The 288,358-nt window shown below is 37.8% G+C and overlaps 1 protein-coding gene across 1 annotated transcript; it reads right to left on the reverse strand.

Annotated features, from left to right (window-relative positions):
- Nucleotides 1-28,188: 28,188 nt before the first annotated feature.
- Nucleotides 28,189-222,034, reverse strand: LOC149195992 (serine/threonine-protein phosphatase BSL3-like). Its single transcript, XM_089405460.1, has 21 exons — nucleotides 221,135-222,034; nucleotides 210,886-210,946; nucleotides 197,082-197,160; nucleotides 196,901-196,980; nucleotides 196,717-196,811; nucleotides 196,444-196,543; nucleotides 178,528-178,597; nucleotides 117,994-118,095; nucleotides 117,812-117,893; nucleotides 117,486-117,665; nucleotides 74,195-74,462; nucleotides 73,765-74,008; nucleotides 73,469-73,639; nucleotides 73,118-73,356; nucleotides 45,510-45,594; nucleotides 45,248-45,346; nucleotides 44,935-45,134; nucleotides 44,730-44,805; nucleotides 29,537-29,672; nucleotides 29,315-29,454; nucleotides 28,189-29,199 (listed from the first exon to the last, which is right to left on the reverse strand). Exons 1-21 carry the CDS (start codon nucleotides 221,556-221,558, stop codon nucleotides 29,116-29,118), a joined length of 3,015 nt encoding a protein of 1,004 aa, XP_089261586.1. The 5' UTR covers nucleotides 221,559-222,034; the 3' UTR covers nucleotides 28,189-29,115.
- Nucleotides 222,035-288,358: the final 66,324 nt, after the last annotated feature.

A 288,358-nucleotide genomic window follows, 5' to 3' on the forward strand; every position in this document is an offset into this window, starting at 1 on the left:
TGCCATTATAAGCAATATGAGTTTTTTGTTATGACATTTGGGATAACCAATGCCCTCGCTACATTTTATTTCTACATGAATTGTGCATTCAATAAAGAATTGTGAAAAAATCTATTGGTTTTCTTTGATGACATACTCATTTACATCAGAACTTAGGGAAGATCATCTTAGGAACTTGGACGATTTTTTGGGAATTTTAGGAGAATAACAGTTTTATGCAAAAAATTGCAAATGTGAGTTTGGTATGACTGAGATGCTTTATTTGGGTCATGTGATCAGGGGAGACGAGTTCAGGTACACCAGGATAAAACTAGGGTAATCATCGAGTGGCCTATCCCCAACAATGTGAAAGAACTAAAATTCTTCTTTATCCTCTTCACATATTACAAGAATTTTGTTAAGGGGTTCTCATAGCTGACGGAACCTATTATATACCTCACTAAGAAATGGGCTCCCATTTATATAGATGAATCATATGATAACCTTAGAGAGGATGAAATAGATAATGATTTCATGTCGTGTGCTAGCTTTACGAGACTTCACTCAACCATTCGTGCTTGAATGCAATACTTCAAGTATAGGGATAAGAGTTGTGTTGATGCAAAATAACAATCCCATTACTTTTGAGAGCCACAAAATCAAGGAATATGATCTAAATTACTCAATATATGATAAGGATATGTTGGCCATCATGCATGCATTAGCCAATTTTAGACTTTACTCAGTGAGGAACAGGTTTAAGGTGAAGAGAGATCATAACAAATTAAGGTTCCTCATGGAGCAAAAAGAGTTGAGTGAGCAAAAATGGAAGTGGATCAATAAACATCAAGCATATGATTTTGAGATCAAGTACATTGAGGGAAAGAATAATGTGGTAGTCGATGCCTTTTCAAGAATACTACTCACTCTCTTTCCTGTGGAGATCTCAGCTGATTGGAAATATCTCTTGCTAGTTGAGTACTACAAGAACAAGTTTTCTTGTGAGGTACTTGATGGATTAACCTAGGATGATAGGTACTATGTTATTGAAGACGTCATTTATTTCAAATATATGATCTATGTAGTACCAGAATCTCAACCTAAGGAAAAGATTGTTGGAAATAATAAGAGGGGGTGAGTCAATATTTCTCTTTAATTAGTTAATTTTTAACTTTATATAGAATTAGTTAACAGTAGCATCAAATCAACACATAAATCAACACCATTCAACAATGCATGGTATCAAATATAGTCACACACCATATTTTTAGGTGGAAACCCTTCCGGGAGAAAAACCACCAAACACTTCTTAATATAGGCCTTTTTAATAATACATTAATGGGAATATCCAACTTCTGATATTCTCCAACTACAGATGAAATGAGGATCCAACCCCCTAATTCATCAGCTACAACTGGAAGGATGCTCCAATGACCTAGTTTATAGGCTCTAACCTGAACGATGCTCCAACGCCCTAATCTTATCAACTTCAACACCCTAGATTTACCATCTCTGGCTGGAAGGATGCTCCAATGCCCTGTGCAAGATCCAACCTACCCTTGCACCACCCTACCACCCTGAAGTGTTCTTAGGCTCCAACCTAAAGGAGACTCCACTCTCCTGCTATTTACCACCCTACCACCTTTTTCAACAAGCTACTACTTTCCCTAAGGGCTCCAAACTTTATCTCACCACGTCGGACCATGTTTCACAATTTTTAGACTGGATCCCCCTATGCTCAATAAAATAAATAATATCAAAGTAATTTGTGGGTGTTTTTCAATCTGTAATACTAACACAAATTCATCGGCAATAAAAACAACTTCTTATGTTCAAGCGATCAAACCCTAGCTATCAATACTAATGTTGTACCATATGTATCCAAAACCCTAGCTTCAACAACTAAGACCAATATTGTGTGTCATAGAAATATATTTGTTGACAACCCTAGCAGTAGTGGGTCAAACTCATCGTCACAACAATTTTCACTATCTCTTCTCTCGTCCCACAATCTTGTATAACTGCCAGTGGTTTCACTATCAACTTGTGACCATGAGAAAAAACCTAAATCCCATAAATATGACCTATTCCTAGTTTTAATTTGTATCAACTTTTGTGTTGATGAGTTTAGGATCATAGGATGTCATACCAACTGAGTCTACGTTGAAGGATCAATGTTGGAACGTCTAGTAATATGTTGCAAAAAACCCTAGCACTGTGATTTCATCATCCATATGAAAACAATACCATTCTCAATGCATCAAACACACCATTCTCTGAAAGTGTTCCTCTAACAAACCAAGTAAAATTATGCCTTCAAGACTCCTTGTTTATACAAACCCTATAAATGGAAACATATCATTATATTGATCTAACCAATTATGCATTTATAAGTAGCTCTCAACATCACAATATCATAAATAAATATATATTCTACTTCAGGGACAAGATAATTCTTGTGGTGATGCATACAAGTCCTTTGTCTAATGATATTACATCCAATCAACAAATTACAGTAGTATTGGGAATACAAAACATGGCATGTATTTATGTTGGCATATAAACTTCTCTATCATGTTGACCTTGTAAACTAACCTTTGTTCACACTTTAACAATAATAACGTATCAACTACTTTTTCTATTCCATAAATATATTACCACTAACAGCTTTGAGAGTTACAAGATTGAAAATTTTGTTTAGCACACCAAATCAATCACTAGTGAACAAACTATGTTTTTCCTGTGCACTTAACGTTGTAGATGATGTCTACTAAGAACTTGTTGAAGCAAAGAATATCATAGATAAATATCAAATGAATGCTTAAAATTCCTCCACTACTGATGATACTTATGTGCTTAATACTATTGTAGATGAAGCCTCTTCTCTAAAGGTTGGATCATGTCCAATGAAACCCTTACACCATGGCAAACAATCCAAACAAGAGTTGGGACTGATACATTCAATTGATCACCTTGGAATTATTCTCTGATTCGAGTCCCAAGAAAGGCTAGATATGTGGACTTCATATCACCCTCCTAAAATGTCATAACTTTGGTCCACTCTGTCACATAAATAAATCAAAATCATGCTACTGAGAAGACAAATTATTTAGCCATTGAAAAGATTTATTATATATGAGATTAGTCCACAAAAAAGTTTCAAAAGTTTGATAAGGACCACTTCTCAAGAGGGTCGAATAGATTTTCTTATTCAAGCGCAGAGATAAGCCACAGAGGTTCCCATAAATTTCCTTACTACAAGGTTGAATTTCTTCTAAGGTAAATTCGGATATGTTCTTGATTCATCATTGGAAAAGAAGCTTTGGGAGAAGGTCAAATAAGGACAAGGTTTGGGACAAAGTTTATGGGATTGAAATGAGGTAAGGAGGTTGAATTAGCAGATATTACGTTTTATTACATAGGTTAGAATAGGATAAAGATTAGGGCTAAAATAATATAATGGATAAGGGTGAATTAAGATAGAGGTTTTGAACAGAGATTATAACCTAAACAAGGTTGAAATAGACATTGAAACAAAGTGAGTGTAGGGTTGAAAAAAAGACTAGAATAAGGGGTTGGAATGAGGCCGAAAAAATGTATAATTTAGGGATAAGGTGTGCATAGTTTTAGGGAGGACATAGAAACCTTTTAACCCAAAAAAATGACATAAAATGAAGCCCTATACCAAGAGAAAACCGCAAAAAAAAAAATCCTCTAAGACAATTGTACCTCTAGCAAAATCTTTGCTCGGATTTGTTCCCAAATAAATCCTCAATTGGAGTAGATATGTCTTAAAAAGAACGTCAAAATAGGATAAAAAAGTTTTAACAAATAACCATCACCTAGAAGGTAAGAAATTTAGCCCAAGATCCTTCAGAAATTTGGCATCCGCCTTAAATATTCCAGACTCTTCTTGGCCGCAAAATATTTCAGAGAGAAGTTTGCTTCCTTTAGCTCAGATCTTGTGTCCATTTGAATGGCTAATGTGACCTCTATATATACAAGTTAAGTTTACTTTGTTTTTGTGAGACCGGCCTTGAATATGATCAAAGATATGTCTTTTGGGGCCATAATTGTTGGGTGTGGAGCCTGATTATCTTCTATAGTACCGGCATGTTGGACCCCAGTTCAAAATGGGGCGGCAACGCCGCCCGTAAAATAATCGCTGCCGCCCCCCCCCCCTGGCGGGGGGTTTCGGGGGCAGCGCCCCCGAAGCTAAAAACAGCTGTAAAATTGCCTTGTAAAATATAGTAATTTCTAGTCAATCTGGGCCGTTCATTAGGCGGATGATCTGACGGTAGAACTTATGTTTAGTTTAGGGTTTTTTGCCCTAGAAGGCAACCCCTCTCTTTATATGAGGGCATTGTATTTGAGGCTGTGAGATAGATGTGTATTCGGTGAGCGAGAAACATAGAGGTGAGACTGTGAGAGAAAACAGAGGATATTACAGCGGTTTTGTTGTAGGTTGTATCTCTTCATTTTGCTGGATAATAGAAAGGAAGGACTGGCTGTTCGGGGTGGACGTAGCCCAAACTGGGTGAACCACGTATATCTGTGTCTCTCTTGTTTTGTGCGTTTTCTGTGTTTATATTTCTGCAATATTTTATGTGTTCCATTGCTCCGTAATATATAATTTTCTAACAACTGGTATCAGAGCCGAAGGTCTATTTGGCTGATAAACTCGCAGGAAAGAAGGGTTCCTGGTTCGAGTGGGAGCAATGGCGGAAGATGGTAAGTTTAGGGTCGAGAAATTTAACGGCCAAAACTTCTCGCTGTGGAAGATGTAGATGGAAGATTATCTGTATCAGAAAGATCTATACCTACCATTGGGCAGAAAAACAAAGATGCCGACGGGTATGAAAGACGAAGAATGGAACCTTCTCGATAGAAAGGCACTCGGAACAATACGGTTGTGCCTTGCTGCATCAGTCGCCTTCAACATTTCGAAGGAAACCACGACAGAGGGTTTGATGCAGACGTTGTCAAAACTATATGAAAAACCCTCGGCCTCAAACAAGGTATTTCTTATGAAACGGTTATTTAATATGAATATGTCGGAAGGTGGATCTATTGCAAACCATTTAAATGATTTTAATACAGTTACAAGTCAGTTAAGTTCTGTAGGGGTAAACTTTGATGATGAAGTTAGAGCTCTGTTATTCTTGTGCTCATTACCAGAAAGTTGGAATGGTTTGGTAATGGCCATCAGTAACTCTATTTCTGGATCTAGTACTTTAAAGTTTGATGATGTTGTCGGTGCTATCCTTAGCGAGGAAATGCGACGAAAAAGCTCCGGTGAGACATCGGGAAATGCTTTGAGTGCAGAGTCTAGAGGAAGAAAAATGGAAAGAGGAAAGAGCTCAGGATATCGCAGTAAATCAAGGAAAGGCAGATCCAAGTCCAGATCGGGGATAGTGTGCTGGAAATGTGGAAAGAAAGGACACCTAAAGAAAGATTGTAGATCTCAAAAGGGAAAAGAAGGAGATACACAGCAAGAAAACAATCATGAAGCAAATGTGACAGGTGAGGTGTTACAAGATGCTTTGATTCTTTCTTTCGAAAATATTACTGATTCCTGGGTGGTAGATTCAGGGGCTTCATTCCATGCCACACCTGATAAGAAATACTTTCATGACTATGTTCAAGGAGATTTTGGACAAGTTCGTCTAGGTGATGATAAACCCTGTAAAATCGTTGGAATGGGTAAGGTTCTTGTAAAACAGCAGAATGGAAACCAATGGCTATTAAAGGAGGTAAGGCATGTTCCAGATCTAAAGAAAAATCTGATTTCAACAGGGCAGTTAGGCGGTGAAGGTTGTGTGACAACTTTCACAGATAAAGCTTGGAAGGTCACTAAAGGAGCCCTGGTAATAGCAAAAGGAGAAAAGGTTGGTACATTGTATTTATGCAATGGTATTTCTAACTCTGTTAATGCTTTAACTTCTAGAGGAGCAGATGCAACATTATGGCATCATAGGCTCGGACACATGAGTGAAAAGGGGATGAAGATTCTTCACTCAAGGAATTTGTTGCCGGGTTTGAAGAATGTTGATTTGGACTTCTGTGAGAACTGCATTTATGGAAAACAGAAGAGAGTCAGATTTCTCAGAGTTGGGAAAGAAAAGAAGAACGAAAAATTAGAGCTTGTGCATACAGACGTATGGGGACCTGCTCAGGTATCATCTCTCGGTGGCTCTCGTTATTATGTTACCTTTATTGATGATGCAACTAGAAAAACTTGGATTTATTGTATTAAGAATAAATCTGATGTATTTGATACTTTCAAGAAATGGAAAGCTTTGGTTGAGATTGAGACAGGAAAGAAATTGAAGTGTCTTAGATCAGACAATGGAGGTGAATATTGCAGCAAAGAGTTTGATAGGTACTGTTCAGAGCATGGAATTCGCAGAGAGAAGAGAGTTCCAAGAACACCACAAGAAAATGGTGTGTCAGAAAGGATGAACAGAACAATCATGGAGCGTGCAAGGTGCATGAGATTGCATGCAGGATTGCCTTTACAGTTTTGGGCAGATGTTGCAGATACTGTTGTTTATTTAATAAACAGAGGACCTTCAAGTTCCTTGGATGGTGGTGTTCCAGAGGAAGCATGGACAGGGAAAAAGGTAAACTACTCTATTTTAAAACCTTTTGGTTGTGAGGCCTTTGTCCATATTGATAAAGAAAATAGAACAAAGCTTGAGGCAAAGTCAAAGAAATGTACCTTTATTGGATATGGTGTTAATGATTTTGGTTATCGCTTATATGATTATGAAAATCACAAAATCATTAGGAGCAGAGATGTAATATTCAATGAAAAGGTCTTGTATAAGAATCAGTTGCAGGAAAAGAAACAAGAAAAAGAAAACAAGGAATACGCAGTTCTTGATGAAATTACTGAAAAAGTAAAGGTGCCTGAAAATAATAATAATCAACAACCACAACAACAGCAACCATCACAACAACAACAGGCACCCCAAACACCTGAAAGTGGTGTTAGAAGATCTACCAGGACAAGTAGACCTCCTGAACGATACTCTCCTTCATTATATTATTTATTGTTGACTGATTCCGGTGAACCTGAATGTTATGAAGAAGCAATGAAGGTTGAAAGCAAGAAGAAGTGGGAGGTAGCCATGGAAGAAGAGATGGGCTCCTTAATGCATAACCAGACTTGGGATTTAGTCAGGTTGCCTGCAGGAAAAACTACATTGAAGAATAAATGGGTTTACAGGCTGAAGGAAGAAGATGGAGGAAAGCAAAGGTACAAAGCTAGACTTGTGGTGAAGGGGTTTGCACAGAAGAAAGGTATTGATTTTGATGAAATATTTTCTCCTGTTGTTAAAATGACTTCAATCAGAACTATTTTAAGTCTTGTAGCAGCTGAAGATTTGCATCTTGAGCAGTTAGATGTAAAGACAACCTTTCTCCATGGGGATTTGGAGGAAGAGATATATATGCAGCAGCCACAAGGATATGAGGTGAAAGGGAAGGAGAAACTTGTGTGCAGGTTGAAGAAGAGCTTGTATGGTTTAAAACAGGCTCCAAGGCAGTGGTATCTAAAATTTGACAAGTTTATGTCTGAACAAGGTTATACTAGATGTCACTCTGATCATTGTGTTTATCTGAAAAAGCAAAATGATGGCAGCTATATTATATTGTTATTGTATGTAGATGACATGCTTGTTGCAGGATCTAACATGCAGGAAATAAATGTGCTCAAAAGAAAATTGGCAAATTCGTTTGCAATGAAGGATTTGGGTGCTGCAAAACAAATCCTTGGTATGAGAATAACTAGAGACAGGAAAAATCGTAAATTAACATTGTCTCAGAATGAGTACATACAAAAGGTGTTGAAAAGATTTAACATGCAAAATGCAAAACCAGTTAGTACACCTTTTGCTAGCCATTTCAAACTTAGCAAAGAAATGTGCCCAAAGACCCAAGAAGACATGGATTATATGTCTAAAGTTCCATATGCATCAGCAGTTGGAAGTTTAATGTATGCAATGGTCTGCACAAGGCCTGATATTGCACATGCAGTGGGAGTTGTAAGCAGGTACATGAACAATCCAGGAAAGGAACATTGGATGGCAGTGAAATGGATTCTCAGATATTTGAGAGGTACCACAAATCAGGCATTATGCTTTGGTGGTTCAAACATATCCCTACAAGGATATGTTGATGCAGATATGGCAGGTGACAGAGATAATAGGAGGAGCACTACAGGATATGTATTTACTGTCGGAGGAACAGTTGTCAGTTGGGTTTCAAAAATCCAAAGTGTTGTTGCACTTTCAACAACAGAAGCAGAGTATGTTGCTGCTACAGAGGCTAATAAAGAAATGATTTGGTTACAAAGGTTTATGGGTGAATTGGGTAAGGAGCATGATATGGGCACGTTATACAGTGATAGTCAAAGTGCCATTCATCTTGCAAAGAACTCAGCATTTTATTCCAGGACAAAACACATACAGCTCAAGTACCATTTCATACGATCAGTGTTGGAAGATGGAGAGTTGAAGCTGGAAAAGATACACACTAGCCAGAACCCTGCAGATATGCTAACAAAAGTTGTAACCAGGGAGAAACTGAGAATATGCTCAGTTTCAGTTGGTCTTCAAGGATGACGATGAAGATGAGAAACAGCCAAGTCCAAAGAGGAGTCATTGTCCAGCAAAATGGAGCAGCGGTGGAGTTGCTACAATCAGTCTCCAAGTGGGAGATTGTTGGGTGTGGAGCCTGATTATCTTCTATAGTACCGGCATGTTGGACCCCAGTTCAAAATGGGGCGGCAACGCCGCCCGTAAAATAATCGCTACCATGGGGGGTCCAGGGGGGGGCGGCAGCGACTTTTGGGAGCCCCCCCCTGGTGGGGGGTTTCGGGGGCAGCGCCCCCGAAGCTAAAAACAGCTGTAAAATTGCCTTGTAAAATATAGTAATTTCTAGTCAATCTGGGCCGTTCATTAGGCGGATGATCTGACGGTAGAACTTATGTTTAGTTTAGGGTTTTTTGCCCTAGAAGGCAACCCCTCTCTTTATATGAAGGCATTGTATTTGAGGCTGTGAGATAGATGTGTATTCGGTGAGCGAGAAACATAGAGGTGAGACTGTGAGAGAAAACAGAGGATATTACAGCGGTTTTGTTGTAGGTTGTATCTCTTCATTTTGCTGGATAATAGAAAGGAAGGACTGGCTGTTCAGGGTGGACGTAGCCCAAACTGGGTGAACCACGTATATCTGTGTCTCTCTTGTTTTGTGCGTTTTCTGTGTTTATATTTCTGCAATATTTTATGTGTTCCATTGCTCCGTAATATATAATTTTCTAACAATAATAGGAGGTCAATTGTATCAATAAGGAGATTATGCTTGAAATTGATTTTGACATGAACCCCAAAAACCCACAATCACTTGATCACATCAAATTTAATTCATTTTTTAATGAAACTCCTCCTTGGTCATCAAGTGATGAATTGCCACATCATCTTAGAATTGGGGCTTTTGACCACAGGATAGGGACTATTGCAAATTGTAACTAGGTTTGGTCTTCATAACACAAGTTTCATGCTCAAGTCTAGGTCAAAAGCATGTTATTCATGCTTCTAGGTCTTTATAGGACAAAGAAGAATCTATTTCATGTACTATAGTCCCATTTGGACTCTTTGTAACAAAGAAACTATTTGTTTTAAGTGAAGAAAGCACATTTATTCCTCCAATACCAAGTCGGCCCTATTCAAGGTGAAGTCAACCTAAAGGAGGGCTATTCAACCCCTCAAGAAGGTTATAGATAGGAGGAGTATGAATAACTTGTAGCACCAACTATCACAAGTTCAATCTACAATATCGAAGGAGAATAAAGAGATGGAAGGACGAAGGATAAAAGAAGAAGTTGAAGTTTCTTGGTTTTATCGCTTTTTCTAACCACACATGTGAAGCTACCAGTTGTAAGAGGCCAAAATCATGGGGTTGAAATTATGAAGTGAACCTACATGGCGAAAATTCTAGAGCAAAGCTACAGAAACTACCTTGGAAAGATCTTGTTGGGAGCCTAACTTGGTGCTTGGGAGGGTTATGGGATTTGGTATTTGGGTCTTGGAAGTCTCACTGTAAGAATATTTTATAAGAATAGAAGATTTATATTTTAGTTTTCCCCTTGGAGAGGTTTTTCCTAGCTTGGAGCTTATATATTGTGTACTTTATCTCCTTGTGATCTTCATTATTTTGGTAATTTCTTAATGAACAAGAACTAAAGAAGTAATAAAAATCCAACTAGCATCGCAAGTAATTATCAATAAAAATCATCCATATTCTACATTAGGGGACTTTTGAGGTCTAAAATGGGCCTCCTAAGAAAAATGTACAACAAAAATAAACTTTATAAGAACCAATAGGATTCAAGATGATGATGTCAACCATGGGGGATGATTCACCATTTTTGGAGTAAAAAATTTAAAAGATTAAAAAATAACAAAATAATAAAACTATTTTTTCAACTCATATCTTCAATGTATCTCCCTAAGGTTTTACTCAATTTTTGAGTGGGATTACTCGTTGGATGCAAAATTTAATTCCTCATCCAAGGAGTACCCATGTTGCATATTTTTTATGAACCCTACTACACGAAAAATGAGAAATACATGAAAAAACGTGATTACAATCACGGTTTTCATGTATTTCTCATTTTTCGTAAAGCAGGGCTTATCGAAAGTATGAAACATTGGTACTCCTTGGATGAAGAATAAATTTTTGCATCCAACGAGTGTTTCCGCTCAAAACATGGGTAAAACCATAGCGAGATAAGTTGAAAATACGAGTTGAAAAACTAAGTTTTTATTTTTTCCCTCTAAAATTTGATGATGTAATCTAATCTTATTTTGTGATTTTCACTATTATTTTATAATTTCCTTAGGAGGTCGATTTTAGTCCTCAAAATTCCCGTAATGCAAGTCTCTTGATTTCACAACATGGTATCAGAGGTAAGGTGCAATAAGGAGATTGAAAACACATCCTAGTTTGCACTATGGTAAGGGTTATGAAGAGGGGCTTCAATTTTCTTATGAATATCTCTACATCCATCAAAGGTTACATCATAAAGTTTATCTCAAAGCTAGAAAAAGAAGTGATAGATGGGATTCTATTCTCTGCTTTATCTGATACTTTTAAGGATGAGAATCTATGGGTTATTAATAGTGGTGCCTCCATACATATGACAGGTGAATGCAGTCAACTCTAGACTTTGTCAAAAGAAACCTCCTTTCATTCAATCGAACTTCGAGACAAGAATAGTTACCCATTGAAAGGTAATGGATATACTTCGTTGGAGCTCAATTCTGGTGGAAGTATTCACCTCAACAACATTATATATGTTCTAGGTTTGAAGAAAAACTTATTTTATATTTCTTTTCTAGAATTAAGAGTGATAGAATTTATTTTATTGATGGAAAGGTTTCGTTTTGGGGCAAGGACTTTAGTATTGATAACGCTAGGGTAATTGGGATTAGTGAGGGGAAACTATATCGAATTTTTACTCCTCTATCTCAAGCCCTAGTTCACTTAGACATGAAACCTTCCAAAACTATGGCATAGAGGGTATGGACACATTCATTATAATATTTTCCATCTCTAAATCAAATGGTCAATGGAATCCCCAAATTGAAGGAAGAATATGAAGGGATATGTAAGGGTTTTACTCTAGGCAAGAACGTGAATAAGCCATTTGCAAGAAGTGATACCAAATCGAAGGAACTTTTAGAGCTCATACACTCTGATGTATGTGGTCTTATGGCAATAAGATCTCTTGGTGGCATCAATATTATGTAGCCTTCATTGATGATTTCTCAGTGAAGTATTGGTTATACCTTCTCAAGAAAAAAAATGAGGTATTCGATAAGTTTTAAGAATTCAAGAATGAAGTGGAAAACCTAATTGAAAGAAAGATCAAGATTCTGAGATCCGATGATGATGGAGAATATATCTCCAAAGAAATGATATAATTTTGTAAGGAAGTAGGGATTAAGAGGGAGCTAATTGTTCCCTATAATCCTGAACATAATGGCATTGTTGAAAGGAAAAAAATAACAATTGAAGAATGTGTAAGAGCCAAGCTTCATGATCAATATCTCCCTCAATTCCTATGGGGATAAGCATGTGTAATGTTGTCTACTTGTAGTTTTGAAGTCCTCACAAGATTCTCAACAACATGACTCTGTAAGAAGTGTAGGTTTTAACCCCATACAGAAATTACCTGCATATGAATTCTAAATCACAGAAAAATAAACAATGTGAGAGCATAACACATAAAACACATATACACAGAGATTTTCCCCTGGATCCCAAAACCGGGACTACCAGCTTGATTTTTCATCATATTCCTTTCAATGTTACAATACATATTTATACATGCTAAAGCATCCAATACCATGGACCAAAAAACCATAGGTAGGTTTGCTCAACCTAATATAGGGTCCAAAAAAAAATTTCCCGGGGTAGCGAGGGGGCTACCCGCCCCCCTCTAACCCCCCGGTTCACTACGTGGGTTAGTCGTGGAAAGAATATAACACAACCCAACAAGAAGCATTTACAGGAAAGAAGTCAGGTGTGGATCATCTTCGAATATTTGGATGTCCTGGTTATATACATATACCAAAGGACAAAAGGAAGAAGTTGGATCCTACCATTAGGAAGGGAATATTTTTTATGTATAGTGCTTCATCAAAATCTTACAAAATCTATATTAAGGAGGATCATCAGATTGATGTAAGCAGGGAAGTCATCTTTCATGAAAGTATATTTTACAATAAATCAAAATATGTTTCAGTCGATTCCAATGAAGAAGAGATACCTCTATTTGAGGATATCTCTAGAGAAAATTATGGTCAAGATCCAGCATCATCACAAGAATATGTTGAAGGTCCTAGAGAGCTTGTGCAACAAGTAATTGTTCCTGAAAATCAAAAGAGGCTTGCTTGGTTGAGAATTACTCTACAAGAAGCAGAAGGACACACAACAAAGGCGACCTTTAGAGAAAGTAAAAGAACAAAAATTTATTTTGGATATGCAGCATATATGACAAAGGTCATTGAAGTTGAACATTCCTTCTATGAAGGTGCAGCTAAATATCAAGAGTGGAGGAATGTGATGTAGGAAAAATACCAATCAATTATGAAAAATGATGTTTTGGAAATCATTCCTAGTCCAAGTGACAAATCGGTAGTAACTTCAAAATGGATATATAAGATAAATCATGTTGCGGATGGCTACATTGATAAATACAAGGTTTGTAGCAAGAGGCTTCTCATAGAAAGAAGATGTCGATTATGAAGAAACCTTTACTCCTAAAGCTAGATATACAACAATTAGATTGTTTGTTTCTTTGGCTGCTATTATGGGAGGAACATCCATCAAATGGATGTTAAGAAAAAAATTGAATGGTACTATTGATGAATAGGTTTATATTGAGCAACCTCAAGGATTTGAATTAAATTAGAGGGAGACTCATGTCTACAAACTGAATAAATATCTATATGGCTTAAACCAAGCACATAGAACTTGGTATGCAAGAATGGATGCATACCTATTGAGACTTGGTTTTTCCAAGAGTTCTGCAGATCCTGACCTATACATCAGGGTGGTCAAGGGTGAACCAGTCATCATACTATTGTATGTGGATGATCTACTTGTTAAAAGTGTAGAGCATTGAATTCATGAATGCAAGAAGAAGAAATCAATCGAGTTTGATATGAAGGATCTTGGGATTATGCATTATTAATTGGGACTAGAATTTTGGAAAAATCAAGGTGAAATATATCTTGGTCAAGGTAAATATGTGATAAAAATTCTTCAGAAATTTGGCATGATGGACAACAAGCCTATGATGACTCCTATGATTACCAATCTAAGGAAGTTGAGGAATTCAAATTCTAGTCCAATAGATCCCACTTGCTTCATACAATTGATTGGGTCCTTAATGTATTTGGTAAACACTAGACCTAAAATTTGTTTTTCAGTAAATGTCCTCGCTTAGTTTTACATGGAGCCAAAGCATGACCATTACATCGTAAGATATTTTCATGGAATACATTACTGCCTTTAGTATAATGGTAATGAAATCCAACTCATGGTATATACAAATTATGATTGGGGTGGTAGTGAGACAGATGGAAGAAGCACAAAAGGTGGATGCTTCAGCTTAGCATCTTACATGGTCTCATGGATGAGAAAAAAGAAGGATATAGTTTCTTTGAGTAGCTTTGAAGTTGAGTATGTTGTTGCAAGTCAAGTTTGTTGCGAAGTTGTTTGTCTTAGGAAGTTATTATCATATTTATTTGAAGGACGGCTTAGCCCTCACGCATACATTGCGATAATGAAAGTTGCATAAGATTGATAGAAGACCCAATGTTTCATGCTAGGACGAAGCATATAAATAATAAGTGCCATTACATCATAAGCCTTATACGAGATGGGGTCGTGGAGCTACATTATATACCTACAAATGAACAGGTAGAATATATTATGACCAAAGCATTACCAAACAAGAAGCTTGAGCATATGAGAGACAAGCTTGGTTTGGTAGACATATATTCCCTAGTTGAGAGGGAGTGATGTTGGATAGTTCTTATATTTATATGTCATGCACTAGACCAGGACTAACAGCCGTAAGTCTTAGTGAAGGCCATAAGGAAAGAATGGATTCCATAAGATTGGATAATATCTAAGATTGGAACTTCTTATGGATTGTAAAATCCATGAAAGAAGTGGTAGACTGATACTCTTTGAGGATGAGGTAGGGCATCCAAGATAAGAGTAGTCAAAGAAGAATGATATTCTTTGAAGATTTAGGATTGGAAATCCAAGATAAGAATAGTTCTAAAAGTACATACCCATTGAACATTCGGATGGGGTGTGTGCCTTAGAGGTAGTGTGGCAACTCACGTAAAGCCTCCGAGCATAATGCTCTCGAATGAAGATGAACTTATCTAGTTAATGCCTTCAATGACAATGTTGGTTATGATATAGATACTTGGTAGATTTCTTATCAATCTGACTCTTCTTATGAGAATGCTTCAAGATTGAGATTCATTGTACTTCATGAAGGGATTATGAACACCTCCCTAGTTAAGAGGGAGCGTTGGAAATTATAACTAGGTTCGGTCTTCATAATGACCTTTTTTAAACATGACATTGTATATCTTGTATAAAGAAAGAAAAATAAAGAAAAGAATTTTGTTTTATTCAAATCATGGGTTTCATGCTCAAGATTATGTCAAAAGCATTTTCTTTGTGCTTCTTGGTATTTCTAGGTCTTTCTAGGACAAAGAAGAATTTATGGCATGTATTATAGTTTCATTTGGACTCTTTGTAACAAAGAAAAATATTTATTTTAAGTCAAGAAAATCCAATTATTCCTCCAAGACCAAGTCAGCCCCATTCAAGGTGAAATTGGCTTAAAGGAGGATTATTCGACACCTCAAGAAGGCTATAAATACAAGGAGTTCCACTCATTTGTAGCACCAACTCTCACAAGTTTGATCTGCAATAACTAAGGAGGAGAAAGAGTTGAAAGGATGAAGGAAATAAGAAGAAGTTGAATTTTCTTCGTTTATCTCTTTTTATATCCACACAGGTGAAGCTAAGGTTTTTGTGAATCTTCCATTTTCATGAGGCCAAAATTGAAGGGCCAAAATTCTGCAGTGAAGCTGCAGGGCAGAAATTCTAAAGTGAAGTTGCAGAAGGTCGAAGTCTTGAAGCTGCCTTGGAGAGATCATGTTGGGGGACTGACTTTGTGCTTGGGAGGATTCTGAGTTTTGGTATTTGGGTCTTGGAAGCCTCATTGTAAGAATATTATATAAGAAGAGAAGATTCATTTTTGGGTTTTCCCCTTGGAGGTGTTTTTCTCTAGCTTGGAGCCTATATCTTGTGTACTTTTTCTTTTTGTGATCTTCATTGTTTTGGTAATTTCTTGGTGAACAAGAACTAAAGAAGTAATAAAAATCCCACTAACATCACAAGTAATTATAAAGTTAACGAAAATCATCTATAATCTACGAGTCTCTTGATTTCCCAATAGGGACTTTGGCCATCCCATATCTCCTCAATTATGATCAACCTCATGGTGTGCCACATACTATTGGAATCGACATGACGAGGACCATCAAATGATGATGATCTCCAGATAAAATTCACTAATATTCATCCTCAAAAACTTCAACAAGTGTGGGGCTTTCACACCATCCTTCCAAGGCTTCTTGTCTATTGAGGTTTCCAACTGATGTAATCCATGACATATATTAAGAGTTCAAGAATCGATGTTCACATCAATGAAAACACCATTCAACGATCTCCCCCTTTTTCATTGATTGCAACACACATACTCCCCCTATGATTATTGTTCCCCCTAACTCCATGCCTCTTATCTTCTTTTCCTGAATTTTCTCCCCCTTTGACATCAATGGAAAAGGGTTACCCCCCCTAACGAAATATCCTTCTCAGTCTTCCTACCAAAATATTGTCTTCCTTTAACTTCTTCTCCCCCCCTGACCAATTATCTTACTTTGATGCTTATTATAATAGACTACATTTATCCCCCTATCATGTTATGTCTTTTACGACTTGCCAGCGTTAAGATCTTCTGTAGTTCTGTCTTTTCAAACTAGTTGTTCCACTAAACACAATGTTGATTAATCTACCCATAATACTGATTGTTGTTCTAAAGACTTCTTTATATTTTCCATTTGTAAAACCGCCAAAGAATAAATCTTCAATTGTAAAACCACTGCTACATAGACTCCCCCTCTTCAACATGGGATAGGGAGTCATCAATCTGGATTGTTCAAAATAACATACAACTAGCGCTTCAGTTGAGTCATCTTGAAGCAAGAAATATTCCATTGTAGATTCATCGTGACCTTTGGACTTTACAAATCCTGAAACCATAACTTTCTCATTCACATTTTTTTTCTTCTCCGGACACTATTGTATCTGATATTAGGGTGGTCCTTCATGGAAGATTCCATATTGCACCTACAATCGTGAGTTATATTCCCATAGTTATGGTATTTGTAACATTCAATGTTGACCCTGAATGATGGAGCTACTAACATATAATTTATGCTAAGAAACCCATTGGAATATTTGTCTTGAGTCCCTGCAACATTACTTCTAGGAGTTTGATAATGCCCTTGATAACCCTCCTTTTTATAATCTTTACAATCCCTAGAAATATGCCCAAAGATAGTACATAAAAACAATAACCATTAAACAAGTTAGGGTACCTATATGAGTTGTCTTGTCTTGATGATATTTTGTAGACGTTCTTTCTTGGAGGAGGTACAAAATTTGTTGATCTTCGTCCTTGAATCCTTCAACATTACTTCTTGGAGCCACAACATTTTTAATCTTCTTTTTTCCTTGATTTTTATTTTTCCTTTGAGGGATCCTTCTATCAGGCTTCTCATCAGTATTGCTTTGTGGGGACTTGGAGATTGTGTCTTCATTGCATGGAACTTCACCTGCTTATTTTTCCTTCATCTTTAACTCAGAAATGTCATTATTCTTCCTTTCGTCATCCAACAACTTCTCTTTCCTGAGCTTGTTTATTTCAGTTAGGACAACGTCAAGTTATTTTTTCTTTTGAGCAATATCTTCCTGAACCGTCTTTTCAAGACTTTTCTTTTTTCTTCTGCCTCCTCTACTTACAATTTTATAAGAGTGACCATTTATGTTACTTTGTTAAGATCTTGCATTTGTTCCTTCTAGATTTCATTTTCCTTTATGAGCCTGTTAATTTCTGCTAAGGATGCATCAAGTTCCTTTTTCTTTTAACCAACTTCTACTGCCTACTTCTAACTAGATTCCTCTAATTGACTTGTCAGGTTTTTATCTTTCTTTTCAGCTTCCTGCACTTGAAGTCTTAAAAGGGAAACTTATTCTTCGAGTACATAATTTCTCTGTCTTGATTTTTTAAGATCACATAAGGCGTTGATCAATTTTTCTTCCAAATCTACTTCTCGTTCTTCTTCATCTTCTTTTATGAATCACAAATCATAATCATCATTTTCATCCTGACCTGTATGCTTCTTTGAGTAGAAATTGTGGAGTTTCTTCCAAAGTATTTTGGTTGATGAGCATGGATCAACTTTTCCTTTTACAAGGTCTAATAGAGAACTAAAAATGGAATTCATGGCTTTTGTTTTGTACCTTCTATATTCATCGATAGATGTTTCTCCAGAAACAATAGATTTCCATGCATCATATCCTTAAGCTTGCAAATGGACTTTCATTTTAGATTCCCATATTTCATATTTGGCTTCAACGAATTCATAATCTAGTGGACCAACTTGATTCACTTCATTAACTACAACACTTAATACTTCCTTTGATTCTTTTGAATGTTTGGAGGCTTTCTTCTTTGACTTTCCCATCTCTTTGCTATGAGATTAGCCTTCCAGTTGTTACGTTACAATTGAAGGAACCTACTTTGATACCAATTGTTGGAAATACTAAGAGGGGGGTGAATCAATATTTCTCTTCAATTAGTTAATTTTTACTTTACGGACCATTAATTAGCATTAGAATTAGATCAAAACATAAATCAACACCATTCAACAAGGCACAGTATCAAAGACAGTATACACCAGATTTTTAGGTGGAAACCCCTCCGAAGAAAACCATTGAATGCTTCTTAATATAAGCCCTTTCAAGATTACATCAATGGGAAGTCCCAACTTCCAATATTCTCCAGCTAAAATTGGAAGGTGGCTCTAACGCTGTAATTTATCATCCACAACTGAAAGGATGCTCCAACGTCCTAGTTTACCATATCCAACTAGAAAGATGTCCCAACGCCCTGGTTTACAGGTTCCAACCTAAAGGACTCTCCAATGCCCAGGTTTTATCAGCTCTGGCTGAAAGGATGCTTCGACACCTTTCCTTTACCAACTCCAACTGGAAGGACACTCCAACACCCTATGCAAGCTCTAACTTTCCCTAGCAGCACTTTCTCACCTTGAAGCATTCTCAGGATCCAACCTAAAGAATGCTCCACTCACCTGTGTAACACCACCCTGCCACCTGTTCAGCAAGTTGTTACTTGCCTTGAAGGATCAAACCTGCAGCTCACCATGGCGGACCATGTTTCACAATTTTTAGAATGGATCCCCCTGTGCTAAATAAAATAAATAGTATCAAAGTAATATCTGTCATTTTGTCAATCTATAATGTTGGCACAAAGTCATCAGTAACAACAACATCTTTTAGCCCCAAAGGTTAGCTCAATTGGTCGAGGTATCATTGCTAAAGCACCTTTCCATTGGGAGGTCACGGGTTAATTTCTCCTCGACGCCCTTGGGGTTGGGCTCAAATTAGTTTGGCCAAGGGGTGTGGTCCCTTCGAGTGGACCTACCTTGATTTTCCATGGAAAAAAAAACAACAAATTCTTATGTTAAAACGATCAAACCTTAGTTGTCAATACCAATGTTGTACTTCAACTGTCATAAACCATCTGCATCTAAAACACTAGCTTCAACAACTGAGACCAATATCTCTTTTCATATGAGTATACCTATTGAAAACCCTACCAGTAGTGGATCAAACTCATAGTCACAACAATCTGCATTATCTCTACATTGGTCCCATAATCTTGTATAATTTCCATTGCTTTCATTGTTGACTTGTGAGCATGAGAACAAACCTACATTCCACAAATATGACCTATGTGCAGTTGTAATTTGTCTCAACTTATGTCTTGATGAGTTTGGGATCATAGGATGCCAAACCAACTGAGCCTATGCTCAAGGATCAATGTTGGAACTTTCGGTTATATGTTCCAACAAACCCTAACACTGTGATTTCATGATTCATGTGACCAAGTAAAATGATGCCGTCAAAACTCCTTGTTGTATACAAACCCTAGAAATGGAAACACATCGTTATACTGATATGACCGCCTATGCATTCAGGAGTACCTCTCAACATCACAATCTCATAAATATATATATTAAACTTCAAGGAAAAGTTAATGCTTATGGTCATTGCATACAAGTCCTTTTTCTAGTGATATTATATCCAGTCAACAAATTACTTTTGTTCTAGGAATACAAAACATGACATTTTTTTGTTGGCATAAAACTTCTCTATCATGTTGACCTTGTGAACTAAACTTTGTTCACACTCTAACAATAATCATGTATCAACTACTTTTTGTCTTCCATACATATATTACCACTAACAGCTTCAAGGGTTACAAGATTGCAAATTTTGTTTAGAACACCAAATCAATCATTAGTGAACAAAAATTGTTTTTCTTGTGCACTTAATGTTGTAGATGATGTCTCTTTAGAACTTGTTGAAGCAAAGATGGTCATAGATGACGATAAAACGAATGCCTAAATACGTCTCCACTATTGATGATGCTTTTGTCCTTAATATTATTGTAGATGAAGCCTCTTCTATAGAGGTTTGATCATGTCCAATGAAACCCTTATACCATGACAAACAATCCAAACAAGAGTTGGGATTGATACATTCGATTGAGCAACTCAGATTTATCCTTTGATTTGACTCCTGAGAAAGGATGGATATTAAGGTGGATATGTGGACTTCAGGTCAACCTACTGAAATGCCCTAACTTTGGTCCACTTTGTCATAAAAAAAATAAAAATCAAACTCATGCTATTGAGAAGACATATTGTTTATGCAATGAAAATATTTATTAAATCTGAGATTAGTCCACAAGAAAGCTTCAAAAGTTTGACAAGGACCACTACTCAAGAGGGTCAAATAGACTTGTGTCTTCAAGCATACAGATACTCTACAAAGGTGCCCATAAATTGACCTACTACAAAGCTGGATTTCCTCCAAGGTAACTTTGGATCCATTATTGATTGATCATGCAAATAAGCTTCAGTAGAGGGTTGAATAAGGACAGGTTTTAGGACAGATTTTACAGGCTTGAAACAAGGTAAGGAGGTTGAATTAATAAAGATTATGGTTTGGTACACAGGTTAGAATAGGACAGAGATTAGGGCTAATATAATAGACTAGATAAGAGCAAATTAGGAGAGTTATGGAAACAATATTACAGGCTAAATAAGGTTGAAATAGGCATTGAAACAGAGTTAGAATAAGGTCGAAATAAGACCATAACAAGCCATTGAAACAAGGTTGGAATGAGGTCGAAACAATGTAGATCTTAGGGTTGAGGTGTGCTTTCAAGGAGGATGACGAAACCTTTTAACCCAAAAAAATGACATAAAATGAAGCCATATACCCAAGAGAAAATGACAAAAGAAGTCCTCGAAGACAATTATACCTCGAACGAAAAATTTATGGCCAAATAAATCCTCAATTTGAGTAGATCTATCTCAGGAGGAAGGTTGAAATAGGTTACAAAAGTTTCAGTGAATAACCATGACCTGGAAGGCAAGAAATCTAGCCCAAGATCCTTAAAAAATTTGGCATAGAGATATTCCTGACTCTTCTAAGCTGCAAAATATTTCAGAGATAATTCACTTTCTTTAGCTCAAATCTTACATCCACTTGAAGGGCTAACATGGCCTCTATATATACAAGTCGAGTTTCTTTTGTTTGTTGTGAGTTTGACCTTGAATATGAGCAAAGATATGTCTTTTAGGGCCATAATAGGAGGCTGACTTGATTAATAAGGAGATTATTCTTGAAATTGACTTTGACATGAACCCAAAAACCCCACAATCACTTGATCACATCAAATTAATTCAATTTTTAATGAAACTCGTCCTTGGTCAACAAATGATGATCTGCCACATCATCTTATAATTGGGAACTTTGACCTCGAGATGGGGGCTTTGACCTTCGATTTCCCATATCTCCTCAACCATGAGGAACCTCATGGTGACCACATACAATTGGAATCAGCGTGACTAAGAGCATCAAATGATGATGGTCTCCAGATCAAATTCATTGATCTTCATCCTCAAAAAGTTCAACAAGTGCGGGGCTTCTAGAGTTTCCTACCATCCTTCCAGGGCTTCTTGTTTATCGAGGTTTCCAATTGATGTAATCCATGACATACATTAAGAGTGTTCAAGAACTGACGTTGGCATCAATGACAACACCATTCAACAAAGATCATGCATGAAGTGCACAACTCACCACTAGTAGCGCAACCAGGATACTTGAAAACTTACAGGCATATCAGGGAAAGATTCAAGTGGAAGGGCCTTAAGACAGATGTGTTGAGATTCGTGAGGGTGTGCAACATTTTCTAATAGAATAAAGCATAGCATACTCATCCGGCTAGGTTACTTCAGCCAATTCCCATTATAAAGCAAAAATGGAAAAGAATCTCAATGGATTTCACCACTAGGATACCTCAGGTGTAGGGGATGGACTGCATTTATGTGGTGGTTGACAGGCTCACAAATTTTGTACATTTTTTTTCTATACCTTCCTGATTTTCAGCAACACAGGCAGCAAGTTTATTCTTCATAGAGATATTTCGATTGCACAGAATACCAAAGACCATCGTCGGCGATAGGAATTGCAGATTCATGGGAGGATTTTGGTAGGAATTATTTAGGTTGCTTGGGATAGAGTTAATGTCGAATAGTAATTACCACCCGCAGAGAGATGTGCAAACCGAAATAGTCAACAAACGGTTTGAGGGCTATCTAAGAAACTGTATGTTGAACCAACATAAAGCCTACATAAAGTGGTTACACTTAGGAGAGAATTTTTATAACACCACTTACCACATGTCGATTGGGGTGACATCCTTCATATTCTTGTATGGGTATGATGCACCAGTTTTTTTGGAGCGGGTGTTTGGAGTCAGTAGGGCATCAAAAGCTAAGGAGTGGATTCAGGAGAGCCAAGGCATATTGCGAATCCTCAAAGATGATTTGAAATGGCTCAGAATCAACAAAAGGTTCATGTAAATATGCATCAGGTGGAGCATAACTTTGAGGTAGGGGATTTGGTACATCTTCTTTTGCAATCGTATAGGAAATCATCACTTAAAATGAAAGTGGAAGAGAAATTGAAACCCAGATTACATGGACCCTACAGGATTTTGAGGCTCATAAGAGAGATGGCATATAAGCTAGAGCTTCCACAGGGGTGGAAAATACCTCAAGAAGGCCCGAGGCAGCACATCATCACTTCTATTGAGCTTCTACCATTGGATGAAGAAGGAAAGTTGATTCTAGTCCCCGAAGAAATTTGGCGGTAAGCGAACAAAAACTAAGGAACATGACCATTAAAGAGTATATGGTTAAATGGAAGGATTTACCTATCAAAGATGCCATATGGGAAGGAGAACAGGGACTCCAGCATCCTAGATTGAATTTTCTTGAGGGTAAGCAATCTTGGGCAGGGAGGAATGAAATGTCTCCATTTTCTTATGAGACATGAGGGGAAGATTTTGCAAGCCTAATTAAGTTTCCAAAGACTATGACGAGAAAATTTAATTAAGGGAACACAATTCACCTTGGAGAAAACCTTATAAAATCTAAGTGGAGAAAAATGAGACATGGATCCTAAGCTAACGAAAAGTAGTGAGAAAACCTATTAAAGTGACTCTATTAAAATAAAGGGTAAAAGGGTGACAAAAGGGTCAAGTGAGTTATAAAAAAAGGAAATGAAAAGTCTCTCATTATTGCATTTCATCACTTGAGAAATAGATTTTGGAGAACTCATGAGAAAAACACTAGGGTTTTGGAAACCCTCATTCTGGTTGTTGGTTTCAATGTTGAAACTATACACCCTAGCTAGTAGTGGAGCGGAACCACTTAGGTTCTGACAATGCACTTCTGTTGGAAAAACTGAGAGGGCAGGTGAAAATAACAATTGAAAATAAATACTATTGTTTGACAAAAATGTGAATTCTCTAATGGAAAATGATCCAGCAAAAACTCTCTATTAGTAAAAATGGCAGGAATTTAAAAGAAAATTAAGCATGCAAAACTTAAAAGACAGTTAGGCATGCAATTTGGCAGGAGACAGTGGATGTTGAAATCAAAGTAATAGGCAAAAATGAACCTTGGGCTCTAGTTGATCGTCATCGAACAAGGATGTAACAGGGCTTCAATAGATCTACAAAACAAAGCATAAGACAAATCATAGGGTATGGGCACAAGGTTTTCAAGACAAGCATATGAAATCATAGGTCATGGTCACAAGGATTAGTTGATCGTGAGAACAAGGATTTAACAGGACTTGAATAGATCTACAAAACAAAGCATAAGACAAATCATAGGGTATGGGCACAAGGTTTTCAAGACAAACGTATGAAATCATAGGTCATGTTCACAAGGATTATAAATTGACAAAAGGCTCTATATGGACTTAGGCTTGAAGGCCTTTGTATGGAAGGACAAATGTGCAAGGTAATCACCTATGTGTCAAATTTAGTGGTAAATGTATGCGACTTGATTAGGAAGTTGTTGAAGGATGATTTATAGCAGCTATGACAAGTGTATTTGAGTTAACAAATTTGGATTCACTGCAATATTTTCATAACATGGAAGTTAATCAACTGAGTGAATGCATTTTTATTTCACAAAAGAAAATATGCAGTTAATTTTTTTGTAAGTCTAAAATGAGAAATTGAAGGCTAGTGAGCACACCTACAATCTTCAGTAAGAAATTATTTAATGATGATGGCAAGAATAAAGTTGCTCCTACAGTGTAGAAGAGATCAAGAATGAAGTTGATCCTATAGTGTCGAGGTCAATAACGAGGTTGATCCTAAGTGTAGAAGAGGTCAAGAACGAAGTTGGTGCTACAGTGTAGAAGAGGTTAGTGGACAGTCCTACATACCTCACCACCACTGCTTTGATGCAATGTATGCTATGAGTTTAGTTCAAGGTTTACGCAGGATCCAAGTATATATATATATATATATATATATAACAAAGAGTACATTGTGGTAAACCAATGGTACATGCAATTTTAGTATTTGTACACTCGTGAGCACTCTAGCTTTGTTGGATACATGGATAATGCTTGAGCAAGCTCCATTGCTGATCATAAAAGCATTTCAATGATCTTTCAGTATTGAATCAGGGATTATTTCATCATCTTTAAAGAAGCAATCTACTTTTCCCATGTCTACTGCAGAAGAAGAATACATTGCAGCAATTTCCACATGTCAAGCAATTTGGTGGAGAAGAGTATTGACAGATTTGAAATAAAAACAACAGCAGCCACCACCACTCACCTACAGGTATCATCTTTAGATCAAATGGTAATGGTAAGAGGAAGCACGACAGCTTAACAATCACTATGAGAAAAAAATCCAATATCCCACAACCTTACTAAGCACATAGATAAGTATTATCGCTTCAAGAATTTGTAGCGGATTATCAAATGAATTGATGTTTTGTGGATCTAGTTATCAGCATGCAGATGTATTCACCGAGTCATCGTCAAAAGAAAACTTTGAAAAGTTGAGGCAGATATTGGGACTTGCCATATTAAGTGTCAAGAAGAAGATAGAAGGTATGACTTGAATCTCAATTTAGTTACATTGAGGCTTTTCTTCAGTTCATTCTAGAGTTAGAAAATTGCACTGAAGATAAAACATGCCAAGTAATACATGCATCCTGCATCTGTTATTTATTTTATTAGTTAACGGGTTGTTTCTATGGACGAAATCACTTAAAATTTACCATTTTTTAGAAAATAAGCAGTGCCGATTATTCTATGTAGCTTTAACTTAGTTTTTATTATTACTGTTTCATGTCTGGTTTTGAATGCCATATTTTATGATCTGATTTTGACTGGATTTCTACTGTAAACCTTTTTACGTTCACAGTTAATATTATTATATTGTATACTATTATATTTTAGCATTAATTTGAACTTATGGCTTAATCTCAAGACGTTGCTCACTCTTATTATATATCAAGAGAGTTTTGGATATAAAAAAAATGATCAAACACACTACCATTTGGAAATCGGGTTATTCAAAAGATTTCGGCCAAACCAGAACCCATTATACATTATAGCATTTCTGATTTGTAGACAGATAATTCTATACAGCCCATTAAAATCTCCTCATGAACCCATACCACTGATTAACACAAATGTGACCTATACAGCTGAATCTTTTGTCCAACTGAACTCACTATTAGTAGAATTGGCAGGACCTTGATTTCAACATTGAAAATTGGGACATTAGAGTAACTCCAGACCACCATATCACGAGAAGACAAACAATTTACCCATACTACTGTTCAACACATGTGACCTCTACAGCTGAACCTTATCCAACTGAACTCACTATTAGTAGAAAAGGCAGGACCTCGATTTCAACATTGCAAAATGAGACATTAGAGTAAAACTCGAGACCACCATATCACAAGAGAAGACATGCTATTTACTGGCCTTTCTAAGCCAGGTTTAAAGAGATACATGTAAAAGAAAACCACAAACCAGTGAGAAACAGTGTTATAAACTTTGGGTGATTAAAGTGAAACATAGTAGACTAGTTGCATTTCAGTGAAACAATCCTGCTATGGCTGGGTATTTCCTCTATTCTGAAAATGTATAGAAATACAGGATTAGTGTCCATAAGCATAATTAGTATATACGGTGCAAGGCAAAAACCAAGTCACGAATAAGACAAGATTTAGGGAGAAATGGCCACACAATGGGTTATTCGATAGAGAAAAGAAGAAATCAGATCAGATGAAAGGTGATGCAGAGAGAGCAAGAAATTAAAGAACCCAAGCATACAGGTGCCTGGCAATGAAATGATGAGGACCTGTAAGACAATTCATCATGGGACAAAATAGAAGAGTTCAGACGGGAGGAGAGAACAAACGGGCAAAGGAATTTGTGAGAAATGACAGAACTAAGAGGATAAGAAAGCAAAGACTGGCAAAAAAGATCCCCAAGACAAAAACCTAAGGGACAGGAAGGTTCACAGAGAAGATAGAATGTTTTATTGTATGGCCAGATTAGTAAAAGTTCACAAACATTATAAGAAAGGTCATTTCTAAAAAACGGAAAGGCAGTAACTGGTCCGACGGGAGAGATGACAAGAAGCAGAGAGGTGAGACGGCAAGCCGCAGAGGGAACGGGCAAAATCTGGAGAGTAACCTTGTGCTGGGATAGATCAAGGCAATACAAGATCCGACACTACACAAGAAAGAGAAAATATTAGCCTTGGTTGTAAGAGTGGACCTAGAGCTCAAAAAAATGCTCACTGATTTTGAAGTAACTCTTTTCAAGATGAATCTGGAATTTCTAGTGCAGGTTCTGAGAATGCTCAAAACACTCGAGAGGTTCAGATATCAAAGCAGAAAGGTGAGCAAAGGCCACAAGCAGCAAAAATAATGCACTGATCTTTTTAAGCAGCTGAAGAATGTTGTGAGGAATTTCCAAACCTTAGCTTCCTTGATGGCCAGACATTCTGTACTGAATGGAACTCAAACGTACAAAGTGATCATCCCATGGGGTGATAAGGGACGAGAAAACACACTGTCACAGTCCTGCATGTCACCTCAGTCATGTCATCAATCAGTGTCTTGGAATTTTGAAATTTGACGGAGTTAATTTTAATATCAACCAATCACTCTAGGATCAATTCACTGGAAGGAATTATAACTGGGATCAATCACTCAGTTAAAAAATAGTAATAAAACTAGGAAAAATAATTACTGGAACTGTACAGATTTTCAGCATGTACAGATTAAGGGAAAATCGGTTTTTGATAAGGCAGATCAATGGAAATCTCAGCTGTCCAAGAGGTACAAAAGTCTCCTTTCTGTATATGAAAGAAGATGGGCAGTTGCTTTTGAAGAACTGTACATCAGTTGAGTCTTGGGGCAAAGGCCTGCTAAAAGACAATCTTTTTTCTATCCCCAAAACAAGGTTATATTTCTATTGAACCTCATGTTTCTGCAGTAGACTTTTTGTTAGATTTGACAGCTGCTTATCATGGAGCAGGAAAATGAACGGCACAGAGCCACTTCTTCCATTTTAAATCCAGATTAATAAGCTGTTGAGAGAGAAAAACACATCACATACTGGCAATCATGTTGGTTGTGAAATAACTAGGCATCAGATTATAAGCAACCACTTCGGGGAATTAATCTTTTCGAATATCACATAAATTAAAACAATCATTTATTTTTCAAAAGGTAGCAACAGTTTTGCTGCCAAAAAAGGCACCCTAGGAGCATGAAACCTTGAACATGTTTCTCATACAAAAAAAACATGTACAACAGCAAAAAATATAAAAATGCACATGCATGTGCTGCACACTTATGTTACATTGTTGTTACATTCATAAGATCGAGCCAGGTTACACTCGAGGAAGAAATGATATATGGTTCTCAATCCACCCAAGGGAAAGAGTAGATTTTAATACGCTTGGCTCAATACACCATAATCTAAGTAATGGGAAATATGAACTACTTTGTGGATTCCGTAATCATTACTTTAAGAAGGAATAATAGGAATCAGCATTCCTGGATACCCAGATTCATGCTAACACTTGAACTGTGTCCAGGACCAGCCTGTCAACCCAAGAAATAATATATAATACTCACATCTACCTTGTCAAAAGATAGGATTCTCCCTACTAACTGACCCTGGTTCAATACACATTAGACACTAAAAATAATGACTACCATTAACAGCCTGAGGACCCCATATATGATCTCTTTTCAAGGGATTTTTGAAGTTAGCTTTCTTGATTATCTTAAATCCAAACTCTCTGCCAACATTCAGGTGCTGCAAAACACACTACATGGCTCTTAAAGCTGTGCATCTACCACCAAAACTTCACAGATGCATGCATAACTGCAAACTGGAGCTAGATTATTCCCATGGCTTGTATTTATCCAGCAGCCTACCCATTATTAAGGCTCTCTTCCAGCCATGACTCACAAATGAAGAACACTGTACACACCATCAAAGACCTCCACGGGTACCATCCACAGGCTTTTGAACATAACGTCAGACAGTGAAAGCTATCACAGTCCATGTTGCCTTGATGCAGGTGTGCAGAGTCCAAAGGAAATTTCTGACCTTTTCTGCAATAGAATCTTCAATATTACTTTACAAATCCTAAGAGCAGGTACAAGACCACCACCAAGCAGCAGGGACACTGAACTGTATGAATAGTGTAACTGGAGGCATCAAGACGGGCTGTTAAATCCAGGCCAGAGAACCACGATCATTTGCTGTTTGAGGACGCCCTCTTGTGGGTGTTGGGGGCCGTTGCACATTTAGCTCCTGTAAACATACAAAAAGAGTAAACAATGGTCAAATTGATATAGTCAAAATGATCAAATGTGCAAACAACACCAATATATGGGGATATATATATAACCAAATGACAAAGAAATACCTGCATCCATGTGTCTTCAAGGTGTCGTTCAGGTGATGTTTCTGGCGATGTGATCGCAGGAGGAAGTGGATGAATCAGTTTCGGGACTACTACAAGGTCCCTGCCAAGAACTAGGATTGCACCTGCATTATTTGCAGTACCTAAAAAAAAAAAAAAATTGCCGTCAGAGAGCTAGTTAAATTAATCTCCACACTGAAGTCCATACAGCAAGTGTATAATTACCGCAATAATTGGTGGCAGAGAAAAGAGTTATCAAATGGCCTTGGGCAAAACGCTCAAAGCCATCCATTACACATTCATGTGCTCGTACAATGAGCTGTAGATCATTATGGTTGCAAAACTCCATCACTCGATCAGGCTGAAAAGTAGAAGAAACCATCAGCTCAATCAGTTGCCAAGCTTTCCATCAAAAACTCAAGATCCTATACTTCACTCATCGGTTAGAAAGGAAGAAAAACAAATTCCCAGAATTCCGTGTCCTCATATAAACAGGTTTACAATCATGGCATGTGACCCACAGTTATAAAAAACAAAAAATTGGGGACTGGGGTGAGTGAGAATGCTTAGAAGAAATATATTTTTACAAGTCCCAGACATTAAACTGCATGATTCTTCTGCAACAGAAAAAAATAAAGCCATAATGAAGGTTTCTTCGAAAATATCCTTTCCGAGAGCTTTGTAAATATATGAACAAGCACGGACCTATTGAAATGGATTTCTCTGAAGTTCTAGGTGCCCAGGTCTCTCAGAAACACTTCTATGGGAATCCAAGGAATGTAAGCTGACGTTTAATTCAAAAGGTTATCATTAAAAAGTGAAAAATGCATTGCAGCTACATAAAGCTTGGATAAATAAAGACAATAGACGTTGGATTTTATCCTTCAATTTATTTTTGCTATTAGAGAGTTACCAAACACACTAATACGAACAGCCGCACAGCTTCCAGAATAGCAGATAACATAAATCACAGAAAACAATCTGATCATAGAGAATGCTGCAGGAATCTCCCTGCATGAGAACATTATAAAGGGACCAGAAAATGTGTTTCTCAATAAATAAGCAAGATGAAGGAATTTAGAGTCTAGACATCTGCAGCATAAGTGAAACTCCTATGGGAATGGATCCCTCCAAACTTATAGATACCAATTACTTTCAGATGTTTTCTTAGCATGGAAAATGACCAATAAATTTATAAATTTTCAGATATTACAATTGCTTCAAGAGAGTACCAGTAAACCTTGCTCTTTATCCATGAAAATTGATTTTACCTTTTATAACATGAATTGAAATGATTGCATAGAAACCATATTTTATAGGTTTCACAAAACGTGGAAACAGGTATGAATTTCCTAAATGAGTAAAGCATAGTATTGCAAAATGACAAAAAATATTGAACTTTCAAAAAATATATTTTTTTTCTAAATAGCACATTATCTATGTACATCAATGTAAATTTAAACAATTAGACATCAAATATGCAAAATTTGCTACAGCATGGTATTGCAATATAACAAAAAATATTGACATTTCAAAAATTAGATTTTTTTTACTCTAAATTGCATATTGTTTAAGTACATCAATGTAAATTCAAACAATTGGACATCAAATATGCAAATTTTGTTCATCTACATAGCATGTCGAGGTGGCTATAGCAAAATTCCATCAAGAAATAAGTTATGTGGTACATACAATTGAAGTTCTTACCAGAAATACAAAAACCTTAGGCTCTAAATGGCCTCTAGATTCTAGAGTCAACAAATAATCATACTGTAACCAAACAAGTACTTAGTTCATATAAAGTCTGGCTTTTCTGACTCAGCCAAGTCCAAGATTCTGAAGTTTGCATTCTCATTGAATGACTTCAACAAATACTTCCAGTTGATGTTTTAAATCAATCGGCACATCCACCGTTGGCCACATATAGGTTTCAATTAGATGGCACCATTGAGAAGCCTATTTCTAAGTTACCAGCATTCGGATGCAGATTATTCCTATGTTACCAGAATTCGGATCCAGATCCACCAGTTTTTTGAAAAGCCAAGATCCAGAAATGGCAAAGAAACATAAAGTACAAACAATATTTAAAAGCTATAACTTTTAAATATATAACTTGCATATATCTGTAATATTTAATACTTAAATAAAATGATTAATCTATTCGATAAACAAACTTATAATTAATGCATTATTTATAGTATTTTACATCGATATGTTATAATGAAAAAAGTTAAATTGCAATCTTAACCTTCCACATTCATTATATAAACTTTACTAAGAGTGCTTTCAATAAACTTTCATAGCAGTGTGCTTTTAAAATAAATGTAATTTAAGGTAAAATTGCTCATAGATCAAACCATTATATAAACTTTGCATTCATCATGGTATAATTTTAACCGTCCTCCGAAAAAAAACCTGTGTACCCTGCATTTCCACATTCCGGGGACTTGTGGACCCTATTGGGGACTTCATCGGGATCCAGTGGACCATGTGGCCATCCCCAAAAAGTTCCAGGCAGATTTCAGGGATGTTCTGGACAGATTTCAGGGATGTTCTGGAAAGATTTCTGGTATTTTCTGGGCAGATTTCAAGGATAATCCAAGCATATATATTTAATTTTGACAATCTTGGACATTGATGATAGGACAATATGATCAATTTTTCCCATCCATTATTTTTATATTACACTAAATCTAAATCTGTTATACAAGTTGCAACTCAAAACATGGGTTTTGTATGATGGGTTTCCTGAGATTTAAATATTGTATTTTCAGTGACAAAATTACAAGCAGCTAAGCCTCCATGTCAAGAAAAAAGGGCATGCAACATTTCACAGGGCTGATCCTTGTGGTTACTGCTCTTAATCTTCTCATTTTTCTGGTCATCTCAATGTTTGCATATTGTACATGGGCTTCCAAGAGTCATTTAGGTCCAGTGCTTCCACCATTCCAACCTCAAGCATTGTGAAAACAATCAGATAGTAGTGACTTGGATTGGGTACTAAATGTTTGAATAAGTTCCTTTTGATCCACCTTCATAATTTAAAATATGAATCTAGTCTCTTTACAGAACCAAAAAATTGTATATTGATTTGGTACACAGTTGTAAAAGTCTGCAAAACCTATGTATAAGAGAATGCCTTTCCCGTTTTGACATAATCATCATTAACAAGAAATATGAAGAAAAGCTCCATAGAGAGTTCTTTGTCTCATAGACCCCTCGTGGATCTTATTGCAAATTGAAAATAATTACACTTAAGTTTCATAAAGCTAAACTGCATTTTGCTCATGTATAGAGGCCAATAATGGAATGTCACTCAGCCGTTTTTTAAATTGCTAGAGATTTTTCAGAATTGGAAAGTGTAAGGGTTGTACATAATACTATATAGTATAGCTTGTTCTGCTAACAAGCTTGAAGCAACTACAAATGTTAATAGTGAAATCTGAATTTTTAATATTCTTTTACTATACATATATATATTATTGCCATGGTGCATTCTAGCCATCCCAGGGACATGTCCCCAAGAGCCTTTTGTTCCCTTGTCCCAAAAGACAATCAATGTTATCAAAACCGAACCGGTGAATGAACCGGAAAACCTTGTGGACCGGAAACTGGTTGGAGCTGGACCGGAACCAATAAAAAAACAGGACCAAAAAACCGGTTTACAAAAACCAAATAAGGAAAAACATATATATTCATGTGCATCCATATGAATCCAAACCATTTATACACAAATACGCAAAAGTTCTGATTTATATAACAAGAAATAGTGCATATATCCAAAATAGTATTTAGTGCAAAACATTGTTGAACCAAAACAAATCAAGAAGAAAGCTCTAAAAGGCCTCTATAGTCCAAAATAGCATGATAGTATGATACTACAGTCTACAATACTACAACTACACCCTACAAGTGCCAATTGTCATCTTCAAAATCATCACCATGATCCTCCTCATCCTCATTTGCAGAATGAGTAGCATCCAAATCTGCAATGGGATTACCGCTTGATTCCCCTGGCCCTGAAGTTGCTACTGATACTTCTGATATATCTGCCTTTGCAACCTATGGATGTGGTCCCAAGTCCAACCAAGAAAGGTCTTCATTGTCAAATGTTGGTGCCTGACTCTCCACAACTCATTCTAATGTTGGATCAAAGTCACCCAAGACAATGTTGTTTGATCAAATTCACCTCACCGAACTCAGCTCAAGAATTTCAAGAGACTCAAATGAATAGTGTGAGTGAAAGAGAGGAGGTGGGTGTGTTTAATTAAGTTCGGCCGGGGGCGGTCTCGTTTTGATAACATTGAAGCCAATGCAACATAGAAATTTCCCTTCCACATTCATTATACAAACTTAAGTTTATAAACTTATACGATATACTCTGAGTTTATAAACTTATATAATATTCATTTTGAAACTTATACCATTAAAATTTATCATAATCATGAACTGCTCTTCTCATACTTGCCATTTACAATGCCAGCTGAATTTTCCAGTTATTGGCATTTATGGAACCAACGTTTTACACATACGAGACTACCCATGCCACATAAGAGACTACCCATTCCAGGGATTTGCAAATCGAGACCAATGGTAACATAGGCCCCTATTACCCTTCCAGTTTCCATTCTTATAGGAGGCATAGTTACCAAGGTCAAGTTTGAATTTAAATTCATGCATTGTCTCTCCCTCAGCAACATTGATCCAAGTACAAAAAAAAGGCAAGGAGAGAATTCTAAAAGTTCCAAAAGAGGCAGTATAACTATCCCCACATCTAATAGTAGATAGCAATGTTGCATGACTCATACTCATATAAGACTCGTCACAGCATTGACTCGTTGACTCGTATAAGACTCGGGAATGACCCTTATTAGACTCGTATAAGACTCGGGACTCCTCAAGGATCGTGCCCACATGTAGTCCTCCTGATTACAGCTCAATATCGCCGCATTTCCCTCCTAGAGATGCGTGGGCACTCATGGCAAACTCATCTTCATCAATCTTTGTTGGAGCAGCCTTAGGCTCATGTTTCTCATCCTTATCCTTTTGCTTCAAAGGACACTGGGATGCAAAGTGGCCCATCTCGCCACATCTAAAACATTTCACCTTTGAAATGTCCTTCTGCTTCTGATTTTTCTGTCCCTTTGATGCTAACACTGCGTTCTCCCCCTCCTCCTTGGTCTTCGTGCCACTCCCACTGCTGCCATTGAGGTTGACCTTTACCAGGTCCCTCCGTAATTCCTCCTGTTGAAGGGTTGCCCACATCTCCTCCCATGAAGGTAGTCTTTCCCTGCCCAATATACTTTGGACTAAGACTTGTCATTCATCCGAGACTCCATTTAGGGTGGTCCTCACCATTGCAGTAGACTGAGTAGACCCCACTACAGCAATCTAGTCTCTGGTGTCCTGAAGATGTTGAAGATAGGAGTTAACTCCTCCCCTCTGCATCAATGTCCGTTGCAACTTTTGCTCTAAGTACATCTTTCGTTGTTCGAAAGAACCTTCATATAGTGAGGACAAAGCTTCCCACATTTCTCAGGCTGTATCTTTGCCCTGCAAGTGTGAGACCACATGATCTTGAACTCCATCGAGTATGAACCTCTTCACCTTCCCCTGCTCGGCCTTGTACCTTTTCTTTTGATCATTGTCAGCAGGAACAGCCACAACACTCTTGATGTAGGCTTCGAGATCGTACTCCTCCAAAACAGCTAAGATTTTGGTCTTCCATATGACATAGTTGGAAGCTCCTTCCAACCGGTCCTGATCCCTGAGCCCATGCGATGCCATCTCACCCAAACTATCGAACTGACTCTAGTCATTGCTCAGCATTGCTGCCCAACAAGTGAGAAATTCAAACATTTGGCGAGAAAAGTTCTCTGAAAAGAAAATTCCCCTTCTATGTGGATTCGCTCTTTTCTGACGAATTTCTGCCCCAACAGAAACTGCATCCTTCAAGTACTTCGCCGAGGCTCTGCGTCACTCCCTCTGCCTCTGCAAGCTCACGAACCAAAAATCGTACCTCCCTGTTGACTCTCCCGGAGAGAGATATCCTCGGAATCTCTGCTTTCCCGGCAAGGAATGCGCAATCCCTTCAAGGGGATTCGAATTGTTGCCAAGTGCATCTTTTGGCCTCTGCTCAATGTTGGATCTGCTCTTCCTGTTTCAAAATCAATGCTCTGATACCATGTGAAAATTCCTACTCCTCAAGGAACCCCTACTATAGAAAATCTGAATCTACTTCACCTACTTGATTTTAATATACATTATGAAGTTATTCTCTGAATACTGAAGCAATTTACTTCTGCAACCTACACTACTTTAATATTTGATTACATGAAACAGAAAACTCACCAAAGAACAAGATACATAGGACAGTTATTTTTGGACAAAATAGTCCCTGGAAAAACCCAATGCGAGAAAACGGATGCAACGACTCTAAGGGTTTTCTATTATTAAGCAGTAATTCTGAACACAAATGTTAGTTGCCCTTCCGACAAACCAGTGATAGAGAAAATACAATGGCAGAAAAACTGAGTGAGTTTTACCTCACTTCACCCGACAGATTCTGGTTGATCTAGCAGCAAAACTGGCTAACCCCAGCTACTTATGCACTAGCCCTGCATAGGCACTAGTGCATAAGTAGCCTACAAGCTCTGCGTCAGATTTGCGTTGTCTCTTCTACCCACTGCGCCAACTTTCCTGGATGTTCCAGCAGTCCCGGCTTTATGCGTGGAGAGTAGCTTCTACTTCTGCACTGGCCCTTCTGGCTCTGCGTGGGCCCAAATTGGCCCAGCGCCAGGCCTGCGTGGGCCCATATTGGCCAAGCGTCAGGCCTCTTAGTTGTTGTGCTACCTCCAGTAGCTTTTCTCCGACTCTCCATTATTACTCCCGAACTATCCATGCCCCTCTGTTGCAATTGATCACCTAGTTCGAATTTCTCAGCTTCCTAACTCGGGAATTCGAACTCCAGATCAATCTGTTCTCTCTGTATGTCTTTCTAAATGAACCCCAAGCCTCCTTATACTTTTCTCGTTGAGACTTCAACGGTCGAGATTAAGTCTCTAATCAACGGCTAAGATTAAAACTTGACTTGATCCACCTTCTAGATCATTCTCACCCATATTTTGATTAATACCCATTAATATTTTAATTTTCCTAAGTTTAGACTTAAGAACCCCATTAAAAATATTAATTATTTTAATAAAATACAATCCCGGTGGAATTTCACCAAACTATTTCTGGGTTTTTTAGAACTCATGCGCTTTAGCCTCTCCACCAATTTTCATGGCTAGAGCACAGCCGATGCTACCAAAAACTAACAGAAATGACTGATAAAGTAGCCTTTATGAAGTCAAATGATCAACTCAAAGACCAAGTCGAGTTCTCCACAGCTAATCGAATTTGTCATGGAACAAGTCGAGCTACTACTTGAACGTTAGAGAGGGACATGGGGCAACTATTGTTGATTTTATAGCATTGGAAGGTCTTCTGCATAAGCTAATTGCCTAGCATGTAGGAGAGAAGTCCTCTCTAAATGTTTGTTTGAGAGGAACAACTAATTAATATGATTTCTTTCGAAGGCCTAACTTACAAAAAGAACATTAATTAATTAATTTAATTACTATTGGCTAATAGATCAAATTTCTAAGGATAAATATTTTTTTGAGTTACTTAAATCTAATCTCAGCCATCGATCTAAGTGGGTTAGGATTTAATCCTACCAGTCTATCACTTTGGAGATTAAGGGTTAGGGATTTTGCTCAATTTTAAATTATAAGATGAGCCTAAGGGAGAGGATGGAGACATAATTGTTTTTAGAGAGATTCTAGCAGATTTCTATGAGCTAATTGCAGGATTGCAAAGAGTCTGAAGAAATCAGTAAAGTGTGCAGTTGGGAGTGCAAGTGGAGCACACAAGAGGAGGTCTGAGATTTGCTTGACGTTGAGACCGAAGTGTGCCACGAGCTTGGAGAGCTCGACGGGGTTCAGGCTGAGTTTGAGTGGTGCCACAAGTGGGGGGGCGCCGAGAGTGTTGAGACCGCACTAGTGGAGGGGTCGAGCATCTTCAGGAGGGCCAAACTTGTGAGAGGCAGACAACAAAGTGCAAAACAAATTTCAGGGGGGCGATTTTGCCAAGTTCCATTAGTTGTATTTTGTGTATTTCAGAAGGCCATTTTCCTTGGTATGGAAGCCCTTAATTTTTCTGAGAAGATTTGATGAAGAGAAATTGGTTGGGAAAAATCTTTGTTGTTTGTGTGAATTTTCCGAGTATTTCCACTGCAAGATTATTGAGTTAAAAGTACCAGAGTAGTTCTGTTTTGTGGTTTTCAGAATTGATTCACTGCAGAAAAAATAATTTGTGGGGTAAAATATTTCCCGCGGATAAAATAGCAATGTTCCACCAAGAATCTGGGATAGGGAGATGCGGGTGCGGGGAGACGCACAAGGGGGACGTGTGGGAGTACCCTCAAATTTTAAGGAAATTTAGGGGGGACAGCGGGACATCGGGATATATATATATATATATATATATATATATATATAGATAGATAGATATAGATATATTTCAAATTCATATTCAATAATGAAAGCATAAATACAATGATACATACATAATTGAATTAAATAATGAAATACATTGATCCGTACCCATCATCCTTACTAATACATACATGATTCATCCATAAACCACGAGATTCAATAATGAAATACTCTGATCCATATTCATCATTCATTATTCACCATTCATTATACGCCATTCTAGAATCTACATTGATTTAAAAATTAAATTCATCATTCTAGATTCTAAATTGATTTAAAATTAAAATTCATCACTCATCATTCTAGAATCTAATTAGTACTAAGCAAAATAGACTATAATAGATACTAAAATCTGAAGACTAAAATAGTAAATTGATATAACTAAAACTCAAAAACAGTGGAGTGACGAGTCTAAAAGTCACTCTAAAGTACACAAAGGGTTTGGTACTCTTGATTAAATACTAATTCCATACCATTGTACATGACAAAATCCATTGGAAACATTGCAATCCATCGAATCCTGAATTCCTGAAACACTGTTAAGTCTGCTGAATTTTGAGTGAGATCTAAAATTCTACTTTCTCCATATGAAATCCAACGACGTCAAAACCACTCTTAAGAATTTAACATTACCATGAATTGCATAGCATTAGTAGGGCAATATGGTCAAATATTAGGTTTCGCCTGTCATAAATCATTGTTTACAAACAAATTTAAGGGGGATGCATAGCCCATTTGGGGGGGGGTTTTGGGGAGTCGCCCCCCTTGACGTTTCCCCAGACGTCCCCCTATCCCGGGTGCGTGGGGTGCGCGCACTCAACCCTGCGGGACACGTCCCCATGGAACACTGTAAAATAGCTACAAAAGAAACAAAAATCCAAAACTGGGACTTAAAATTACATGGTATCATAGCCCTAGAAGCTCTGAGAGAGAAGGAATATCAGTAGCACAAGGGTTTACAAAAGCAGAATTTTATCATGAATTGGGAAGGGCTCTAATACCCTATAGAGATTTCGGCATGGTCACACAGACAAACACAAAACAAGCTCTCATACAAACCCCTGATATGCATGGTAAAACCCTAAGAGAAGGAAACATCAACAGACCAAAACAAAAGCCTAATTATGCCTTAAATCAATCAATATTGAATGATTGTACAATGGATCAGATATTCTTTGCCCGATGCATGCTTGCCAAATTGCTCGTCGAGTTTCTCATCTCCCTCATGCCTTCTATATAAAAGGAAAGAGGCCTAATGATTAAGCAAACACACTACGAATAGCAAAGACGGTCCAGTTCAATGCCCATGGGGGACAACTCAATTGGTGATCGCCATGTTATGAAGTATTATGTAAACCATGAAATCAAAGCTCAAATCCACGTCGGTCAAACCAATAAAAAAAGGAAAAAATATGGTCCAGTTCAATAATTACTTCAATTGATGATCATGTGATTCACTCAGTTACTCATCATGTCAATTGCAGTAAGAAGTTCAACTATCTTGATCTTATCTTAGGATGAGGAAAGATTGTGACCATCAGGAATAGCACAACTTGAGAGAGGAGGCCATCCAATCAATGACCTGTAGTCATAGGTATGCACACATTCCCATAGTACCTTGGACCAGGTTAATGCTATGTACAATCTCCTAATGTTTAATATCCTGACATTTAGACGTGCATTAAGTGTGCTTTTATCATGTAATAATGTCATAAAAAATGGCATGGGATGAATTCATTTAATAAAGTGATGCAATCACAACTTAATAACAAATATTAAGATGGTATAGTGATTAATGGTTAGATATTCAAGAGCAGCGTAATATACTCCCTCTCTCTTACCATGTATTGAGACATTACATCACTCAAAAATCAACCAATTATTCTATCATTTATCACTGTGCTTTCTGTCTACATTCTGTGTGAATCAAAATATTTCCACACAGATTTATAGCCATTGGAAGAAAAGGATATCATGCATTTTAAAAAGGGCTTATGCTGCAACGAATTTCTAGGTATTAAGCAGGTCTGTGGAAACAGTATCATGTATATAAGCCATGAGTGTAAATTTATAACCATTCACACAATAAGGATGTGATACATTTCAAAACAGACACAGCGTAATGCCAAATATCATTAATTACAAATGCTAGATATCAAAGGTGAAACGATACCATAATCTCATACCCTACAAATACTAGAAATCAGATGTTAGATACGTTAATGAAATGATAGTCTGCAAAATAGTGATACATAAAATAACATTGCCTAAAATGATTCAATTTCATTTCCATAGAAATAATTGAAATGCAGACTAAATACATTACAAGTTCAAGTGATAGTAACAGGTTAGGCTCCACTTCAAAAACCCTCAGCATTCTGAAGTGGAGAAACAAAATGTGTAGAACTTCTCAATGAAAAGTTAAAAGAAAAACTTCAGCTGAATATTGCATTCAAAACATAATATCACTGTCCTGGGATTCAAAGAAAGATTGCAGAAATACAAACTCATCCTCAATGCTGATTCTATTAAATTATCCTGCCTTTCAACATGTAGTATGAGAGTGACCAGAGAATCCAGATATCATTTTGACAATATTAAATAAGTGGCATCAGATTTGTCTATTGACGTGGATAATCCTAAATCCATTATATATGGATAGCTAGAAAATCAACGTTATGTAATCCTATATAATGCATATACCCAGATGGTCAAATATGGGGAAATTACAAGACAATATCATTCAATTATACTTTTATAAACCATGGTAGCAAAAAATGATCTATAAAGAAAAAAGACGCCCATTCCTCCCTCTCCACCATAGGCAACCTACTGGGCAAAATACCCATATTCTGCAAAAATGAATTAAAACAAAAAAAAACAAAAACAAAAAAAATCTATTGATAACTTAATCTTGACTTGACATTTTAAGGCTTTTCTATCTTATTTTAATGCTTAGAGGGTGTATTGATGATGAAAATCTCAATATAGGCAATGATTTTGATGAGTTGTAGGTATTTGTTGTAGCATAAAAAATTTTTGGATGCTGTTAGCGCTTGGAATTCACCTAGGCTGAGATAGACAAACTCTCAAGGCTACATTAAACCATTTCACCTCGTAGCTAGCCCTACGAGGTATGAGAAGGCTCTCTCGGGTCAGATTCGGTAGATCTTTCAATAGGATAAGCTGACCAATTAGGAATAAAGATTTTAGGCTAGTAAATTGATAAGGGAGGTTGATTTAAAGATTTTTGGGGTTTTTGGTGGCAATTTGGAGGGAGTGCAATTCAGGGTGCGGGGATTGGGCTCAGTTTTTGCAGGGGATCTTTGGGGCAACGTAGGAGTGAGTGTTGATGCCTTAATCTGAGATGGATGATCAGGAATGATAGAGGAGGAGCTAAAGAGGGCAAACAACAACTTTGAATCCTCTTTAGACAGTGGAAAACATAGATATTGAACAAAATTAAAAGCTGAGCATGGCATGCATGAATTCAAACTTTATCACTTCATCTATTCAATTAGCAGCGAAGAAAGAGATGGAACACATAAACACACTTACAATAACATGTAGAGAACACACCATCAACACAACAATCCACAAGAATCCACAATGATGTCTGCAAAACCCTGGCCTTCCTTTTCCTTAAATTGCAGTAATAGATGTACAATATACAATAATACTTCTCCCACAAGAGTCCAACCATGAAAATGTGCAAGAGAAGGCATAATATAGACCATCTAACTCATTTCCCCACCTCTAGGGGTCGAGCTCAGCTTCCTAGGAGCAGTTTGAACTAATTCTAAACTTAGCACTAGATAATAGGCAGTCAAAACAACTTGCCTCTAAAACTTAGCTAACTCATCCATGCATTAAATATTCACTATTTACATCAAGGAAGCTTCTAGAAGGGTTAAGAGAGATTAAATCTATCAATGTGCCATGAAAATTATCCATACATCCATCATTTACAAGTACAAATGATTAACCAAGGTAAAAACTGAGTTTTGTAGGCCGAAAAGTCAAAACTGGCAATTTTCAGCTCGAGTGGTCGCGCCCCTTTGCAGCACTTTTTGAGTGGGTTCCAGTTGTCCAAATCAAGTGCAAGATGGCTCATTGGAAAGCTCTGTGTGTCTACTTTCCATCCCAAGTGGAATTTCTGGATTTGGAGTTGATTTGACCCCTCAAAAGTCAATTCTCCCAAGGTCACTTTCTGCAACTCAAAAAGTGGGCAGAAAGTCAAAATTTTGATGTATTTTGAGCTTTTGGAGGCCCAAATCTCAAAATCAAGTTGACCCCAAGTATAGGTAATTCTAGTTTTTGCATGCCCTTTCCAAAAATGTCAACTTTTTGTGATTCTGAGCAGTCCTCCCGAGTGGTCGCGCGGGGGGTGAGACCACTCCAATGGCCAAAACCTGTAAATTGCACAAAAAATTCACAAATGACAAAATTTTCTCCAAATTTCTTGAAATTTGGGCTGGGAGTCCCCAATCAAGTACCATGCTCAGTCAAAGAGGCTTTGGCCAAAATTTGGAGTGGATCGGGCGTTTTCCTTCGTTTTTGTGCTTTGGCCAATCGTCCTTGGAGCACCTTCGTTCTCGCCGGTATTTTTGACATTTCTCTCAAACCATGACACCTGTGTAAAAAGTGAAAGAGGTTTTTCTTCCTTGGCATGTTGTGGACAAAAACCTCTCTCAGTTTTGCAAAATTCATCTTTGATTGCTCAGAAACAGTTTTTGAGTGAAACTTGTCCCGATGTGTGAAACAAGGGATTTTGTCGAAATGGAGCGAAATGAAGGGGATAGGGGGCTTCTAAATTCTTGGGGAAATTTTTGGGAGTGGGGAGAGATGTTAGGAAGCAGGGGAAAGTGGAATCTCAAAGATTGAGTGAGGGCAAGGGGTCGAAAAGGACAAAACACAGGCCCAACCTAGAAAATTGCCAGGTTGTAGCTAGAAACTAGGGTTTGTGCAAAAATGAGGAAATTGGGGGATCTGAGGGATGGGAAGTGTTTAATAAGGTACTTTAAGGATAGGGGAAGGTGCATGAACATCAGGAAACAAGTTTTGCCGGTGATTTGACCATCCAAGAGAAATTGCCTTCAAAACCCTAGGAGAGGGAAATGACCTTGCCTAGGTGCAACTGAAGCATGAACAAAGTGTGAAATGACTCATTAGATACTGACATGACGATGACAACCCTCTGAATGATGATACACTCAGCTGAATGATGACATAGACTGACATTTGGGAAACTTTGAACAGAGTGAAAGCAAACCCTAGACCTAATGCTTAGTGACCAAATTTTGCTTGAAGACTCACTGAAATGACAAAATTTGACCTTGACACTTCAAAATCACTTTGTAAAAGCACATTTGATCACTGGAGGAAGGCTGAAAAGACTGACACTAACAGATGCTAGAGGCCATCTAGAGTCTGTTTGTTGATGTATTTTTGGTTCAGAGATGGATTGCACTTGGTGCTATGTACCCTTACATGATATATAAATGAGAACTTTCAAATATTTGTGTATTAATGGTTTGGATTCATATGGATGCACAATGGCACAAGAGTATATATGTTTTTCTTTAAAATTTGAATATTTTATGTGTTTTTGGTCGACTGGTTTTTTTACCGGTTCCCAATTCGGTCAATGGTTCAGTTCCGATAACATTGTACGCAAAGTGCATGGAAACAAGGTTTCTTATGGGGGATTCACTGGTTTGACATTTCTGGCAAGCCAGAATCAGATCTAGAGTAGACCCTCCAGTGTTTCCAAACTGGAAATGTATCCAGAGTGGTTCCAAATCTTGACCCCAAGAAATGAAGATCTTTAATACTCCAGAGGTGGATCCAGTAACGACGATTTCCCATTTGTTTCTGCAGACGACTATGCAAATACAAGCAAAAGGTGATGCTAGAAGTTGCTAGTGAATTCTGCACAAAAGATTCCAAGAATAGAGGGAGAGCATATTTCCACACAAATCTATAATCATTAACCCAATAAGAATGTGGCACTCTGAGAACGGGCAGATAAAGTGATGCCACAATCTCAAGACTCGTATATTACAAATACTAGAAGTTGGATAGTAGATATGCTGCTGAAACAATAGTTTGAAGAAAACCGGATACTTGAAGACTGAAGTTGGAAGTAATCATGTAGCTCATAGCTCTGTTCATAACTAGAAGCTAGAACATAAGCAGACCAGGCCCTCCAACATTTGGTTGCAAGCCCTCCATAAATTACAAACAACAGAAATTACAGATAAAGTAATTACTAATACCATAATCTCATAAATTACAAATAATACAGAAAATCAGTAGTAGATGTGCTACTATTATGATAATATGCAGAAAACTTGATACTGAAAAGACGAGTGTTGGAAGTGACCTCACAACTCATAGTTCCATTCGTATTAGAAGCTAGAGCACAAAAGTAACTCACATTTATAGGAAAGAAGAATAAGAAAAACATTACCTGTTCACTGGAAATTAACTGGACAAAAGTGGAAAAGATGTATACTACAATATATTTGACTTGGACAAAATCCAGGGAGAACCAACCAGTGGTTCTCATCAGTTTATAAGGTTAAGTTGCTTTCAGCTAAGTTACAGTTGTGTATTAAAAATCATGATTAAATTATTAATTGATAATTAAGTGCAGGCCGGCAATGTTTGATGGTTTTCCTCAATCAGGACAGGTATACCCACTCTACCACACTTATTCATATTTGGTCCATGTCATTTTTATCCCAGGGATAATTATAGTTTTTATAAGATAGGATTCAGAATTTACTTATTTTACTACCACCATGATTTGTGATGTAATAATTAATAAACAACTATGAATATGTCATTCATTGCATCCTAAAAACACCACTCACCCCGAATGTAACCAATCCAGGCCCTCTAGCATTTGGTCGCAAACCCTCCACACTGTCATTCTCAGTTGGGTCTGACCTGGAAGGCAGAAACAAAATATATGCCTTCAGCAAGTTATGTTGCACCTATATTTACTGCACCAGGATTTCTAACTTGAAATGATGCCTTTGCATGAAAACAATATGGACAAGAATTTAGAACTGTTACCATAGCAAATCCATGAGAACTACCGATCCTGCTTCCATAGTTATAGGGCGTTGCAAATTTTCAATCTGCTCAACATGGTTAATTGATCTTCCAATACCGCCATGCATGCAGATTATTTTTTTCTCAATAAGTGCTGCCAGAGGCAACCAATTAAATAATTGATTGATACGATGCCATGCCCATATTCCATCCCTTTCACCCTGCTCATTTGGAATTCCAACATACTAGGTAAGTATTAAGAGCCTTCTGGCAAATTACTATTTGTTGTAACAAAGAAACACTGCCATAAGTGACATCACAAGTTCAGAGTTACCATGCGCTCAATGCACTCAATTCGAAACCCAAAAAGTGCATTAATATCTGCAGCCTCATGATTTCCCCGGATCAAATGAACATTGTGTGGATACTCAACCTGTAAAAAAAATTGTTACATGACATGTACAGATAACAATGACCTTATCATATAACACGTTAAAAATCACATGACCAAAGAAGAATGAAAAAGAGAATGAATTTCATTGCATATTTTAGATTTTTGTAAATTAAAAAAAAAATGCCAGAGCATATTGTCTTACCTTAAGAGCCAGCAGCAGAGTAATTGTTTCCAGACTATGTTGACCTCTGTCTACATAATCCCCAAGAAAAAGATAGTCGATATACCTGAAAGACAATAGTATTGAACCATTTAATCATGAATAATATATGGATTTAGAAATGAGATTCTGATTATAACAATAATCAAGATGGATATAACAACTCAGAATCAACAGCTAACAAGAAGGTCCAAGTGTTAGAAGTTACAGGCATCATGGTTTTATCATAAGACCATAAAATTGGAGAAAATGTTGAATGCTAAAAACAAGCGAATCATCTAAAGAATTTAATGATAGTGAGTTAAAATTAAAGCCTAAAATGGGGTTTGTGTCTCAATTATAGAAAGAAAGTGAGTGAATCACAAGCACTGCAAAAGACTACTAATATGCACCCACTTCATGACAAAAAGACTTGCTTTCCATGTTTCCACATTTTTCAAATGTTCAAAATTCCAATATATTGCTTTCTGAATTGGATAGAAAGCAATGTTTTTCAGGCATAAGAAATACCTCTACAAATTATTAAGGCAAGCAATGTTTTTCAGACATAAAAAATGCCTCTACAAATTAAGATGGAAATCAATGGTTTTCAGCAATGGGTCAGTTTCCAGTAAAGAAATCTTTTTTGGTTGAAAATGAGTGACAAGTAAATGTTTCAATGTGAAAGAAACAACAAAGGACTTTCTATTTTACCTTCACGCTGTGCAACACTTATGCTTCCAGGAATTTCAGCTTTATCCAATTTTTTAGGACTGTTCCAATCACACACCTCCAAATACCAACCCCACAAATGTTGCAATAGGCATCATTTCTGAAGAGACCATGGCAACTGTTACCACAAAATCTAGCACCTTAATGGAAGCCTCACTGAACACTCTAGATTAAGGGCAATAATGTAATCAGCCAGCACTATCATCCTAAGTTGCAATGTATGGTGAAACGGAAATATGTTTCTAAAGAGAAACATGGTGGAAATGTGACACCAAAAAATTCAAGAAACGGGGAAACGTGATAAGTGTGTGTGTGTGTGTGTTTATTTCAGAAAATTATACGGAGACATTGAAAAAATGCATTTAAGTTTTAAGTTTTAACATTATAATTTGGAATACAAATAAAGATTCATAAATAAATAAGCAAGTGTCAAGGCCCAAGAACGTCATGCTACAACAAATACCTACATATCCTCAAAATAATTGCATATGTTGGGATCCTCATCATCAATATAGTTTTTTTTTCCACAAAAAAATAAAAACTGTAACATCTCATTAACTTATGAAAAATTACATTTTGTCGATGCATTATTATACATTCTGTGTGACCATGTTATGAATACAATTTATATAAAAATAATGTAAATATAGTAACGATTAATCAGTAAACATTAACTAGAGATTAGTATCGAAGAGGCGCGTCTCTAAAGACATGACCATTTGTGAAAGGGTGCCTACCTAGGTTTATATATGGGACCTATTGACCACCTCTGTGTACACATTTTTGCGAAGGAAATCCATCATGTTTGAGCAGTCAGAAATCCAGGATTCATCATTATCATTCGTCAGTTTATCAGAGTTGTAAACCCAAATTCTGCAAGTTTATTGTAAATGATGCTAGTATGACTATTTAATTATGTAACAACACCTAGGTAAGCCTCTGATTTTGACAAAAGATTACATCTTAGGAAATTTTTTAACCTCACCACATTATGTGTGTTTATAAACATGGATAATCGGCAGAGTTTTTCTTCCAACTTAAACACCAAAGCTAGAGTGGAATCCGTTGACAAGGTCTTAGGTGAATCCTAGTGTTATATCAAGTCTTTTGTAAAAGTGTGTTTAAGAATAATTTAAGCACATTTGGCTAAATTAATTTATTACAAACACACTTGGTCTATACTATATCATATTGTCTTGCAAAATTGAATAAATTATTAAGGGTCTATGTCTAAAGGTGTTTTCCCCTTTCAAGAGTTGAATTAATTGTAATATCTTGATGTAAAAATATTTTGGTGCATGGTCCCTCATATTTAGACACCATGGCTAAAATATTTAAGGGTGGAAAAAATTATTAATACCCTTTAGTGTCAATTAATTAATTTTTTTGGCTAAATTAAATTAAAATCCTAAGCCAAAAAATTAATTAATTTTGAGTCAAAAAATAATTATTTTTATTTTTGGTTTTCTGGCAAAAAGCAGCAAAAATATTAGCCAGAAAATGGTCAAAAAATTAAAATTGAGAGAAAATAAAATTCTCTCCAAGTGGAAAAACGAATTTTGGAGAAAGTGGTCATTTCCAAGGAAGAATTAAATTGACAAACCCAATTCCAAGGTGAAAAATCACAAGAAATTCTTTGGGACCAGAAAAGAATTATTTTTTCAAGAAAATTATATTTTCTTGGGTCTAGTTAGTTGAAGAAAAATCGTGGGTCCAAAAGAAGTCCAATTTCCAAGGTCTTTTATCAAGAAAAAAATCATTTTTTTTTTAAATTGAGCTTATGGACCAAGGTGATTAAGTCAAAAATGATTTTTTGAGAAAAAAAGTCAAAATAATATTTTTTGGACCAGGAAAAAAGGGAATTATTATGGAATTCGAATTTCTTCATCAAGATCAAGGGACGAGATTTATTTATGGCATGGATCAAGCACCAAATAGCTGTTATTATCCATGATCAAGTAAATAATGTGCAATTTCTTGGACCCAACCATTTTCCACTTGGAAGGGGATCTAGATCTCTCTATTTTCTATATAAGGAAGTTATTTGCTCCTCCTTTGACACCGAAAATTTTGTAAAGAAACTCTGGGTCAAGCTCTGTCGTTGTAATATTTTTTTGGAAATAATAAATAAGTCTTTGGGGTTTATTCATGGTGGTGTTCCTCTTTTATTACTTGTGGAATATTTTTCTAAATTGTATTCTTAAATCTCTACTGAAGTTGAATCGTTATAAGTTATTATTTCATTAGTCAATTTAGGATTAACTATTTGGACAGGTATCTTGCATTAGTTGTTGGGTTTAGAGAAGCATTTTAAATCAATTGATCTAACAAGTATCTCTAGATTTTTTTGAGATTTATTGTGTTATCTAACCTCTAGTGATCTAATAACTTGATCTTAAGTGTGTAGAGGTTTTTACGATATTTAGATCTTGGGCATGAGGGAAAGTCTTCGGCTAGACCAACACACTCTCAAGTCAAGAATACTCGAGCCCATTTGATTAAATTTTGAAACTTGTCTAACGATTTGTTTTCCAGTGGATTTGACTATTGCTTACCATAAAAATTATTATTTCTCTTATCTATTTGAATTTATTTGTGCTCCAATTGATAAATCTACTAATGAGAGATATTAATCACTAGACAGTGAATGGTGTTGGACTCATGTTCCTCTTGATCTAGTCCATTGTGATATTGTAGGTTAATTTTGTAAATAATGTTTACGTAACCCTAGTACATTTATTTTTTCATTTTCTAATCTAGGTTTTGTGAATCCAAAGCGGAGAGATAAGGGTTTTGTCCACTAAGTGAATTTTGCATGCATTAAAGGCTAGAAAACTCATTTTTTTACCAATATTCACGTGTTCTCAAGCCTAGTAGAGAATTTTGGAAGGTCTAGTAGTGGAGAGATAAGGGTTTTGTTCAGTAAGTGAATTTTGCAGGCATTAAAGGCTAGAAAACTCATTTTTTTTTACCAATATTCACGTGTTCGCAGGCCTAGTAGAGAATTTTGGAAGGTCTAGTATTGAATATTGCCATAATTATTTCAAGTTTGAAGCTTTCTCCATTGCAGAACCTAACCTTACAAAAAATAATAAATACAAAGCCTAAAACACTTCAAAATTAACTCATAGCAATCACACATCAACCACAGGTGATTTGGTTATCATATCTTGCTATTTTCAGGGTTGATTGGGGTTGTTAATGGCTCGATATCATTATTACAGCAACACTCCCATAACTTATCTTGGTCTTCTTGGTATATAAGGGGCATCTACCATTGAATAAGCGGCCTCTTTTTGCAGCAATGACTCATCTCCATGCCTTGAAAATCGTTGACTCAAGGAGTTTCCTCTTCTTTTCATCTAGGGTCGTGACCCTCTCTCATTGTCATGAATTTTGGAGGACCAAAGAGCTTGAAGTTTGATCCTTTAAGAAATTATTGAAGCTATCATAAGTGGGTCTACTTCTCCTTTGAGGAGACTGTTGGTTTTGTAAAGCTATCACTTTCATTGTAAACTCCCGGAGTGAAGAATCTCTCAATCTGTTGGGAGGCTTCTTCCATCTCTGTAATTCTCATTAATAAAAGATATTTTTTTCTCTTGGGGAGCTTGGGACCTAGATCCCTTGGCATCCTCCATTACATTATTTAAAAGGGAGAACTAAACTACTAACTCATTTATGCCCACTAACTTGCATTTACATTCTAACTTCATTTGCATTTGCATAGTTTAATCTTTTTATTACATTTCATCATTTTGAAAATCATTGTAAGCAATCTCTTTGTCTTTTAGTTATTTGTGTTGATATCATTAAATTCAATTGCTCCTATTCTCTATATCTCATAAGTGAGGAACCCTCTAATAAAATCTATAACTAAAGACTTTAGAAATTGTTATCATTAACATTGTTTCATTTAGAGACCTTAAGCTTGCTTCATTGAATTGCTATTGGAAATATTGTAGCCTTGTGAGCTAAGTTGATATCTCAATAAATTTTGGTTATAAGTGGTTTACATCTTTACATTGAAGCATATTGTCAATATCTCATCTCTTTGGCATCGTTGTCGGGGATAAGTTTCTTGTTCGCGGCGTTTTGACATTTCATCTGGAACTATCATTAGTTTTGGACTAGCTTTTTCGGTTTAATCTTCTTTTCGAAATAGAGTTTTTCTATTCCTGGTTTTCCGACTAACTTTTCGGTTCTTGCATTTTGGATTTTGGAGTTTGATTCTTGTTCAAGTGGCGACTCCACTTATTTCGTTTTATGCAAGGATTTTTGCATGAAGCTTTCTTCTTGTAGACTTCTTGTTAATCTTGGACGGGAGGCTCTTTCTAGTATCCATTTGCTCTTTCAAGGTCAAGCAAGCAAGACATCATGGATGACTTGTTTGCTCCTTGTGATTTTACTAACATTCGGGGAGCTTTGCATAATTATCCATATGAAGTTGGTGAAGCCATTGGTGAATTTCCTCCTTTTCAAGGTAACAATGTTTTTAGTACCGAGACTCACCTTCAAAATTTCAACCTCTGTGTGAATAAGTGTCGCCCATATTCTGACCATGAAGATGTAAAGATGACAATTTTTGTTCTCACCTTATATGGAGATGCTTTGGATTGGTTTACTGAATTTCATGATAACACTTTTGCTTCTTTACAATCAAACATTGATGCCTTTGAAGATAAATATGGAGATAAGAGAAAGGTCAAAACGAAAGTTGGAGTAAAGGAAACTACAAAACCTAAAAATGACCTTATCGAAGAGTTAACTCAAATGGTTAGGGATATGCAACTGAATCAAGCACAAGTAATTAAGAATATGGAGGTTAACTAGGCTCAACTCATCAAGAACATGGAACTTGATCAAGCGATATTAATAGCAAATCATGCAAGGGAAATGAGTGCTATGCAGACCAAATTGTTAGACCATAGAAAAAAACATGTTGAGGAAATGAAATCATGGAAGTTAATCACTCTAATCAGATAACCACCATGCAAAATCATTTGATCACCATGGAAGAAAATCATGAGAAAGAAATGAGTGTTATTCAAGTAAATCATAACAAAAAGATAAAGGACATAGAAGCTGGTCAGATATCTCTTCAGGACAGGTTGTTGGCTATGGAGGAAAATCAAGTACAATTAATAAAAACCATTGAAGAAAATCATGTCAAAGAAATTAGTACCATAGAGGATAAGTATTCTAATCAAATGAGCACCCTTCAGAATAAAGTTGGAAGAAATGGAAAGATTACAAGCACAGAAGTTCCAACCCAGGTCAGATAATAAGAAGCAAGGGAATAGGGATCTTTCAACAAAGCATAAGCTTCCATGTTCATTCAAGCGAGCTCCATCCCATTATGAAGAGGTCATTTGTTCCATTGAAAAGTGGCTAATTGAAGGTGATCCGGATAAAAGGGAAATTGAAGGAAATCAAGTTAATACATATAAGGTTAATCCTCCAACCTTAACACAACAGATGCAAAATGTTCTACATCATCAACATCACAGCCTGCCGGAAAAAAATAAAAGTAAAAAACAGAAAAGAGATATAAAAGGTAAATCTTCAATGATGAACAGTGTCAAGCTTTCACATGGAAAAAGTCGAAGAAGAAAAGGAAAGAGGTTTGATGCATCTGATGGTCAGGAACAACATGACGTTCGGATAAGTCAAAGTCCTAAGATTATTAGAATTGGACATGCCAAATCAGTCAAACAACCCATCGATCTGCTTGAAAGTCGGCAGATGCTCAATGCTCAAGATGGACTTCATTGAACACATTTGAAGCCATTGGTCATCCCCTGTATTGTATTTCTAACCCTACTCCTTGTTATTTCATAGATTAAATTTCATTTCTATCTCTAGATTAGATTAACATTTCATGTTAGTAGAATTGTTGTTGGTCATAGAGCTTCTTTTACATGTACTTATGTTATATGATGGTTTTTAGGATTATGTTTGGATCGACGCTACTTATATGAACTTGTGTGTTGCTTGGGTGCAAATTCTAGATTCTCACATTCCTTCAAGGAAGCAACATGTCCCCAAGTAAAGCCAGATGTTGACCACTCTATGTCAACTACCCTATAGCAATAAATGTTTTTGAAAAGGAATTCCATCATGTTCGAGTAGTCAAAGATCCAGGATTCATCATTATCATTCCTCAGTAAATCAGAGTTGTAAACCCAAATTCTACAAGTTTATTGTAAATGACGCTAGTATGATTGTTTAATTATATAACAACATCTAGGTAAGCCTCGGATTTTGGCAAAGGATTTCATCCTAGGAAGTTTTTTAACCTCACCAAATTATGAGTGTTTCTAAAGACGGATAATTGGAAAAGTTTTTCCTCCAACTTAAACCCCAAAGCTAGGGTGGAATTCGTTGACAAGGTCTTAGGTGATTCTTAGTGTTATATCGAGTCTTTTGTAAAAGTGTGTTTGTTAATAATTTAAACACATTTGGCTAAATTATTTTATTACAAACATACTTGGTCTAATACGATATCATATTGTGTCGCAGAATTGGATAAATTATTAAAGGTCTATCTCTAAAGGTGTTTTCCCCTTTCAAGGGTTGAATTAATTGTAATAGCTTGATATAAAAATATTTTGGTGCATGGTCCCTCATATTTAGACACTATGGCTAAAATATTTAAGGGTGGAAAAAAGTATTAATACACTTTAGTGTCAATTCATTAATTTTTCTAGCTAAATTAAATTAAAATCCTAAGCCAGAAAATTAACTAATTTTAAGTCAAAAACTAATAATTTTATTTTTGGTTTTCTCGCAAAAAGCAACAAAAATATTAGCCAGAAAATATTCAAAAAACTTAAAATTGAGAAAAAATAAAATTCTCTCCAAGCGGAAAAGCGAATTTTGGAGAAAGTGGTCATTTCCAAGGAAGAATTAAATTGGCAGACCCAATTCCAAGGCGAAAAAATCACAAGAAATTCATTGGAACCAGAAAATTTAAAAAAAAAAAACAAACAAAAAAAAAAGTTCAAGAAAATTATATCTTCTAGGTCCAATTAGTTTTAGAAAATTTGTAGGTCCAAAACAAGTCCAATTTCCAATGTCTTTTATCAAGGAATAAATCATTTTTTAACAAAAATTGAGCTTATGGACCAAAATGATTAAGTCAAAAATGATTTTTTGAGAAAAATAAAAATCAAAATAATATTTTTTGGACCAAGAAAAAAGGGAATTATTTTGGAATTCGAATTTATTCATAAAAAATGGAATTATTATGGAATTTGAATTTCTTCATCAAGATCAAAGGACAAGACTTATTTTTAGAATGGATCAAGCACCAAGTAGCTGTTATTATCCAGGATCAAGTAAAAAATGTGCAACTTCTTGGACCTAGCTGTTTTCCACTTGGAGGGTGAGCTAGATCTCTCTATTTTCTATATAAGGAATTATTTGCTCCTCATTTGACATCGAAAATTTTGTAAAGAAGTTTGATTCAAGCTCCACTGTTGTAATATTTTTCTGCAGATTAAAAAAAAAAGTCTTTGGGGATTATTCATGGTGGTGTTCCTCTTTTGCTTCTTGTGGTAATATTTTTCTGAATCGTGTTCTTAATGCTCTACTGAAAATAAATCTGTATAAGTTACTATTTCATTAGCCAGTTGTTCGATTTGCATAGGTATCTTACATTAGTTGTTGGGTTTAGAGAAGTCTTTTAAATCAATTGATCTAGCAGGTATCTCTAGATTTGTTTGATATTTATTGTGTTATCTAACCTCTACTGATCTAATAACTTGATCTTAAGTGTGTAGAGATTTTTACAGCATTCAGATCTTGGACATGAGAGGAAGTCTTTGGCTAGACCAACCCACTAACAAGTCAAGAAGACTCGAGAGCCCATCTAATTAAATTTTGAAGCTTATCTAACGATTTTTTTTGCAGTGGATTTGAATATTGCTTACCATAAAAAAATATCATTTATCTTATCCATTTGAATTTTGAATTTATTTGTGCTCCAATTGATAGATCTGCGAATTGGAGTTATTAATCACTAGACTAGGGAATGGAGTTGGACTCATGTTCCTCTTGATCTAGTCCATTGTTAATATTGTAGATTAATTTTGTAAATAATTTTATCTAACCCTTATACATTTATTTTTTCATTTATTTTGCATATAGTATTTGGGCTTTCCTAATCTGGGTTTTGCTGATCCAAAGTGGGGAGGTAAGGGTTTTATTCACTAATTGAATTTTGAAGGCATTAAAGGCTAGAAAACTCATTTTTTAAACCAATATTCACATGTTTGCAGCAGACCCTAATCTTACAAAAAATAATAAATACAAAGCCTAAAGACACTTCAAAATTACCTCATAGAAATCATACATCAACCACAGGTGCTTTGTTTATCATATCTTGCTATTTTGAGGGTTGATTGGGGTTGTTAATGGACTGATATCAGTATTACAGCGGCACTTCCATAACTTATCTTGGTCTTCTTGGCATATAAGGGGTATCTATCATTGAAGAAGCAGCCTCTTTTTGTAGCAGTGACTCATCTCCATACCTTGAAAATTATTGATTCAAGGAGTTTCCTCTTGTTTTCATCTAGGTTCGTGAGCCTCTCTCACCGTCATCAGTTTTGGAGGACCAGAGAGCTTGAATTTTGATCCTTTAAGAAATTATTGAAGCTATCATAACTGGGTCTACTTCTCCTTTTAGGAGATAGTTGATTTTGTAAAGCTGTCATCTTCATTGTAAACTCATGGAGTGAAGAGCCTTTCAATCTGTCGAGAGGCTTCTTCCATCTCTGTAATTCTCATTAATAAAAGATAATATTTTATGTTGGATAGTTGATTTTGTAAAGCTGTCATCTTCATTGTAAACTCATGGAGTGAAGAGCCTTTCAATCTGTCAAGAGACTTCTTCCATCTCTTTAATTCTCATTAATAAAAGTCTAAAGATAATATTTTATCTTGGGGAGCTTGAGACCTAGATCCCTTGGCATCCTCCATCTCCTTATTTAAAAGGGAGAACATACTAACTCATTTCTACCCACTAACTTGCATTTGCATTCTAACTTCATTTGCATTGCATAGTTTAATCTTTTTGTTGCATTTCATCATTTTGAAAATCACTGTTAGTAATCTCTGTATTTTAGTCATCTGTGTTTATATCATTAAATTTCACTTGCTTCTATTCTCTATATCTCATCAGTGAAGAACACTCTAATAAACGATATAACTAAAGACTTTTGAAATTGTTATCATTAGCATTGTTTCATTAAGAGATCTCAAGTCTGCTTCATTGAGTTGTTATTGGAAATCTTGTAGCCTTGTGAGCTAAGTTGATATCTCAATAAAGTTTGGTTATAAGTGGTTTACATCTTTACATTGAAGTATATTGTCATTATCTCATCTCTTTGAAGCTATCTAACTTGGTCATCATCTTACACTTGCATCCTAGTTTAGATTGCATCCTTAAAATTTACCTCCAAACCTAAACTTGGTTGAAAGAAAAAATAGGACCACCTTTCTTTTGATGCTTGCAAAGGATAGATCCTCTTCTTTGGTTAACATAGTGACCTTACAGTGGTCAGAGCCACAATCTCTGCAATGCCGGAGGCATCAACTGGTTAGAACTCAAGGGGAGGGATCATTAACCAATCCATAGCTTGCTTCCCCTTGCTTTTTCTCCACAACTTACTCTAGAGACTAGCCTCGAAACAGCTAGGAGGAAGGATTCATCTAGATTAGGCATCTTAATTAAAATCAACAAAGATTTTGCATTTCACATTAGCTTAGATCTTGCATTCATTCCTTGTTGATCATTGGTGATTGAAATTGTGGGCTAAATCTATAATTTGCAAGTTTATGGTATCTGGAAATATTATCTTTTCTTGCAATTGTCTTTCTTTAAGATTCATTGCTCATTTATCTGGTTATCTTAGTGTTTAAATTTCTGAGCTAATTCTTCTTGCAGCATTATTGTTATTGTAACTTTGAGTATCTATTTCTTGCAAGTTTCTAAATTTCCATTGAGCATTGTAAAGGCACTGGTCTGTTATATTTATATCTTATATCTACCTTATTGATCCCAATTGCATTTATCTTAATACACATTTCTCATAAACTCTCACACTTGCTTTAATTAATAATCAAGTTACACTAATAATAATTGTCTCGCCCTTAATCTCCTACACTTGTTTTTCCAACAAGTTTTCCTTCATTATCATTCTTAGGGACTACCCGCCCTTGACTTAGCTAGGAGAGAATCTAAACAAAGTGAATAGGGATTTAGAGTGACAGCCCTTGTTCTAAGCATTATGCCTTTGGTGTACACTTTAGGTGACAACAAGACCCTCATTTGTAATCTCATTCTCACGTGTGCTCAAACATTATATCTAAGTTGCACGATACCGGGAAGGAGTATGAGTTTCTGAAACGGGAACAGGTACGAGACGTGCCCCCCCCCCCCCCCACATTTTGGAAACGGGGAAACGCAAGATATATATACATATATTAGGACATTTAAGAAATATGTGCAATCATAAAGCATACATGATACATTTAAATTTATTACATTATGATTAAATTATCAATTGTCAATATGCATAAACTATAAGTCTGTAAATTTACATCACATTTACTCATGAATGATCACATAATCAAAATAGCAATATCCAAAATCAGCGACGAGAAATTTCTAATTTCTTGTCTCGTGCTTGATTGGGAGTCTCCTCCTACATAGTTGAATGACGTTAGTGCTCTTGATTAAATACAAGTTTCGTACCCTAGTACCCTAGGTGCTCTTGATTATAGGGAGTCTCCCCTGCATAGAGGGCTTGGTTCTCTTGATTAAATACAAGTTCCATACCCTAGTACGTGACAAAATCTAATGGAAACATTGCAATCCCCCCAATCTTGAAATCCTGAAAAACAGATAAGTCTGCTGTATTTTGAGTGAAATCTAAAATTCTACTTTCTCCATATGAAATCTAATGAGGGTGAAACCACTCTCAAACATCCTGAGTCATTTCATGGTAATGTTAAAAATTTAGGTAAACGGATGAAAATGAAAGATGGCATTCTCCTTTATCTTTCATTTTCATCCTTTTACTTTAAGAATTTAACATTGCCATGAACTGCATATCAACACTAGGGCCATAGGCTTGAACATTAGGTTGCCCCACTCAAAAAATCCTCTTTTTTATAACTTGAGAGAGGCATCTAGAAGCATCCCGAGGATATTTTAGTCGCCCAATAAAAAATTAGAAGCGAAAATATATAAAAAAAAAAAAAAAAAAAACATCAAGTGTCAACTGGAGACTCCGTTGTATGGCCTGGAATCTCATTTCCAGCCATACTTGCCACATTTCCCAGTGTGAAACAGGCCAGTATGGCTAGAAACGAGTTTCCAAGCCGTATGGTACGAGTTTCCTCGTTTCCAGCCGGAAACAGACCCCTGGGAAACATTTAAGAGACTTATAGTTTATGCATTGACAATTGACAATTTAATCATAATATAATAAATTAGAATGTATCATATATGCTTTATGATTGCACATTATTTCTTAAATGTCCTAAGATATATATATATATATATATATATATATATATATATATATATATATGTGTTTCCCCGTTTCCAAATTTTTTTTTTTTTTGGGGGGGGGTCACGTTTCGTACCTGTGCCCGTTTCAAAAACCCGTACTCGTTTCCCCATTTCGTGCAACTTAGGTTTTCTATTTGAACAAATATGAAACAAATGTTAGGAGAAGAACGAATTCGTGTGTTGCAAGACACTATGCAGATCCTTAATGTTTCATGCTCAATAACAGACTAGCTATTAATAAGAGAATGTGTCCCAATTTTGGATAACATGCAATGGCCAAAATTAGACCAATATAGGGATTTTTGGCTCATAAAACTAAAGAAAACTAGACAAAGCATTTGATTGCAACATTGTGACTATCTTAAGGTGCTCGGTACTCAAAGAAAATAACAAATTGCGTTATGGGCTAAGCTTCAAGTGCATCAACGTGAAAAATCACCAAGCACCTTTGTTAAATCCATTTCAGGGAAAGTAATAAAGATACCAAAGAAGCTTGTTGATATTGGGTATATTTCTTTTACAACAACCCTCCATTAGCATTTGATTATCGCCTCACAATATACAATGAAAAGCCCTTTTAAATGTATAATCTGTGAAATATCATTTCATGAGAGCAGTGGTTTGGCTCAAGAGAAGTTTATTTACCGTACATATTGCATGCAAAGTGGTGACAGATTATAGGAATATATATCAAGTTTACATCAATTCTTGAATTTCAAAAACTTATCTTCCAATATCCCTAAAAACAAATGCCACCATACTCTCCAACACAGTTTTGAAGTGGCAAACTTCTGCCATGCCATATATTTGGACTACATTGTTGACTTTATAACCTTGAACAGTCTTCTACATAGGCTTGTGTCTAGCATGCAGGAGAAGAAGTCCTCTTTAGGTGGTTGTTCAAGAGAAGCAACAAATGGAGTGGCAAAGAAGAAAATTACAGCAATCACTAGGGCAACCATGGCTATGATCCATAAACAAAACCTGCCTATGTTCTTGTGGGCAAAGCCATGTAACACAGTCGTGTATTTGCAGAAAATGAGTCCTTCCTAAGGAGGTTTTCACAATATGGAAACCAAAGGTGCACCACCTTCGCCGTTGAAATTTCACCTACAATGTGATTATCTCATGTAGGAATTTCTTCAAACACTTAATCAACACTCCGATTACCGACTCCAATAAAACTTCAGCAATAATGCATTTTAACCCAAACACATGCAATCTAATTTTTATGAGCAGAAACACTGAAGACTAAATCTGAACTTTAAATGTTGGAAATAACAGTAAGAACCCACAAAAATTGACACCTGAGGCTTTTAGGCAATGCCTCTGGAAAAACCTCAAAGGGAAAACCATTAGAGAAGAGGAAATTTTATTAAATGCTCAGAGAAATTTCTAAGTATACAATAATTAATTTCTAGCAAAAACTAGTTGTACTTATCTCAAAAATTATGCCCAACACTCTCGAAAATCGTGCCACATGACGTCTAGAATTTCGTGCTTCTGTTGTACAGACTGTGTAGACAGCATTAAATGCACCAAAAAACAGTCTAGAAAACAATGCCCTTGCTGTCTCGATTTTTGTGCCAATTTTTCGTGTACAAAACAGCAACATTTCTCACTAAAATTTGTGCCCTCTTAGCCAAAATTTTGTGACCTACTTATTGTTGTACAGCATGCATTAATGGCTAAAAATATATTAGAAAAGCATGCCCTTTCCTGCTGCAAGATGGCTTGAGAAATATGCCCTTCTCCTGCTGCCAGCTGCCTTGGAATTTGTGCCCTTTTTTGTTGTTGCTCCTATTTTTCTGCTCAGCCCTCTTTTCCTCTCTTACACTCTTGAGTGTGTGCCTCTTCACTTCCCCCATCTCCTTTTATAAACCCATTAAATCTTGCCATCTCAAGATCAACGGTTGCGACCAGTGTTGTAGGAATCATTCCCCGCCCCCCAAGGATTTGGAGGCAGAACCGCATCCCTTACGGATCTGCCACTGATCCTTTGATGGAACCATGGATCCGACTTGTTTTGGCAATTCCTGGAAAATTGGATCTGTGGGGGTCTGATCCGCAGTTCTTGCTGCCCGATCCACAGATCCGGAAAGGATCGAGTGCGTATATGTGGAGGTTCAGGCGTGTATCCACCGCGGATCGCGAGAGGATCCAAGAAAAGGTGGACAATTCACATGGTTCTGCGAGGCTTTTTCTGTTTTATTTTTTTTGGAAATTTCGGACTGTTATGCGAGGAATTGCACTTTCTGAATACCCACAAAGTGCCCCTTGATGCTCCCTAGACGCTTCCTAGATTCTCCCTAATGGTAATGTTAAATTCTTAAGGAAATAAAAGATAAAGGAGAATGTCACTTTTACTTACATTTTTAAAATTACCATGAAATGACTCGAGATGTTTGAGAGTGGTTCCAACCCGTCATACTTCATATGGAGAAAATAGAATTTCATATCCCATACAAAATTCAACAGACTTAATAGATTTCAAGATCAATGGGAACAATTTTTAGGATCAATGGGATTGTGGCATTTCATTGGATTATATCATGTATGAGGGCATGTGATTGGCATTTAATCAAGAGCACCATGCCCTATATGTACCCTAGTGTTGGTGTTGTTGATTGTTGAACTCCTTTGTCATGGCCTTAGCAATTATGTACCCTTCACTCAAGCCAAAATCATTGATTAGGCATGTTAAGATTTCTCTACGATATTATAAGGTTTGGATTAAGTTGTTTGATCAGAATTAGGCAATGTTGACTAATATCCCTATAGAATTAAAGTAGAGACAAAGGCTAGACAAGAGCAGAGGAATCTAGATTCTAGATGGCTGATGCTGGAATAATTAATCATTGATGTACAGTGGATGATGCCATGTCTATCTTGATTTGTGTAAAAATATGCATGTTTTCAAGTATTCTACAACTAATTTGATATTTTGGATGTTTTTCTTAATATAATTGCAAAAAAAATATAAATATATCTATAGTAGACGCTTCTGAAACGCTTCGCTTCCTAGATTTTTGGGAAATGATGCTTCTGTCTCCCCACTTCGTCCTCGCTCTGTGCAACGTTGGTTGTGGGGGGGTCAGGTTTCGTACCTGTGCCCGTTTCAAAAACTCGTACTCGTTTCCCCGTTTCGTGCAACTTAGGTTTTCTATTTGAACAAATATGAAACAAACAGTAGGAGAAGAACGAATTCGTGTGTTGCAAGACACTATGCAGATCCTCAATGTTTCATGCTCAATAACAGACTAGCTATTAATAAGAGAATGTGTCCCAATTTTGGATAACATGCAATGGCCAAAATTAGACCAATATAGGGATTTTTGGCTCATAAAACTAAAGAAAACTAGACAAAGCATTTGATAGTAACATTAAGACTATTAAGGTGCTCGAATACTCAAAGAAAATAACAAATTGCGTTATGGGCTAGGCTTCAAGTGCATCAATGTGAAAAATCACCAAGCACCTTTGTTAAATCCATTTCAGGGAAAGTAATAAAGATGCAAAAGAAGCTTGTTGATATTGGATATATTTCTTTTACAACAACCCTCCGTTAGCATTTGATTATCGCCTCACAATATACAATGAAAAGCCCTTTTAAATGTATAATCTGTGAATTATCATTTCATGTGAGCAGTGGTTTGGCTCAAGAGAAGTTTATTTACCGTACATATTGCATGCAAAAGTGGTGACAGATTATAGGAATATATATCAAGTTTACATCAATTCTTGAATTTCAAAAACTTATCTTCCAATATCCCTAAAAACAAATGCCACCATACTCTCCAATACAGTTTTGAAGTGGCAAACTTCTGCCATGCCATATAATTGGACTACATTGTTGATTTTATAACCTTGAACAGTCTTCTACATAGGCTTGTGTCTAGCATGCAGGAGAAGAAGTCCTCTTTAGGTGGTTGTTCGAGAGAAGCAACAAATGGAGTGGCAAAGAAGAAAATTACAGCAATCACTGGGGCAACCATGGCTATGATCCATAAACGAAACCTGCCTATTTTCTTGTGGGCAAAGCCATGTAACACAGTCGTGTATTTGCAGAAAATGAGTCCTTCCTAAGGAGGTTTTCACAATATGGAAACCAAAGGTGCACCACCTTCACTGTTGAAATTTCACCTACAATGTGATTATCTCATGTAGGAATTTCTTCAAACACTTAATCAACACTCTGATTACCGAAGGAAAAAATCAAGAACTAAGCATAAAATATAATATTTATACTGGAGCGATGGCGGATCTTCAAGCACTTAGGGTTTCAGAACGAACAAGCTCTGCCGTCGTCGTCCCCAGAGATCAGCCAGGCCCCGGATCTGCTTGGCGTCTGGTTGCTGGGATCCTAAAATTCGAGTCATCGTTTTGGTTCTCTCCCGATTTCATTGCTGGAAAGGATACACATGGATCGGATCAAAGACTTCAACAGCAGAAGGAAATATCTCCCCTCATGGAGCAGGCCGACATTTTCATAGTGGATCTGGGTTTATTTCCTCAAAACCCTGGGTGCTTCGCTTCAACACAACTTGATCATACACAGATCTGGGTATCTGAGCTACCATGCGTGGATGATCCAGACCGGCAACGCAGAGATGGCCGCACATGGTGGAAAGAGATGCGGCTGATGTCTCCTCTGCACCCATCCGGTCTGCTAAGGGTTAATGGAAGCAGTGGGCTACGATCTACGAACACTGATGCCAGCCTTGGGGCCAAACGATGGGTAGTTGCGATCTCCCCAACGAGGATTACGCCATGGCCTGGAAGTACTGCCTACGCTGATGGAAGAAAGATCCGGCAGACCACCCCTCGACCCGCCGTCGGAAAGCAGTGGGCACGATCTATCCTCTTCTGGAAGCCCCCAAACGGTTTATTCGAAGTCCAAGCTTGGGGGCATCGGACTCAAGGTAAAACCGATTATGCAGATGACGAAATAACTCGTCAGCGCCCAGATCTACAAATACACCCTGTTATACTCGGGCAAAAAGTCAAGGGCGTTAAGAACAGGATGGATATGGCCACGGAGATGAGGGTTGAACAAAATATGCCACCACTTCCTCCCGATTGGCTAGATCCAGCAAAACGAGAACCCCACAACAGTGTTGCACGAAGCGCCCCCCCCCGGTTCCAAGCCCCGAAGCGCGTCCCGTACGGAAGCGCCTAGGAAGCTTGGCCAGAAGCGCGCTTCCGAAATTTTTAGACGCTTCCTGGAAATTTGGATGCGCTGGCGCTTCCAAAGCGCCGAAGCACGCTTCGTACGGCGCTTCCCAAACGCTTCCGTACGCTTCCAGAAAAGCTTCCGGAAAAGCATTTAGAAAATCGTTTTTTTTTTCAATTTTTTTTTAAATTTTAGGTGAGTTTGCTTGTTGGGGGTGGGTCCACCTTGGGTTAGGGTGACAAATGAAAGCAAAAAAAAATATAAATATAGTAAATGAGTCATGGTAATGTTAAATTCTTAAAGTAAAAGTGACATTCTCCTTTATTTTTCATTTTCATCCTTTTACTTAAATTTTTAACATTACCATGAAATGACTCAGAATGTTTGAGAGTGGTTCCAGCCTCATTGGACTTCATATGGAGAAAATAGAATTTCATATCCTATTCAAAATTCAGCAGACTTAACAGTTTTCAGGTATTCAGGATCAATGGGATTGTGGCATTTCATTAGATTATATCAAGTATGAAGGTATGCGATTAGCATTTAATCAAGAGCACCAAGCCCTATATGTACCCTGGTGTTGGTGGTGTTAATTGTTGAACTCCTTTGTCACGCGGCACGCCCTTAGCAAAAAATTACCTTTCAATCAAGTCAAAATCATCGATCAAACATGTTAAGCTTTTTCTACCATATTTTTAGTCTTGAATTAGGTAGTTTGATCAAAGTTGGGCAATGTTGACTAATATCCCTAGACAATCGAGGTAGAGGCAAAGGCTAGACAAGAGGAGAAGAATCTAGATTCTAGATCATTAATGTACAATGGATGTTATATCTATCTTGATTTATGCAAAAATATGCATGTTTTCATGTCTTCTACAATTAATTTGGTATTTGGGATGTTTGTTTTGAGTATAAATGCAAACAAATATAAATATATATATATATATAGCAGACGCTTTCGCGAACGCTTCGCTTCCTAGATTTTTGGAAAATGACGCTTCGGCGTCCCCGCTTCCAAAAAACGCTTCCGCTTTGCTCCCGCTTCGTGCAACATTGCCCCACAAGACCGATCCACTCAGTATGGAGGCCGATCTGGTCCAGATCTTCATAAAATCAACAGAGGGCAAACACCACTGCATGCGGATCAGTCAGAGAATGAGCATTCATGAGTTAAAAAGGAAATCGAGGGATATCTTGGAACCCCAGCACAACACCAAAATCTTATATATGCAGGATACAATGTGCAGGAAAAACAATCTCTCCAGCAATACGGCATTATTAAAGATTCAACCATTATCCTAAACCTTCGACTACGTGGCGGGAGCACTGGAACAAGCTCTAAAAACACAGGTTCCTTTCGGGATGCAGTGAAAGGAAAAGAAAAAATGAAAATTAAAGAAGCACCACCATCAGAGGCGCCTGGACCCTACATTGTGGAACAAAAGCCAGAATCACCAACGCTACAAGTCGCTATGCCAGAGGTAACTAGTTTGCATTCTGATTTATGTAAATGTGCAGTTATTTGCAGATTTAATGGCTTCTGGCCAAAATCAGATGCCTTGCACCAATGGATATATACAACATGGACATCAGGCTGTGAAATATACCTTTGTCCCAAAGGTTACTTCATAGTCAAATTTAACTCAGAACAGGAACGAGACAGCATTATCAATCAGGGGCCTTGGTTTTGGGGCAGTGCTGGCCTCTTCCTTACCCCCTGGTTTCCTGAATTCGACACTAATACTATGAAAGTTTCAACGATGCCTGTATGGGTGAGGCTACATGGTCTCCCTCTACACTTTTGGCATCACAAAGTATTAGCTGCCATTGGGGATTCCCTGGGGAAATTCCTAAAAACGGATGAAGACAGAGTTATCAGGGGAATTTTTACTTTTGCCAGAATATGTGTAGAAGTGGACCTGAGTCAAGGACTCCCTGACCACATCACGTTGAACTTCAATAACTCACAATGGATACAACAGCTCGACTATGAGAACACAGCGTTCTGGTGCAGGGGATGTATGCAAACAGGGCACCTTCAATATGACTGCTCTTTTGCTCGAAAGGACACCAGGAGAACCAAGAATCAGCAAAAAAAGCCCAAAGGCTGGCAGCACACCGAACCAGTGGAAGAAGAAGACACAAACGTGGAGCCTACAGAGAATCAGACAGAACCCGATACTCTAATGAGACAGACATTTAGTCAGGAGGAGAACACTCCAGCTACACATTCAAGGACTCACATTGTGGATCTGCAACGAGAGCCACAAATGGAAATCAGCGGCATCAAAAGAACACATGGATCAGAGGGCTCGGATACTGACAAAGAACTCCAACTAATCACCATGGAAAATCAGCTAGCCATCATTACACCCACTCCCGACACAGGGGGTTGGCGACGGGTGGAGAAGAAGAAGGGCAGAAAAGTTTAATCTTACTGGAATTCTTTTTCCATTTCTCTATATCTTGTAGCTTCCTGTCATAACAGGAACAGTTAAGTGCAACTTTGTGATTTTCATTTACTCTGTTTGCTGCCTGGCTTTACAGGAACAGCCATCTGAATATGCATCATGCATCTACAAAATGTAATTTTATCAATATGAATAAAATTACGACTTTTTCCTAGGGGAAAAAAAAAACACTCTGATTACCGACTCCAATAAAACTTCAGCAATAATGCATTTTAAACCAAACACATGCAATCTAATTTTTATGAGCAGAAACACTGAAGACTAAATCTGAACTTTAAATGTTGGAAATAACAGTAAAAACCCACAAAAATTGACACCTGAGACTTTTAGGCAATGCCTCTGGAAAAACCTCAAAGGGAACACCATTAGAGAAGACTAAATTTTATTAAATGCTCAGAGAAATTTCTGAGTTTACAATAATTAATTTCTAGCAAAAAAAAGTTGTACTTATCTCAAAAATTATGCCCAACACTCTCGAAAATCGTGCCACGTGATGTCTAGAATTTCGTGCTTCTGTTGTACAGACTGTGTAGACAGCACTAAATGCACCAAAAAACAGTCTAGAAAACAATGCCCTTGCTGTCTCGATTTTTGTGCCAATTTTTCGTGTACAAAACAGCAACATTTCTCGCTAAAATTTGTGCCCTCTTAGCCAAAATTTTGTGCCCTACTTATTGTTGTACAGCATGCATTAATGGCTAAAAATATATTAGAAAAGCAAGACCTTTCCTGCTGCAAGCTGCCTTGAGAAATATGCCCTTCTCCTGCTGCCAGCTGCCTTGGAATTTGTGCCCTTCTTTGTTGTTGCTCCTATTTTTCTGCTCAGCCCTCTTTTCCTCTCTTACACTCTTGAGTGTGTGCCTCTTCACTTCCCCCATCTCCTTTTATAAAACCATTAAATCTTGCCATCTCAAGATCAACAGTTGTGACCAGTGGCGAGGAATCGGTCCTCGCCACCCCCCCCCGAAGGATCTGGAGACAGAACCGCATCCCTTACGGATCTGCCACTGATCCTTTGATGGAACCACAAAACCGACTTGTTTTGGCGATTCCTGCAAAATTGGATCTGTGGGGGCCTGATCCGCAGTTCTTGCTGCCCGATCCACAGATCCGGAAAGGATCGAGTGCAGATATGTGGAGGTTCGGGCATGTCTCCACCGCGGATCGCAAGAGGATCCGAGAAAAGGTGGACGATTCACATGGTTCCGCGAGGCTTTTTCTATTTCTTTTTTTTTTGGAAATTTCGCATTGTTATGTGAGGAATTGCACTTTCTGAATACACACAAAGTGCCCCTTGATGCTCCCTAGACGCTTCCTAGATTCTCCCTAATGGTAGTGTTAAATTCTTAAGGAAATAAAAGATAAAGGAGAATGTCACTTCTACTTACATTTTTAACATTACCATGAAATGACTCGGGATGTTAGAGTGGTTCCAACTCGTCATACTTCATATGGAGAAAATAGAATTTCATATCCCATCCAAAATTCAACAGACTTAACAGTTTTCAAGATCAATGGGAACGGTTTTTAGGATCAATGGGATTGTGGCGTTTCATTGGATTATATCATGTATGAGGGCATGTGATTGGCATTTAATCAAGAGCACCATGCCCTATATGTACCCCAGTGTTGGTGTTGTTGATTGTTGAACTCCTTTGTCATGGCCTTAGCAATTATGTACCCTTCACTCAAGCCAAAATCATTGTTAGGCATGTTAAGATTTCTCTACCATATTATAAGGCTTGGATTTAGTTGTTTGATCAAAATTAGGCAATGTTGACTAATATCCCTATAGAATTAAAGTAGAGACAAAGGCTAGACAAGAGCAGAGGAATCTAGATTCTAGATAGTTGATGCTGGAATAATTAATCATTGATGTACAGTGGATGCCATATCTATCTTGATTTGTGCAAAAATATGCATGTTTTCAAGTATTCTACAACTAATTTGATATTTTGGATGTTTTTCTTAATATAAATGCAAAAAGTTATAAATATATCTATAGTAGACGCTTCTGAAACGCTTCGCTTCCTAGATTTTTGGGAAATGATGCTTCTATCTCCCCACTTCGTCCTCGCTCTGTGCAACGTTGGTTGTGACTTAATCCCTCATTGAGATGACTTAAGTCACTTTTAGAAAAAACACTTTCTAAAATCACTTAAGTCACTCAAACTTTATAAAATCACTTAAGTCACTTTCAGTAATTAAATATAAAAAGCCACTTTATAAATAAAGTGTCTAGGAGGTGACACTCACTAAGTCACTTCTGCAGGCTAGGCAATGCCACTATAGAAGTACCCCCAATCTACAATTTCTAACACTTCCTCTTCGTGAGGGAGATACTTCTGGCACCTCTACCACCATTGGGATCTGACTTCAAGTCCATCGCACTGTTTACTATAGCATCTCCCTCTGAACCAGAAGCTCCCACTGACTCAACAACCTATCTTGCTACCTATCCCAGACTTGAAGACCAGTGTCAGTAACCCATGCTCCTAGGGGACTCCTCTCTCCCACCTTGAGCATCCTCTTTCGTCATCTCAAACCATGACGGTCTCCTGACCGAGCTAGAAGAATCCTCTCCTCTAGTTTCCTCTAGCACTACCACTAAACATGAGATCCATCTATACTTTTCATCCACAGTATGACCTTCTAGCTTGTACATCCTACCCACACAGATACCAATAACTCGTGTTGCATCCACACTCTCCCATTAGATAAATCACCACCCATCCATTACAAAATAGAACAACATATCTGTCATCCTTCAGAGTTTCCACGGAGAGGAGATTTGCTCACAGCTCTGGTACTCAAAGCACATGGTCACCCTCCAAATATCCTCCTGACTCCAACTGGAATTTCACATATCTAGTCCCTGTCATTGCATGTGTGGTGTGAACCCCACTTTCAACGCATGTCGAGTCAATGCCTATAATACTCAGGAACGTAGCTCTAGTCGTTGTCATGCAGTGTTATGCCTCATTGTTCACAAACCAAACTCCAGCCTTCTCACACTTAGCGAAACTACTCCTCGAAAGATGATACCAAGGAGAACTCCTCCTCCAACTTCTCTACAAACTCAGCAACCTCAGTTGAACCAGCTACTTGTCCTCATTCTCCTTCTTGCCTTTCTTCGTGTTTGGACATTGGCATGCATAGTGGCCAAACTTGTGACATGCAAGGCACTTGACTTTGCTCGTGTCCTTCCCGAAAGTAGATTCGTCACTTCCCTTTACATTTCCCTTGCCTTTACCATTTACTGCAAGGGCCACATTCTCTTCGTCACCCCCATCTGTCTTCACTTGATCCCTACTCATTGAACACTCTCTGATCTCTTCTTGAGTAAATTCATACCACAACCTGCTCCAATCTAGAAGATGCTCGACATTTCACAAAAACATCCCACTGCTTGGTGAAGCCCTTCAAAGCTATTCACACCAACTCTGAGTCTGAAATGACCTCCCCAATTGTTGCCAACTCATCTTTCACATTAGCAACTCTGGTGAGATAGGAGGCCACACTCTCTCCTTTGACCATCCTAGTATTAAGGAGCTTGTCCTTAAGGGCCTTTTTATTGCTCTTGTTCTTTGCCTCATACAATTTTTTTTGTGCATCCCACATTTCCTTGGTTGTTTCTCACCGAAAAGTAAAAAGAGGGGGTCTCTCACACCGTCCAAGATAATCCTATGCGCCCTCACTTCCTTCGCCTCATGAACATCTAGAGCAATAGGATCTAATGTGGGTACATGCACAACAGTGCTAACAAAGTTCCACAACTTGTTCTCCTTGAGAACAACTGCCATTCTCACTTTCCACTGCAAATTGTTAGAGACCCCTTCCAACTTGTCGTCGTCTCTGATACCGAAAGCCATCTTCCCCAACTGACTAACAGTCACTCTTCCCTTCACTTCTCCATCACAATCCCCTTTTTGCAATCCCTGGAATAAAATTGTGTCAACACCTATGCAATGTACTTCAGCAACCTTGCTCTGGTACCAAGTTGAAATTTCACCTGCAATGTGATTATCTCATGTAGGAATTTCTTCAAACACTTAAACAACACTCATATTTCCGAGTCCAAAAAATCTTCAGCGATAATGTATTTTAACCCAAACACATTCAATCTAATTTTTATGAGCAGAAACACTAAAGACTAAATCTGAACTTTAAATGATGAAGATAACAGTAAAAACCCACGAAAATTGACATGAGACTTTTGGGCAAAACCCCTAGAAAACCCCCGAAGGGAAAAACAGTAGAGGTGGAAATTTTGTTAAATGCTCACAGACAAATTCCTGAGTTTACAATTATTAATTTCCAGCAAAAACCAATTGTACTTGAGATGAAAATCTCTTAGAGAAGCATGCCCTTTCCCTATTGCAAGCTGACTTGAGAAATATGTCCTTGTCTTGTTGCTGTTACCTTGGAATTTGTGCCCTTCCTTGTTGTTGCTCCCCTCTTTCTCCTTGGCCCTCTTTTTCTCTCTTTCTCTCTTGAAAGTGTGCCTCTTCACTCCCCCCATCTTTTATAAACTTATTAATTACTAAAACCATTAAATCTCGCCATCTCAAGATCAACAGTTAAGACTTAATCTCTCATTGAGATGACTTAAATCACTTTTAGATAGTTAGAAGTTGAAATAAAATAAAAAATTAAAAATAAAAACTTTCTAAAATCACTTAAGTCAATCAAACTTTATAAAATCACTTATAGAAAAATTCACTTTTTAAAATCAGTTAACTGACTTTTAATAATTAAATATAAAAAGCCACTTTATAAATAAAGTGTATAGGAAGTGACACTTGCTCAGTCACTTTTGCAGGCTATGCACTGCCACCGCAGAAGTACCCCCAAGCTACAGACTACAGTTTCTGACATTTGCATCTTCAATAGTCTGATTCATGTTCACATGCCTTCAGTGAGTCTAAGCCTTCTACTTTTGAGAAGGCAGCAGCCCAACAAGTTTAAAGTGATGCCATGGTGGAGAAGTACAACTCCATCATGAAGAATCGTGTCTTGGTGATTGTATTAAGGCCTAACGGGAAATCAGTGGTCATTTCTCAATGGCTTTATAGTATGAACTCAAGCTAGCACTTCAAACATGGTACTAAAAGATTGATGAGTACTTGCTTGGCTTGTGCTTCACCAAGAGTAAGGAATATTCTAACTTGTGCAAGGTACTCGTTGATGGTGAGTTATTCATCTTGGTGGCTCTATGTGGATGATCTATTTCGTGCGATATTGAAGAAGCTCATAGAGATGTGCAACGAGGACCTTGTTTTAGAGTTCAAGATGAAGGACATAGTGACAATGCACTACTATCTGGGATTGGAGATGTGGCAGTAACCTAGAGAGATATTCTTTGGTCAGGGCAAGTATTTGATTGATATTGTGAACAGATTCGAGATGGAGAATTGCAGACCAATGTTGACACCTATGATTTCCAACTTGAGAAAGATTAAAACTTTTGAAAGTGAGTCTGTGGTACAAGCAGTTGATAGGGACCTTGATGCACCTAGTCAACACTAGATCAGATATTTGTTTTGTTGCAAACACCCTATGCCAGTTCATGGTGGATCCGAGGAGGGCTCATTCAGCGGCAACAAAATGTGTGCTTAGGTACTTGAGAGGTACAGTGGAGTATGGACTCAGGTAGCTCAGAGTTGGCAGAGTGCAGTTGCAGGGCTGCACATTCAAATTGGGTTGGGAGTGCAGTGGTCAGCACGAGTACTTGAGGTTGTTGTTTTAGGTTGTGATTAGCTATGATCTTGTGGTTTAGTAGGAAGCAACACTAGGAGGCACTTAGCACATCAGAGGCTTGTTGCATGGCTGCAATTCTGGCGAGTTGTGAGGCCATATGGCCTCGCAAAATGCTCTAAAGTTTATTTGGTCTTGAGATGGGACCTATGATGATTCATTGTGATAATCAAAGTTGCGTCAAGCTTTCAAAAAATCCAGCGTTTAATGACATATCCAATCACATAGAGATTAGGCACCACTTCATCAACACAAGGTCCAAAGAGGTGGTGTGAGATTGCAGTACATATCCACAAATGAGCAAGTAGCAGATATTCTCACCAAGCCTCTAGTAAGGGGGAAGTTCTTGTTCTATAGGGGCAAACTGGGGGTGGTGGAGAATCCCTTCCTTGATAGGAGGGGCAATTGATATTATCGCCTCGGGAGGTCTTCTACATAGGCTTGTGTCTAGCATACAGGAAAAGACGTCCTATTTAGGTGGTTGTTCGAGAGGAGCAACTAATATGATTCCTTTCCTAAGTTTAACTTGGGAAAAAAGCATTAATTAATTTAATTAATTAATGGTGGTCAATTGAACAAATTTCTAAGGATAAATATTTAATTTTTTAAGTAACTTAGATCTAATCTCAATGGGTTAGGACTTAATCCTAGCCGTCTATCACTTTGGGTATTGAAGCTTAGGTATTTTGTTCAATTTGAAATTATAAAATGAGCCTAATAGAGAGGCTGAAGACTGAAGAATAAAGAAAAATTAAAGAGAAAACAAAAAATCGGACAGATTCCAGCAAATTTGCATGAGCTAAGTTCAAGTTAGTCAACAAGCTGAAGAAATCGGTAAAATGTGCAGCTGGGAGTTCGAGCAAGCACAATTTTTGTAGATGAAGAGCACAAGAGGGCCAAGATTTGCTTGAGTTAGAGGCCAACGTGCGCCGCAAGATTGGAGAGGCCAAGAGGGTCAGCGCGAGTTTGTGGAGTAGTGCTGCAAGTGTGGGGAAGCCAAGAGGGTTGAGACTGCACTAGTAGAGGGCTATGTCACAAGGTTCATCGAACTTTAACCTTGAGGTTCGAATTTTGGCGAACCTTAGAAAAGTTTTGAGGTTCAATGAACCTCATCAAACCTCATATCCATCGACAAAGTCCATAGATCAAAACTCATAACCTCATGTCACAACTCAAGCTTGTAATTTATCCTTGCAGTTTCGATGTCTGTGATAACATTTTTTATGTTTGCTGATTTTGATTTTTTACTATTTTATCCTATAATTCATTATAACAGACGAACCTAATGGCGAACCTCGATCAGAAAATTCCAACTCAAACCGAACCTAATCATTGCCGAACCCAAACCATGTGACATTGGTAGAGGGGCCATGCTGCTTCAGGATGGCCAAATTTGTGAGAGATGGCCAGCAAAGTACAAGGCGAATATATGGAGGCCAATTTTGCCAAGCTCCATTAGCTGTATTTTCAAAGGACCATTTTCCCTGGCATGCCCTTAATTTTTCTGCAAATAATTTATTGAAGACAAATTTGGAGGGCAAATTTCTGCTGTTTGTGTGTGACTTTTGCTGAGTATTTCCGCTGCAAAATTATTGAATTAAAAGTACCAGATTATTTCTCTTTTATAGTTTTTGGAATTTATTTACTGCAGAAAAATAATTTGCTGGGTAAAATATTTTCTAGGAGAAAATCACTGCAAAGAAACAAAATTTTGAAACTGGTAGCTATAAATACATTTTTACAAAAATATGTTGTTACAATTGTAATAATCACTGATAACACAAATACACGATTTTCCATCTGTATATCCACACAGATAAAATGAAACACATATCAAGTTGACAATACAATACGAGTAATGTAATCCTTAAAACTACAGACATATAAGTATACTTACGTTATATCTCCTGCTGTTGATGGAGCACCATACTCATCAAACAAACGCATTAGATCCCCAAACTGACCATGTAAGTCCCCAAATATCTTTACTGGGGCTCTGATTTGCAAAACACTTGGCTCACGTGAAAATATGCGTTCTGCATGATCACAAAGCTCAGCGATTTCATTGCAATCTAAGAAGAATTGCCGGCGCACTGGAGGCTTCCAACCACGAGGTTTTAACAAATATGCTAAGATCTGCATACATACAAGGCAGTTTCAAAAGTCTGTAGCAGTTTTTAAGACTATATGGAGAGTTATGAAGCAATATTTCCCAATATTGAGGCAAAAAGAGCATTTTATTACTCACTTTCTTAGGCACACTGTTAATTGACATCTGCCTGTCCAACAATTTTCTGGCTGCATTAGCACTTTCAGGTGTTCCATAGCTTACTCGCCGACCTTCATTTTCAAATTGGTCTATTGAAAGTGATCTTACCATACCACCTAAGGCTCCACCAGTTTCTGCTGCAACAACAACCTACAATGGTGGAAACAAATAAGCTAGAATTCTCTAGCACATGATTTGTCTGTAACAAGCTTCTGAGTAGTGTTCCTAACAGGAATAGACAATCATTTACTATGAGTTAGGATGTATCTCAGTACCGCTCTGTGATGAAGTCTAACTCCAGTAGGTGGAGAATAGTTTGGCATTACTGCATCCTGGGGCTTGCTTGGTGTAGAAAGTTGTTTCCCACTTATTGTTGCCTCTCCTCCACGATCTCTATCAGGAGGTTGATCTACATCTCCGTTACTCTGCCGTGCTTTTACAGCAGCAAGAGTTGCACTGATAGCTTCAGCTTCTGCAGCTGAAGCCTCCACTAGAGACTCTACACCTTTACCCAACCTTCTGCAACATAGAAAATCATGTGATGAAGGATTGCATAATTAAGAATTCATTCACAAAGTAAAGGTATTTATCTAAGAATCAGACTTACAATTCATCTTCAATTACAATGAATAGGACTAAAATTCAACAATACTGTAGAAGATGGCACATTTCCTTTCTCTTGTTATATTGTTGGAACTGGCTTACCTTGAAATAATTGCATTTTCTGTACTAATATCCCTGAACATATCACCATTAATAGGAGGTGCAACAGGACTTCCCAACACCACTGCACCATCAGAGACAGGCTCTGAGTGTCTTGCCCGTCCATCAGCATAAGCATATTTCCCTAGATTTGTTCCTGGTTGTGCACTAGCAATTGCTGCTGCCGCCACTGCTGCTGCATGGGATGCAGCTGGTGTTGTTTCAGCAGCCGCAAGGTCTTCAGCTACAAGTAAGTCATCCAGCAAATTACCTGTACAAGACAGTGATGAAAAATTGTAATGAATGAAAGAAGATTCAAGGTCTAGTTCCCCACGAAGAGATGTGCATCTCATTGTTATAGGATCCTACACAGAAATAAATGCATGGAAATCCATAAAGACAAAGTTCATGAAACACAATAGATAGAAATGCAAGTTGCAACCAAGCCACAGCCTTTTCTCCTTTAATGCTAGTGACATAAACACAAAAAAACAACTACACACTTTTGCAGGTAATTTCCACAAGAATTTTTCCCTGCTACTATTATTTAGTATGACTTTGTCTTTATTTTTATCTTGAAACAAGAATTGGTTAAGGAGCAGAACACGGGAGAGTCAAAATAGTCGGCTCAAGAGATCCAATTGAATGGAATGGAATTGTTTTGGGGAGAGGGTGACGGTGAATATACAACTTCTGTTAGTAAACGCAATGTGCATCTGTGAGTGTAACATGTGCAAAACTGTTATATAAAAAATTAATTAATTAATAGTTATTCGGCAAAGGGCATGATCAAAGATCATGCTCATTCACCAGGAGGCACCCAAGGCAGTATAAACTATAAAGCTAGGATCCTCCCACAAATTGTAATCATCTTCTATCTGTTTTAATAATAATAAATATAAATTTGTCTTTCTAGTATCGGAGCAAATTCGGTTCTCCGGCAAGACGCTACACAGAAGTATCAATCCACTCAGTCCAGCCACATCCGAAACCCCTTTATTCCTCCACGCCACTCCATCTGCGTCCACCCTCCACACTACCGTGCTATTTGCATCCACCACACTGTGCTTTATAAGCCTCCCTTCCGCTGCCCCCGCATCCACAATCACCGCATTCACTGCATGCAGCCCTGTTCGTAGCCCGCACCCCACCATATTTTCGTCGACATCTTCTGCCCTTAATCACCTGCCCACCTGCGCCACCTGCCACCATCTCTCTGTCGTTGTTCCTATCGTTCGATCTTTATTTCCTGCCGCTTGGTCGATTAGACATCACCATGCCGGTCAGACAAACAGCGTGACCGGTCATTCAACCCACTTAATATTTTATTTATTTATATAACTATATAGTTTATATATTATAATTATAATTAAACATTAAAATAAACTAACAAAAAAAATCAAATTAAGAAGGAAAGTTAAGCTAGCGGACAAATATACACCCCCACAAACCCGTTCAATGTTGTCAATGACAATGACTAATTTCAACAAAAAATTGGTTGATCTTGCGAATAGGATTACTAGCCACTCCGATGATTTTAACCAAAAATTAGTCGATCTCAAGAGTAAGGTTACCGAACATTCCAATGACATCAAGAAGCTTCAGGATACGACAAATCGAATAGAACAACAGCTCGGGCAGAACCATATCAAAGCCGAAATGAATCATAATCAGACAATGGCAATGCTGACCGTTATGTGTGACAGGATGAAGATTACACCCGAACAACTATTCCAGGATGATGGAGGTAATCAACAGCACAATTCGTCAGATTCAACAAATTCAGCAGATTCTCATGAAAAAACTGAGTCTCCAAAAAAATCATCCACGCACCGTCAAGAAAATAGTAACGCCACTTTTTCAAATAAGCAACTCTAGAATTCATTCACCAATCAATACCCTCTTCTCGCTCCACCGTAAAATCGAGTTACCCAAGTTCGATGGTAACGAAAAATGCAGCGTTGCATGGTTGAATAAAGCAGAAGAATATTTCGCGATTTACGATATTGAAAATGATGACGAAAAAATTAGGCACACTTCCATGAAAATGGAAGGTGAAGCATATAATTGGTATATGTGGTGGAAGAAGACGACACTCTATATCAGATGGAGAAAATTCAAGGATGCGTTCTTTAAAAGATTCCAAGGTGTTAAGGAAGAAGAGTTCTTTTCAACACTCATCAGATTGCGACAAAAAGGAGATGTGGATGAATACACTCGAGAATGGGAGACCTTAGCAACACGAGTACCCTTAGCAACATGAGTACCTGGGTTATCAAAATCTCATCTAATTCAATCATACATCTCCGGACTTAAAACTCATCTACAAGTAGAACTTGAGCTTCATGACATTACGTCGATAGAAGTATCAAGACAAAAAGCGAAAGCTACTGAAAGGAAATTTGAAAAAATATTGTGGTCAAAACCGGAAAAATTATATTCGAGACGAAGAATTCCCTAGTTTGTGAACACGGATAATACAATATATGGTCCACCACATCTTCGTGAAAGCGAAAAATCTAACATGGAAATGCAAAGGATAAAATTAGGAAAGTGCAAACGCTGTGGCAAAAAGTGGGACCCTAAACATAGGTGTGCTAAAGGAAAAGAGTCAAAGAAGCTATAAAAATGTGAATCAATTAATGATTCAAACAGTGATGAATCAGGTATAGAAGGAATAGACGATGCCCCAAAATTCTCTCCATAATTAGATGACGGAACTATTCTGCAAGTGTCATTATCAGCTATGACAGGTATATCACAACCCCAGACTTTAAAATTAAAAGGACATATAAAGAAGAACAACGTAGTGGTTCTCATCGACTCCAGTAGCACCCACAATTTTTTAGATTCAATCATGGCAAAAAGACTCCACATTTTCACCTTCCCCATGCCCAACATGAAGGTGATGGTAGCCGACAGTAAGAAGATTGAAAAGGTAGGGAAATGCCATAAGGTCAAATTGCAGATTCAAGACTTTAATTTAGAATCCCCATTCTACATTGTACCATTAGGAGTAGTAGATGTGGTCTTAGGTATCCAATGGCTACGAACCCTAAGAACTTACTCTACCAACCATCAAAAGTAGTTCATAAGCTTTAACTACGAAGGGCAGAGGTACAAGTTATACAAATTCCAAGCACCAAAAAATCAAATCATGTCATCATCCTAGATGATGAAAATGATTCGAAAAGGAGCACCAGCTTATGTAGTACAATGTCACCAATTAGAAATGCTATCTGCAAAAGTGATCAGCGAAGAGTCACCAAAAGTACAAAAGCTAATTCAGAAGCATGAAAAAGTATTCCAAGACTTGCCCATGAAAATGACACCTAACAGGGAAATCAGGCATACAATAGAAGTCAAAGCAGGATCAGACCCCGTCAACATCAAGCCGTATCGATATCCACATCACCAAAACACTGAAATTGAGAGATTAATCCGAGACCTTTTAAAATGTGGGATCATCTCGAAAAGTAAGAGTCTGTATGTTGCTCTGGTGGTATTGGTAAGGAAGAAGGATGGATCATTCAGGCTATGCATTGATTATAGAGAATTAAACAAAATAACGATTAAAAGCAAATTCCCAATTCTCTTTATCGACGAAATGTTGGATGAACTACATGGCACAAAATACTTCTCAAAATTGGACTCAAGGTCAGGCTATTACCAAATCAGAATCAGGTTGGAAGACATAACAAAAACTGCGTTGTGAACACACAAAGGTCACTACGAATTTCAAGTAATGCCCTTTGGGTTAACCAATGCATCAGCAACATTCCAAGCCGCTATGAACGAGTTATTCCATCCATATCTTAGGAAGTTTGTATTAGTATTCTTTGATGATATTTTTATTGACAGTAAAACTTGCAAGGAGCACCTACAACATTTGGATGAATTTCTTACACTACTGAAAGAGCATCAATTCTACGCCAAGAAATCCAAATGCACCTTTGGGAAGGAAGAAGTAGAATATCTCCGACATATAATATCCCATGAAGGAGTAAAAGTGGACCCTAATAAAATCAAAGCTATAAAGTAATGGATCAAACCAGTTAATATCCAAGCTAAGAGGGTTCTTCGGATTGATTGGATATTACCAAAGATTTATTAAAAACTATGCACATATAACCGCACCTCTAACAGACCTTTTAAAGAAGAATTCATTTAAATGGAATGAGGAAGCCGGAAGGTGTTTTGAAGAATTGAAGGAAGTTATGTCTAACGCCCCGGTATTGGCAACTCGAGATTTCTCTAAACCATTTATCATTGAGTGTGATGCTTCTAGGTTCGGTATAGGTGCAAATAAACTGCAAATAAACATTGTATACCTCTAGATCTTAAAAATGACGCAGCTAGGGCTACCGGAAACCTTTTCGCGTGAAACGAAAGGGGTTCCTCACTGGAACAGATGCTCCCAACACAACAGAACATTCCTCTCGGTCCGAAAGCAGTCAGAAACAGTAGATCTAGGAAACGGTTGTCGAATGCAGTTCTACCGGCTTCAGATTTGGATCACCAACGGACGCGGCCCTCAAATAGCTTTGATACCATGTAGGAATTTATAGGGTAAGTTGCTCAGACAGAACACCAAAGGACACCGCTCACAAACAGATCACAGATCAATACACCAGTACTTTTGACGTGGTTAAAACCCTCAAAGAGGGAAACAGTCCACGACCTGAGCCAACGCGGCCACTTCAGGCAATTTATTAATAAAAGAATGAAAATTTACATAAGCTTCTCTCATGCATGGTTAACCTACAAATGACCCTCCATGCTCTTTAAATAGAGATCATGGACCAATCGGGTGTTAAGCCACGGATCAAGTGTCGGTAATACCGAGGAGAGAATGAACCATCGGATCACTACGTATCGTGACCGTCGGATTGTAAGTTACAAAATGTACATAGTAAAGAAACACACTTTACCTAACTCTATACTAGACCAAGTTGTACTTAACTATTTCCTATGTGTCAGAATATCCTAACAAATCATTCTTTTGGAAGGGGGTGAGTCATGATATTCATAAATATGTAGCAAAATGTGACAAATGTCAAAGAAATAAAAGTGAAAATATTACGACACCTGGATTACTTCACCTCTTAAACATTCTGAATCAAAAATGGGAAGAAATATCAATGGACTTTATTGAGGGATTACCTGTATCTGAAGGCAAGGATAATATTTTCGTAGTAGTCGACAGACTCACCAAATATGCTCACTTTATTGCAATGAAGAAATCAGACTCAGCTAAACAAATCGCTGAGATATTTTGCAAAAAAATTTATAAATTACACGATTTTCTGAAAGTCATTGTGAGTGATAGAGATGCCAAATTTAAGGGTAATATTTGGAAGGAACATACCTAAATGTGAATTCTTCTTACCACCCTCAAACAGATGGAAAAATGGAGTTTGTCAATAAATGTTTGGAACCTTACCTACGTTGTTACGCTATAGAAAAACAAAATAAGTGGGTTCAGTGGTTGCATCTCACTGAATGGTGGTATAATTCTACTTATCATACGTCAGCAAAAATGACTCCATTCCAAGCTTTGTATGGGTACGAACCTCCGAAATGGAAGGATCTAGCTACCGTCCAGACAAATCTACCAGCTGTTAAAAACCGGCAAGAAGAAACCCAAAAAATCATCCAAACCCTAAAAGAAAATTTAAATCATGCAAGAAATCGTATGAAGCAACAAGCTGACCGAAACAGAACCGAGAGAAAATTTGAAGTTGGAGAATGGGTATTTATCAAGCTCCAGCCATACAAACAATTGTCCTTGAAACAAAAAGGAAAAAATAAATTAGCACCAAAGTTCTATGGACCATACCAGATCAACAAAAAGATCAGCCAACTTGCATATAGTTTAAGCCTTTCGCATTCACAATGTCTTCCATGTATCCTGCCTTAAAAGGGCACTGGGCGACCATCAATCAGCACAAACAACGCTTCCATCCTTAGATGATGAAGGAAGGGTCATTTTAGAACCATAAGGTATCATCTCTACCAAGGAAAAGAAGCTTCGATCTCATGTAATCAAGGAATACTTGATCAAGTGGAAGGACTTACCAGAAGAAGAAGCTTCTTGGGAGACTGAAGCATTTCGTCAACAACATCCGTCGTTACGTATGCTTTGGGGACAAAGCATTTTTTGGGAGGAAGGCAATGATATATAAAAAAAATTAATTAATTAATAGTTATTAGGCAAACGGCATGATCTTTGTTCATCAAGAGGCACCCAAGGCAATATATAGTCAGGAGCCTCCCACAAATTGTAATCATCTTCTATCTGTTTAAATATTAATAAATATGAATTTGCCGAATATCTAAGTTGTTTGTGCCAAAAACAATGGAAAAATAAAAGCCCAGAGTGCATAAAATGGATGCAAGAAATTAATCCATCATTTAGAAAAGTCCTTACAAGTAAACATGGTGAACATATCTTTGGTTGGACCAAAATGTTACCTTGTAAAATAGTCGCCAACCCACATTTGAAACCCAAATGTGAATATTTAAATCAAAGTCACATCGTTCAGGTTCAGGCTCAAGTTCAATAACTATGAAATTTGATTTGAATTCCAACTTTTCAATATCAAGATTAAAATGACAAATAATAGTGTTAACAACTTAACATATTACATTTTTAATAGGGGTGGCAGGAGTAGATGGGATCATTCTTGATCCCAGGAGAAAACAGGAACGGACTTATGCATGGGATTTAATGACAGCAACAAATAATCAGGTAGCTGTAGAGGTATATTCACTTTTCTTGGGACAGCTGTCAATAAATGCAGGGAGAGTGAGGACCTTGATTGTTATTGGCAATTCCAGCATCATAATCAAATTTATAACTCCAAGAAAACATCATATAATAGCAAATTTGCCTATCTCATTGCAAGAATACAAAAGACCTTTTGGTTCAAGGAGGTCATCTTTTTCCAGGTTCAAAGGGTTCTTAATCGACAGGTCAACATCCTTGCAATTGAAGCTGTGAACCAAATGAAGGGTCCCTAAACAAAAATAAAGCTACATATGTACAATCCATCCCCTAAGTTTTATCCAAGGTTGCCTATGCATGAAAACACATCACAAATCCATTAACCAGCACTTGTCAATGGAGACAAGAAATCATATTATATCAAGCAGAAAGCAGGATGTGGAGTGCATCACCTCTACGCCAACCTTGCACATGACACTTTTACAATCGGCCAACAATTTGAAGCTTCTTGTGAATTCTAGGATCATGTGGAATAATGGCTCAATATCCAGGTGGCTTGTTTGACGATAGCTCTTGGTGGTGGCAAGCTCCAATTTCGTTTGTTTCTCAGGTAAGAATTCTGAAACAATTCCTGCCGGTGCTCCATGGATATTGTTTAGAGTAATGAGTTCAGTGCTTGGCGGTTTTCTTCTTGATCTGGGGATCTGTTGTGGTGAGGTATTCTGGTGATCTGTTCCAGGGATCTATCCAGATGCTGGATTTTTAGGGTTTTGGGTTCTAGTTGGAGGTTTTGTTTCCTTTATGGGCTCTGTTTGACTCCAATCTTGGATTTACAGGCCTGCTACCCGTGACCATTCTATTCTCTTGTGTGTCCAGTTTCATTTCTAGACAACAGTGTAGTTACCTTCTTGGGTTGGCATTGTAGAAATTTTAAGGTTTGTAGCACACCCTCCATTTCAGTTGTTTTTATGTCATTGTTTAATGCCCACAGCCCACATATGCTGATGTATAAACATGAAAATAAATCTGAACTGAAACACTAATAGGCTACCTCTACTTTTAACATTTCACTTTCAGCTGATAAAGAAATAAGACAAGCATGAACAGAATTTAAGACACTAGGATTTTTGGTCAAACACTGACCCTGGAAAAACCCACAAGGGGAAAACCAGTCTAGAAGGAGATTTTATTGCTTTTTCTCAGAGAATTAATTACAGCATTTAAAACACATCAAGGTACTTATCTCCCATTGAATTTTGTGCACAGCCTCCACTAGAAATTCAAGCCACAATTCAGGAAATATCTTCTCGAACTGAGTGCCACAGATTTGGAACTTCTGCTTGGATTTTTGTTCCTCATCTTAGCACTAAAGGTCTTCCCTCAAAAATCGTGCCAGAAACAGACCTCTGTTCTTTGAATTTTGGGCCTCAGAATCTCTCTGCAAACTCGTGTCAGTCAGCCCTGACATTTCGCCTCAAATTTCAGGCTGCTGTTCAGACATTAAATGCTGCTAAAACCCCTTGAAAACTGCACTGAAACTCTGCCTGCAACTTCTGGATAACCGTTCCACTGTTTCAACCTGAGAACACGTGCCAGATTTCCTTGGGATTCAAGCTAGTCTCCTCTGCTTGGAAACTCAGGTTCTCCTTGCTGTAAGTTTCTCTTCTCCCTCAGCAATCTTCAGCTATCACAGCCTCCCCTTGTTCCCTTCCTCCTTGCTCTCTTCTCCAACAAAATGTTCATGAAGAATGAGAGCTCTCTATGCCTTTTTTCCCTTTTTAGTCTCATTATGTTGAGAGAAGCCCTAACCCTATGATCAAGGGCTGAGATTAGACCTCAGCTCTCCTCGATCAAGGGTGGAGATCTAATCTCCCATTGACCTCCTTTTCATGTCTTTCCCCTCATTAATGAACTCCCTAGTCACTTTAATGTTGTTTTGTACCTTGTACCTTTTTCACATAAACTCAACTTAGAAACATAAAGTGACTTTAATAATATAAATTACATAGTACTAAGTAACTCATAAAGTGACTTTAAGTCACATGACTTTAATAACTCATAAAGTCACTTACTAAAAAGGTGTTCTCATGTGTTTTCCTAGGCAGAAAGGCAAAAACAATAGGAAACACCCCTTGGTACCTTTTCTCAACAGGCATCCCATTCTATTCTATTGTGTATGCTTTGTGGGATAATACAGGTTGGCTTTCTAGAATTTCTTTGGGTGCTTTTTTTTCTCTCTTGACTGAATCAACAAAGGAACTTTCTGAATATGAATTATAGGGAAGCCCAAGAGTTGCACAGTGTGTTTCACAATCATGAAGAATTCATAGACAACAATAGAACATCAAACTTCTCAGTGACCACCAAGCTTCATGAGTATAAGCATCAATGTATATAACAAATGCGTTAGTTATGGGCAATCTTGTTCAGCATAGAAGCCAAATTCAGGCTCTGAAATATGAATGTTCCATGATAAGGAACATGGTTTGCAATCTTGGTAAAGCCTCACATTCAGCTACCTCCAATTTCAAAATGTGACTGAATTCAACACCAGAAGATCTCAAGGTAGAAGAAACAGTACACCAAATGATAGAAGATAACTTAGGTATCCAGGAATCTCATGTTATGAATATAACTATGTATAAATAATAATTAATAAGTGTAGTTAGTTATGAAAAGGCATATCTTAAAAGGACATAATTGCTCATGAAGGAGCACCTTCCCTAGTATATAACCCTCATTTGTAACCACAATATTATTTATCCTATAATGGCTATTTACATATTCCAGATATTCTGAATATTTTGCTGAGTACAAACCTTGTTCGTTACATTGGTATCAGAGCCTCGTTCCAATCCCATCCCTTGGCCATCAAGACTTTGTCAAGTCTGTTTTCGTTGTGATTGAGGCTTTTAACCACTCAAACTTTTTTTGGAGGTTGTCCATTCTGTCGTCAGGCCTTTGGCCATTGAAAAAGAAAATATAAATATACATATAAAAAAAGCATATTATATATATAAAGAGAAAAAGGGAAATTAGAAATAATTATAATAAAAAATTATAAAGAAAAATGATTCAAAGAAAATATAAAATAAAAAAAGAGATTGTATTAAAAAAGCAAAAAAAGAAGTCGTCGCCCATGCAACCAGCCCAGCCTTCACCGCTGCAACGCCCTGCCGCTGCCACTGCATCATCTCCACCGCTGCTGCAAATTCCTTCCCGCTACAAATTCAACAGAAACAAGAATATAAAACAAATTTCACAAGTTTTAATTAAATTGCAAGGAACGCATGAACCATCAAGGTGGAATTTTTGCATCTCCACCATCCAGTCTGGTGGAGAAGTGAACTTCACATTTGAAAAAAGAAAAAAGCACAAAAAGATTAATCCATCATTATTCTACCCGGCCTATCTGTCGGACACTTCATAAACGAGCATTTATTAGTCAACCAGAGTGCACTCCCTAGGCTACTTGGGAGCAAGACTGAGGAGTGACATTTTAAAAAAGCTTCCAAGTCGGAAGGGATTTTTATATAATATATATTTTTATATATTTTGATCCATATATGCAACAAAAGCATGTAGAATGATGAATTAGTGACAAAAAACATAAAAATATGGATTAAACCATATAACATCATTCATCTAGTAGTAATAAACTTCATCAACCACAAGTCCACAAATTACAAGTTTTCATTTATATAGCATGTAAGGGTGCACATAGCAAAAATATCATCGAGTGCAATCCATCTCTCAACCGAAAATACATCAAAAAATAGTCTCTAGGTGGCCTCTAGCATCCACAAAAACCATGCTACAACAAATACCTACATATCATCAAAATCATTGCCTATCTTGGGATTTTTGTCATTAATGTCACCCTCTAAGCATTAACATAAGATAGAAAAAACGTAGCATGTCAAGTCAAGATGTTGTTTGAGTGATGGGTACATTTTTAGTAGGGTCATGATATAGGAGTTCGACAACCAATGCCACTAACATAAAGGTACATGGAGGGCTTGGTGCTCTTGATTAAATATGAGTTTCATACCCTAGTACATGACAAAATCCAATTGAAACATTGAAATCCCCCAATCCTAAAATCCTGAAAAACTAATAAGTTTGTTGGATTTTGAGTGAGATTTAAAATTCTACTTTCTCCATATGAAATCCAATGAGGTCAGAACCACTCACAAGCATCCCAAGTCATTTCATGGTAATGTTAAAAATTTAATTAAAATGATGAAAATGAAAGATAAAGAAGAATGTCATTTTTGAGAGACAGCTAGCAAAGTACAAGGGGTATTCAGTCCATTTCTGACTGTCTTAGAAGTTTGAAGGTCATCCACAACATCTAGCTAGCCACGCAATGAGAGAGAGGATGAACCATCAACATCGTTGCTCCACACTCATGCTTGCCATCTCTAAGACCAAGGGGCTCCCTAAACTGATAAAGATCGTCGGGAATTGATTGTCGACAATCCTGAACCTACTAATACTTGTTAGAGGCCAACTCCTAAGGATCATAACAATATGACATCCAATGTTGGGCCCCTTCCTACAACCTGATGTTATTGGATTTATGTTTGTTTCTTGGCCATGAGTTGTTGACTATGTTGTTTGGTTACTCTTTGAAACAATATATATAAGGGAAGATTTAACTATCACGCAACAAGAGGAAAGAAGGGAGGAAATGTCAAAGGTTAGAGAAGCAAAAAATGAGGGCAAAAGAGAATGGTAGTACAAAGGCAAAGCTGTAATTGCTTGTTTTAGACCTCGTTCTAAAACAGAACAGCAAGTAGAAAAGAAGATAAAACAAATTCTTTAGTAGGAAACCATGCAGCAAGGTTAGTATGGGCAAACAAGGATGAAGACTCAACCTTGAGTCTTGTATGTCAAAACAAATAGCAATCAAGTCATACCCAAGTTTCCTTAAGTTTAGTTTGTTGGAATTGTAGAGGTTACCCATGGAGACGAGGACCTGAGTTAGGACATATTGCAAAAAATAGGGACATAATTGGTCTCACAAAAACACATGAGCATGAAGGGTGTGAGACACCTTTGTTTGTAGGATATATGAATATGGCAATGTGGAACAAGGCAACAAGAAATGGCAAAGGACATGGGGGTATCATGGTCATAGTAAGAGAAGAAGGAGATCGTTACATTCAGCTATACAAAGAAGATACAAATAAACAATTCATTTGGTTTAAAATATCAAAAAATGGGAATCACATTAGAATTGCAGCATGTTATTTTTCGCCGCAAGTTTCAAAAACTTACAAAAGTAGAGGGCTTGACCATAAAGACCCCTTTGCAGCCTTAAAAAAAGGATATTGCAACACATTCTCAACAATGTGAAGTCCTTCCAGTGAGAAATTTCAATGCTAGGACTGCAAGTGAACAAGCTAGCATTCTTTGATGTAAAAAAGATTGTGATCCTATTTGGCTTATAGAAGAGAGTAATCATCAATGGGAAAGAATTACAAAAGACAGCAAAGGTTGCAACGTTTTTGAGGAGCAGTTGCATACTCTATGTGGGGCATTTGATTTAGTCATTTGCAATGGTTTGGCTGGATGGGCAAAGTTTGGCAATTTCACTTGTACTACATACAATGGAGGTAGTAGATGTACTTTTCTCGCATGGTCTTATTACCCACCATTTTGTGGGTGATATCCTTAGATGGTCCTCAGTCCGCAGCCACCAACTAGTTCGTTGTGCCATTTCTCTGCCACCTCAGCCAACCATGTGGTCCCTCACCCATCTGGCATGATTGTATGTTTGAAGGTGGGCCTCCCGAACCTAAAGGTATGCCTTGTCATTTGGTAATTGAGTATTCTAGTTTGCTTATCATGGACACTTTTGGATATGGATTAAGGGGGAAATTTGGTACAAAGAGTGAGTTGGGTCTGTGCTTCTGTGCCCTAGAAATCTGTTGGATGTTACCCTTGGAACATAGTCCCGTGGGATCTCCTTTATTGACATTTGGGTTTTAGGGTGGTACTACATGGGAAACACCAATTTTGGTTGTCTGGTCCCCCTCCCTCATCCACATACATTACTCCTCTTCCATTCATTATAGCACCATTCATCACGAACCGTTTTGCAAATGGTATTTTCTGGGATGTTGATATCTGGTAGATCACAAACCACCTTGAGCCTGCATGCTTTTCTTATTTGAGAAAAGCTTAGATGCCCCAATCTTCTATGCCATAACCAGTGTTCATCTGTTTTGCTTACATAGCATTGTTTCTATCCTCCTTTTAGTATATATAGATTGCTTGGAGTTCTTGTACCTTTGATTACGATCTTTCCTATATCAAGCTCACGAACCACACATCTGTTTGATTGAAACACAACTTCATTTCCTTGATCACACATTTGACTGACACTCAACAAGTTATGTTTTAAACCATCAACATACATGACATTTCCAACTTTAACCTTTTCTTTCAAATAAACAGAACCTTTACCTTTAATGATAGCTGGTATGTCATTTCCAAAGGAGACATTCTTTTCCTTTTCTAAAGCATTATATGATTGAAGTTTATCTTTATCACCTGTCATGTGTTTAGAGCATCCGTTGTCAATGTACCATTGATTTTCTTGTCCTTCTGTAAACAGAGCTATGCCACATCTTTCTGATTGATATTCCTTCTTTCTCCATACCTTGGGATTTGATGATGTTTTCTCCTTTTGAATTGTTGGTCGAAATTTGCTTTTGCATTCAGATTCTTCATGACCAAAGTTATTTCAAAATGAACATTCAATTTCATCTTCAAGAGGAGAAAAGTTATTATAAGAACTTTTCTTGATTCCTGTCACGCTCCTTTGTTTTCGTGCTTCTCTAATCATGATAGTTTTGTACGCAACACATTGAGCAGCCTTATGACCAAAGTTATGGCATGAAAAACATTGTCCATTAAAGAAGTTTCTGTGATCATAAGATCTTTTGGTATTGTTTACCTTTTGGTTGATGCTTCTATTGATGTTCACCCTTGGAGTAAAATGAGCATGATTTACCTGAGGAGTACTTTTAGGCTTTTGCTGAAGATTGACGCACTATTCACTGGTCTTTGCTGCATCAAGATAACTTCTAGTGATGGCTGACAGCTTTTGTGATTGGGATGTTTCTCCAGTATATCCAAGACCGGTCTTTATAAGAGGAGAACGCTAAACCTTGATGATTTCATTTAAAGTTTTTGATCCTTTAGCAAATCTAAGATTAAGAGATTTTGTCTTCTCAAGTTCTTTTCTTAGACCCACTACTTCACATTCTAATTTTTCATTGTGTTTTTCTCTTTCAGTGAGTTGATGTGTCAAAGTGTCTATGACCATATTATTTTCTTCCAAACAGATTTTAAGTTGAGTGATTTCTTCAATAAAATCTTCCTCTTCTAAAGCATCCATAAAATCATCATTGTCATAAGCCATGAGCAGTTTAAATTCTTGTTCAGATTCATCTTCATCACTATTAGACATGCCATCACTATCTTCATGAGTATAATAACTTTTTCTATTGACAAACTGTTCTATTACCGTTTGCAGATTCCTTTCCCTTTTCATGATTATCTTTATGAAGACATTTAGCAACATAATGCCCAACTCTACCACAAGCAAAACATTTGAATGGTAGCTTACCTCTGAATCTTCTGGAAACCCGTTTAAGCTTCTTAACAAAGTTTACCTCATCTTCTTCTGAAATATATCCTGATTCATTGAGATCTTCCTTTTCTTTTCCCTTTGTTGCAGCTTTGAAACCGGCTTCTCTAATATCTGATGGACCAGGCAGTTAAAATTCCATGAAGTTGAACAACAGTAATAGATTGAAGATCATGCTTTTCTTCTATGGAAGATACTTTTGACTCAAATTTAGAAGACAAAGATCTCAATATTTTCTCTATGAAAGTAGCCTCCTTTATTTCTTCACCCAAATTCTTCATACAATTTACAATCTCATCTACTCGTCAAAAGTAACTAGCAATACTTTCATCACTATGCATTTTGAGAGTTTCATACTATATTCTGAGAGTTTGGAGCTTAGCATGTTTACCTGGGAGTCTCCTTCGTAGCTCTAAATGATTTTGCCCTATATCTCTTTGGTTGTCTTGAGTTGCATGACTTCGACGAATTCTAATTCTGACAGACTTCCTAATAAAGTATTGACTGCTTTGGCATTGGTTTCGTATAACTTCTTACCTGTTGTATCTGTAGGTATTGCTGCTGGAAATTGGTATCCTCCATCCACAATTTCCCAAACATCAGCTCCAAGAGACTGAAGATAGGCTCTGGTTCTTATCTTCTAATATACTAAGTTGTTTCCGTTGAAGTTTGGTGGTCTAATAGATCACATGCCTTCATGATTGTTCATCTTGAGAGATCTCCCTTCAAGCGATCAAGCTTCTTCTGAAGGACCTGCTCTGATACCAATTGTTGGAAATAATACTGAGAGGGGGGGGTGAATCAATATTTACAATTCAATAACTTTTCATTTCACAATCAGATTTATATACGCTACTTTAATGAAGTGAACTCGCATGTGCACGCAACTGTTATTAAAGAAACCACCATATACCCAGAGAACTTATGATTCACTTAATTCATCATGTGTTGATCTTTAATCAGTGCATCAGTACTTTATTAAATAGTAACTATGAACAGTAATAACATAATAAACCATCACACATAAGCAACACACATGACCCGATGCGAGAGAACAACCACCCGATGTTGTCATCGTTGTCTTCTTTTTAATATAAAGAAAATTTGTTTACAATCTTGTACTGGTGCATACTCATACCAGTATGCAGGCACCCACCTGTAGAAGGCTACAACCTTCTCTTGTTCTCCAACCTTCTCTCGTTCTCCAACTTCTACTGGAAGGGAAATACAACCCCTAGCTCTTGTACTTGCCGATATGTTTACCAGTACGTAGGCACCAGCCTACAGAAGGCTATGACCTTCTCTCTTCCTCCAGGGGCCACGTTTCATAAATTTTCAGACTGGATACCCCTGGTACATAAGCACACAACTAATCACCACTGCATTAACTGCATCTACCAACAATCAATCAATCTGAACAGTCAGAACACTGTGTTGAACCCAAAAACCTGCATCATCAACCAGAACCAACTGTAACCTCACAAATCATATGTCAGAATGTATACGCTACTTCAATGAAGCCAACCTGCGTGTATACACTACTTCCTTTAACCAAACCTGCGTATACCTCCAAAATTACTGAATCATAAAAACCTCTGAATCAAAACTGTATTAGCCAGTAACATTCTAAAGATTGTCAAATTACAGAGATCCAAACAGACAGCAGCAAAGATCACCCTTCTCACTTAATCAATCAATCAACCAAACTCAATCTCCTTATGCATTCAGTTCTACTTTCAGATCTAAGAAGACATCATTGACAGACAACAGTAAAACAACAGCACTAATCAAATAGATCAGTCATTTCTGAACAACAGGCTTTTCTTTTGCATACGCTACTTCGAAGAGTCGAACTTGCGTGTATATGTGCCTTCACCAAGTCGAACCAGCGTATAGATCCGCAAATACTAACTTACAACTTCATTGTTATCCAGACTTCAGACATACCCAGATCATGACATTTAAAGAATAAAACATGCGTAAGCAATCAGATCTAGCCCAACCAATATCAGATTATACAATGATAAGTCATTTCAGGTCTCATGATCCTGATCCAACATTGTATCCAAGGTGCACAAAATATTTCATAGCATATCATAATCATAGCCCCTGCAACATAAAATATACTTCAAATAGAAGTATTCCTGAGAAACCCTTTCACTTGCACACTTGGCCCTTTGATCTTCTCCTCCTTATATAGATTTTGGCCTTTCTCAATACCTCGGACCAAAACAACACTTAGAACTTATGGTATTTTTGGACGAGATCAAATAAATATTACTCCGCTCAATATTGTGGGCTAATACCATGGTATTGACCCTTGGTAGTCTTTAATCTTAAATTTCCTTGATTTTCCAATCCATGCATGTTTTTTCTATTGTGAAAGTGCGTGCATACGTGTACGCTCTTTTTGTTCTGTGAACCCGCGTGCATACGCTGCTTGGATAAGGTGAACCTGCGTATATAGCTTAAAATGACTTAACACATCCTTTTTCTTCAACTTCTTGATTCTGATCTATAGTCCTTTATTCCAGCTTCTTGTTATTCTGTGCCATTGCCTTGTTACCTCTGAATTCACCTGTTACGATGTGAGTTGCCCTTTATCAAATCCGAACTGACTTGTGGGTGACTTGCCATCAAGGACAACACTTGTATCATAATGCCAACAATAGAGTTCCTTCAACTTTTGTAAGGCTTCAAAAGCATTTGCAAAGGGTGAAATATGGCGACTCACCTCTTCATTTATAGATGATGCAATCAAAGCATAGGCCTTGCTATTCTTGCTTTCCCAAAGGGCGATCTCCTTATCTGAGGTGGGATTTGCAGGTTCATTATCTCCTTCTACAACACAAACTCCTTTCCACAACTCATTGAAAATGAGAGTGTGTTTTATCTTCCTTGACCATTCAGGATAGTTCTCTTTTCCCGAGAGAAATACTCCAACAATAGATATCAATGAATGCGTTTTAAATGTGTGTATTGTAAAAAAAATGTACTTTTGTTGGCCATATATTGTAAGAAATTGCACTTTCAGTGGTGATTTTGTAAAATATATATAGCAGAGGTATTATTTGGGGAAGGTGGTATATGGGGAGGGTGTATATGGGGGAGGTATTAGTTGGGTAGGTGTTATGGCACAAGAGTCAAGCTATGGAGAGGCAAGCAGTGTTCAACGTATGTTGTAATGGGAGCGTGATGGTATATATTAAAGGTGGGCTGTGTCCCAACCAACCAAGAGCGTATTAACTATGATATGTCAACCGGACAGTGTGGAGGAGAGGCGGACAGCGACCAAAACTTAATACAATACCATATACAGCGAAATTATAACGCTTGTGGTATGGAGGAGGCGGGCACAATGAGATTCTCTATAGCACGAAATAAATAAGATAACCGGGAGTCGAACACAGAAATAAGAGAACAGCGTGTCAAACAATTTTCCAATGAATTTTTTTTGTTTGCATATCAATCCACATTAACACAAAAATAACAATCGTTTGAGAGATGCAGGGGTATGTGGAGGGATTCGGGGTTATATAAATGTGTAAGGAGCAGAACACACAACCATGCTCTAATACACAGTCACGGAGGCCAGGAGTGTTATGTCGCTCGTTCGTAAGAGGTATGGTGGTATGTATGGCAGAGGAGTGAGCGATGGTATAATATGGGAAATGTGGGGAGTATTTTAAAACATTGTGCAGACCATACCACCACACAACACATCACTTCAAACACAGTCACAGTCACGATAGCACCAATACACAGAGATGTGTGGAGGCTCGCTTATACAATGACACCAACAAACACTATTTAGAATGCAGACTGTACCAGTGTATAGTCACTGTCACGCAGAGTGTAATATGAACTAGTCTTCAAACAAATACATACCATTCACCGCACCGACGAGCTCTATCCGCCTTAGTCACAGTGGTGCCAAGGCTTTTCATGCTCAATCTCTACGCACCAGACCATCGCTCCACCATCCACTCTAACCAATTTCTCCGGGGATGCACACCAGGTTTTAACACAAATCCAAAAAAAAAAACCTTTTTGTTCTCCACGACTTTCAAAATATTCTGCGCAGATAATTGGGACACCACAGTTATGCATGGCAAGAAATGCAGCACTGATTTTCTGTCAAAGGAGAGGGGCAGAGGATAGAGAATAATGACAGGAGTTACAGGTCTAAAATGGGACTTGTGCTCTGAAACCATGTCAGGCCAGGAGGTAACTCCTCAAAACGAATTGTGTCTTTGCATTAAGATTGCTCATGGATATATACAAGCAAGGAGAGACTCTTGGGCTTCACCTCCCAATGTCTCTTCATATTCCTATTCTCCATTATTTACTATTTACATTATTTACATATATTTACCCAATCCCAATGATTAGGTGTCAACATAAAGATCCAAAAATAGATCATTGTTGAAACTATTATGATTGCTTTGAAAAGAAGTATGAAAGAAACTGAAGCATTTGAATCAGCCTCTTCTACGGGTGAAGAAAACTCGCCAACCCACAATCTCCTTACCAATCACTCAGAAGAGTTAAAAGCAAGAGGACAAAGTTTAACTGTTGATTACCATTTAGAATATGGGTTCAATGTGGAGAGGCACTTGATGGATAGAGACTATGTTATGTTTAATCAACAACCCAGATGTATATCATGGGGCATAGAATAAAAGTCATGCCATACTCAACATGTCGATTGAACTTGTCAGTGACAACGCCATACAATTTTGGTTTCGATGGAGATGAGATGAACAAGCATGTGCCTTAGTCGCATGAGACAAGAGCAGAAATCATGAAGTTAAAGATGGCACCAAAGTGTGTTGTCTCTCCCCTGTCCATTAGGTCTGTTACGGTTATTGTCCAAGACACACTCTTGGGTTGCAAGAAGGTGACCAAGTGGGATACCTTTCTAGAAAAGGATGTTATTATGAATATCTTGATGTGGTGCGAGCAAATTGATAGGAATATAGCTTCTCCAAAACCAAGATCGAAATGGAAGGGCAAGTTTTTGAAGATTACCCATTTGCTGCCAATGTCATTACGCTTTGCAAGCTAGATTCCCTTCGTGTCGCAACATATTGTTGGCACAAAATAGTTAGATGCAAATATCAAGAGGCAGATTAATCAATTGTCGACCATATCGACTCCAGAGCTTTTGGAAGGTTTTCAAAACGCAGGATTCGAGGTAATTAGGTGTCTATTGTTCAGGACAGTGGAAAATGCGTCACCTTATCTGATGAAAAGAGTTGATGATCATCGAATAATGCAGGCTAGGAACAACAATCTTCGCCATGAGCTACAGACTGTAGTATTGGAGAGAGGCGAATTATTCAATTACACAATAACCGATCATAACAAAACTCGTCGTCCAGCATTGCCACTTATCAAATGCAAAATCCGCGAGCTCTTCAAATTAAACCCTCACGCAAACATGTCCATTACATACATCAATGAAGACAGTGACATAGTCACCACGGTAGACGATGTGGATATCTTAGAAACAATCCGTCAAGATTTAACCCTTTGCTTCTTGACATTAAACTAGCAACACAACCTTCAAATTTAGATGACATAGTCACCACGGTAGACGATGTGGATATCTTAGACACAATTTGTCAGGGTTTAAACCCTTTGCTTCTTGACATTAAACTAGCAACGCAACCTTCAAATTTAGATGAATCTTTAGCTCCTGCGCAACAGAGGAATGAAGGGGTGGAATCGTTATTGAAGGCATTGAAAAAGGTTTATGATCCTGCATATCAATTAAGGGCACTATCAGAGGCTCACATTCTTAATTCTAGGTTCCCCACTCCAACAACAAGCCACTACGAAACCACTCCATGTTCAGTGGTCACTGTACCAAACCATACAATGACTATTGGACAATAAAAAACAATAAATAAAACAGCCTTAACAATTTTAACCAATTATTGAAGTTACTTTATAAATTCATTATAAGGTTACCTTATTAAATTATAAAGTTACTTTACAAAATTTTATAAAGTTACCTTCTTTAAAAATAGTAATAATAATAATAATAATATAGAATAATAAATTAATATTTAAATATAAATTATTTAAAAAAAATCGAAAAGAAAATGGATAACCTCACTAGTACCATTGACGAATTACACATGTTGAAATGATGTGTGCAACATGAAGGAAATTGTTAGTAAAAAGCTTTGAGGACAAAACTTTTTTGAATAGGAAGGCAATGTTATGAATATAATTTATCTAAAAATAATATAAATATAAATAAATAAAAAATAGTCATAATAATAGTTAATTAAATAAGAATTAGTTAATGAAAAGGTATGTCTTTAAGGACATGACCATTGATGAAGGGACACCTGCCTAGGTATAAAAGTGGGCCCTCATTGTAGCATTCAATCATCTTTGTTCTATTATCTTATCAATAAAAATAGTTTTCAATACATTGCGTATAATTTACATTTAAAGTACAAAGAAGCTACACTTTTTTTTCTAACACAATATTGTCGGATGATTATACCTACCTGTAGCGGCTCTGGAATACCCAGAACTATTCATATTTTGCCAAGTGAGACAAAATATCTCTAAGGGTTTATGCATTGGCGGTTCTAAAGTTGTGGGATAAGCTCAGGCTCTTGTACAAAGTTTGAAATTTAATTGACTAAGGCAAAAAAGAGGTTTTGATCCAAGCCTAAGATAGTTCACAAGCAATAAAAGGGGTTTGAAGAATTTCAAAAGGAAATTGTGTACAGAAAAGAGGAAATTATCGGTTCTCAACTATCTAGGGTGTTTTATGCATAATACTAGTAATATTGTGGAATAGATTAGCTTGCATTTGTTGACATAAGTAGTTCAAGTCTATTGAATTCCATTCATACTGGAATTATTAAATCTAGAATTATTGGTTTGGTTACAGGAACTAGTGAATCTGGCAATATTAGTTTTGTTAAAGTGTTGTGTTAAATGTATATTGTTGAACGAAATATTATTTGAAATTTTTGTGTCCTTATCTAAATTTGTAGGAAAAACCCTGATTTATTTCAGGAAACCCAAGATCAAATTGCCCTAGCTCATTACAGTGGTATCAGAGCCAAAATCTTGCCAGCCTGAAGATTAAGTACGGGATCTAGTCTAATTGGGTGAAGGACCAGCACTCTTACAATATGATGATGGAAAGGGGACTCTTTAGAGCAGAAGAATCTCTGTCCTCTCCATCCAAAGATGTCCTTCGTTCATTGAAAGAGGTGACAGGACAACTACAAATGATGGAACAACCACCTTCTCAACTGACTCTAGCAGCTATGGTTCCTGCAGTGAAAAAATTGGCTGAATACAAGTTGTGGACGCATAAAGACGAAGAGGTGAAGCTTGAGACTGCACACTATATGAAGGAAGTTTTGAGGGTTATGGCCCTTGAAAACCCCTATGAAGAGAAATCTCATGCAAGAAATTAGGAATCTCCTAAGTACTTTGTAAAGTCAACCGTCTGGACCTGATGATAAGAGCATACAATAGAAAGCAAGTATAAGGAAATGGAACGATTTCTGGACTAGTTGCAGGAAAGGCAGATCAAATGATATTGATGATAAGCCCAAGCATGAAAATCAAAGTACAAGAGAAACTGAAGCAAAGGCAAAAGCATGGACATGGTTGTATCCTCCTAAAAATGAGGAAAGTAATAAAGGTGACACATATTTATTGGATGATTCCTTGGACTCTGAGATGAAAGATTTGAAGTCAGTAGGTCCTGTGACTGAAGCATCTTATTTTGCAGTTGATGGTTGTGATGGAATGCCAACACAGATAGTGCACCCCTTGATCGTGAAAATAATATGGATTTGGAGAAAATAATTTTGCACTCAGCTTCCAAGGATACATACCCTTTTAAAGCACGCTTGCAAGCAAACATTTATCTTGAACCCTTTCTTTGAAAGGGATGAAGTTTCTGATGTTGGAAAATTGTGCCAGGACAGTTTCCTGATATCAGTTGAGGTTGATGGGCTCTTGGAAATTGCCCTGTCCAATTCAGGCAAATCACAGTTGACAGACTTGAAACAAATAGATGTGCAACACCCCATTCCAATATTTCAAGGCCATGTTGGTCATTATGGATACACGTCACCTCCAGGCTTAGGTACATACAACACCAAGAAACAGGTATGGAGACAACCCCCAAGCATGTGCATATGACGGATGCAGAGAATGCTTCCTACAATGTTTTGTTATTTTCTGCAAATATCAAAACAATTGCTTGTAATCCTAGAGATTCCACTAATGCATCAAGGAGTTTTACAGCTGGTCACAGTGAAACAAACTGCTACAGGGTTTAGGGGAAAGGAGAAGCCTTAATTCAGAATTGTGACGTGCCTGTGTCGGGCCTGTTGTATCTCTACCTTCAGTTGGGAGTTGTGGGGTCTATATTTTCTTCATGGTCACAGTGAGCAGGTGGCTGCCTCTACAAACAAGTGGATGCTCATATGCCTAATTATCCAAACTTTACTACTCAACCAATCTGCCAATTTCACAATGTCACAATGCACGCCAATGTTGAGACAGATGAAGTATATGCTCAAATGACATTGCAGCCATTGAACCTACAAGAACAAAGGGAACCATCTAGTCAAGTTCCTGAACTTGGGGCACCCAGAAAGCAACCAACTAATTACTTCTATTAAAAACTCACTTCAAGTGACACTAGTACTCATGGTGGATTTTGAGTTGCACATCATTCGTCTGAGAAAGTGTTCCTCCAGTTGATTTTACTCAACAGCCTCCCGTTCAGGAGCTCATCGCAAGAGATCTGCATGCTAATGAATGGAAGTTTCAACATATCTATAAGGGTCAACCAAAGAGATATTTATTGGCAATAGAATGAAGTGTGTTCGTAAGTGCCAAGAGACTTGTCACTGGTTACCCGGTTCTGTTCATTAGAAATGAGAATGGACAGCTATTGTTGGGCATTAGAAGAGTGAACAGATCACAAAGAGTTATGCCATCATTCGTTCTCTCCAGTGATAGCATGCACATAGGGGTTCTTACTATTGCAGCTCATGCTACTACTACAACCAGTCGATTCATTGTATTTTACAATCAAAGGGCACATACATTTGAAAAAGCACTTTAGCAGCATACATTTTTTAAAGCATTCCAACATGTTCGTGCAGTCAAACAGCGAAAAATCATCATCATTTTTTAACAGTTTTGTCAAAAATGTAATCCAAATTTTGCAGCTCTGTGGGCCACCATTGTAAAAATGATTCTAGTATGACTATGAAGCCATGTAAAAACATCTAGGTAGCCTAAGATTCCTTGCTAAAGAGTTTCACTCTAGCGACATTTTTACGCTCCGCCAATTATTTGTGTTTCCATACCCAAATAAACAGCAGAGTTCTTCTCCCACACATACCCCAAAGCTACAGTGGGGCTCGATGGTAAGGCCTTAGGTGAGTCCTAGTGTTATCGAGTCTATGTAATTGTCATGGGAGATCATCTGTCGAGTGCGTAGAATTTAGCTGTGTTTGGAGATCATGCTTTAATTTAAAATTTCCCCTTCTGATGGGATGTCTGTGTAATATTTGATGTAGAAAGTGTTGTCTACGAATATTTTAGGTGGATGATTAATCATAGTTAGACATCATCGCATTTTATACCCACTTTGAGGGTGAAAATGTATCTAATCCCCTCTAGAGTTATTTTTATTTATTTTTTGGCAAAACATGGCAAAAATATTAAGCCGAAAATAAAAATGAGAGAAAATTAGTCTCTCCAAGTGGAAACAATTATTAAAAAGTTAATGAGGTCATTTTTCAGAGAAAGAATTAAGTCAAAAAATTAGAAAGGACTCATTTCCAAGGCAGAAAGTCCCACTCAGAAATTCATTGGGCCAAAAAAGAATATTTTCTCAAGGAAATCGAATTTTTAGATGAAGTTGGTTATTTTAAATGCGAGAATTTCGAGAATTCTATTTTTGAAAATTATCATCTAGTCCAAAAGCACCCAGAAGTCAAGGATTAGTCCATCAAGCTCAGAAATCAATGAATTCATTTTTTTGGGATATGTGCAGCAGTTATCAAGGGATCAAATTGACAAGGATCAAGCCATGCATCAAGGGAACTGGCCATTTTTCCACTTGGAGGGGCCTCAGGCTCTCATTATTTCTATATAAGGAAGCTATTTGCTCCTTATTTGATATCAAAAAATTGTAATCGAGCTCTGAATAAAACTCTGTTGGTTGTAATACCTTTTTCTGGAATAATAAAGCAAAAGTATTTGGGGTTTATTCATGGTGGTGTTCCTCTTCTACTTCTTGTCGTAATGTTTTTTAGATCATGTACTTATGTTAATTTTAGGCAACAATGGTATGTTCTATGCTTTAGAGCAATTTTACTTCAATTTCTTTATTAGCCCAGTATCAATATTCAGATTAGCAATCACATCAACATGATAGTAAAATGCAGATAGAACATAAACATAAATAGTAGAAGACAAGCCAAGACAAGAGGACATAAGAGGTGGCACCAGCCAGGGACAAACCCCAATGTGAGGAACCCTTGATCTTCTTATAGTCTTCAAGGGGTATCGCATGAGAAGGTTGAACCACTCACTTTGTACACAGCAAACCACTAGGGGAAGGTTGAACCACTCACCCTATGGTTATTCATCGCTCCAAGAAGTACCATAAGCCCCTCGGAGCTCCCAGAGCTCAATGTCCATCTCATACAAGACCCTTAAAAGAGGGTCTCTCCACGACTCCAAGTCGTTCTCGAAAGGCCAAGAACTTGACCTTCCCAGGGGCTTTGTTTGAATATCTACGACCTGCTCATCAGTCCGAATGTGATGGAGCCTTATAAAGTGGTACCTGATATCTGAATGCTTGGAGCGATCATGAAACACGGGATTCTCTGATAATCGGATCTGACTTTGTTTGTCGCAGAGGATCACAGTGGTATCCAGCACATGTCCAAATAGCTCACTTAAGAGCTTCCTCAACCAGACAGCTTCACAGGAGGCCATACTAGCAGTTATGTATTCGGCCTCGGCAGTGCTCAAGGCAACCGATTTTTGCTTCCTGCTCATCCAGGATATCGAAGCAGAACCCAAAGAAAAACAACATCCAGAAGTGCGCTTGCGATCCACCACACTGCCAGCCCCAATCAGCGTCAGAATAAACCATGCAGACTCACATCTCCGGCAGTGTATCTCAATTCATGAGTGATTGTGCCCCGAAGATATCTCAGAAGATTCTTGGCACCAATCCAATGTATATGATGAGGCTCAACCATATATTGGCTCAATGTGTTTACTACAAAACATATGTCCAGACGGGAGTTCACCAAGAACATCAGTGCTCATATGAGTTGACGATACTCAGAAGCATTTCCCAATTCAGGTCCAGCAGCACTACCACATAACTTCTTAAAGTTAAGTCCATCAAAGTAGTCACAGGCTTGCAGTCCACCATCCCAAATCTTTCCAATATCTTCACAACATATCTTCCTTGAGAGAGGAAAATTTCACCTAGCTTTTACCAGACCCCCAACGCTAGGAAATAGTGCATCGGTCCTAGGTCCTTCATCTCAATTTCAGAAGCCAACTCCCTCTTACATTTATGAATGAAAGGGTTTGCACTTCCATCAGCTCCATGCTTGATTTTGTAGAGCCACTTAGAGGTGACAACCAATTTGTCCTAGGGTCTAAGGACCACCTCCCAGACGTCATTCTTCATAATTGACTCGTATTCTTCATTCATAGCATCCTACCATACTCGATGCTTCAAGGCTTCTTCGAATGATGAAGGCCCATTTTGAATGATAATGCTCATGGCAATCAAATATCCTTGATACTTGTTCGGCTTCTTACTTTCACGGAAAGTTCCCCTTGGTGCTTTATGTCTCTCCGCATCTTCGATAGTCTCCCTAAGCCATGAGGGTCTCCTTTTAGAAAAGGGCTCATGAGGAGGAGGATCAATAGGATCCATAAGTTCATCAACATTAGGCATCGTTTCGTCTTCTTTTGCACCTTGATTTCCGGTGTCAGCTTCTTTGTCCTTCCTTAGGAAAGGAAGTTTGTTAATCTTCCTGACGGCCATATCTTTGTCAAAGGTGACATCATGACTTATCTCAACTTCCTTTTGACCAGCTACATAAATTCTATATCCCTTAGAATTTTCACTATAGCCCACAAAGATTCATTTCTTCCCAGATGCACCCAATTTGCTTCTTTTCTCTTTCGGCACATGAAAATATACGGGACTTCCAAAAATTCTAAAATGAGAGACATCAGGTTTCTTACTAGTGAACATTTCTTCGGGAGTCTTGGAGTCCAATGCTTGATGAGGGCATCGGTTTTGAACATACACAGCGGTATTTGCAGCTTCAGCCCATAGGAACTTCGGAAGGCCTTGATCATGAAGCATGGCATGAACTGCTTCTACAATAGAGTGATTCTTCCTTTCAGCCACACCATTATGCTCAGGAGTGTATGGCGTTGTAGTCTCCCTCTTAATGCCAGCTTCTCTGCAATAATCTTGGAATTCATTGGATTTGTACTCAGTCCCATTATCAACCCTCAATATCTTGATTTTCTTCTCGGATTGGTTTTCGATCAAGGCTTTGAAGAGTTGGAACCAGATGAACACTTCATCATTCTTTTTCAAGAAGTAGATCCAGGTCTTGCGAGAATAATCATCCGCAAAGGTGAGATAATATAAGTATCCTCCCAAAGAGTTTAGGGGCATCATACCAGATATGTCGGAGTGGACCAATGGCAATATGTTTGTGCTCTTGCTATTACTTCAGGGGAATGGTCCCCTTGTAAAATTTCCTTCCGCACATCCCGAACATACACCTTCATGCTCTACTTTGAACTCGGGCATACCTGTCACCATCTGTCTCACATCGGGTAAAGCCTTATGATGAAGATGGGCAAACCTCCGATGTCATAGTTCAAATTGTAGAGATGTGTCGCAAGACATGGCTCCCAATAGACTTCCTCCAACTTGATATAAAGTGTCAACCCTAAACCCAAGCGTAAAAGCATCTTTAAAATTTCTTTTCCAAACACGTACCTTTCCATCGATAAAAGCCATCTTGAATCCTATTAATTTTAGGTATGTTCTATGCTTAGAGCAATTTATTTCAATTTTCATAGTTAGCTCAATATCTTTTCTAGATTAGCAATCACATCAGCATTAAAGTAAACTGCAGATAGAACATAAACATAAATCGCAGAAGACAAGCCAAGACAAGAAGACACAAGATGTGGCACTAGCCAGGGACAAACCCCAATATGGGGAAACCCTTGATCAATTCTTCCTTTATGTTCTTCAATAGTTCAGCACAGAGAGAGAGAGAGAGTACATTTACAATAGAAGTCAACACTTTGACTTTTCTAAATAAGAGCAAAGATCATCTCTAGGAAGATGATGCAAGAGATCAGTTGAAGACATGTTGCTTCAATTGATTCTCCAAGGTGACTCCTTCACCTCTCATTGTGTTGCATCTCGTCATCATGTTGCACCTTACTGTGCTACACCATGCGGCACCCATCATCACAATGGTTGACCTCATGACTGCTACATTGTTGTCCCATGTGCCATGGTTGAACCATGTTGTCATACCACATGTCTTATGTGCTTGCAACTGCTATCCATGCTATCCATGGTATCCATGTTGTCCATGCTTGTTGTTGTACCATGCTCGTTGTTGTACCATGTGCCTTCTGCCATGTCACAGTTGTTGTCTCACTTTGCCTTGCCATACCTTGTAGTTGTCCCATATGTCTTAGTCCATGTGTCTTAGCAGCACCATGTCACCTTGTTGTCCCATGCATGCTAGCAACACTATGTCCTTTGTTGTCCTATTAGTATTGTTGTCCCAACATAGTTGCTATACCTTGTTGTTGTCTTATGTGACTTTGCAGCACTATGTAGCCTGTTGTCCATGCATCTTGCCAGCACCATGTAGCCTAGTTGTATATTTACTTTGCTGCACTAGTTTGCAGCACCATGTAACCTTGCTGCCATGTGTTGTTTCACCACGCTGCACTACTACATTGCATCACTAGATAAGGCATCATCCTACAGCCCTTATCTTCCATACAAATCAGTAAGGCGGCCTTCTAAAGATTGTGGTTCTCCAAGGGGATAACCCTCCATACCTACGTTATCTCTTTAGGCCTTGTTTGAGTGTGGTTAAGGCCACATCATCCCTTCAGCTCCTCCATATTGCGGCTAAGGTCATGTTATCTCTTAGCCCGTTTACATTGTCTAGGGAAGCCTCCATGTTGTTCTTTGACCCCTTATATTGCAGCTATGACTCTGTTGTCCACACAGCTGTTCCTCGGCCTAATTTGCCCAACATTATGCACTTGGAACCAATGTTTTACGAAACGGCCGAACTGAAACGGAAACGGCCGTTTCTAACCGTTTCAATCACCATTTAAGTGACCCGGCCCATGACCCGGCTCGGCTGACCGAGTCAGCTATGACTCGGCCAAGTCATCCAATGACTCGGCCGAGTCATAGCTGACTCGGTCAACCCGGCTAGGTCCGTATTGACTCGGCCGAGTCATGGAAAGGACGGCTGGGCAGCGTTTTTTATAAAAAAAAATCAATTTTTTGCTGATATTTGGTAAAGTTAATTAGGGTTTGTGGATTCTAAATGGTTATTGTAATTTGTTAAATGCTTTTGGGGTACTGGCACCACTTCTACAGTTGCAGTTGGAGACGATGATGATGAGGAGGAGCCATGGGGCCCCTTGTCTGACTCTGATGATGATGATCCAGAGATTGGTCGAGATGATCTTGGCTCCTCTGGCAGTAGCTACTAGCCTCCTTGGTTATTTGTATTTTGTTTTGACTCTTGAGTCTTTGATCATGTATGACAGACTACAGTTGACTATGTATTTACTATTGCCATTGGGTACACCGTACCATTTTGATATAATGGATTGGTTCATGAGCCTACTTTGATCATATGTTGTCTTCCATGTATATTATAATGTTGTGTGTTTGGAAACTTGAATGAAAATCTTTAAAATTATGTTTAAAATATTTAAAATTATGTTTTTTTATAAAAAAAATAAATATTTAATGTATTTTTTACAACGACCGAGTCATTGAAATCGAGCCGGCCGAGTCATTACCGAGTCCGAGTCCGAGTCGATCCTCGGCCGAGTCCGAGTCCGAGTCCGAGTTGTAAAACATTGCTTGGAACAGCCCTTACTTACCACGTTGTCACCCACAGCAAACCCTCACTGCAGCACATAAACTTGACTGCGTTAGGGCTGAATTAGATCAGCGTTTAGGGCTAGATTAGACCAGTATTTAGGGCATCCTTTAGGTCTACGTTAGGGCACCCTTTAGTCTGCATCTAGGATTGCCTTCCATCTATGTCTAGGGCAGCCTTTTTTCCTCCAAGGTCTAGGGCTTCCACTCCTAGATTTCTCTTCCACTAAAACCCAAGACAAGTGGAGAGAGAAATCAAGATGGAAGCGTGTAAGAAAAGACTCTCAAGTCATCTCCTTTTATACTAAAATGTTGAGCACATGTGGGGCTTATTTGGTTGTTGGCCAACCTTGACGAATTGTCTTATAACGCAAATAAATTCGTAACTCCATGAATACTTATCGGAATCGGATGATCTTTCGATCAATCCTACACCTCTCAATGCAAGGGATCCAAGAAAAATATCAGTTGCCATAAATAAGATGACCCACATGGAGTTTGGCCCTAGTTGCCAATTTTAACAAATCCTTTGTCTTCCATTGCCAAAATGGACACCAGGTTCTTCTTGAGATCAGGTACATATAGTACTTCTTGCAAATGAATAGTGTTACCTTGATTCAATTGAAGGGTTCCCTACTCCCTTCACGAGATAGGTGGCATCGTTTCCAAGGATGATCTCCAAGTTTGTCTCCTTTTCTATCAAATTAGAGAGGGTTTCCTTGTATCCGGTGAAGTGCCTTGAGGCACCACTATCAATCAGCCAATTTCCCAAAGTGTCCGGAGGAGAAGCAGTGGAGAGGGCCGATATAAGATAGAACTATTTTTTCTTATTATTAACAACATTGGATTCTTCATAAGTGGAGTCCCTTGATTTCTTGGAGGGTCAACCATTTCCTTGATGTCCCGCATTCCATTTTCCTTTGCCATTGGTCCTGCCATTCCTTTGATGGTTGTTGTTGAAGTTGCCCCTGGAATGATTGCGATCATCATTGTGCGATGTGTCCCTTCTATTTAGACACTCCCTTGCATAGTGCCCAAACTTATTGCAAACAAAGCATCTTCCCTTTCTTCCATTTTTGAATCCAAGTCTTCCTTGACTTTGCTGCTTTCAACCTGCATTGTTCTTCCTCTTGGCATGAGCGGAGAATGCAGTGGGGTTGCTTCTATTAGAAGGCATTTCTTGCTCCACCATTCTAGTTTCTTCTTGAATGCATCTCGACAACAATTCTTCAAACCCTGGAATTCAATCATTGTTGAGTATAGTGGTTCTAAATACATACCACTCAGGTGGAAGTCCTCCAAGGGTGGTGAGAGTAAGTCCCCTGTCAAGAATGACTTCTCCCATAGAGAGTAGATCATTCTTGATCTCAGTAATCCTCAAGAAATAGGATTGAATTTCCTCGGCCTTGCCCTTCTTAATATCCTTCAACTTATTCTTGAGAAATAGAATTTGATTAGCATTATTAACATTGAACATTCCGACCAACCTGTCGTAGATCTCCTTGGAGGTCTTCAATTCAGAGATATAGGCCACCAAATGCTTGTCAATATCCGCGCATTCCCATTCCGGCCACCATTAGTTTTATGCCAGGAGTCTTAGTGCACCGATGATGGGTGTTGTCTATTTGACCTAGGTGGAATCCTTGATAATCTTCTTCGCTTTGACTTCAACCCTATTGTACTTGGTCTTTGCAGCAGTGGGTGGATTTGAAGGAGGATCAGGGATTTTACCCTGCACATAATCCATCACTTCTTTTTCTTCCAAGATCAAGAGACATCTTCCATCCATGATAGTCAGATTTATCATGGAGCTTGTCTTCAACCAAGAAGTAGGATGAGGAACCCATTGAACCTTTTGTCCTTGTCCAACTGTCTTTGGTGATTTCTCTTTCACTCTTGCTTGGGCTTTGTCTTCACCTCAGCTCTGATACCATGTTAATTTTAGGTAACAATGGTATGTTCTATGCTTTAGAGCAATTTTACTTCAATTTCTTTATTAGCCCAGTATCAATATTCAGATTAGCAATCACATCAACATGATAGTAAAATGCAAATAGAACATAAACATAAACAGTAGAAGACAAGCCAAGGCAAGAGGACACAAGATGTGGCACCAGCCAGGGACAAACCCCAATGCGGGGAAATCCTTGATCAAATCTTCTTATACTCTTCAATAGTTCAGCAAAGAGAGAGATAATACAATTTACAAATCTAATAATTTATAACAGAAACAAAAGAGCCCTAACCAAAAAAGTTAACGTTGGTCAATAGGGCAAATTTGACCCTCAGCAAATCAGTCAACTTCAGTCACTTCGTCCTCCAAACAGCAAGATCTAATTCACCAGGTTCGAGTTCGAGTTCGAGTTCAAGGACCTTGAAATTCGAATAAAGTTCGTCAACTCAAATTTTGTCGATAAAATTCGACATAAAATTCGACATATAGAAATTGTATGCCTCTTACTTCAATATTAAATGTTTTTATATTCCAAATTTAAAAATGTCAAATTTACTATTAGTTTATATCTTATACTAATCTTTTACAATACTTTATATTCAAAATTACTACTTCTACTTAGAATTTACTCCTCCTCAATATATAATAGATTGAGCATTAAAATACATTTAGATTCATACATGTTTAAAATGAATAGTAATAATTTTGAATTAAATGATATATAATTCAAATATATATTTTGGAAATTCATTATGTTATCTTAAATGTTATAAGAAAAATTGTTAAAAGAATATTAAGTCATAAATGGAGAGAAAAAATGACAAAGCATTCAAATCGTGGTTTCAGGTAAAATGCATTTCATAGTCATATACTTATTATAATGATAAAACCATTAAAATATACATAATGTATTTAGTAAAATTAAATATATAATTTTAAAAAATAATAACTTGATGAATATAATTGTTTAATTGTATAATCATCATTATATATTATTGAGAATATGAGGAAAACGAAAGTGGGTTATATTAAAAAATATATTATATGTTTTTGTTAAGCCTTCAAGGTGTAGAGTCTATGGCGTCTGCGGCGGCAATGAAAACAACAACGAAACCAATGAAACGGAAACCTAAGCTAAAACAGCAACACCCATACCCGCGGCGCGAAAAAAACGAATTTTAACGCATCTAAACGAATTTCAACGATTTTAATGGCGAATTTAATCGACAGAAATTCGAATACGCCATGAAATTCGAATACGGCATGAAATACGGCGAACTGGAACGAACAAATTCGAATGAGCTTGAAATACGGCGAACTTCGAATTTTATGGATTAAATACGCTGTATCCGGTGACTAAGAGCAAGATAAAATAGCCCTCAAAACAATCAAATTCAACCCAATCAGAGTCTGGTCAAACAGCCCACCTGCGGTCAGCCCTAGCTACAGTCAACAGTCAACATTTAGCCTCGATTTCTATGCCTAGAAATGTGGCCTGCCCAAACAGAGATAGCCCTCACAAAAACGCAATCAAAGGAGGTCAAAGCATGCCCGTCAACACCTGGTCAAACTGTCCCTGTCCTGAAATTTCAGCCTCCTGAAATTTTGGACTCCTGAAATTTCGCTCTCCTGAAATTTCGGCCTCCTGAAATTTTGCTCCCCTGAAATTTCAAACATGTGGAGACAGAGAGGCCCAGAAATCCGTACCCAATCAATGAGGAGAGAGAGAGAAAAGTGTGAATATGAGTGTGTCCAAATGAGGCTAAGTCACCTTCTAGTTATATGCAACATTGAGGATGAATTGTTGGGCTTTTGAGCCTACATAAGTTTGTTGGCCAACCTTGACAATTTGACCATAATCAAAATAAATTCATAACTTCATTTGTACATGTCAAAATCAAACGATCTTTAGATCAATCCTACACCTCTCAAAGAGAGGAACCCAAGAAAAATATCAATTGTCATAAATAAGATGACCCATGTGGAGTTGGCCCTAGTTGCCAATTTTAACAACTTAATACTCTACTGAATTAAATTTTATAAGTTATTATTTCATTAGTCAGTTGTTGGATTAACTATTTGCACTTGTATCTTCCATTAGTTATTGGGTTTTAGAGAAGCATTTTAATTCAATCTATCTAGCACGTATCTCTAAATTTTGAGAATTATTTTGTTAAATATGCCTTTATTTATCTAATAACTTGATCTTAAGTATGTAGAGACTTATGATATTCAAATCCTAGGCATGAGGGGAAGTCCTCGGTTAGACTATTGTTAATTTTTTATAGCAATGGTATGTTCAGTGCTTTAGCACAATTTACTTCAATGTTCCTTTAGCAGCCCAATGACAATTTCCAATTATATCTAGTAGCAATCACATTAACTTAAACACATTGATAGTAAATGCAGATAGAACATAAAAACATGTGCAGAAGACAAGTCAAGACAAGAGGACACAAGATATGGCAGATGCCAAGGACAAACCCCAATGTGGGGAAACCCTTTGATCAAATCTTCTTATTATTCTTCAATAGTTCAACAGAGAGAGAGAGAGTACAAATATCAAATTAACTTGCCTGAAACAATCCTGTCAAATTAGCAGTCAACTATAGCCCTAACCAAAAAGTCAGCGATGGTCAAAGCAGCTCCAAAATGCCCTTCAAGTAGCTCGGTCAACAGCAGAAGAATTCGGCCATTCAAGAGGGTCAAAGTCATCCCAAAAACAGTTCAGTCAAATGTTGCTATAATTTCTGTGGTCAAAGGCTGAAGTCAACCTTGAAGTCAAACCAATCAAATTGTCACAATCACCTCAAAAATTGTGTCAATCAATGCAGAGTTCAAAAATTGAAATTTTGCCCTCAAGATCGAAGTCAACGCCTGGTCAAACAGTCCTTGTCAACGCTGAATTGTTTCCTGAAATGTTCGGCCAGCAGACTAACCCAGAAAATCGTCCTTCTTTCACACGTGTGAAGTAGGAACCAATTAAGAGAGGAGAGAGAGATATATGATAAGATGAGTGATATCCAAATGAGAGAGGTCACACCTATTTATACACTTCGTTGAGGTTGAGGAGACACGTCATTGGGCTTATTCGCCTACATTTGACTAATGCTGACCTTGACAATTTGTGCATGAGAAAGAATAAATTCAAAAATTTCATTTCTGCTTGTCAAAATGAGATGATCTTTATATCAAAATTGGACCTCTCGAAAAGAGGAATCCAATGCAATAATCGTCTCCACCATATGAGTTGTCCTAAGTTGGAATTTGGCCCTAGTTGCCAATTTTAACAACCATCCTAATTCTCAAAACATGAAAGCTCAAGAGCCCACTTTGTTAAATTTCAAGGCTTATCTAATGATTTGTTTTGCAGAAATCTTGGCTATTGCTCACCCATAAAAATTATTTCTATCATCTCTTTCAATTTATTTATACATTAATGGATAGATATACTTATAAGAGCCATAATGTATTGTAATATCAATGTTGCGAACATCAACATCACGATAAAATCAACAAGGGTTCGGAAAACCAAAAAATCGTAAAAATCAGGAAAATATTGGTAAAAATTGACAAATATCGGCAAAATTAAGATACCATAAAAATATCGGTAAAAATCAGCAAACATCAGCTAGGCCAAAAAATCGTGATTTCAAGATAAAATCGGGATGTTATTGAGATGTTTGCAACACTAGTAAATATTGTAAATTACTTTTGCAAATAATTGTTTTTAACCCTTGTGTGTGTGTGTGTGTGAATTAGTTTAGAAGCTTTATCATCGAAATCTAACTTGGGTTGTTTGTTGCAGGCTTATAGACACATCTTGAGCTCAAGTTTTGAATTTTTGGCTTGTTCTTAGCTAGCCATAGGCTTAATTGTCCTTGATTGGCCTAGCTGCAAGCCTTTTAAAGGCTTAACTCTTTGGCCACAAGCTTCTTTAGGATCGGATTTTTATTGCATTTGTTTAGAGATTAATCTAGTGGTTTTGCAAGCCTCCTTCATCAATCTACAAAGGGTATTATTCACTTGTTTTGGGGTTTGATCACTTGGAGGTGCCTTTGGGGCTAGCCATAAGGCTTAACAGCCTCATATAGCCTAGCTGCAAGGCTTTCCATTGTCTCTTCTTAGCCTCATTTGATTTCAAAGACTAACATACATTTGATTGCAGGCGTATTCTCTTCCTTTGGAGGATTTTCACACTAGTTTGTGGCTAGGGCTTAGCCCCTTAGGCATTTTATTGTCACACACAATTTTCAAGGGGATGTCGTAGGCCTATAAGGCATTATCTTCCTTGGCCATGAGCCTCAAAGAGGCCAAGGCCCAAAACCCTCTCACATAGGCCTAGAAGGCATTATCTTCCTTGGCCATGAGCCTCAAAGAGGCCAAGGCCCAAAACCCTCTCACATCTGAAGCATATATTAAGTTAGGGCTTTAACATTAAAATTTTGATAATTAAAAGGCTTGAAATCATTAAAACTCATCACACATAACTCATAAAAATTTATAATTTTTCTTGCCTCTTCTCTTGCTTGGTTGTGGGTTTGGTGGACTGATTCATCTTGGTCGTGAGGGTTTTTTGAAGTCTGGTGCAAGCTTTGGTCTTTGGCATATATTGTTCATTTCCTTGTGCCTTACTCTTTGGTGATTAATGGCTTGAAGAGTGGTTGTTGATATTTACTGCTCATCTTCTTATCTCTTTAAGTTCTTGGGAGGAGCCTTGAACTCTAGTTAGTTTCTCTTGTTTCAAGTTTAGATACTAACCCAGTGTTGCGGGGGAGCGCCCCCCCCCCCCTCGCTCCCGCTCCCGATCCGCGCTCCGGGCGGGAGCGGGTCGGGAGCGCGCTCCCGAAATCGCTCCCGATTTCGGGAGCGCGCTCCCTAAAAAAAATTTCGCTCCCTGCCTTTTCGGGAGCGTTTTCGGGAGCGTTTTGCCTTTTTTGCATTTTTTTTTTGTAGTAATGTTCGAAATGCAATTTTTTTTTAAAGAAACAAATAGTTTTTGAGTGGGGCAACTTAATGATCAAGTCTAGGCCCTAGTATTGATATGCTATTCATGGTAATGTTAAATTCTTAAAGTAAAAGTGACATTTTCTTTAATTTTCATTTTCATCCTTTTACTTAAATTTTTAACATTACCATGAAATGACTCAGGATGTTTGAGAGTGGTTTCGTCCTCATTGGATTTCATATGCAGAAAGTAGAATTTTAGATTTCATTCAAAATCCAGCAGACTTATCAGTTTTTCAGGATTTCAGGATTGGGGGATTGCAATGTTTCCATTGAATTTTGTCATGTATTAGGGTATGGAACTCATATTTAATCAAGAGTACCAATCCCTCTATGTACCTTGATGTTAGTGACATTGGTTGTCGAACTCCTCTATCATGACCCTTCTAAAAATGTACGCATCACTCAAACAAAATCTTGACTTGACATGCTATGCTTTTTCTATCTTATGTTAATGCTTAGAGGGTGATATTAATGACAAAGATCCCTATACAGATACAAAGGTAATGACAAAGATACCTCTGGATATTAATGCTTGGAGGGTGATATTAATGACAAAGATCCTGATTTTGCAACAAGACTAAAAAATTAGACATTTCTCGTGGTGGCAAGAGGCCCAAGCATAAGAAATAGATAATAGATTTACTTCTCTTCTCTAGTTTCTAGTAGCTTTTATAACTATTGACTCTTTCATATTTATTATGATATTTTTTTAAACAATATATGACAATTTAAGTTTGAAGTTGGCAATTATAACTCATTAGTAATGAATTATGAATATGATGCTTCATGAAAGTTGAAAGTTGTTTCATTTCGTTTCATTTTATAACATTTCATTTCATGTTAGATATTATTTGTTGTAATGGTTACACTTAGCTTACAAGTACAACTTTGGTGATCAATGATGATAAATGTTATATATTGAATTTTGAAAGCTTGAAACTTTAAGATTGATGAATCATGAGACTCAATATGTTGTATGTTACTATGTTACTAACTTGCGGACGTGGTTGATGAAGATTATAACTTCTAGATGATTGTTGTTATATGGTTCAATCTATGCTTTTTTATGTTTTTTATATCTAATTCATCATTCTACATGTTTTTGTTGACATATATGTATCAAAAATTAAAAAATATAAAAAATATATATATATTTTTAAAAAATCGCTCCGGGATTCGCTCCCAAACCGGGAGCTTCTGAAAATGGTCGCTCCCGCTCCCGCTTCCGCTCCCGCTCCCAAGTAACATTGTACTAACCCTTTCTTGCTCTCATTGATTAGATAGGACTTCACTGTTAGATCTAGTTTTTGAGTTGTTTTTCTCATTAAAATCATTGTTAGCAATCTCATTTGTCTTCTAGTTACTTGTGTTGATATCATCTGAATTTCATTTGTTTCCAATTGCTATATCTTATAAGGACCATAACTAAAGGCATTTGATATTGTTGTTATCGTTATCATTGTTTCATTGAGTAATCCTAGATTGCTTCATTGATTTCCTATTGAGTCTTGTAGCCTTGTGTTCTATATTGATATCTCAATAAAACTTGGTTATAAGTGATTTACATCTTTTACGTTGAAGCATATTGTCATTATCGTATCTCTTTGAAACTATCTAACTTGGTCATCATCTTGCATTAGCATCCTAGTTTAGTTTGCATCTCTAAAATTAACCTCCAAGCAAAAGCTTGGTTGAATAGAAATTAAGGGATACTGTTATGTAAAAATTAATTAATGTAATTAGACGAAAGGGCACAATCATAAGATCATGCCCTTTCCTGAAAAGGTACCCATGGCAAGCCAAGGACCTCATTGTAAATAATCCATCATTCAGTTTATTAATAATATATATATATATATAATTTTTGTCTAATGTTGAGTTTATTCTCTCCATTTGGTATCAACGCAGGTCGATTCTTTGCCTACAAACACACAGATTCTCCGGGAGCCATCTTTGTACCTTCAATTTGGGACACTGCATACCATAGACACCATCGATCAGTCGGATTCCTTGTTGTTGTCGTAATTCTGTTGGCCGCCAATCGAGCCAGTCCCACCATCAACTTTCGCTCTTGCCCGACCAACATTTCGCTCTCACAAAATCAACTCAGCTACCCACATTCATTTCCGTGATTTGAGTTGTGTTCGTGTTCCCTATCGGCTCCTTGACCATCGTGTTCCAACAATCATTGTATTGTTCCTGCCGATCGACCGTCCCCTTCATTCGCGTCCCTGACGCGGCCCAACCCCTTCATTCGTGTCCTTATCGCTACTAGTCTTTCCCTTCCCAACTGTCGTGTCCATCTCGTCCGTCAGTCAACGATTACATTCCATATATCCCTATTTAAACTATATAAGGTATAGCCTACCTTTAATTTATTTAACCTACTATTTTATATATATTATAATTGTTATAGCATTTAATTAAAAATTATATTAATTAATTATTATGTAATTAGTAACATAATTAATTAATTAATTAGCTATTAAATTATAGTTATTATATAAATAAATAAAGGTTTTTCAAAAAAAAAAATTAGGGTCAAGTTAAGAAAAAGGGTTAAGCTGGATAACTATACACCACCACATACCCGAGCAATGACTTCATCAATTTTGATGGCTGATTTTAATAAAAGATTGATAGATCTTGAGACTAAGGTGATAGGACATGGTGAAAAAATTGAGGAGCTCCACGATACAACAAAGAGAATAGAGAATCAACTCAAGCAGAACCAGAACCAGAACCATAGAGAATGCAATCTTTTCAAATAAGGTGGATCTTAATCATAATCAAGCAATGGTGATGTTGACCTGTATTTGTGACAAGTTGAAGATTACACTCGATCAAATACCCCAAAATAATGAAGCTACTCAACATCTCAATTCTTCAGATACATCAAACTCGTCATACTCACATGAGAAACCTAAGTCTCCAAAAGCATCGTCCATACCCCATCAACAAAATAGTAACACAAATTTTCAAAATATGCAGCTCTCAAATCAATTCTCAAATATGATGCTCGCGAATCAATACCCCTCCTTCACTCCATTAGTTGCTACATATCAACGAACAGCAAAACTTGAGCTCTCCAAATTTGACAGTAACAAGAAGTGCAATGTTGCATGGTTCAATAAAGCAGAAGAATATTTCGAGATTTACGATATTGATAATGATGATGAAAAGATCAGGCATACGTCCATGCAAATGGAAGGCGAAGCATATAATTGGTATATGTGGTGGAAAAAGACGACACTTGCTATCAGTTGGAAGAAATTCAAAAATGCATTCTTTAAGAAGTTCCAAGGTGTCAAGGAAGAAGAGTTCTTCTCGGCACTCACGATACTGCAACAAAAAGGAGATGTGAACGAATACACTCGAGAATGAGAAACTTTAGCTACGCGAGTACCTGGATTGTCTGAAACTCATCTCATTTAGTCATATACATCACGGGACTTAAACCTGGTCCCCAGGTTGAGCTTGAGCTTCATGACATCATTTCTATAGAAGTATCAAGACAGAAGGAAAAAGTTGTTGAAAAGAAGCACGAAAAGATGCAATGGCCAAAAGTTGAAAGAGTATATTCGAGACGAAGATTTCCCCAAATTGCGAACACGGATAATACAAAATATGTTCCACCACATCTTTGTGAAGGAGAAAAAACTAACTTGGAAATGCAAAGAATGAAAGAAGGCAAGTGCAAACATTGTGGCGAAAAAATGGGACCCTAAACATAGATGTGCGAAGGAAAAAGAAACCAAGAACCTGTAAAAGTGTGAGGAAACTAGTGATTCAGAGAGTGAAGACTCAGACATAGAAGAGATCGAAGATTCTCCACAATTTTCTCCAGAACCAAATAACGAGAATATTCCGCAAGTGTCATTATCAGCCATGACAGGTATATAGCAACCCCAGACAATGAAGTTAAAAGGTGATATCAAAAAAAGCAACATAATGGTTCTAATTGATTCTGGTAGCACCCACGACTTTTTGGACTCAACTATGGCGAAAAGGCTCAATTTTCAGGTTTCCTATGCCCAACAAGAAAGTTATGGTAGCTGGCGGTAAGAAAATTGAAAAGGTAGGGAATGCCATAAAGTCAAATTACATATTCAAGACTATAATCTCGAGTCTTTGTTCTACATTGTACCATTAGGATGAGTGGACGTGGTCTTAGGTATCCAATGGCTACAAACCCTATGCACTTAGTCTGCCAATCATCAAAAGCAATTTATAAAATTTAAATGGTAACGGCATAAATATAAGTTATATGGGTTCTAACCACCTAAGAATCAAATTGTATCATCATCCCATATGATGAAAATAATTCGGAAAGGAGCACCAGCGTATTTAGTGCAGTGTCATGAATTAGAAATGCTAACTTCAAATATGATTAACGAATAGTCCCTTGAAGTTCAAGAACTAATTCAAAAGAACGAGAAGGTGTTCCAAGACCTTCCAATGAAGTTGCCTCCTAAAAGAGAAATCGAGCATACAATCGAAGTCAAATAAAGGTCAAATCCCATCAACATCAAACCACACCGATATCCACATCATCAAAAAACCAAAATTGAGAGGTTAGTCTAGGATCTTTTAAAATGTGGCATTATCACATAAAGTAGAAGTCCATATGTTGCTCCAGTTGTATTAGTTCGAAAAAAAAAGATGGATCATTTAGGCTATGTGTAGATTACCAAGGGCTAAACAAGATAACGATTAAGAACAAGTTTCCAATTCCGTTTATCGATGAAATGTTGGATGAACTACACGGAGCTAAATACTTCTCAAAATTAGATTTGAGATCAGGGTACTACCAAATAAGGATAAGATTGGAAGACATAGCAAAAACAGCGTTCTGTACATATCAAGGTCACTATGAGTTTAAAGTAATGCCTTTTGGTCCAACTAATGCTGCAGCAACATTCCAAGCTACCATGAATGAGATATTTCATCCTTATCTAAGGAAGTTTGTGCCAGTTTTCTTCGATGATATTCTAGTTTATCATAAAACGTGGAAAGAGGAAGTAGAGTATCATCCAAGGAAGAAGTAAAAGTAGATCCTAGTAAAATCAGGACTATAAGAGAGTGGCCCAAACCAATTAACATATCCAAGTTAAGGGCTTTCTTAGGGTTAACTGGATATTATCGAAGACTTATTAAAACTATGCCCATGTAATTGCACCTCTGACAAACATTCTAATGAAAAATTCATTTCGTTCGAATGATGAAGTAGAAAAATGTTGCCCAGACTTAAAAGAAATTATGTCTAATGCGCCTTTGTTAGCAACTCCAGATTTTTTTTAAACCATTTATATTGAATGTAATGCTTCAGGTTTTGGGATAGGAGCAGTATTGATGCAAGATGATCATCCAATAGCTTTCGAAAGCAAGAAGCTCAATAAGTGAGAACGTCTTAAGTCTACATACAACAAAGAAATGCTCGCTATTATGCACGCACTAGCCAAGTGGAGGCAATACCTTTTGGGAAGTAAGTTCTCCATACAAACAGACCATAACAGTCTCCAGTACCTCCTCCAACAAAAAACGCTCTCTGAAGAACAACAAAAGTGGATTGAAAAAATTGTTGCTTTTGACTTGGAGATATTACATAAAAAGGGAAAGGACAATGTAGTGGCAGATGCTCTCTCCAGAAAAGATGAAGAAACATCCTTGTTTGCAGTCTCAGCTATAATTCCAGAATGGCTTAATGAAATCCGAAGTGAATATGCAAAAGACCCAGAAACATGTGCTATAATTAATAATCCTACTCAAAATCCAAAATTCGAATGGAAAAATGATATTTTGTTGTATAATGGGAGAATTTTGGACATGAATTTATCTCCTCTCAATGGCAATGACAATCATAAGTCCTAGATCAACAAAGGAGTCCAAATAAAGGAACCATCAAAGCCAGTCATTCCCTCTTTGGTTAAAGTCGCTGCAGGTGATTTCTCTTTCCTCTTGGCAGTTGCATTTTTTATTCAAAAGGTATCTTCTTCATGAGGTTCCTAATGCAAAAGGGGTTACTTTAGCAAGGGTTATGAGGCCATCCTCTCTACCTAGCTCCAGGGTCAAGAGCACAAATCAAAGAGGCCAGTAATGCCTTTGGCCATCAAGCACAGGTTCCAGTGGCCCTCCCTACCCTATATCATTTAGCATTATGGATCTATTTTGACTGTAATCCATAAAGGGATTAGCTTTTTTGTTTATTATTGCTTTGGTCTCTAATGTATAGCTAAGGTCTTAGAAGGTCAAATGGTATAATGGAGTCTAAAGAAAAAAAATATCTGATACTATAATTGTAATGGACTTATGGCTCATGTTTTGAGATTTAGTGGATAATTGATTCCATAAAAGGACTTTCTAGTCTCACTCTGACACTTTAATGTCATTAGAACTGTAAAAAATTTATTTTGCTTATGATGTTTTTCCTTTGGGAAAAATATATTGTATGCCCAAGATCTTAGATGTTTCCTTCTGAATAGAGGCCCATTTTTTTTGTATAAAATGCATATGCACATCTTTTGTTTATATTAATAGCAGAAGGAAACATCAGTAAAATATACAAAACCATGCAAGAGAATTTTCCTAGATTAGATTGCGCTTTTAGGATTTAGGAGTGATTAGTGCAGATTCAAAACTAGAACAATCTATACTGTTCCAATTGCAAAACTATATATGCCAGGCACATAAATTATAAATATAGTTGCATACCCCCACGCAGGCCACCATAAATAAAAATTAGGTCACCAACAGCTGCTGCAGCATGACGACAGCGCCTTGTAAGCTCTACTGATGCATCCCCGCCAGCTGCATCTGCACTGTATCTTCCTGTCCGAGGGCTGGTAACAACAGACTTAGTGTCACACCAGACACCAGCTGCAGTGTCGAGAACTACAAGTGCACATTACAAGAGTATTTTGACTCATCAATTATAGTCACAGCGAAAGTTGTGTTTGGTCACATTCGCACTGCCCGGAGGCAGATTAAATCAAATAGCACTATATTCAAGCAAAATGCATGCCATAACTCAAGCATACCTGCAATGCTAGAGGAATCTTCTACCATCCGTCCACCTCCAAGGGCTCCCCCAGATACATGAAGCCTTGCATTGACAAAAACCTAATAAACAGGAAGATCAATGCTTGATGATGGAAGGATTCTCTATAATAAAAAGACTGAATACTAAATATAATTTAGATATTCACAGTTATGAACTTACAGCTGCATGTTGGTATCTGGGAGAAGGCGATACACCAGGAGCTATAGCCCATTCCCAACGCCCATCTCTGTGTTTTGCAAGACCATATGCACTGGACAAAGGCTACAAAATTCAAAATAAATCATATAAATGCAAATCACATGGTTAAGCAATAATGACTGTCCTATTGTCATATTTACAACAAAAATTCAAGAAAAATAACTTTACAATATCACGCACAACTGCAAACCAATATCAAGATTTAACAAAACACTTGATTCACTTAAACCACCGAAACAAGCATACATTGTGGTAAAGGATTCTTATTGCAGCAGAGCAAATGCTTGAAAAGCACACTGAAAAGCCGAGATCTTTATGCATTTGCAGCATCAAATGGAATCACAGAAATCGAAGGCTAGAGAAAAAGACATTTGACATCGTCTTGAAACAAATATCAACATACACTAATAAAACTAACATCTAAAACAGAAGCGTAGACATAGGTTAGTAAAAAGGGCAAGAAATAAAAAGTTCAAAATATATTGGAAGAAATTAACAAAAATTGTTTTAAAAACAACAGATACTCAAAAGCCACAATAACAAAGAAAGACAGTTCAAGAATGCATAATAAAACCACTAACCTAAATGGAAGATTAGAACATTAACATTTTGTAAAGGGAACAAAATCGATTCATGGCTACAATAATAATGCAAATAAACAGCATCTGCGGAATCCTTGTTAAAAGTACTGTTAAATACTTTTAAGGTGATCTAAACTTCGATTTTCCATGAATTCAGCAGCAGCAAGCTCAGTTATTTACATAATTTAGTTAGTCCTTTGTATAGATTGTATAGAATTTCCTTGAAATTTTGGAACTGCTTGAATGAACTAATTGAACTAGGCTCGATTCACCAAAACCAGAATTTCTCTACTTTAAATTTGCAGCGGAATAGAAACAGAATTAAAAACAGAGTCTCACGATAACAATAACACTATTTTTCTAGGAACCCAACTGGGAAACACCTCTTCTTGCTGTAGATTTTATTGAAAGGAAATTGAGCAAATAGAATTCTTTAAAAAGCAAACTGTTTCAACAGAAAACAAGGCTAAGCTCTCTGTTAATACTTAGCTCGAAACCTCCCTGCAAGAACTCGACCCGCCCCTTATTTCTTTGTGCAGCTTCTGCTCCTATCTTCTACCGCTGCAAATCTCCTATTTCCTATCACATATTTGAACCCCTATTATTTAGGAATTTCTCCCTAAATCCTAGTGCACATCACAAGGAAATTCTCTCTCAATCAAACTGCATATAGCCTGTTCCTTACACGCTCTCCTAGCAAGGACTCTTTCCCACACAAACTTGTGCTCAACAATTATGATACAATGATGTGCCTTCTTCCTCCTTTTAAGCCTTTCGACCTAAGTTACCAGGATTCGGATACGGATACAGATACGGATCCGGATCCGGATACGGATCCGTTGCATTTTTGAAAAGGCAGGATCCGGATACGAGGAGGATACGGCAAGTACAAAAATATATAATAATATTTTTTAAAATTTTAGAAAATACATTTGATGTTTAAAATCAAAACCATTCATGAATCACAACATTAGAACTAAAATTATTAGATAATTTATGAATTTGAACACTGAAATGATGAAATTTAAAAACTAACAAACAAATAAACATATAAATATTAATGCTAACATATTGATATAATTGTTAAAATAAAGTTATTACATAAAATATATATTTTTTTAATTTATAAAAATTAAAAAATATTCTGATTTTTAACAACCTAACATAAAGTTATATAAGTTATGATTTATAAAAATAAAAAATTTAAAATAAAATACAAAACATACGGTTTATTAAACATAAATATATTGATTTAAAATAAATAAATTAAAATAACTTTATTATATATATTAACATCCAAATAAACTTTTTAATTAAATCAGAAATCTTTATTTTATAAACTTATTTAAAAAACATATTGATTTAAAATAAATAAAGTAAAATAACTTTATTATATATATATATCAAGCAGATGGTATTAAAAACTATGATACGTAAATAAATTAAAATAACTTTATTATATATATTAACATCAAAATAAACCAAAAAGCATATATATATATATATATATATATATATATATCAATCAGATGGTATTAAAAACTATGATCCGTAAATAAATTAAAATAACTTTATCATATATATATTAACATCAAAATAAACCTTTTAATTAAATCGGAAATCTTTATATTGAAAGCTTATTAAAAAAACAAATTGATTTAAAATAACTTTATTATTCATATATATAAATCAAAGATCTTTATGATTGAAAGTTTATTTAAAATAAATAAACTTTTTAATTAAATCAGAGATCTTTATATTGAAAGGTTATTAAAAAAATGTTGACGCATAATTTTATTGAAATATATATATATATAAAAGCCGGCAGATGGTATTAAAAAACCACGCGTAATTTTATTTAAATCTTTATATATAGACGCTGGCAGATAATTAGTGACTTATTTAAATCTTTATATATATACGCTGGCAGATAATTAGTGACTTATTTAAATCTTTATATATATACGCTGGCAGATAGTCATTAACTAAGTCCGCTAACTGACCGTACACGGATCCTAGCGTATCCGTATCCGTACCAGTTTCGGATTCGGGGATCCGCGGTTCCACCTCTTGCCTTCAGCGGATCCGGTAACGTAGCTTTCGACTCATGCTATCACTGGCAAGTTTATTTTTAGAACTTGGACTTGTGATTGATTTGTTAATTGAGTCGAACTGATTCTTCGAACTCGTCCTTGCTTCAATTAGACATTGAGCCTCTCACTTGTCTTTTTCCAAATATAAACTCGCACTTGGATAACAACAAAACTAATGAAGCAAACAAAGTTCCTTCCACAGATTAATTACTCCAGAAGACTTGGAATATAAAGATATCCATGAGGATACAAATATTATATATTAAATGTGTGAATAAATGATGATGATGATACAATGAGAGCGAGAGGCTTGCTTATATACCAAGTAAGTGTCTCTTCATGGAGAGTCATGTCTCATTTAGACATGACTCTTCAACCAATTACTAATTAACTAATCATTATTAATTAGAAAGTGTCTCTTCATGGAGAGTCATGTCTCATTTAGACATGACTCTTCAACCAATTACTAATTAACTAATCATTATTAATTATTATCATTTATATTATTTCCTATATATTTATTCATAACATTGCCTTCCTCTTCAAAAAGCTTTGTCCTCAAAGCTTGTCAATGAAAAAGGCTTGATCTCTTTTTTGGTTTCGAATTTCTTCTCGTCTCGGAACAGTGATCTTCATCAATACAAGTTGATATGATCTTCTAAGTGACAAACAAAATTGTCACACTGAGAAGGGATCAAACAATCCTAGATTAATCTTCTGCGAAATATTCTGATCACTGGAATTTTGTAACGACTTGTCATCATAGAACCGGATTGAGGTTACATCATTATTCTCTGGAACATCAGTTTTTGTTATGAATGGTCCCGATACATAGCTTGGTTGAGTTGTCTACTCTCATGATTCAGATGTCGATAGGGAACTTTTTTAGTTTGGCTTTCCCTTATTAGATGTGAGGAAATTTTTTATTTTCTTCTTCTGAGGATGTTGTCGAGTTCGTTACAAATCCTTCGATTGGGATTTTCATCGTCTGAACTACAATATCTAAGTGTGTATTGTCTTTAACTTGCTTGTCTTCTTCTTGGGTTATGACATTCACTAGATTGGTATCTACTCCCTTATCTTCAACCTGGACTGCTACGACTGGAAACTTTGATACCTCTTGAGCAAGTTGTTCTAAGTTGTCTGTTAACGACTTTTTCTCCCTTTTTAAGGTTCTTTATTTGTGTTAATAATTTTTCACTATGGTTTTTCAGCCGAGAGACTTCTTCACTTTTGTCCGCAATGATTTTGTCAACTTCCTTTTGCATATTTTGTATCGCCTATTTACTTTCTTGAAGAATTACTTTTGAGATTTCTTGCGTGTCTTCTAGAGTCACTGAATATGTCTTCAAAGTAACATCTTGTATATATTTTTTCTCTTTTTGTGGGAAAAGGTCAAAAACTTATTTTTCGTATTTAACATAAAGGACCCTAGAGTTTCCATCCAGGGTGAGCCCAAAACAATATCACTATCGTCAAAAAATAAGGTTTTCACGGTGAATTGTGAGGTAAAAGTATAATCCCCAATACTTAGTTGTAGATTGTTTATGTCGTATTGTTTGTTACTTGTGTCAACAATTTTTTTCGATTATAGTCGATTCAGGAATTACTAGTTGGTTAGCACATTTAGTACTAACATAATTACTATCTTTAGTAGGACTGATAGAGATTATAATATCTCTTCCTACCAATGATCCTTTGATTTTAAATAGTGTACTAACACATTTAATAAAAGTTTTTGGAAATCTTTCATTACAGTTGGTTCCCATTTTTATTTTTATTTTTATTTTTATTTTTATTTTTATTTTGCTTTTAAATAAATTAAATAGTAATGATAATATTTTTTATTTTTTATTAAATACTTAAATTAATTATATAATTAATATATATATACATATACAATTTTAAATACATATAATATATATTTTTTATTATATAATTAATTTTTTTTTACTTAATAACCTTTAACCTTTATGGCCCACGATTTATCCAAGAAACGTGACCAAAATATTTTCGTAAGGTCACGACATTTCACTTCAAGAAAAAAGGAAAAAAAATGGTTCATGCACGTGTTGGTGTTGATTGACGTATTAATGTAGCTCGAATGTCTGGTTCAATATATATGGTATATGGCAGTCTTGGCTGGTAGTGGTAATGGTTGCAGACGGTGGAACCATACAACATGACAGTCGTTGAATAATAGATTGCAACCGTGCGGTATACTTGATGAAGGAAATTGCAACGGCGTTGAACACTGGAAGGGTGGTGGAGACGACTAGAAAACGACTGCAGTGTACAGTGTATAGGAGTTTTGTATGGATAGAAGTGGTTGTTGTTCGGTGGCAGAAGCGGACAGTCCGTCGGATAGCCGTGTGGACGGCGAAGTGGAAAACGGCTGCAATGTACAGTGTATAGGAGTTTTGTATGGATAGTAGTTGGTGTTGGTCAGTGGCAGAAGCGGACAGTCCGTCGGATGGCAGTGTGGACAGCGAAGTTGTGGGTCGTTAGTGCTACTACTTTGCCAGCCGGGGGCGTCTCAATGGTGACCACGTAAAAATTTTTTAATATATATACGTTATAGGTTAAATATATATATATATATATATATATATATATATATTAGTTTTTGTATTTCTGTTAAAATTGGCAACTAGGGCAAAACTCCATGTGGGCCATGTTATTTATGGAAGCTGATATTTTTCTTGGATCCCTCTCATCGAGATGTGTAGGATTGATTTAAAGATCATCCGACTCCGATAAGTATTCATGGAGTTATGAATTTATTTGTGTTATAAGACAATTCATCAAGGTCGGCCGGCAACCAAATAAACCCCACATGTGCTCAACGTTTTAGTATAAAAGGAGATGACTTAAGAGTCATTTCACACACACTTCTCACTTGATTTCTCTTTTGTCTTGGGTTTTAGTGTCAGAAATCTAGTAGGAAGTAGCCCTAAACGCAGGAGGAAAGGAGGCTAATCTATCTGCCCTAGCCGCAGTCCTAGCCCTAGCTTCTACGCATAACCTAGCCACAGCCATGAAGACATGCCCTAATTCTCCATGCTGTCCCAAGGGTAACCTAGACGCAGTAAGGAAGGAGTCCTACGCATGACCTAGGTGTTGTCCTAAAGAGGTCATGGACAGCGTGAGAATTTAGGGACTGTTTGGAGGGTTTTTCAGGGGTCCGAAGTGCAGGAAGGAGGGCCGAAGGACTGCTCTTGGAGGCTGAAGCAGAGAAGGGGAATTCTGGGTTGTTTGAGGGCCAAGTGGAGGGGAGGCAGACCCTAAACAGGCAGCTGCAGACCTGTGATGCCTTGTTGTAGCAGGCCACAAGCATATAGGGCAGGCTGAGGTTGTTAAAGAGGGCTAGACTGCCCAGAACCACAGCAAGAAGGGTCAGCCTCCTAACAAAGGGCAACCGCACTCCTTAACAGCAGATCTGGGCAGAATTGAAGGTTGGATATGGGACTGTAATGATGCCCTAACCAGGCCTACGTGGCAGCATAAGAGTGGACCTCAAACAGTGAGCTGAGGTATGCATTTTAGGTGCTTGGTGTGTGTGCAGCAAAGGTCTGTGGTAGGCCACTCCAAAATAGGCCAGGTGTTAGGGCATGCCATATGCTCACAGCAGCATAAGGAGGCAGCCATCTACCTTGACTAGTCATTAAGGTAGTTTAAAATATGTTGGGTTGTTGTAGCAATGGGACAGCAGCAAACGTTGTTCTGCAAACACAAATGGGACAGCAAGCAATCATAGGAGCAGCAGCCACTTACAGTGGGACAGCCAGGCAATGGTGCTTATTGGTACAAGGCAAATAGGATAGCTAGGTAATGGTGCTTGTTGTTGCAAGCAATCATAGGAACAGCAGTCACTAACAGTGGGACAGCAATACTAATAGTGTGACAACATGGTGCAGCAATACCACATGAGACAGCAGTGGCAAGCATGTTGCAGCAATGGCAAGTACATGGTGCAGCAATAATACTTGGGACAGCAATGATACTTGGTGCAGCAAGTACATGGTACAGTCATGATTGGTGAAGCATGACGAAATGCAGCATAGTGATGATGGGTGCAGCATGGTGTAGCACGGTGAGGTGCAGCATGATGAGGAGCAGCACAACGATAGGTGCAACAAGGCAATGGAGTAACCTTGGAGAATCAGTTGAAGCAGCTTGTCTTCAACTAAGTTCAGCTACCTCATGTATCATCTTCTTATTTAGATAAGTCAAAGTGTTGACTTTTGTTGTATATGAACTATCTCTCTCTCTGCTAAACTATTGAAGAACATATAAGAAGAATTGATCAAGGGTTTCCTCACATTGGGGTTTGTCCCTGGCTAGCGCCACATGTTGTGTCCTCTTGTCTTGGCTTGTCTTTTGTGATCTATGTTTATGTTCTATCTGCAATTTACTTTAATGCTGATGTGATCGCTAATCAGGGAAAAATATTGAGCTAACTGTGAAAATTGAAATAAATTGCTCTAAGCATAGAACATACCTAAAATTAACATTTTTCTTTTTTATTTCTTGTATTTTTTAATTATTTTTTTAACTTAATAACCTTTATCGCTCACAATTTACACAAGAAATGTGACCGAAATATTTTTGTATGGTCACAACGTTTGACTCCAAAGAAAAAAAAAAACAATTGATGCACATGTGTTGGTGTTGATTGATGTATTAATGCAGGTTGAATGATTGGTTCAATAGATATGGCATAATGGCGATCTTGGCTGGTAGTGGTAATGGTTGCAGACGGTGGAACCATACAACATGACAGTCGTTGAATAATAGATTGCAGCCGTGCGGTGTACAATGATGAAGGAAATTGCAATGGCGCTGAACATTGGAAGGGTGATGGAAATGACTGGAAAACTGCTGCAGTGTACAGTTTATAGCAGTTTTGTATGGATAGTGGTGGTTGTTGGTCAGTGGCAGAGGCGGACAGTCTGTCGGATAGTAGTGTGGACAACGAAGTTGTGGGTGGTTGGTGCTACGACTTTGACAACCGAGGGCGTCTCAATGGCAGCCAGTTAAATTTTTTTTTTTAATATATGTGTTATATGTTTAATATATATATTTAATATATTGTTTTTCTTATATTAGTTTTTGTATTTCTTTTTCTTTTTTATTTCTTGTATTTTTTTTTAAATGGCCAAAAGCCTAACAGCAAGTTGGAGAAACTCAAAATTGGTAGCGAAATGCTAGAACAGAAACAATGTTGACGAATTTTAACGGCCAGGGACCTGGAATGGAGAATGAGCTCTGTGCAGCGGTGAAACAACCAAAGGATCGACTGCTCTGATACCAAATGAAGCAAACAAAGTTCCTTCTACATATTAATTACTCCAGAAGACTCGGAATATAAAGATAGCCACGAGGATACAAATATTAAATATTAAATGTGTGAATGAATGATGATGATGAATGTGTGAATGAATAAGCAAGAGGCTTGCTTATATACCAAGCGTCTCTTCATGGAGAGTCATGTCTCATTTAGACATGACTCTTCAACCTAATTACTAATTAACTAATCATCTATGTAACCGAATTCATGGAAACCCATGTCGAATCTAAATCTTGCGAATCGGATACGATTCGACAAGAATTCGAATCCCAAAACAGGATTCGACGTGTCCGTACAGGATTCGTACAAATTCCATACGAATCACGTGCGGGCACAACGAATCTCGATTCTGGGATTCGAATCCCAAGAAAATGACTCAGAATGCAATGCTTAATTTTCCAAAAAAATCACTCAAAAATGCAGAGTTTTATTGTTCTTTCAGTTTAAAGTTTATTTGTTAATTATGGAGGAGAATCTCTTGAATATGGAGGTCAAAGATATTGTTGATTTCAAACATTACCTGAAGATTTGTGTTGGAGGTAACATCAGTCTTACACACTGCAGAGGAAAAGCCAGAGGGATGCATATGGAAAAGAAGAACGGTGGTTTAAAATACCTTTTACAAAGTTTTCTTCATATAAATACTCTGGTATTGACATATCCCTCTTTCGGATGATGGTGAAACACAAAGGTGGAGGGCATTGCACCTTCAAAATTTTGAGATGGCTACATTGCATTAAAATAAATTATGAATTATGAATCATGATTTATGTGACCATTGACATGTATTTGAATTTTGTATGTACTATGCATGCTATAGCCTATAGATGAAGATCTATGTTTGAAATCAATGAATTTGTATCATTAATTTGAATTTGTGTAAGAAATATCTAATTTTTAATATATATATATATATAATAAAATAATATATAACAAATCCCACATGTCCTGTTCTGGGGGGTCAATGTGTCCGAATCCGACATTCAAATCCCCGAATCCTACGAATCCCGAATCCCAGTGTCAGGTGACTTAGCTAATCATTATTAATTATTATCATTTACATTATTTCCTATATATTTATTCATAACAACTAAGCCTCCAATTTCTTCACATGAGTTAACTGCTCCATGAACTCATCCTCGAACTCATGCATGCTAAAGAACTGAATGAGGTCTTTCTTGGCTAAGGTTGGCACACGTATATTCGATAAACAAATATATTTATATATTATTTAATAACTTGATGAATGAATGATTACAACTGTGAGAGGCGTTGGCTTAAATACAGCCTTGGGTGCCTCTTAATGAGTGGGCATGATCTTCAATCATGCCCTTCGCCCAAATTAATTAACAATTACAGACTTAATTAATTTTTATATAACATTGCTTTCCTCTCGAAAAGATGTTTTCTCCTCAAAGCATACGTAACGACAGTGTTGTTGACAAAACACTTTTGTCTCTTGTTGACGTAATTAGTAAACATTTTTGCAAAATATCTCAGTGATTTGTTTTGCTGAGTCTAATTTCCTCATTCCAATAAAGTGAGCATACTTGGTGAGTCTGTCGACTACTACAAGAAATTTATCTTTACCCTCAAACACCAATAAACCTTCGATAAAGTCCATTTATATTTCTACCCATTTCTAATTTGGGATATTTAAAGGATGAAGTAGTCTAGGTGTCATAATATTTTCATTTTTATTCCTCTGGCATTTATCGCATTTTGCTACATATTTCTGAATATCGTTACTCATTCCCTTCCAAAAGAATGATTGGAGTGCATTATAGTAGGTTTTAAAGAACCCTACATGTCCGGCTAACAATGAATCATGTGACTCTTTGAGAATCTTGGCTTTAAATTTGGAATTTGAACTCAGATAAATTCCTCCTTTGTACCATAGAATATCATTCTTCCATTCAATTTTTGATTTCTGAGGAAGGTTATTGATTATAGCACTTGTTTCTGGATCTTTTGCATATTCACTTTCGATCTCATTAAGCCATTCGGGAACAACAATTGAAACTACAAGTAATAATGGTTCTTCATGCTTCCTAGACAGAGCATCAGCTACTACATTATTTTTTGTTAAATTTGGCAACTTGGGCCAAACATCAATTTGGACAGCTCTTATGAGGTTGCTGATATTTTTCTTAGATTCCTCTTTCCGAGAGGTGTAGGATTGATTCAAAGATCATCCCATTCTGACATATACAAATGACGTTATGAATTTATTTTGATTATGGACAAATTGTCAAGGTCGGCCAACCCTCAAATTAGCCTCCTCCAACCTTCAACGTTGCATATAAATACAAGGTGCCTCCTCATTTTGGCATCTCATCTCATTCATCTTTCTCTCTCTCATCTTAAATGGGTACGGATTTCTGGCCCTCTCTCTGTCCACACATGCGACAGGAAGATTGTCTTTTCTAGTTGTTGCATTGACCAAATTTGACCGAAATTTCAAGAGACCGAAATTTCAGGAGGCTGGCTTTGACTAGCGTTGACCCTGTTTGACTTCAATTTTGTGAGGGAGACTTCTGTTTCGGCAAGTTCTTGTTCTGGGCACAAAAACTGAGGCAGTTTACCCCTGCGTTGACTGCCCTAATTCAAGTTTTTGCATTGACTTTTGTTGACCAAATTTGACTAGTTATTTTCGAATTGTTTTGGGCTGCATTATCTTGTTGTTGGAGACTGAGTTGACCAAGGTTGACTGAACTGTTTTGGAGGTCAATTTCAGCCCTGTTGACCATCATTGACTTTTTGGTTAGCGCTTTCTATTTCTGTTGTTTTGACTTATCAGTTTGGGCAAGTGAATATTGTAAATTGTGCTCTCTCCCTCTCTCTACTGAACTTTTGAAGAATTATAAGAAGAATTGATCATGGGTTTCTCCACATTGGTGTTTGTCCCTCACTGGTGCCATATCTTGTGTCCTCTTGTGTTGGCTTGTCTTCTACTGTTATTGTTTATGTTCTATCTACATTTTACTATAATTTTGATGTGATTGCTACACTGGATAGATATTGAGCTAATAAAGAAAATTGAACTAAGGATACATATAACATATCATTGTTATCCTAAAATTAACATTTTTCCCTTTCTTTTGTAATATATCCATGTCGAAGGTAGCAATTTTTTCTAACCATTTTTGTTGTTCTGTAGATAGCATTTTCTGCTGGAGGAGATGTTGAAGACTATTATGATCTGTTTGTATTAAGAACTTACTTCCCAAGAGATACTGTCTCCATTTCGCTAATGTGTGCATAGTAGCAAGCATTTCCTTGTTGTATGTAGACTTGAAACATTCTTGCTTATTGAGCTTTCTGCTCTCAAACACGATTGGGTTGTCCAGCCTGCATTAGTACTGCTCCTATGCCAAAACCGAAAGCATCACACTCAATTACAAATGGTTTTGAGAAGTCTGGAGTTGCCAATATAGAGCCATTAGACATAACTTCAAAACAATATAGAGCCATTAGTCTTCAAAACACTTTTCTGCATCATCATTCCATCGAACGAGTTCTTCTTTAGAAGGTTTGTTAGGGGTGTAGTTATATGAGCATAGTTTTTAATAAATCTTCAATAATGCACTGTCAATCCTAACAATCCTCTTAGCTTGGAGATATTAACTGGTTTGGGCCATTCCCTTATAGCCCTGATCTTATTAGGATCCACTTTTACCCTTCCTTGGATATTATATGTTCGAGATACTCTATTTCTTCTTTCCCAAAAGTGCATTTGGACTTCTTGGCATAGAACTGATGTTTTACTAATACAATAAGAACTTGCTCCAAATGTTGTAGGTGCTCCTTCCATGTTTTACTATAAATTAGAATGTCATCAAAGAATACTAACAGAAACTTCCTTAGATATGGGCGAAATAGTTCGTTCATAATAGCTTGGAATGTTGTTGGTGCATTGGTTAAACCAAAAGGCATTACCTTAAACTCGTAATGACCTTCATGTGTTCGGAACGCAATTTTTGCTATGTCTTCCAACCTTATTCTGATTTGGTAGTACCCTGACCTTAAGTCCAATTTTGAAAAGTATTTAGCGCCATGTAGTTCATCCAACATTTCATCAATAAAAGGGACTGGAGACTTGTCTTTAATTGTTATTTTGTTTAGTCCTCGATAATTAACACATAATATGAATGATCCATCTTTCTTTTGAACTAATACAATCGGAGTTGCATACGGACTTCTACTTTTTGTGATAATATAATGCCACATTTTAAAAGATCCTAGACTAATCTTTCAATTTCAGCTTTTTGATGATGTGGATATCGATACCGTTTAATGTTAATGGGATTTTATCCTGATTTGACTTTGATTGTATGCTTGATTTCTCTTTTAGGAGGCAACTTCATTGGAAGATCTTGGAATACTTTTTCGTGCTTCTGAATTAGATCTTGGACTTTTGGGGCTTCTTTGTTGACCAGATTTGAAGTTAGCATTTCTAATTGATGACACTGTACTAAATAAGCTGGTGCTCCCTTCCAAATCATTTTCATCATCTGGGATGATGATACAATTTGATTCTCAGCGGGCTGGAACCCATATAACTTGTATTTCTGCCCTTCCCATTTAAATTTTATAAACTATTTTTGATGGTTGGCAGAGTAAGTACCTAGGGTTTGAAGCCATTGGATACTTAGGACCACATCCACTCCTCCTAATGTTATAGTGTAGAACGGAGATTCTAGATTATAGTCTTGAATTTGTAATTTAACTTTATGGCATTTCCCTACTTTTTCAATTTTCTTACCATCAGCTACCATAACCTTCATGTTGGGCACAGGAAATGTGAAAATGTTGAGTCTTTTTGCCATAATTGAGTCCAAAAGGTTGTGGGTGCTACCGGTATCGATCAAAACTATTACGTTGTTCTTCTTGATATATCCTTTTAACTTTAATGTCTAGGGTTGAGATATACCTGTCATGGCCGATAATGATACTTGAGGAATATTCTCGTTATCTAGTTCTAGAGAGAATTTTGGAAGATCTTCGATTTCTTATATGTCTGATTCATCACGGTCTGAATGATTAGTTGTTTCATATTTATATAGGTTCCATTGTTTTACAACCCGGCCGAGTCAACCCGGAAAAGGCCGTTTCGAACCGAGCCAACACAAATTTTTATGACCCGGCCAGCAACCCGGCTCGGTTGACCGAGTCAACTATGACTCGGCCGAGTCATCCAATGACTCGGCCGAGTCATAGTTGACTCGGTCAACCCGGCCGGGTCCGTATTGACTCGGCCGAGTCAAAGAACCGACGGCTGGGCAGCGTTAAAGATGAAAAAAATTAACTTTTTTGTGATTTTTGGTAAAGTGCAATTCAGTTTATGGATTCCAAAGGGTAATGGTAAATTGTTAAATGCTTTTGGGGTCCATTTCCCCCTCCCAAACCCTATTTAAGACAGCCAAATGCTCTCATTCACTCACAGCAGTCTTATGCATTTGAGTGAGAGTCTTCTTTGAGAATTAGTGAGCAGTTCTTGAGCTTGTTTTGGAGCAGCAGTGAGGAGTCTTGGAGGAGCATTGTAGCTGGAGTGAGGAGCTTCTTGGGCAGCCATTTGGAGCAGCATTGAGGAGCCGATTCTTGGAGCAAGCTTGAGGAGGCAGTTTGTGCCTGGAGGTATTTTTTTCCACCTCTATAAATCTGTTTTTGATTAGTAAATTTTAGGTGCATATCAAGAAAGCTTAGAGAGTGTTTTTTGTCAAATAAATGAACATTGAATCAATTTTTTTTTTTTCATTTTCAGATTGTTTTCCTAGTCAAAAAATGGCACCTAGAGCAAAAGATCCTGCTTGGGCATATGTTGAAATGGTTGATAGTCAGATGCATTGCAAGTTTTGCCATAGGAAAATTAAGGAAGGTCCTGGGGGGATTCATAGGCTGAAACAACACTTGGCAGGGATTAAAGGCCAAATTACCGCATGTCCCTCTGATGAAATTGAGGAGATTAGAAAGAATTTGTTGGCCAGCTTTGAAAAATTTAAAGAAGATAAGGCTAGGCAACAAGAGATACAGGCTGAGATTGGGAGGAAGAGGGAGATACAAAGAATGATGGCTACCAACCCCCACTATGATTTTGAGGGTTCTTCCTCTATCCCTCAAACTGAGGCATCCAACCCTTTCCGTTATGTTCCACCCTCTTTTGGTTCTGTTCAAGATAAGGGAAAGGGTAGAATGAAGGGTGATGTGACTATCAAAAGTTATTTCACTCCCTCCTCTCCATCAGATGCACATGGTTCTGAAGTTAGTAAAGGTCAAATTCAGCCCACTTTAGATGACCATTGGAAGAAAGAATTGAGGGAGACTGCTTGTGACTACATAGCCAGATGGTGGTATGATGTTGATATCCCCTTTAATGCTGCTCGTTCACCATATTATGAGCCTATGTTTGATGCCATACATGCTGCTGGAAAAGGCTTCAAAGGCCCTACTATGCAAGAGCTAAGGGGGTTTCGTTTGCAGAAAGAAATTCAATCCATTAATGAGTATTTGCAAGAGTTCAGGGACTCATGGGCAAGAACAGGGTGTACCATCATGTCAGATGGATGGACTGATCAAAGAAACCGTACCATCATAAACTTTCTTGTCTTCTGCCCACAGGGAACCATGTTTTTAAAATCAGTTGATGCATCTGATAAGGTGAAAGATGGCCACTTGTTGTTTCATCTATTGGATGAGGTTATTGAGGAGGTGGGGGTGGCTAATGTTGTTCAAATCATCACAGACAATGCCTCTAACTATGTTCTTGTTGGTAAACTGTTAGAGGAAAAACACAAGACCATCTTTTGGACCCCATGCGCTGCACATTGCATAGACCTCATGCTTGAGGATATTGGAAAACTAGATTGGGTCAGAAACACTGTAGATAATGCCAAAAGCATAAAAAAATTTATCTACAATCATACACTGGTTTTGAGTCTCATGAGGAAACACACTGGAGGCAAGGATATTATTAGGCCTGCCATCACTAGATTTGCTACACATTTTTTGACATTGCAATCTATGCTTTCCCAACATAAAAACTTGCAAAAGATGTTTTCCAGTGATGAATGGAATCAAACCAATTGGTCTAACAAACCAGAAGGCAAAGAATTGAAAAGGAAAGTCCATGATGAAACTTTTTGGAGAAAGGCAGCAGAGATTGTGAAGCTTGTTGAGCCACTAGTTAAGGTGTTGTGGTTGGTGGATGGGGAAAGGTTGGCTATGGGCTTCATTTATGAGGCTATGGATCAAGCAAAGGAGCAAATAAAGACAGCATACAAGGATAGAGTGGCAAAGTATGGGCCCATTTGGGCAATCATTGATGAAATATGGAACAATCAACTCCATCGCCCTATACATGCAGCTAGGTATTTTTTGAACCCACGGTATCATTATAAAGCTAAGGAGTCAGGAGGTTTGAGGGGGGAGGTCAGAGATGGACTGGTTGATTGCATTGAACGCATGATCCCATCGGAGTCTGATTAGCTGCATATACATCAACAGGTCACATCCTTCAGCAATGCAACAGGTACCTTTGGGAAGAACCTAGCAAAGATTGCAAGAGAAGCAGATGAGCCAGGTAAACAAAAATTTCAATTTTCAATTTCTTAATGGTTTTACAGTTTTACTTTTTTTATTAAAGACTAAAGCTTGTTAAATCATTTATAATTTGAAAGTTAGATATAATTTGTAATTTTGTTGAGCTTCAGCCTTCATCTAACTCATAATTCATTACACTCCTATGTTTTTTGCAGCACAATGGTGGGAGGCCTTTGGTGGCCAGTGCCCTCAATTGCAAAAGTTTGCAATTCGTATTTTGAGTCAAACTTGCAGTGCATCTGGGTGTGAGCGCAATTGGTCTGTCTTTGAGAGGATTCACACAAAGAAGAGAAACTGTTTGGAGCAAAAACGGTTGAATGATCTAGTTTTTGTCCAATACAACCTTCGGCTCAGACGGAACCAATTGCTAAACAAAAGACCTGATTCAGATCCCATTGTGTTGGAAGACATTGATCCAACATCAGATTGGGTAGTGGAGAGTCGTGCACCAGAGTTTGATCCTGATGAGGATCTTGATGAACTTGAACTGCAACATCAACTTCAGCCTGTTCAGTTGAATGCAGATCCCGATCCACCAGCCTCAGTCTCACAGCCAGCAAGGAGTAGGACTCCAGTTGTAGGTGCTTCCTCTGCTCAGCCACGACAGAAGCGCAGCCGCATATCTACTCTATCTCAGCTTGCATCTGCTGCACAGCCTGCTAGTGGTACTGGCACCACTTCTACAGTTGCAGTTGGAGACGATGATGATGAGGAGGAGGCATGGGGCCCCTTGTCTGACTCTGATGATGATGATCCAGAGATTGGTCGAGATGATCTTGGCTCCTCTGGCAGTAGCTACTAGCCAGTAGTACTAGTATTGGAGTCTGGTCACCATCACAGTTTACTTTTGTTGTAGAGGCCATTTCTAGCCTCCTTGGTTATTTGTATTTTGTTTTGAGTCTTTGATCATGTATGACAGTTGACTATGTATTGCCATTGGGTACCATTTTGATATAATGGATTGGTTCATGAGCCTACTTTGATCATATGTTGTCTTCCATCTATATTATAATGCTGTGTGTTTGGAAACATGAATGAAAATCTTTAAAATTATGTTTAAAATATTTAAAATTATGTTTTTTTATAAAAAAAAAATATTTAATGTATTTTTTACAACGACCGAGTCATTGAAATCGAGCCGGTCGAGTCATTACCGAGTCGGAGTCGGAGTCGGAGTCGGAGTCGGAGTTGTAAAACATTGATAGGTTCTTGGTCTCTTTTCCTTGAACACACCTATGTTTAAGGTCCCATTTTTCGCCATAACGTTTCTTTGCATTTCCAAGTTAGTTTTCTATCCTTCACAAAGGTGTGGTGGAACATATTTTGTGTTATCCGTGTTCGCATCTTGGGAAAATCTTCGTCTGGAATATACTCTTAACTTTTGGCCACTGCATCTTTTCGTGCTTCTTTTCAGCAACTTTTGCCTTCTGTCTTGCTACTTCTATAGAAGTGATGTCATGAAGTGGTGTACAATTGAATGAGACAAGTTTCTAATAATTCAGGTGCTTGTAACATGATTAGTTTTGATAATTTAAATTTGCTGATATAATAGGTTTTAGTAGCTTAGAAATAATAAATGGGTCTGCAAGAGTAAATGCGACCTCAAAATGTAAATTTAAGTTTCATTAGCTAGTTGATTTAGTTAATCATGCATTTAAACATGATTAAATGATGTGATAAAGTAAATTTAAACATGGTTTACAAACCGCTGAGAACGAATTTTTAAAAACTGAAAGAGGTTTTTGTTGATAACATCCTCATGTACAAAAACCTCTCTCAGTTTTGTAACAACTATTATGCATTCGGAGATGCAAATGCATCTTTGAAGGAATGTTTTCCAGAAATTTCATGTTTTAGTCACCTTTTTGCAGAGGATAGTGTGACTAAACAAAGATGAATATTTGGAAACTGGAAGAGGTTTTGGTTCATAAGATTCCAGAATACAAAAGCCTATCTCACTTTTCACACAGGTGTCAGGGGTTGGTATATACACTCTCATCATGTTTAGCCTATTTTTCTGATTGTGTAATGTCCTGTTTAAGCCACCTTTTTGCAGAAACTATTGTGGATAATCAGAGATGATTCTTGAGAAACTGAAGGAGGTTTGTGTTCCTAAGATGCTAAAGTACAATAACCTACTTCAGATTTTACTCAGCTATTACATAATCAGAGATACAAGTACATCTTCACAGCCTATTTTTCGGACTGTGTAAATTCCTTTTTAGACATCTTTTTGCAGAAAGTATTGTGAACAGTTGGAGCCGAATTTTGGGAAACTGAGAGAGGTTTATCTCAAGAACATATTCATCTACAATAACCTCTCTCAATTTTTACAGAACTATCTCGGATTGAGATATACAAAGGCATGACTGGACCCTATTTTGCAGGATTTCGGGAGGAAAATGCTCAAAGACAGTTAGGCCACCAAATCAACTAAGAGTTGCAATTCAATTCGAATCTCTTTTTTGTAAACATCAATGCATAATGGTAGTGCCAAGTAGATACATTAGTTTTTTATGTCCTATATTTCAGTTCTATTTGTGTAAAACAGTTTAAGATATTTGTAAACAAATCTTGATAATTTTTCAAGATATTTTAGTTTAGAATTTGTATAAATACTTCATCAATTGAAGTAATTGGGGTTTCCTTTTGATGCCAAGGCTCTTAAACTATGTAAAGCTTTTGTTGTAGTTTTTCTAATGAAAGCCTTACGAATCTAGTTTTGACAGAATTTTGTGCGTATGTTTTTCCAATTTTTCATATCTTATTTCTACACATGATAAAAGTGTTGATAGGAAGGTCTGCAAAACCATTATCTTTAGAAAGAGATTTGTTTATTACACTGTTTGTTCATCATAACTCCTCTTTAACTGGTTTTTTTTTGTGCTTTCTGTCAACCATTAAAAGAGATTAGCTTATTAGGCTATTTGTCTGAAATAGCTCCTCTTAAAATTGTTTTCAGACAAGCCATTATGTTTCCCTTTAAATCTGTTTTGTTGGGCTATAGAAATCTTCTACACGCATCCAAATCTTCCTAGTGGTCAAGTAATCAGTCTGGCTACTCAATTATTAGGAATCTCCTTACATCTGCGAAATTCTTATACAAATCAAGTCGTTATGTCAAGCTGGATGCTGACACTTTCAAAAGGAACCCTATGAGAGAGCCTTTAAATCATGAGTAGGGATTATCATTGATCGCAACCACCCCCAATTAAAACCATAAATCTAGCCATTGTGCACCAATGGTTGTTGTTCAGTGACAAGTGAACAGTGTTAAACAAAGCCTCGTAACCACTGAGGGAGCCCCCTCTGGTTCAAGGGCCAGCTTGAACCTAGAGGCTGGTTGAGTTGGTTTCCTGGCATAGTTTTTGCAGCCAAGGACTGCCTATGGGAAACATGTACAACACTAGGTACTCATGCAGCTAAAGTTTCCCATTCTCTAGCGTATTCGTCCACGTCTCCTTTTTGTTGCAATCTAGTGAGTGTTAATAATTCTTCTTCCTTGACACCTTGAAATCTTTTAAAGAATGCATTTTTGAATTTCCTCCAGCTCATAGCAAGTGTCGTATTTTTCCACCACATATACCGATTATATGCTTCGCCTTCCTTTTGCATGGATGCATCACCGATCTTTTCGTCAATACCGTAAATCTCGAAATATTCTTCTGCTTTATTGAACCATGCAACACTGCACTTCTCGTTGCTGTCAAATTTGGAGAGCTCAAGTTTTGCAATTAGTTGATATGACGCAACTATTGGAGTAAACAGAGGGTATTGATTCGCAAGCTGTATATTTGAGAATTGGTTCCAGAGCTTGATATTTTGAAAATTTGTGTTACTATTTTGTTGATGGGGTATGGACGATGCTTTTGGAGACTCGGGTTTCTCATGTGAGTCTGACAAGTTTGACGAATCTGGAGAATTGAGATGTTGAGTAGCTTCATTATTCTGGGGCAGTGTTGCAAGGACTGTCCCTCCCCCCCCCCCCCCGCCAAGGATCTGCCACCGATCCTCCTTTTTTTGGCGATTCCTGCAAATTTGGATTCGTGGGGGCTCGATCCGCGGCTCTTACTACCCGATCTGCGGTTCCTATTTCCCGATCTGCGGATCTGGAAAGGATCGGGTTCGAACCAATGGAGGTTCGAGCATGTATCCACCGCGGATCACAAGTGGATCCGAGAGAGAAGATGGACGGTTCCGCGGGGCTTTTTTTGGTTTTTGTTTTTGGAAATTTCGAATTATCCTATGAGGAACTACATTTTCTGAATGCTCCCAAGGTGCCCCTTGATGCTCCCTAGACGCTTCCTAGATGCTCCCTAATGGTAATGTTAAATTCTTAAAGTAAAAGTGACATTCTACTTTATCTTTCATTTCCATCCTTTTACTTAAATTTTTAACATTACCATGAAATGACTCAGGATGTTTAAGAGTGGCTCCAACCTCATCAGGGTTCATATGGAGAAAATAGAATTTCATACCCCATTCAAAATTCAGCAGACTTAACAATTTTCAGGATCAATGGGATTGTGGCATTTCATTTGATTATATCATGTACAAGGGCAAGTGATTGGCATTTAATCAAGAGCAACAAGCCCTATATGTACCCAGTGTTGGTGTTATTGATTGTTGAACTCCTTTGTCATGGCCTTAGCAATTATGTACCCTTCACTCAAGTCAAATCATTGAATAGGCATGTTAAGTTTTCTCTACCATATTATAAGGCTTGGATTAAGCTGTTTGATCAAAATTAGGCAATGTTGACTAAAATCCTTATAGAATTGAAGTAGAGGAATCTAGATTGTAGATGGTTGATGCTGGAATAACTAATCATTGATGTACAATGGATGGCATATCTATCTTGATTTATGTAAAAATATGCATTTTTCATGTCTTCTACAACTAATTTGGTATTTTGGATGTTCTTTTAATATAAATGCAAAAAGATATATATATATATATATATATATAGTAGAGGCTTCTGAGACGCTTCGCTTCCTAGATTTTTGGAAAATGATGCTTATGCCTCCCCGCTTCCAATAAACATCCCCGTTTCATCCCCGCTTCGTGCAACATTGTTCTGGGGTATTTGATCGGTTGTAATTTTCAACTTGTCACAAATACAGGTCAACATCACCATTGCTTGACTATTATTTAGATTCACCGTATTTGAAAGGAGTGCATTATCCCTTTTAAATTCATTATGGTTTTGCTCGAGCTGACTCTCTATACTCTTTGATGTATCTTGGAGCTCCTTGATTTCTTATTCTCAAGATCAATCAATTTTTTACTAAAATCAGCCATTGTCATAGACGACGACATTGAACGGGTATGTGGTGGTGTATATTTATCCAGCTTTAACTTTTTCCTTAAATTGAACATATTTTTTTAAATAATTAAATTTAATTAATTAATTTAATTATATAATAAAATTTTGTAATACTATGTAGTATTATTGACTTTATACTATATAATTATATAACGTTCCAATCGGTCCCAATTGTGGAGTTGGTCGACCACATGAATATTCACGCATGCAGCAGTTGACCGAAATAGATACTTGTTTGTGGACTGTCAGAAGGGAATAGCGGACAGGAAAGTCAGGGTACACAGCGATTGATTGGAACGGCAGGCAGTGAAAACAATGCGGCACTGGATGGTGTGTTGACAGCAGATGGAGCAACGGATGACGAGGGAATTACACGATAGAGAAAATGGCGGCAGCAAATCGGTTCTGTCGGGAGGTAAAAAACGGTGGAACAGGTATATGAAAGGGTTTGTGATTTACCAGCAGTGGAGGTACAGAGATAGAGACAGCAAAGGGAAACGAGGGCAGCAGATGAATGCAGAGAGACAGACGGTAGCAGATGAGCAGAGAGGGCGGACGGCAAGAGAGCAATGAGGAAAACAGCACTGGAAAAAACCATGACCACACAGCAATGAGGAGCGACCCTCTCTGGTACCAAATGGCACAGGCATATTCGATAAACAGATATATTTATATATTATTTAATAACTTGATGAATAAATGATTACAATTGTGAGAGACCCTGGCTTAAATACAGCCTTGGGTGCCTCTTGGTGAGATAATTAACAATTACAAACTTAATTATTTTTTATATAACAAAGGCACAAGTCAAGAAGACCTTTCTCACTACTATTTTCAACAGATAGAAACATTCCTCATGTTTTAAATGCAAAGCATTCACAAGACTGATTGGAAAAATTTCACCGTTTAAACTTCATAACAGAAAGGAGGAGTGCTTTTCAAGTTCAGATTTTATAGAATGTAGTAGAGGTAGAACTCTAGAAGTTAAAAAATATAATAGTTAGGTAACCTCAAATAACTGAAACAGAATTTACATGCAAACTCAAGCCTTTATGACAAAGTTTTAATAGAGTGGGGCAATTTTATGGCCTAGGGATTCTGGAAACACTAGAGTTTGCAAAAAACCCCTGTTAATTAATGCAATTTATTGAATCCTTCATTAATAATGCGAGCTCTTCTTAAAAAAACAACAGCTCATTCAATAACATTAATTCATCCACAGAAGTGCAAGGAACCCACAGTTGCTATCAACAGACTTAATTTATGCCATTTGAGTTCCACAAAATAAAGATTCACATTTAACTTAAATCAACCATGCAGGAAATGCCCTAACTAGAAATCCGTCAATCCACAAACACAGAAAACCTCTGCAAGTTTCATCTGCCACAGATCGCAGTTAACTTCTACTCTGCACAGGATTCGAGACTGATTCCCAGTCCTGCTACAGAAACCGAAATTCAAGCTACAAAACTTCACGAATACCGTAGAGATATCACTGGAGACTTTTACCCGCAGAAGCCCTGTCCAGAACGTCCACAAATCAGCATCAGGTGCTTGCTCGTTGCTTGAAGCCACGAACTCCTTGCTCAAAACCTAAACGGTGGCTCAGACATGTTTAATGCTCCAAAGGCATCAATCAGGTATTCTCCTAACTGTGTATTCAACCCAAAAACTCTTTGCCACCAGCTACGGACCCCACAGAATGCAGTTTTGTGAGTTTTGAAGTTGTTTTGAGGGGAATTTGGGGTTGTTTTCCTCCAAAAACAGCCCCTCTAAGAAAAGCATGCCTACCCTCTCATTTGCATGACACATCTCAACCCTAGCAATGTTGGCAATTAATGGTAATGTTAAATTCTTAAAGTAAAAGGATGACGTAAAAGTGACAATTCCTTTATTCCTTTATTTTTCATTGTTGAAGAATCTCGGGCAATTAGGTGTAGTGTGATTCTTCTTGACTTGATAACAATTTGTGAAGCAGTTTTTTAATTATCTTAAGCTTGATCTTCTTATTATTACTGCGTGTGTTTCATCAAACTGCTACCAAAAACAGAAAGACAAGAACACAGATGTTAGCTCTTTGCCAGGGCCAAAACCTCTCTCTCTTAGAGAGGAAAACCCTTTGGTAAGTTTCTCTTATTGAAGCTTTTTATTGATCAATGCCAAACCCTAGACCCTTGACTAGGATGTCCTCCAAGCACAAGTCAAGTCCTTCTTCTATTGAGCACTTTTGTTCCCGACACAGACTTCCTCCTTCCGGCACTTTGCTTCGCAGCACTTCGTCCTCCTTCTTTGATCTTTGTCAAGAGATAGTCCTTGCTAATGAAATATGCTTCTTCTTTACTTAGAGATGATCTTCATCTATGAAGACACCCTTCCCTTGATCCAATGAGGTTCTTCTTGAGATAGGTTTGCAAACTGATGTAACTGAACAGCAGCCCTAGTTTTGCCATGTGTGGTAGGAACCCTAGAGAATTAGGGCTCTTTTCCTTCGCTAGAGAGAGAGACTCCTTTGCTAGACTTGGGAGGCCTTGTAGACTTGATTTATCACCCAAACAATGATAATTCATGAATTGTTTTCTAGCTGTTGTTATGTCGCAGGCTTGCCTTCCTTTTTTTCACATGTGTGATTGTTTCTAGCCCTAGAAACAGTCCTCTACACTTCGGTCTTCATCCTCCTTTCTTTGCTTGTCTTGGAGACCCTTAGACTTGCCTTCTATCTTCACTTTCCTCGGCTTCTACCTTCGTTGATTTCAGAGCTTCATTGATGACGTTGAGAGGGAGAGGGCAGCCTCTTTATATAGAGGATTGTCCCTCCTTTAGGCCGACTTGAGGCCGACTTGCTGTCCTTAGGCCGACTTGACTATTTCTTCATTATTTTCTTTGTTTTGCTTCTTTTGGAGGACGATGTTGCATGGAGAGGACTTCCGCTTGTCTTGGAGTTATTCCTTCAACCTTATACATAGTGTAACATGCCCTCTAAGGGTCTTATATAAATACATTGACCTTTTGAAGACCGAACCTAGTTACACTCTCTTCAACATTCATGACGTAAAAGTGACATTTCCTTTATTCCTTTATTTTTAATTTTCAAAAGTGACATTTCCTTTATTCCTTTATTTTTCATGACGTAAATGTGACATTTCATTTATTCCTTTATTTTTCCTTTTCATCCTTTTACTTAAATTTTTAACATTACCATGAAATGACTCAACATGTTTGAGAGTGGTTTCGACCTCATTGGATTTCATATGGAGAAATTAGAATTTTAGATTTCACTCAAAATTCAGCAGACTTAATGGTTTTCAAGATTTCAAGGTTTGGGAGTTTGCAATGTTTCCATTTGATTCTATCATGTGTGAGGGTATGAGATTGGTATTTGATCAAGAGGATGAAGCCCTTTAAGAACCTTAATGTTAGTGCCATTGATTGTTGAACTTTGTTGATGTTGGTGGTATTAATTGTTGAACTCCTCTACCATGGCCTTAACAAGAATGTACCCTTCACTCGAAGGAAAACAACTGGTTAGGCATGCTAATCCTTTTCTACCACATTATAAGGTTGAGGAAATGAACCCTTCACTCAAACCAAAATCATTGGTTAGACATGTTAAACTTTTTCAATTTCTATCATGTTATAAGGTTGAGTAATCCAAGTTTGAAGACTTTGAGCTAGATGATGTTGAAGTATCTCTTGTTGATGATCCCATTTCTAGTAGCATTGGATCAATGAGTGACCATATTGATCAGTGATTTGTAGTTTTGATGTCTATTTTTGCTACTGCTACCACTACTACTACTACTATTAAAGTTGTCGAGGAGTTTTAGGAGTCCTCAAACTCTGAGCCATAATATTTATGTAGCTCATGTTGATGATCCCTTGTCTGGTAGTGGTGATGAGTTTGATCATGATGAGGAGTGATCATTTTGTTGATCAATGATATGTAGACTTGTAGGTCAGTGGCCCCATAGCTTAGAGCATTGTTTTCGGACTCTAGAGGCCATTTAGAGCCTCATTGATTATGTATTTTAATGCTGATATGTATTGCACACAATGCCATTTCGATATATTCACCTTTACATGGTATATAGATGAGAAAACCTTGCAGATGTTGTCTCTATTAGTTTGGAATCATGGTTTTAAAGCCTAAAAATTGTTTTTTAATTAAAAAATAATTATTTCATGTATTTTTTATAAAGATCAGTTCATTGAGATCTAACCAATCCCGGTTTGACCGATTCCGGTTTGAAACTCGATTTATTAGGTGGACAGGTCTAGTCACCGGTTCCGGTTTTCAAAACTATGGTTCAAAGCAAATGTGCATGAGGTGACCGCAAAAACTCAAAAAGGCAGAGTGGACTAAAGAAGAAAATATTACAGAGCAGAGTTCATTTTAAATCTCCTAATACCAGCCCATATTTATTTTCTCGCAAAATTTTTTTATTTCCAGTAATTTATAACCGCATAAACTCTGAATTGTTGAAAAATAAAATCACTAGTATTTTAACATCTAGAAATTTATATCCAGCAGAAATAAAAATATAGAGAGATCAATCACATATTACAACAGATAAACACCACAACAATTTTCATTCATTAATTAATCTCAGGAAAATCAAGGATTCTCTACTACCCCCAGCTTGTCTCTATACTTAAAAAACTTCCATTTCGCTAGAGGCTTAGTGAGAATATCTGCCACATGCTCCTTTATGTACTGCAATTCATAGCACCTCTCTAGACTCTGTCTTTAATGAAGTGATATTTGATCTCGATATTCTTGGACAGATCATAAAATCACAAGATTCTCAAATGACTTAATGCAACTCTTATTATCACAATGAATCACTATTGGCCCCATCTCAAGACCAAATAATCCTGCAAACATCTTGCGAAGCCATACTACCTCACAACTCACCATACTCGCTTTGTGAGAATTTCAACAACCAGCTTGTCAGTAGAAATGTATTGGAGCCTCACTGCTCCCTTTTGTACCATATCTCAAATGTAGTGGTACTTGATCTCATTGTGCTTCGACTTGCCATGGAAAATTGGGTTTTCTAAAGGTTTCACACAGCTTTGATTGTCACAATGTATCATAGTCATCTCCAACACCTAATCAAACAATCATGCAAGCAGCTTCCAAAGCCACACTGCTTCACAACTCACCAAACTAGTTGTGATATACTCAGCCTCTGCAGTACTGAGTGCGTCAGATGTCTACTTCCTACTCACCCAAGATATCATAGCAAAACCTAAACTGAAGCAACATCCTGATGTGCTCTTCATGTCTTCATCACTTCCTGCCCAATCAGAATTTGTGTATCCATGTATAGTTGTACTTCACCTATTGACACATATCCCAATACATACTGACTATACCACGCAAATATCTCAACACATGCTTTGTCGCAATATAATGTACATGTCTAGGTTCCACCATGAACTGTCTCAGAGTGTTCACTGCAAAGCAAACATATGGTCTGGTATTAACCAATGACACCAAGTATCTGATCAATTGTCAATGCATAGAGGGATCCACCAACTCTGAGTCAGAGCCTTTTAGCTTCTTCAGATTGATCACCATGGAAGTGGTCATGGACTTGCAGTCCACCATCACAAAAATTTCTAAAGGATTGTAATAATATACCTCCTCTGACCAAGGAAAATCTCACACGGGTTTTGCCACATGTGTAATCCCAAGAAGTAATGCATCAAACCTAGATCCTTAATCTCAAACTTAAAGGTCAAATCCCTCTGACGCTTAAGCAAGGCTTCCAGTCATCTAGCATGGTTCAAGATGTCTGTAAAATTTCTCCCTATCAAACACAAATCACTCTCGCTGAGTTTATGCTTGATCCTAGGAGAATCCTCTGAGATGCCCTTTAAACTCCTAGATTATTTTTTTATGAACACTAATGGATCTATGTCGCTATTCACCCCACACATATTCTCTAACCATTGACTCATTGGTGCTACAAGGTTAAAGCTCTCCTCACATTAAAATTTGTATTTTGCTCCTTTGGAATTAAACTGTAATCCACCTGCATAGTGTTTGACTTTGTTAAATTGTTCCTCCATAATTTATGTGATTCCTTGCATAACTTTACGTAGAAGTAAAAAGTAAATATGTCGTACATTCTTTATATTTCGGTAATCAAATATATTTACTAGGAATTACTGCCCATCATAATTTATACAATTCTTTGCATGAATTTAAGTAGGAGTATAACTAAATATGTTGTACATAAAGATTGTAACAACCACAAAAAACTAACAATGCCCACCATTATTTAGGCTCTGATACCATGTTGATTTTCTAGTGCTAATTAGACAAGCACAAACTTTTGCATCTGGTAATTACTTCCAATTATACATAATATTACTTTAGCACACCCCAAGAAATCATTAAGCAATTACACACAGAAAATTCAATTGTTCAAGCAGTCACAATGTGGCCCACTTCCTGAAATTGCTTCCCACATGTGAGAGAGAGAAATATGTGAATGATAAGTGAGTGACGATAGTGTGTATGAAAATAAGAAGTTTAAGTGTCTTTCTATAGTGATTTTAGTGTGAGAAATATGTGAATGATAAGAAAGTAGAGCAAATTTAACTTTCTTTCTTTTAATTTTCTTTTTCTTAATTTAAAATTTATTTTTTCTTTCTTTTAACTTGTGTAGTTGAGGAATAACTCTCGCAACTACCCAAAAATCAACAATGGCTACTCTAATTGATGCATATCCGGCAACAAGTGCGAATGTCTCCTCGTAGTCCACTCCCGCTTGCTGGGAGAACCTTCTCACCACGAACCTCCCTTTGTACTTCTTGATACTGCTAGCAGCTGCATGTTTGATCTTATAAATGCATCAAGAAGTGACCATTGATTTTCCCTCTAGCCTTGGCACTATGTCCCACACATCATTCCTCATTATGGAGTTATACTCCTCCACCATGGCATCCCTTCAGACCTGCTCATCGGCAACCTCCTCAAAAGGAGAAGGTTTGAACTCACTGACACTGTTCAACAAGGCCAAATCACTAGAAAAAATTATTTGTGGTCTACTCTACCTGAAAGTGTCACTAAGTGCCTGTACATACTCCTCAACATCTCTCTAGGTTTGCTAGGCCTGTTGATTTTTCGTGACCTTCTGATCTAATATTTACTTTTTATGATTTCTTAAGTTAATCTTTCTTATGTTCATATTCATCATAAAGCAATTATACAAAAGATCTTCAACAGTGGAACAAAATAACAGTAGGATTATAAAGAGTTAGCCAAACAAGAGACACAAGTATTTCACCCTTGGAAAACCCACTTGGGGAAAAAACAAGTGACCCTTTCCTTGAAAAAATTCCTTAATTCAACAAGAAATACAACAGACCTTTTCTAGTCAAAATAGAGTCAAACAAACCAGCAAGAAAACCATAGTCAAACCTTGTCAAACTCTCCCCTCATCAAATCAAAATGCTGCCCAAGAGACTCGGCTTAGTCTACTCTGCTAGGGTCGAATTTCGGCCTCATCTTGTATCGAGATATAGCCAGAAACTCGTCACATGTGTGAAGTCAACACAGAGAGAAAGACACGCGTGCAAGGTCAAAGTAGAGAAAGAAGATGTTGGATTTGTCTTTGTCCTTCTTGTCCTTTTTCTCCTTCGCTTGGATCAAAATATGTTATGTTTTGTGTGTTTGAATGGTGCTAAGAGGAGGTCAAATGACACACATATATATATGCTTCTTAGGAGGTTGAATGGGTGCCACAACAAGGTTGGGTCGACTTGACTTCTTTAATGCCAAAATATTTAAATTTAAAAATTAAAATTCTTTCTTTTGAGAAAGGCATGAAGAACATGTATTCAATTTATCATTACATATGTTTGAAGGGCTAAACTATACAATATGAAGACCGAGCATAGCTACAAAAATCCAACACTCCCTCTTAGCTAGGGAGGTATTCATAATGACTTCTTTAGATGTTCTCTTGTTGAAAAATTTTCTAAGGAAAGGTTAAAAGAGCTAGCTATGTTGATGTGTCAATCCACTACCTGTGGAAATCATCCTTCGTCAGCATCATGCTCAACAAGTCATCACTTGCAGCTATTCACCAATTATCCAAATTGTCATATGGAACATAGTCATCACTTGTGACCTATGTTGAAACCCCTGGGCTATCACCATTCTTGCATGCTAATGGAATGGTAACTCTCCTACCTAATTCTAGACACTCACCTGCCTACCTAGGGAGCACTCTAAGCCCTGATGCTCTCGGGTCATTCTCCCTAGCCACATTTTGTGGCCCCTAGTCAATACTTTGACCTGTCTATATTCTAGCCTAGGGAGAATGTTTGCCCCTTGATGCAACAACATCAACACTCCCCCTAATAGATGAAAACATTCTCAACCACTCCAGCGTGTCCCTGAAGTATATAAACTGTTGAAATTTGGTACCGGAGGACAGGTGGTTCCCTAAGGCTTTGATCTTTGGCCTAGGGAAAAATTGTCCAAAAGAATTTAATTTTTCTCCTAAAGTGACTTTATAATTTTTATAAAGTCAAATCTAATTTAAAAGTGACTTTAAGTGATAAAGTTACTAAAGTCTAATTTTAAAGTGACTTTAATAAAATCAATGTAAAATTAGAAAGGAAAAGTGACTTTGGACATAAATGACTAAGTAGGTCTTTATTAAAGTGGAGTGAATTAAAAAATAGAAAGTGAGATTAAATGAGCATTTAATCTCAGCCCTAAATCTCAATCTATTTCAGCCATTGGATTTAGGGATTCCCCAAAAGTCACTTAGGGTTAGATTAAAGGAGGGAAAGGAGGAAAAGGTCATTAATTATTTCATGAGCAGATTGAGAGAAGGAGAGCAAGAGAGCAAGGGAGATTTCTGGACAGTGAGGAGAAGGAGGCAGCAGCTTGGCACACATTCCAAGGCAGCGTTTCAGCAAGTCCGTACAGCGGAGTTAGCACACAGTGAAAGGCAGATTTTGGGCATGATTTTCTCGAAAGGCCGTACAGCAGTTTTGGTTCAAATTCCAAGGAGGTCGTACAGCAAGTTAGCACAGAAATCAAGGAGCAAAAAATCTGAAGTTTGTTGGCACATTTTTCAAGGGAGGCCATATAGCAAGTGGTTGTACCTTGGCTTTTGTAGGCAAAAATCCATACAGTTGTACTGCTGTTTTTCTGCACAGAAATCGAGGAAAACCATAAAGCAGCGTGTATGGCAACTTGCACGCTTTTCTAGGCAATCCGTACAGTAGCATTTAAGGCTGAAATTTGGGCACAAAAATCGAGGAGGTCGTACAGCATTTATTGTTGTTCTGTTTTGCTGTTTGCAAGTTTTTTCCAATTGGCTGGGAGGCACAGAAAACGAGATAAGTTGTAAAAGTTTGCTTGCTGATTTTTTTGCTGAATATTTCTCTCACTGTAAAAAGCATTTTCCAGAAATAAGGAGCTTTCGAACTGGTTTTCCCCAAGAGTTGTAGGGGGTTTTTCCAGGGTCACCTTAACCAAAAATCATTGTGTTTAAATGTGTTGAATGGCTGTTTGTATGTGCTGATATTTATTTCTGCATTTTCAGCATTCTGTAATATTTCCAGAATTTGCGTTTTCAGCAAAATTTATTTTCCAATTGTTGAATGTATGGATATGGGAAAGGGCATTTAACTATTTTGGAGAAATTAGGTGAAACTGAAAACCGAGGTGGGAAATGAGAAATTTCTACATGGTATCAGAGCTTGAGTGTTGAAGTGCAGTTTGGGACAGCAAGGAGGAAAATTACAGCCTGCTGATTTTTCATTCAGAAAATTCCAGCAAGCTGATTTTTCACAAATGAGAAATTTCTACATGGTATCAGAGCTTGAGTGCTGAAGTGCAGTTTGGGACAGCAAGGAGGAAAATTACAGCCTACTGATTTTTCATTCAGAAAATTCCAGCAAGCTGATTTTTCACAAACAGCAGTTTATCTTTACTACAGCAGTGCTATTTTTCAGTTTTAGGACAGCAGGATGTCATTAGGATTGAAGGTGGAGGATAAGTTGGATGGGCATACCAATTACAGCGTTTGGAAGGAGAGAATGCAGAGTATCTTTGAGGAGGCAGAAGTCTGGGACATTATAGTGCATACCACACAGAACCCTGTTGTTGTGCCTACTGATGCTACTCAGATGGCTGCTTATAATAAAAAGAACAACAAGGGTAAGAAACTGATTCTAGACGGAGTCAAAGACCATTGCATTCCTCATGTGAGAAGAAAGAGAAATACCCATGAGATGTGGACAGCATTGTCCAATCTCTACCAGAGTACCAATGAGAACCGGAAAATGTTACTGAAGGAGAAGCTGAAGACCATTAAGATGGGTAATGATAGTGCAGCTGGATATCTCACAAAGATTACTAATGTGAGAGATGAGTTGGCAGCAGTTGGAAAGGTCATTCCACCCACTAAGTTGGTGCGGATTGCAGTGAATGGCCTCCCCCGTTCATGGATGAACTTTGCTGATGAGGTTTGTGCACGTGAGACCCTTTCCACATGGGAGAGGTTTTGGGATGATTGCATTCAGACAGAGATCGGGAAAGGTCAGCTTGGGGTAGCCAAGCCAGTTGAGCAAGATAAGGATGTAGCATTGTTGGCAGGAGGCAAGAAAGGCAAAGGGAAGAAGCAAGCTTCCACAAGCAATGGTGGGGGCAAAGGCAAAGGTAAAGGTAAACAGGGTAACACACAGAAGGACTATTCCAAGGTGAAGTGTTGGAATTGTCAAAAGATGGGACACTATGCAGTTGTGTGTCCAGAGAAGAAGAAGAAGAAGGGGAAGAACCAGAGCTTGACAGCTTCAGCAAAGGTTGAGGACTTTGCAGATCCTTTTGACCAGGAGTTTGGGTTCTCTGCGTGTGAGTCCTCTAATGTAGGATCACCTGCCACAAGTTCAGAGGGAGCATGCTTTTCCCTCGATTAGCGGAGCATCTTCGGGTATCTAGTATGTGGACAGTGGGGCTTCACGTCACATGACAGGAGTCCGTGAGTACTTCTCAGAGCTTTCAGAGAGTGGCACTGATATAGAGGTAGTACTCGGTGATGACAGAGTTGTTAGAGTAGTCGATGTGGGGACACTGACATTTCAGAGGGAGTCCAAACCTCCCTTGAAGGTGTCAGATGTTCTTTATGTGCCAGGGATGAGGAAGAACCTCATATCCGTCTCAGCTTTGGAGGACAGAGGATATGATGTACTGTTCAGGGGAGGGCAGGTGTTGATGTATCCCAGGGGCACTCTAGCTGATTCAGCTAGAGTGATAGGTGTACGCCATGCAAAGGTGTACAAGTTGCATTCCAGCCCCTTTTGGCATTGAGCAGTAGTACCGACAGCAGAGCTAGCAGTTATGAGCTGTGTGAGATTTGGCACCGCAGGATGGGGCATATGTATCATGGAGCCTTGAGGACCTTGTGGGAGATCACTACAGGTGTGCCAGATTCAATACTGATCACTTTGATACTCGCAGAGGATGTGCGATGGGCAAGTTTGCCAAATCCCCTTTTCCCAGCAGTGACAGCAGAGCGACTGGGATACTTGATTTGATTCATTCCGATGTGAGCGGTCGGATGTCTCATGTTTCCTTGAGTGGATGAGTACTATGTTTTATTCATTGATGATCACTCCAAGAGGACCTGGATTTATTTCTTGAAGACCAAGAGTGAGGTCTTCAAGCGGTTTCAGGAGTTTAGAGCTCTTGTGGAGACATAGACAGGTCGGAAGATCAAGTCCCTGAGGTCGGACAATGGGGGAGAGTACACCCTTGGAGAGTTTGTTGACTATTGTGCAGAGGCAGGCATTAGGAGGGAGTTCATTGTTCCTTACAACCCCGAGCAGAACAGGATTTGCGGAGAGTAAGAACAGATCCATCGGAGGGGCTGCTAAAGCCATGTTACATGATCAGGGGTTGTCATTGTTCTTGTGGGCAGAGGCCTACAACACAGCTGTTTATTTGCAGAACAGGAATCTGCATCGTGCCTTGAGGCACATGACTCCGAAGGAGGCTTTTTCTGAGAAGAAGCCTGATATTGGTCATCTTCGTATCTTTGGGTGCATTACATACTCCTACATACCCAAGGAGAAGAGGACCAAACTAGAGCCCACCGCAGAGAAGGGTATCTTTGTGGGCTACAGTGAGACCTCAAAGGCCTTTTAGATTTACATTCCTGCACAGAGGAAAGTTGTTGTCAGGCGGGATGTGAAGTTCGAGGAGGACACGGCCTTTAGGAGGTCACGGGAGTTAGAGTATCTGGATCAGCCAGACCCTCAGCAGCAGTTGAGTCAGTCGCAGGGATCCAGTGGGCAGGGATCAGAAGGATCCGGAGGTACATCTATGACGATGTCAGGTCCGTCAATGAGCAGTGGCTCGCCGAGCCAGAGGGGTGGTGCTCCGGGCAACATGCAGAGCAGTCCACAGAGCAGTTCACTAGGGAGTCCACTGATGGACAGTTCACACCGTAACTCAGCTTCTACAGGTTCATGTGCAGGCAAGAGGACAGCAGACAGACAGTCATGAGTTCAGGCTCCTGATGATGATGAGGAGGAGGAGTTTCATTCTCCAATGGGAGAAGTATGCTCAGGGAAGAGGAAGCCCAAGTGGCTTCAGGACACCTTGAGAGATGCCACAACTGTTGTTGAGCCTAAGAGGCCGGTCAGAGAGAGTAGACCACCTGAGAAGTTTTGTAGCTATATGGCAATGGCTACCAGCATCCTTGACTCTGAGCCTTCTAGCTATGAGGAGCAGGTCTGGGGAGAGGCCATGCAGGAGGAGTATTCTTCTATCATGAAGAATGATGTTTGGGAGGTGGTGCCGAGGACTGAGGGCAAATCCGTGGTTACTTCCAGATGGCTTTACAAGGTAAAGCATGTTGCAGATGGCAGCATTGAGAAATTCAAAGCGAGGTTTGTGGCTAGAGGGTTCTCCCAGGTAGAGGGAGTTGATTATGAGGAGACCTTCGCTCCCGTGGCTCGATATAATTCGATCCGCTCCATTATATCGATAGCATCAGAGATGGGTTGGAAGATCCACCAGATGGATGTGAAGACTGCATTTCTCAATGGCTTCATACAGGAGGAGGTGTACATTGAGCAGCCACAGGGCTTTGAGGTGCATGGGAAGGAGTCCCATGTGTGCAGACTGAAGAAGGCCCTTTATGGCCTGAAGCAAGCTCCCAGAGCTTGGTACTCCAAGATATATACATACTTGCAGGGGATGGGTTTCACAAAGAGTGAGGCAGATCTGGACCTTTACTACATTGTGATAGGTGAGGAGCCTCTCATTCTGGTGCTGTATGTGGATGACTTGGTCATTACAGGTGCAGAGAGACGCATAGAGCACTGCAAGCGAGATCTTGCGGCGAAGTTTGAGAAGAAGGACATCGGCTTGATGCATTACTTTTTGGGTTTGGAGGTGTGGCAGGAGGAGGGGCATTTCTTCCTAGGGCAGGGGAAATATATTATGGACATCCTTGGCAGATTCCACATGAAGGATAATAAAACCATGTCAACACCGATGATCACCAACTGGAAGAAGCTTCATGCTTCGGATTCCGAGTTGGTGGACCCCACATTGTACAGGCAGTTGATTGGTTCCTTGATGTATTTGGTCAACACTGACCAGATATTTGTTTTGCAGTCAACACAATGAGTCAGTTTATGTGTGAGCATAGGAAGGTTCACTGGGTGGCTGGAAAACAAATAGAATAGGGCGGCTTGCTCCAACCAACACTATACCTTTCGCTTCGTCCATAGAGCGTATGAATCCCCTGGGAACCTTACCACAGGGCAAGCATGTCTACTTCAGAGACAAGATGGGTGTGGTGAGGAACACCTTCCTCAGTAAGAGGGAGTGTTGAAATTTGGTACCGGAGGACAGATGGTTCCCTAAGGCTTTAATCTTTGGCCTAGGGAAAAGTGTCCAAAAGAATTTAATTTTTCTCCTAAAGTGACTTTATAATTTTTATAAAGTCAAATCTAATTTAAAAGTGACTTTAAGTGATAAAGTTACTAAAGTCTAATTTTAAAGTGACTTTAATAAAGTCAATGTAAAATTAGAAAGGAAAAGTGACTTTGGACATAAATGACTAAGTGGGTCTTTATTAAAGTGGGGTGAATTAAAAAATAGAAAGAGAGATTTAAATGAGCATTTAATCTCAGCCCTAGATCTCAATCTATTTCAGCCATTGGATTTAGAGATTCCCCAAATGTCACTTAGGGTTAGATTAAAGGAGGGAAAGGAGGAAAAGGTCATTAATTCTTTCATGAGCAGATTGAGAGAAGGAGAGCAAGAGAGCAAGGGAGATTTCTGCACAGTGAGGAGAAGGAAGCAGCAGCTTGGCACACATTCCAAGGCAGCGTTTCAGCAAGTCCGTACAGCTGAGTTAGCACACAGTGAAAGGCAGATTTTGGGCACGATTTTCTAAAAAGGCAGTACAGCAGTTTTGGTTCAGATTCCAAGGAGGTTGTACAGCAAGTTAGCACAGAAATCGAGGAGCAGAAAATCTGAAGTTTGTTGGCACGATTTTCAAGGGAGGTTGTACAGCAAGTGGTTGTACCTTGGCACGCTTTTCTAGGCAAAAATCTGTACAATTGTACTGCATTTTTGCACAGAAATCGAGGAAAACCATACAGCAGAATTTATGGCAACTTGCACGCTTTTCTAGGCAGTCCGTACAGCAACATTTAAAGTTGAAATTTGGGCACAAAAATCAAGGAGGTCGTACAGCATTTATTGTTGTTCTATTTTGTTGTTTGCAAGTTTTTTCCAGTTGGCTGTGAGGCACGGAAAACGAGATAAGTTGTAAAAGTTTGCTTGCTGATTTTGTTGCTGAATATTTCTCTCACTGTAAAAAACATTTTCCAGAAATAAGGAGCTTTCGAACTGGTTTTCCCGAAGAGTTGTAGGGGGTTTTTCCAGGGTCACCTTGACCAAAAATCACTGTGTTTAAATGTGTTGAATGGCTATTTGTATGCGCTGATATTTATTTCTACATTTTCAGCATTCTGTAATATTTCCAGAATTTGTGTTTTCGGCAAAATTTATTTTCTAGTTGTTGAATGTATGGATATGGGAATGGGCATTTAACTATTTTGAAGAAATAAGGTGAAACTGAAAACCGGGGTGGGAAATGAGAAATTTCTACATAAACTTCTCAAACTTGTCCCTGAGGTATATAAACTTCTCAAGCTTGTTCCTGAAGTGTACAAACTTCTCAAGCTTGTCCCTGAAGTGTACAAACTTCTCCAACTTGTCCCTAAAGTATACAAATTTCTCCCCGAGACATAAGCTTTGTGAGAATGTCAGCAACCTACTTGACTATAGAAATGCATAGGAGCCTCACTACTCCATTATGTATTGTGTCTCGATAATTGATCTCAATGTGCTTCGACCTATCATTATGGTCGTCTCCTGCACCTAATCAAACAATCCTACGTGAAGTTACTGAAGCCACATTGCTTCACAACTCGCCAAACTAGCTGCAATATACTCGACCTCTGCAATCCTGAGTGTGACAAATGTTTGCTTCTTGCCCAAGTAGAATCCAAACTAAATCATCATCTTGATGTGCTCTTCTTGACTTCAACACTCTCTGCCCAATCTGAATTTGTATATCCCTATAGTAGTACTTCTCAATTCACATCTAATTGTACCATGTAAGTACATCAACACATGTTGTGTTGCAACTACTTACTAATCACCCTGATTGGGTGCTTCCTCTGACACTGAAACAGGTCCTATTGTGGCAATCATGCTTGCTTCCTCCGGCTTCTGTCATACCTCTAGTTCTAAGAAGTAAAGTATCCAACAAAGATCCTTCATCTTGAACTCAAAGGTCAATTATCTCTGACACTCAAGCAACGGTTGACAGCGCCCTCTATCACAAAAGCAAAATCCTTCTGCCACTGCTGCTCCCTCTGTCACATGAGTCTTTCCGCACCCGCCAAAAACAAGTCATATAATAATAAGATCAACCAAGACCCATCAGATATCCATCAAACCAAGAATACCATGCCCAAGGTCTATACAAAGCCTTCTTTAGTTTACAATCACGAGACTTCTTCTCATGTACTTCAAAGCCTAGAGGTAGCTCTATGTACACTGGCAACTAGTTCGAATTGAAGCATACCTGACAACTAGGGCAAACGTCTTGTCATAGTCTTCTCTTTATTTCTTCAAATCTTGCTTGCTACTTCTCTGTGTTGCCATCTACTGCATAATTGATCTTATAGACCCACTTTTAAGTCATCTATAATTTCCCATAGATCTCGGCACAATCTCTATCACGACATTCTTTAAACTTGTTGACCCACCTACTCCCTTTGAGCTAGGAGCTTTTTCGGTCATCTGGCATGGTTGTAGATGTCAGTATGAATTTCTCCTTGAACACAAATCACACTTGGTGAGTTTATGTTCGATTCTGGGGGAATCCTCTTGTCACAACTTTGCTTCCTTCTTCTTGATGCTTCCATCTACTGCCAAATCTTGGCAGCCATCACAATGTACCTGTAACCATATTAAGAAGCCATGGAAGAAACAACTATAACCAAGCAAAAGGAAACAAAGACAACAGACTAACTAATCATAAAATGATAATAATCAAGGAGGAAAGATATGAAGTACTTATCTTTGAGGATTGAAGGGAGGTTGTTAACTCCCTCTCGATCATCCATCTACAGACTTGTCCTCATCATCAGCTACTAATGCACCTTGCCTTTCCTTCAATACATGAGCTAGGGTTTCTTCATTCAGCTTCCTTGCATGAACTAAGGTGTCTTCATTTAGTTGAACTATCAATCTAGGTTTAAGTACAAACCGTAGGGATTTCTCATTCAAGACTTCTTAGCCTTATCGGGTTTACAAATCCTAAGACTTCTAGTTCTCGTACCAAACTACATATTTTGATCTCTAGTCAAGTGAATTTGAAAATCATAAAAGATAAGACTTTTGGCCTACAAGAAGATAATTTGATGGTCCTACATTCTCCTATCTTGCAACTAAGTAACTTTCAATTTCTTTTCTAGGTCTTCTTTGCCTCACTTTACTCCCTTATCTTCCATGTTGTCTATCTGACCCTCTTTTTCTGGCTCAGGTAGTCTAGGTCCAGCTCCCTCTATTTCTGAGGTCTTCCACCTTGTTTAATCTACAATTTTGACTACTATACTTAGAACATGTATCTTATATCATCAACGAGTTCAGTTTGTTCTTGTACATGATCTAGATTGATTCTAGGTCACATTAGTCTTCAATTTTATCAAAGCCTGCAAAGAATTTGACCAGAACATTGCATTGTATACATCATAAGGATTGCCCTATTGTTGTTTATAATCAAAAACTTGTGCAGTGAACTATTTAATGTGTCTTAAGTTCTTTTGTTGCAAGCCACTCCTTGCATACAAATTTCGTAAACAAATACACCCTTTTGAAGAAAACTCTTCCTTTTTGGACTTGATCATCTTTATACATCAATCCAACTAATCAAGCTAGTCACTTAACGTTTCAAGAATTCTCTTAGAGTCATCCAATAGCAAGCTTGGTTTCTTTGTCATTCCAAGATCAAGCTGCAACTACGAACATCCTATATAGTCTTCAATTTCATAATTGTCCTTCAATTATTTTCTAAGGACCCCTTCTTTACTTATATAGTGTAGTTGTGAAACTTTGACACTGTCCTTTCAACTTCGTCTATAACTCAACTGACAATATTTATATCTTAAAGGTTGCAATTCAAGGAAACATTAAAATCATGATTGTTTAGACCTCCTTTACAAACAAGCTTTAGTAGACTTCTTTTACTGAAGACAACTTCAATGGCCCTTTTTCTAGACTGATATATTTCGAGCTTGATTTTCCCATGCCTCTCTTCTTTTGATCACTCCCTAAGATCTCTCAGCTTGATTCTTCCTGTGACTTTCCTTAGACAAGATGCGGCCTAGTCCTGAGGTTTATTTTGGCCTACTAAGTGATGAAATTTGGCCTTGTACTTAGGGCTTTGGCCCTTCTCCACTCCTAGTCAAATTTCTTATTTTAAACAAAGCTCGAATCTCAGCATCATTTGTTCTTGGATAAAGATAAGGACTCTGATTCTTCAAGGTAAGAAGGATTGTCCAAAATTCTTCCTTACTCTTTAGACAACCCATCTTTCAATACAATTATATCTAGGGCTTCTTTACATGCCTTATTTTGCTTTTAGGGTTTTGAACAGAACTTTTAATCTTGAACAGACTTGGTCCTTCTTCTCTTCTTCCAGGTCAAGGAAGAATAGGGTTTTCAAGCAGTGATCTCACTATAGCTCAGATACCATGTTGATTTTTCAGGACCACCTAATCTGATAATTACTACTTATAATTTCTTAAGTTAATCTTTCGTGTGTTCATATTCGTCACAAAGCAATTATACAGAAGATCTTCAACAATAGAACAAAATGACAGTAGGATCATAAAGAGATAACCAAACAAGAGGCACAAGCATTTTACCTTAAGAAAACCCACTTGGGGAAAAAACCCAACAACCTTTTCCTTCAAGAAATTCCTCAATTCAAAAAGAGATACAACTGATCTTTTCTAGTCAAAATAGAGTCAAATAGACCAGTGAGAGAAACCTAGTAAAACCTAGTCAAGTTGTCTCCTCATCAAGTCAAAATGTTTCCCAAGAGACTCGACCTAGTCTACTTTGCTAGGGCCAAATTTCGACCTCTTCCTGTACACAGAAAAACTCAAACATGTTACAATATATGCCTAGAAACTCGTCACAAATGTGAAGTCTAGAGAGAAAAAGGCACACGTGCGAGGTCAAACTAGAGAGAGAAAATGTTGGATTTGTCTTCGCCCTTCTTGTCCTTTTTCTCCTTCGCTTGGATCAGAAGATGTTATGTTTTGTGTTTTTGAATGGTGCCAAGAGGAGGTCGAATGACATAAATATATGCTTCTTGGGAGGTCGAATGGGCACCACAACAAGGCTGAGCCGACTTGATCATGTGGAAGGCCGACTTGACTTCTTTAATGCCAAAATATTTAAATTTAAAAATTCAAATTCTTTCTTTTGAAAAAGACATGAAGAACATCTTAAAATTATCATTACATATATTTGAAGGGCTAAATTATACAATACGAAGACTGACCATAGCTATAAAATTCCAACACAGCCCATCTAGGCCTCGACCTTATATAGCTTGAAGGAACATTTCTGTCCTCCTTCATATCTACAGGTTGTGTCCCTACTTCTAGTGTTTTTGGTCCATGCTCAACTTTAGGAACCTCTTGCTCCTAATCCTCTACCCGTGTCAGTTGTCTCTCATGAGACCTCCTAAAGGTCCTGCCCTCATCAAATCTGACATCCCAATTTACTATAACTTTCCTCTGTCCTGGAATGTATACTCGATGGGAATTTGAGAACTCAATGTGGCCCACAAATATGCACCTTTCTGACAAGGGTTCCTGCTTAGTCCTTTTCTCAGTAGGATTGTGAACACAAACTGGACTACCATAGATACGTAGATGAATTACATCTGCCTTCATTCTTGTGAACATAACTTCAAGAGTCATATCCTCCAACACTCTACGAGGACTACTATTATGCAGATACAGAGTTGTATGCAGGCCTCTGCCACAAATAAATGGGAAATTCCTTATCATAAATCACTGGCCTCGCTACCTCCATTATGTTCTTGTTTTTCCTCTCAGCAACCCCTTTCTGTTAAGGGTTGTAAGGTACTGTGAGCTCCTTTTTGATCCCTGATGCCTGCAAAAATCCTGGAACTCACTAGAGGTATACTCACCCCCATTATCCGATCTCAACACCTTAATCCTCTTCTTGTTTGTTCTCCACAAGAGCTTTAAACTTCCAAAATTGACCAAAGAACTCACCCTTGGTCTTCGGAAAGTAGATCCTAGTCTTCTTGGGAAAATCATCTATGAATGTTGCAAAGTACAATGACCTTGTGATTGATTACAGTAACAACGGTGTTGATGTTTTTGCAGTTTTCAACATCTAGCAAACATTCTCGCACGGAGTCATGTTGATTTGACTAGGCGGGAATGATACATTCATCGTTGGGGCCATGGTGATTTTGGTAGGGGTGAATGGCCTGAGGGAAACTTTCGCCCATTAGCCTTTGTCTCTGGCTCGGGGAGATTGGCCCACGATACACATTGCTTGCTCCGGGATGGGCTAATCTATATTTATAGAACATGGTTGATTTGTTTATTTAATGGGGGTTTCTACCTAGCAATGGAATAAACAATTCTATTATAATGTTGGGTTGTAATGTAAGCTCAATAATTGAAGGGATTCCTTGTGATGAGGGACTTCTTAATGGGTCTACACTCAACATTAGAGCTCTATATAAATAGACAAACATGTGAGGAGCCACTACATCAACATAGCAAGCTCATTAATCTCTTCTAGTGGAGGAGAAATTCAACGAAGGAAAAATATGTTCATCTTTTATCCTTTCTTCATCATTCTATCTCTCTCTTGAAGGTTGCACGTGTGAAGGATTTGTCCAAGATTGACCGAGTTTGACAAGGCCACACGTGCAAGAGTTTGACCATAAGAAGTTTGACCACAGGCCACACATGTGAGGGTTTGACCATGGGTTGAGTTGATCAACATTAGCCAAGTTGACTTTTAATTGGTTTGACCAATGTTGACCAATTACAGTTTGACCAAGTTTTACTAGTGATTTGACTTGTAATGTTGCCACAAATTTCTAGACAAATTATGATTTGTAAACCTTGTTGAAAAGGCAATTTCTCCTCAAGAAAGGATTGTTGGGTTTTCCCCTGGATTGGGTTTCCCAGGTGGGAAATATTATGTCTACTAGGCATGGTTGTCTTTCTATGATATTTATTCTTTCCGTTGGATTTACAGTTGAAATTTTATGTGTGCAATTATTCAATGACATCAGTGGCATAAGAAATATTGTTTGAGAATCATTAGGGACTAATTATCATATCAAAAACTTGTATTCTATTGCACATCCTATAGAAGTTCAACATGGTATCAAAGCTTTGTTAAAGATCGGCCATTGATTTCAATATTCCGCAGCTCATTTCAAATCTCTTGTCAAGATGGTGCCCATTCTCAAAGTGGGAGATAGGTTTGATGGTGCTACAAAGTTCAAATCTTGGAAGACCATGATACTCCTTGCCTGGGATGAAAATGAGATTCAGAATATGTAAAGGAAAATGTGTTAAAACCATAAGGTGTCGAGGAGAAAGTCGGGGATAAGAAGAATGAAGTAAAGTCTAAGAGGATCTTGATTGATTCATTAAAGGGTCATTTGATTCCACATGTTGTCGAGTTGAAGACTACCAAATTAATGTATGATGCCTTGGTGGGATTGTTCGAGAGTAACAACATTAGCAGGTAATTAGCCTTGAGGCATTAGCTCTATAGTACCATGATGTCCAGATCAAATTCAGTTGCCACTTATCTCATTAGAGTCTCCCAGTTGTGAGATCAACTTAAAGCCATTGGAGATGCCATTGATGATGTGGAACTTGTTATAGTGACTCTTTAACGGATTTCCTTCTTCATGGGATCCATTTGTACAGGGTATTTGTGCACGAGTTGAGCTGCCCAAGTTTGATCAACTTTGGACTGATTGTGTCCAAGAGGAGGCCAGATTGTTATCCAAGAACAACTTGCAAAGACCTTCGGATGAAGAAACCCAAGCCCTTGTAGCTCATGCAAGAAAAAGGAATAAGAAACATTGATAAGAAGAATATAGGTGAAACATCAATGCCAGTTCAAGATCAGAAAAAGGATCTTTCAAAGATCAGGTGCTTCAAATGTCATACATTTGGTCACTATGCTTCCCAGTGTCCTCATAACAAAAGAAAGTGAAAGCAGCATGCATCAATAGTCAATGTTGATGATGATGATGAGCATCTACGACATAAGAAGACAAAGGAATCTAAACTTGATAAGATTACAGATGGAGTTCAAAAAGAATATTTTTGTCTTTGATCCTTCTGGTACTATTACAGACGGTACTGATATTTGGTTGGTGGAGAGTGGTGCTTCTAAGCACATGACAGGTTCACGAGATTCTCTCACCAATTTGATAGAGAAGGATTCAACATTGCAGGTGGAACTTGGGGATAATACCAAGTATTTTGTAAGAGGAGTTGGGAAAGCATCATTTCAGCAAGAGTCTGGAGATTCTCTACACATGAGTGATGTATTGTTTGTACCACGATTGAAGAAAAACTTGTTCCCTATTTCAAAGTTGGATGATAGAGTTACAGAGTTCATTTGTAGATGGTCAGGTTCATGTATGACCTATGAGCTCAAGCATAGAATCAACAGGAGCTATTGGTGTTTGTGAGGGAGTATACAGATTGTTAGGACATCCAACCCAGGCATTATTGCATGACAGTATCAGTTTATGTGAGGTATTGCATTAAAGATCTGCTCACCTGCATTATAGGCCTTTGCCAACATTGAGGAGGATGGTTACAGGTCTTCCAAAGCTCCAGGCAAAACATGAGGGTGTCTGCAGGGGTTGTGCACTTGGCAAGAATGCCAAGGGATCTTTTCCATGTAGTGATAGTAAGTCCATGGGGATCTTGGAACTAGAACATTCAAATGTATGCGGACCGTTGACAGTACCATCTTTGGGTGGCTTCTTGTATTATGTGACATTCATTGATAATTTCTCCTAGGTGACATGGATCTACTTCATGGAGACCAAGAATGAGGTCTTCAATAGGTTCCAGAAGCTCAAGGTTCAGGTAAAGAACTTGACAAGGAAGAAGATCAAGGTTTTGAGGTCAGATAATGGAGGAGAGTGAACCAACAAAATTGCAACTTGTTAACTTTAAATGTAAAATACACAAATGTATTTGTAATTGATATTTTTATTAATAAGATGAATGTATAAGGATGTTGAATGTTACAATCAGAGCTTGCTTATATACCTAGGCAAATGTCCTTTCATGATTGGGCATGTCTTTTAGATATGCCTTTTCACTTAACTAATGACTATTTAAAATAATCATTATTTTGATTATTTATTATTTATATTTATATATATTCATTTTGTTTTATATAATTTATATTCGTAACGTTACCTCTTTCTTCGAAAAGATTTGTCCTCAAAGCTTAATCGCATGACAATTTCTTTATTTGCCCACATCATTTCGGCTTGTGTAAGTGGTATTATTGAACTTTACCCATTCCCTTCTCAAATTTATTTTATTTTATTCCTTAATTTTATTTTATTATTATTTATCATAATTTGAGATTTTATTTGTTTCCTTATATTATATTTTTTTTAAATTTCCATATATATATATATATATATATATATATATATATATATATATATATATATCAATTAACTAATTTCTTATCCTAAGTTATATTTAACATCTTGTCCTGTACCAACATGTACATTTCATACGACGTGTCTCTTCTATCGAATCTCATGAGGATACAACCATTGTGCTGGCAATCATGTCGTCATTCCAACGATTATTCAATTTCCAGTAGCGTGCATACGCAAGTTCTAAGTTGTCCGCCAAATAAATACCTTCTCCCTTATTCTTTCTGGTTGACATTAACTTGGTATCACTTAAGCATCGCAATTTGTTTCTTAGAATCGAATAACAGCTTTCTTTGAAACTTCCATGAAATTCGAATCTGGACACAGTGAATGGGAGCTCTTTGTCGCAGACAACACACCGCTTAAGTAATGAGGTAAGGCTACTTCCATTGAACAACAAAAAAATCACAAATATTGTCCTTGGATGCCAATAAAACATTTGGATCCCTATCCCTTCCCCCTCGAGAAAAGAAATCTTTACCAATTCGGGGCAACAAAGATCGAAGACCATACAAATGCATTGGATTCGTTTCACTAACATCGATTAGCTGCTCATATAAATCATCTTGACCATCACATGCAGTTCTATACACAAAATTCCTTTTTATGAGAGGGAATTTAAATTGCATTGCCCATAATCTCTCGAAGGCCCCAGTTAGTGACTTCCCTTATGCTTCCAAGCTTGTACTTTTGAAGTTGTTTCCAAGGCTCTGGAACTTTACTTCAATTACCAATGGCGTGGCGAATGAAAAGCCAAGTGCCTCATACACATGTGCACGGTGACGCATCTCAAACCTAACACACCATTTACTGTGTGCAGAGGAATACACCTTACACGACCTGAGAATGTCATATTTTTCATTATGATTGTTGCCATATACTTCAACCACGCGAGATCGAGCTCCATCGCACTTTTTATTTGCATCCAAAAAAAGTTGCTCTAAATAGCCGTTTCTATGTTTGCCTTCACCGACGGCCATGGAATACCCATAATCATCACTGCTCCATCCATCCTCCTCCTCTTCATCTTCATCATCTATACCTATTTCAGAGTCTTCCCCACTATGCTTAGCGGAAGTGATCTTATACTTTTCAAAGACGTGGATATTCAAGAACAGTTGTGAAAGAATAAACCCCACAGTTTCTTAGCAGGTCTAACTTATCATTCAAAGCTATCATTAAATTCGGATCTGTAGCATTTGTTAACGTGGCAATGAAAGCACAATCAGTGTTACAGATGATACCATCAGAGGAGCAGCTTGTGTAGAAATTGTGTGGAATGGCTATTTGTAAAACCTTGCCATCAATACAGATTTCAAGATACTCATCTGTAATTTTTTGTATTTGCATAGACATGTTGTTAGCTCTTCCTGCATTGTTTGCCAACCAAGCTTCGATGTAATTGTTCATATTGACCGTATCCATGATTGAGGTGGAATTATCACCAACCCAACTTGCAATGTCAATTTTGTCACCTTCTACAATATTGTTTCGGCTAGCAAGCTCGTCTTCATTCTCATCATAATCTGAAATTGACATAACCTCTTCCTAATCTTCTATAGAATGTAGTGATTCTTCATAAATAATTCTTGTCGATTCATTTTTATCATCTTCGTCGACAGTCTTATCTATGTCACCTTGAGAAGTTCCTAATCCAACATGTTCAAAATATTTTTCCATGTTAGAACATTCTTCATTGTTAGTTTTCTTCATGTTAATGTATTCTTCCTTTTTACATGCCGCATATTCTGCAAATAATTTTTTTAATTGCTGAAACGTTTCTCGAATTTCACTTAATTGCTCAATGAATTCAAGACATAAACTTAATGGCATATTGTGCGGCGGATAACGTCCAAATGCTTGCATGGCTCTGATACCACTGAAGCAACAAAACTGCAGCTTGTTGACTTTAAATGTAAAATACACAAATGTATTTGTAAATAGTATTTTTATTAATAAGATGAATGTACAAGGATGTTGAATGTTACAATGAGGACCTTCTTATATAACTAGGCAAGTGTCCTTTCATGATTGGGCATGTCTTTTAGACATGCCTTTTTACTTAACTAATGATTGTTTATAATAATCATTATTTTGATTATTTATTATTTATATTTATTTATATTCATTTTGTTTTATATAATTTATATTCGTAACAGAGAGTATACTTCCAAAGACTTCAATGATTTCTACAAGGGGGCAAGGATCAAGAGGGAGTTGATAGTTCCTTACAATCCTCGACAAAATGGGATGAAGGAAAGGAAGATGTCCATTGTGGAGGTTGTCAAGGCAATGATTCATGATTAGGATTTACCCATGTTCTTATGGGCAATGGCATCCAACACGTTAGTTTATGTTCAGAACAAGAGTCCTCACCAGATATTAAATGACAAGACTCCTAAGGAGGCATTCACAGGAATGAAGCCAAAGGTCAGTCATTTTAGGATCTTTGGTTGTTCAGTATACATCTACGTGCCAAAGGAGAAGAGGAAGAAGTTGGAACCTTTTGGGAAGAAGGGTATTTTGTGGGACACAGAGAGACTTCGAAGGCCTACAAGATCTACATTTCAGGACAACGTCAGATAGACGTTAGTCAAGATGTTAATTTTTATAAGGAGGTAGCCTTCAGCAGGTCTAGAGAGACTCATATGGAGATTGATAGTGAGGAGCAAGAGGCTCCAAAGGATGTGGGTACAAACCCCTCTAGTCCAATTGTTCATCCTTCAGACTGTGAAGAGGAGCCACGAGAGCCAGTGGACCTGCATAGAGATGTTGCAGGGACCAAGAAGAGGTTGGCATGGCTTCGTGACACTTTGCAAGATGCAAAGAGGCATGCAGCTCCCAATCATACTTTTAGGGAAAGTAGACGACCACAAAGGTTCTTGAGTTATATGGCATTGATAAGCCACATTATTGATTATGAACCTTCTAATTATGAGGAGGCAAGAGACCAGCAAGTTTGGAAGGATGCCATGATGGAGGAGCATCAGGCCATCATGAAGAATGATGTGTGGGAGATAATTTTGAGAAAGAAGGGGAAGTCAGTAGTGACTTTCAAGTCGATCTATAAGATCAAGCATACAACATATGGCATCATCGAGAAGTACAAATGAGGTTTGTGGCGAGAGTGTTCTCCTAGAAAGAGGGAGAGGACCATCATGAGAGTTTTGCTCCAATCACCAAGTACACTTCCATCAGGACTATTATTTCTCTTACTTCAGTTATGGGTTGGAGGTTACATCAAATGGATGTAAAGACAATATTCCTTAATGATGTGATTGAGGAGGAATTGTACATAGAGCAGCCTCATGGCTTTATGATACATGCGAAGGAGTCTCATGTTTGCAGATTAAAGAAGCCTTTGTACAGACTCAAGAAAACACCCAGGGCATGGTATTCTAGGTTTGATGAATACTTGATAAGTTTGGGCTTCACCAAGAGTGATGTGGATCCTAACCTTAGTACAGATCGTTGATGGTGATCCCCTGATCTTGGTGTTGTATGTTGATGATTTGTTCCTTACTAGGGCAGAGAGGCTCATTGTCGAGTGCAAGAGGGAGTTGGATTCGAAGTTCGCAATGAAGGATCTTGGCCTGATGCATTATTTCTTGGGATTGGAGGTGTGGTATAGGCCAAGTGAGGTCTTCCTTGGACAAGGGAAGTACACAGTTCAAACCTTGAGGAGATTCGCTATGATGGACTACAAGTCCATGGCTACACCTACGGCGACAAATCTAAAGAAGTTGAGTAATTCTAATTCTGATTCTGATTTGGTGGATCTCACTACCTACAGGCAGTTGATTGGATCCTTGATGTACTTGGTTAAAGCGAGGCCAAATATTTGCTTTACAATGAACACCCTGAGCCAATTTATGGTTGAGTCAAGGCATGTACATTGGCTTGCAGCGAAGCATGTGTTGATGTACCTTTGTGGTACAGTGGGATATGGTCTGAGATATATCTCAGGGGGTGAAGTGAGGTTGTAGGGATACACTAATTTCGACTGGGCCAAGAATAGTAAGAGCACTTTGAGGTGTTGCTTCAACTTAGGATCAACTATGATATCATGGTTTGGTAAGAAGCAAATTTTTATCACACTCAGTACAGCAGAAGTGGAGTATATTGCAGCCAGTGTCACAAGTCAAGAAGCAATGTGGCTTTGAAAGCTTCTTGAAGGACTATTTGATCAAGCGCTAGAGACGACCTTGATATATTGTGATAATTAAAGTTGTGTCAAGCTTTCGGAGAAACCAGTATTTCATGACAACTCGAAGCACATTGAGATCAAATATTACTTCATCCGAGACATGGTGCAGAAGGGAGCAGTGAAGCTCCAGTAGATATCCACAGACAAGCAAACTGCGAACATTCTCACCAAGCCTTTGTCTAGGGGGAAGTTTGTATACTTCAAAGACAAGCTTGGCGTGATGCAGAATGTCTCCATCATTGAGAGGGAATGTTGATGTTTCTACAATTTTCAGAATTGGGAAGACATTCTCCCATGTGATCATGCTGACTTGACAAGGAGGGAATGATACATTCACCCATGGGGCCATACTGATTTGGCTAGGGGTGAATGGGCTGGGGCAGTCTTTCTCCCATTAGACTTTGTGTCTGCCTCCAGGGGATTGGACCACGCTACTCACATGGACTGCTCCAGCATGGAGTGATCTATTTTTAAAGAGCAGGGTTGATTTGTTTATTTAATGGGGGGTTTTACCCACCAGTGGAATAAATAATTTTAGTCTGAAGTTGAGTTGTAATGTAGGCTCAATAAGTGAAAGGGTTCCTTGTGATGAGGGGCTTCTTAATGGCCCTCCGCTCAACATTAGAGCTATATGTAAATAGACGAGCATGTGAGGAGACACTACATCAATATAGCAAGCTCATTCATCTTTTCTAGTGGGGGAGAAATTCAAATAAGGAGAATTCTTTTCATATTTCATCTTTTCTTCATCATTCTATCTTTCTCTTGAAGGTCACATGTGTGAAGGATTTGACCAAGATTGCTGAGTTTGACCAAGCCACACATACGAGGGTTTGACCACAGGCCATACATGCAAGAGTTTAACCACAAACCGCATGTGTGAACTTAACCACAAGCAATTTGACATGCGTTGACCGTGTTGACTTTTGATTGGTTTGACCAGCATTGACCAACAGTCATTTGACAAAGTTTCACTGGTGAGTTGACTTGTAATGATGGCAAAAATTTCTAGACAAGTTTTGATTTGTAAACCTTGATTTGTGACCATTGTGCATAGTTGTCTTTTTATGATCCTTATTGTTTTCGTTGCATTTACAGTTGAGATTTTTTGCATGTAATTATTCAATGATATTAGTGGCATAAGAAATATTGTTTGAAAATTATTAGGAAGTAACTATCAGATCAGAAAATTGTATTTTCCTACACATGCTATAGAATTTCAACAATAGGACCACAAATGTTTGGAAGCACCAAGTCCAACACACCCTTGGACTTGGTCTGACTGTGAGGAAACACAGCCTTAGCCTACTTTCCAAGCGCACACCCCTTGCACACTCTTTGCTCCACCCCGATCTCCACAAAAAATAGTACCCATTCTCTTTAACATAAGAAGAGCCCTGTATTTAAGGTCTTCCATTCACTTGTGCCTTAGCTCATTCTGGATGTCACTCTCATGTACGAGAGCCTTCACCGGTTGTCCTCTCAACAGATAGAAATTCTTCTCCCGTCTCCCAATTACTCACCTCTTACTGCGATCAGCTCCTTTTGGCCCAATATCGGCTTCACCTCCCATGAAGCTCACATCTAGTCCTTTGTCTTCCATAGCCAAAACTGATAGGATATTTTTCCCCAAACCCAATACAAATAACACTTCATTGACCTCCATGATACCTCATGAGTCCATTTAAAACTCAATGCTACCACTACCCTCTACTGCATACTTGGTGTTATCACCAAGCTCTACATGTATATCTTTGGGCTCCTTAGCCATGTTGGTGAAAATGTCTCGAGATCCCATCATGTGACGAGATGCTCCACTGTCCACAAACCAAACACCTCTTGTGATGGTTCTAAAAAGGCATGACACCAAGGCAAAGTCATTCTCAAGCTTCTCAGCCAACTCGTCAATCTATGCAATGGTTGCCAAGGTTGTCTTTCCCTTGCCCTTCATCCTATTTGGACACTGACTGGAAAAATTCCCGAACTTGTGACATGCAAAGCACTTGACCTTGCTCATGTCCTTCTCCTTTTTACCCTGTGAAGGTCCACCTCCACTCTAGTTTTGTTTGGCCTTCCTTTGCCCTTTTTTACTTGTGCAACAAGCGCAAGCTACTCTTTCTCCTCACCACTCATTCGTTGTCTTTCAAATAATGAATTCTCCCAAATCTCCTTCTGGATGAAAGAATCCCACAACTAGCTCCAATCAAGAAACTATTGGCACATCCTTTTATAGCTACTTTCAGAAACTTTGAATCATCTAAAGCCTTCCCAACCGTTGAAAGCTAATCACGAGCCTGCTAGATCCCTGTGAAGTAACATGTTACAGTCTCTAATTTGCTCATCCTAATGTTGTTTAATTTTTCCTGCAACACCATCTTCCTATTTTCATTCATGCTTTGATAAAGACTGATTATGGCTACCCACATCTAACGAGTTGTATCCTTCCCTAATATGTGATGAATTATGTGATCCCTCACACTATCCAAAATTATACCCAAGGTTGTGAAGGTTGTGCTTGGTGGCTTGGTTTGGATCTAAAGGAACCTGGATATCTGTGTTCACAAATTTTACCATCCATTCATTTTTAAAACTATGGTTATCTGCAACTTCCAAAGACTAAAGTTAACAGCGCCATCCAACCTGTCTTCATATCGCAAACTACTCAATGATACTATCTCACAAATCGACCCTGGCCGCAAAAACCGTGACTGCAGAAAGTAGAAATATATTTGTTGCCATAAAACGAAGAAATTCAATGTTGCAAACCATAGGGTAATCTTGAATCTCTCCTTCAAAGTTTTATAGAGCTTTGATACCATGTTAAATCTCCTAATACCAACCCATATTTACTTTCTTGCAACAATTATTTATTCCCCGTAATTTATTAATAAATTATAAATTGTTGAAAAATAAAATCATTATTATTTTAACATCTAGAAATTTATATGCAACAGAAATAAAAACAGAGAGAGATCAATCACACATTACAACAGATAAACACCCACAACAATTTTCCTTCATTAATTAATCTCAAGAAAATCAAGATTTCAACCGATGGAGAAATTACAAGAAAATATGCAATAACTAGACCCTGTAGCTCAACCCCCCTAAAGGAATTAGGTCCTAAGAATTTTGCCTCACTGGAAATTAGCCACTAAAGGAAGGTGCCTCTCCTATTAGGGTTCTTGCAAGGTGTTTCAACTTAGGACAAACAAGGAGAACCGATCTATTTTTCTATTGAAACAAGGTTGTATTGTAAGAGATCTATTGCTCAAATTCTATCAATAAAATTCTCAAACAAGTAGAGGGTTTTCCCAGTTGGGTTCCTTGGAAAATATTGTGTTTTTTTCATTGTGACTGTGTTTATTTTTGTTCCTATTCCATTGCAAATTAAGTAGAGAAAATTATGTGTCTTGGGTTACAAGTTAGTTACAACTTTGTTCATTCAAGCAGAGCAAAATTTTCGTGGATTTTCTACATATATCCACAGCGATCCATTGATCTTTTCCCACCAACAGATCTTCCATTTTGACCTTCCATAGCCAAAAACTTTGTCCATTGAATTTTTCAATCTCTATCTTTCTATGATATGAATATAAATAATTAATAGTTAATAGTTAATAACGATTAGTATACTAAGGATGCATGTCTCAAAAGACATGATTGTTCATGAAGGGGTACCCACCTAGGTATATATATGGGACCCTCACTTGTAATCAAATCATATTCTTCATCCATGCATTTTATATATACTTGTATCCTCAAAGGATTCTTCATATTCCAAGTGTTCTGGAGTATGTAAGTGCGAACTGGAGTATTTAACTTATATAAGTGTCAAAATATTAGGAAAAATAAAAGGAGAGAGAGAGAGAGAGAGTGTATATAAGAAATAAAATTACAAAAAAAAATATTATTAAAAAAAGTTAAACATTAAAAAAATTGAAAAAAAAAACAAAAACAAAAAATTAAAAAGCGCCCCTGTGGTCATCTGCAACCATCGTCATCATTCCTTGCTCCATTCTCGTTATCCCTTCTGGTATTGTTACCTAATGCAACAAAGATACAACCACCACCGTATGCAGCATCTTGTCGTCGCAGCAAACTCCCACATTTGTTGCATAGCATCATTGCCTCTATTGTATGTGGCATCCTGTCATTCGTAAACAACTCACTTCTGCCAACCATCAATTGTATTACAATCGCCACCATTGCACCTCTATTTCTCTGCTACCACTATATGTCGTCCATCAGTGTCTGCTACCAAAATACGTTGTCCATCCCTAGTGCAGCAACCTTACTTTAATTCCACATATGCACTGTCGCACAAAATTTTGTTCTATACACAACCACTGTCCATAAATATTTTTGTGACTAAAACTTAGAATAGAACAACACAATAATTGCTCTACAAAACAAGGCGCAAACTCACGGTGAATAATAATTATTAGATGTAGAGGCAGCAACATTATTAAGGGTCGAAGGGTTCATCCATTCCCATTCCAACACATTGGTCACGTCTCATCACAATTTTCCTTTAATTTTAGCAAGGGTAAAATAAGAGAGTTGAACAACATTTTTTTTGGGAAATGCAAAAAGGAATATTTTATTATTTTCCTATGTTTTGTTGAGAAGAGCTTATATATACATATATATAGATATATTCACTGAATTTAAAAATATATATCTTATTATATATTCAAAGAATTTTAAGAGGTGTAAGCAAGAAGAGTGATAAAAACAAAAGCAAAAAAGTTTAAAAGTAGTTTAAGTACGAAGTTATAAGGGAAAAATAGAATTTTTATTAATAATCAATCCATAAAGGGTTCAAAGTCCATTATTAGATAAAAAGGGTCTTCATTAGATTTTGAGAAGTGACATAAAGGGTTATTGTAAAACAAAGGCTATTGAAAAAAAAATTATATTAAGGTACTATTTATCGCAAGAAGTGCATCTCTCATACGAAGAATATATAAACTCTTTGGTCAAAGTATCAGTTGATGATATTACCGATGAACGCAAAATGGACTCGGTCACTAAAGAAAAAGGAATGGATTATACTTCAAAAACGAAGGAAGTAATAATTTCTTATAACGACCTTCCAATGACAAATCACAGATTATTTACATTAAAAGAGAGTATCCAAGGGAAAGAGATTAATATCATTATCAATGCAATCAACAAGGAAAATTACATCAATATTAATTTGGTGAATCAACTATCAATTCTAGAGCCAAATATAGGTGAGAGAAATTGTTTTTGGCGAGAAAGAGTATGAAATTAATGATATACAAGTGATAGTTGATCACTATGAATGTATATCTCAATTCAGTGTTGTAACTATGTTAAACAAAGAGATGGACATAATTCTCGGTCTACCTTGGTTTAAAGAATTTGGTATGTTCATGTTAAACATGGGGAAAAAATGTTAATGTTTCCCTATAAAAAGAAGATGATAACATTCTAGGACGTGACAATGAAGTTAAAATAGATAATACTTTCATCAAAAGACTTTAAAGATATTTCAAAACTATTGCTTCAAGAGAATAAAAATACAATATCAAAGCATACATAACTTGAAGAAGTTATTCTCCAATAAATACGAAGAAACTTCTCATTTAAAAGATCATAGTCAGAAAGTACTTGCACAAATAAACAAGTGTAAAGCTACAAAGCACAAATTAGAACAAGAAAATAAAGCTCTCGAGAGGAAACTCAATAGAAGCTTATCAAAAAATGAAGAAAAAGGAACAAACATTAATCATATAATATCACGATTCAGAAATATCCCAATTAAATAGAAGTGAAGGCATGCTCAAATGTTGTATTTCAAACGACCGAAATTTCAAGAGAATAACCAACAATTAACCAAGCACCATTCATGCGTGAAGGATACCTCCAGTAAATCAAGAAATCGCCACAAATTGGTTAAGGGGAAATCAAATCACAAAACTCTTTATTGACACCCAAATCATAAACGCAGACATCTCAACCAATCTGCATATCTCTATCACTCAGACCATAAACAAGTGACTCATGTTCCCAAGAATATCGATATCACCATAATCCAGTCTTATGATAACAATTCATCCCAAGTTTCTAGCAATCACAAGATTCCACAAAAGATTGTTTTGAGATTGTTAGTTCATTTCACTATGACAATTTTGTACCACACTCAAAAGTTCATATCATCTTGTATCATCATAGATGACAATTCCAAGAAATTAAAAAGACAAGAAGACATTCGAGACAAAAATGATATCAAGCCTTTTCATCAATAAGCTTTGAGGACAAAGTTTTTCTAAAAGAGAATTTAATGTAACAAACATAACTATATAGTAATACAAATAATAATCAATGAGTGTAAATTGAGACATGACTATTCGTGAAAAGGCAACTTGCCTAGTATATAAGCAAGGTCGTCGTTTGTAGCCACGTCATATCATTTAACACATCATATCTCTTGCACATTCAACATTCTTATATAAATATATTACTTGTCCTATAATATATATTTACATATTCAAGATATTTTGAATATTCCGCTAAGTATACCCAACCTTGTTCATTACAATGCCACAGCCATTAGATCAATTAATGGAGGTCAACCATCATGAGTGTAATTAGTAAGAAGGGAGCAATGATGACATAAGTTGCTCCTTTCTTTAGCATGTTTTTTCCATGCCTCTAGTGCACCTTTTGTTTTAATGATTTATCTTTCTTTGTTGCATAGCTTAGGTGACCAAGCTTACTTATTGCTTTTCCAATACCCCTTGAGGATGTAGCACTTTCTCACTCATGGGAGTTCGAACATTAAAGAGTTCCTTCATTTTAGCTTAAGCATTAAATGCTTGAGGAATTGGGTGATGACTAATGAGGGGGGTAGAGCTCATTCTAAGTTTATTCCCAAGTGCCAAACAAGTTCCAAACATCTTTTGCATTTCACAGTTTCTTCCTATTGTAGCTTTATATGTTTTTATTGTTCTTTCAATTGCATCAACCTCTAGGGCCAAGTTTCCAAGCCCCGATTCAAGGATGTTGATAGAGGGTGCCAAACCCAATGACTAATGACAATCAACCCAAAGAATGGAGATGGATAACCGAGAAAGATGGAAATTGTAAGATTACCCTGGACACAATATATCAATTAGTGCCTCCCCAGTAGCGCCCTTCCTAAATCATAAGGCCTTAAAGGAGGTTCCAAGCTGCCCTCCCAAGTAAAGTGTGGGAAAAAGGATACAATTAAGAGTGGTAAAGCATCCAGTTTGCCCCATCATTCCTACTAATATGCCCATAACATTAAATGAAAGAACATGATTGCTAAATTGGTTAGATAAACTATTGATAGATGAGCAACCTTCCTTCAAGAAGAATGGTAGATGGGAGAGAGCCCTAACAGGAGCAATAGGTGGAGAAATCTGGCATAATGCTATTTAAAGACAATGATAGGGTTGTTGACTTGGTGCAAGCAGGAAAATTAGGAGAAAAAAAATCTCCTATGGGTTACCCACTTTTGGTGGGTAGCAATGCCCTCAAATGTTATAGCTCTTTCAATTGCATGGTTGCCATTAGAAATTTGATTACAAGTGTTCTTTTTGGCAAAAATGGTTTCCGTTGCTAGGATGCCTCTATGCACCAACTTATCTTGGAACGGATGCTTAATTGCCAAAATGTCACTTTGCACATCACAAACTAATGCCTTGGTCTAGTTGTGACCAATGGACACAATCTTTGTGAATCTGGTCAGGTCAAGAGAATTTGTTACCCATAGACTTTACATCTTATTGACCATTGATGGATTTGAACATTTATTATGCTTTATTAACCATGGTTTAATTTTATTTTCTTGTGTTATGTTGTTTCTATTATGAAGTTATGTTGTTAGTTTATTTTACATATGCATTATGTTGTTACTATTATAAAGTTAAATTGTTCTTCTATATATATATATATATATTCGAATTTAATGGCAAATTTTATCAGAGGCTTGCAATTTTTTATCGAATTTCATTGATGTTGAATTTGAACACAAACACGAACCAGGTGACTATGCAAACATAAACCAAGTGACTTGACCTTAAACTAACCAGGATTAAAGAAAGCCATGGGATGGAAAAAATTAATATCTTATAATTTATAAAACAGCATGCATGTTTTTGCATGGATTATATGATATTGTCTACTTCTTAGCAGATCGCACTCTCTAATGAGAGAGTTGATTGCATTCCTTAATTTATCTACATGCCAATTTCTGCCCTATTCAATGTAATGGACATTTTTATCTTCACCACTTGTAAGATTAGGAAATAATATTAAACAAGGACTCTCACTTCCATTTTTTACAATTATAAGAAATATAGACTACACCCTGTTGTTCACGACATTAAATAATGATATCTGTGCTCTATTTTGGAAAGAAATATTTGAATATCTGAATGTGGAAACATCCCTCTTTAACCTAAATCTAAATTACAAAATGTAGGTGGTGAAAATACGTTTGAGCTCATGGGAGTTTGGACTGCCAGAGAAAGACATTTGTGTACCATATTTAATATTTGCCTTGCCATTAATGTTGCATGTTTCATGCTGATCCACATGTTTAAGCAGTGCTCTCTATTATGTTAGTCATGAATTCTGCATTTTGCGTGTCTTGTGTTCCCCTCATTCTTGGGTGTGTGTGTTTAACAGCTCCTAAAAGTTTTCTAAAATAACCACCTAATATCCAATATTCCACCAAGTTTTCGGGACGTGGGGACGGGGGAGCGGGGATACGCAGGAGCGGCCTATGCAAAAGCTCCCTACCAATTCTTAGGAAATGTGGGGGGATGTCGAGGTTTTTAACACATGGGAACCCGATAAAAATACTAAAAATTTATTAATATGTCAATGAAATTTTATAATTTATTATTTAACTATTTTTATCATTATATAACACTGACATCATGAAGGATAAATCGATGAATCATATAACTGAAACAAATTTAAAATGAAAAGCATGATACAATCATACATGTAACTGTAACAATGTAAAATGAAAATAAAAGTTTAAACCATATTGAAGTTCCAACTATGAATACTAAATATTGAAATAAAAGTCAAGTCTGATACATCAAGATTCAAATTTCTATAGTTAAAAAGTTAACATAATGTTAGTTTTAGCTTATTAAAATTAGTGTCAGTAAATGTTGCATAAATGAGAACTTTTTATAGTTTTTTGTGTTTCTTAAAATTCAAAATATGATTGTGACGTGTTAGCATGTTCAACAAAATTGAGTGCATGGAAATTTAGAAAATTGTCGGGTTTACATAAATTTTGTCCCATGAAACGACATGTATCATGGCTCGCAACCATGAGAATGGGAAAGTCAGAACAAAATCAGTATTATCATTCACGTCATCAAGTCAATATCGACAAAGTTGGGACACAACATCACTGATGCACTAATATATGGTCCTTTCCTATCCACGATCTGAGAAAATTAACTATCTATCACCTTTAACAACTTAGATTAAGTCCACGTACATATATGTTTTCATAAATACCAGCATGTTTGAGCTGTCAGTAGAAGCATCAATGGTGTATTGAGAGCTAGCAGGCTGGAAGATCGAAAGGAGGAGGCAGAGATTGATTTGGGGTATTTCCATCTAGCACAACCCATGCCATTTTCAATCCCCAGCTCGTGTGAACCTCCAAGTGACAATGCATGAACCAATGCCTGCAAAAGTTACCGAATAGAATTTGAACAATAGAATTTGCTGTCTTAGATCATTGCGACCAGGATTGTAAGAGGGGAATAGATTGGATAAATGTAAATAATATTACCTATGTTGTCAGCTCGTAATCGACCCCTTTTTTGAGGAAACAACCCCCTTTGGAGTTTTTGTTTGTACCCTTTTTTTGGGAGCATCGGGAAACGACCCTAGGTCCCCAGAGCGTGAGGGAGCAAGGAATCATGATTCCCAAGTGGAGGGACAAGCCCCTGTGGAACACTACTAATATCATTTCATTATTTGTTCCCATATGTAATGTCCCCAAATTTTGGATTAATTGGCGAGGTGGTTAGAAGGGTTTTCCATAGCTTGTGTCAACCTAGTCATAGGAGCAGAATTACTCCATTGGTGGGCCCAAAGGATTTTAGAGGAGTTTTATAGGCCTAACTGGGATCACTTACCTATTTCATCATCGAGATCAATTTCGCATGTTCTTCTCTTGGTTTTGTTGCATTCCAACCATTTCCGTAAAATGGCATATTTTAATAAATTATGCTTAAGGTGTTGTTTCGCGCTGATTACTTGGAGAAACCCCTTAGTGTAATAGCTCGTTGGAATCGGGGCAAAAAGATCTACAAGGCAGAATGATAAAAAGGGGCTTTGGGTGGCCAATGTGACCACAAAGGTGAATTAAGCATTTTCCAACATTAAAAGTCACTCTAATTAGTTTATAAAAGTTACTTTATTAAATAAAGAATGGAAAAGTGCTTTAAAATATTTAATTGGATGGAAAAGGTAAGTGAGTTATAAAAAAAGGGAAATGAGGGGTCTCTCCTCATTCATTCGTGCATTTGTGAATTTGGAGAAAAGACTCTTGGAGAGAGTTTGAAGAAGGAGCTTAGGGTTTTGGAACCCTAGCCGTCATATCAGACTTCGGTGTTGAAATTAGACACCCTAATTTGGATTCGAGAGTGAAATCACTTAGATTTCACTGCTAAGCTTCAATGGAGAATAAAGTTTCCGAGAAATATTGAGGTATTCTAGTGTTATCAGTTGATTTTATGGTCTTATTTGTTATCTTGCATCTCATTGTTACAGGCTGGGAGATACCCATGAAGATATTAATTGCCAAGCCACTGTTGGGGTCGATTTGGTGGTCGCATCTCATACAGTCTGGGGGAATCGAATGTCTGGTGTCAAAAAACGAGTTCTGGAGTTTGAACAGACCCCAAAAACTTTCACTTCCTTGCTGGTCAAAGTCTTTTGCTGAGGCACGAAATTGTTGAGGTGGAAAGAGGTCAAATACCCTCTTATTTACTGCTGGACGTGTTTCCTTTCTGCTGAGGAATGTATTGCTGCCATTGGGGACAAAATTACATTGAGCCATGAGCCTCTTTGCTGCTGGAGGAAATTTCTGGGTCGTATTCCTTCATTCTGCTATGTGTTTCTCTGCTCGGGACAAGGGAAATAAGTCCTGAGTGCAAATATTATTTAGGTCAGGCTTCATACAGCCCATTTCTCTGGAATGCTGTAGCTGTTGGTGTCATTTCCTTATGCATGGAACGAGGAATGAAGAAAAGGAGTCATGCTGGACACTCTAAACACAGCAGCAAACACATGTGGCTATTTTCTCTGGAGGGGCTGCTAAATTGAAGACATCTTCGCTGGAGAAAAAGAACCAGGTTTCCTTGTCACATTATTCTCTGATGTATTTGCTAAGAAAATAAACAAAGAGGCTTTTTCCTGTCATTTCCTTTGTGGTGGAGATTATATATCAGCACTGTAAAATTTCTGAGTTGTTAATACAAATATATCAGTCCGCTGAGGTGTGTTTTAAGGGTGTTTATTATCACTGTATGTCATTATTCAGAGTAAATGCATGAATATGCACCTACAGAAGTGTTTGTCCTTAATTAATTGAAGAAATCTGCCACCAAACTCAGTCACACACTCAGAAAATTATTGAAATTTCGTGCTGTTCCCTATGTGAGATTATTACAGTGGTAAATGGTCACCTACAGCAAGTATAAACAAACTGTTTGAAGAAATATATCACTGAAACTCGAGCCAAAAAACTCAGAAATTTTAGAGGAAAATTGGAAGATTAAGGAGGATTATTACATCATAGTATTTTTAAAAATCAGCTTTTGGAATAAAACATAAAGTACACCAATGATGACATTCAGCTGTGCCTTTATCTGGATTCAACAATAGAAATTATAACTATCCACACTCAAACAAGCATAAACCTTCTGAAATCAAAAAGACTGCAGCTCTTACCACACTGCTTGCATCTCTTCCTCCACAAAGCAATAGCAGACCATCTGAACGAGCACTTGCAGTTGCATACCTATCCAAGCAACCAATATATCACAGTATACCTTACAAACTTATCAAAACAAGCGTAAGAAGTTTATCAATAAAAGACATGACTCATAACACGCAGACAAACTAGGTCATTCATGAAGCTTCAAACAAAACTAGTAAATCTGATGCCTTGTCATTTAAAAGGTGGTGCAATCCAATTTTTTTAACAATTTATAACAGGTTTGTCTCATAGTTACAACTTACAATATACATGTAAAATTCTTTATGGTAAATAAACAGTCTTGGCATATATAAAAAAATATTATTTTAGTATGTAAATGTATTAATAAGCCATAAAAAATATGAATCTGGTCATAAATTTTGGCTGCAGTTTCTGAAAATAAAATAAGTTTTATTAGGAACTCGTTGCTCAAGTTCTATAAGGAAATATTGGGCAAGCACTAGATTAAGGTTCATTAATGTTTAGAATATGAAATCAATCCTTGTATTGGCTCCAGATTTGTAGTAATTTTATTCATTACTATTCAATATTTTTACACAAGTTAATGTAGTTTCCCACGTTGTTTCATATTAAAACACTTCAGTCATATTTATTCATTTTTTTGGATCTTGTACTTCCCTAATCTTGCAACTATGAACCATAGTTATCAAAACCGGAACAGTCATTGAACCGGTAGACCCCCCAAACCAGGAACCACTCAGAACCATATGGAAACCAGTAAAAAAAAACAGACCAAAAACCAGTCAACCAAAAACACATAAAATATTCAAATTTTAAAGAAAAACATATATATTCATGTGCATCCATATGAATCCAAACCATTTATACACAAATAAGCAAAAGTTCTCATTTATAAATCATGTAAGGGTGCACATAACCAAAATACATCAGCAAACAAGCTCCACATGGCCTCTAGGATCTAAAAAAATTATGCTACAACAAATACCTATATATCATCAAAATCATTTCCTATATTGGGATCTTCGTTATCAATATCACCCTCTAAGCATTAAAATAAGATAGAAAAGTCATAGCATGTCAAGTCAAGATTTTGTTTGAGTGATGGGATTTTTTTAGTAGGCTCATGAGAGAGGATTTCAGCAACCAATGTCACTAACATCAAGGTACATAGAGGGGGGTTTGGTGCTCTTGATTAAATACTAGTTCCATACCCTCGTACATGAGAAAATCCAATGTAGTGTTGCAATCCCCCTAGTCCTGAAATCCTGGAAAATTGTTAAGCCTGCTGGATTTTAAGTGACATCTAAAATTCTACTTTCTCCATATGAAATCCACTCTCAAACATCCTGAGTCATTTTATGGTAATATTACTTTAAGAATTTAACATTACCATGAAATGCATAGCAATAGTAGAGCCATATGCTTGAATATTAGGCACCTATTCTGCGCTAGTGCCCAACTAAGTCAAACATTAAAAGAAAAAAGAAAATGTAAAACAGGGCCCACTAGCTACATTCTACGTCACTTTACCGTACCAAACCGGACAAATACGGTTCAAGTCACTGGTTTGAACCAATTTTTGCCTCAAAATGGTCAAACCAGTCTGAACCGAACAGTCCGGTTTGGTCCTTAGAACACTGCTATGAACTTCACCTCCAGAAACCATCGGCAAACCATAATTACAAATCCAAGTACTGGAATCAAGACACTTAACTTGATTTTTGCATGAATTTAGTGTGATGATATCTAAAGGCTTAAAGCTAGAACTTACCATATTCCTTTGAAAAAAAGCATACAACCAAAACTTGGAACCATTTTCACAGGCTGGCTCTTTAATGTTCTCTGGCATGGAAAAGAATTATAACCAAGAGGACAATATGCAGGAAAGTTGCCCATCACAGGTAGCCTGAATAGTTGGAACTAATGGTATTAATGTTACCCGCCTCAATTCAATTCCTAGCTAAACCACCTGGTATGGTTGGTAGACTATTATATCAGACCAAAGGGTTGGAAGCAGTGCAATGTGATCTCTGGTGGTGTGGATGATAGTGTGTTTGTTATGCTCTTGACCTGCGAGAAGATGCCAAAATACCAAATATACGAAGAAATACAACCCAGAACACAGAACAAAATGAGAAAACAGCAAATATTTTATTATTCAGTGATGAAAGCAATGTTCACTCGCCTCTTCAATGGGGCAAGCTCCAACAGAGCAGAGCTCGATTACAAAATAAGACACGACGCTCCTCAATGGGGAGTCTCTATCCTTTATATAGGATTCATACATTCAATACCATGGGTCAGTACCATGGTTCTCTCAAGACCATCTATCTAATACCATGGCCCGTTTGCAACTAACTGTGGTCCCTTTCTTTAAATGCGGGTCAACCACTTACAATTATTAATACAGGCTTTATTGACTCTTTAACTAACTATAACTATGACTCGACCCTATTACATAAATAAGGGGGTTAGGGTTGGACCCTAACATGCCCTCCCCCATAAAAATAGCCTTGTCAAGGCTGAAGCTGCAGAAACTTCTGAAGAATAGTGGTTGGTTCCCATGTCGCATCTTCTGGGAGGTGTCTTTCCACTTGACGAGGACTTCCTTGATCGTGCAGCCGCGCAGATGTCGTTCTCGCGTGTCGAGGACCTGTTCAAGTTGGAGCCAGAGTGAACCCTCTTCATCCAATTCAAGTAGACTGGTTTGAATTCTGCAATTGTTCCCCACCACTTTCTTGAGGCGTGATACATGGAAAATTGGATGGATTTTTGTAGTTGGTGGCAAGGCTAGCTTGTAGGCTACGTCTCTAATGCGCTGAAGTATTTGATAAGGTCCGTAGAATTTTGGAGCTAATTTCTGATAGCCCTTGTCTTTGAGTGATGTTTGCTTGTATGGTTGTAGCCTCAAGAATACCTGATCCCCTTCTTGAAATGTGCGTTGTGAACGATGTTGGTCTGCCTGTTGCTTCATGCGATTATGAGCTTGATGGAGATTATCTTTGAGACGGGCTAGCATGGTTGCACAGTTCTGTAGGAGTTGATCCACTGCTTGCACCTTAGAGCATCCAGGGATATAAGAAGTAGGTGAAGGTGGGAGTTGACCATATACTGCTTCATATGGAGTCATCTCGATGGTGGCATGATAGTTAGTATTATACCACCATTCAGCTAGAGGTAACCACTGTACCAATGTTGCACTAATCGTTATCGAGATACTATCGGCACGGGGAAAAAATCGGGAAAAATTGTAACATACAAAAATATTCATTTTTTTGCAATTTTTTTAATATCTAAAGCATATACGACATAAAATAGATACATTGACACATAAATATGATAAAATAACTAATATATAAGATGTTTAATATCATTTCTAGTGCCACATCACACATAACAGTCAATCATGTCCTGAATAGTAACCTCAACCTCAAAATATCAACAAAAAATATAATAATGTATCTCATATCATGAGTCATAATGTCATATACAACGAAATGAATCAAATAACTAAAGTCTAATACTACTGATTTCCTTTGCCCTCTAGATGTAGATGTCAGTGGAGTTGGCAGTAGACTCTGCTATGCTCTAGAAGCTGAAGAACTAGGAGCTACAGGAGGTAGACCACGTCCTCTACTTGTGACAGGGGTAGCTTGGGTCACCTCCTCCTCCTCATTAAAATATATATATATATATATATATATATATATATATATATATATATATCCACGATTTTTTCCCAAAAAATCGCGATTTTTTCATAAAAATCGGCCAAAAAAAACCCCCGATTTTATCTTCTTTTTGAAAAAATCACGATAAAACGATTTTATTGCGATTTTTTGGCGATTAGTGCAACACTACACTGTACCCATTGACGTTGCTTTTCGGAAGTGAAGCACCTTAGGTAGGTCTCCAAACATTTGTTGACTGCTTCAGTTTGACCATCAATTTGGGGATGATAGGAAGTACTTAGTTGGAGTTGGGTGCCTTGTACATTGAAAAGTTCTTGCCAAAGTTACTAGTGAAGGTCGGGTCACGATCAGACACATTGGAAGTGGGCATGCCATGCAGTTTGAAGATCTGGTCCATGAAAGCTTGGGCCACCAAAGTGGGGGTAAATGGGTGGGGTAGGGTGCAAAAATGAGCATTTTTAGAAATTCTGTCCACAACCATGATGACTGACTTGTTGCCTGACTTTAGAAGACCAATAATGAAATCCATAGAAACATCTGTCCAGATTGCAGCAGGGATGGGCAATGGTTGTAAGGTGCTTGGTGACTTAACTGTTTCTCCTGTGGTGTTGACACACATCACATTCAGCTACAAAAGTAAGAATGTCAATTTTCATGCCTGTCCAAAAGAAGGAACGAGTGCGAACATAAGTCTTCTGAAAGCCTGCATGGCCTGTAGCGGGAGATGAGTGCAACGCTGCCAAAATGCGTGTTTTTAGGGTGGTTGTCGGTGATATCACTACTCTATCCTTGTAGCAAAGAATCTCATCCTTCCAAGAGTATCCCATTGTGGAATTAGGATCTGCTCTCAAGTTATTAATGATTTGGGAGAGAGAGGAATGTGAAAACCATTCCTTGCGAGCTTCTTCAATCCAATCTGGAATGGGAAGAGAGATTGATAGCAAGGTGTTGTCATCCTCAAATTGGCGGGATAAAACATTCGCTACAACAATTTCGTGCCCTCTCTTGAAAATTATCTCATAATCATATCCCAGCGTTTTGGCCAGCCATTTATTTTGTTGGGACGAGGATAGACGTTGCTCCAAAAAATATTTGAGCCTTTGATGGTCAGTGCGGAATTGGAAACGCAGCCCCAATAAGTATGGTCAACAGGTATCTACTACACGTAAGATGGCCATCATCTCCTTCTCATAGGTAGATTGTCCTAGATGTTTCCCACTTAGTTGTTGGCTGGTGAAAGCCAAGGGTCGACCTTCCTGCATTAAGACGGCCCCAATACCTGTGCCTGAAGCATCACATTCAATCACAAAAGATTTGGTGAAGTCGAGTAGTGCCAATACGAGAGTGGAACACATGGCATGTTTGAGAGCCATAAACGCTTGTTGTGCTTCATCAGTCCAGAGGAATGAATTTTTCTTGAGAAGGTTAGTGAGGGGTCTAGCAATGCGACCATAATTGCAGACAAATTTGCGATAGTAGCCTGTGAGACCCAAGAATCCCCTCAAACTCTTCAAGGTCTTTGGTTGGGGCCAATCCTGCATTGCCTGGATCTTTTTGGGATCCACCCTGACACCTTCACAACCCACAATGTGGCCCAAATACTCGACTTCTTCCATGCCAAAAGAGCACTTGGACAATTTGACAAATAATTTATGCTTCCAGAGTAGTCGCAAGAGCAAGTCTACATGTTGAAGATGTTTTTCCCAGGTGAAGCTGTAGATGAGAATGTCATCAAAGAAAACGAGGACAAATTTTCTAAGATATGGTTTGAGCAGGTGATTCATGAGGCTCTGAAAAGTGGATGGAGCATTACAAAGACCAAATAGCATGACCAAGAATTCATAATGGCCTTCATGAGTACGGAAAGCAATCTTGGAAATGTCTACTTCTTTCATGCGTATTTGGTGATAGCCCGAACGAAGATCTAGCTTAGTAAATAATTGAGCACCATGTAGTTCATCCAGCAAATCATCAACAACCGGGATAGGGAATTTATCTTTGACTGTGAGCTTGTTGAGGGCCCTGAAGTCTGGACACATGCGCCATTCCCCATCTTTCTTGAGCACCATGACCACTAGTGATGAATAAGGACTGATGCTAGGATGAATGACACCGGCTTCCAGGAGTTCCTTGATGATTTTTTCAATTTCATTCTTTTGGGCGAAAGGATATCTATATGGGCGCACATTCAGCGGTTGTGCCCCTGGGACCAAAGTGATGCTATGATCATGTTCCCCTCTAGAGGGTGGAAGCTCTTTAGGTTTGTCAAAGACCTGTTGGTGGCGGTTTAAGACATGTTACATCTCAGGATGAATATGAAGAGTAGTGGGCTCGATGGCCTGGATGGCATTAAATTGGGCGATAACTCCATGATGGCCCTTTTTCAACAACTTTTCCATTCGATGCGAGCTGATGATAGAAGGAGCACCTGCCTGGAGTCCACGGAGGGTATGCATGTGGTCATTCTACTTAAAACTCATATATAACTCCTGGAAATCCATTGTGATTGGGCCTAGTGTGCGAAGCCATTCAACACCCAAGACCAGAGTTGCGGGGGAGCACCCCCCTCGAACCCGCTCCCAATCCGTGCTTCGGACGGGAGCGGGTCGAAAGTGCGCTCCCTCCCAATAAAAAAAATTGTGCTCCCTGCCCAAACAGGGAGCAACCTCGGGAGCATCGCTCCCGAAGCGAAAATTAAAGCCCGGGAGCGATCTGGGAGCGATCGCTCCAGAGCGTTTAATTATCGCTCCGGGAGCGACGTGCGCACCGCCGGGAGCAAATCGCACGGACAAATAAAGAAACAAAACAAAATTAAACAACAACAAAAAACAACACTAAAGAACCATAAATTGCCAAAAACCAACCAATAGAGAAAAAACAAAAATAAATAAAAATAAAAATTGTTTAGGGCTTGGGGGGCATTTTTTATTTCATTGTGACTTGAATGAGTTGAGGAGAGCCAAGGAGATTGTGCAAAGGAGGGAGGAGGAGCGAGAAGCGAGCGTCGAAGAGCAAGGAGCAAGCCTGCAAGGAGGTTAGTAACTTAATCATTTAGTAGTTTAAACTTTAGTTACTTAGTAATTTAGTAATTTAGTTTAATTTAGTTAGTAATTTAGTAAATATATAACTTATTTAGTAAATGAATCATGAATCTAAATAAATTAAATTAATTCTCTCATTCCCATTAAATTTTGTAGATTCAAAAGCCTACAAATATCAAACATCATGGACCTGGTTATATTTCTTGGCATTTTCTTGTTTCTGGTCCCTTTTTTGGTTATTATGGTGTTGGAGAGTAGGAAACGGAGGGGCCAAAATGAAGAGGGGGATAAAGAAGCTAGAGAAAGTGAATTTGATGAAAACCCCGGTGAAGAGGCACTGGAGGAGGGTGAATATGACTCTCAAAAAACTAAACAAGACCAAACCCCATTGTGGAAATATGTTAACAGGGCTAAAGCAGAGAAAGGGGGTGGAACCACTAAATTTCATTGACCCCATTGCAACAATAATTACACAGGTTCATACACTCGTGCCAGAAAACACCTCTGCAGGAAAAGGCCATGGGATGGAGATAAACAAATAGGAATCAAAACTTGTGCAGCTGTGTCAACAGCAGATAGAGCCAAATACATATGGGAAGAGGAGGAAGCCCAATACAAATTTAAAAAATCAAGGGGTTTCTTTGAACCAAGCTCACAATCACAAGCACAAAGAACTCCTTCAGCATCCTCCCAAGGCAATGGATATGGAGGCATAGGGTCACCAACTTTAATGCGTAGAACCATATCAGATTTCCTTGATGAGGGGTGTAGGAATGATGTGGATTCAAAAGTTTACAGGTTTCTCTATGCATGTGGAATACCATTCAATGTTCTTCGCTCACCTTATTAGCACGAAATGGTTTCTGCCATAAATGATGCCCCTAAAGGATACAAGAGCCCTGGGTATGACAAGGCAAGAACCGTTGGACTTGATCATGAGAAAGCAAAAATATCACATTCTTTGAATAGAATGACAAGTTCTTGGACTGACCATGGGGTGTCCATTGTATCTGATGGATGGACAAATGTAAAAGGAAAGCCATTGATAAGTGTTCTTGTTGTGTCTGTTAGTGGTGCCATCTTTCTAAATGCATATGATTACTCAGACAAGTTCAAGACCGCCATCAACATTGCAGAAGCATTACTTGAAACAATTGACCATATTGGGCCATACAATGTCATCCAAGTCATCACTGATAATGCTCCTAATTGTAAGGTAGCGGGAGAAATTATTGAGGATATATACCCCAACATATTTTGGTCTGGGTGTTTGGTTCACACATTGAACCTTTTGATGCATGATGTTGTTAAGAACAAAAATGAACAATACAAATGAATTGGTGATTTTTACAAGAAAGACAAACAAATGATAAAATTTATTACAAATCATAGCAATACACATGGCCTTTTCCGCAGTCACTCAAGATTGAAGTTGTCGAAGATTGCGAAGACTAGATTTGGTAGCTATTACCTCACCTTCAGGCACCTTTTGAAGGTAAGAGAGTCATTGGCTAGCATGGTATCAAGTCCACACTGGCAGCTATTAAAGGAAAGGGCTACAAATGCAGCTGACAGGCGAGGTTTTGAACTGGTGGAGGAGGCCACTCTTGATGGTATGTTTTGGTCAGGTGTGAGGAAAGTATTGGATTTCACCAAGCCCATTTATCACATGATTCGGTTTGCAGATACAGATAAACCAATGATTGGCGAGGTGTATGAGCAGATGGATACCATGTTGGGGCAAATAAAAGATATTGTTCATAACAAAGATCCCGACTTGTACAAACTGATTCACGATTGTGTGTGTGTACGGTGGAATAAACTTAATATTCCACTACATTGCTTGGCGTATATCCTTACGCCAAAATACTACTCTACATCTTGGTTGGGCCAATCTGCACCAGGGGGTGGGATTAGGACCAAACCCCATTTAGATGCAGAGGTAACTAGAGGATATTTGGATGTATTAGAAAAGTTGATACCTGACAAGGAGGAATGTGCAGTTGTGCACCTTGAAATAGGCAAATACTTCAGTGACACTGTTTTGTTTGGTACCTTCCATGCAATGGAAGACAGAGACGGATTTGATTCTCTCACATGGTGAGCAACATATGGCGGCCAGGGACTTTTGCCAAAATTGGCAAAAAAAGTTCTATCACAGGTTGTAAATACTTCTTCTGCAAAGAGGTGTTGGAGCACCTACAGCTTCATACATAATGTGAAAAGAAACAAACTCAATGAAAACCGGGCAGAAAGCTTGGTTTATGTGCACTACAACTTGAGGTTGTTGAATCATTACTGTGATCGGGCTTATGAGGATCCCACATATAAAATTTGGGACAACTACCCAGAGGATGACAATTTGGAGGATGGCACTATACATCTTGAAGAACTGGAAGAGGAACTTATAAGGGATGAAGATGAAGCAGCTACAGCAGCCATGCCACCTCCACCATCCAGTGGCAGTGCTCGAGTTCCGAGTCTTGTTCCTTTGCTATCGCCACCTCCATCTACACCCTCACATGGAGGGCATGTGCCTTCTAGTTCTGGTCGTCGGTCTGTGCAGGAGACTCCTAGAAGACCACCACGACCTACTCATACAGGAGACTCTCGTGGCAAGGGCCACATGTAGGTTACTTGCCTTTTCTAGTTTCTATTAGTTTTCATAACTGTTGAGTCTTGAGTCCTTGACTCTTGACTCTTTCATATCATAATGATATTTTTTGTAAACAATATATGACTGTGACAATGAAAGGCATCAATAATATTGTGCCCAATTGCAAATTGACTGCTAAAGCAAGATCCCATGCAACTTTTTAAACCATATTCTGCAACAAATTCGATCTGAGTATCCAAAAACTGTGAAATTAAATGGATTTGTAGACAAGCCCCCCAATTTTTTTTGAAAAAAAGGTAACGGCAATATTGTGTGCATGTCTTTGAGATAAAAAGTTCTAACAAATAAACTAATATCAAAGATAAATCTTAGAGATAACTTCTGAAAAGACGTCTTGGTTGTTGCCACCAACTGCTACTGTCACAAAGTGCTGTCAGTCAAGCTCATGTTGCTAGTCTTTAGTGAGAATATAGATGACGGAAAAGGGATTTGCAGGATTTAGACTCACATTCTTTTTCTTCTTTTTTGGTTAGACTTTTCTTCTCCTTACTAGTCATTTTTTTAGTTTTTCCTATTAAAAATTTTATGTCAGTTTTTCATGTTTTTTCTGGAGCAGGGCCATTTCCCAAGAAATAACCAGCAAATTGACCAACATAATCAAATTGGAAACATTTCTGGAAGTATCACCCAGAACCCGTTTCCAGGGTATTTACGAAAAAACACAGGGGGTGTCATTTCCTGCTACAATGGTGCTGAGTCATAACTTATGCTCTGGTAAGTGACACAAAATCTCCTGAGTCCTTACCAATGAGCAATTTCAAACTGGTATTTTCATTTTTCACTATTCCTACTATCAGTGGCGCTGAATCCTGATATCACACTCTGGTGCTCAATAATTTGAAAACTCTCGGCAGTTGGCACCTTCAGTATGAATGTGGATAGAAATTTGTGGTCTTCAAGTTTGTGATAGTCACTACAGCCAATATAGCATAAAACTGCTGCCCCGTAGAAAAAATTATTGTTGTTATGAATACAGGAAAATATTCCTCCCCAGAACTATCAATATTACTAAACAGAAAACATGTGTTTTTGCTTTACTGAGTTGTCACTTCTGTGCCTGCAGAATTGTCAACATGCAATCTGCACCATCGATGAGATTCCGAGACAGAACTACCATGAGATACTACAGCAAATTCAGCAATGTCAACAAATGCATTGACAATAATTTGCATGAATTGGATTTGATGTTTGATCTTTGAACACTACAGCAGATTCGACTGCCAGTTCCAGAAGCATCCTATAGTAGGCATGTGTCAAGTTTTGAATTTTGACCTGAAAACCTAAGAATAAGAACAGCGATGAGATTCTGATGCTACTTCAGATTATGACAAAAGGTCATTGAATAGTTCAGTATCAGATGTTTGTTATAGGAGAGATAATTGCTAAATGTAAAAACAGCAACAACATCAGCATTCAGCTACAAATATCATAATAGCATGCAGGCAATTATTTTCCAGACCTGGGTCAAAAAGCTCCTGACATAATATTGACATCCTATCCCCCCAGTTCCTCTATACAGATGGAATACTGTTCTTTCACAATCCCATTAGCTTGCTGGACTTATTTCTTTTCTTTCTCAAAAATATTTTTATCATAATTATCACTGTTGCTAAAATCTATGATTGTCCAAGTTCTTCAGATCCAAGTTTAGGCTTGATATTTTACTTATTTTTCCTGATTTTTCTGAATTCCTCAGTTTTGCGAAAGCGGCAATTATTAACATACATATGAAAACAAATCCAAATCATATTTATTGAGGAAAACAAAGAAAAATGGACCCCATTGAAGATCTCCCAGTTTCTCAAATCCTTTCAAGGCATACATTCTTCAGAAGATTTGACAACCCTTAGTAGAACAGCCTTCCCTGACAGAAGGGTAATGTGCTGGCTTCTGCAGAACGACCCTCCATTGATAATGGTTTGGCTGGCCTCAGCAAGATATGTTTAATTCAACAACTCATGATATTTAAGAAAGGTATATTTATCTTTCTATCTTTAAGAAAGGCATATTTATCTTTTCATCTTCCCTCTCTGCTTTCTTGCAGTACCAGGACCAGAGATGCATAGCCCTCTTCATCAGGGAGATCTTCCAACACAGATATCAGCTCCTGCATGCCATGCCCTGCTTTGGGATGATCAGGACAATCACCTCATACTTTCATGTTGTCAGCCAGATGGGAGCAACATATGGCAGGCAGACTTCCAAGGTACACCAGACAGTAGAATGGTGAGACCTTGGGTTTCTCCTCAGCCTCCCCCTTTGGGAGACCAACCAATATTATCGAGAGCAGGTTGGAGGTGCCATATCATACATCTGGACACACGTTCTGAAGGTGTTAGAGGGATCAGCTCCATATGGATCCAGCACAGAGTGCTTCCCACCCATCAAATTACCTCCAGTGCTAGAGGAGCAGCCAAAGATCCATTCAAAGTTATTTTTTTTATTTAATCAGCAAAATCAGTTGACCTTCTGCCTGCCACCGAGGAGACTTGGGATTGAGTCATTGGGGTTGCCGCTATACTCCTGAGCCTAATGCAACTGCCCACAAGCCTCATTAGACAGGTAAACCGAGCTTCGAACCTGAGCAGGGGCCCTATAATAGCCCTTCCGGTATGGGACGTCCACCGTACAGCCTCAATGGGCTTCTATTCAAAGTTTCTTTCTTTAGACCTTAGGTGCTAGGAGTATATCCCCCACCAGCCCCCCCCAAGGATCATACAGCCGAAGCCTCCAATGGTTCCAGTGGACTCTAACAAGAAGTCAGTGCCCAACTCACACCCCTCACCGTCAGTGACCAGTCATCAAACTCATGGGACCCTGATGCCATTGGCTTCATTTTGTATCATTGTACCTTTGTCAAGGTTTTATACATGTGTTCTGAGGATGCACTATTGTAGGCTTCTTTCTTTATATTATTTTCGGCATTTTAAAGGTGACAAGGTTGCGCTCCCATATTCTACTCTTACTAGTTGTATTCTTCAATCCCATTGACCTACTTTTCTCATCACTCATCAGACATTTTTTGAATTATTTTATGTTATCTTATATTTTTCATTTACAATGCTAAAAAATATTCAAACTCTAGAGTTGGGATCATTTCTAAATTCTATCAGAGTATTAAAATATACGAAATTCTTGAGAATTGAGGGACATTAACTTTATTGTGAAAAGTTCCTATAGAAGTACAATTGGCTTATATTTTGAGATACTTATTAATTACATTCAAGACTCAAAACTACAAAAGGAAAATATGCAACCGGAGAAACTAGCTTAGTTCAGCAGAGTCAGTGTTAATTGGGAGCGAGAGCAAAAGCGGGGAGTGGGAGCAAAAACAGGAGCGGGAGCGACATTTTCAAAAGCTCCAGGTTTGGGAGCGAATCCCGGAGCGATTTTTATATAATATATATATTTTTTATATTTTGATACATATATGTCAACAAAAACATGTAGAATGATGAATTAGATATAAAAAACATAGATTGATCACTGAACCATCAACCATATAACATCAATCATCTAGAAGTTATAATCTTCATCAACCACGTCCACAAGTTATTAACATACAACATATTGAGCCTCGTGAATCATGATTCATCAATCTTAAAGTTTCAACTTCAAGCTTTCAAAATTGAAAATTCAATATATAACATTTATCATCATTGATCACCAAAGTTGTACTTGTAAGCTAAGTTTAAACTTTAAACTTTAACCATTACAAGAAATAATATCTAACATGAAATGAAATGTTATAAGATGAATTATGAAATGAAGGGAAACAACTTTCACGAAGCATCATATTCATAATTAAGAATCATTACCAATAATTGAGTTATAATTGCTAACTTCAAACTTCAAACTTAAATTTTCACAGTCATATATTGTTTACAAAAAATATCATTATGATATGAAAGAGTCAAGACTCAACAATTATGAAAACTAATAGAAACTAGAAAAGACAAGTAAACTGTAAATCTATTATCTACTACTACATGTGGCCCTCGCCACGAGAAGTGTCTAATGTATGAGCAAGGCATGGCGGTATTCTAGGAGTCTCCCGCACAGTCTGATGACCAAAACCAGAAGGTACATGCCCTCCATGTGAGGGTGTAGATGGAGGCGGCGACAGCAAAGGAACAAGACTCGGAACTCGAGCACTGCTACTGCATGTTAGAGGTGGCATGGTTGTTGCTTCATCTTCCTCTCTTATAAGTTCCGCTTCCAGTTCTTCAAGATGTATAGTGCCATCCTCCAAATTATCATCCTCTGGGTGGTTGTCCCAAATTTTATATGTTGGATCCTCATAAGCCCGATCACAGTAATGACTCAACAACCTCAAGTTGTAGTGCACATAAACCAAGCTTTCTGCCCGGTTGAGTCTGTTTCTTTTCACATTATGTATGAAGTTGTAGGTGCTCCAACACCTCTTTGAAGAAGAAGTATTTACAACCTGTGATAGAACTTTTTTTGCCAATTTTGGCAAAAGTCCATGGCCGCCATATGATTCCCACCATGTGAGAGCATCAAATCTGCCTCTATCTTCCATTGCATGAAAGGTACCAAACAAACTAGTGGAACTGAAATATCTACCTATTTCAAAACGCACACTAGCACATTCCTCCCTATTAGGTATCAACTTTGCTAATGCTTGCAAATATCCTGTAGATACCTCTTCATCTATATGGGGTTTGGCCCTAACCCAACCCCCTGGTGCAGGTTGGCCCAACCAAGATGTAAAGTAGTATTTTGGCGTAAGGATATATGCCAAGCAATGCAGTGGAACATTACATTTATCCCACCTATACACACACAATCGTGAATCAGTTTGTACAAGTTGGGATCATTGTTATGAACAATATCTTTTATTTGCCCCAACATGGTATCCATCTGCTCATACACCTCGCCAATCATTGGTTTATCTGTATCTACAAACCAAATCATGTGATAAATGGGCTTGGTGAAATCCAATACTTGCCTCACACGTGCCCAAAACATACCATCAAGAGCGGCCTCCTCCACCTGTTCAAAACCTTGCATGTCAGCTGCATTTGTAGCCCTTTCCTTTAATAGCTGCCAGTGTGGACTTGATACCATGCTAGCCAATGACTCTCTTACCTTCAAAAGGCGCCTAAAGGTGAGGTAATAGCTACCAAATCTAGTCCTCGCAATCTTCAACAACTCCAATCTTGAGTGACTGCGGAAAAGGCCATGGGTATTGCTATGATTTGTAATAAATTTTATCAATTGTTTGCCTCTCTTGTACAAATCACCAATCCATTTGTATTGTTCGTTTTTGTTCTTAACAATATCATGCATCAAAAGGTCCATTGTGTGAACCAAACACCCAGACCAAAATATGTCGAGGTATTTATCCTCAATAATTGCTCCCAATGCCTTACAATTAGGAGCATTATCAGTGATGACTTGGATGACATTGTATGACCCAAAATACGGTCAATTGTTTCAAGTAATGGTTCTGCAATGTTGATCGCAATCTTGAACTTGTCTGAGTAATCATATGCATTTAGAAAGATGGCACCACTAACAGATACAGCAAGAACATTTATCAATGGCTTGCCTTTTACATTTGTCCATCCATCAGATACAATGGACACCCCATGGTCAGTTCAAGAACTTGTCATTCTATTCAAAGAATGTGATATTTTTTCTTTTTCATGATCAAGTTCAACGGTCCTTGCCTTGTCATACCCAGGGCTCTTGTATCCTTTAGGGGCATCATTTATGGTAGAAACCATTTCGTGCCAATAAGGTGAGCGAAGAACATTGAATGGTATCCCACATGCATAGAGAAACCTGTAAACTTTTGAATCCACATCATTCCTACACCCTTCATCAAGGAAATCTAAAATGGTTCTACGCCTTAAACCTGGTGACCCTGCGCCTCCATATCCACTGTCTTGGGAGGATGCTAAAGGAGTTCTTTGTGCATGTGATTGTGAGCTTGGTTCAAATAAACCCTTTGATTTTTTAGACTTTTATTCAGCTTCCTCCTCTTCCCTTATGTATTTGGCTCTATCTGCTGCTAACACACCTGTACAAGTTTTGATTCCTATTTGTTTATCTCCATCCCATGGCATTTTCCCGCATAGGTGTTTTCTGGCACGGGTGTATGAACCTGTGCAATGGAGGCAATGAAATTTAGTGGTTCCACCCCCTTTCCCTGCTTCAGGCCTGTTAACATATTTCCACAATGGGGTTTGGTCTTGTTTAGTTTTTTGAGCTGACTCATGTTCACTCTCCTCCAGCTCCTCCTCACCGGGGTTTTCATCAAATCCACTATGTCCCCCTTCTTCATCCCCTTCTTCATTTTCAATTTCAACCCTCCTTTTTCTACTCTCCAACATCATAATAACCAAAAAAGGAACCAAGAAGAAGAAAATGCCAAGAAATATAACCATGATGTTTGAAATTTGATGTTTTGAATCTACAAAATTTAAAAAAAATGGAATGGGAATGGGAATGGGAAATAGAGAAAAATTTTGTTTATTTATTTAGGAATAAACATTAAAAAAAAAATTGCTAGACACTCTACTCAATATTGTAGAGCCTACCTCTTTGGCGTCCAATCTCCTCTCGCAAGCTCTTCAATCTCCCTTTGCTCCTTGCTTTCTCTTGCTCTCTCACTCTCTTGCTCCTTGCTCCTTGATCTCTCTTGCTTTCTCCTTGCTCTCTCTTGCGCTCTCACTCTCTCCTTGCTCCTCACTCTCACCCTCTCTCAATCCCAATCTCACTCTCACTCTCACAATGATGAAATGAAATTAGGGAGGTCTATTTAACCCTCCCCCCCTCCCTCCCTCACTTTATTTCGCCGAAATTTTTTTTCTGCGCATATATGCTCCCGTCGGTCACTCTCGTCGCTCCAAGAGCAGTCAAGAGCGATTACTCCCTGACTGCTCCCGGGTTATAAAAATCGCTCCCGGAGCAACAGGAGCAACACTCCCTGCTTCGCTCTGGAAATAGACAGGGAGCGCAAATTTTTTTACGGGAACGACTTCGGGAGCACACTCCTGACCCGCTCCCGAGTCGCCCTTGCCCGGAGCGCGGATTGGGAGCAAGATCGAGGGGGAGGGGGGGCGCTCCCCCGCAACATTGAGCAGAGTTATTGGTTCTTTCCCTCAGTAATTCATATAAAGGATTAAAAAATGGTCAAACATAGATTCATGAGACTATTAAGGATGAAAGTTTCCTCAACTTCAAAGCTAAGTAACATGACACATCCTCCAGGTGACACGAATTTGACTTGTGTCAAACACGAGCCCTACTAATGTCTTGAAATCTGGACATGTATCCACTATCCAGTGAAAAAAGTATCTTAAAATGGATTCATTGCCTCATGCTCATGCAATTCAGACATAGGTTTGGAGGTGTCACAGGTTTTGGAGTGTAGCTAAGAATGATTAAGCAATGTTAGAAGGGATTCCAAGTGTTGGGAAGTGGATTTGTCTAAGCCGTGATAATGTTATGCAATTAATGCTAATGTTAAATGACATTCTCCTTTATCTCTCATTTTTATCCTTTTACTTATATTTTTAACATTATATTAATTGACTCAGGATGTTTGAGAGTGGTTCCGAGTCCCGACCTCATCAGATTTCATATGGAGAAAGTACGATTTTAGATCGCACTAAAAATCCAGCAAACTTAACAATTTTCAAGATTGGGGGGATTGCAACATTTCCCACGGAGTTTGTCATGTATGATTGAATGTAACTAGCATTAGTATTAAGAGGACCAAGCCCTATGTGTGCCTTGATGTTAGTGGCATTGATCATTGAACTACTCTAACATGACCCTAATAAAATGTAGCCATCGCTCAAACAGAATCTCGATTTGACATGTTAAGCTTTTTCTATCTTATTTTAATGCTTGAGGGTGATATCAACGATGAGGATCCAAATATCGACAATGATCTTGATGATATGTATTATGTAGTACTAACTATATGATGTAGCATGATTTTTTTTGGACTCTACAGCCCATTTAGGGCCTCTTTGTTGATATATTTTGGGTTCAAAGTTGGAATGCACTCAGTGCTATTTTGGTTACATGCATTAGTTGTATAACTGAATTTGTATCATCATCATGTAAATGTTTTACATATTTCACATTATATGTGCAATTCACTAATTTGTTATATTTTTTTAATATATAATACATAACGTGTCCTCCATATCATTTTCAGGGATCACCATGTCATGTGTCAAATATTTGTATTTTTGTTTCCTCTGTGTCCCATGTCCTCCTGTCATGTGACTTAGCTTAAAGGATACCATAATATGTTATCAAATTATGGTGGTAGAATCCCATCTATGAAATGAAATCACTTCTCGAATGTGCCAAGGCCCACAACTAGTATTTTACATTACATTGTTTTAAAATTACTTCAACCTGCATGTATCTACAAAAATTGAGCTAGAACTTCTAAGGCTTATATGGCAAAAAAATAAAAAAATAAAAGAAATTATGCCTTCCACTCACATGCACGGAGGTGGACCATCCCCTTCTGGCTCTAGCTTACGCCACTCATAAGGTTTGGCTGCAGTGTCCAGGGCCCAAACATCTGCCAAAGGTCGTTTACCTGGATAAAAGACACACAAAATTTTTGCAGTCATCCTATTTAAGATAGAGGCAGTGGCTTGTATCCCTAAAGAAATAAGAAACAACAAAATTACAGCAATATAATCTTACAAGATGCCAAAGGCATAGTCTAATATAAATAAAAAATAAAATAAAATAATTGTGCACCCTTACCATCATTTCCGCCAATTGCTAAGAGAAATCTCTGGCCTACAAGAGCCATCACATGGCCATAACGAGGTCCAGGACCAGGTCCCTGAACAACCACCCTGCAAACATCACATGTTTCAGCAACATCATTTTTTACACTTTTGAAGAACCACACATGTAAGAAATGTGTCCTAGTTAGATGAATAACCTGTGCCAACGTGGCCGTTGCTGTGTCAGGTCCAGAACATGCAGATCCTCCGTGGACAGCCCAGCAGGACCAATACCACCCTATATAAAAATAGTGAGCAAGAAACAACAGCATGATTATGTACTTGTAGAATTCCTAACATACTGCTGAATCGCTGATATGACAACATAACAAAAGGTACCTGGATGACGACCATGGTACCTACAGCAGTTGCAACATGGGCAGCTCGGGGAGATGGTGGATCTCCTACAGGAGTAAGCCTGCAAATAGTGCTACAGATTAGTGAAGCCAAAGTTGAATTTACCTCATATATCTCCAGACTCTTAACCAGAGGAACCAGAGATTTAATCGGCATTTGCTAAGTATAATAGTTGTAAGCTATCTCGCAGTAATCTGAATTTCTACTGCTTCATAATATCAATTGCACTCAAACTTCTAAGCAAAATGCCAAAAATATTGAGACCACGCAGACAATTTTCTGTATTAGATATTTATTATAAAATATTTTCTCACACTCAACCCTCTGTCATTTGATTGATTTATTAGTTATTGCAACCACTTCAATGAAATTGTGGGACAACAGGATCCAAGATCATGTTATGAAAACCAATCTCCAGAAATTTCAGGAAATTAAAAAATAAGCAGTCCTGAATCTTCAACAAATTCTTCTGCGTGGTTGAACATCAGTGTTTCCCAATGCATTTCAACATATCTTTTCATGGTGCATCTTTTTGACTTGATTACTAGGCCCGTTTTACTTCATGGCTCTGACATCTGGGGGAGCTAGCTTACTTCAACCTGACTGGGCTAAATTAAGAGATTCCAATCACTTATGATGCAGCACATAACTTGCTGAAAACAGACAGTCCCCTCGGCCATCATTCAACCAGAGTTTGGTACCCATCCCTTGCACCTCGATACTATTTTCAGACTACTCTCCTTCCTCCACAGGGTCTGGAGTCAGGAAGGCGCCTTCCTGGTTCTTTGCTTATTGATTGTGTCACCTACATGAGATTGAGTTGGAAATGTACCTCATCTTCCAATGTCCTATTTATGAAATCAGGGGTTTCATTGCCTCTACCGAGGCTCAAGAGGTTCCCTCACTACTTTCTTCAACTGTCCAGATCACAATGTCGAGCTTTTGTTAAAACAGAAAGCGTTGTGTTATATGAGAGTCCTCTCAATCTGTTACGAACATTCTGTTCAACAACTAAAAAAAGTTAAAACATCCAATCCAAATACATTACAAATGAGAGATCTATAAAGGATAGAATAAACATATTGTAACATCAATTGAATGAATGATGAATCAAGATGCTTCATGTTGAATTATATGTATTGACCGGTGAGAATGGACAGAAATGACCTTTCGTTTATTGATTATCAGTGTCTAATATATCATTATTGTTGTCGTTGTTGTTGTGCATATTTATGCATATTGTATGTCGTCTCACCTAAAGGAGGCTTTGACCTCAAAGCATGGTTAGAAGAAAGCTACAACATCAACCTTGCTTGTATTCTGTTGATACTCTTGATGTTGTGATGGTTAATAAAACAAGACAGTCAGATCTTCGAATGTTTAAACAACACTATCGTATTTGTCAGGCCAGGGTAACTCCAGAATGGTCAAAGAAAAAACTGATATTTTAATTCATTAGCTAGCTATCATTTATATACATAAATGGAACGGATCCGTTCATCTTCTTGATGACTGTTCGCGTTCCAGTTCACCCATCCGTTGAGGATTAGGTGTCAACATTCCCCCCCTTAATCTGAAGGGATGTTGGTGAGTCCAAGCATCGTTCTGAATCTTTCAAGCTTTTCTCTTCCAAGTGCTTTGGTGAAGATGTCTGCAATTTGCTCGTTTGTGGAACAATGACGGAGATGGATTGTTTTGGCCTCAACATGATGTCGAATCAGATGATATTTAGTATTGATGTGCTTAGTACGATCATGGAACTTTGGGTTCTTGGCCAACTTTATTGCAGAGGTGTTATCAATCATGAGTGGAGTTGATTGTACTTGTTTTACCTGCAAATCTTCAAGAATTTTCCTGAGCCACACAATTTCTTTCGTTGCTTAAGCTGCTGCCACGTATTCTGCTTCTGTTGTGGAATCTGCTGGAACTGATTGTTTGCGTGATCTCCAGGAGACAGCTCCTGATCCAAGACTCATAGCATATCCTGAAGTAGATACCCCAGTTTCTTTGTCTCCATCGAAGTCTGAATCAGAGTATCCAATCAAGTTGAAGTTGTCCACCTGTGTATACTTGATTGCAAGGTTTTGAGTTCCCTTCAAGTACCTTAGAACTCTTTTTGCAGCAGACCAATGTCCCTCACAAGGCTTTTGCATAAATCTGGAGAGGATTCCAACAGCAAATGAAATGTCTGGTCTGGTAGTAGTGAGGTAGATGAGACTTCCTACAAGCTGTATATACTTTGTTGCATCCTCAAATTCCTTTCCTTCAATAGATGTGATCTTCAAGTTTTGTTCCATTGGAGTAGAAAGAGGATTGCACTCTGTCATGCCAAATCTGTTTAACAAGTCTCCAATGTATTTCTTTTGAGAAAGAAATATGGATTTTGGATGTTGGGTTACTTCAATGCCAAGATAGTAATGAACATAGCCCAAATCAGTCATTTCAAAACTTTTTCCTAATTCTTTCTTTATAGATGCAATATAGCTTTCATTGTTCCCTGTCATTAAAAGATCATCTACATATACCACAAGATATACAACTGGTTTGCCAACTTTCTTGACAAATAAAGTTGCATCATCAAGATCAAAATGTTTGAAGTTGAGTTTCAGAAGATGCTCAGTTAGTTTTTCATACCAGGCTCGTGGTGCTTGTTTGAGGCCATACAAGGACTTCACAAGTTTGCATACTTTATGTTCATGTCCTTTCACAGCAAATCCTTCAGGTTGGGACATAAAAACATTCTCTTTTAGATCTCCATTCAAGAATGCAGTTTTTACATCCATTTGATGGACTTTCCAACCGTTCTGGGCAGCTAGTGCAAAGAGTGTCCGGATGGTGGCCCATTTTGTTGTGGGGGCAAAAGTTTCCTCATAATCGACCCCTTCCTTCTATGCAAAACCTTTTGCCACAAGCCTAGCTTTGTGCTTGTCAAGTGAGCCATCAGCTTTGTACTTGTTCTTGTAGACCCACTTGCAGCCAATTGGTTTGGTTCCAAATGGAGGATCAACCAGCTTCCAAGTGCCATTCTTTATGAGGGCATCATACTCCTTCTGCATCGCTTCTTTCCATTCATCATGAGAAGCAGCTTCTTTGAAGGAAGTTGGTTCAAAATCTGTAGACAAGTTCAATTCACAATCATAAGTAACATCCATATCAACAGGTGAATTAGAGTCATCTACATCACCTCCATCTTGTCGGTTTGTATTTCTGGTTCCTGTTTTTCCAATTTCATCAGGATGAACACTTTCAAGTGTCTTTGTCAGCCACTTTGGGGGACCTTTCTGAGATGGTCCAGGCTGCTCTGTTGATTGAGTTGGGACTGAATCAAGATTGAGTCTCCCAATTCTATCAATTACATCACTTAAAGGATCATCCCGTGTTGGAGTTTCATGCAAGGGAGATTGTTCTTCAGAAGAAGATTCCACATGTTGATCTAGTATAGGAATCCCCCCTTCAAGATGTGGAATCTGATTATCAAACTCTTGAAATGATTTCGGTTTTGTGAATCTATCCAAGCGATCAAGTTGCCGCTCAACAACACTGTCAGATTTGGATGATTCAAGAAAAATGACATCTCTAGATACAACAAACTTTTTATTTACTTCATCATAGAGGCGGTATGCTTTAGATGTGTTTGAATACCCCAGGAAGATACACTTACGACTTCTAGCACCAAGTTTGTTTCTATGTACCTTTGGTATTAAAGCATAACAGGTGGAACCAAAGATCCTGAGATGTTTTACCGAAGGAACATGTCCATACCACAATTCATAAGGAGTCTTGTTTCTTATAGCACTAGATGGACATCTATTCTTTATATAAGCAGCACATAGAACAGCATCAGCCCAAAACATTATCTTTACATTTTTGAAGAAAAGCATGGATCGTACCATATTCAAAATTGTTCTGTTCATTCTTTCAGCTACACCATTCTGTTGAGGATTATAAGGCACAGTGGTTTGATGTTTAATCCCATGTTGGCGAAGATAGTGTTCAAATTCATTTGATGTATATTCTTTTCCATTATCAGTGCGAATAGACCCAATATGAGATTGTGCATCATTTTCAATCCATTTATGAAAATTCTTGAATGTTTGAAAAGCATCAGATTTGTTCTTCAATAAATAAACCCAACACATTCTGGTGTAATCATCAATAAATGTCATGATATATTTATTTCCATTTGCAGAAGGAACATGCATTGGACCACATAAATCCGAATGAATGAGTTCAAGCTTCCTATGTGCTCTTGAATGTGAATCATGAAAAAACTGTTTGTTATGCTTTCCTAGAATGCAAGCATCACATTGCTTATGTTTTCTAGGAATTGTAGGCAAACCAACAACACCATTTTTCTTCAACAAGCGGAGACTATCATAGTTTAAATGTCCAAATCTAGCATGCCATAATAAACTTGACGGAAGTGTACCTTCTTCATGATGAGAAATATATGAGAAATGTTGTGCATGAGCAGAGGTTCCTTGCAGTTTAAGAAATCTTTCTTCTTCTATACCCCTCATGACAAGTGAGTGGTCAGATGCCTTTCTTACCTCAAGCTTTCCATCAAACATGTGAATGGAGTGACATTGCTGGCGGATGTGGATCAGGGACAACAAGTTGCTCTTGAGCTGTGGGAGATATAGAACATGATCCAGAAGAAAGTCTGGAAGACCAGGTAGTTTAAGCCTGATTGTGCCAAGCCCTGATGGCTTGATTTTTGACTAATCTGCAAAGTATACTGCTCCATCAACATTGTCAGTGATATGTACAATGAAATGCTGATGCTTTTAGCAAATATCAGAAGGATTTGAAGGCTGTAACGTAAGGATTTTTTTTATCAGCAGAAGTATTTTTTATAGAATGCATTCAATCATCTCTATGGTCGGAATAGTTCTCACTGGCAAGGAGAACTATTCTGAATGGTCTCGGATGGTAAAACACACCCTCATCTACAATGAGTTGTGGAAGGGAGTGTGTGTCGGAGAAGAAGACAAAGACCCTGTGCCGCCTACATCAGATAAAGAACTTGTCATTTGGGAAAATAAGAACAGCAAAGCCTATGCATTGATCGCAGCATCCGTAAATGAAGAAGTAAGTCGTCATATTTCATCCTATTCCACTGCCTTTGAAGCTTTACAAAAGCTGAAAGAACTCTATGATTCACATTCTGCACTTGAAGTTGTTCAGCTCATGATTAAACTCTTCACTCTTGAACTGAAAAATAATGATCCCCTTGCTCTTGCATCTGAAATAAAGTCTATAATGCATGATATTAAATCCACTAAGGTTGAGCTGGATATCTCTCTTATTGCCTTTCTCAAAGCACTCTATCCTACCTACTCCAATTATCTTGAGTCTTTACAAGCAAATGGAAATCTTAAAGACATAACCTTTGAGTCTCTTGTGAAAAAGTTTGCTGAAAGAGAGAAAGCCTTTGGAAAGAAAACAGTCCCTGAATCTTCTGAAGAGACTGTTTGCCTTGCTCACAAAGAAAAGCATCCTGCTCAAGATTCTACAAGAGGAAGAGGTGGACGAAGAGGAAGAGGAAGATACTTCAGAGGCAGGGGGGGCAGACATTCTCAAGCAGAAAAGGCAGATCTGCATTGCATTCGCTGCAAACGAAATGGATCACATGATGCTTCTACATGCAAGCTACCATGGGACAAAATTGAGCAGAGAAGAAATCAGCAGAAAGGTAAAACTGATGACACAGACAAAGGTAAAGCACCTGAATCCGCTCACTATATTGAGGCACAATGTAACATTGGAGTAAATGAAGATTTGTTTAATGCTTCACTTGCTTCTTCGAAAAATGACTGGTTGCTTGATTCAGGAGCAACCTGTCATATGACTCATAGGAAAGATTTTTTTGAAGATTTCACTGACATGGTATCAGAGCTAAAAGCATCAGCATTTCATTGTACATATCACTGCAATACTACTATGTTTTGAAAAATGCGCAATGGATCACTTCAATATATCACTTCATTCTATAATATATCACTTCAATATATCAATATATTATGCAAATGCGCAAGGGATCACTTCACTTCATCAATATATCACTTCAATAATCCATATATTATGCAACACTACAAATGTTTTGATATATAAAACACCCTGACTGATATAACTTGAATGCTTTGAAAACTGCCTTGAATGATATATATGAACACTTTGAAAAAACAGCGCAATGCTTTGAAAAAAACTGTTTATAGAGACGGCGCAATACTACAGCATTACCATTTGAGAAGCTTTCCAAATCTGGATTTCGGAGTGTATCCACTTAGAGCATGCCAATGGTGCTCACACAAAGCAACCCAAAGCTTCTAACTTCTAAGCATTACTGTGGTTCATCATATAACAGTGAAATCCGACTATCAAACAAAACAACCAGAATTTAAATAATGAATCCATGATTAGTGAACTGTGAAATTCAATCCCAATTTGGGCTTCAACAGCGCAGTATATTCAACAGCTCATAACCAGGACAGTGCGCATTTAATCGAGGAGCAGTATATTCATTCAGAGTGGCAGAGAAAAACGATTAACGCAATCCCTCGCTTCCTTGAATGTACATTCAAGATCATCTGCACAAGCGCTTCACGCTCGGAGTGAAAAAACTAATGAAATAAATGCAGGTCGTCCACTGCTTAGAACGGCATGGCCATGGCAGACCCACTTAAAAACGTGGTGCCCCACTTGAGGGAAAGAAACGGCCGCCCTCCGAAATGCCGAAGTCCACGAGCTGCCATGAATTTGGCAACCCCGAATCTTGGATGAATGTGGGTAACCTTAATGAAAGCAGTCCCGTTAATTCACTAGTGGAGAAACAAAAGAAAATCAGATGCAATCAGAAAACAAAAAGGAATAAGGGTCGTATCCTTATCCACAGAGGCGTGAATCCAATTCTCCAGGAAGGAAAGCTCTTTTGCAATTTTCACGGATATGGAAAGACAAACCGACTGATTAGTAAGGATATGGAAAGACTGTCGTTTCCCCTGGAGAACTATGCATACAATATGCAAAACACCATCCGAGACAAGAAGTTTGCTGGTAAATTAGATTCGGCAGACAAATCCAAGATCGAGGAGGCTATTAATGGTGCCATCAGCTGGCTTGATCAGAACCAGTTGGCCGAGGTTGATGAGTTTGAACAGGAGGGCATCTGCAATCCTATCTTTGCTAAAATGTATCGGGGGGAACCCTCATTCAGAGTGGCGAGAGGAAAAATTGTTTGTCACAACAGTGCAAGGAAACCGAAGCTCACATTCAACAGTGCATTCCACGCTCACCGCACCATGTCAGGCCAGAGGCGCTCAGGACAGAGGGCGCAGTCTCAGGACAGAAGCAGGCAGTCTCAGGACAGAGGCGCTCAGTCTCAGGACAGAGGGCGCAGTCTCAAGACAGTGCAGGAGTTACAACCAATTTTAGAACCTGGGACCTGTGCTCTGATACCATGTCAGGCCAGGGTAACTCCAGAATGGTCAGAGAAAAAACTGATATTTTAATTCATTAGCTAACTATCATTTATATACATAAATGGAACGGATCAGTTCATCTTCTTGATGACTGTTCGCGTTCCAGTTCACCCATCCGTTGAGGATTAGGTGTCAACAGTATTGTGGAGGGCTCAATCCACCCTAAATTAATCTTCTTTGGAATTGTAGTGTACATCATTTGATGAAGAGTTCCTTGGTTGTGATTTTCAATATACCTTTGGAAACAAATTGAATTGGCATATTGATATCTAGCATCTTGATATCTAAGAGTACAGGCTAAGTTTTGTTTCAATTTGATGTCCAATATGTTGATTGTTCCCTGCAAATTTTGTGATTACGGTGATGATAGAGTCTAACAATTGAGCTTCCTTCTGATCTGTCTTACCAGATCCCTAGGTCCTTGACGCTGGATCCGCAGTTCCATGTTTTGGATATGTATACAGATATGGATAGTGATCCACCTAGTTCCGCATAGAATCCACCACGTAAATGGATCCTTCAAACTCAGAAACGGATCCCATGCCACTAAAAATGGATCCTGTGCCAGCAAGCCCTCACACACCAGATCCCAAGCAAATGACATAGAGTTTTTGGTTTATTTTTATTTTTTTAAGGATATTTGCCACCTGTTAGAAACCATAAAAACTTAAAAAGTAAATATTCTATTTCAATTTTTAGTTAAATTACTTATTAATTAGGCTGCATAGATTACTTATTAGACTACTTAATTTTTAGTTAGATTACTTATTAGTTACGATGTATAGTTGTATAAGTTATTAATTATCTATAGGCTGTATAGCACAGGATAATGCTCGCAGGGAAGGTTCAAACCATCAAAATTTTAATTTTCAGTTTTTGATGATGCTAACATGAAAGCTTTGAGACAATACATATATAATAATATATAGTGTATAAACGAGCTGTGTCATTAATAATTTAATTAGATCAATCCTATCCAACTCTACGTGAAGAGTCCTCTTAGAACAGTATGATACATAGATTATAGCATGTTCTCAAACAGTGTACAATATTTATTTACCATTGTAACTGGATGGAAATTTTTAGATTTTGAGGCAAATTTCAAGGAATGTGACAGGTTGATCATGACAATTGAAATATTCAAATGACGAGCATGTAAACCTATTTTTGGACATGCAGTTAGACCTACTCTACATCATCATATCAATAGAATGATCATTGATGAGATGCTCAATTTTGTATGCACAGTTATCCTTCTAGTATAAAGCATGATGCATCATGATTTCAGTCTTCAGATTTATAAATTATCTAATGATTTCAGTTCTAATGTTGTGATTCATGAGCGGTTTTGATTTTTAACTTTGAATACCTTTCTTATTTGGGTATGTGGTGTTTCCCCACCGTATCCGGATCCTGATTTTGGTTTCCTGGTACCTTAACTTCTGATATACAAGAGTTAGGGATTGACATTTTATTGCTTATTAGCACGTCAACAACTCAACAAGATTGAGTTGAGATACAATTTTGTCGGTGGTAGCAGATGGACCTTTAACTACACCTAGTTTTGTAATTATTTCCTTGTGAATCATTTGGCTTGACTTCTTCAACAATAGACAACTTTTCATAATGACCAACACAATTTTTCCAGTGCAATTTTGTCTTTGAGGGTTTCTCTGTCTACAGCTTGTATGTTCACTTCTACAATTGTTGTTAATTCCACTGGATCCGTTAACATTTCCAACGAGTCGTTTCTTGATTTTTAGTTGCATCCTTTTCTCTTTCTTCAACTTCTTACTTTTCAAGCAAGGTTTGATTAATAATCCTTAGGAAAGAAATTTCTTCATTTTTATTAGCTAAAACCTTGTCAAAACTTTCCCGAAGTTTGTGCATCCTCTATCGTGAATTCTGATCATTTTGAATGATAACGTCTTGTACGTTTATATTTTCTGATGATGGAACTTTGGTTCACAATCCAAATCCAAAGTGAAAGCACTCAATGCTTCCATTCATGACCAACCTAAAATTATATTGATGTTTTCACATAAAGTACATTTCGAAGTAGAATTCGGCACATATCACATAGTGACAATTTTTGTTTCATATTGTTTTTCTTTAAAAAATAACTTTTTCATTACATTTAATTCAGAAATTTGTAACTGATGTAGTTGTTGCTTTCTGCGCAGGATAACAGCTATGATAATATATTTTCTTTCAAGGCCACTTTTTACTCTTCAGTTAGTTGTAACACTTAACTTAAAACTGGTTAAATCTTCCTACTTTTTCAATGTCAGAATCCATTTTGTTATTTTCATGAAACGATGCCATCATTGCTAAAACTTCTCTCTTTCTCAATACTAAGTGAACACATGAAGTGCAAATGTCCCACCAAGATATAACTTGTTTAGTTTCGATGGAGACTTAATAACCCTTCAAATGATTTTTTCTTAACTTGATTTTTTTTGTAATCACACCCATTGTTTTAACTTTTAATCAAATTGAGGCTCAACTTGAATTTAAAACCATAAAAATACTTTATACCTTCAAAAGAAATTTCATCTTTTAATAGCTTGACTTATGGTTCTCCAAACTGGCGCCCACTATCCACTCTCCCCTTTAATAATGACTTCTGGTTTTAATCTTAACAAATTGATCTTAAATATTCACAATGTTGAATATTCTAGCCTCATATGTAACTTGAGCAAAAGCAATTTCAGTTAGTAAATGCAAGTTATGTTTCTATGGAATCTATACAATTATCATTATGATGCCAAATCTGTACAGCTCATATGGGCTGCAGCAGCCAGACAATTAATTGATAGGCAACTTGAAAATTGAAATGTTATGGCTGTGTCCTATTTCCTTCGGCCAGAGGTTTTTGAAGAGGATTTGATTATTAATTTATTATTCAGCAACTAAGCATATGCAACGGATTTCCAACACACTTAGTGCTACAGTAGTTCTGTATTCTTGTAACTTAAAACTTTCGGTACTGCTTCCATATCTTAATAACTTTCAGTGCTGCAGATTTTACAATTGATCCAATTTTTTATATGCAGTGCCCACTTCACTGTTTGGCAGCTTAAGCTGTGTCACGCGTTCTTGTTTTGGTCTTCCGATTACAAATTTGTGTTGCAACTTCAGTTAGTGGTTCGCAGTTGGGCTGATGCTATGGAGCTCACAAAACAGTTAACTCCTTTGTTGGCAGTGTTTATAGATGCTAAATTGTTTTGGAAATAGCCAAATTAATTGAAATTTCCTATGTCAAATTCATTTCCTCTAGCAACAGTTCTTTGCTACACAGGATTATTTGACTTGCAGCAACAGATTTCTGAGTGGTAGCTGTGATTCTTCTGTGACAGATTATTTTTTTCTCTTCTTCTGTTTGTTTCTTCTAGGTGCTTTGAATTAAGCTGGAGCAATTCCTCATTTGCTTTACAAATACTGTAGGTGATTGTTTGTTGTTAACATCTGTAAGAAACTTTTGCCACAAGCAAAGGGTCCTCAGCTACTAACAGATAATTTCAGACACAACTCAGTGAATCTAGAACTCACCCACAAGCATTTACCCAAGGGCATCTCTGATAATGATGTTAAGAACAGTCTGTGAGAAAAAGCTATAAAACCATCTAATGCAAATAGCATGGGGAAGAAAAATCTGCATGGGATAGAATAAAGATGAATAGATGAATCTGTAATATGAATAGATGATGATACAAAGTGCTTCAGGCATATTTCATGTTAGGATATTCCGACACATAGGAAGCAGCTATGAATGAAGAATATCATTCATTATTGGCAAATGATACATGGGATCTTGTTCCTCTACCAAAGGGACGAAAACTTGTTAGATGCAAATGGGTTTACAGAACCAAGTATGGACCAGATGGGAAAGTTGATAAACATAAAGCTCGTCTTGTTGCTAAGGGTTTTTCACAAGTTGAAGGCATTGACTACACTTAAACCTTCTCCCCTGTTGCCAAAATGAACTCTATCCGCCTTGTTCTTTCCCTTGCTGCCTCTTTCAAATGGGAAGTCCATCAGATGGATGTTAAATCTGCCTTCTTGCATGGGGACTTGCATGAAGAAATCTATATGGAACAACCTATTGGCTTTATACAAACATACTCCAGCCTTGTATGTCGGCTTAAGAAATCCCTTTATGGTCTCAAGCAAGCTCCTCGAGCTTTGTATGCCAAAATGGATAACTTTCTTTTAGAAAATGGCTTTTCTAGGTGTCATTCTGAGTCCTGACAATACTGTCTACACCAAGAAAGTGGGCAAGTCCCTTATCATTCTTGTTCTTTATGTTGATGATCTTATCCTGACTGGTAGTGATCCCAACCTTATAAACCATGTGAAGTCTAGCCTTAAAAGGAAGTTGGAAATGACAGACTTAGGACACTTACATTATTTTCTTGGTCTTCAAGTCTTGCAATCCAAGGAAGGTATTTCCCTTTCCCAGTCCAAGTATGCCTATGATATTCTATGCCATTTTCACATGGAAGACTGTAAGCCAGCCCCTTCTCCCTTTCAGTCTGGAGTCAAAATTTCAGTCACTTGTACTTCTCCTGAAGTTGATGCTACCTTATACCGTCAACTTGTAGGAAAACTTTTGTATCTAATCCATACTCGTCCTGACCTTTCCTTTGCTATTGGCCTTGTTGCTCGGTTTATGCAAAACCCACATGAAAGTCATTGGAAAGCAGCTAAAAGAATACTTCGTTATGTTCGAAGTACAATTCAGTTTGGGATTCATTACAGTGCCGAAGCAGCTCCTCTATTGGTTGGTTTCACTGATTCCAATTGGGTTGGTGACCCTGATGATCGGAAGTCTACTGCAGGTTATGTGTTCACTCTTGGTTCAGGACCTATTACATGGGCTTGCAAGAAACAAGGTGCCATTTCTCTTTCTTCAGCAGAAGCAGAGTATCGTGGTGCCGTAGAAGCTAGTAAGGAAGCCTTGTGGCTTCATCAGATCCTGTCAGAGTTTGGCTTTCTGCGGCAACATCCGACTACACTTTGGTGTTATAATCAAAGTGCCATTCAACTATGCAAAGATCCAGTCCAACATCAGCACAGCAAACACATTGAACTGCACATGCACTTCATCAGAAAGCTCATCCACGACCATGTTCTTGAAGTGCAATATTGTTCAACAGATGATCAAGTTGCAGACATCTTTACAAGGGCTCTCACAGAGGCGAAGTTCACTAAACTTTGATTTATGGTTGGAGTTCAGGAAGTTGTCACTAAGGGGGGATAGGCTCTAGTGCCTCCTTCCTTCTCCTATTGTGTCATATTTGTAAATCCTTCAATCCTATCCCAAGTTGTTCTTAAGGGGGGATGTTAGGATATTCCGACACATAGAAAATAGTTAAGTATAACTTGGTCTAGTATAAAGTTAGGTAAAATGTGTTTCTTTACTATGTACATTTTGTAACTTACAATCCAACGGTCACGATATGTAGTGATCCGACAGTTCATTCTCTCCTTGGTATTACCGGCACTTGATCCGTGGCTTAACACCCGATTGGTCCATGATCTCTATTTAAAGAGCATGGAGGGTCATTTGTAGGTTAACTGTTCATGAGAGAATCTTATGTAAAATTTCATTATTAATAAATTGCCTGAAGTGGCCGCGTTGGCTCAGGCCGTGGACTGTTCCCCTCTTTGAGGGTTTTAACCACGTCAAAATACTGGTGTATTGATCTGTGATCTGTGTGTGTGTGGTGTCCTTTGGTGTTCTGTCTGAGGAACTTACCTTGTAAATTCCTACATTTCAAGCAACAGTAAACAATTCACAACAATCGTTCCATGCATATTTAGATTATGCTAATTAAAATTTGAACATTCTATTCAGCTCGGATGATCACTATTTAAGATTTAATGTTTAGTATGACAAATCAAAGTTTAAATAAATGAATTAACAAAGAGAGCATAATTTAGTGATTTTGAATCAGGTTTGGCTTCACTGTGATGAACACAAATTTCCAATAAACTCTCTACTGGGAAATACTCATCTACAAGAATGAACCACATTTGGGATGTGTCATCTGGCATACATTCATCTACAATACATCACATTATCAGTTTTAAGAATGACAAGTGCGATTTATGCAAAGATACTGAAATTTAAGGCCATGAAGGACAAGAAAATAAGGCATGGGCATCGACTCTTGAGATAGCATTACTGGCACAGTAAAATCAAATTCAATACCAGAAGTTCAACAAATCATGCCCACATTTACCCAGCCCAGGAAAATCAAATTCAATACCAAATGTTGAACACTCATGCAAACATGTACCTTGTCCATTTATTTGCAAGCACATCATAACAGTGCACATCAGCAGTTGCCCCTGCTAGCCCTGCAATTCAAGAATAAAAACATTAGGGGTTCAAAGCTTCACCAATAAATCTGTTTCACAGAAATTTCCTAAAGATTAAGTTCACAGATATTCAAAATTATGTCTACAGCCAATAATTTTACTGTTGCCAAAATCTCCATAAAGCATAGTGAAGCAGTATTTTTTCCTATGTGAAAGCTTACGGTGGACAGCCACTTAATCGACGATGAATTCAAGCACCAGTATAGAAAAGTGGCATTTTATACTGACAAATACTAAATAGCCTTGGAGATCTGCCTAAAAGCATATGTACCAGAGCGTACTTCTAATCAAGTTCCAGTTGGAATCAAAGTCATTCTAGATGTTATTTACTGCACACAGTGAAACATTCCACCAACTAAGTATATATGGATTCCCTTTTTAATGGATGTGGTTTAATGTTAGTGGAGTCACTAAGTGCATAGATAACACAAGACGGAGGTTCAAAATTAATGCTGGATGGCTGGATGGCACCTACTGCCAGGAAATTGACCACCAACATGTACTAGGTATTAGTTAACGCGTAGACAATGACTTGTCATGAAACAAATGCATAAATTCCATAAACTTTAATGAAGAGGATTCAGTCAAGTGGTTAGTGCATGGGATTTGAAGCAGTGGTTGAGTAACATTCTAAATAGAATCATCATGTGACCATGCAATATGGGCTCCAATATCAATGTCCCACCATACCCTTGTACTACTTACTCCAACAAGGGAGCAACACACCCAATCAGCTACGAAACTCAAGTTACAAAAAACCTATTTCTATCTAATTAGAAATGTACAACTTACATGATCTGAGCAAGATGGTTTAATCTAGTGATTAGCACACCACATTCTAAGTAGTGATCAAAATATCATACCAACTCAAGTCATTTGTGAACATGAATATTAGATGCTTCAACTTGAATGTTCAGCTACAGGTACGCTTCACTGTTCAAAGCATATCAATTCCCTGTCCACATTTACAATCCAAAATTTTCTGCTACCTGTCAACAGGTGCTAAAATGGGTGGGTAAGAGTGGGGTGGTGTTATAATCCCCACCAGGGTTCAAATCTCCCAGTGACATGCTCGTGCTCATGTGCACCAGTACTTGCGAAAACAGGTGTGGCCAGGTGCAAACCACAGGTGACTTTGGAAGAATAGATAACCCCCACTTGTGGCTTCTTAGCCGAATGGGGCTTTTGTATCATGGCAAGACATTTCTATCCAGTGCTGAATCTAAAATAGAGCAGTTGCACCCTGCTCATGTTGACATGAAGCTTTCGGTCAGAAAACAAAAACAAAACAACAAAAAATTGCTACCCACATATAAGCAAACAAAATCTCTTTGATCAATAGAATATTTCAAGAAGCACGTGGGCATAGGAAGTGTATGAAATGCTCCCTATCCATAACAGAAAGAGAAAAACGTGGATTCGATGTTAATGAATTAGGGCATTTCAAATCCCTCCTTACCTTTATACCATCCAAATCTTTTGTTAAACAAAAACAAGGATGTGTAATTACCATTTCAGCAAAAAAAATATTAGTAACCAACAACTCTATCTACCTAGATCCAAACTTACCAAGACTGTCTATTTCTACTCTGAGGAATCAATGACTGTTGATGAATACCTTCATTGATGAAGCAACCAGGCTTATGGGAATCTTATAATAAAGCATCTCCCAAATAAAGTTTCTCAGAATATGATCAGCTTAATTAAAAAGAACAGACAGAACTTGAAGATTCTATGGGAGAGGATTCTGTAACAGACAAGGACAATACTGTTCATGTCAACTTCAATAAGGCTGAAATCAACACACCAGACCACAGCTTGAATGCTTTAGAATTTGTGGGAGCTTTATTAAGATTATTTCCAGTGTTTGTTAAGGCTGTGATCGAGAAGAAGGTTCACCTGATCCATCAAGGCTTACAACCTAAGTTACCAGGATTCGGATACGGATACGAATCCGGATCCGGATTATCCGTCATATTTTTGAAAATCCAGGATCCAGATACAGCAATGAAACGACAAGTGCTATATATATATATATATATATATAGTTACAATACTTATGGCTACTAACATAATCTCTCTTGATACAATTTAATGACCTTGACATGCAACTACATCTTTATGTGTAGACAAAACCTAGCTACATAAACTAATCCATTGGAGTTACATAAGGGTCAAAGTTCTACTCTTATCAAATGCTTTAAGTTTTTGGTTGTTAGATTGATTCCTTATATTTTGAGTAAAAAAGATTTTAGCCAATCAACATTTTTAAGTATAAAAATACAACTTAAATAAATATATATATATATATATATATATATATATATATATTTTATGTTATATTTATCTAAACATTTTAATAAAATATATGATATTTATGTAATATATATATATATATATATAAATTTTTTATAATATACATAATAGAGATATAAAACATATATATAATAATATATATAACCTTTTAAATTATTTAATTTAATAATTTCTTTAGTGAACCCGACAGAAAATAAAGCATAAAATAGATTAACATATTTATATTTATACACTTTTTAATAACAATATACATAACCTTTTAAATTAAAAAATTATTTAGTGAACCCGACAGAGAAAATCAGGGATAAAGTAAATTAATATTTTAAATATTTAAATGTATATAATTTTTTATTTATATTTGAATATATAAATTAATATATTTATATTTACACACTTTTTTAATAACTATATTAATGAACCCGACTGAAAATCAAGGATAAAGTAAATTAATATTTTAAATATTTAAATGTATATAAATTTTTATTTTTATTTGAATAAATTAATTATATAGTACAATTGTATAATATAAATAATATAGATATAAAAGTAAGGCATACGATTACATAATCTAATTAATATATACTATATATATTATACACACACTTTAATAACTATATACATAACCGTTTAAATTATAAAAGAAAGGAAAAATTAGTGAACCGGACAGAAAGCCAACGTATCAACAATTACACCATTTGGTGGTGACATTCGGGTCTTTAGTGAACCCGACAGAAAAGAAAGCGTGGGGTGGTGAAATTCGGCTTTCCTAGACACACTGCTCACCATGTGATGACACTTCGAAAAAATACTATTGAATTTGAATTTTGAATTAAACGCATCCCCAATTCATAGTCCAGCTGTGAATGAGCACAGACATTGAAATTCGGCTAGTACGAAACTGCAGGGAAAACTTGTAATTTTTGTATTTAAAAAACCAAAAAGGACAAGATGCACATATGAATCTCGGGATTCGTTTTATAGTGGACAGATTTCTTTCCATCAGCACATGAAACATTTATCAAACAGATTTTGGGCGGATCCAGTCAAATCCGGATCCGATCCGGGGATCCCTCCCCGAAGATCAACAGGTCAACGGATCCGGTAACATAGCTTACAACACTGCATACTGGAGAATATTGTTGCAGATTGTGATCACCTATAAATCTCAAACCTGCATATAAGATGATGTGAATAGAATCTAGATAATTAATTCAACGCACAATCAGGTGGCCAGGCCAGATATTTGAAATCTGTGCACCACTTTTAGATTATGTGCTCCATAGGTACTTATCAGCTGAAGTAGAGTATAGACGTCTGATTCTTTCATTGGAACCAAGTAATATAAGGATATCATAACAGACACAAGCATACTGCACAGGGCTATATTTCATGAAAGCACCCAAGAAGACAGTTAAGTTTTTTGTAAATCAAGGAGATATAGCACTTAAGTAGCAATCACATAAATCCTGCAATGCAATATATTGGGGCCAAACCTGCTGCACACATGGGTTTCAAAGGTCGCACTAAAGGCACTCCTGCAGAGTTACACGTGTATAGAAAAGGTAATGGTGGTTTGTGTTGTATAATTGTTTTAATCAATTGTTTCTACAATTAATTTAATTGTGACAAGAAAATTTCAAAAGCTAATCAGTGACTACAATCACCCCTTAAGAGAGCTTTAATTGCCTTCTACTTGAGACTGACGGGAACAAATGTCATCTCATATGGACAGGTATATTAGATCTACAAATTTTTTCCAAAGAGGTGAGGGATAAGATAAGATAGATATGATAATTTTATTGATGTCCAAAAAATGACCAAAAAAGTAGGTCAATGGTACTAGAAGGTACAACCAGTGAAAAAACAATGTGGAAGTGCAAAAGCAACTCCTAGGTCAATACTGAAAGCAAAATGATAAAGAAAGTGCCTAGCTAAAAGCTACAAACCAACAATCTCGCAAAAGATATAAATTAGTGTAAGTGCAATGATAAGAATGACATAGAGTCATAGACCAATTTCGATTTTTTTTCAAAACCAATTCACCCAAATTCTATAGGATAAAATTATTTCATTGTTGGCATTCTAAGAATTAGTAAGATTCAATGAGGTTTGTACACCTTCAGATATGTATGGAACTTTAAAATTTCCCAGCTCGATAATAACAGATGAGAGGATGTCCAAACCCCCTAACTCTAACAACCATGGGCAAGACAAGGGACTGATATGCAGGATCACTATCAAAATAATCAATGACTTTGAAAGAGTCGATGCAATCATGAATGATATCCTCAGGGAAGTGATCAGAGAGCTAAGGGGACCCAGCTATAAGATCATATCCCTTACCACAAATTCCCAGCCACGGGATAGATAGCCACTAAACAGGCTATTAATTCCCAGCCCTCGAGCGACCATTTTACCATAATCCCAACAAAGAAGGTCTCCCATAAAGGCCTAGAATTATATACCTGCACACACTATGCAAAATAATAAAATGCGTCCAGCAGAATATACATGCATTGATTAACATAAATTCATGGCAACTAAATGCCCATGACCAGAATTAAACATAATCTTTCTCTCACACAAACATATTTCCATATCAATAAACAACATTCAATTGCAAATTCATAAACAGAGAGACAGAACACTTGTCTTTAATGAAAAATATTCCAACAAACTGGCTGTATACAAGCAATTTTGAACCCAATTATATGCAGCTCAGCTAGATGCCACCCCTAGGCCATACTATGAAGACACCAAGGTGAGGGAACCAAGCTATGGGCTTCTCTTTCACTCATCACAGAGAAATTGCTCTCATGGCTTAGTTAATCTACTCACTACAAAGCACTGCAGGCATCTCGTTAACCATCAAGCAGCCATGACACTCTCTTCACTGTCTTACACAAGGGAGATCTTCCCCTTCTCTGCTCAACTATTGCTTAGGGATATTCTTCCCTTCCAGTGCTCTTCAGTATAGGGGGGGAAATCCAATCTACTAAATGCCTTATAGGAATAGCCTAGAAGAATATTACTTGGCTATCAAGAGACCAATGAGCAGCAATAACCAATGGGTGAAGGCTTCATAACTTACCAGACAACCATCTCTCATCTAAGGTCTGCAAAATCCCCTTTACAGAGTTAAGTTGGACAATTTCCAAATTGGTTGATTGGTTATCCAAGGAAAACACAGCATGAGAAATGTTTAATGTCAGCACGAGAGAAAATAACAGAATGAACTACAGTGAAAGAGTTGAGGTTATGACAGTTGAGTCTTGACTTTGCTTCTGATGGTTGATGAAGTACTATTACGCTTCCCTATGATGACTGTACTCAACCCATGGTCCAATAACTACATAAGCAAACTTCCCCACCAACCTATGCATGCATTCAATGATTGGCTTTAGAAGACAAGGAGGCAGTTGGGTTCATTTTAAAACATATGATGGAAAAAAGACGAGTTCATAGGCTGAAACTTGGAAATAGTAGGATACTTTCCCATAGGGCCCCTTCTCTCTTCCCCTCTAGTAGAATCATAGCCCCTCTTGTGCTCTCCTTGCCATATTGGCTCATAATATATTATATTTCAGCATCAATATTGACATAACTTGAGTTCACCATGGCAAGCCTACCACACAATTTGTAGATATATATTTACATCATCTCCATACTTAAGCCAATCATTAATCAAGCCTTGCCCTTGAGCTCCACATTAGGAATCCATACAAACATATTCACGTCATTTGTACACGGGATCATTTATTGAAGTTTTATGGCTTGACTCCCATCACTATAACCACATACAAATTATATATATTCTGATCAAATACATTCCAGTGGTCAAAACCATGGTATTATGAGGTTCAATAACAAAAGATACCTTATTTTACTGCAAAAATCGGTCTCCTGACATATATGTTGAAAGAAAGATCTGCCAATAGTTGATAGACATGAAAGAAGAGATTGTCAATAGATCATAGACAGCTGTAGCATGACATTAAGGGATAACTCCAATTTGAGATAGGCAGAAGCATGGGCTTGACAGCTGGCCTTTTTAAAAATGCATTGACCCCTGTCGATGAACTTATGCCACTTACTGTCTCAAAGTTTTGGAACAACAAACAGAAAACCCAAAAAGGCACATGCAAGGCAGCTCTAACAGCCCTAGAACAGATTGCATCACTCGCAACGAACTTTAAGGGTTGGAACACCACATTCGATATATTGTAGACAGACTGAAAGATTCATTTTGTCAGCAATATGTCTTTGGCTTAATTTATTCTAGAGAAGGCACTGTGCAATTGGTTGGAAATGCATACATAAATGGGCGGAGCAATGATCTATAAACTATCTTGAGACCTAGCTCTAATGCCTTCTTCGTGTATTCATGAAATTGAACAAACTTGCACAACTTGCTGCAATTATGTTGGTTATAAGAGACAAGGTGGCAAAGCAATTGCTTACAAAGCTGACAGAAACAGTCATAATTTGGTATACAAAAGAAGCTTTGGGGAAGTGCTTGAGAATATTTCAACATCTGTAACTCAATTTGGACAGTGGTAAAATTAACTTGTGGTATGCACTTTATAAGCCAAATTCCAAATTCTGGATGTTACTCCACTAATAACCCCTATTGTCAGTGCACTAACCGCAAGAGGAGGCACTGTGCAATTGATTGGAAATACATAAATAAATGGGCAGGCCAATGATCTATGGATTATTTTGGGACCTAGCACCAATGCCTTCTTTATGTATTCATGAAATTGAACCAGCTTGCACAACTTGCTGCAATTGTGTTGGTTGTAAGAGACAAGATGGTAAAGCAATTGCTTTCAAAGCTGACAGAAACAGTCATAATTTGTTTAGCGAAAAAAGCTTTGGGGAAGTGCTCGAGAATATTTCAAGCTCAACATCTCTAAGTCAGTTAGGACGGCGGTAAATTATCTTGGGTATAAGCCAAATTCTAAATTTTCGATATCACTTCACTAATAACCCCTGTTATCAGTACATTGGCTGCAAGAGGAATGAATATTGAGTCTATCCATTTTGTGGTTGCTTACATGTTTCAACCATACCAAGAAACCATGTATGTTCTGATGGAGGAAGGATGCCATCAAATCTGCTTATAAGTTTTTGTTATTAAGGATGACAAGGGCAATGTAAATAAAACTTTTAGGTGGGTAGAAAAAGATAATGAAACAGGCAAGTCAGGGTTTAAACTTTCAATACGCACGGATCCTTGGAATCTGGATACAGATACAATAGAGATTTGAATATTTTGTGACAGCAATCCAATCAATGTTTACAAATCTATGTTGCATGAAACTCCTAAACTGCCAATGTACCACTACCGGAAATTCGTGGAAATTTGGAAATGCCTCGACAACTTGGAAACCCCCAACTGACAATGAAGGGCGTGGGACAGATAGGAAGTTAAAAAAAAAAAACTTAATCCATGGAGAATGAAGACAGATTAACCTTTGATTCTTCTCTAAATGTACAAACAAATTAATCTATCATTCTTATTTTACTGCAAGATAATGTATTCTTTAAAACACATACACACACACTACATTTCGCCCGACATGCCCCTTTTTTTTGGAGGGGGCAGTCGCATCTCTAGGTGGTTCCATTTCCAAAACTAGTACATGTTTTCTCATTTCATGCAGCTTAGGTACAAAGCAATGGTGACAGCACCATTGCAAGAAATCAGTAGAGTTGATCCTTCAAAATAGCCTTTGCATTTTCAATGACTACAACTTGTTTGGTTTCAACAACTTCAATGTGCAACAGACTAAAAAGGCAGCATTTCCAGCATCAACAATATCCACAACCACAACAGCATATCTTGCATCATGTTCAGAATGTGCAGCAGCTGCAATCACAGATCCATCTTCTCCCATATATTCTCTTTGTTACAAAAGAAAGTGAGAAAAAACATCTTTTCATTTGGCTTTTGTAGTTTCTTACATTATGACAAACTGCATTTTACTGCAAATGCTGTTATGCTTTAGTGTCATGTGGAGGGCATAAACAGGTGTTTGAACACCATTTCAGATTAGCTGAGCACATTTCCGAGGAAATTGTTGGTGCAATCCAACTAAGATGCAGTATTATAATGAATATTTTGTTGTGGGTCAATGGCAAGTTCAAATCAGGGTGCTTGACTTCCTTACAGTTTCCCGGTACGGGCAGCTTGGACAGCCAATTGCAAAGGTTTTGCCATTAATTCAAATGCATTGGTATCTCCCGCACTAATCGGGGCCTCTATCAGCCAAGCTGGAATTTCAACAGTGAAAGTAACCAAATCAAAAGTGGCTCTTGGTTCAAGAAATGGGGATATGCCACCTTATTGGTTTCCTTCCACGACAATAAAAGTATGGGCACCATTGTCATCAATTTATCTGGATAATTATTATCCGTGTTGTTTGTGCCAGCCCCTTGGAGCAAAGAAAGTTGAGGGGGTGTTATTGTACTACCTCCGAGAGTCGGAATATGCGCTGTTCAGTGTTTCCAGCTCAAAAGAAGCACTATTATCATGTTCAAGAGAGAACAAATTAATTTTGAACACAGAATTTTGGGTTGGATGAGCTAGGCATGGATTAAGGATGACTTATAGGTTGGATGGTAGCCCTAAAATAGGATAGCTAGCTTCTGTTAGTAAAGATAATTATGGAGGACCATTGTTTTTTGTTCTTTTATTACCATAAAGAGTTACTAATGACCATTATGCATGCTTACAATGATATCCCTCTTACTCGTGAGATCCTTGTAACTCCATTTATATTTAGTGTTTACCAACTCCCACTCATAAGTATCAATCCATCAAGGATTGTAACTCCTGTTTTCTTGGTGCACTCTAGTATGTGAGTTGGCTATAAAAAGGCTCTTAGGCATAACAGCAGTGGTGTTGATGAAGTGTGATATTGCAGGTAGTCTGGAAGAAAATATTTGGAAAAAGAACAGCACTTATACTGCCTTGGAGTTTTAACCTGAGTTGGCAATGACCATCCATACCTTCTCAAGAAAGTTTCAGCTTTTACGAGCATTCAGGTGTTGTTACTCATAGCGACCGTTGATTTTTCTTCTGCTAGTTGTGCTATCAAATCTATCGATGGAATTTCTGTTGTTAGTGTTGATCCACTGTTGCTATTGTGAGTGTCGAATCTGCTGTTAGCAACCATCCGTTTTCAGATAAACAAACTAAAAAGAAAAAGGCAAATTCGTAATTTTGGCTCATAATATCGACAGTCTTTTGTTTGTAGGTGACAATCTGCTTACACTTTAAACAATCGGAGTTTCAACTTGACTTGTTTGTAAAGATATACTTGGGATCCTAATGATAGAATCCTTTAATCGGCTGGATCGATGAGTCAACTATGTGTCAATATCATTATGATCTTCACAGATATTTTCATCTCAAACAGCATCTTTAAAAAGAAGGGAATGTTTTACAGCCAATTGTTATAATTAATATATATATTAGTTTTATATCATATGTCGTGTATATAACACCAACTAAGATAAGATCAAGATTGCATAGCCAACACATTCAATGATCATAATCAAATTCAGAAGAAAATTTTGAGGTCTGATATTCCACTTTTGGTTAATTTTTCAACTTTGGGTGAAAAGGATTGGCCATTTCAAAATGAATATTTCACCTTGCTTATGTAACAAATAAGTCCTTCGGAATTTCTAAAAAAAATTAAGGTTTTGCAAAATCTTTACAATTAAGAATTTTTCAGATTATAAAGATTTGCCAAAAGAAAAACTTCGGTTCCTTCAAATTTTCCTGATTCCTACGAATGCACGAATTACAGAGGGATTGGGATTCTGGTTTGAAAAACATACTAATTCCGGCATTCCCACCAGAGGACGGTGGTCCGGTAGCCGCAGAATTGCCCTCCAGAGCAGTGGCACCTCCGAACAAAATCAAACGAGGACCAATATATCCAGGAGTGCCCTCATCCCCGACAGCTGCCACAGCGGTTAGCGTATGCCCGCATCTCGACGCCGGCCCATCCTCCTTTTTATCTATTATGGCATTGACTACTCTGTAAGTCGGCGCAGGCCTTGGCCCCGCTGCCACCGATCCCTGGTGCTGCTGAGGCTGTGGGGGCACGGCCATGCCCTGTGCTTCGACATATTGATGTTGCGTGTGTGCTTGGTCTTGTTCTTGTTCTTGTTGCGTATGAGGAGATTGTGTGACGGGAGACTGGTTTTGCAGCGTATGTTCATGATCGGACTCACTACCGATGCCTGAATCCACTTCCATGGGTTCCTAGAACTGTTCTCACCGCAAAAAAATAATTAAAACATTCCCAATCAATCAAGAAAACATCAATGGAGTTTAACCTGCAGGGCATTGTGCATCGAATCCCATGAATTAAAGCTTTTCCTGCTCAAACCCTCGTCCCGAACCCTTGGTCAATTAAAGCGCCTGAAATCGATCCGTGAACCTAAAATCTGATCGCCTCACATCACTCGTACAGCTTAGGAATCTCCGCTCGCGTAGTTTATAGCTGCTATAGGTGCTCTGGCCGGCAGGATCACTCGGAAAAATAAAATAAGCTCTCGCAACTCTCGGATCGATTTACAGAGCCTCCGTATTTTGGCAAATGAAGCCTTCGCTGTTTGAACCCGCGACCTCGATAAAGGCACCAGTCGTATAATAATAACAACCCTGTCCAGACCTGCAAACACGTTATTGAAAAAACCTCCTCTTCGTCGAACTAATGTTACACAGGAGATAAAACTCGAGTGAGCAACAATAAAAACCACCTCCTAACCACGGTTAAGCTCTTAACCGCGCTCACATATTATCGGGTGACTGACGCATCCGGTAACGGGCCATCCCCCACCGGCCACCGAACATATGGTTCGTCGTATTTTTCATTATTATTTATTTTAATTTTGTCGCAGCTTTCGGTAGCTAACGACCTCATCGAAACGATATCCCTCCACCTGGCCCCATGTTCGCCTTCTATATGTAATTATAAATAATAAATATCTGTTTTGAATAGAGTTATAAATAATTTGTTATTCGGAGTGCTGAGATTCTCTTGATGCAGCGTAATTCTCATGTGCTGGCTCTTTGGTTGTAATGTCAACCGGTTGATATTAATGTTTTTCAAACAGCGTAGTTGAGTTAATGCTGTAGTCGTAAATTTATATTATATTATTGTTATTGTTAACGATATGATGATGTTAAGTGATATTATAATATGGTTAAATTGGTTTAAAAAATGAATTAGGGTAAATAATGTATTTATCGTTAAGGGTATATTAATGAGTTGTATTATGATGATGATTTGCGTTTATTGAAATTAATATGGTTTATTGGAATTTAAGAAAAAGATTAATTGAGATTTTTTAATATTTTATTTATGTGATTAAAAAGAGGGGAAGAAGTGTTTCCATGTCACCATAGTTTTACTAATTTAAAAGGTCAAAAAATTGGCAAAGTGGCAAATTTTATGGAAAAAAGAATAAATGTGTGTAAGGGCCAAACAATTCAAAAAAAATGTTTTTCATTTTCAACCATTCTAGTATGGCAAAGGTCACATATGCTTTCATCCCAAAGTGTTTTGGAAAGAGACTAACGCCCCTTTATTCCCAAAATATCCTATTATTATTCTTAGAATTATTTATAATTTATAATTTACGTCTTCACAATGAACCACATTTGTTGGTTCCAAACGCGTCGACAAATGAATTTTGATGTGATTATCTCCGAAATTTGTGTTTATAAATTTAAAGATTTAAAAAAATAACCTAATATGTTTTATAATCCTAAGAAAATTAAAAATAATATATTTTAATGGTAATAAATAAAATATTAAAAATGATTAATTTTTTAAAATTATAATGGAAAACAATCTCAAATTAACAAATTTAAGATATTTTGAATAAGTGATCAAAATATTATTATGATTTAGAGAGGTAAAATTATGACTATGAAAAGAAAAAAAAAGAGTATTTTCAAAAATAATTCAATTTATCTTCAGATTAAATTATTAATATGATAAAAAGGAAAAGTGGTGTTTTTAAAAAATTTCAAAGATAATAATTTGTTTGTATTTACAAAAAACAAAGATAATAATTTGTTTGTGTTTTTAAAAAAATCCAAAGATAATAATTTGTTTTAAAAATTGTAATTGAATAATTCATCTTAAGAGTTTTGATATTTTTTTGTGAATTAAAAAATAATATATTTTAATAAGGAACAACACATTATTTTTATAATTAAATGGTTTTTACAATCTTTTTGAATATATAAAGAAATTTTACCCTAAAAACTCTTGAATGGCTAGATTTTTATAAATTAAACAATTTAAATTTATATTAAAAAAAAAAAAATTGAACAAAGTTAAACCATTTAAATTTATAATTTTCAAAAAATATATAAAATTTTAAACAAAATTAACTTAAAAAATTAAAATATACAATTTTGAATATGTGTCAATATAATACAATTTAAATTATAAATACATCACATAACACATCTAAGTTCCCAACTCAAATTTATTTTATCTTTAATAAACTAGCAAAATAAATTGTGAAATAAATATTTATCTTTAATAAATTAACATACAAAAAATTATCTTTAATAAATTAATGAAAAGTTAAGAGATAAATTATGTTAGACTTTTTTTAATTGTAAAATAACATATCACAAGAATTTTGAGCAAGTCCCCAAGTAACGTCACAATAATTTTGATATGATGTTTTTAATGAGTCATCAAAATTACACGTCTCACGAAATTATAATCCGAGAGCTTTGGGTGAGTCACTCAAATAATTTATTTATTTTTTCTAAATCTTCAAATACCAAAATTAACATTATTTTTTTGTCACACGTTTTAATGAATCACAAGAATTTTGATTAAAAAACCCAAAATATTACATTTTTAGAATTTTGATATAAGAGTTTTAAGAATAAATTTAAATGGAAGTTTGATCACAATAAATTGAGATCTTTTATGATTGACCAGAATAAACATCAACAAATCGGGGAAGAAGTTAGGGAAAAAATCCAGAGAGTCGAAGATCCATTATCCCAGCAGACAATTGCTGAGTCCTTATGTTTAACGTGGCCAGAATTGCACTATTTCAGAGGTTTATTATTAATGGCTCAATCAAATATTAGAAAAAATATTATATTACCATCACTTATTATAGCCAAAAATATGGGTCGTATTTTATTATTTCAAGTCCCCGAATTTTACAAAGATTGGGAAGAAATGAGGAGAGAAATGCATGTCATATGTGCTTCTGATGGTACCGAATTGTCTGAAACAACATTCCCAGACAAATGGGAAACACAAGGTATGCAGATAAAGCTCCCAAAATATTACATTTTTAGAATTTTGATATAAGAGTTTTAAGAATAAATTTAAATAAGGGTTATATAGTACTTAATAGTTATCACTTACATTAAATATAATTTAATTAAAATAATAAATAATAAAAACAAAGATTTCATCCCAAAATAATAAACTAATAAAATATTGTATTGTTTAATGTCATCATCAAAAATTAAGAAATATAATTAACTAATATTGTGTATATTAACATATATACTATTGGAGCCGATAATGGCTTAGATATACGGCACCGGATGGAAATTTACGGCGGATTAGCGAGCACTTATGACAGGTTTCAAATTATGATGGAACGCAACGGAAGAAGGGTTAAATGGCGGCGACAAACCAGCCATCTCAACGATCATCACAGATCGTGCCACAAGTTTCACAATACCGAGAGCATTTATCGCAGATCATCTGGCAACCCACCGCATCACAAGGAATCAGTAGCATTTATGGTAGTGGGAATGCAGTCAGGGAAGACAAGCACTCTCAGTATGGGAAAGCGGAAGAAGGGTAAACAGAGCCTGTCCGAATCCATCAGTGTTCATAACGATCCTTCGGAGGTACAGCATACTTGGCAATTTAATCAATGGTTCTCGCGCTACCACAGTCATTTTATGTCATTCGGCTTCAGCTCCGCGTGTGCGAACCGCCATCGAATTGACGGCAACAGTACCCTCATCTGCAGCAAAATCAAGCCCGAACTCGGTTGCATCAACATCCACGATGGCTATATAACCATGGGTCTTCGCTCTGCTCTCATTACTGTTTCATTTCAGAGGGCAGACTCACCTTTAGAAAGCAAGAGGATTTCTGGTTGGAGGAAAAAGAGCGTGGCCAGGATGGATGCCAGCGGGTGCCGGAATGATGCTGCTAACCAGGACCTGTTGGAAGCAAGGCAGGGCTATGAGACCCGGGCGGCCGCAAGGAATAAACGCAAGGTGGAGGAGCTGGAAGCGCAGGTAAAGCAAGCGGAGGACGGGCGTACCGTTGAGGAGATTGCCGCGGAGGTGCACTGGTTAAGGGACCCCGCACGCCGTCGAAGAGGGCTACGCAGTTTGTAAGAACGAAGGCGGAAAGCTGGAGGACTAAGATGCTGATTGCCAAAGCCCTGGAGACTGTGGAGAAAGAGAAGCAGAATATAGTTACCGAGGTGATTGTCACAGACGAGCAGATGGGGAAGATTATAAACTACAACAATACTCTGGAAGGGCGGATTAACACAGTCCATGAAGCTGTTCAAGTTGTTAACAGGAAGCTCACCCTCCTTATTCAGATCTTGAGAGACACGGTTAATGCTGCCCCAGGAGCCTCTCAACCTGCCAAAACAGGGGCAGAGGAAAATGAAACTCTGGAAGCAATGCAAGCCCGAATGAACACCCATATGCGGCAGATGGGGCTGGATACCATCAGCCAGATGGGCAAATCTATCTAATTTCAGTCCCGGTGTGGCTCTCTTTAGCTCTTTCTGTGCCTCTGTTACAGTTTGTCATGTCTTTGTTCCAGTCTATCTATGTGTTTGCCATACTTTGTTATGTGTTGTTTATGTCGGCTGTTAGGAAAAAGTTAAGGTCAAGCTGCCCTGCGAGGTATGCTGTTCATAGTCATGTTTTGGAGAAAACTTTGAGCAGAGGTGTAGCTATGGTTCACTGTTATTTCCTGCTCTCGATCCGCCATCGCGGATTTTTTGTACTATATTTTGTTATATAATATAATCTCCTGACTTACAAAAAAAAAAAACATATATACTATTGGAAGGAACCATTTAGATCGCGCGCGCGCTGCTCTGGAGCCGTGAAGCCGTCTGTAGATTGCCGCCGCAGCCAAACCCTTGGACGCCGCCATGAGCGGTCCTGGGGGTGGGGAGTCTGCTCCCACCCCTCCTCTTACCTCCGCAGATGCCTTCCACAGGCTGCTAACTCAGAAAGGGAAGAAGCACCAGCATGCTGAAGTGCCTAAATTCATTAAAAAGCTGGACGAAATTCCAGAGATCGCACTCCCAGAGGAACAATCAATAAAAATCGCTCTTGCATTGTCTGACAGAGGCCTGGTAGGGCAGTTTATGGGCCGATGGCCATCCACTAAGTCCACGGACGATTGGATACAACGAAACTGGAGGCCACAGCTGGAAAATAATGTGATTTGTTACGCTGTAGGGCGAGGCTATTTCATCTTTGAATTTACCACCAAGGAAGATCGCGACCTGGTTTTCAGAAATGGGCCGTACTTTATGGGAAATCAGGGATTGTATCTCAATAAATGGAGTCCTGATTTCGACCCATCCGTTGATGTCCCCAAGGAGGCGTCGGTCTGGGTGCGGTTACCCAACCTCCCTCTTCACTGTTGGAGCTATCAATCCCTGCAGAAGATCGGGAATGGGCTGGGCCGATTCATTGACAAAGCCGATCACAAGGGCCAATATACTTGTGCCAGAATCTGCGTAGAAGTTGATCTGGAAGCCGGGCTACCAGAAGCAATTAAACTCAAGGTTGGAGAATGGCAGCACTACCAGAAGTTGGACTACGAGCAGCTGCCGTTCAAATGTAGAACTTGTCATGAGCATGGACACTTCCAGAGAAACTGCCCAAAAGCCCCATCAGGGAACACAGTTGAAGAAGAGGGATGGAAAGAAATCAGAAAGGGAAAGGCCATCCCAAAGCCTCCCGGACAGAAAACTACCGGCCCATCGGGAAAGCCTCACATCAATCCAAAAGCCGCTGCTACTTCTAAAGACGGATCTCCATCTGGAGAAAAGATGGATGATAAGGAGAACCAAGAAGGAACCGGAAATATGGAGAAACAAGGAAAAACAAACGAAGCAGAATCATCAATCCCCACACCAGAGGAAGGTCAGAGGGGAAATGAAGGTAATGAAGAACACATTAGTCTAGCCTCAGACTCTGAAGGCGATTCAGAAGAGAGAGATTCGGAATCAGACAATTCGTTAGCCACTCCAATCAAGACGACCAGAGGGCGGAAATCCAAGAAGAAACAGAGAGAGGAAGAAACTTACAAAGATGTCCTCCAGGGATCCCAAAAAACTCTCAAATCAATGATGAATACCAGATCTGGGCGCAAAAGCAACAAGGCTCCAATGGGAGCCTCCTCCCCCCACAAAAGTAAATAATGAAATACGTCTCCTGGAACTGCAGAGGTTTAGGCAGCAGGTCGAAAGAGGAAGCCCTGAAAGATTTAGTGAGAATATACTCGCCTGAAATCCTCCTCATCCAGGAGACAAAGCTGGAGGAACTTCCCCTCCTCCAATCTAGTAAAGTTTTTTGGAACAAAGGCCATGGAAAAGCGGTTAGTGCAAGAGGTGCCTCTGGCGGAATAGCCACCTTCTGGAACAGCACCATATATGACTTTATTCAAGAAAAAAGCAGCTCTCACTGGCTCTTCACTCAGCTACTCCACAAGGATTCTGGTCAGCAAGTAAGTATGTTTAATGTTTATGCTCCAGTTTTGTCAAGTGAGAAAAAAATCTGCTGGAATTCGCTCCATACTTTTCTTTTAGAGCAAAACCCCGAGAATATCATAATAGCTGGTGACCTTAATGTCACCCTCAATATTGATGAGAAAAAGGGAGGTTCCATTGTTAGGGATCCTGCCAGAGAATGGGTGGAAGACATATTGTTGGGCTGGGACCTGGAGGATATTAAACCATCTTCAGGAAAATTCACTTGGTCCAATAAAAGAACAGGCCCCAATCATATTGCTGCCCGACTGGACAGATTTCTTGTCCACTCCTCCTTCCTAACCAGCGGTCTCTTGGCTTCTTCAAAAATTCTTCCAAATCTCACCTCTGACCATAAACCCATTCTTCTCGAGCTTTCCCTTGATTGCAATCTTGGCCCCATTCCTTTCCGGTTCAGCCCTTTGTGGATCCAGCAAGAAGGCTTCCAAGATGTGGTCTCCGACTCTTGGAATAGGCCTGTCCATGGTTCTCCTTTCTTTGTGTGGGAAGAGAAAATTAGGACTCTAAAAAGAAATCTAAAAGCCTGGGCTAAAAGACTGCAATCCCCCTCTTCCAAAAGAAAAGAAAATACAAATAGGCTTGCTGATCATCAACTAGAAATGGAGCAAAATCCGGTTTCCCAAAGTATGCTACTAAAAGAAATCGAGCTCCAAAAAGAGGTTCATAGATCTAGCAGGGAGGAGGAAGAATACTGGCGGCAGAAGTCTAGAATTCTCTGGCTGAAATCCGGCGATAAGAACACCAGCTTTTTTCATAAGCAAGCGGAAGCCCGAAAGAACTTCAAATCAGTCTCAGAGATTAAATTCCAAAATACTGTGGTCAAGGATTTCGAAGGCATCAAGAAAGCTGCATACTCCTACTTCCAAGATCTGTATTCGGCTCCTGAAGAACCAGCTATTGATCCCCACTCTTATCCGATCAATTTAATACCCACTTGTGTCAAGGATTCGGACAACGATATGCTGACAGCACCGATTAGTATGGAAGAGCTTGAGGAGGCACTGAACAATATGGAGCCTGATAAAGCCCCAGGGCCAGATGGGTTCTCTGTAAGGTTCTTTGTGACTTGCTGGTCAATAATCAAAAAAGATCTTCTGAGGATGGTCAGAAAATCCCAGAATTGTGTCAAGATAGGTGGTGGCATCAACTCAGCCTTCCTAGCTCTGATTCCAAAAGAGAAAGGCGCCTCTGACTTTAGTAGATTTAGGCCAATATCTTTGTGTAATTCCAGCTATAAATTGGTCTCAAAAATAATAGCCAACAGGCTGAAAAATATCTTGCCTGACATCATCCCTGAAAATCAAGGCGGTTTCATTAAAGGCAGAAAGATTTTGGATAACATAGTGCTGGTCCAAGAAGCAGTCCACTCTAGTTGTCAAAGAAAGGAGAAAGGCATGGTGATTAAGCTCGACTTGGCGAATGCATTCGATAGGGTGAGGCATGAATTTCTGTTTGCTGTGATGAAGAAGCTAGGCTTTTCAACAAATTTCATCAACTGGGTGAAAGCCTGTATTGCCTCGCCTTGGATTGCGCCCTTGGTTAATGGCCGTTCTACTGATTTCTTCCAAGCTTCCAGGGGCCTGAGACAGGGATGCCCTTTATCTCCGCTCCTATATGCTGTCCAAGCCTCGGTGTTAAGCTTCCAACTAGATCATAATCAGCAAATCCAAACATTGCCTGGCCTCAGAACCACTCACAAGGTGAAAGACATTAATCATGCCCAATTTGCTGACGACACTCTGCTGCTTGGAGGAGCAAGCTTGATCTCTGCAAGACATTTCAAGAGGGAACTGGACACTTACAGGCTGATTTCGGGCAGCAAAATAAATTATAGAAAATGTTCTATCTACGGCTGGAATTGCTCGAATAAAGAGCTATTTGACATAGCAAGACTTTTAGAAATGGAAGGAATCCGAAATTGGGAGTCATTTAAATATCTCGGAATACCAATCTTCAAATCTAAGCCTAAAGTTGCTCACTGGCTGCCGCTGCTTGACAAAATAAAAAATAGAATCCAAGCCTGGGGTGCCTCATGGTTGAACAATGCAGGGAAAGTCATCCTCATGAAATCGGTCCTAATAAGCATGCCTCTATTCCAGAACTCAATCCTCCTTGCCCCAAAAACCTTCCTCAGTAAGCTAGATAGCCTGTTGAGAAGATTTCTGTGGGAAGGTGGGAATAACAATGATAGAAGAATCCATTTAGTGAACTGGGAAATCCTCAGAAATCCCTTTCAGGAAGGAGGCCTCCAGCTGCGCAATTTGGCGGCTCAAAATCTTGCTTTGGGTTCCAAGATTCTTTGGAATTTAGTCTCTGGAAATACTAGCTGGAGTAAAAGAGTCATTTGGAAGAAATACTTCCACGGGCAGCGATTGAGATGCCTGGACAAACCTCCAAGAACTCTAAAAGGTTCTCCAATATTCAATCTTTGCAATGCTGCAAGGGAACAATTCAGCCAATATCTATATTGGATCCCGGGTAATGGAAAGAAAATCAATATCTGGGACGACTCGATCTTGGGTGACCAGCCAATGAAGAATGTAAATGGGCTTGCAAACATTAAAAATTGGCTTCACTCTCGTAATCTGCACACTTTGTGGGACATTTCGAACTGGAAAGCAGCTCCTGACAGAACCTGGGATGGGTGGAACCTGGGAGAGGTCCCCATAATGCTGCAGGGGGAAGTCTCATTATTACTAGATATGCTCCAAGGAAAATCGCCTTCAAAAACCACTGCTAAAGACAAAAGAGGCTGGGGGTCCAGCTCTGGCCATTATACTGTTTCTGAGGGTTACAAAAGAATTATGGTTGTTCCTCATGTTCCTCCAAACCCGGCCCAATGGAAATTTATATGGGACTTTCCAGCTCTCCCAAAAATAGACTTCTTCTGCTGGACCGTGGCACATCAAAGCATCCTCACCAGAGATAACTTGAGAAGAAGAGGGATGGAAGGACCTTCTAGATGTCCTCTTTGCAAGTCTGATGAAGAAACTACCAATCACCTGCTGCTGCTATGCCCCTACGCTCAAGAAGTCTGGAGGGGGGTGCTGATGTTAGAGCCCATCCTTGCTCTCCCAGACAACATTCCTGCCTTGTTCAGAACCTGGGCCAGCTTATCTCCTTTCTGCCTGAAAAAAAAAAGTCTTCTTAAAACCAGCTGGATGTGGATCCCTAAGTTTATTTGCTGGAAACTATGGTTGGAAAGAAACAATAGAATTTTCCGAGAAGAAAGCTGCAGCACAATAAAAGTTATTTCTAAAATAAAAGCATTGTTGGGAGAGGCACTGGAAGCCAACACTTCATCAAGGAATGAAACGGGACTGCTCAGAGAAGAAGAGAAATGGTTCAAAGAACTAGCTCCAATGCTAAAGGAAAGACCCCCACAAGCTGTTCCCGTACATTCCAGTTGGGAGATTAGACTGGAAGAACAAGAGTTTATCAAGTGGAGATCGGCCTTGGAAGATCACTGTTTATTCTTTGATGGGGCTTCTAAAGGAAACCCTGGGGTTGCTGGCAGCGGGGGAGTTTTATTGAGCCCAGGAGGCTCCCCGGAACTGAGATTCCATTGGGGTCTTGGAATTGAATCTAACAACAGAGCGGAGGCTCTGGCTCTGTGGCAAGGGCTGACACAGGCGATCAAAAGAAATATCCTTTCTCTCTCAGTCTTCGGAGATTCAAGACTCATCATCCAGGCCATGATAAGTCCTAAGAACTCTCACCAGGTCCAGTTAGCCCCCATCATCAGGAAAATCAGACTTCTGCTGCCCAAATTTAACAAAATCTCATTCTTTCATATCCTAAGGAACCTCAACTCTCTAGCTGATACTGAGGCCAACCTTGGTGTCCTCTGTTCTCGAAGATCCCTGGTAATTAACTCATCAGAATCAACTTGCTCAATACCTTAAATCTCCAGCCCGGTCCTTCCTTTCCTTTTGAAATAGGGGTTCTCTGCTCATCCATTTTGTAATCCGACATCCCAAGGCTGATCCAAGATTCCGAATTTCTTCTGTTGCTTGATTTGTCCCTGTTTCTCCAACGAATTTAAAGGTTCCTAAAGGGTATATCTCAGTGAAGTTTTGCATTCCCTCTGTCTCTCTCTTCTGAAGGATAGGATCAGAAATCTCAGAGTCAGTCTTCCCTGGGAAGTGGCATTTGTGATTTCTCCCAAGTTCTGCATTGGAGACTCAAGTCGTTGATGACTTCCTCTTACTCTGAGGTCACTCAGATTCGATGTCTGCTGGGATTGCACTTAAAAGATCCGCAGATAGCCACCAAAAGCGAAGTTCTGATACACAGCTAGCTCATGATCGGACTAACGTCTTACTCCAGGTTCTTCAAACATCCAGGATACACAGAAACAAATCAATGCAACCTAACGTTTAATGAAAGGATCCCTCTGCTCCTTTTGCATCTGTTGACCGAAACCTGCCGGGCGACTTCTCCATCCGTTTTCTGAAAGGACTCCATACCTCATCCTGCTGCTGCTGAACGTATTCATTCCAGTGAGATCAAATCTGCCAGATCGAATCCTGCATCCTTCCCTTTGCTGCACGCCCCTATATGCGCTCAGTTATGGAGGAAAGCCGCAGATTTCAGTCACAGAATCAATTCCTGGGGTTCGAAAATTTCATTGCAAGGATTCCTAAAAGCTCATCTACTGGAACTTAAGTGCCACGCCCAAGCATCAGGACAAAGCCAAGTACGCACTCCTTCTACAAAATGGGGGACGACAGCGACAGAGACTCGAGTTAATAAGTATTGACAAACAAATGGAAAGTGCCATAGGTTATTTGCAGAGAAATCCCTCTATTCTCTGAGGAGCAATCTGTCATTTGAGAACTTTACAGGGGGCGACGTCTCATCTACAGCCAATAAGCCGAAGTAGTTTATTTCTTCACTCCAAACCCTCGTTTTGAACAGCATTCCTCTCGGATTGGATCAGCATTCCCTTGCATCCTCTGTTCTCTGTCATGGACTCACCTGAATTGTAAAGCACGCGGTAGCTTATTTACCGCCATTTCAATATAACCGTTAATGTCCAAAAAAAAACATATATACTATTTTTTATATATATTTATGTTAGAAATATAATTAACTAATATTGTGTATATTAACATATATACTATTTTTTATATATATTTATGTGTTTTATATATATGTTTTTAATATGATAATAAGTCTTTAAAAAAAACCTATAATTTATGAAAATAGAAATAATAGAAAAAAGAAAAAAAAACTATAATGGAAATAATAATAACAAGTGCTAAGTAGTGGTTAGTACCTTCTGTGCTCAATTTAAATATAACTAATTGGAGTATGAACTGGTGACAAGGTGTGAGATGATCAATTAAAGCCTTCATAAAAAATAAAAAGGAAAGTAAAAATTTGGTGATAAAATATTCTGTCTTGGTGAGCATCTTACCTCATTGGTTGTAATGAAGCTTCCTAACTTTTTTTTTTTTTTGCAATGTTTGGTTCAAATTGGTATGAAGAAACTTAGTTTCAGCTCAATGAAGATGTCAATTCCAATAAACTTTTTTTGCACAACTAATTGTCTCCTACAAAGTTCATGGGAATTGAACATGATTAATATAGATTTGAATGCAATTATGTGTGTGGCAGTGAAGGCATGGGAATATGAAACAAAAATTTTATTGTTATCACTCAAATGGTGTCTCTTTATAAAGAAAAATTGAGTTGAGATGATCTATAATTTGTGATTTAGTATTAAATCAAATTTTTAATTAAATTGTAAAGACATGTTATTAAATATTTATGAATAATTCGTAATAACAATTGTTTTACTATTAATTTAACGACTAATTATATAAATTAAATCACCGGTAGCTAATATGGATATCAAAGCACTTAGTTTCTAATCAAAATAATTAGTTCCTAAAATATTTTGTATCATGAAAAAAAAAAAAAAAAATTAAATATTAAAATAAATAAAATATATTATTAGCCATTTTCAAAAAAATATATAAATATTATACAATAGCTATGATTTGTGATTTAGTACTAAATTGATTGAATTTGTGAATCATTTTGAATAAAACCATGAATAAAATTGCAGTAGATTAAAGCTAAACTGCTTTAACAAAATTCACACGTTAACTTTTTGTGTGGTAACTTCTATGTTTGATTAGAGGAAAGAATATGAAACAACTTTAACAAACCAATTGAAACAAAGGAGAAATTGAAATCTAACCTCCCACAATCTCCACCGACTTGAAACAAAATATGGAACTTCAAAGCGATATCCTCATAGTATCCAGGTTGGAATTTCAGATCCTTTGACCTGCCAGAACAATAGATAGTCACAAACACGCAAAAGGAATTAATAAAAAATAAAACATCTTGAATTCAAGAAGATTAATTTCTTGAATTCAATTTCTTGTTATAAGATGAATTTCTTGATTTTTTTATATACTTGTAGGCAAAAATTATAAAAACTATGCTTAAATAAAACAAATTTAGCAAAGTTTGGGAAAAAAATATTCATGAGATCCTAAAAATTAGAAACTCTACATCAATAAAACTTTCTTAATAAAATTATGAAAATAAATTCTAAAAACTAATAACTAATTTTCATAATAGTTATATTATAAAAGCTATGTGTAAACAAGAAAAATAATTTATGATTTATGTAATTGGAATTGAAAATAGAGAAGAAAAAAAAATAGAAAAAGACCAAAAAAAAATATAAGTCAAACTAAAAAAAATTATTAGGAAAAGATTTTTTAATTATTTTTCCTCTTTAAAATTTGTCATCTTAAAAAAAACATAGAAAAAGACAAAAAATATATATATAAAATAAATAATAAAACTAAAAAAAATTACCAAAAAAAAAAATATTTTTTTCCCTTTAAAAACTATAATTCATGAAAATGGAAACCTAGAAAAATCAAAAAGTTAAATTGAAAAGAAATAAAACTAAAAACAAAAAATTAGTAACTAATAGAAATCGCAGTTACTAAAGAGCCCATAATAAGACCTCAACCTATCACTTTACAAATAAATAAATTTAGATAATAATAATAAAATAACAAAAAATGACCCGCGATCGGGATGGAGAACAGGGTGATGGAGGACAGTAGCAGTGATTATGACAAGGCAAGGAGTATTCGCGGTGGTTGTAGGCATAATACCGAAACCCCAAACAAAATAATGATGACTGGGCTGGAGCACGAAACAAGAAATCGGAGTGGGAAAGGTGGTGTAAGAATGATTAGAAAGAATGGAGGCGGCAAAGGTAGAATGAGCAGAGTTAAGAAAAGACAGTATATGAAGGTGATGGCAGGCATAAGAAAAGGCAATTCCGTTGGAACGAAGAGAGAATTGATCGTGGTGCAGACTGCAGGAATCTCTAGGAAAGCGAACGCTCTCGGGTATGTGCCTTCTGAATTCCCTACTCCTCTATTATCCTTTCCTATAGATAGTATGGATATGCTAGACTACTGCAAAAGCCCTGATAGTTTGAAGGGTTGGAAGAATCCAAGCCAACCTTCGGCACTCAGAGGGGAGAGTATAAAGGGTCGGCCTCAGGAAGAGAGCCCCGAGGAAAAGAAAAAAGATAGCAGGGAATGTAGTATTAGTGAAGTTGTGTCAGGGAATGTAGTGTTAAGGAAGAAACTTGCAAGAAATCCAAACGATAACCCCACAGAGGGTGCAGAAGAGGAGAGGGGTTGCGGAAGCCAAATGCTTAAGGCCACGACCCATTATCTGACCCACATGACAGAGGGCCTTATCCACCTGCTTTATAGTGAGAATGGAGACCATAACCAGACTCAAAAGAAAGAAAGAATTCACAAAAGAGACGAAGGCGATACTAAACATGATCCGGAAATTGAAGAAGGGAATAAGAAGTTTAAAAAACTAACTCCTGAAATTGATGACTGTGTACAGGAGAGGAAAGGAAAACAAATGGCTCGCATGGGTCACAGTCGGGGACGCGGTGGCAGGGGTCGCCCCAAGCAAAACTACCAGGAAGAGAGGCAAAATGAAAACCAAGGAAATCGAGGCAGAGGTAGAAGGACCACTCAATCTGTAGCCCAGGAAGCAGCACAAGCATATCAAGAGGGAACGAATGAGAACATCAGAAGGATTATTCAAAATTTAGAATCTGATGTCTTGGAAGATCAGTCATCGTTTGAGATTGAGGAATGGGTTGAATTGATCAGGGACCCAGGGAACACGCGGGGCAGGATGACCCTGTATAGGCAGTCCTTGCACATTCACTGGGTGCTCAAATGCCTTCTGGCGAAAGCCATGGAACAGGTAGCTATAGAAATGACTGAAATTGCCAATGGGGTACCCAAGTTGGAAAAGGAGATGAAAAACTTTCAGACTATTATGATCAGGCAGAATGACAAGCTTGAGGAGATGGCTCAGGTTCTGTCCCGGATTACAGGCATCGACACAGCTCAGGAGGGATGAATGGACATCCCAAAGGACACTGATCAGAACAAGGAAACCAGGAAGAAATGAGGCCTTGTGGGTCTGCTTTAATGCCTTAATTTTCCTTTTAAGTTTTAATGCATATCAATAGCTTAATAGGCAGTTTTTGGTGTTCTATACACATAGCTAGTATGGTGAGACTTGCAAAATTTTGTTTTTTGAACGCATATAATAGACTAAGATGGCCAATAGACCTAGTTTCCCTTAGGGGCAGGTTGAGGCCACTGAAACAGTGTATCTGGTATTTCGTTTTAATATAATTAGAGAAAAAGGCACCATCTCTACCTACAAAAAAAAAAAACAAAAAACAAAAAATGAATTCTCAATGTTAAACCATGGATAAGTGGCATAATTTTTTGGTCAAAGACAAATTAATAAGCAGTCAAAGGCAAAATGTAATACCATGGGGCAAGTATAATAATAAATAAACTATAACTCGTTTATGGGAGATTTTTTTGGTGTAAATCACTTGATATTTCATTTGTCGACGTGTTTCGAACCAACTAGTGTGGTTCATCGTCAGGACAAGTTGAATGAACAAATCACGCTTTGCATGTTAAATAGATAGAGCAGAACCTCCAACGGCTATATTCCTTGACCAAGTAACGGCTAGATTTGACCGGAAACTATAACTCATGAAAATGGAAATAATAATAATAATAATAATAAAATCAAAAAGTTAGAATCATAGACAAATCAAAGTTGTGGGCATACTTTGATGGCTCTGTGCAGGAGGCTGGATGTGGTGGCGGAGCCATACTCTACCTAAATGATACTCATTGTTTCAAGATCCAAATAAGTTTAGGCAGGGGAACTAATAACTATGATGAACTCTATATTGCTAAACATCTCATTCATTTTGCATTGGAAAAGCATTGCAGACATCTACAGCTGTTTGGTGATTCCAAAATCGTTTGTATGGTTAAATAATGCATCCCACTGTAACGCATTTTCATTGAGGCATATATTAGAAGAAGCACAAAGATTGATATCTTCTTTTGACTCCTTTGCCTGTCGCCACATTTACAGGGAGCAAAATACGAGGGCAAATCACCTTTCCAAAGAGGCAGCGCTTAGACAGGGCAATGACTGGTTGATCCAAGAGGAAATAGATGGGACCTTCCACCAGCATTACCACAAACCTTTTGTGGAACTTAGAGAAAATGGGCTTTAAGCCCTACAATATTTTCTGATAATCTTGTATATATCATGTTTGTATTTACAACTTTTTGGTCTATATTTATGACTTTGGATATACAGTCCAGAATTTGATACTTAGTTTCTCTCTCTGCGAAGAGACAGCTTTCAATTTTGATCTTGTTCTCTCTATGTTAGAGAGCAAGCATAGACACAGTACAACAGATAACAGACTCCCTGCGTGGAGATAAAACTGTTTCTTTTCTTTTTTCTGGTTAACAGTTCTTTGACTTGACAGGCAACTCTGCCCTCCATATGCATATGCCTTAGCATCTACAAAATGTAATTTCTCATATATCAAGAAGAAGAAGAAGAAGTTAAATAAAAATGAAATAAAACTAAAAACAAAAAATTGGTAACTAATAGAAATGAAATTTACTAAAAGACCCATAATAAGACCTCAACCAATCATCTTACAATAAAATAAATTTAAATAATAATAAAAAATAACAAAAAAAAATGAATTCCCAATGTTAAATTATGGATAAGCGTCATAATTTTTTTGGTTAAAGACAAACTAATAAAAGTCAAAAGCAACAATAAATACCTTATAGCGAGACAAATATAATAACATTCAAAATTTCTTATTTCACTTTAATAAATTAACAAAATAATAAGATAAAATTTATATTAAAATTTTAAATACGTCACTAAAACACGGAAACTCCTATTTCCACCACTATAGAAAATTTAATGCACCCTGACATGCAAGGGGAATAGTGGCTGCCTTGTTGCTAACATGCCAAAGTCAACTTTGAGGGAAATATAAATGCAAGGCCGCCACTATTCCCCTTGCATGTCAGGGTGCATTAACTTTTCTATAGTGGTGGAAATAGGAGTTTCCCTAAAACACTATTCAAAATTGTTCATGTTAATTTAAAAAATTAACAAAAGATAACACTTCAATTTAATTTAAGTATATACATTAAATATGATACGCATTTGAATTTTATAATAAAAGTGAATTTGGTTCTGTAAGATACAATTAGGAGTCATGCCCAAATAATAAGTCATACAAATTTTGATAAAGTCATTAAATAATTTATTCTAAGCAGTTTGATATCAGGTTTATTAACTTATCAAATAATTTATTCCAAGAATTTTGATATTATGTTTTTTTAACCTAATTCAAAATATTTTAATAATAACAAAAAAATAACATTGATTATATATGGTTAACAACGAATTAGAAGAAATTGAATGGGGAGGTCATGTTTTTTACCATGTATGATAAATTGAGTATCTTTTTTTTCAGAGAGAAAAAGTTGTATGGATTATATTAAGAAGATATAAAGATCATGAATACAATGGAGCGAAATGCCACAGCCAGAGAATATATTGTTTCAGAGGTACATTGAAGGCGAAATGCCTCTGCCAGGTACCAAGCCATATTGTGCAAAACCATATATAACAATCGTGTAGACATAGAAGCATATAATGTCAACCAAAACTGATGAGTATCTATGGATTTATGTGATAAGATTTTTTTTGATATCAAACAGCATAGATGTTTGGCTTTTTCTTTTTTCCTTTTTTTCCTATGGACATCTACCCATCTTACAGATTTATTAGTTACAACTGAGGATAATGCCATATCCTCGTTTATCAAAGAAAGCTTCATCGCTACCACCTTCTTAGAGTGCAAGACGACCCTATCACTATCTGAATGATTAGAATCGGGAGGTCGTTTTTGCCCACTAGTTGTAGCCACAATTAATGCTAATGAACTTTCAATCCATAGCCGGAGAGTTCTTTTCCATTAATGGCAATGGCATATCAACCGTGGGCTACACAAGATCTTGTAAGGCTAAAGAATCAGGACATGTTGTTTCCTACTGAGGGTTGTCCCTCTTACCAATTGTCGTGTTCTTGACATTTGAAACTGCTTATTGATCACGCCATCCACAGTTGGATTTTCATAGCTCCGGGGATCCTGGCGTCCCTTCAAAGCATGCACTCTAAAGGTGCCCAAACTGCTGACAAATTCTACATCTAAAAGTTGTATTTTCATAGTCTAGAGGTTGGTGATTTTCCTTGCCATCCCATTTTATGATGATTTTATTTGAGAGACCTGCACTTAAATCCAACTCAACACAGATGTGGATGAATGAGATGAACCCATTAGTTAGTCTCTCATTGTCTATTTTGACAAAACGTCTAATATCATGATAGATTTAAGGAACTCCCACCTAATCCACTGAAGGGGTAAGTTTGGGATTCTTATCCAAATCGAAGTGCCGAGGATCTTAATGAAGAGCGAGTTGAACTCAGGGAACTATGGTTGAATTGAGAGTCTCGCATGACCCCAAAACTAGGGTCCTTGATCAAAAACCCTATGTCGGTCTTCAAGATCCTTGAAGACAACTATAAAATAACCTTTAGAACAAAATAGCAAATCTATGGTCAGTGTCCAATTCTGAAAACCCACTCCCTGAGGGTTGAAGTTGAGGACCAGACTCCATTAAAACGACATATGGTCGCATGTTGAATATAATAACAAATCTTTATCGTGGTGAAGAGCTCATTCATTTAGAATGTTTGAACTTCCAATGAATGTTCAACCACAAAGGCCTGGCTAGCAAGAGCCTTCGAGGGTTGGGAACAAGAGCCTGAGTTGAGAGCTTCTTTAAAGGAGAAGGGTTTTGAGGTAGAGGATGCCCCATTTCCTTCAGTACCTCCTTATAGTCCAACAATGAGGGGGATAGAGGCATCCTTCTTGATGCCATAATCCCTCGAAGCATTTATCCAATTTTATTATCTTCCCTCATCGCGGATTTTGATACTCCCTTATGGGATACCCGTCAACATACAAATTTTATCTGCAAGTGAAGATACAACCTCCCATTCGGAGACCCTGAGGCACAAATATTTTCCAGATAGGGTTTTAACAAATATTTGGGATTTTTTAACCTCAAAGTCGCTATCACCGTCCAACTGCTAAATGACATGAGGATCAGGAACCGAAGGAACCCTTTTAGGAACCTAGTCAAAAATTTCATCAACCACTTTGCAGGAATACTTTTGAAATTTCAATGGCACCCCTACTCCAAGAGCTCTCTGAGGAAGCTCACTATGAGCGCGAGGAAGGATGTTGAGTCTAGCGACGCCTTTGAGGGCTTCCACATCACCGACAACCACCTCTTTATTCATCTCTTCGTGGGTGTTGGCAATGAAGTTGGAATCGAGAAAATCCCTTATCTGATCAACTACGACTAAAGAGTCAATACCATTATACTATTTCAACTCCCGCCTTAAGATCATAACCTTGGAAATGATTTTAGGTTCTATAGAATAGACTTTGCAACTAGGGCTTCTCTCTTTTTTACCTTAGCCAAGGTTGCAGGAGGAGAGGGTCCGTCGATGTATGTGAGTAACAAAACCCTGATTATGTCGGTGTAAGCGGCGTTAGCAATGGAGGGTTTCATAGGGTCAGTGTTTGGTATCTTCATGGAAGTGCTGAGTTCCAAATAAATTAAAGGAAAAACGATTTATATGTGAGTAGCATCCACCTTAGTTTTTGATATCATGTTTTAGAAGTCATTAAAAATGACATTTTTAAAGAATCTTAATAAAGAGTTTTGAGTGACTCACTGAAATAATCATTTTTTACTTGAATTATCAAATGACACATCCCATAAATTTCAATAAATTTAGATTAGATTATTTGATGAATCGCTAAATAACATGTCCCAAGAGGTTTGAATAGTCACCAAATATCACATTTCGAAATTTATTGATATCATGCTTTTAGTGTCACCAAAATACTATGTCCTAAGGATTTTGATACAAGAGTTTTGAATGGCTCACAAATAACATTCCATATTTGATATAAAAGTTTTGAATGGCTCACCACAATAATGTTCAAAAAATCTTATCTTAAGAAATTATTAAAACAAATTTGTATTAAAAATTTGAAATTAATTCACGGGCACCTGCGGTCACTGGGTGGCGGCTAAGTCCACGAAAATATCTGAGCTTGATCAAGGGTATCAAGCCCCGCGGCCAATAGTTAGGCCTAACCTCATGGGCTTCGGGGAGAATTGACGACCTTGTGACCTCGAGGCACTTATTTGGCCACTTAAATTCACCCTTGAGACTAAGTAATCACCTATTTAAACTATTCTTCCTATAATATATTTAAATAAATCTCACTTTTTACTCTTTACTCTCCTATTAGCTTTTGGTTAATTAAAAAAAAAACATTGAGCAATGTCCCATTCTTGTCTTACACTTACACATTGAATGTCTAACTCGTCCTATATTTATATGCCATAGAGTGAGAAAGGAGTTTTGAACTTATATGACATACAGTGAGAAAGAAGTTTTAACCTAGTTTAAGGCCATTCTGATAAAGTATATAACGCTTAAAACTTGATATTTAAGCCAACTTGTGATTTGCTGTTGTATTTACTTCTAATAGTCTTTATGTATAACAAAATTTCAAAATTCAAAAAAATATTAATAAAAATGTTTATTGGGTGAATATAAAAAAAAAAAAAAACAAATTGGAAAACAAATCCAAACTCAAATATCAATAAATAGATTTAAAAAACAAAGTCCAAAATAAGAAAAACAAAATAACAATAAAATATTAATATATAAAGATTGTCATGTGCATCCTAGTTGTCCGGTGTATTCTGTTATACGAAAAGGCTGTCCAGGAATCATGGGTACATGCATCCCTCCCTCCTTCATGCTCTCATGCAGATACTGGCTGGATTGAAAGTTAACTTATGCTAAAGGTGGTTGTTCTTCCTCCACACAACCTCACCTAACTTCCGTTCCATTTTCACATAACGAGATAACGAACTTGTTGTAACGAAACATGCACTATGTTTGTTATTTTCAAATATATTCTTCTTTCCAGTCACCTCGCGAAAAATCTGGAAAATTCTAGAATATTCTATTGTATTGCCACCTTTGCACTCTCGACCAAAATTATAAGCCTTCCTAGATTCTATCAAAATCCCTTTATACTCTCCAAGTCTTGTGCATGGACTCTTGTTTCAATCATGCATATGGGATGTGAATAAATATCCTTTATTTAATATTGTAGTTGCTTGTATTTTAAGTATTATTGTTGATATCATTATCTATAGCAATTTTGTAGTTAGTTTTAAAGTGATGGTGACAAGTTTTAAGTAGCATGCTAGTATTATTCCAAGTACCATCTACAACACAAAGACTTGTCCATGGTGTATGGTGTATAAGTGTGGGGGAGAAAGTAAATTGACAAATGGATAAACTCACTTGAAGGAGCTTTTAGATGTTTTATGAAAATGGTATAATGAATTGATTTTAATATCAAATTTAAATAAATAATTATATTTAATAAATTTGTTTATTTATATTATTAAAGGAATTGATTTTTAATTAATAATTTGTGTGCATGATTTTATCACTAAAATATCATATAATCTATTTTTAATAGACAGAGTCTAAATATTATATGAGGTAATTGTTGATAAAATCATTATTTTATATTGTTTAAATTATATTTTTGAATGCATAAATTTATTTAACTTACTCAAATAACACCCAAATTATATAATCTCAACAATTTATGAAATTTACAATTTCAAAATTTCCTATCAAAATTTTAATTTAATTACCATTCTTTTATTCTTTTGCAGATTTAAAAAAGCTTGTATCGCTTTCATCCAACAACAATAAAGGGATACATTCATTAATATCTACGGTTCTAGATACATTCATTAATATATATGGTTAGACATCCACTTGTCATGAGGAGACTAAGAAGATTTATACAAAGCAATATTCATTAATATCTATGGTTAGACACCCACTTGTCACGAGGAGACTAAGAAGATTTATACAAAGCAATATTGAATGTTTTGATAATATGTTTTAGTATTTTTTTAATGAAATAAAATAGGAATAAGCATTTTAATAATTGAAGAAAAGGGAGTGGCGCAAGGTCGAGAAGAAAAAGGGGCGGAAAACATGATCTTCCCCCAAATGTTTTTTATTTTTTATTTTCTACTGTATTTTTATGTACCCCCATCTGAGGTCTTTTGACTTTGTCAGGCCAGGCAGTAACTCCATTAGGCAGAAAAACTGATTCGTCTTATTCCATCAGGTATGTCTTTGTTATATACAATAGGTGTGACTGTTCAGTTCATCTCCTGATGACTGTTCACATTCTTAATTTAATTATTTACATAAATTCACCCAATCATGAGGATTAGGTGTCAACATCCCCCCCCTTAATCTGAAGGGATGTTGGTGAGTCCAAGCATCGTTCTGAATCTTTCAAGCTTTTCTATTCCAAGCGCTTTGGTGAAGATGTCTGCAATTTGCTCATTTGTGGAACAATGACGGAGATGGATTGTTTTGGCCTCAACATGATGTCTGATCAGATGATATTTAGTATTGATGTGCTTTGTTCGATCATGGAACTTTGGGTTCTTGACCAACTTTATTGCAGAGGTGTTGTCAATCATGAGTGGAGTTGATTGTACTTGTTTTACCTGCAAATCTTCAAGAATTTTCCTAAGCCACACAATTTCTTTTGTTGCTTCAACTGCTGCCACGTATTCTGCTTTTGTTGTGGAATCTGCTGGAACTGATTGTTTGCGTGATCTCCAAGAGACAGCTCCTGATCCAAGACTCATAGCATATCCTGAAGTAGATACCCTAGTTTCTTTGTCTCCATCGAAGTCTGAATCAGAGTATCCGATCAAGCTGAAGTCATCCACCTGTGTGTACTTGATTCCAAAGTCTTGAGTTTGCTTCAAGTACTTTAGAACTCTTTTTGCAGCAGACCAATGTCCCTGAGAGGATTCCAACAACAAATGAAATGTCTGGTCTGGTAGTAGTTAGGTAGTTGAGACTTCCTACAAGCTGTCTATACTTTATTGCATCCTCAAATTCCTTTCCTTCAATAGATGTGAGCTTTAAGTTTTGTTCCATTGGAGTAGTAAGAGGATTGCATTTTGTCATGCCAAACCTGTTCAACAAATCTCCAATGTATTTCTTTTGAGAAAGAAATATGGACTTTGGATGTTGGGTTACTTCAATGCCAAGATAGTAATGAACATAGCCCAAATCAGTCATTTCAAAACTTTTCCCCAATTCCTTCTTTATGGATGCAATGTAGCTTTCATTGTTCCCTGTCATTAAAAGATCATCTACATATACCACAAGATATACAACTGTTTTGCCAACTTTCTTGACAAATAAAGTTGCATCATCAAGATCAAAATGATTGAAATTGAGTTTCAGAAGATGCTCAGTTAGTTTTTCATACCAGGCTTGCGGTGCTTGTTTGAGGCCATACAAGGACTTCACAAGTTTGCATACTTTATGTTCATGTCCTTTCACAGCAAATCCTTTAGGCTGGGACATAAAAACATTCTCTTTTAGATCTCCATTCAAGAAAGCAGTTTTTACATCCATTTGATGGACTTTCCAACCGTTCTGAGCTGCTAGTGCAAAGAGTGTTCGGATGGTGGCCCATTTTGCTGTGAGGGAAAAAGTCTCCTCATAATCGACCCCTTCCTTCTGTGCAAAACCTTTTGCCATAAGCCTAGCTTTGTGCTTGTCAAGTGAGCCATCAACTTTATACTTGTTCTTGTAGACCCACTTGCAGCCAATTGGTTTGGTTCCAAATGGAGGATCAACCAACTTCCAAGTGTCGTTCTTTATGAGGGCATCATTCTCCTTTTGCATCGCTTCTTTCCATTCATCATGAGAAGCAGCTTCTTTGAAGGAAGTTGGTTCAAAATCTGTAGACAAGTTCAATTCACAATCATAAGAAACATCCATATCAACAGGTGAATTAGAGTCATCTACATCACCTCCATTTTGTCAGTTTGAATTTCTGGTTCCTGTTTTTCCAATTTCATTAGGATGAACACTTTCAAGTGTCTTCGTCAGCCACTTTGGGGGACCTTTCTGAGATGGTCCAGGCTGCTTTGTTGATTGAGTTGGGACTGAATTAAGATTGAGTCTCTCAATTCTATCAATTACATCACTTAAAGCATCATTCGTTGTTGGGGTTTCATGCGGGGAGAGTGTTCTTCAGAAGAAGATTCCACATGTTGATCTAGTATAGGAATCCCCCCTTCAAGATGTGGAATCTGAATATCAAATTCTTGAAATGATTTTGTTTTTGCGAATATATCCAAGTGATCAAGTTGCCGCTCAACAACATTGTCAGTTTTGGATGATTCAAGAAACAACATACAACATACAACATTGCGATCAACATACAACATGTAATTTTATTCTTATTAATAAAATTACGATTTTTCCTAGGGGAAAAAAATCGAAGAAAAAAAGTGAAATATTAGCATAGTATGAAATCTCAATTATTATATTTTCATTTTTAACATAGTAAAAGGGGAGGTTTTTTCACTAAGGGTTTTGAGGTTTGTAATGGATGAGGTGCACATGCGGGGCATATGCACGTCTGCCTCTTTATAGCCGCAAGTCAGAATTCAGGATTGATGTACACATTGGAGAAGGGGTTTTTCGTTTTTTGTTTGTTTTTTCAGGTTATTGTGTTAGCGAAATGTCCCAACAGTCAGATGTTCACCAATCAAGACTTATGGTTCCACTTTTCAGCAGTGTTATTCTTCAATATTGGTTAACAAGGGGATTAGTAACCTAATCCTTCGACGACATTGGTGAAGGTATCAAAGTAGGAAGCAACCGTTAGCACATCGAAGAGAGAGTTGTGTTAGAAATTAATTAACAAAGTAATGAAACACATAAAAATATTGCGGAAACACAAACACAGAAACACATAAAACAAGTGAGACACAAATATACGTTGGTTCACCCAATTTGGGCTACATCCATGGAGAAACAACCAATCCTTCCTTTTATATTATCCAACAAAATGAAGAGATACAACCTATAACATATTTGTCGTAATTTCCTCTTCGCTCTCACAGTCTCCTCTCTCTTTTTTTGCTCAGAATAACACTACACAACCACAATACAATTCCCTCATATAAATCAAGGGTTGCCTTCTAGGGAAAAACCCTAAATTAACTTAACTTCTACCATCAAATCATCTGCCTAATAAACAACCCAGGTTGACTACGAAATTACAATATTTTTAGCCGATCATATGGGTGGCGTTGCCGCCTTGTTAAGAACAGGGATCCAACGTGGCTGAAACAAAAAACCTTTGAATAATCAGGAAGATAATCAGGCTCCACACCCAACAAGCTAGTGGTCCTAGCTGTCAGCGGTTTCCTGAAATGGAATGGAGCTGAATGAGGTAGACTAATCAGCTGATCCATTTAAAGGCATGTCAATCTGGTAGGAATTGTCACATAGACTAAAAGAAATGGAGGAATATCTGTCATCTGGCTCCCTAGAGTCTAACACTTTCTCTTCCTTGCAAGGTTTGGAGGTTTGCTAGTCATAACTAATTTTTTTGAACTCCTCCAAAGAAGGAAGAATGCATCTGGACTTCCATGTCGAACTAGAGGGAGGCTCAAGTATTGCACAAAACTAGGGATGGGAAGAAACATCAAACTCTCCCCTTGAGCTTTTGCAGGCTTCTATAACTGATCTACACTTTGTAGATAGCTACATTGTTGTGCATGTTGAAGGAGGTTCAAAATCAACATGGAGTACTGGCTATTAGGAAGGTCAATCCTAGTTTCAAAATCACAGGCTTTTGTAAATTTTGGAGGGATTCGGGGAGAGTAGGCTTAGAGTAATCTCTCAAATTAGAGTGACGAAGGAATTTCATATGCACAAATAAATTTCAAAAACACCCCTGAAGGAATTTCGGAGGCAGGGGGTGTGGAAGGTAGTTCGACTCAAACCCTAGCCAATGAAGGCCCGATATGCAGTCTTGGCCCCCAACTCTAGCCACATGTATCCTATGGAGTGGGGGCGAAAGCCCAAGGTTGTGAGGTTGGAGAAGGAGGAATTGAAGGTAGGGAGGAGCCTGCAAAGGGGAAGAATGTCAACAAAAGGGAAAAAAGCACAAAGGTCAGGTCAAAGGTAGAAGACCTAGTGCTTGGTGCAGGGATCGAGATAGATGAATTTATGGATACGACTTAAAAGGTGTTGGTAGGTCACGTTCGTGGACAAAAATACTCGGTGGTTCGCCTGAAGAATTGGGTTGTGGAAAGTTGGGGATAAAGCATTCAAAGAATGCCCACTATTCACACTTTACATAAAGGATGGATAATGTTTTGGTTCTACTCTGCGGAAGAGGCAAGTTGGGTTCTTTCAAAATCTGGTGTATTGAATCTGCACCAGTTTTGTTAAAAAGATGGTCACCCCTCTTCAATCTCAATCACGAACAGCTGGGAGCTGGACTTTTATGAGTGCTCTTGCTAGGGCTACCCATGCAATTATGGACAAAAGATGTTTTTTCGGTTGGTAGGATGAAAGCTAGGGGAATTTCTGGACTATGATCGCTCCTTTGGAGAATCTAAGAAAATGGCCTATGCTTGAGTTTTAGTTAATTTAGATACTCATGAAGGGCCAGTGGAAAGCCTCAAAATTCATTACAGAGAGCTCATCCGTCAACAGATCCTTGACTACGAAGGGGTGTCATTTCAATGTCGTTAGTGTCATGTGGTAGGTCATCTCCTGGAGGAATGTCCTTTGGTAGATATTGGGAATCCGGTATGGAGGGAGAAAGGGGGGACAAAGTCAGATTTGAGGACTGAGGTCAGACCATAGAAATAAAGCTTGACTCATGGCCATGATCAGGGCATGGAACCCTTGCTCGAGGAGGGCGTCACAGAAGTGCCTGTGGAAGCATCTCCAAAAAAAAACTCAAGACCATTGAATCTCTTGGGTATTCCTTTCCTTTCCTCTCCTTGTTCATCTCCCCTTCAAAATTTGAACTTAGTCTCAAGTGATCAAAACCTTTCGATTAGTATAGGTAGTCATTCTCATTTTTCCTTAGTTTGTCCCATAGTCACTGAATTTGTTAGTTGTTTGACACATGTTCTTTCCATTCCCTCTGATAAGAAGCTCTCGTCACCTTCCTTGGATACCTCCTCCTGGTATAATCTAAGGTCAAAAGTTAAGCCCTCCCTAGTTGGCCCCATGGAATCCCATAGAGGGTTCAACCCCTCGTCCCCCTCTAAATAATTGAAATTGGCGAGAGGAAGGCAATCCCACATAGCCAAAGAAAAGGATCAAGCAAGCCTCAACATAGCTATTGGTAAACAAAGATCTTTGAAAGGGGTTCTTAGAGTGTTGAATACCCCTATGACTGGTCCCCAATGAAATTTATGTCATTCAATTGCAAAGGGATGTCTAGCCCCTCAAAACGTTTAGCTATCAAACATTTAGTAAAGGAAAACAATCTCGATATGATTTTCCTCTAAGAGACTTTAGGTAAAATCTCAAATATCATAAAATTATTGGAATCACTCCTTTTGGGGTGGTCCTTCATTGGGTTAGATGCAAACGACCGATCTGGAGGAGTGGTGATTAACCTCAATTAGATTTCAGTCAGGTTGGTAAACTCATGGGGTAGTGAAGATATTATCGGAGCTTAAATTTCTAGAATTGAATTGGGAATGGATATATGCATTATCTATGTTTACAATCCATATTTTGGAAGATGAGCATTTTGGGAGAAACTAGCTAAATTTGAATTCTTGAATAAGGACAATATTATATTGGGAGGAGATCTAAACTTCTCGTTGGGCCGATCTAAAATTTCAGGAGAACGCGCCTAGCTAGATCTGATCATTGGTTTCTTTCTGCACCTGATTGAAAGTCAAGAGTTTATTGACATTAATATGGTGGACCTAAAACCTACTTGGAGGAATAAAAGGGTAAGGGAAGAAATGGTTGCTTTCCATATTGAATTTTTTTTCTTAAAATCGAAATTATTGGAGGAATTCCCTCTGTTCCGTCAATGGGTGGGGATAGGAAGTGTTTCAGAACACTAACCTATCTTTTTTGAAGTCAAAGGAGGATTCAAGAAACCTAAAGTCCCTTTCAAGTTTAATTCGAGTTAGCTAAAAGATGAGGAGTTCCAAGCTATGGTCCGAGAAGTGTGGCAAATTTGTGATCCTAAGGAGGATTGATCTATATCATCCCAGTTCCACGAAAACCTAATAAATTTAAAGGAACAACCATGAACTGGGCAAAGGCGAAATCTCGAAAGGAGGCAAAGACTCTCCAAAAAATCCAGCTAGAACTAGAGATGATGGAAGACCCTTCCCAGGGGGTTATCAGTTAGAAGAATTGAGGGAACAAATCATAAAGTTGGAAGTTGATAGGAATAAGATTTTGAAGGAATAGGAAGAGACTTGGAGATTAAAAAGCAGAGCGTTATGGTTAAAGGCGGGAGATGAAAACTCAATTTTTTTTCCAACAATTTGCTAAAGGAAGAAAGGCCTTCAATACCATTTGGTCTCTAGAAAACTAGGAGGGCAGAGAGGTCTCAAACTTCTAAGACATTACTTTGTTAGGAATAAAACATTTCTGATCACTGTTTAAAGCCCAAAAAGAAGCTTATTTAGCTAAGGTAATCAACATAGCATGACATTTCCCAATATTTGTGGATGAGGAAGCTAATAGGTCTATGAGGGAGGTTGGTACTGAGGAGGAGTTGGGGAAGGTCCTATATGGATTTGAGAAGGAAAAAAGTCCCGGACCAGTTGGTTGGCATGTCAAACTCTTTATAATTTTTTTTTTTTTTATCTATTGGGAAAATATTTTCTGAAAGTAGTAGAGGAAAGTAGAAGGGAAGGTAGAATCTATAACACCTTTAACACCACCTTTATAGCTCTCATTCCTAAAGTAGATTTCCCAAATTTGTTCAATGAATTTAGGCCAATTTATTTGTGCAACAATGTATACAAAATCATTGCAAAAATATTTCAAATTGGTTGAAACTAATTCCTTCTAAGATGATTTCAAAGGAACAATTCACTTTTCTCTTGAGACAAACAAATTCACTATACTATCAGGGTGGCACAGGAAATCCTCCGTATTCTAAAAACCAAGAAGGTCAAAGGTATGATACTCAAATTGATCTATCTAAAGCATACGATAGAGTTAGTTGGCTCCATATTCGAATGCTCCTTACCCATCTCAGATTTGAATTAAATTTTATAAATTGGATTATGTGTTGCATTTTGACTGTTTCTTTTGTTGTGTTAATCAATGAATTTGCCTATGAATTCTTTGATGCTGAAAGGGGTCTCCGACAAGGATATTTGTTATCCCCTCTATTATTTATTTTAGTGGCAGAAGGCCTGGGAAAAATAATAACGGAAGCTAAATGTGGGAGGGATTACAAAGGAGCAATGGTGGCAAAGAATTTGGCAGTAACTCACCTCTTATTTGTTGACGATGTGTTGCTTTTTGGTGATGGGTCTAGAAGGAATGCTAAAGAGATTAGGGTTGTGCTCACTTTATTTCGGAAGGCCACTTGAATGGAAATAAACAACATCAAATCTACTGTATCAACTATTGGATGCTCACAATCGGAGGTTGAATATGCATAGGGTTTATTCCAATGTAGACTCGTGGACTAGAAGGATGGACTCAAATACTTGGGCTTCTATATCAATCGAAACAAGTACAAAAGAGAAGATTAGCAATGGATGGTTTCAAAAATTGAAAAGCAACTCAAATGTTGCAGTTTTTGCTGGCTATCGGGAGTAGGAAGACTGGTATTAATTAATTTTATACTGAACCCATTCCCATTTTTTGGATGTCGTTATCATGGATTCCCAAAGGAATCCTTAACAAGACCCATAAGTCATGCAATAAATTTTTGTGGTGGGGATCAAAGGAAGGACAAGGTTTCCCTTGGGTCAATTGGGATTGATTTCTATTCCAAAAAAGTGGGGAGAGTGGGGTCTAAAAAACCTACATTGTTTCTCCAAATCTCTACAACAAAGATTGGATGGAGATTAATATCAACCTCAAGCTTATGGACAAAAGTTATATTTAAAAAATATATCTTTCGAAGATCAGTGGAAGAGTGGATAAGAGATTCAAATAAGAGTCAGAGGAATATTTTTGCGATCTAGAAGGTTGTCTTGGAATCTTTTCCTATGATCGAGAAAGGATCAGCTTGGAATGTTGGGTCTAGGGAAAGAGTGAGAATTAGATAGGACCCTTGGATTAGATGCAGGGATGGATTTAAATTTCTCATTGAGATTGTAGACTTCCTCAAGTAGAGGGGGATTTTAACTTTAAATTGTATGTCAGATCCTGCAACATCCTCCATCTGGGCATAGGGATGGGAAAGTCCACAAGATTTGAATATTCCAGAAGAATGACATCAACATTGGATAAACTACACAGAATCTCTAAAATGCTATCATGTGAGAATATTAGAGTCTCTAAACAAGATTCGATGGATTCTCTCAATCTGTAGTGACTATAGACCCAAGGAAGGCTATCTCTTTATCATTGTAAACAAAGAGCCCGAGGAGATATCATGATGGTGGAAACCTTTATGGCATCTAAAATGTCCAACTAGAGTTAGGCTATTTTTGGTGCCTCCTAAAAAACAAAATTCCATCGAGTGAAAATATGAAAAAAGGTAAGCATGCTAGGTCTAGCTAGTGTCCGTTGTGTAGAGAGGTGGAAGAATCTACAGATTGTCTTTTTGTGTTCTACCCATTGGTCATTTCTTTATGGGAGGCAGTTCGCAGCAGGTTACCTTTAATATGGTAGTGGCAAGGAGTTTCTATCCAAGAATCCTAGCAACGTTGGTGGAATGAATAAATATGACAAAGCTCAAGAATCTTCCTCCTTTGATATGTTGGGGCACTTGGCTTTGGAGGAATCGAAAGATTTTTTTTGAAAGTGACACCCAACAAGATTTAATCACTGCTCAAATCCTAGCAATTTATGACCAAATTCCAAATGAGCCTATATCCTCTAAATCCCATCCTGTTACAAAATAAAGGATAGATTACAACCATCCATGGGCTTATTTTGATGGGTCCTCTCAAGATGGTAGGTGCGGGGGGAGGGGAGGCATTCTGCACCTTAACGAGTAGCATCATTTTCGGATAAAATTTGTGTTAGGCCAGGGGTTAAAAATTTATGAGGAGCTTATGAGCTTAAAGATCCTCTTATTATTTTGTCATTGAGAAGGATTGCCGCCATCTTCAGATAATTGGTGATTCACATATAGTGGCCAAATTGTTTAATGAAGTTTCCTTATGTCACGTGCACACACTTAGTCCACTTTTATCATAAGTTTTGATGCTTAAAATAAAGTTTGATCTAATCACTTGTCACTACATCTACAAGGAAAGGAACATGGGTGCCAACAACCTATCCAAAGAAGGTGCACAACATACCTGGGGATCATGGTAGATATCAGAGCAAAAGGATGGATAACATTTTGAGTACTACCATCGATCATTCATAGAGCAACATCTTGGACCAACAGAGCAAGGGATTGGATATATATATTTTTTGCTTTCTTGGGTTGAAAACAACAAATGATTTTGTTTTTGGTTACATATGTATACTGACAGTTAGTGATGCAACTTTGGTTGCCATAGTATAGGACTGTCATGCTTGTTTTTTATATTATTAGGCACAATGCAACAAATAGGTATAGATATGCTTTTAGACTCTACAACATGTAATTTTCATTCTAAACTTTAATGGAAATTATGATTTTTCCTAGGAAAAATAATAATTAATTAGTTATTTACCACTTAAAATTAGAAAGGAAAAGTTTTGTGGGATTCTGGAAATTTTCAAAAGTGTAAAAGTTTGGGTAAATCTTATTGGTTTTCAATATGCAAAATGTAATTTTTTTTTATTTAATATTTTAATCTAATAGAATTTGAGTAAGTCATTTATAGAAAATACTATAAATTGTTGATTTTTTTTTTTTTAAACCATGAAAATTTGGCCCATTGGTTGAATTTAGCCTCTAAAATTTACCTTAGTCCCTATGGGATTATGCCCATGCATAATATCTTGAAATAACTTAAAATACCTTAATCATATGTTTCTGAAATATCCTTATATCTAGGTAATACATGAATGCATATAATTTGACTCGAGAAGAAACACTCACTAAATTGAAAAGATATCAATGTTCATTGACAAGTGCCCAGTTGAAAGCTTCAATCCAAAGTTGGGGCTAAATTGTAGGTAGTCATTCTAGATGTGACGAGGTAGAATTTATCATTAGATCATAACAAGACTATCTTCCCGTGGATACTCACATATTTCATAAACACAAAAATATAGCTCAAAGCATAATTAGGATAATCACATGTCCAAATTAGATTGAGTATATGAAGGATGTAGTAAAATAAAAATATAAGCTAGAAAAATAAAAAAGTCAAATCTCCGAGTTATTCCAATATTGTGTATAAACTAGCCTAAAAGATCACATCTCTTGTAAGCGACATCCAATGACTCCATTATCTTTAATATTAAATTTTGATGGGACTTTGAGAAGAGATTTGGTAAAATAGGCATAGGAAGAATTGTCAAATACTACTCGGGAAATCCAATTACTTAATATGGACAATATATAGGGGTATCTACTAATAATTCTATTGGCATTACAGTGCTACAAAAAGACATAGGGTTGGTGACGCAAATGAGAATCAAGTTCTTAGAGATGGAAGGAGATTTTATCTTATTAGGTTTGAGAGAATAAGACAATTCCAAATTAGTGGCATTATGTGTAACTCCGCATAAAAATGCAAAATATTTGTTTCCCATATATTTGACCTCATTTATAGGATAAATGCAATTACTTATTCCCCTTGCATTTATCCTACAAATGAAGTGGAGATTCCTAGAGATAAATCATGCCACATATGAAGATTAAGGAATGGGATAATTAACGAGCTAGTTAGCCTAGTGATAAATTTGAATCATGGTTTACAAGAAGTATGGTGAAAGTACCATCTAAGCAATATAACTTATCCCTATAAAAATAGAATAAATGATCAAAATGGAGCAACAACAGACAAATTTGGAAAAATAGGCAACAAGCCTCAACATCTCTACATGATGGAAATGAAAATTCACATACACGAAAGAACAAGCGATGGGGAAGGGCATATTATGTCCCGTGTACACTAAGTGAAGTGTAGTTATGTACTAGAAGCAATCAAGGATGGAAGTACGACATCCCTACTTAGAAATCCTAACCATGGGATAAGTAGTCACGATACATTGTTTTCAAAATTATAACCCTTGGAGGCCATATCCCTATAATTCCAACCAAATAAGCCTTCTATGAAGGACCGAAATCGAATAAAATGAATGCATAGGTGAGATAATTAAAATGCAATAAAAGTAAACATGCATGTATTAATATAGATTTGTGGCAACTAAATTCTCATGATTAGAACCAAGCATATTCATGCACAACGTGCAAGATACATAGATTTTTTTTTTTGGTAAATCAAAAACATTTATTCAGTATAGATGTTAATATTTACATGGTTGTTCCATAGAATTCTATTGGTCTCACCTCAAGCGAGTTTATTTATCAACGCTAACCGACCAAGACAAACATTCCCAAATTTACATAAGCTAGCTGATTATAGCCTCAAAGGTCAAAGATGCCAAAAAAACCATCAAAACTATTAGGACACCAGTGGAAATAGTCAATCATTTGAAGCGAAAAAAGTCAGATAGCATGGCCCAGTCCTTTGTGGAGGGGGAGGTCGGTAAATTCAGTCGATATGTTTCTTTAGGTGTACCAGCTAAGCTTCCAACTGCTCCAATTTTTCCAAGATGCTTGTATGTCGATGCCACACCACCACTACACTTTCCCTTACGTAACATTGGAAGGACTAAATATGGGTGAGAGCCACCATCAAGGCCTCGTGGTCCTCTCGGTGGTTCTTCTCGTAATTCTCCAACTATGCTTTTAGTGAATGTCGTGGTTGAGATGGAGCGACACGAGGGGGTTTTCCACCCTTCCTCTACAACGGTTGACACCCTCTGCGAGAGCCTAGAGCCCGCACCCTCCCTCTCCTAATAGAACTTGCAAACATTGTCACCTTTGTTGGGTTGTGTTATATTCTTTCCACGACTAGCCCACATAGTTAACTGGGGGGTTAGAGGGGGGGCGAAGGCCCCTTCGTTGCACCGATTGTGTAGCGGGGGGGGGGGGGGGGTCACAGGGGGTTTGAGGTGTACCCGTAACCCCACTTTATGGGGTCCGGGGTAGCGCCCCAGAAAATTTTGGTTTTGGACCCTAGGTTAGGATGGGCGGACCCACCTATGGTTTTGTGCATGATTTTCGCACATGTTTTTGGATGCGATGGTTTTCAGTCCATGGTATTGGATGCGATGGTTTTCAGTCCATGGTATTGGATGCGATGGTTTTCGGTCCATGGTATTGGATGCTTCGGCATGTATAAATATGTATTATAACATTGAAAGGAAAATAATGAAAAATCAAGCTAGTAGTCCCGGTTTTGGGATCCAGGGGAAAATCTCTGTGTATATGTGTTTTATGTGTTATGCTCTGGCATTGTTTATTTCTGTTTTTTAGAATTCGTATGCAGGTAATTTCTGTATGGGGTTAAAACCTACAATTGGTATTAGAGTAGTTTTGGCTTCAAGGGGATGCCTTTGTTGCTGATGTGTTTCGCTTGGGCCTGTGGGAGACCCTATTCAGTGGGAGATCTGCGAGATCGATTCTAGTGGTGAAAGAAGATGGCGAGCAGTGGAAAGATAGAGATTGTGAAATTTAATGGTCAGAGTTTTGAGTTGTGGAAACTCAAGATGGAGGATCTGTTGGTGGATACTGATCAGTGGATCGCGGTAGATCCAGGTACTAAACCAACGGGAGTGTCTGATGAAGAATGGAAGAAGTTGGATCGGAAGGCAAAAAGCACAATACGATTATGTGTCTTAGATTTAGTATTGCTGAATGTATCAAGGGAAGCTACGACAAAGGCTTTGTGGGACAAGTTAGGGGCTTTGTACCAATCTAAGTCTCTGGTGAATAAACTGTTCCTGCGGAAAAAGCTGTATAACCTGAGGATGAAAGATGGAGACTCGGTGACAGAGCATCTAAACGCATTTAATACTGTGGTAAGTCAGTTAGCATCTGTTGATATTAAAATTTTAGATGAAGATAAGTGCATCAGTTTGTTGTGTTCTCTACCAGATTCGTGGGATAGTCTAGTTATTGCAATAGGTAGCAATGCAACTACCTTGTAGTTTGATGAAATAGTCTCATCCTTGCTGATGGAGGAGATGAGACGGAAAAATATGGAGAGCCAAAATGGTGATGCCTTGTCTGTACGAGGACGGTCCCAGAATAGAAACAAAAATAAGTCATCGAGTGGGAGATCTAAATCTAGAGGGAGATCTAAATCTCCAGGAAAACCTGTAAAGGTGGTGTGCTGGAAATGCGGAAAGGAAGGGCACTACAAAAGGGACTGTAAGTCTAAAGCTCCTGATAAAGGAAAGGGATCTGATGATGCTCCTTCTGCAGAGGCGGAAACCACCTCAAATGAAGGTGGGAATGTGTACTTGGCTTCTTTAAGTACACATGTAGATCATGAGGCATGGTTGATTGAATCAGGTGCATCCTTTCACTTCACTCCCCATAGGGAGTGGTTATGTGAGTATGAGAAATATGATGGTGGTGATGTCTTCTTAGGGGATGATAGGAAGCCTAGAATCATTGGTCGTGGAAAAGTAAAGTTGAAGTTGTAAGGTGGAAGGGTTAGAACACTTCCGGTGTTCTGCATATTCCTGCATTGGCCAGAAATCTAATTTCTGTAAGCAAGCTGGATGATGCAAGTGTAAAAACAGTGTTCGAGAAGGATACCTGCAAAATGGTTCGGGGAGCATTGGTATTGATGCAGGGAGTTCGAATTGGAACTCTATACAAGCTGCAAGGTAGCATTGTTATTGATGGGTGCAATAGTTCTGTGGTTCCTGAAAGTGGAGCAGAAAATCTAGTGGTCTCTGGAGAGAAGACCACGTTGTGGCATAAAAGGCTTGGACATATTGGAGAGAAGGGCCTTCGAATACTTCATGGTAAAGGTATGGTAGAAGGTATGAGTAATAGCTCTCTGGATTTTGATTTCTGTGAAAATTGTGTATATGGGAAGCAGAATCGGGTGAGTTTCCCCTTTGGTAGTAAGAGGGCGAAACAGATATTAGAACTTGTGCACAGTGATGTGTTTGGACCTGTGAAGGTTCCATCACTGGGTAAGTTTGTGTAATATGTATCATTTATAGATGACTTCTCAAGGAATACATGGATATATTTCCTTAAGAAGAAATCTGAAGCCTTTAACAGGTTTAAAGAATTTAAGGCTCTCGTGGAAAATCAGACAGAGAAGAAGATAAAGGTGTTGATGACAGATAATGGTGGAGAGTTTTGCAGCAAGGAATTTGAAGAATTCTGTAAGAAGTGTGGTATAGCACGACAAAAGACTACTCCATATACACCTCAGCAAAATGGAGTTGCAGAAAGAATGAATAAGACGTTAATGGAAAGGGCAAGAAGCATTCTCAGTGGTGCCGGGTTAGGATAGGAATTCTGGGCAGAGGCGATGGATATTGCATGTTACCTGGTCAACAAGTCACCTTCATCAGCGTTGGAGGATAAGACTCCACAAGAGGTATGGACTGGTAAGAAACCCTCTCTTTCACATTTGAGGGTATTTGGATGTGATGCATATGTACATTTTCCAAAGGAGAAACGAACCAAGTTGGATAGTAAATCTAAAAAGTGCATCTTTATTGGGTATAAGGATGGTTTAAAGGGTTATAAGCTTTGGAACCCAGTCACACGGAAGGTTGTGTACAGCCAAGATGTGGTGTTCAGAGAGGTAAAAGATGTTATTAAACATGAAGTCCAACCAAAGGAACCTGAGAAGATAGAGTTTGAGCTTAAGGAGGAAGAATCAGACTCTACAACAGAGGAGGAATAAGAAGATGAAGAGCCACAAACTCTGGGTGTGAGAAGATCAGTTCGAGAAAGAAGGCAGCTAGAAAGGTATAGTCCATATGCTTTCTGTTCAAATTTTTCTTTATCTATTACTAACGATGATCCCAAAACTGTGAAGGAAGCAGTAGATTCAGAGGATGGAAAACTCTAGAAAGAGGCCATGGTTGATGAAATGGAATCTTTGCACAAAAATGAGGCTTAGGATCTGGTGGAGTTTCCGGCTGGAAGGAAACCCATTGGCAACAAATGGGTGTTCAAGAAGAAGACAAATGCAGAAGGAAAGGTGGAGAAATACAAAGCTCAGTTGGTAGCAAAAGGTTATTCCCAGGTGTCGAGAATTGATTTTGGTGATAATTTTTCTCCTGTTGCCAAGGTAACTTCTATTAGATTACTTTTATCTGTTGCTGTTTCTTTTTGATTTTGAGGTAGAACAGATGGATGTGAAGACAACATTTCTTCACGGCGATCTGGAAGAGGAAATATACATGAAGCAACCTGAAGGCTTTACATTGAAGGGTAAGAAAGAACTGGTATGCAAGTTAAAGAAGTCTCTGTATGGGTTAAAAAAGTCACCAAGGATGTGTTATCGGAAATTTGATACATTTATACGGGGACTTGGCTTCACCAGAAGCAAAGCAGATCACTATGTGTATTTTAAATTAATTGGTGACCGTGTTATTTATCTGGTCTTGTATGTGGATGATATGTTGCTGGTTGGAAATGACAAAGAAATTATCCAAGATTTGAAGACCCAATTGTCCTCCAAATTCAACATGAAAGATCTTGGTGCTGCAAACTATATTTTGGGCATGGAAATTAAAAGAGATCAGGCAAAGAGGAAGCTCTGGTTAAACCAGAGGAAGTATGTCGAGACAATACTGCAGAGGTTTAATATGCAGGATAGTAAACCAGTGAAGGTTCCTATTCCTGTAGGTGTGAGGTTATCTGTTGAACAGTGTCCCAAGACACAAGAAGAGGAAGACGACATGTCCTGTGTTCCATATGCAAATGCAGTTGGTAGCCTGATGTATGCAATGGTTTGTACTAGACCAGACATTGCACATGCAGTGGGAGTATTGAGCAGGTTTATGTCAAAACTAGGGAAGGAGCACTGGACAACAGTGAAGCGGGTTTTCAGGTATTTGCATGCCACTAGTGATTATGGCTTGTGCTACCAAGGAAGATAAGGATTGGATAGAATGTTGGATATTCGTGGCTTTGTTGATGCAGACTGGGCTGGAGATCTGGATCAGAGAAGATCTACAAGTGGGTATGTGTTTAACCTATTTGGAGGTGCAGCTAGTTGGATGAGTAAGAAACAATATGTAGTGGCACTATCAACTACAGAGGCAGAATACATGACAGCCACTCATGCAAGCAAGGAAGCAGTTTGGTTGCAAAGATTTTGTTCAAGTATGGGGTTAGTACAGGGAGCTATAAGGATAGATTGTGACAACCAAAGTGAAATTTTCTTGGCAAATAACCCCGCATATCATTCAAAGACAAAGAACATCGATGTTCAGTATCACTTTGTGAGGGATATGATAGAAGACAAAAAGGTGTTGCTAGTAAAGGTGGACACTTTGAAGAATACTGCAGATGCATTGACAAAATCTGTGAGCTCTAAGAAGTTCCCTTGGTGTAGAGAGACAATGGGCGTTTCAGGGTTGGAAAAATGACTAAGCTCTCTTGTGGCCCCCTGTGGAAAGAAAACAACAAGTGGGAGAATGTTGGGTTGTGTTATATTCTTTCCACGACTAGCCCACATAGTTAACCGGGGGGTTAGAGGGGGGTGGAGCCCCCCTTCGTTGCGCCGATTGTGTAGTGGGGGGGGGGGATCACAGGGGGTTTGAGGCGTACCCGTAACCCCACTTTATGGGGTTTGGGGCAGCGCCCTGGAAAATTTTGGTTTTGGACCCTATGTTAGGATGGGCGGACCCACCTATGGTTTTGTGCATGATTTTCGCACATGTTTTTGGATGCGATGGTTTTCGGTCCATGGTATTGGACGCGATGGTTTTTGGTCCATGGTATTGGATGCTTCAGCATATATAAATATGTATTATAACATTGAAAGGAAAATAATGAAAAATCAAGCTGGTAGTCCCGGTTTTGGGATCCAGGGGAAAATCTCTGTGTATATGTGTTTTATGTGTTATGCTCTTGCATTGTTTATTTTATATTTTTTAGAATTCGTATGCAGGTAATTTCTGTAGGGGGTTAAAACCTACAACCTTGCCTTGACAAGGTCCACTCAGTGTAGGCTTAGAGGCTTTGCCTTTATTAGTGATAATTAGGCAGGAGCTTCATCTAGGAGCCATGGAAGAAAGTTTAAACCAAAGCAAACCTCTTGAAAGCACCTCCCCATGGAACACCAAAGCATCTCCAAACATAGGAAGATGGTGGCTCCTCCTACGGCTTTAGACCATTACTATATTGTTGCTAACACCTCACCAGAATTGTTAATATTAAATAATTGTCTGCTCTAGAACCAGATAGACCCTTCAAATGAACCATGTATACTATCAAGAATTCCACCCCGATGGTAAGGACCCAACAACAAATGGAAAGAATTCAAACCAAAATTAATGACCACCACCAAAAAATACCAAACCACCACAACTAGAACTACCACCTCTGAATTCAACAAACATAATCCAAACCACCCCAATAATAAACATTGAAACCCACAAATAGGTTCTGACCATAAACTAGACACATGCACGATAATATAATCTAGAGACAGAAACAAGAAGGGAGGCAAGGAAACATATTCTGAATGAGTAACCAACACACCACTCCGCTCGTTGCATGGGTGAGACCTGCTCACAGATCCCCCTTCCACTCTAACTCCAATACCAAACTAACCACAAAGGGTGGAATTCCAATCAAACAACAACCTAGGGAAAATTTCAGACCAAGGTCAAAACCAGAGATGTACAAAGTTACCTTATGCTTTCAGTGGGCGCCAAAGACGCTGCAAGGAAGGTCGAGAGGTGGTGTTGCGCCCAACAGTCATATGCAGGCTTTCGCCTGCCCAATTACTGGTAGTGTCACAATGTTCCTCTCGGTTTAAACTCCAGTTGTTTCCAGAGGATTGGAATTCATGCATTCGGCACCAAGCTACCCCTTCTACTTCACACCATAACTAGAATGTTGCCATGATGAAGCCCATAATTGCACCTTATGTAAAACCTGAACCACCTATGTGGGTGTAAATGCCTTCCTCTGCTGGCGTCTACTCTCACATGAACAACCTACTCCGAGTAATGCCACACTCCCAATTGTCCTCCCACATGCATGGTTAACCTTCAGAAGGGTATGGCATGACACCCAACTGCCTCAGGATTTACACCCCCATCGGGGAGCAAGATACATATATTTCAATAACATAAAATAACATTATTTTGCATAGTCACAAAGAGAAATAAAGCACTTAACTTTACCACAAGATGGTTCAAGAATTGGTCGTGTATTGGTAATTTTCCAACCAACCATAAGTATTTAATGATATACCATCCTCAATCTATGTTATCAGAGAATATATGCAAAGGAATAAAGCTATAGACTTCTATCTTTGACAACTAACCCATTTGCTCTTATGCTTAAATAATTTGCTTGTTACAAAGAACTTAAGCATCTTTTCCAACCATCGGATCATGGCTATGCTACTTTCTTCCACTACTGCACGAAACACACATTTTTTTTATATAACACAACACAAACCCTCATTTATTATGATTTTATTTTCACCTTTATGCAATTATTTCCTTATTCATATTAAAAAACTTGAATCACTTTTTATTCTAAGGAAAAATAGTCAAAGGAGACATTCATTAATATCTTCGATAAGGCATCCATTTGATAACTAAGAGGACTTATGCAAAGCATCACTAAATGTTTGATAATATCTCTAGCCATTTAGCTAAATGGAACAAATAAAAATTATCATTTTAGCAACAAGAAAAAAACAACCTTATTAGTCACTGACCCTGTTGTCACCTGTCATACCATCTTATCTTTATGTCAAATAGTCCTATTTTCATCATTTGTTGCAAAGAAGGACAGGCGCATTCTTGGCTGGAAAAGGAAGATCCGAAGTCCAAAAACCGAAGGGAAAGCCAAAAAGGGAGGGCCAAACTCCGAAATCTAAGGGAGAGTTGAAAATTGAGAGCCGATATCGGAAGGACTGAAATAAAGGCATATCGAGACTCCATGATTTCAGAGGTCGGAATATAAGAGACCTCAAGGGTCTATTTAAAAGGCAGACCCAAAATTGCATGTCGAAGCCTCAACATTTTAGAACCCGATATTGGAAGGAGAAGACCTCGGAGTAGAGTGACATCAGAATATCGAAGTTTCGTAACTCCTTAACAATGGGATTTCTTTAGAAGCGCTAAAGTAGTGAGGAACATGGGAAATACACAGGAAATCATTGCAAGACCAAGGACCCTAAGGACCTTTTCTCTCTCCTTCGAAGGACACCTGGCATCAAATAATTGGCTCTAAGAAGTTGACGAGTTAGATAACATCAATATGACGTGGCCATATAGTGGACACGTGGCAGTAAATTTCGACAAATTTGAGGACATAATGGGGTAAATTTGGGTGACAAGTGTCACCACTCAGGTGGTGCCACATGGAAATTATGACGTCAGCATGGCATCATATCAGAGGTCGACTTTTCAAAAGCTGGAGTTTTCGTAACTCCTATCAAATTGTTTCATAAAAAGTTTCGATATGATGAAGGGGCTCCAATTTTGAGTGGATTTTTGTCACAATGACTCCAAAGAACCCATATCAGAGAGATGGTCTAGCACCAATGTGCTATGGAGAATACTGGAGGTCGGAGCTTTCAGAATCCCTTTGTAATTGCATTAGAGAAAACTTACGATGGGAGCTGCTTCCGATGTTGAATAACGTTTGGTCATGGAAGCCCAAAGAACGAATGGGAGAGAGAAAATACACTACGAGATAGGCCCATGACAGGATCTTAAAGACCTTCGCACTTGAGCACTAAGCCTCTGGTCATAGAACTCGGTCCCATGGAGGAGAAATAGGAAGAGGGGCTAAGCAACAAGAAGCTAAGGGACAATTAGAACATCATAATATTGTAACATTCTCTTAATAAAAGTTACGATATACAGGGCTCCGAAATATCCAATGCAGTGTTGTATGAAAGCCTCTGGTCATAACTCATGGTACTATGGTAAGATAAACAAAAGGGGGCTAAGCACGAAAGGGCTAAAGGCATGAGAACTTTGGATTTTTGTAATGTCATTTTAAAGAAAGTTACGATGAGTCACGGCTTCGAAGTTGCATTATGCTATATTATAGGATGTATTGGGCCTCGATAGTGTACCAAAAAAGTAATAAAGGGGTGGATGGGTTGAAAACTATGTCACGGGGCACCTTCAACATCACCACACCTGATCACAGTCAGCTCCAAGAGGGGGAATTAAATAGTTAGAGAAAGAAAGCGATAGGCGAATTGGTTGGTAATCATGGAGGAATATCATAACATAAGTGTGGCCAGATCATTATCCCACCACTAATTCAGACACTGGAGCTTGAGTTCACCTAAGGGAATCAGAGGAGTTGACATGGAGATATTTTGTTGTGTCAATCATGACACCTCATGTTTCTCATGTTTTGTTAATGTTTTCCTTTTCAAGAAAAGAATATGTAACAGCCCTGGTGAAAAGTTCATGTAATAAAAGCTAATAAAGGCAAAATAAGACCATGGTTAAGGGAAACTTATTCCACGCTGAATGTTGGGCAAATATATCCTAGTGGGAATCATTGGATGTGTGTTTTGGCTAAGGAAAATTGTGAAAGGCTAAGGCAAAAAGACATTTTTGACACATTTATCTATGAAAATAAAGGAAATTAGGAGAAAAGGAAGGTAAAAGGTCACAGGTTGCATGTGAGGAGGAAATTGAAGGAAAATAATGGAAAATGAAGAAATTAGAGGCCTCATGCATAAAAAGGCTTTTTAGGATCAGTTCATGGCTTTTGTCAAGTTCAAGTTTGGAGTTGTCTCATTATTCTCTCTCTCTCACTCTCTTGGTCACTTAGAGTTTCTTGAAGCACTCTAGTTTGGAGAAAAGGAAAGGGACGACAAGGAAAGGAAAGGGAAAGCATGCAAGGAACAAGGAAAGGAAAGCAAGATCAGGTAGCTTCAAAAGGAATACTTGCAGGTAACCTTTTGCATGTGTGATTTCCTAGCTGGTTTGGACATGCATGGCTTCGCATGTTGGTGTATGGTTCTCTTACTGTTAGTGGCATGGTTTTACCAGGTTATGACAGTGGTTTTTAGCCTAGCCTAGCCTTTTTCCAGATGCCATGGTGTGTTGGGATGTTGATCTTGGTTTTCAGCTTTGGAATTTCTAGATGGGTTTCAGAATCTGGGGTGGAGGTGTCTCAAGGTTCATTCCCAAAGGCCTAGGAATCCCTTGATCGATTTTGGTGGGATACAAGGTAAATCCTGAGGGAGCGGTCTTAGTTTAGGGTCCAGTGATCCAAGTTTGGATTGCCGTAAAGCCTGAGAGACAAGGAGATGGAAAATTCTTGAAGGATAGTGATGGATTCCGAATGACATTCCAAGTTCTGCTCGGTTGTGATCGGGGCACTGGTTTTGGTGTGATCACGGTTTGTTGAGGGTGGAGGTGGTTTAACCTTTGGATTCCCTTGGTTTTTCTTGGATTGATTGTTCTATGAGATCCCACATTCATGCTGGGAATATGGCATGGAGGTGACTGGTTGAAAGAGAGATTTGGTTCAGCGATGTCTATGGTCGGGTAGTACGTGGAAGTCTTGAACCTAGTCGGATTTTCCTATGATTAATAAAAGCTAAGTTCTCTTACTTTTGCACTGATTTATATGTGGATTTAATGGCTATCATATCTATGATATTTATACGGTTTTATGCTTGTTATAAGCATGGTTGAATGATTAGTTCATGTCATGGTTATTTCATATATTTACTTGTAGGTGTTAAATGGATGGATGAAAGACCTAATTGATGATGTAGAGGTTAAATGGAGAAGGAGGTGATCCTTCTGGTTATGTTTCATAAGTTGTTTCAGTCATTTATGCTCTGTCTTGTATCCTGGACCTGTAGGTTGCATTGATGCCAAGTGTTTGACAGAATGTCAATCCCGGTTGGGGATGCTCAGGATTATGGGCTAGAAAAGTGGACCAAATCCCGGAGTCGCTAGCACAAAACTGGCAATTCTGGACCATAGCCGCTAGTAGGCAGGCTTGTGAGATCGACTTTGAGTTGTTGGTTGCTCCCTTACCCATAGCATGAGAGAAACTAAGGGCTAAGAGCTGCAAAACAGTTGTGGGACCCAGGGACAGGCTATCTAAGCAGTTGACTTGTCTCGTGAGGGGTTTGTTGATGATGTTGGATGATTCTATGCCATGTTCTGTCGATTCCACTTCCTTAAGGTGACATAGGAGGTCGAATCTGATTATAGTGGCATCTCTCCTCATGTTTACCCCGTTGGCATGGTTACTATGGGTAGACTTGGGAGAGGGGTGTTACAGAATCAAATATGTTATGTAATCATCAGGACAACTAAAACATTCACATGCTCAGACAACTAGCGGTTCAGACAGCTGTAGCACTTTGAATATATTTTGTAACTATTGTTTGATCTCTCCCTCTTTATAAAAGGGAAGAGGAAATTAGTAGTAAGGGTTCTAAAATTTTGTTCACAGGGGTCTGAATTCTGTCTTTTTAGCGATTTTGAGTTCTTTTTTCAGAGAGAGGTTCCAAGTTTTGGTTCAATTGCTTATTCCTGAGGTGGTAATTATTATACGAATTTCAATTGTTTGAACCTATGATATGGGCTCCATTTTTTAATATTATTGAAGAAGATATCGTGATTCCAAGAATAGTAATGTGTAGTATGTGTTCTTCCTCTGTATGTCACTACATATGTGTTTCTCTTCATCAGGAATTGTGTTTTTGATAGCTATTGGATTCACTCATAAATCATGGATTTACTTATGTTATACTGTAACAAACAGTGCCTGTGAGATTGCAAATTTACTATGTTATATTGTAGCAGAAAGTACCTATGAAATATTGAGCTGGAAACCTTAAAATGCGCTCCATAATTTCTGCACTTTATTTCCTTATTCTTTCATGATTCTACTGGGATTTACTGCATAGGATTCTGGGTCTGTCAAGCCCTATGTGATGAATCCTTTCCTTATTTTTGTCCTTCCCATATTTACTGCAACAATAAGTTGAGTCGCATTTACTGTGTGTAGGCCACCAGACTTGGATGTTTATTCTTGGGATGATCTATATTGTTTATGTGCATGTTTGAATCTACCTCTACGAAAGGTAATTGAACCAAATTTAAAATCATTTTACATTTATCTCTTGAGAAACAATGAATTATCTTCAAGAGACACTAAGATTTCCTAGGCACTGACCTCTCCTCAACCCGAGAGTTGTCTCTAGGAGCTACAACATCTTCTGGTGCCATTGCAAGGGAACGAACCAAAATATTTTTCCCTGGGTATGACATTTTTACATTCCTTTTGTCGAGTGAGCAAAGGATGTTATGCAACCATCTCACAAAAAGATAGATTGATGACTTAAAAATTATCCTTATCGAAGGGAAAAACTCCTTTACATTACATAAATGAACAATTCTTGGATGATACAAATGACCAGACCTCCTTTGTATATATAGGAGTATAAGGGGTCACAATATAATCAGATCCTACATCACAATAATAATGTAAGGGCACAACAACAACAATATGGGGGCTACCTTGGCACAACAATAACAATAAGGGGGGATACACTAGTATTATAGGAACCTAACATGCCCCTCTCCTTCAAAAAAGTGTTTTCCTCAATGCTTGAGTAGTTATGTATGCTTTTGTATAAAATTATCATCCTCCCATGTGGAATCTTCAGCGGGTAAGTAATTCCACTTAATGAGATACTTTGAAATTGATCAATTCCGTAGTTGTCGTGTTCTTGTTTCCGTGACTGCTTCAGACTCAAATATGAATTTTCCTTCTTCGTCAAGTTCTGGAAACATGGTTTGAATTGGAAGCTTGTCACCGATAACCTTATTTAAGCATGAAACATGGAAAAATGGGTGCACTCGGGAAGATGCAAGTAGCTCCAATTCGTATGCCATAGTACCAATCTTTTGAAATATCTTGTAAGGGCCGTAGTACATGGGTGATAATTTATTATTCTTCTTAACTTGCTTGAGAGACATTTGTTTGTATGGTTGTAATCGTAAAAATACCCAGTCACCTATGTCAAAACTTCTTTCACTATGATGCTGATCTGCCTATTGTTTCATTTGATTCTGTCCCAGATTGAGGTTATCCTTTAAGAGTTGGAGAACTTGTTGTTGATGCTCAATGTGATATTCCATTGCTTGAACCTTATAATTTTATCTTAAAGATGATGTGATGGATGGTGGAAGATATCCATAAAGTGCCATAAATGGGGTCATTTTTGCTTCGGTATGGAAAGAAGTGTTATACTGTAGAATTTTTCTACAAATCAGCGAGCTCTAATACCATGTAGATTTTTTCTACAAATCAGCTAGCTTTGACACCATGTAGAAATTCCCACTGTAGATCACCTGATAATGCAATATACTAAAGCAAAATACTTGATCTACTTCTACAACCAATTTAGCGGAAGCTTAATAGAACATGAGCAACATGAATAAGAACACATATAACTGATAAGAAGGAATCAATCACACATAACACAGAAGATATAACCAGGGGAAAGCCTCAGCCTAAAATCCCAACTCTGTATTATCATACAAGTGGAAATATAGCGAGTATTACAAAAAGAGTCAGCTCAAAAGCTATCCTGCTCCCTCTACAATACCTTTGCTGCTCATAAACAGTCAAAGGCCTCTATCTAACCTTTGGTCTGCCCTCCAAGCCTCCTATTTCCTTGTGCAATTCTGATTGGGGTCCAGTGCAGCCACTTGTGTGAATTAGCCTCTTCACACACTAACTAACCTCTAATCCAACTACGTAGTCCTGAAGGAGATAAATCTTCATCATGGATGAGCTTCCTTTATAGGAAAAATATTCATCCAACTGATAGTACACTGTCCTTTCTATGATCTCAACTGGGTCTCTGTCTGAATTGACATGCATGAGTTATTCATGACAAAATCTTCAGTTATCTGAAGTACAACGGTTATATGCTAGCATGCATTAACTAACTGAACTTACTTAATTTAAACAAACTGTTTAAATCAAATATAACTGGACTTGACTATGTTAACTGAGCCAATTAATTACTACTCAAATTAGAACTAATCCTTGTCTCTTTAACTGATGGATAAATTCTTCAATTAATAGATAAACTGTTGCATGTCCTCACATAAACTTCAAGTTTGTTTTTCCTTAACTAATTAACTCAAGATGGATTAATTAATTAATTTACAGATTGCTGTTAATATCAAATTAGAATTTTACTTCCTATTTTTAGTTTAGGCACTGACTAAAATTGGAATCCATCATGAACTGCTAAAAATAGAATGTTATTTTTAGCACTTCAATTTTTCATTCCCTGTTGCCCAATCCAGCACTGGTACCCAAACTGCTATTTATAGCAGTGCTATTTTTAGCATTTCTTATTGCCATTTTCAACACTCCATCTCAACAAGCAAGGCTTCCTCTCGAACCCGATCATGTACCTTCGGAATGTTCTGCATGCAACACTTCTACCAAGTGTGGTTGCTCCAACAACTATTGGAACAAAAAAACTCCCAACTGACCTCTCTGTTGGGCTAGAAACATACTCTGATGCTGAAGCTCTACCTGCTGCTAACAAGTGCTCTCTCTCTGACCTCTGCGCTACTGCAACATCTCCATGCATCTCACATCATTGCACACCTCTATGTGCCATCCTACACTGGTGCAATACACTTGTGCCTCTCGCATCGCTGCAGCTTGCTAGCTTTGCGCTGTCTTGGGATTCCTGCATTGTAGCTCTGCCTGCCGCTCCATCTGCATCTGTCTCTACCCAATCAGCCAGTCCTGCGACTCCTCATCGAGACTCCTGTAGCAAAGTTGAATCAAAGAGGTTGGGTACCTCAATGATCCTACCCCTCCTCCTTGGGACGATCACTCCACATCGCCCCACCTCCTACCTGGAGGTATGTCTGCATGTGATCTCTCAACCCACCTGGCTAGAAGTTTCCCCCTTCTAGAGGTCTCTGCATGAGTGTATGCCTCCACTCTGTCTCCTCTCGGCTTCTCCAGTTGTGGCTACTCCACAACCTCCTGACGCTGCTTCACCAATTGTGGCTCCTCCACAATTGTCTAAAACTTCTTCTGGCACTGCATGTTGAGAGGTAATTTACTCTCCCTCTCAACCACCAAGTATCTAACCTTTTCCTTGCTCCTCAAGGCTTTGCATGCATCTTGTACCTCAAGTGCATACAGGATCTTGGCTAGCACACCAATCTGTTTCCACTTTCCCACCGTCACGAAATTTTCTGGAAAAAGAGCTGATTTTAAATTAGCGATATCTCCCTCATCCGAACTCCGATTTAGCCGATTTTTTTTTTTTTTTTTTTTTTGAATTTGGGTATTTTCCGCAAGGAATCAAAATCTTATATTTTTTTTTTGAAAATTTTGTACAGAAATTTTCAGATCTGCTCTGCAAACTCTCGGCCCAAAACTCAAAACTTTGGAATCTCCTCTCAGTATACTATTCTTCCTTGATCACCTTTGCTCTGATACCATGTAGAATTTTTCTACAAATCAACTAGCTCTGATACCATGTAGAATTTTTCTACAAATCAGCTAGCTTTGATACCATGTAGAAATTTCCATTGTAGATCACTTGATAATGCAATATACTAAAGCAAAATACTTGATCTACTTCTACAACCAATTTAGCGGAAGCTTAATCGAACATGAGCAACGTCAATAAGAACACATATAACCGATAAGAAGGAATCAATCACACATAAAACATAAGATATAACCATGGGAAAGCCTCAGCCTAAAACCCCAACTCTGTATTATCATACAAGTGGAAATATAGCCAGTATTACAAAAAGAATAAGCTCAAAAGCTATCCTGCTCTCTCTGCAATACATTTGCTGCTCATAGACAGTCAAAGACCTCTATCTAATCACTGGTCCACCCTCCAAGCCTCCTATTTCTTTGCGCAATTCTGACTGGGGTCCAATGCAGCCACTTGTGTGAATTGGCCTCTTCACACACTCACTAACCTTTGATCCAACTACACAATCCTGAAGGAGATAAATCTTCATCATGGATGAGCTTCCTTTATAGGAAAAATATTCATCCAACTGATAGTACACTGTCCCTTCTCTGATCTCAACTGGGTCTCTGTCTGAACTGACATGCATGAGTTATTCATGAGATAATCTTCAATTATCTGAAGTACAACAGTTATATGCTAGCATGCATTAACTAACTGAACTTACTTAATTTAAACAAACTGTTTAAATCAAATATAACTGGACTTGACTCTGTTAACTGAGCCAACTAATTACTACTCAAATTAGAACTCATCCTTATCTCTTTAACTGATGGATAAATTCCTCAATTAATAGATAAACTGTTGCATGTCCTCACATAGACTTCAAGTTTGTTTTTCCTTAACTAATTAACTCAAGATGAATTAATTAATTAATTTACAAACTCCTATTAATATCAAATTCGAATTTTACTTCCTATTTTTAGTCTAGGGACTGACTAAAATTGGAATCCATCCTAAACTGCTAAAAATGGAATGCTATTTTTAGCACTTCCATTTTTCATTCCCTGTTGCCCAATCCAGCACTGGTACCCAAACTGCTATTTATAACAGTGCTATTTTTAGCATTTCTTGTTGCCATTTTCAACATATACCACCATTCAGCTAGAGGTAACCAATTTACCCATTGTGTTTGTTTATCATATACAAAGCAACGAAGATATCCTTCCAAACATTTGTTCACTATCTCAGTTTTCCCATTAGATTGAGGATGATAAGATGAGTTATGAGCTACTTGAGTACAAAGACAAGAAAATAAATCCGTCCTAAAAATTCCAGTGAAATGGGATCTCTGTCACTTACTATAATCTTTGGATTTCCATGAAGATTTTGAATTGTTTCCACAAATGCAGTAGCAACTGTATTGGCTTTAAAAGGATGAGATAATGCACAAAAGTGTGCATACTTAGTAAGTTTATCAACTACCACCATGATGACACTCTTTCCCTCAAACTTGGGTAAAGCTGTGATAAGATCCATTGATACCTCCTCCCAACTCTCACTTGGAATGGCTAAAGGTTGTAACAGACCCGAGGTCTTAATTGTCTCAACTTTATTTTGTTGTCAAACCAAACATTCTACAACAAACTCCTGAATAACAGTTTTAAGGCCATCCGAAAAAAATCCTTCTTGACCCTATGGTAAGTTTTTAAAAATCCTGAGTGCCCTCCTAAGGGAGAGGTGTGCAATTCCAAAAGAATATTTTGTTTGAGTTGGGAATTCTTACAAAGATATAAGCGATCTTTATACCATAATGAATCATTTTTCCAGCTAAATGTATCATATGTACTGGGATCTTGCTACAACTTTTGAATGAGTGACCACACCTCTTCATCATTCTTCCATTCATCCCTTGCTTTAGTTATCCACTCAGGTTGGATAATATAAATGACACAAAGCAATGCTTCCACATCCTCATCATTTCTTGATAGTGCATCTGCAACAACATTTTGCTTCCCTTTTTTGTAGATCATTTCAAAGTCATAACCCAACATCTTTGTCACCCATTTTTGTTGCTCTTCTAAAGACAATCTTTGTTCCAAAAAGTATTTAAGACTATCATGATCTTTTTTTTACCTTGAAGTGTCTTCCCATTAGGTAAGGTCACCATTGATTTAGTGCATGTAGTATTTCCAACATTTCCTTCTCATAAATAGGTTTGTGTAAATACTTTCCTTTGATTGGATGACTTTCAAAAGAAATGGGTCTTCCTTCTTGCATTAAAACAACACCAATTCCATTTCCTGAAGCATCACATTCCACAATAAAAAAAATTGCGAAGTCTGGTGTAGCTAAGACTGGTGCTTGGCACATTGCCTCTTTAAGATGTTCAAAGGCCTTTGTTTCTTCTGGAGTCCAAGAAAATGCATCTTTATTCAGTAATGATGTTAGAGGTGTCGCTATTCTCCCATAATTCTTAACAAACTTGCGATAATACTCTACCAACCCAACAAATCCTCTAAGATGCTTTATGGTTGTGGGGATTTTCCATTCCTTAATGGATTTAATTTTTTTAGGGTCTACCTTAACACCCTCATTAGATACAATATGACCCAAATACTCCACCTCCTGTACTCCAAAAAAACATTTGGAGGTTTTTGCATATAATTGTTTCTCCTCCAATAGTTTGAGCACCATGTCAACATGTTGAACATGATCCTTCCAAGACTTGTTGTAGATTAGTATATCATCAAAAACTACTAGCAAAAAATTTCTAATGAAGGGTTTGAAAATGGAATTCATCAAACCTTGAAATGTGGAAGGTGCATTAGTAAGGCCAAAAGGCATGACCAAAAATTCAAATGACCCTCATGAGTTCTGAATGTTGTTTTGAGAATGTCTTCAGTGTTCATTCTAATTTGATGATATCTTGAACGAAGATCCAACTTGGTGAAGTAAATTTTTTCATGTAATTCATCCAACAATTCATCAATGACATGAATGGGAAATTTATTTTTAATAGTGAGCTTGTTGAGCTCCCTGTAATCTGGACACATACGCCATGATCCACCCTTCTTATGCACCAATACTCCTGGAGCAGAGAAAGAAATTTGACTAGGTTGAATTATAGCAGCCTCTAGCATTTTTGCAACCATACGTTCAATTTCACTCTTTTGGGAATAAGGATATATGTAAGGCCTGATTTTTGGAGGAACAATTCCTAGAATCAAGTGAATCACATGATCTGATCACAAATAGGTGGGAGGCCTTTGGGAGTCTCAAACACCTTGGAATGATTGTCCAAGACTTTTTGAAGATCTGGAGAAATAGATGATTTTGATGTTTGAACCCCTAGTGAGCATAATTGTGCAATTACGCTTCATGTTTCTTTCTTTAGATGCTTTGTCATGCCATTAGAGTTGATTATCTTTCCTGGTTTCCCTGCGATACCTCTTAATTCAACTTCCTTTCGTTCCCCCAAAAACTTCATGAAATGTTCTTGAAAATTGAAAGCTATTGTCCCCAAAGATTGTAACCATTGGACTCCTAGTATAAAATCAACACCACCCATTGGAATGGAAAGCATTGGAATATTCAATACATATTCCCCCATGGTTAGCTTGATATTATGGCACTTTCTAGAGAAATTTATAGTTCCTCCATTTGCAACTATCACTTGACACTCTGGTGCTGGATATAGGAAGTAATTCAATTCCTTGGCTACCTTACAATGAGTAAAATTATGGGTACTACCTGAATCAATCAACACTGTTACCTTTTTCTTTTTGATATGTCCTTCTATCTTGATAGTTTGAAGTGTGGTAATTCCTACCAATGCATTACAAGATATGGTCAAATTCATTTCTTCTTTCTCTGGGGTTGGTTCCTGGTGTATATCCTCTTCTTTTGATGTTTATTGTTCCTTTTCTTCCTCCTCTTAACAATCTATGTAGAATAATTTCTTCTCATCACACTTATGACCTTTAGTGTATTTGCTATCACAACTGTAACAAATCCCTTTTTCTTTTCTTTTCTTCCAATTATTGTGGTGTCAACCTTATAGGTTGTGGAATATTAACACTTGCATCTTCTTGCCACCCTGAATCCCTCCTCCAATGAATCAGGTTCCCAAAGGCAAACCTCGTGTTGGGTGTTATCTTTTAAAGTCCCTATGAAGACATCAATCATATGCTCCTCTGGAATGTCGGTTACCTTAATATTCAACTTTTGGAAGTCTTCAATGTGCTCCGCCTTGAACCCTTTTGTTTGAGATTTAGCAATTGGCTAAAGAAGGTGTTGCTATTTGTATCTTCATAATGTGATATCATTTCCTCTATAAAAATTAACCAAGATGCAAGTGGTTTTCGAGAACAAATCCATCTATACTATACAAACTAATTGGGCTATAAATATAAAGATGTAATACATACCTTTTGTGAGGGTTTCACATCCTGTAGATCAAAATATTGCTCCATTTGTAGTATCCACGTTACCGTATCCTTGCCATCAAACTTCCTCATATCTATCTTTGGAATGTGGTGGTTCTTAAACCCCACAGTAGTGTCTCTAAAATCATAATTCATGTTCCTTTTGTCCTCATCATGATTTTCATGGATTACCTTGTCACCACTAGGAAGCCTTTCTTGTAACAACTTCGTCAAACCTTCCATGCCTACTTTTAAACCATTCATGTCTCCTTTTAAACTTTCCATGTAGCCTTTTAAACCATCCATGTCACCTTTTAGTCCATGTTTGGTTGCTCTTTGTGAGAGAGAAATTTGTTGCACTTGGTCCCGTAATTTTGATATATCATGTTGCAATTCTTCCTCTTCATACGTCATAATAGAGATTTCTGAGGGATTAATGGGTGTAGAATTCTTTTGCTTAGGAGGAATTTTATAACAAAATACTGATATATATGCTTCAATATGCCATTGGAATCACTTCAAACTGATTTTTCAAACAAAAGTTATTCAATTAAGAAAATGCACACCTTTTTCTCGTTTTTAGGAGCTCAACCTTGAAACACTTGTAACTCTATAATTTCAGATCTCCAAGTTCTAAATTTTCTTCTTGTGGTATCCATCTAAGTTTTCTTTCCAACCCCACAAGTTTGATCGCGATTGGATTCTTCAAGAAAGAGTTATGCCAAATCTTCCACAATGACCTCATTATGGACTGGTTCAATAGATCAAAGTTGTATGAGATTCCATGTGTCATTGTTTCAACCTCCAGCCCTGAAAATGATACAAAAATAATATAGTCTGTCCTCTTTCAGTCACCTTTTATGAAATCAAATCTGATGCTCAGAGAGAAAGTTACGATGGTTTTCCCTATATCACATGTTTGAGATGGAGTTTTGGAGCCTGTAAAAACCCTAAATTCCTTAGATCATATCTCTGAAAATATAGAGAGACAAGATCTGAAATTCGTACACGAGGTTCATCAATATTTTGGCTCCACATGGTTGCAATTTAAGCTTCTGAAGCTTTGTAGGAAAAAAAGTTATAGTGAAAATTCCATGATGGTATGTTTGAAGAAGCGAAAAATCAAAATCCAAAGCTATGATACCAAATGTTATGCAACCAACTCACAAAAAGATAGATCAATGATTTAAAAATTATCCCTTTCGAGGGGGAAACCTCCTTTACGTTAAATAAATGAATAATTCTTGGATGATACAAATGATAAGACCTCCTTTCTATAGATAGGAGTCTAAGGGGTCACAGTATAATCATAGCCTACACAACAATAATAATGTAAGGGCACAATAATAACAATAGGGGGATTCTATGGGGCACAACAATAAAAGTTTGGGGGCTACCTGGGCACAACAATAACAATAAGGGGGGATACACTAGTATTATAGGGAGCTAACAAAGGAAGTGTGGGTTGGAGATCTCTCACCTTAGCGACTCCATTGTTTAAATCTTTATTTGACCATCCTGGCTTTCAAAAGGCCTCATACTCGCTCTGATACTTCCCAACAGAAAACTCCTCTCGTCTTTGACCTTGAAAATATCATATTCAGGAGGTTTTGGAAAGAGAGGATCCCTGTTACTCAAGATCTCGTAATATATTTTCCTGAAGTGTTGATTTCCCGCTCTCAAAAAGCTAACATAAACTGCTCTGGGTCCTCCTCCAAAGCTTTGGAATATTCAGAAGAAAGTTGCCAACTATTTGGCTCATTTCCATCCAAAGTTAAATCTGAAAATTTTCTGTCAGTTTTCCTCCTCTAATATTCCCTACCTACCAAGAACCTGAAGAAGCAAATATATCCTCATAAATAGTCCCACTCATAGCATTTCTAGCACTCCATTTTAGCTCCATACAACCATAATCCATACAACACCTCGACTAGGCCCGTTAGTAAACCTTATACCACCTCCATTGCAAAACATGGTTGTCCTTGGTTTTCTACTTAATAGATATGCTCCACTTAACTTTCCACAACCTCTGAATGGGATGCCACAAGATTACCTTAAAAATATGCCAAGGTTCACTGGAGAGGATGATATTTCAACCCAAAAACATATAGAGACTTTATGTCCATTTGCTGAGAATCTGAATGTAGAACATCTAGATGTAGTACCGGGACTCTTTTTTCAGTCCTTGGATGAAGAGCCTAGGAAATGGTTCAAGACTCTGCATAATGCTTCAATTAATACCTGGGAGGAGATGGAGAACGATTTCATCCATAAATGGGGGGAGAAAAGGGACTATGTCTATATTCTTACAGAAATTAATGCAATGAAGAAAAAACACAATGAATATGTTTCAAAATTTATAATGAGGTTTAATAAATTATATAATAGTCTTCCTAATGAAATTAAACCTCCACAGGCTGCTACCAAAGTGGTTTTTGTTGGGGCCTTTGAACCAGAGTTTGGGTTTATCCTCAGAGAAAGAAAGTCTCATACTTTGGATCGCATCCAAAAAGATGCCGTGGAAGTTGAAGAAAATTTCACCTCTACTAGAAAGTGGAAAGGCAGAGTTGAATATGGTGACAGGAGGAGAGGAAAGGAAGAAGCCAACTCTTGAGGCCACGTAAAGGAAACTCAAGAACAAAATTTAGAGGAAATGGACAAGCTAATAAGGAATTTGTCTAACAAACTAGTAAAATTGGAGTTGGAGAACAAAAACCCCCCTCGGCAAAGTCAACCAGGTCCTAACATAATTTTTAATCCTCAATACAGGAGACCACCTTTACAGCTCTTCAAAAGGGAGAGAAAGGATCAACAAGACCATATTCATCCTCCTTCGTATCTAGAAGATGATCCTGAAGAGAATATTGAAGAAACCACAAAAGTTCAAGAAAATCAGTTCTCTTCTCTCTCAGAGGGAGAAAATGAAATAAAATCCCATGAAGGAGAAGGGGATGATTTGTTGGCCCCACTAGATGATGATGAGATAGACAATGATTGCAAACAGTTTGTTGATTTCATCCAAGCCCAGTTGCAATTGAAATATGATCTCAGGTCATCTAGGAAAAGGTTTAGGGGGCAAGATCAGAATGAAGAAACCCTTAATCCAAGTTCCCCTAAGCCAACATATAAAGGGAAGAGACCACTCAACCTTGTCCCACCAACCAAGAAATAATCCTCCCGTCCCATTCCAAGTGAGTATGGAGCCTCCAAAATAGAGCAATTTCCCCCATCGATGAAGCCAATCTGCAATGAGGACAAAGCACCTGTCGAGTCTGCTAAAATTGATAAGAATTCGTTTGCCTTCAGTCTCCAAAAAGAGTTAGAGAAAGTCAAGATAACAGTCCCTTAGACTGAATTGTTGAAACAACCCCAATTTAAAGATTAAGTGTCTTATTTTATGAGTTCACCCATCACTACCCCCTACAAGATAACCTTAACCTTCAAGAAGAGAGGCCTATGGTTGTGTTTGGATTGCATGTGGAGGAGCAGGACCCTTCCACTTCTCCATTTTATGTCACCTTGGTAATTCATGACCTGCTACTGCATAATTGTATGCTTGAATCAAGAGCATCTCACAACTTAATGCCATTGTTTGTGATGGAACAATTGGGAATTCAGATAGTGAAGCCATACAAATATCTATACTCTTTTGATTCCAAAAGAGTAAAGTGCTTGGGTATTATCAAGGATCTGATGGTAAATTTGGCTCAAATCCCAGCAAAGAGCGTAGTAATGGACATTAGAGTTGCTGACATCCCTACAAAATTTGGTATGCTTTTGTCCAGGACGTGGGGAATGAAACTTGGAGGTTCCATTAAACTAGATTTAATTTATGCTACTATTCTTTTGTTTTGTGGAAAAGAGTGTTGATTATACAAGGAATCCATATTTTTGAAGATAGTTACAAGGGTAGATTGCTCAAACAATGCCACTATGTATGGTAAAGAGAAGGAGTTTTCTTTTTCTATTATTAGAAGAAGATGATCAAATCACGGGAGACACCCAAGTGGAATGCATATCTCAAGCAAGTAAACAATCATTAGAGCATGACAAGGTATGGAAATTATATTTTGATGGTGCTTATTCTAGGGAAGGAAATGGGCAAGGCATGTTATTGGTATCTCCAGGAGGTAGCTTGATCCCTCTCTCTCTCTCTCTTTCAAGTTGGAGTTTGAGGCAACAAACAATGTTGCCGAATATGAAGCTTTGATGTTGGGGCTACAAGCTGCTAAAAACCTTAACATTGGTTGCTTGAATGTGTTTGGGGATTCAAAGCTGGTGGAGAAACAAATAAAAAGTCAATGTCAAACCAAGCATCCAATATTGAAGGCCTACAGGAACAAAGTAAGGGAGATTGAATTTTTTTTCTTAGCTTTCAATATTCAGTTTCTGGCCAGAGAGCATAATAGGATGGCATACTCCTTGGCCATCACTGCTAGCAATTTTAAGCCTCCCCAAAAACCCTTGCTCAGATATGAAGTCAAGGTCAAGTACAGACCATCGATATGATACAATGTTAAGTACTGGCAGGTGTTCGAAGATGAAGAACATATCAAGTGCTTCATGGAGGTTGTTGGGGAATTCTCGAACTTGGTGATTGATTAGGAGGATAGGGAGATGATAGGTGAACAACAGGCCGATTGGGAGGAAACCATCGTTGGTCACAAGATATTGTAGCTAAAGGGGAATACCATCCCTAGAGGATTGACTCCATTGGAAAGGCTTTTTAACTCAAATAATATGGCTACTAATAAAACTAAGCAAGAGCTTGAGGAAGACATGGAAGATTGTAATATTGGCACCAAATAAGATCTGAGAATCATCAAATTAGCTAAAGGAGTTCCTAGGGAATACAAACAAAGGTACCTGGACCTTTTCAAGGAGTACATGGATGTGTTTGCCTTGTCATATGATTTGAAGACTTTTTATCCTGGCGTGATACAACACAAAATTCCTTTAAAAATTGGGGTGAAGCCATATAAGCAAAAGCTCAGGCAAATTAATCCTCTGTTACTCCCATCAATTGAAAAGGAGGTGAAGAAACCAATATAATCTAAGATAATTGTGCCTTTAAGGTACTCTGATTGGGTAGCAAATTTGGTTCTTGTTAGGAAGAAGAATGGAGAAATAAGGTTGTGCGTAGATTTTAAAAATTTGAATAAGGCCTCGCTGAAAGATAACTATCCTCTACCTAAAATGGATTATATTATGTAGAAAACGTTAGGGTCTGCACGGATGTCCATGATGGATGGTTTCTCTGGATACAGCCAAGTCGTTGTACACCCTGAAGATCAGAAGAAAATAACTTTTACTACACCATGGGGAATGTTTATGTATGCTAGAATGCCTTTCGACCTCATAAACATTGGAGCTACTTTCTAGAGAGCGATGGATATATCATTTGTTGGAGAGCGGGATAATACGTAGTAATCTATTTGGATGACATAACTATTTTCTCTAAATAAGATGAATACCGCCTTAAGAATTTGCAACTCACATTTGCAAAATGTAGAAGGTATGGTCTATCCTTAAATCCCAAGAAATCACGGTTTTCTTTAAGTGAAGGGAAGCTTTTAGGCCATATTTTATCCAAGGAAGGAGTGAAGATTGATCCCAAAAGGGTGGAGGCTATTAATAATATCCCTTTACCAAGGAATATAAAAGAAATTCAGGTTTTCTTAGGTAGAATAAATTTTCTAAGGAGATTCATACCAAACTATGCTGAAATTGTCAAAGAGATCACAAAGATGTTGAAGAAGGGCAAGGAAGTAAAGTGGAATATAGAAGCTAGGGAATCATTCTCTAGAATTAAAAAATATTTTACAACCAATGCAATGGTTATTAAGTTTATAGAGGAGAACATACTTGTGAGTTTTGGCAGGAAGATTATCACTGATAATGCTCAATTTTTTAAATCTGCCAAGTTTCTAAGTGTTTTCCAAAAGTACAACATCATCGTGGGAAACTCCAACACATACTATCCATAGGGAAATGGGTTGGTAGAGTCTTCAAATAAGACTTTAGTAAGGATTTTGAAAAATACCATATCAAAAAATCAGAAAAACTGGGACTCACAACTAAAATTTGCTCTATGGGCCAACCAGGTTACTACCAACAGGTCAACCAAGAAGTCTCCTTTTCAATCGGTATATGGAAAGGTTGTGATCTAAAATGGAGCAGATTAGTAATGTTGTGTTAATTCCCCATTCAGAATAAAACCCAATATACTTATCAAGTTCTTAAGGATTCAATACTTTTGCTTAATTAATTGATTCCCATGAGAGTTTCTTATGTAAATGTTATAAACAATTTAACATAAAACATATGTTGAACAACAACAATATAATAGAAAAGAACATCAAAATACAACACACAACAAGCACATGATAAAGGAGTTCACCCCTCCTGGGCTACGTCTCCTTGGTCCAACTTCCAATGGCTTGGGCCTCTCTATTATGCTCAAAATTACAGCAAAAGTGTGTTTAAAATGCTCAGATGCCTCTGAAACCCATCTCAATGAGTTTAGAATACTAAAAAATGGCTATCTAGCCTCTTTTTGCATCCCATTTGGATAAGAACTGAAGAAGTTATGACTTCTCCCAGTTCTCCCACTATTTGTTCCACAAAATGCTCCAAAACTGACAGAAAACCACATTTTCGCTCCAAAATCCGCTAATCGAGCGAGATTTTTTCCACGCCGCGGGCCATAACATGTCGGCCAGATCGCGAATTGCAATCAATGATAACAAACTGTGGCCTTGTTCTCTATGTGATTGCGATATGCGATTGCAGTTTATCACATTGCAATCTGGGCCGATATCGCATCACAACCTGGGACAATATCACATCATACTGTCTAGGGGCCGATTCTTATTGCCACTGCGATTGCATTGCATCACTACTCCCAACCTTTCCAGGGTTGACTATCTTAACCTGATCCCCCTGTTTCCTGCGATATGCGATGTGTGAGGGCCAATGGAGGCCTTCCACTTGGAACCTCCTCATTCCCTGAAGGGTTTTGCCACGTCATCAAATCATACCACGTAGACAAGTCAAACTTGAGCTTTGACTTGTTCTAACTTCTGCATACGAACTTGGATTTGAGTGACGTTCGCATAGTTGGATTCAGAATGACGAGCTCTTCGATCTGAAGCTAAACTTATCAAGATTCTGACACTTTGATTTTTAACCATAATTTTGAGCACCTGATCACTCCTCCCCACTGGAAGCCTTTTGGACCCCAAAAGGATGACTTGCAATTATTGAACAGATGAGGGTAATCTTCCCTCACCTTCCCCTCTTCAATCCATTTGGCCTTTTATGGATTTTTACCTTTGAGACCCACTCGAAGATAATCAACAATTCCCCTTTTTAATGACCTTGTTCTTCTGTCAAGTATGGTGTTTGGTTGAAGCTCATCCAGGAATTCTGGAGAAAAATCTTCAATTGATGGAATTTGTAAGCTTTCTCCTTGATCTTCAATCAAAGGAGGCTAATATAATCTCAAATTTTCAACATTAACAACATAATAAATTTGCATATATGAAGGCAAATCAAGCTTGAAAGCATTATTAGCAATTTGTTCTAGAATTTTAAATGGACCATAACAGATTGGTTTTAGCTTTTTACCTTCATCTTGAAGCCTTTCCTTGCTAATGTAAAGCCAAACTTCATCACCTACTTGAAACTGATGATCCACACGATGCATATCATGCCTTGCCTTATACTTGCCTTGACTATTTTCTAGTTGTTCTTGAACTGTTTGGTGAATCAACTGAATTTGCTCAATGAATTTATTTGCTTTATCTATGTCGCTATGTCCATCTATAGCTACATCTTTCTCAAAGATGAAATCCAAAGGCGATTTAGGAAAATAACCAAGACATGCCTCAAAAGGTGAAGTTAGAGTAGAAGAGTGTTTTGCTCGGTTGTAAGCATGCTGAATATAATGCAATTGTTCATCCCACAACTTAGGATGTTTGCTACAATATCCTCTTAGAAAATGAATAACTGTTATGTTAACCACTTCAGTTTGACCATCTGTTTGTGGATGGAAGGCTGTACTTTTCTTCAACTTGGTGTCCATCAAGTTCCATAAACTTGACCAAAAATTCCCAACAAATCGAGAATCACGATCACTTACAATAGAAGTAGGTAATCCAAAATGAACCCATACATTTTGAAAGAAAAGTTGAGCTATTTGTTCAGCTGTATTTTTTTTTTACAAGGCATTAATATGCACATCTTGCTGAATCTATCCAAAACTACGTACAAATAATCATGACCTTTTCTTAATTAAGAAAGACCTCCCACAAAATCCATAGAAACAATATCCCATGGACGTGAAGGCTCTAGAAGTGGTGTGTACAATCCTAGTTTCCTATTACTATGCTTACTGATTACAAACGATAAACAACCTCTGATAAAACGTGACACAATTTCAAGTATACGAGGCCAGTAAAAAGACCTCTGAAGATTTGCCAAAGTTTAACTTACACCAAAATGTCTAACAATAAGAGAAGTGTGCGTTTCCCTTGTGATATTTACTCTCTTTCCCTATGGAACACAAATTTTTCCCAAATGATACAACAAATTATCATGTACATTGTTGGGTCCCTATAATACTAGTGATTACCCCATTACTATTGTAGTTATACCCCTTATTTATATTGTTGTGCCCCTATTACCCCCATATTGTTATTTCTGTGCCCCATAGAATCCCTCTATTGTTATTTTTGTGGCTTTATATTATTATTGTTAGGTCGGCTGGATTATATTGTGACTCCTTAGACTCCTATATATAGAAAGGAGGTTGTGTCATTTGTATCATCCAAGAATTGTTCATTTATGTAATGTAAAGGAGGTTGCCCCCTCGAAGAGGCTGAATTCTAAGGCGTTGATCTATCTTTTCTATATTTTCTTGAGCTGGTTTCATAACATTTGGTATCAGAGCTTTGGATTCTAGGGTTTCGCTGCTCCAAACAGGCCATCGTGGCATTTTCGCTATAACTTTTTTTGTGTGACGTTTCAGAAGTCGCAAAAAAAACCCATTTGAGAATAATTGGCGCTGAACCTTGGGTCCAAATTTCAGAGCTTTTCGCGCTATAATTTCGGAGATATGATCTGAGGAAGTTGGCATTTTTGCAGACTCCTGAATTACATTCAAAACAGGTGACCTGGGGAAAATCGTCATAACTCTCTCTCTGAGGATCGAATTGAAATTTCGTAAAAAGGTATAGAAAGAGGACGGACTTCAGTTTCTTGTATGTGTGTTTCAGATTCAAAGGTTGAAACAGTGACTCGTGGCACGTCGTACAAGTTCGCTCTACTGAACTAGTCTAAAAGCAAGTCACTGTGGGAGATTTCACATAAATCTTACTTGGAGAATCCAATTTGGCTCAGACTTGTGGTATTGGAAAGAGGACGCAGAAGGCTACTACAGGTAGATATTTCAGAACTGGATGATCCGAAATTACAAAGATATATCAGATTCAATATCAGGCTTCTATAAAGTGAAAAAAGGTGTGTAGTTTTTTTTTAAATTTTTTATCTAAGCTTGGTTTAACGGAATTCAAAGGGCATAGTAAAGCATTATTATCGGTAACTGATGCCCTGAGGAAAGAAAATGCAAACACCTAGTAAGGAACCTAAAAGCTCTAGCATGACTCATGAAGAAGAGGAAGAAATGCTACATGATATATCAAAATTACAAGAACAAGTGCAACAAATGTCACGCTCACAAAAGCTAACAGAAGCTAAGATAAGTGGCGTGGAATCTAAGATAAATGGCGTGGAATCTAAGATAAAGGGCATGGAAGCTAAGATGGAGGATTCGATGGTAAATTTGAAGATAGATTTGAAGACAAACATGGAAGAATTGAAGAACTTGCTACAAGAAAGGGTCACTAATGGTGAAAAGGTAGTAAAGGAAACTCATGATGAGAACAAAAGAAATGTTAATCATGATTCCATAGACTCTAATGTTGGATCGAAGACTCACCATGTTCCAAAAATCGATATGAGGAAGTTTGATGGCAAGGATCCCGCCACATGGATATTACAGATGGAGCAATTCTTCGATCTCAATAATGTGCAAAACACACAAAAGGTACGTATGGCAACTTTATATTTGGAACCAAATCAGTTTGTATGGTATCAATGGCTTTGTTCTCGTAAAAAATTTATCACTTGGGCAATTTTTACGGAAGAATTGATAGCACATTATGAGGATACAAAAAGCAACACTTTTTTTAGCCAATTGATAAGTCTCAAACAAAAGGGTTCAATAATGGAGCACATTGAGGAGTTCCAAAAATTGAACATAAGGGTAAAAGATATTCCAGAGGAGCATAGGATTGATGTGTTCATAGGGTCTTTAAAGGATAATATCCAACATGATGTGCGCCTTTGGGAACCTGATTCATTAGAGAAGGCATTCAGGTTAGCAAGAAAAATGGAAAGCAAAATTATGGCAACTAGGAAGCATACCATTCACAACTATAAAGATGGAAGTGTTGTTGCCCATAGTCTTCCACAACCTACAAGGTTGACACCACAACAATTGGAAGAAAAAAGAGCAAAAGGGCTTTGTTACAATTGTGATAGCAAATACACAAAAGGTCATAAGTGTGCTGAGAAGAAATTATTCTACATAGATTGTGAAGAGGAAGAAGAAAAGGAGCAAGAAAGGTCAAAAGAAGAGGATATATTCCAGGAACAAAGCCTAGATGAAGAACAAATAAATCCGACCATATCTTGTAATGCATTGGCGGGAATTACCACTCCTCAAACCATCAAGATAGAAGGACAAATCAAGAAGAAAAAGGTAATAGTGTTGATTGATTCAGGAAGCACCCACAATTTTATTCATTGTAGGGTAGCAAAAGAATTGAATTGCTTCCTATATCCAGCACCAGAGTGTCAAGTGATGATTGCAAATGGAGGAACAATAAATTGCTCTGGAAAGTGCCATAATATCAAGCTATCCATGGGAGAATATGTATTGACTAGCCCAATGCTTTCCATTCCAATGGGAGGTGCTGATGTTGTACTAGGAGTCCAATGGCTACAATCCTTGGGTACAATAGCTTTTAATTTTCAAGAACTTTTCATCAAATTTTCTTCGGAAGGAAAGGAAGTTGAATTAAGGGGTATTGCAGGGAAACCAGGAAAGATAATCAGCTCTCATGGTATGACAAAGCTTCTAAAAAAGGAGCAAAGAGGTGTAATTGCACAATTATGTTCGCTAGATGTTTCCACATTGGAATCATCTATTTCTCCAGATCTCCAAAAAGTCTTGGACAATCATTCCAAGGTATTTGAGACTCCCAAGGGTCTCCCACCTATGCGTGATCATGATCATGCTATTCATCTGATTCCAGGAAGTGTTCCTCCAAACATCAGGCCGTACAGATATCCCTATGTCCAAAAAAGTGAAATTGAACGTATGGTTGCAGAAATGCTAGAGGCTGGTATAATTCAACCGAGTCAAAGTTCTTTCTCAGCTCCAGTAGTATTGGTGCACAAGAAGGATGGATCATGGCGCATGTGTCCAGATTATAGGGAGCTCAACAAGCTCACTATTAAAGATAAGTTCCCCATTCCTGTTATTGATGAATTACTGGATGAATTGCATGGATCAATTTACTTCACCAAGTTGGATCTTCGTTCGGGATATCATCAAATCAGAATGAAGATTGAAGACATTCCAAAAATGGCATTTAGAACTCATGAGGGTCATTATGAATTTTTGGTCATGCCTTTTGGCCTTACCAATGCACCTTCAACATTTCAAGGTTTGATGAATTCAATTTTCAAACCATTCCTTAGAAAATTTGTGTTAGTATTTTTTGATGATATACTAATCTACAGCAAGTCTTGGAAGGATCATGTTGAACATGTTGACAGGGTGCTACAACTATTGGAGGAGAAACAATTATATGCAAAAAGATCCAAATGTTTCTTTGGAGTCCAGGAGGTGGAATATTTGGGTCATATTGTATCTCATGAAGGAGTTAAGGTAGACCCTAGCAAAATTAAAGCCATTAAGGAATGGAAAATCCCCACATCCATAAAGCATCTGCGAGGATTTCTTGGGTTGACAGGGTATTATCGCAAGTTTGTTAAGAATTATGGGAGAATAGCAGCACCTCTAACAACATTATTGAAGAAAGATTCATTTTCATGGACTTCGGAAGCAACAAAGGCCTTTGAACATCTTAAAGAGGCAATGTGCCAAGCACCGGTCTTAGCTACACCGGACTTCACAAAAACCTTTATTGTGGAATGTGATGCTTCAGGAAATGGAATTGGTGTTGTTCTAATGCAAGATGAAAGACCCATTGCTTTTGAAAGTCGTCCAATCAAGGGAAAGTTTTTAAGCAAAGCTATTTATGAGAAGGAAATGTTGGCAATACTCCATGCACTTAAGAAATGGCGACCCTACCTAATGGGAAGACACTTCAAGGTAAAAACGGATCATGATAGCCTTAAATACTTTTTAGAACAAAGATTATCCTCTGAAGAGCAACAAAAGTGGGTCACAAAGATGTTGGGTTATGACTTTGAAATCATCTACAAAAAAGGGAAGCAAAATGTGGTGGCAGATGCACTCTCAAGAAAGGATGAGGATGTGGAAGCATTGTTGTGTGCCATTTCTATTATCCAACCAGATTGGATAAACGAAGCAAGGGAGGAATGGAAGAATGACGAAGAAGTGTGGGCACTTATTCGAAAGCTACAACAAGATTCCAGTACTTCTGATACATTTAGCTGGAAAAATGATTCGTTATGGTACAAAGATCGCTTATACCTCTGTAAGAATTCCCAGCTAAAACAAAAGATTCTTATGGAATTGCACACTTCTCCCTTAGGAGGGCACTCAGGATTTTTAAAAACTTACCACAGGGTTAAGAAGGAATTTTTTTGGGATGGCCTTAAATCAGATATTCAAAAGTTTGTGGCGGAATGTTTGGTTTGCCAGCAAAATAAAGTTGAAACAATTAAGACACCGGGTCTATTACAACCTTTATCCATTCCAAGCCAACGTTGGGAGGAGGTTTCAATGGATTTTATCACAGGTTTACCCAAGTCTGAGGGAAAGAGTGTCATCATGGTGGTAGTTGACAGACTTACCAAGTATGCACACTTTTGTGCATTATCACATCCATTTAAAGCCAGTACAGTTTCTACTGCATTTATGGAAACAGTTCAAAAGCTACATGGAAACCCAAAGATTATTGTAAGTGACAGAGATCCCATTTTCACTGGAAATTTTTGGACAGAATTATTTTCTTGTCTTGGTACTCAGTTAGCTCATAGCTCATCTTATCATCCTCAATCTGATGGGCAAACTGAGATAGTAAACAAATGTTTGGAAGGATATCTTCGTTGCTTTGTATCTGATAAACAGACACAATGGGTCAAATGGTTGCCTCTGGCTGAATGGTGGTATAACACTTCCTTCCATACAGCAACAAAAATGACCCCATTTATGG

This window comes from Pinus tabuliformis, chromosome 2_2 (genome assembly GCF_031772625.1).
Source record: "Pinus tabuliformis cultivar Carrire ecotype Pingquan chromosome 2_2, CPIR1, whole genome shotgun sequence".
NCBI lineage: Eukaryota > Viridiplantae > Streptophyta > Pinopsida > Pinales > Pinaceae > Pinus > Pinus tabuliformis.

Coding starts and splice junctions, on each gene's coding strand:
- LOC149195992 (XM_089405460.1), bottom strand. CDS start 221,558: ATGGAAGTGGATTCAGGCATCGGTAGTGAGTCCGATCATGAACATACG. Junction 178,598..196,443: donor GATGGTCCACCTCCGTGCAT/GTGAGTGGAAGG, acceptor TTGCTTGGATAG/GTATGCAACTGCAAGTGCTC. Junction 29,455..29,536: donor CTCTGCCACCAATTATTGCG/GTAATTATACAC, acceptor TTTTTTTTTTAG/GTACTGCAAATAATGCAGGT.